At 38.8% G+C, this 288358-nt stretch overlaps 4 protein-coding genes and 2 pseudogenes across 6 annotated transcripts; 4 read left to right on the top strand and 2 right to left on the bottom strand.

The window, feature by feature from the left end:
- Positions 1–40032: 40032 nt before the first annotated feature.
- On the bottom strand, positions 40033–111566 carry LOC131508547 (proline-rich protein 2-like). Its single transcript, XM_058723553.1, has 6 exons — positions 111534–111566; positions 101690–102181; positions 100930–101631; positions 93127–93294; positions 59464–59633; positions 40033–40513 (listed from the first exon to the last, which is right to left on the bottom strand). The coding sequence occupies exons 1-4, from the start codon at positions 111564–111566 to the stop codon at positions 93181–93183; spliced, it is 1341 nt and encodes a 446-aa protein (XP_058579536.1). The 3' UTR covers positions 40033–40513; positions 59464–59633; positions 93127–93180.
- Positions 69979–70120, top strand: LOC131511234 (small nucleolar RNA SNORA70; annotated as a pseudogene).
- Positions 70038–70547, top strand: LOC131509264 (large ribosomal subunit protein uL16-like). The gene has a single exon (XM_058724807.1). It carries the CDS (start codon positions 70182–70184, stop codon positions 70482–70484), a length of 303 nt encoding a protein of 100 aa, XP_058580790.1. The 5' UTR covers positions 70038–70181; the 3' UTR covers positions 70485–70547.
- Positions 111567–148216: 36650 nt separating the features above from the next.
- On the top strand, positions 148217–217312 carry PALS2 (protein associated with LIN7 2, MAGUK p55 family member). 2 transcript variants are annotated; one of them, XM_058724805.1, is made up of 12 exons: positions 148217–148333; positions 168405–168557; positions 172143–172295; positions 173061–173288; positions 184454–184495; positions 185986–186117; positions 188468–188567; positions 188890–188958; positions 190725–190886; positions 202061–202263; positions 203262–203390; positions 210495–217312. In XM_058724805.1, exons 1-12 carry the CDS (start codon positions 148217–148219, stop codon positions 210669–210671), a joined length of 1665 nt encoding a protein of 554 aa, XP_058580788.1. In that variant the 3' UTR covers positions 210672–217312. The 2 variants fall into 2 exon arrangements, with proteins under 2 accessions (XP_058580788.1, XP_058580789.1); XM_058724806.1 differs by lacking the exon at positions 184454–184495.
- LOC131509265 (small ribosomal subunit protein uS8-like) lies at positions 209681–210108 on the top strand (annotated as a pseudogene).
- Positions 217313–219883: 2571 nt separating the features above from the next.
- On the bottom strand, positions 219884–284104 carry GSDME (gasdermin E). Of its 2 annotated transcripts, XM_058724802.1 has the most exons (11): positions 283991–284104; positions 278467–278685; positions 274963–275192; positions 272566–272758; positions 243898–244069; positions 242149–242269; positions 237058–237219; positions 234885–235012; positions 232941–233136; positions 223003–223076; positions 219884–220312 (listed from the first exon to the last, which is right to left on the bottom strand). In XM_058724802.1, the coding sequence occupies exons 3-11, from the start codon at positions 275171–275173 to the stop codon at positions 220082–220084; spliced, it is 1488 nt and encodes a 495-aa protein (XP_058580785.1). In that variant the 5' UTR covers positions 275174–275192; positions 278467–278685; positions 283991–284104; the 3' UTR covers positions 219884–220081. The 2 variants fall into 2 exon arrangements, with proteins under 2 accessions (XP_058580785.1, XP_058580786.1); XM_058724803.1 differs by lacking the exon at positions 278467–278685.
- Positions 284105–288358: the final 4254 nt, after the last annotated feature.

The following is a 288358-nucleotide window of genomic DNA, read 5'->3' as shown; positions in this document are numbered from 1 at the left end:
CCTCCTATCATATGGTGCTAGATCAGGCCTCTACAACATAGCAGCTGAGTTCCTAAATTGGGGTGTGACAATGACATCCTCCTCTTCTCTCCCCTTCTTCTTCCTTCTGCCACACTTCTGCGGGCCTGGCCGTCTCCCAGGCTCACATGCTGACAATGGGAGAGCAAAAGCAAGTGGGGCCCCAGAGAGAGTAATAGACAAGAAGGAGACAGGTGGTGCAGGGCCCCGGAGAGAAAGAAGCCGGCTGCTGGGAACATGACAGCTGATGGGAAGGAGGGAAACACACCTCACATCCCATATTGGCTCTTCAAAAATCTGTTCACTTAAACTTGGAGAGAAATCTAACCTCTTTTTCTATGGTTGTCGAATTGTTTCATCAAGAAGTCAAAATAATGAAGCTGGGACAGGATAATAGTCAAATAGTGGATCAAAAGCCACATTATAAAATAGTATATCTAAGAGGGTACTTTAAATTGGTACTTTGGGGGGCACCTGGATGGCTCAGTCGGTTAAGCATCTGACTTCAGCTCAGGTCACGATCTCGCAGTGAGTGAGTTCAAGCCCCACATGGGGCTGTCAGTGCAGAGTCTGCTTCGGATCCTCTGTCCCCTTCTCTCTCTGCCCCTCCCTCACTTGTGCTTGCTCACTCTCTCTCAAAAATAAATAAACATTTAAAAATGTAAAAAAAATAAATTGGTACTTTGGGCCATAGAAAGAAAAAAATTATAGCTAATATAGGTTATATTTCACAGATTGTTTACTGTCTTCACATGTTTGGAGGGCTGGCCAGTGAAGGAGGGAACTGACTGGTTCTGTGTGGCTTCCAGAGATGCACTAATTCCTATTAATTCTAATGAGAAAGGACTGTTTAGCAGTGAATGGTCACCCCACAAAGCAGAGATTCTTCATCGTGGGACACAGCTAAGCAAAAGCTTGATCTTTGGTCAAACATTGGTTATACATTACAGTCTCCAGGAAAGGTTTTTTTTTTTCATTCCCAGAAATTCTAATTTAATTAGTTTGGGGTGGAGCCTCAGCATTGGGGTGTTTAAGACTCCCCCAGTGATTCTAACATGCAGCACACTTTGAGAACCACTGAGCTAGATCTCTCACCAGGGATGTTGGAGAATACATTCCCACGGTGATTCCCACACTGGTGGTTGGACCAGATGATCTCTACTACCCCTCTCTGTCCTAAAATCCTGAAATTGCTGACTAAGGCCCTTCGCTGTGTATTCATGGTTTATAATGGCTATCGATAATTTTGTGATCAGTTATTAGTGAAAGGGGCTACAAGTTTTAACGTGGAGGAAAGTAACAAGCTGTAAGCAACAAAAGACCACATCTACTATATTGGATTCCTGTCTCCTCAAAATTACATTCAAGGAAAAGAAGCTAAGAAAATGCATGATAAATTTAGAATGTTATTACTCTGAAAACACCCTTCTTCTCTGGCTCCATATCCTGGCACACTGAAGCATGAACTGTTTCTGGAGACTAATAACAGCTATGCACAAGGATATACTTGCATCATGAACATTCAATCTAATTATTTCAAGGGAGGGATGATTTTGGATTTAAAAGCATTTTCCAGAGGCAAAAAAGAGTGTCAGATATGACTGCCAGTTGAAAAGCAGAGGAAGAGAGCCCTCCTGTTTCAGCCTGCACTCGATATCCCTGCCATCTTGCAGTATTTTTCTCACTCCTCGATCTAAGCGTTATTATATTTGGCAGAAACTGCCAAATCCTTTCAAACTGCAGTATGGGCTTCAGACAGGACTGAACTAATCCCACAAAGGGACTTACAAACATGATTGCCACTGGACTATTTAAAGACCGAAGTGCAGGATTGGTATCAACATAACCACGTCCAGCAGACACGGGAAGGCTCAAGGAGTACTACCTAGTGGAAAGGAGTTCTCAGAGTTTAGCCTGCCACGATCCTGCAGCAGGACTTTGGATGAACAGTGAACCCCTGGGTGCTTCAGTAACCTTAGAAGCTAAACAAGCACAGAAATGCTGACTCACTTCAGAGGGGGCTGAGAAAGACTCCCAAAGAGGCCCTGTATTATCACAGGAAAGAAAGCTAAACTGGGTTTTCATGAGCCTGGACTAGAAACCCCAGAACTTTTAACTTGATATAGCTTTGTGTTTCCTGTGGCAGGAAGGCCTATGACAGAGGAGTTCCACCAGAGCCACTCAGCATTTGTCCACAGGAAGATCCCAAAGCTTGATGTTTGGGACAATACCCACTCAAAAAAAAAAAAAAAAAAAAAAAAAAGTATGCTAAACTACACTGTTCTCTGTGGGTTAAAGTTTAATATGTTATATTGATGAAAACTCTATTTCAAACTGTTGATGTTGAACTTGTTAGGCGCCTTTAGCAGGAGCAAAATTGGTTGGCAGACAGACAACTCCCTCATGTGTGGGTAGAAGCATTTAGAAACCTCTGAGCCCCAGGAAGAGAAGGATGCTGGGAAAAGAGAAACCAGATCTGGACTCTGAAATGGCCACTGCTACATAGAAGCAAATTTCTACAGCCCCTACAAATGTTGACCTCCTGGGGCACCTGTGTGACTCAATTGGTTAAGGGTCAAACTTCAATTCATGCCATTATTTTATGACTCATGGGTTCAAGCCCTGCGTCAGGCCCTGTGCTGACAGTTCGGAGCCTGGAGCCTGCTTCGGATTTTGTGTCTCCCTCTTTCTCTGTCCCTCCCCTGCTCACTCTCTGTCTCTCACTCTCAAAAATAAACAAACATTAAAAAAAATTTTTTTAATGTTGACATCCTCAGGCAGGTAAATGATGATTAGCAAGAACCGAGGTAATTGTTGGTGAACCACCCACCAGCCTCAGATGGCAGGAAATGATGGGGAAGCTAGAAGGAGGCTGGAAAAGAGAAGACAGCAAGCCATGGCCCACTTGAGAGGTCATCTTCTAATCCTATTACAAAGAAAGAAAAGGAAGTAAATATTATAGTAGGAGATTGTGGCACACCAAACCACTTGGCTAAAGAGTATTCTCAGAGAAGAACCAAACTTTATTGAGTGTGTTTTCCTAAACAACAATTTGGAAACCAATCTATAATCTCTACCTTCTCTATCCCTATCCCACTATCCTGAGCAAGGAAATATCTTTGGGAAATATATCTCTCACTCTTGCCTGAACGTTTTTTACTCTACTTGGCTCCCTCCACCTTCACCTGTGCCATACTCGAGCACTCCACTCTTGCAGCCATACAGGGTTCTTGTTATGACTCTGAACTATTCCACCACTGACACCTTGAACTCTGACCAGCCACTCCCCAGCCATATCCCTTTATGCAATCAACTCCCTCTCTTTGTTCTCACTGTCCCTGCCTGCTGAGACCTCCTAAGACCTCCATGAGCCTGGATTCAGGAGACACATTGAATCCATCATTTTCCTTGAATCCTGAATCCATCATTGTCCTGAATCCATCATTGTCCCAAGTCCAGCAGGTTCTACATCCTGTCCTGTGTACTCTGAATCATCATGAAGATTCAGCAAGTCAGCCACTCCTTCTCAGTGACCCTCTGTCCTCACCTCCCTTACACCCCCTCTCATGAGCCCTGCTTATCCTCCTAATCTCCTGAATCTGTGCTGCCAGCACTGCTTGGAAAAAAATAACAAACATGTGAATCACAACCACCACAGTTTGTGGTTTCCAGCCTCTTCTGGGCACTCAGCACTCTTGGCAAGTTTTTCTTGCCCTGGTCACTCACCACAGCCATCTCACACCCTCAATGATGCAGTCAAGTGCCCTATTCCAACCTCAACCCAACCCATCTATTCTCCACTGATAACATTTGCTTCCACTGCACAGAGAACAAGAAGTCAAAGATGTTGCTTCCTAACCCTCCCCCTGTCCCCCAGTCTCACTATCTAATTTATCCATATCTGCATCCATGCTCGCCAACTCCCCTTGGTCTGGAGGGCAGAAGGAACCTTCCTGGCTGTTTGAAACTATTGCCTCCTTCCTTCTCTATGATCTCAAGCTTGTCCCTCCTTTTCCCCTGGTTTCTTACCCTAAACTTCATACCTGCTCAAGACTCCCTGCTCTTTCCAAAATAACAAAAGAACAACCATAACCTTTCCTTCAGTTCTGTAGCCCCTTCTAGTTCTCATAAGGCTCTTCTTTCCTTTCCAGTCAATCTTTTTTTTTAAATTTTTTTAATGTTTATTTACTTTTGAGAAGGAGAGAGGCAGAATGTGAGTGGGGGACAGGCAGAGAGAGAGAGAGGGAGACACAGAGCCTGAAGCAAGCTCCAGGCTCCGAGCTTTCAGCACAGAGCCCAATGCGGGGCTTGAACCCATGAACTATGAGATCGTGACCTGAGCTGAAGTTAGACACTTAACTGACTAGGCCACCCAGGCACCCCTCCGGTAAATCTTCTTTAAAAGTAGATTTCGTCCAAAGAATCCTTACCTCCCATTTGAGGTTTAATCCACAGGGATGTGGCTTCTGTCCACTCCACTGAACTGCTTTTGCTAAGATAAACAATGACCACTTTCTAGACCTGAGGGCTAGTGTTCAGTTTTTATCTCATTAAACTTATTTCACTTTTTTAAATTCCTTGACTTTGGTAACTCACCTTCTTCAGTTCTCCTTCTGCTTCCCAAACTGCCCTCATCCCTTAAATGTTGTGGCTTTCTAAGATCCTTTCCTCTGTATGGCTCCCCAACTACCGTCCTGGCTTCTGCTAGCCCCTGCTTTTCATCTCTTCCCCATGAAACCACCACAGTGGTCTTTCTTTTCCCAAAGCTGATCATGTCAGTACCCTACCTGAAATTCTCTAGTGCCTCTTCAACACCCACAGCATGAAGCCTCTTCTCGTTGCAGTACACGGGCTCCAGCTAACCTGTCCAGCTTCATCTTGTTTTCTGTTGAAAGGCATCCTGTGCTTGTAGCCATCTGATAAACATGCAAAATGCCCATTAAACAAGAGCAAAATAGGATAAATACTAATTAATATTCAATAAGAGGACATTGCAATAGGAATGAGTTACAGAGGATTTGATTAATGTCTCCTTATCTTATTATTTAATATTTAAATAATTTTTTTCCTCCAGAAAGTCTTTTTCACACCTCTTTGTTTTTATACAGCTATTTCCCCAGCCTAGAATGGTCCTCCCCACTTGATGAATTCCTTAACCTTCAAGGTCCAGCCTAAATTAATGTCACATCCTCTACAAAGCCGCCCCTTGCTCGGCTCTTGCTGGGCTTCCCCTCCTGGTCCAGCAGAATTGCTGATTCCCTCTCTTTTAGCCACAGCATCTTGTAATACCTCCACTGTAGCACTTGTTTCCCTGCATTGCAGTTTTTCCATTCACTGGTCTGAGAGCTCCCTGAGGGCAGGGACAATGTCTCAGTCATCTTTATGTCCCTAGAACCAGCCCCTGCCTGCCACATAAGAGGCTTGATGTATGAGGAATTGTGTTTAGTTAAACCATATGAAATTGTCATTTTTATAGACTATATATGGTCAAATACGAGCAATTTCTTTTGATTCAGCTAATTAGTGGAAATATTTTCAGCGTGTTTCTCCCTGCAAGTGAAAGTGCCTTACAAGCATTATGAAATTAATCTTGAGGAAATTCCTGTCGGATAGTAGGAGACATCATGATCATCATCTTATAAATGGCTCAGTAGGTTGGTGGCAGAGGAGGAGCTGGGGCCAGATCTTCTTACAGTAATACCCCTCATTCTAGGGTCCACAGTGCTAGATTCATGGAATTCTAGAGTGCAAAGATATTCAGAGGGTCATTTCCCTGGCAGCTCCAGGCAGCAAGATCTATAAATCACCCTTAAATGGTTTTTGGCCTTTCCTATCATGTGCCCAAAGTTGAAGATGATAGGTTCTCTTGCAATAATAATTTAATATTCTCTCACACCTCACTAACCAGTCCATTGCTAACCCAACTCTCTCTAGCTGCACCATGTCAATTTCTGACTTTATGGAGATAAAGCAGCTGTGATGTACCCAACTTACAATAACCCTCCTTTTACTTACAGCCACTTGTTCTCTCCTCAGTTTTATTTTACTCCTTACAAAAATCTCTTCTCTTTTAAACTCTCATAGGTGCTTCACATCATTTTAATCAAAAGATTTCAGGTCTTCTGTAACAACATTTCCCAGTTTCATTAGACCATGTTAAAAATGGAACACCCATTAATAATATGCTGCTGACCTAATGTGCAGTGGAATAAAATTTGGGAGATAGGGCTCCGTGATGTTTGCATATTCCTTTTTAAATATTAAGAGAAAACTTAGATGTGATATCTTCCTAAAGGCAGTATAATGATGCCTTCCCAGCTTTGGCAAGGCCATATTTCGGTTTACATATTCATTATTGCAATTGTCTCTTTAACCACAGATTCATAATGCACCTCATACTTAGACCATACTTGTGCTTTTATAGTCTTGAATAATAATTGAACCTTTATTCTCTGCCACGCATAATAATTGAGTTTGGATTTATTTATTGTGTATGCCATCTCAATTGGGTTCTGACTGCACCCATTTTTTTTCTCTAGTTTTTTCATTACTATAAAGTCCATCCTTCTGAAGCCCTAGTAACCACCCCATCCTGTTACCCTCTCTTCTTCTATCCCTCAGAATTGGTGTTACCTACACATTGTATTAGGATGCCTTCAAATAAACCACCTTCAAAATTAATTTTATTTTCTTTCTAAATGTTAAGGATCTTGGGTGAGAAGCCTCCGGGTAATTTTCATATTTTGCACTTGCTGCGTGTGCTAGATATTGTGACAGCTTTCTAAGCTCACGGTCACTGTGAAGAAGTTGTTCATCCACACACAGAGTTAACTAAGAATAGGAGATACTGTAAGGCCAAAAGATAAAGGGATCATAACAAAGTGCCATGCAAGTCATAAGAAGAAAGATGTCAAGGCTAGACTTGATCTATGATATGAAATGTTAGGAGGATGTAGGCATTTACAAAGATTAAGGAGTGATGAGGTGGACCACAGAAGCAACAGCAGGTGCTGATTCGGGCATCAGTAGCCCCTTGCTCTGTGGGCTGCATAGCTGCACATAAATCAGTTACAGCCCTATTACTCTGGGCTACCATTAGCTGTATAGAAGTCTGACCTCCTCATTGGTTTATAACTACAATGATGGCAGGGACCATAATGACTTTGTCCTGGTGTATACAATGATGCACAATTTTAAAGAGTGATTTTAAGAGTACCTGACCTATAGAGTATATGTTCAGTAAGCATACAGTTAAGACTTAAAAAAAAAAAATTGCACTCTCACCGCTGTTGTTTAATATAGTGCTGGAAGTTCTAGCATCAGCAATCAGACAACAAAAGGAAATCAAAGGCATCAAAATTGGCAAAGATGAAGTCAAGCTTTCGCTTTTTGCAGATGACATGATATTATACATGGAAAATCCGATAGACTCCACCAAAAGTCTGCTAGAACTGATACATGAATTCAGCAAAGTTGCAGGATACAAAATCAATGTACAGAAATCAGTTGCATTCTTATACACTAACAATGAAGCAACAGAAAGACAAATAAAGAAACTGATCCCATTCACAATTGCACCAAGAAGCATAAAATACCTAGGAATAAATCTAACCAAAGATGTAAAAGATCTGTATGCTGAAAACTATAGAAAGCTTATGCAGGTAATTGAAGAAGATATAAAGAAATGGAAAGACATTCCCTGCTCATGGATTGGAAGAATAAATATTGTCAAAATGTCAATACTACCCAAAGCTATCTACACATTCAATGCAATCCCAATCAAAATTGCACCAGCATTCTTCTTGAAACTAGAACAAGCAATCCTAAAATTCATATGGAACCACAAAAGGCCCCGGATAGCCAAAGTAATTTTGAAGAAGAAGACCAAAGCAGGAGGCATCACAATCCCAGACTTTAGCCTCTACTACAAAGCTGTCATCATCAAGACAGCATGGTATTGGCATAAAAACAGACACAGACCAATGGAATCGAATAGAAACCCCAGAACTAGACCCACAAACGTATGGCCAACTCATTTTTGACAAAGCAGGAAAGAACATCCAATGGAAAAAAGACAGTCTCTTTAACAAATGGTGCTGGGAGAACTGGACAGCAACAGGCAGAAGGTTGAAACTAGACCACTTTCTCACACCATTCACAAAAATAAACTCAAAATGGATAAAGGACCTGAATGTGAGACAGGAAACCATCAAAACCTTAGAGGAGAAAGCAGGAAAAGACCTCTCTGACCTCAGCCGTAGCAATCTCTTACTCGGCACATCCCCAAAGGCAAGGGAATTAAAAGCAAAAGTGAATTACTGGGACCTTATGAAGATAAAAAGCTTCTGCACAGCAAAGGAAACAACCAACAAAACTAAAAGGCAACCAACGGAATGGGAAAAGATATTTGCAAATGACATATTGGACAAAGGGCTAGTATCCAAAATCTATAAAGAACTCACCAAACTCCACACCCGAAAAACAAATAACCCAGTGAAGAAATGGGCAGAAAACATGAATAGACACTTCTCTAAAGAAGACACCCGGATGGCCAACAGGCACATGAAAAGATGTTCAACGTCGCTCCTCATCAGGGAAATACAAATCAAAACCACACTCAGATACCACCTCACGCCAGTCAGAGTGGCCAAAATGAAGAAATCAGGAGACTATAGATGCTGGAGAGGATGTGGAGAAACAGGAACCCTCTTGCACTGTTTGTGGGAATGCAAATTGGTGCAGCCACTCTGGAAAGCAGTGTGGAGGTTCCTCAGAAAATTAAAAATAGACCTACCCTATGACCCAGCAATAGCACTGCTAGGAATTTATCCAAGGGATACAGGAGTACTGATGCATAGGGGCACTTGTACCCCAATGTTTATAGCAGCACTCTCAACAATAGCCAAATTATGGAAAGAGCCTAAATGTCCATCAACTGATGAATGGATAAAGAAATTGTGGTTTATATACACAATGGAATACTACGTGGCAATGAGAAAGAATGAAATATGGCCTTTTGTAGCAACGTGGATGGAACTGGAGAGTGTAATGCTAAGTGAAATAAGCCATACAGAGAAAGACAGATACCATATGGTTTCACTCTTATGTGGATCCTGAGAAACGTAACAGAAACCCATGGGGGAGGGGAAGGAAAAAAAAAAAAAAAGAGGTTAGAGTGGGAGAGAGCCAAAGCATAAGAGACTCTTAAAAACTGAGAACAAACTGAGGGTTGATGGGGGGTGGGAGGGAGGGCAGGGTGGGTGATGGGTATTGAGGAGGGCACCTTTTGGGATGAGCACTGGGTGTTGTATGGAAACCAATTTGACAGTAAATTTCATATATTAAAAAATAAAAATAAAAAAAAATTGGTGTGAGTGAAAAAGCTGGTTAATATGGAGATGGTGATTGAATTCAGGTTATAGAGGCCTCGGAAAGGCAACCAGGCCATTTCAGCTTCATGGGGTGGGAGTCACTGAAGTCTGGTATGGGAGTGACAAGATAACGTGGTTTCTGGGGAATTTACCTGGCAACAGTGTTCAGAATGAATTAAAGGAGGGGAGTGGGGAAGATGGAGGAAGAAGGGAGTTATTGTCTGTCTATCGCTCTATCTCTTACCCTCCCATGTCATTCAAGCTTCTAGAAAGATCTTTGGCATTTCATTATCTTCGAGCCCCATTCACTCCTCAGATTATTCTAACGTACTTTCTGTTCCTCCTTCACAGTATTAAACTACTCAGTCTCTCTGGAGTGGTTAACATCATTAACTTTTTACCTTTTAGTAACAACTTTATTGTTTAAAAAATTTTATTAAACTTTATTTTTTAAAGCAGATTTAGGGTACTAGCAAAACTGAGCAGAAAGTACAAAGATTCCCTATGTACTCTCTGTCCCTACATTTGCAGGGTTTTTTTTATTACATAATTATTGTAACAAATTTAAGCAATACTTTAAATGCAAAGAAGAAAATAAAACTTACCCCAGTCTCCTCTTCCAGAGATAATCACCGTTAACATTTTGGTGAACATTCTCCCGAACATCTCTCTAGTCTATGCCTACATGCACAAGCAGATGGCTATGTGTATAGAGATTTACATAAATTGGAACATATAATACTCGTTTTTCAGTGACTTGCATTGCTTTTCCTGAACAGTAAGTATAAATGTCAGTAAGCATAAATCTGTGTAATTCTTGATAGGGGCATAATTCTCCAGTGAGTGCATGTACCATTATTTATATAACATGTTCCCCAGAGATGAATGGTAAAGTTCGTTTCCAGTTGTTGCTACTATAAATAATGTTGCAGTACACATTTTTATTTTTATCTTTTTGCCATTTTACCACTATCTTAATAGACCCACTCCTCCTTCAAATTCTCTGTTATACATTGTACGTTCCTATAATCTGTTGTCTACTGCCCATTGGCTTTAATTCCTCCTGGTTTTCCTGCTGCCTTATGGTTTCTCCTCAGCCTTCATTGTGGGCTCATTGCCTGGCTTACCCTTTAAACATTCATGTGTATCTGGTCTTTATGCTTGGCTTGCTCTTACCCTCACTCTCCATCCTTTTCCCAACCAGTCTCATTTACTCACCTAGTTTAACAACCATATCCAGATGGACATGTACAAATTCATGATCTCTATCTCTAACATCTTTCCTGAAATTCACATGGATATTTGCTAGCTGCTGCACCAGATGTCTCAGGTAACTCGTGTCTTCATTCCACCTTCAAACCCAGCCCCATTCTTCTGCAATTAGCCATTTAGACACTTCATACATGAGCTTGGGGATCGTTTCTTATTCCTTCCTCTCTCTCATCACTCTACATCCAGCCGACCACTAAGTTTATGAATTCTGCCTCCTAAATATTTCATGAAATTCCTTAAGAGTTTCTTAGGAATCTATTGGAGGATGCACTGCACCAAAACAAGGGAAGAAACCAAATAAAGGGAGATATGGTAACTAGGGCACAGGCGCCCCAAAGCAGGAGGGGCAAAGGGAATTCCCAGGATGGTGGAGATGAGCAGTTCCAGGCAACAGCTGTTCAACAGCCCAGGGAAGAACCCATCCGAGGGGAAGCAGGATGACGGAGGACCCTTGGAGGGATGCCTCCAAAAAAGAAAGAAAAACTTCTAGAACATGTGATGTGTTGGAACACACTGAGGGGTGTTATAGCAGTTTGGCAAAGGTTTTGGGATGAATTATCAACTGCTTCACAGAAACAAGAATGTGTATATATATATGCATATATATGCATATATATGCATGTATACATATATGTATATATATATCCATATAGATCTAGATCTAGATCTCTATATAGAAGGAAATGTAATCACTCAAACCTAACTGGCTCAACTCTGAGAAATAATTTCATAATCATAATATTGTCAACACTGAATATTGATTTAATTTAAAATATGTTTGTGGGGCGCCTGGGTGGCTCAGTCGGTTAAGCGTCCGACTTCGGCTCAGGTCACGACCTTGCGGTCCGCGGGTTCGAGCCCCGCGTCGGGCTCTGGGCTGATGGCTCAGAGCCTGGAGCCTGCTTCCGATTCTGTGTCTCCCTCTCTCTCTGCCCCTCCCCTGTTCATGCTGTGTCTCTCTCTCTGTCTGAAAAATAAATTTAAAAAAAGTTAAAAAAAATTAAAAAAAATATGTTTGTAACTACACTGGCAATATGAGATAAAGGAAAGTGTTTTGTATATGTGTTGGTGTGGGGAGTCTAAGAGAGCCTATTTCTTATCTTCCATTTTAGAACATGAATAAATAACATCTAAAATTGAAAAATCAAGAAACAGCACTTAAAGAAAACAATGAGAAGAGTTGATAGGCGTTGCCCAAGAGGAGAGGGGACAGGAATGGGGAGAGATGAGACAGAACACTCCTGTTTTTCATCAGAAGCCCACGGTGTTGTTTTCTTAAACTAGTTACATGCATTGCTTTGATTTAGGAAAAGATTTTTATTTTTTTAATTTTAATTTATTTTTGAGAGAGAGATAGAGCATGAGCAGGGGGAGAGGCAGAGAGAGAGGGAGACACAGAATCTGAAGCAGGCTCCAGGCTCTAAAGCTGTCAGCACAGAGCCCAAAACATGGGGCTCAAACTCACGAACTGTGAGACATGACCTGAGCCGAAGTTGGAGCCCAACTGACTGAGCCAGCCTGGCACCCCTAGGAAAAGATTTTTAAAAGGAAGAAAAGTTGGGAAGAATCCAAATATTCATCAAAAAATAGTTTTTAAAAAATGTTTCATTCATGCTGTAGACTATATACTGCTTCTTTAAGGTAGATCTAAAAAAAAAATAAGGCAGATCTATGGGAAAATGCAAATGTGCCCAAAATACATTGAAAATGAAAAAAAGCTAGTTGCAAAAATGTATCATGTTGTTATCTGATTTTCACCCCCCTCCTGCCATCAAGAACAAGTCATCTTCAGAATTTAACAAATTGGAGGAATGAGAGCCAAACCATCAATGATGTGGGGAGTTGAAATTTCACTTTTCCACATTATGTATTTTGGTAATGTTTGAATTTTGTATAAAGAAATGTTTTGTTTTGTTTCTGGTCACAAAATTACACCAAATAGCTCCTTCTTAGATCCACCATGTGCCCTTCATTCCTAATACCCCTGCCCTAAAAGCCTTTAAGTAAGTGGCTTATTGGGAGCCCCAGAATAAGTCCAAGCTCATTAGGATGGCATTTAAGGCTTTCGAGGGAGGACCTCTGTGGATGTGTCTGGCCTCCACCTCGCCCACTTCCTGCCGGGCACTATGAGGACTGTCTGCACATCATTCTTGTGCTCGTCCTCTTCTTCCCTCGGAGACCTGTCTCTGTACTGCTGTCCCTCCACTGAGCTGCTTCCTACCCCTGCCAGCCTCCAGCACAGTCTAGGCATCACCTACTTTAGGAAGCTTCTCCTTAACCCTGAGCTGGGTTGAGGTCCCACCTCCACATCCCCAAAAGCAGCTTATACATGACTCACCGTAGATGTACCGCATTGTACAGAAATAGTGATTTTCTGTGCCGGACTCCTGTTGCTGAACTATTAACTCCAAAAGGACACAGGCATGTTTTATTTATTTCTGTATTCTCAGAGCCTAGCCCAGTGTCTGGCATCTAATAAACATTCGATACACATTTAACTGAATAATTCAAGCACAGGCTGATGAGAACTTGTTAGATGTCCACTTGGGTTAAGCATTGCTATTAGTCTCTACTTTAAGGACCAGAACACTTGGCAAAACCTCTGTATGCTGGCATTCCAGAGCATGGGAGAATAGAAAGGGCGTAGGTGTCACTGTCTTCACACCAACCTTCATATGAACATAGCAGCACCCACGTGCACACCGGTGGAGATGGTGCGGTAGGCCACCCGTGTTTGCAAGTGGCAGTGCTCACTGTCCATCGCTTGTCACTTTCCTGGTTCTCTTGTTGTGGCATCTCTACCACACAGACATGACATGCTCCAGAAGACTGACCACATCTACCCATTGAGCCATTTTTTTAAGTAGTTATGAATCCACTCAATGGCAATCTGATTCAGCACTGACAGACCTAACTTCTTACAGTGACTGGGGGAGCAGAGCCAATGACTTTCCTGAAGCCCGGGTAGGTTCAGTCTACAACCATCATTCTTTCACCACCTGCACACTCAAGTGGAGTCCCATTCATGGCACTGGTCTGAACTTCACTGACTCTCATGCCTACCTTGACAGAACACAAAGTGTGTCCCCCTACAGGCCCAATGCCATTGGGAGTCTCTGGCATGGCCTAAAGTGCTCACACATGTTTTTTCTGTCACTCTGTTCTGGCCTGCCTTTCTATCACCACATGTCCCACCAGACTCTGCCATCGCCAGGCAGACAGGCACTAGATACCGTGTCACATGGACCCTTCTCAGTGTCCCAGTCGGAGGGGTCTCAAATCAAGTTTGCTTCAGTTAGAATGTCTTAGAGAGGTTTTCATGAAATCACTCATTTTGTTTCCCATTCTTCTTCCTCCCCACCTACAAATGGTCCTGGGTCCTTCTTACTATGACTTGAATTCACTCCCCAGAGGACCTATATTCAAAATATATCCAGCATCTCACCACATCTCATCCTTCACTTATCAACACCCTAGTGCAAGTCACCATCTTCTCTGACTAGCTCACTAACATCCTAACTGGTCTCCTTGCGTTCACCGTCTCCCCTCCAGCCTGTTCTCAACACATCAACTCCATGTTCCTATAAAATCCAAGTCTGATCTAAGCCAGCATCCTCTCATTTTATTCCACCAATTTCATGTCCTTCTGTTTTCTCTCTCTCTCTCTCTCTCTCATTCTTTCACAGCTGTATTGAGTGTCTCTCCTTTGTTACATGTCTACCATTAGAATCATCTCCTACAACTCAGTAATCTGATTACTAAAGATATAAATATCAAATATTTCATACTTGAGTTTTAAATATTGTATCTTTTTATTGGTAAAAATGGAATATATTCAATATATGAAATAAATAAGTACTAGATTTAAAAGAAAGAATGGACTAAAATAAATACCTATAAGGACTTCCTGAGGAACAAATAGTGAGAAAAGCTAAACTTTTCAAAATGTATCTTGCTTTGATTTCATTTTTGGACCACATAAGTATTTTACACGATTATGAAATAAAGTTTTAAAAATACCCATAAATAAAAGTAAAATAAAACAATGGAATTTCACTGTGATTCTAATTGGTGGCATAAGCACATGAAGAAAAGATTTTCTTGGGGTGCCTGGGTGGCTCAGTTGGTGAAGCGTCTGACTTCGGCTTAGGTCATGATCTCACAGTTTGTGAGTTCGAGCCCCGCATAGGGCTCTGTGCCAACAGCTTGGAGCCTGAAGCCTGCTTCAGATTCTGTGTCTCCCTCTCTCTCTGCCCCTCACCTGCTCACATTCTGTATGTATCTCTCGCTCTCGCTCTCTCAAGTTTATTCTCTCTATCAAATAAATAAACATTTAAAGAAGAAAATTTCCAAGCAGTTTTAAACCTAGTAATTCTATCGTACACATCCCTAGTGGAATATACCCTAATGAGAAAAATAACTGCAGAAAAATAATCTTAAATTGTTCTCAGAATTTTTATTATTGGTGATAGTGTTGGTGTTCCTATACTGAGACTGTTGTATATATATTATGGAGTAACAAGAAAAAAAGGTGAAGAAATTATACTGATAGAATTGAAGACCAATTATTTTTGGCATTAAGTAAAAGGAAACACAGATATAAGATTCATGAAATTAAGTAAAAACACTATAGTCCTGAAATTGAATTGCAAGTATCAGTATGGACCTAGAATATATTTTATCTTTAAAATGGAAAGCATGTTTTCCAGCTCTTTCCACTAAAAACCAATTCAGTGACAATAGCCAGATTGTGGTCTCTAAATACAATTTCCTAATAAAGGAGCGAAGGGTCTTTGGAGGAGTGGCTGACTCCAGGCCTGGAATTGCAAAGCACAAAATGTGCCTGGAATATCTTGTCATAACAGACAATTCAGAATCTGTCAGTGACTCTTGGGGTCACACCAAAAGGTATCAGGAACCAATCGCGATAAATTCAAACACATCAAGTATTTTAAATCACTGAGTTCAAAATTATACTAAAAGAAGAAAACTCTTATTAGTTACTTTTGGAGGATCCTAGGGAGCCAGCTCATTGCTTAGAAAACTGTAAGTAAAGGAAAATAATCAAGCATTTAGTCTTCCTTTTCTGTAAAAATTGTATCTCAGGAAAACAAAATAATGAATGAAAGGACATTACTTTGTATGGAATTACTTTGTATATTAGTTTGAAGGGACATTCCTTTGTATACTAGTTAATAATGAAGAAAGAAAAATAGAATTAGATCATCTTCATTTTGCAACATTGAATGAATTGATGGGCATACTCGGTAATAATCATAAAAAAGAGACAATCACACATCAAGTACTGCCAAATGGAAAATACAACCCCATCCACAAATTAGTTTAGACCAAAAATAAAAAAATAATAATAATAAAATAAAAATTTGATTCTAAATCTGATCCAGCATCTGAATCCAACTACCAATTTATAAGAAATTCAGGAGACAAAAGACAATGTCAAATGAGCCACAAGGACACAATTAGCCAAAACTAAAGCTTGCAAAACTCTTCATAATACTACTAATAACTTAAAAACAATTTCTTAAAGAAAATTTCAAGGAAAAGAGAGGGGCAACAAATGGATAAAAGGAGACTTAAGAGACACATGAACCAATCACAAAGTGTGGACTTTATTTGGATTCCAATTCAAACAAATCAATGTGTGAACTTTAAAAAAAAAAATAATTGGCATAATGTGGAAATAACTGGTTTATTGGTAATGAGGATTTATTGTTAATTTTTTTGGTGTGAAAGCGATATTATCTTTACCTTTAAAAATAGTTCTTTTTCGGGGCACCTGGGTGTCTCAGCCGGTTGGGCATCCGACTTTGGCTCAGGTCATGATCTCACGGTTCATGGGTTCGAGCCCCACATCGGGCTCTGTGCTGACAGCTCAGAGCCTGGACCCTGCTTCAGATTCTGTCTCCCTCTCTCTGCCCCTCCTGTGCTCATGCTCTGTCTCTCTCTCTGTCTCTCAATAATAAATAAACATTAAAAAATAAATAAAATAAAATAAAAATAGTTCTTATTCTTTTTACAGATATATTCTGAAATATTAACAGATGAAATTATATGATGTGTGGGTTTTACCTGAAAATAATCCAGAGCAGGTATTGGAAGTAGAGATAAAGGTGAAATATGACAACAAGTTACGAGTTGATAACTGTAGAAGCTGAGTGACAGATGTTCTGAAGTTATACTATTCTCTCAACTTTTTCACATATTTGAAGCCTTCCATAGCAAAAGGGGTATTTTTAATAGACAGGTATGTTATCCAAAAAAAGGAGTCTGCTCTTGAGATACTCGTATATTCATGTTCATAGCAGCATTATTCACAATAGCCAAAAAGTAGAAGCAACCCAAATGTTCACCTATGGATGAATGAATTAAAAAAATGTGGTATATGCATGCAATGGAATCTTATTCAGCCTTAAAAAGGAAGGAAATTCTGGGGCACCTGGGTGGTTCAGTCGGTTAAATGTCAAATTTGGCTCGGGTCACGATCTCATGGTTCGGGAGTTCGAGCTGAAAGTTCAGAGCCTGGAGTCTGCTTCAGATTCTGTGTCTCCCTCATCCTCTGTCCCTCCCCCACTCGTGCTCGCTCGCTCTCTCTCTCTCTCAAAAATAAAATAAACATTAAATAAAATTAAAAAAAAAAGGAATGAAATCCCGGGGTGCCTGGGTGACTCAGTCAGTTAAGCATCTGACTCTTGATTTTGGCTCAGGTCAGGATCTCATGGTTGTAGGATCAGGCTCAGCATGGTCCTGCTTGGGATTCTCTCTCCCTGTCTCTTTCTGCCCCTCCCCTTCTTGCATGTGCATGCTCTCTCGCTCTCTCAAAATAAATAAACTTAAAAAAAAAGTGGGGGTGCCTGGGTGGCTCAGTTGGTTGAGCATCCGACTTTGGTTCAGGTCATGATCTCGTGGTTCATGAGTTCAAGCCCCATGTCAGGCTCTGTGCTGACAGCTCGGAGCCTGGAGTCTGCTTTGGATTCTGTGTCTCCTCCTCTCTCTGCCCCTCCCCCACTTGTGCTCTGTCTCTCTCTGTCTGTCAAAAATAAATAAAATATTAAAGAAAAAAAAGGAAGGAAATTCTGACACATACTACAATGTGGATGAAACTCGAGGACATTATACTAAGTGAAATAAGCCAGTCGCAAAAAGACATATACTGTATGAATTCACTTATACGAGGTACCTCAGGTGGTCAAACTTATAGAGACAGAAAGTTCAATGGTAGTTGCCAGGGGCTTGGGGCAGTGGGGAGGGGGAATTGTTTAATGGGTATGGAATTATAGTTTTTCAAGATAAAAAAAGTTCTGGAGATTGGTTACAGAACAGTGTGAAATGTATTTAACACTATATGTTTAAAAATGGTCAGGTTGGTAAATTTTACATTATGTGTATTTTTCCACAAGTAAAAATTAATTTCTTTAAAAAAAGAATCAATCTGGATCAGAAAGGTTCTGGGAGAGCAGGCATGATAAAAAGGAAGAAATTATTGAAGTAAGATAGGTTAGGATCATAAAATAGAGACAGACACTTAGATGGAGTTTGGGTGTTTAAGAAGGGGACAAACATTGCAAACCCATGACAAAGCAGTTGGGTTATGGGGGAGAAGGGGCTACAAGGAACCTGTGGGCCCCAGAACACCTTAGATTCTATAGACCCCTATACTTCTGTGTATGGAGACCAGAGTAATAAGCCCTGTGTTCCAAAAACCATATTGCCTCACCAGTCGTGGCATAAAAATGCCTGGAGGGTCAGTCAACATAGCTCATTCTCCTGGGGACCCTCGTAGGTTGATAGGGACTAGTGGCTACTGAGCCATCATAATACCTTGATTCTTCTCCCAAACTTTACTTGTATGTGTCAAGACTCCCTGGAAATGGTGAACTATGTAAGAGAACAAAGATAGGGAGTTAGGAACTGCATTTAAAGTTGCTTAATTTTAACATCTTGACGTGGTGAAGATGGTACATGGGTTTTACAGCTGAAATTTCTCCCAAAAGTTGATAAATAAGCTTTTATACATAAATATTTAAATACTTTTTTTAAACATCAAGCATTCTATTAAAAGATAATAAAGTATTAAGGCCAAGAAAAGGGTAGTTTATATAATTGGAAAAAGCAGACTATTATACAACACTCATTAACATCTTTTAAGACTGATGTGTAGTAAATTTTTATACAATGTAATTAAAAGGAAAAATAATGCAGATTAAGCATTAGCACTAAAAAGGGTGTCAGCACTCCTTGCAAAACATCATGGTGTACTCTATGTTCAGAACAAGTGTTTAAAGCTAATGAACAAATATGCATTCAAAGAGATTTGGTAGCTGAGAACATTGAAAATGAATTCTGAATTACTTTTATTCTAGGTCATCTCTTCCAGGGCCCTCGCAGAGTTAAATAGTGCAACTAAAATAGTAATTTTGATTGCATGACTAGAGGGCTTTTTTTTTTTAAGTATACCTTTGCTACTGTTGTTGTTAATTGGGCTGAAAAAGAAGGGGTTGGCTAAAAAATATTACTAAATGAACAAAAGTATTAAAAAAAAACAGATACTGACTAAAAATGTTTTTGGGGTAATAGCATATCTTTAATATTTTTTAATAGGATGTCTTTATTATCATCAGTTGTTCACGTTTACTCAAAATCTCTAGCCCTCTGGTATTTTATTGTCAATGCTAGGACTACAGTAGCCTCCAGAATGGTACAGGCCAGTCCAGGTGCTGCATGGGGGTAGGTCTAACAAAGCAGGGGCACAGAATGGGTCTAGAGCAAAAATAAATTCTAATGATCAAAGCAGTCAAGGGTAGGAAGATACCCTATTAAAGCGAGTGACAGGCAAAGGATCTGGAACCACTTTAAATGCCCTTTCTTTGTATTTCCCTGGCACCCTGGGTAAACCTCAATCATTGCCCTCCTGGATATGATATCACAATTATTGATTGACTTGTCCATTGTTTTCCTGCAGTCTATAAGCTTCTTAAGAATTGCTCTCAAATTATTCAATTTTTTTTTTGTGATTCTAGCCCTCAAAACATTTGGTTATGAAGCGGGTGTTTAATAATTGCTGCTTGAGTATCTAATTAAAATATCAAATGAATAGTAATTTCTAAATCTACATTATTTGTCCTCATTTTTATTATGGGCTCAAGATCTATAGTTCCAGTTGGGTATTAGTGCTACCTGCTTGCCCCAGTGGTGCTTCACACAACAGATCCAAAGTCACACTCACCATCTTTCCCACCCCACATAAACCTGCCCTTCCCCCCATTCTCCCTATTCCTTGCCATACGTCTTGAAGATTCAAGCAGGCAGAGTTGAGACCAGATAACAGGCTGTCATGAAAGAAATTTATTTTTCTGGCCTTCAATATGAACAAATTGATAATATGGAAATGAAGGATATCTCTACAGTAATTTCAAACGTTGCCAAGAAAATGGGTTGGGTATGTGTAGATTTTTCTCACTGGCTTTCCTTCCTTTAGGGACCTGCACTGTCCAAACCCATGAAGTTCTGCTAATCACAGGTCTTCACACCCTCTGATCCCACTGGCCAGTCTCACTCCCAGGACATGAGTACAGAGCAAAGACACACAGGCAGACAGTTAAAGCTGAATCAGTCAATACACAAGCATTTCCCAAATTCCTAGAACTAGACTGCTCTTCCCGACATCTAGGGGATCCCTCTTCTTTTAAGTCTGTGAGCACCCCCAGCACCCTTTCAATAAACCCTTTTCTCTTGCTTCAGAGTCTATTTCTGCAACCTAAAATCAAAGGATACAAAGGAAAATGGTAATGTACTCAAAGATGTGCACTGATCTTTTAAGTTGTTTTCAAATGACTAAAGAAAAGGCAGGCATGAAAGTTTTATAATGAAACTTAGGACTAGCTACCCTAAACAAGAATAATAGGCTTCACAAAGAGTGGAGGATTCAAGGAAGGAAAATCTTGCCTGAAGTCAGTCATCCATTCTCTCTCTCTCTCTCTCTCTCTCTCTCTCTCTCTCTCTCTCTCTTTCACACACACATATACACACAATCTAAAGGAGAAAGAAAGGAAAAAAAAACATCTGTAGAAAACATTGTGAATATCAGAGAGTTTGGGGGGTAGTTCTTTTTAATTTTTATCTTTTTATTTTAGAGAAAGAAAGCAAAAGGGGACAGAGGCAGAGGGGGAGAGAGAAAAAGAATCTTAAGCAGGTTCCACACTCAGTATGGAACCCAACACAGGGCTCAATCCCCCAACCCTGGGATCATGACCTGAGCAGAAATCAAGAGTCAGATGCTGAACTGACTAAGCCACCCAGGCATCCCAGTAGTCCTTATTATTTTTAACATTTCTTCATTTGTGAGAGAGAGAGGGGGGGGGGGAAGAGAGAGTGAGCAGGGAGGGACAGAGAGAGGGAGATACAGAATCTGAAGCAGACTCCAGGCTCTGAGGTGTCAGCACAGAGCCCAATGCAGGGCTCAAGCACACGATCCGCAAGATCATGTCTTGAGCGGAAGTTGGATGCTCAACAAACTGAGTCATGGCAAAAGGGCTTAGAATCCAGCTCAAATGTACAAGATCCTGCATGAATAGGGTCTCAAAGCTCAGATCAAGATGAAGCTTGTGAAACATGCTGCTTCTAGTTGTGCTTGGAAGGTAGAAAAAAGAATGCAAAGGGGAAAAGCAAACATTTATTGAGCACTTATTGTGTGTCAGTCTCTTGTACTAGGTATTTTACATAGACATAGAATCTATTTTACAGAGGTGCCTGGCTCATTCTTGATTGGTTGAGCATCTGACTCTTGATCTCAACTCAGGTCTTGGTCTCAGGGTCATGAGTTCAAGTACCATGTTGGGCTCCATACAGGATGTGAGGCCTACTTTATTTATTTATTTATTTATTTATTTATTTATTTATTTATTTTTAATATATGAAATTTACTGTCAAACTGGTTTCCATACAACACCCAGTGCTCATCCCAAAAGGTGCCCTCCTCAATACCCATCACCCACCCTGCCCTCCCTCCCACCCCCCATCAACCCTGTAGGCCTACTTAAAAAAAAAATTATTTTAAATAGATTGTTAAAACAAAAAAGGTGGGGGCGCCTGGGGGGCTTGGTCGGTTAAGCGTCTGACTTCAGCTCAGGTCATGATCTCATGGTCCGTGAGTTCGAGCCCCGCGTTGGGCTCTGTGCTGACAGCTCAGAACCTGGAGCCTGTTTCAGATTCTGTGTCTCTCTCTCTCTCTGTTCCTCCCCTGTTCATGCTGTGTCTCTCCCTGTCTCAAAAATAAATAAACGTTAAAAAAATAAAATAAAAATAAAATAAAATAAATAAAACAAAAAAGGTGGGCAGTGGTTAGGGATGCAAATAAGTCTGCTGTTCAAGGAAATTAGTATAACCCCTAATAGAGGAAATTTTAAACTAGAGGCATTGAAATGTTTTGCCTGTATCTTGACATTTATAGGCTGAGTAAACAAATATAAATGGAGGTCACTTACATATGTCTAAATGCTTTTAAGTTGTTAAGTCACACTTTGCTCATGCTCAGCCCATGTTCCCACCCAGTGCTCCAAAGCCAGGTGGAGAATCACCCTTGAAACCCAAAGGCTGAGTCGTGCTCTCCTAAATGGTGGCCCAAATCTGCTGGAACAGGGGAGGGGTGGATGTGGATCCGGGGCAGGTACTAGTCCTGGTCACCCCAGTCACCACCACCCCAGGGAGCCCCAGCAGGTTAATTCACTAACATCATGGCCTCACTTTTCCCTTTGAGGCTGTTCTAAGTACTTCCCAAAATCACACTTCACAGGAACGCAGTCAGCTGGGAGGCCCAGTTGCCTAGACACCTACCTGGGAAGATTTGGAGTGGCCAACATTAAACAAAATAGCCCAGCTCTTTCTCCAGCTTCCAGACAGAGACTAGGATTTTCTTCTAACCAGTACCTGTTCTCATACCCGTAATCCCATCATGTTCTTGGTCCAGCATCCTCCACATTCAGAGCAAGTTGGGAGAGTCCAGTTTTTGCACGTGTGTCCATTTCCCAAAATTCCCATTTGATCAGTCAATTTTAAGCTTTCCACAATTTTTAGGGATTTCAAAGTGGGCGTAGAAAAGTATTTCTGTACTGATGTTTGTGACATGTGGGTTCTCCTTGCCAGGTATAATGGTAATAGTGTTGGTATCCGTTAACCTCTTAAAATAAAGCATGCAAAATTGAACACACCATATAAAGATAATCTGACCAAGGCAGATTACATTTGGACTATCAGTTTCTGTGATCTTGACACCATTCTAGCTGTTCAGTTCAAGATGATTAGCTTTTTTAGCAGTCACATCACATTGTTGGCTCATATTAAGCTAAGAATTAATTTAAACCCTGAGATCTTTTCCACAGGAGTTCCTACCAATCCAGTTTTCTTCTACTCTGTAACTTATGTTTTTGAGTCTAAATGTAGGATTTTGCATGTATCACTGTTACATCTCATCTCACTGGCTTAGAATTTTCTCAGTGTCATTTGTAGTGTTTGCTACCACTCCTATGCTTCTGTCACACACACACAAAAAAAATGGTGAGCTTATGTTTTACATCGTCATCCAGGTATTTGATTAAAGTCCTAAATAGGGCAGACAGCAGAGGTAGAATCAATGATGGAAGCTAAGGACAGCAGATTTCAACTCAGCTTTTTTGAATTGTTATTTCTAACAATTAGCTTTCCACCAATGGTGGACTTCTTAGGAAGACATGAGAATTCAAACAAAAGGCAAATGACCATCAGTAAAGGAAGCTTTGGAAAAAAACATTTGAATTGGGACACCTGGGTGGCTCAGTCAGTTAAGTGTCCGACTCCTGGTTTTAGTTCACAGGTTCGAGCCTCACGTCGGACGCTGGCGCTGACAGTGAGGAACCTGCTTGGAATTCTCTCCCCCTCCTCTCTCTGACCCTCCCCTGCTCACATTCTCTCTCTCTCAAAATAAATAAATAAACTTTAAAAAAAAGAAAAGAAAAAAATTTGGATATGTAGATTTCTGAGGATACTTCTAATTCTAAGGTTCTATGATTATATGATTCTAAATCCAGAGCCATGGGGAAATACCTCAGCATTCATTAAGCTCATCTCAGATTCCTGTGAGAAGCCTTCCTGTGCCCCCACACTGATGTGATGGCTCCTGTAAACCCTCCCCCACTCTTTGTCTTTTACTGTTCTTATCATATTCCACCGTTTTTAAAAAATAATTGTTGACATAAACTTTTCATTTTGCCATTAGATTCTTGAACTGCACGATTCATGAACTTATAAACCACATTTTGTTTATTTCTCTTCTACCTATAGAGTTTAATTTGTACCTAGCAGATATCTAATTGGTAGTAAGAAAAAAAGGAGTGGGTTGGGGGTTTGAATCCAGGAGACAGATTTAGAGTTCCAATAGCAAGGGGAAATTTGATCTTGGCCCCCCTGACTAGGCGCTCTATGAAGGCAGAGGATGTGCACATCTGTTCCTACTCCTCAGAAACCAACACAGTGTTTGACATACAATATGCACTCAGTGTTTGAGGAATGATGAATGAGTTGACAATTCCTCCAAGAAGAAATTCACATTAATCTGTTCCCTGGATAAAACAGAAAGGGCAGGGTGGAGGTTCGGGGGAGATTGAAGGGTAGAATCCGACATTTTGAAGCACAACACATACACCAAGCCTGAATTGTCCTAAATGTTCTAGAAACTCATCCCCAACCTTGATTGTCAACTTCCCAACTTGCAATAATCCTCTGATTGGAGAGCCCTGGTGTCTAATATCTTCCTCTTCCTACCCTTTGGGTCAAACCCCTGCTGTAGATCATGCCTGCCAGATTTAGCAAACAAGAAACACAGTACATCCAGTGAAATGTGAATTCCAAATAAACACCAAATACTTTTTAGAATTAGTAATTCTTAGGACAAATATGTTCCATGCAATATTTGGAGCCTACTGATGCTAAGAAAATATTTGTCATTACATGAAATTCTCATTTAACTGGGTTTCCTGTATTTTATCTGGCAATCCTATTCTGGAGGCACACTCTGGATTTGCTTTCCATACAAATTGCCTTTCCCTAAACTGTCCCTGGACATAAGTCCTCAGTCTCATTCCTTTGCACACCATTAAATCCAGGCTTATGATTAATATTGTGAAAGTAACATCAAATGTCAAAGCACCATTCATTAGTCACACAATGTTTGATGGAACTTCTGAGCCAATTTGGCCTTTGTTCTCAGATTAGAAAGTTAACAGAAAGAAATTGGGTTCCTTTGCTTGGTTTTGGCAGCAAGTCATTGTCAGAGCCAGGATTATGATCTACGATTCTCAATTTGGAGGATCACTGAATTGTGTTGCCTTTCTCTCTCTCTCTCTCTCTCTCTCTCTCTCTCTCTCTCTCTCTTGAGAACTTTATTCTCTTATGCAGTCCTTCATCTCTTATGAGTCTTCAAATTGCTTGGAAATCCCCGAGGGGATACAGCTAAGGGGAGTGCAGGAGGAAAAAGCAATGACATTATTAAAAGAAAAGCATCTATTATACACGAGCTTTCCAGCAGGCAGCTTATATGACCAAGGCATCCCAGTCTGGCTGGGGCTGACCTTGGCATCAGTCGGCTAACTCCAAAATGTTCCTTTAGAAGCTTCTGAAGCAAGAGAACAAACACAAGAGACTTCCTCCCTGTCTGCTTGTATGTGTCTCTTATTCTCATCCTTAGAGAGATTACAAAGGGGGAAGAAAATGAAAGAAGAATCCAGCCCCTTGGTTGATTTTTTTCCCTCAGTCTCTTAAACACTGAGTGAAACTCACAAGTTGCTTAATTTTTGAAAGTTATTTTTGTGCAAAAAGATTGGATGTTTGATGCCTCAACCCTGCAGCTCTCTCTCCAGCCCAGCCAGGATTCACATCATCTTCCAGTAAAACCATCTGCTCTTTAAAACAGTCACACATCTTAAAATATACAAAACTCCAGTTCTACCTTCTCATCTAGACTCTGAATACATTCTCCTTGGGCTGGGTTCCTTACAGAGGACAATTGGTAAAACATTGCTTATTATTTGGAAACAGGTCTGCAGTTGGTCCAATGTTATCCTTTGTCTGGCTCATCATTCTAAAATATACTGGTATGGAAACAGGTTATTAGCTTCTTAAGCTTCTAGGTGCAATATCGTGTGGAAGTCATTTCATTTCATAGCGAAGCAAAAGAGACATAACCTCCATATGAAAGTAACAGAGGTGTGCATACAGAATTGAACCCGTTTTTCTTTGCTGGAAACTGTGCTGCAATTGTTTGAACTACAGTTCTTTATGAAACCTATTGGAGACTTAGAAAATACCTAGGAATTTTACCAGAAGATCAAACCATAAGCACTTGTCTTCTGTGTTAAGTCTGTAAGTACAGATATCATCCGTGATGCCAAGCCCCCAAAGTGCATTTTTTAGGGTAAAAATATTTTAATGACTTTGGGCTAGAACGACCTAGAAATACCTTATTCCTTTAGCTGACAGGTACCGAACTATACTGACAGATAAACTAGGTATTGTAATATAATAAGGAGAGCAACATTTTGAAGCCCAGGCTGGCATCTTTGCATTTCTGCCAGGAAGGCATCCTAGATCAGAGAAGCCTGATTTCCCAGCTAAGAGCCCCTGTCTGAAGAGGGAAACATTGGGGTCAAGGTCCTACAAGCATTTGTGCCTCAGAGTTCAAGAACTAAATAACCAAACCTGAACAGTCTTAGATTTCACCCTATTTTGAAAATAGATTAACGATGTTTAATATTAATGAGGAAAAAATTAAGACATTCTTAATATGGAAGGATGCAAAACCTTGGATGCAAACAATGTAGGTCATGAAGTTCTGACGAAAACAAGACCTCAGGCAGAGGATAACATGATGTTTGTAAATTAGCCTGGCTAGATGGAGAATTTCTGTTCATCAGCCTGACGGGGCTGTGGCACAGGGGAAGCTGTACAGTAAGCTCCAAATTGCTTTTCTGCAGTCTCGGGAGGCAGAACAGAGCAAAGAGGGGCTGCTGAGGCTGCCATGACTTTCAAAGAATGAACTCGAAATGGACCCTCTCCTGACAGTTCCGTCAAAGAATGATCAGATACACTTAAAAATGAACATCTCTGTTCACGTTTTTTGGCTATGGCCAAACCTGTCCGGGCTCTGCTTAAAGATCAGCCAACTCAAGTGAAAGCACTCAAGAGGAGAAGCATTTGTGTTTTTGAAGAGCACCACCTCACCGAACGTGGGTTTGTAGGTGCCTGTGAGGGTGATCTGGTTTGCAGAGCACGACTCAGCTGGCATTGTGCAAGATGAACATGGAATACAGATGTGAGGCAGAGGAGTGGCTGGGTAGAGCAGGACTCTGACATCACCTCCAGAAAGAAATATGTGGGCAGCATTCTTCACGGCTTTATGCTTACACATCTCAACTCAGGGCATATTGATTTTTTAGTAGTTATACCAAACAATTCAGGGAACTAAAAATCCAGCCAGTACAAAAGTCCCCTTCTGGGTAACATGTTTTAGTTTGCAAATTGTTGTGAGACAGGCTCAAAGCAGGACTGAATCTTAGGATGTTGTAAGGGCTTCCACACCACTCTGCCTCTTTCTCCTTCCAAATGCTGGCTCCCAGGAAAACTGGAGAAACGTGTGCCTGCTGAGGCACTGCAGCCCAGCAGGAAGTGGTCCCACACAGCATCAACATCTGTGGACAGCACTGTCTGTATTTGTTTGTGAGATGTGCTCATCCTGCGTTCAGCTTGGGGTCTGTCTGAAACAGAAGATTTCCCTCACATTGCGATTCTGTCTTCGCCAAGAAAAATGCTGAATTGTTTGTTCTCTCCAAATGATATCCTGAGTGCTAAAACCCCAAGATGAAAACCACTGCCCCTTATTCTGGATTCAGCTCACACAGAGCAAGTTGTGCAACCTCTTGGGACCACTCCCCTTGCCAACAGAAAATTAAAACCAATTTGGCCAGATAACAAGCAGCCATGAACATAACTCTTTTTTCTTAATTTGCCAGGAATTTGATGTTCCCACAGGGATGACAGTAAGGCATTTGGAGCCATTTTAAGGGGAAGCAAGTTGAAAGAGAAAGACACTCTTCCATTTTCTTTTTTGCTGAAGGATTGTAATGCTTAATCCAGACCTATGGCAAAAAAGATTCATGAAGTGAGAGGGTGTATGAGTTGTGCTTGTTACCAAAAGCACATACCCATACTGCTGAATTAGCTAAAGAGGATATTTCCATGGAGCTGAGTAGATGAGCTCTTACATTAACAGAGTGTAACTCAGAATATTTTGAGTTGTAAAATGATTTTTCTTGCTACATGCTTTAATAAAGATCTGGTGTTTTTAAGTCTATAATAAAGATGAATGAATATCAAAAGATAAAGATTTGAGTTAGGTAGTAATTGTTTGTATATATTGAGCCCTGCTACATGCTGTGTGTGTTCTAAGAGCTTTGCATGTATTGGTATATTCTCTTTTTTAATTTATTTTTTATTTTTAATTGAAATATAGTTGACATACAATATTATATTCATTTCTGGTGTACAACATAGTGATTAGACAATTATATACAACGCAAAATACTCACCACAATAAATGTAGTTACCATCTATCACCATACAAAATTTTTATGGTATTATTGACCAAATTCCTTATGCTGATTTTCAGCTCCACAACGTATTTATTTTATAACTGGAAGTTTATACCTCTTAATCTGCCTGGCCTATCCCCCTACACTCCCCTCCTCTGGCAGCTACCAGTTCTCTGTATTTATGAATCTGTTTCTCTTTGCTCACTTGTTTTGTTTTTTTAAATTCCACACAGAATAAAATCATATGGTATTTGTCTTTCTCTGATTTATTCCACTTAGTCTAATACACTCTGTTGTCACAAATGGTGAGATCTCATTCTTTTTTATGGCTGAGTAGCATTCCATTGTATATGTATGCCACATCTTCTTTTTCCATTCATCTATCAGTGGACACTTAAGTTGCTTCCATATCTTGGCTACTATAAATACTGCAATATACGTAGGGTACATATATCTTTTCGAATTCATTTTTTTATTTGTTTGTTTTCTTTGAGTAAATACCCAGTAGTGGAATTACTGGATCATATGTTGTTTCTATTTTTAGTTTGTTGAGAAACCTCCATTCGTTTTTCATAATGGCTGCACCAACTTACAATCCCACCAACAGTGCACAAGGGTTTCTTCTTCTCCACATCCTTGCCACCACTTGTTATTTCTTGTCTTTTTGATACTGGTCATTCTGGCAGGTATGAGGTGATAACTCATTGTGGTTTTGATTTACATTTTCCTGATGACCAGGGATGTTGAGCATCTTTTCATGTGTCTGTTGGCCATCTGGATGTCTTCTTTGGGAAAATTTCTATTCAGGTTCTCTGCCCATTTCTAATCAGATTGTTTTTTGTTTGTTTGTTTTTTGGTGTTGAGTTGTATGAGTTCTTTACATATTTTGGATATTCACCACTTATTGGATATGTTATTTGTAAATATTTTCTCCCATTCAGTAGGTTGCCTTTTAGTTTTGTTGATGGTTTCCTTCACTGTGAAGTAGCTTCTTAGTTGATGTAGTCCCAGTTGTTTTTTTTGTTTTTTTTTTTTTTTTTTTTGCTTTTGTTTCCTTTGCTTGGGGAGATACATCTAGGAAAATATAGTTGACCCTTGAACAACATGGGGGTTAGGGGCACCGACCCCTTGGACAATAAAAAATCCATGTATAACTTTTGACTCCTCAAAAACTTAACTAATAACCTACTGTTGACTAGATGACTTATTGTCAACATAAAGTCAATTAAAACATATTTTGTATATGTACTATATGCTATAGTTTTACATTAAAGCAAGCTAGGGAAAATAAAATATTATTAAGAAAATCAAAAAGGGGTGCCTGGGTGGCTCAGTTAGTGGAGTGTCTGACTCCTGATTTTGTCTCAGGTCATGATCCTGGGGCTGTAGGATGGAGTCCTGCACCGAGCTTTGCACCAAGCATGGAACCTGCTTAAGATTCTCTCTCCCTCTGCCCTCTCCCTTACTCATGCTCTCTCTCTCTCTCTCTCTCTCTCTCTCTACAATAAAATTTTAAAATTTATAAGGAAGATAAAATACATTTACAGTGCTGTCCTGTAAAAACTCCACATAGAAGTGGATCTGTGTGGTTTAAATCCATATTGTTCAAGGGACAGCTGTATTGCTAAGGCCAATGTCTGAGAGTTTATTACCCATGTTTTCTTTTAGGAGTTTTAGTTTCAGGTCTTACATTAGGTCTTTAATCCATTTCAAATGCATTTTTGTTTATAGAGTAAGAAAGTGGTCCAATTTTATTTGTTTGCATGTAGGCGTCCACTTTTCCCAGCACCATTTATTGAAGAGACTGTCTTTTCTCCATGGTATATTCTTGCCTCCTTTGTCATAGATTAATTAACCATATAAGTGTGGATTTATTTCTGGGCTCTCTAGTCTGTTTCTTTGCTCTACATGTTTATTTTTGTACCAGTACCATAGTATTTTGATTATTGTAGTTTTGTAGTGTATTTTGAAATTTGTGAGATTGTGATTCCTCCAGCTTTGTTCTTCTTGTATTGGTATATTCTTAATCCCACTTTGTGGATACAGAAATTGAGGAACAGAGAGGTATATATAACTTGCCTGAAGTCCCACAGCTAACAAGTGGTAGAACTGAAACTCATGCAGTCTGACACCAAAACCTGTGCTCTTAGCTACTAGACTTTACTGCCTCTTGGAAGGCTTTAATCTTGTTTTTTCCACTCTGACAAATAAAATATGAGATAAGAATGCAAAATAGCATTTTGAGGTAGCCCCAATTTTTGAACCCCCCCCCCCCCAATCTGATTCCACCGTGAAATAAATAGTGCCACTTTGTATCGTTAACAAAACATCTATCAAGGAACTTACACACGAGTAACAAAATCAGTCAGTTAAAGGCTTCCAATAATAAATATGTCTAATCTACTTAATGGAACATTTTGCAAAATCTCAATTTTTCTCTCCACTCCCAAGTTAAAATTAATAAAGTCTGCAAATATTGCTAAAGAACAAATATAAAGATGTGTTAAAAATAGAAAATAAAACATACAATTTTAATGTTATAATATGAAGAACATTATTGCAAATGTTACTTACATCATTGCTCTGCCTCTGATTCTGTTCCATTGATCTATGTGTCTGTTTTTGTGTCAGTGCCATACTGTTTTGATTACTCTTCATTCAGTGGTTGTAACTTTTGTGTCATTAGTAACAGATATGTTCATAGTATCATTCTTTCTTTCCTGAAATGCAAATATAGATGTGCTTTACAGATGCCCTTTCTCTACCCTTGCCTTCTTGCTTGTTAAAAATTTATTCATGGGTAAAATTAAAAAATAAACAGAAGTAGCTGGATCACATGTTGCACAGTCGTTTGTAAGCACAACTAACACAGCACATCAGTAACTATCAAAAGAAATCATGCTGCAATGGAAGAGTGGAGCGGTATCATTACAAACATAACCTTGAATCAGCTCCAATTTCTTAGAAAAAAAGAAAAGGAAGGAAAAATCATTCCAGAACCCTGATGTTTTATAATTGTTAACCAGTTAGTTGCTATGTGTCTCATAACTTGTCGTGACACATCGTGTGTCCTGACTTTACAGATCAGGATAACCAAGCTGGATGAATTTTACCACAGTTCAGTTCATCTATTTATTCATTCAACAAATATTTACTGAGTGCCTGTCACAAAATGTTTGTCCCTTGGAGGCATCTCGTCAGAAATTGAGTTCCCGATAACTTGTGCCCAATAAAAATGCTCTGTGTATTGAATGATACCATTTTCATTAAATACTTTGGGCTTTTCTGCCTTCTAGCTTTCAATTCTCTTTCCTGGCAGCCTCCTTCCCAAATGAGTGACTTTCTTCAGGGCCACACAGGGGAAGTTAAAGAACTTTCATCTTAGTCCAAGGCACTTTCTACAGATTTTATTTCCCTTCCTAGTAAATCAGAAATCACCAATTTCAAAATCTCAGTGATAAAGCATCCTGAGCTGGTGCTCATTGTCACCTGTCTCTGGCTGTTTGTCATCGGCATGCCTCAAAGCCACACTATCTTGTCTGTCATTGTTGGAAAGCAGATGGAGCAGAATGTGCAGGGATGGTTGCTGCTAGTGGAAAGAATCAACATTCCTAATGAGAGACAGACCACTTAAGAAATGATTCAAAGCCTTTTCACTTAAAAAAGAAAAAAGGTGATTAGTAAATGGCTGTCAACTTCTGACTCAAGAGCTGATTTTGGCTACAGGGAAGTCAAAGTCGGTCCTAGGGCGGGAAGAAGTTAAGGTGGTGAACCCTGAGGGGAAAAGAAATACACAGTCGTTCCATCATGACTATATTCCAAGTGCCATAATTAGAAACCTCTGAAAAACCTCATTCCCCCTCCCCAGCTCTGAATTTCAAAAATATGATGGATTTATTCTGCTTGAAAATAACATTCTTAGGGATGAAAGACACTTGGGAAATCCTAGAACAGGAAATTATCCATCCTCTACAAAGCAATTAGCAGTCAATCAAAGTATATTTATTTGCTTTTCATAAAAAAAATACCCTTCATTGTTTACATGAATGCATTGAATTTTTATGAAGCCCATAATAGAAACTTACTGACTCATCGACAGAGCTTGAATTGATTCAGAAAATACTGTGATAAAAATCTCAGCTTGGTATTTTTGGCCTTCTCATAGAGGAGTGGGTTTCAGCGGTTCTTTAAAACAAATCCTGGAAATATAGTCCATTACTTGAGAGTCTGTTTTTCTATTTTTAGCCATCGTGTGTCTGGGTTTTCTCCTGTATTAATCATTTAGTGGCATTCTTTGGTCAGCTGAAATAACAAACAGACGACAATGCAAATCACAACCACAAAATTCATTTAATGAACCCTGGGAAGCAAATGAAACACAGGACCATTGGGAGATGGGTTTTTAACTTGTTACTGAAGCACAAAACAAGACTCATGTCTAAGCCAGCAGCCTTTTCCCTTTCACAGCAGATGTGAAACGTGTTCTCTCCCCTTGGCAATGAGCCACGAGAGGTTGGGGGAGCCTGTTTGGTTTAATTCAAAGTCACCTAAAGTCTTGTTTGAAGTTCATTAGGGCAATCCAATTCGATTCCACAAACATTTATAGAGCTACCTCATGCAAGGATGTATGTGTGCTGAGGACTGCGGGAGCCACAGTGATGCCTGAGACACCAGCACACCTCCTCAGAATTCGGTAGACAGGCATCCCTGAGCAGCACCATTACACAACTTTCATCCTACCTGGTTTCAGGGATCCCGTGAAATTTAGCAGGTGCTCAACTACCTTGCTGAGCAAGTCTCAGCAGCCTATTCTCTGGAACTTCTGGAATCTCCATAGTCTAGATAAAAACTAGAAAAGGAAAAGTCAGGTATTTAACACACTACTCACTTTGAAAACCCTTTTGGCACACATCAATTTTTATAGCTATGTAATGTTCACAGCAGTGTGTTTTCTCTGCAATAATAATTTACCAAGTTTTACTAAGCTTATTTAGATGTGTTTAGACTAAGTTTTTAACCTAAGAGTTCCAATTTTTAATTAGAACTTTAAAGTTTGCATATTTAATCTTATATGTTTCTTATCATTTTTTTTCAAAGCTGTATAGTGGTAGCTAACATTCACTGCATTTGCTCTGTGCCCAGAACCATATGAAGCACTTTATGACATTACCACATCTAATCCTCACCATACCTTTTGAGGTGGATATAGTTACTGTCCCACTTTTACAGATGATAAAACTGAGATTTCGTGAAATTAAGTAACTTGCCTACAGTCATCCAGTCACTGAGCAGATTTGAGTGCTGACTTGTTTCCTTCCACTGCCACCCACTCCTCCCACATTACCCATCTAGTACATTCTCTAGTCTTTCAGTCTTCAGATTTACTTGCCTCCTTGACACTCTTAGCTCCACATGAACTGACCAGAAGAGGTGTTCCCTGCACTTTGTGGGTTTCAAACTTCTGCCCCAACTCTGAAGTTACCATCTGCACTCTATACCATAATCCATCGTGGTCTATATTCATGGTTCTCAAACAGGGGTGACGTTACCACCCTGGGGACATTTGGCAGTGGCTGGAGACATTTCTGGTTGTCAAAACTGGGGCAGGGGGTGCTACTGTCATCTAGTGGGTAGAGGCCAGGGGTGCTGCTGAATATTCCAACAATGAACCAGGCAGGTATCCAGACTAAAATGTCAATAGTGATGATGAGGTTGAGAAATTCTCTACATGATTTTTCTATATGATTGATCTACATGTTATACTCCATGCTTAAAATCAACGCTCTTCTGCTGTGAATTGTTTTTCACATGTTTGTTTGTTTGTTTGTTTGTTTGTTGTTTGTTTTAGACAGAGAGAAAGAGAGGGAGCATGAGCAGGGGAGAGGGGCAGAGGGAGAGAGAACCTTAAGCAGACTCCACAGTCAGCACAGAGCCTGATGCAGGGTTTGATCCCATGACCCTCAGATCATGACTTGAGCTGAAATCAAGAGTCAGACAGTCAACCTACTGAGCCACCCAGGTGCCCTATGAATTATATGTTTTGACATAACTAGGTTATCCATAGGAGCTAATCCAATATTTCTGTACTTCCAGTGGCCTAACACTTAGACACTTAATAATCAGAAATAATGAGCCACTCATCTTTATATTCACTCACCTACTTCACTATTCCACAGATACTCATTGAATACCTTTTTATGGTGGGTACCCAATTGGACATTGGGAGTAAAATGTAAGCAATATAGGTATCCCCCTGCTTTCAAGAAGCTTATAGTCTAGCAGTAACTCAGACCATAGAAGAAGGGCTGAGTGCTGGCATGGTAGATGTATGGGAACTAGGGGCTAGGGAGGCATAGCAGGAACAAATAACCAGAGGGAATGAGGTGGTCAGAGAGGCTTCCTGGAGGAGATGACAATTAAATAAACACCTAAGGAATGAGTATAAGCTAAACAAATGAAGATGAAGTGTTCTAGGCAGAGGAAATAGCATGTGGCTGAGAGATGAGAAAATAAATATGAGGTGGGTGCTCACACTGCAAGGGGCAAGAAAAAGGAAACCAAGGGCCTCTAGCGATGTGCAGGTGTTGAATTTTATATGAAGGATAACCATTGAAAAACCTTTGGATAACCATTGAAAAACCTTTATATGAAGGAAGCCATTAAAAGACAGGATCTGATTTTGTATTTTAAAGAGTTACTCTGGCTCCATATCATATGTCATCAGAAAAATGTAAATTAAAACAACAGTTAGATACCATAAACACTTATTAAAATGGCCAAAATCTGGAATACTGACAATACCAAATGTTGGCAAAGATGTGGAGCAACAGGAACTCTCATTCATTGCTGGTGGGAGTGAAAAGTGGTACAGCCACTTTGGAAGATAGTTTGGCAGTTTCTTACAAAACTCTTACAATGCTCTTAAAATATAATCCAGCAATCACATTAATTGGTATTTACCTAAAGAAGCTGAAAATTTATATCCACACAAAAACCTGCACATGGATGTTTGTGGTACTTTATTCATAATTTCCAAAACCTGAAACCAATGAAGATGTCCTTCAGTAGGTGAATGGATTAATAAACTGTGACACATCCAGACAATGGAATATTACTCCACACTAAAAAGACATGAGCTATCAAGCTATGAAAAGACATGGCTGAAGCTTAAATGCATGTTACTAAGTGACAGGAGCCAGTCTGAAAAGGCTACATTCTGTATAACAACTGTATGGCATTTTACAGAAAGCAAAACTATGGAGACAGTAGAAAGATCAGTGGTTGCTGGGAGTTAGGGAGGAGAAGGGGATAAATGAGAAGAGCATGGTGGATTCCTAGAAGAGTGCAACTAGTCTGTATGACACTATAGTGTTGGATACATGCCACTATAAATCTTTCCAAATCCATACAACATACAATTCCAAGAGTATACACTAATTGAACTCTGGACCTTGGATGAGAATAATGTGCCATGGTAGGTTCATCAGTTGTGACAAATGTACCATTCTGGTGGTGGTGGCTGGGAGGCAGGGACATTGGTAGTTGGGGAGGCTATACATGTGTGGAGGGAGGGGGTATGTGGGAAATCTCTGTGCCTTCCACTCAATTTTTCTATAAACCTAAGACTTCTCTAAAAAAAAAATCTGTTAAAAATAAAAATAGATTCACCCTGGATGCTGTGTATAGAATTGGCTTGGAGGTTAACGGTTATGACAGTCACAGGGAAGAATTTCTTTGGGGCAACAAAGTACCTCTACATCTTGATGCCAAGGTTTTGAAATGTATGAGCGATGACTGAAGAGTCCTGTAATTCCTAATCAATGAAGGTGATTGCAATGCACAAAAGTTGCAATCTTTGCAATTGTGTTATACTCAGTTTGAAGAAAGACTGCATTCCTACAAAAGCTTGTCAGCCTGGGGGCTAAAACAGTAGGAGCAGAAAGTGAGCATTTAGCAGTATGTCTTCAGTACCAGCTTCCAGATTTGGAGGTGCAGCCCAACAATATAACTGAGTATATTCGTCTATCATAACTCATGACATCAGCTGTTGATTTCATCCTTCCTAGTAGACATTCAATAAATATTTGTTTGCAGTGAATTGGATTAAATTTGATTCCATGCTCACCAAGCAACTTTCTGATCATAATTTGGCTTCCTGTGAATCTTTCTTATGAGCATAAAATGTACTGATTAGCTGACACAGCTTTCTAGTCTGTTTACATTTCTATTTTTTCCATAAATGATTAAGCTGGCATTATGATTGATGGATCTGTCGTCTTTGTGTTTGGTCAGTATAGTGGACACTTGCAGTGGTTTATCCAGCATCCATTTCCCATTTCCCCCTCCAATCAGTAAACCTGTTTTCAATTTGGTTACCGATCCTTCCACCATGCAGTCCTTGCACTTCTGGGCTAACTGACCCCACCTCTAACTCTAGGTGGGCCCTGACTATCTTAAGCTAATCTTCACATTTGGCCAGAGCCATAGTGATTGGTTTAAATGTTGGCAAGTGATCTAAACCAGTGTAATCTAAGGGAAATTCAAAAGACTCTCTTAGAAAACTGGGACAGAGATGTTCTCATTCTTAATGATGAAGGAAGCATGTAGTTCTTAGAGACTGTTGGAAGCCAGATTGCTATTATGATGGTTAAGTTTATATGTCAACACATGAAGACTATTGTGCCCAGCTGCATGGTCAAACATCTGGATATTCCTATGAGTTTATTTTTTAGAAGGGACAAACCTGTAAATCAGTAGACTTTGAATAAAGTGAATTATCCTCCATAATATTGAAGGCCTTAACAGAAAGGGCTGAGATATTCCAGAGAGGAAGGAATTTTGTCTCCAGACTGTCTTTGAATTTAAGACTACAGCATCACCTCTTTCCTGAGTCTACAGCTTGCTGGCCTGTCCTGCAAATTTTGGACTTACCAGCACCTACAATTGTGTAAGCCAAATCCTTAAATTATTTTGATAGATGATAGATGATAGATAGATAGATAGGTAGATAGATAGGATAGATAGATAAATAGAGATATATCTATATAGAGAAAGATAGAGATAGGTATAGGGATAGAGAGGTAAATAGATCTCTCCATTGGTTTTGTTCCTGTGGAGAACCCTGACTAGCACACCTATCACCAGGGAGGAAAGCAAACACACAGAGAAAGCAGGACCAAGACAATTATAGAGGACACACAGTGAGAACCTGGATCAAACCCAGTCTGAAGCCCATGTGTATCAACCAGGATGACTTTAGCTGCAAGGAACAGAAAGCCCAACTGCCTTAAACAGTGTGGAAATTAATGACTTAAAAGTAGGAATTCCAGTAGCAGAACAGGTGTCAGTGTCAGCTGAACCAGCAGGTCAATGATGTCACCAAGGAAGCAGTTTCTGTTTCTCTGCTCTACTATCTATGATACCTATTCCCAAATCTGATACTCCCCTACTCATTGGAGTAGAGTATTCACTTTCTCCATTATATCCAGTGGAAGATATTGGGTTTCCATGGTTCTGTCTCTCATAAGTGAGGATGATTCTTCCTTTACACCACATTGGTTCAGATTGGCATCAGTTTGCCCAACCTTGAACCAGTAACTTTCAAGGGGGTGGGAAAAGTAGGGGGTTATCATAATTGGCTTAAATTAATCAGACCTACCTGTATGCCCCTAACTCATCTACAATTCAGAGCGTCTAAGCAACATTTATGGCTTCATCTTCCAGAACTGCTTTTCCTTCCAACTGTGGAAGTTCTTGACAGTGTGTAAATGCCCAGGCCAAAAATCTCAGAATCATCTTTAATTTTTTCTCTCCTCCCTATTTATTCAGCAACAACAGTCTTCTTCCCTTTGAAAGTTCTCAAAAATGTATCTTTTCTCTATAATTACAAAAGGAGGGGGGTGGATACCATGCCTCCTTTCATCCAAGTACTCACCACCTCATGTCTGTATTTTTCCACAAGTGCTGTGTTTCTCCCTGCCTGTCTCCCTGCCTCTTGTCTTTACACACTATGGTTCCTCCTTGCCCACTTAAGCAAACTAAAATCTTGCAGCTATTGTCAGGGGCTGTTCTGATGAGGTCCCACCAATCTCCATTCTCCAGTTAGATCTGTCTTTCTGGATCTTACATCCCAAGCTGGTACTGTACTACATAAAAATGATTTATTTCTGCAAATGAGCTGTGCAGAGCTAACCAAAAAACCTTATCGCAAATATTAGAGATTTATCTATTTTTCCACTTAGCAACTTGTGCTTATTATATTCTTTCTGTATACACAGATGGGGTGGGAGGCAGGAAGAAGTGAAAAACAGAGCCCTGTCCTTCAGCAATTTACCCTCTAGTGGGAGAGCCAAAGATAAGCATATACCAACAATAATCACTCCATCAAAAATAATGGTTTTTAAAACTTAATCACATAAAACCAAAAGTTATTCATCACAAAGGATATATATGCATATAGTGCATATATTTTTTAATAACCTAGACATTAGAGAAGTATATAAGTAAATAGTGAAAAGTCCCTGAAGTCTGCCTCCATGATTCTTATTTAGTAAGAGTAACATGTTAACAGGTAACATATGTGTATATATACACACACACACATATATGTTTGTTTACTTTTTTTTTTCAACGTTTTTTTTTTTTTTTTTTTTTTTATTTATTTTTGGGACAGAGAGAGACAGAGCATGAACGGGGGAGGGGCAGAGAGAGAGGGAGGCACAGAAGCGGAAACAGGCTCCAGGCTCTGAGCCATCAGCCCAGAGCCTGACGCGGGGCTCGAACTCACGGACTGCGAGATCGTGACCTGGCTGAAGTCGGACGCTTAACCGACTGTGCCACCCAGGCGCCCCAATGTTTGTTTACTTTTTACAAAAGATAGCATCATTTTATACATATCATTCTGCAATTTTTTCCCACTCAACAATAATGTCTTTTGATGATATACCTGATTCTTTAAAAACTTATTTTGAATGTTTATTTATTTTTGAAAGAGACAGAGAGATAGAGAGACAGAACATGAGCAGGGGGGAGCAGAGAGAGAGCCACACAGAACTGGAAACAGGTTCCAGACCCCAGGCTGTCAGCACAGAGCCCAAGGCAGGGCTCGAACTCACAAATCGCACGATCACGACCTGAACTGAAGTCAGAGGCTTAACCAACTGAGCCACCCAGGTACCCCTGATTCTTTTTTTAATGGTTGTATAGTATTCTTTTGACGTCAGTAGTACCCTATAATCACAGATAGATAATCACTTATCCCTCCTATTTTTCTCTATCACAAATAAGGTTTCAATGAGCATTTTTTTTTACATGTTTTCAGGAGTATGCTGGTAAGTCTTTTAACAGTTGGCTCTCCGAGTTAAAAAAAAAAAAAAGCAGTCCTGCTTTGTAATATTTGCCAGTTTCCATGGTGTAAACACTCCCACTATTGGATTACAAGCTACCAGTATGATAGCACCGTAGGCAGAGGTAGGACGACGTATGTGCAAGCCACGCTCACTAGCCAGTCCAGCCAGCTCTGGCACACCACTGTATGTTTTACAGTGTGTATTCTTTTGAGTGTTTTACGACACAGGAAAGCAAGATATTAAAAGGCAATTATCACTTTGCCAGACAGAGGAAACATAACTACCTTATTAGCTGTAATAAAGTTGAACCGTGAATTAAATGCATTTCTTTTGGATTCTAAAGAAGGCCCTTTATCTGTTACCTTAAATAGATTCTGTTTAAAAGCCAAGGAAATTTCAAAGTGTTCTTTTTATTTTGCCACCTGAGAAAATCACTTAAGGAAAGTAGACTGGATGTATGACTAAATATATTTTAAAGATTCAATAAAAGTCCCATTAAATTCATGAATTAGTATATTGAGGCACAAACACACACATGAAAAGAGAGTGCTGACCCCCCCCCTCATTTTAACAGGGCTGAATTATATACAAGTGCACAAAAGAACCACCTAAAACTTGGCAGTGCGTCTGAGTCACCTGGAAAGCTTATTAAACCACTTATTGCTAGGCCTTATCCACACAGTTCCTGAGTCCATAAGCCCAGGGTAGGGCTAAGAAAGTGCATTTCTCTGGAGTTCCTGGTGATGCTAATGCTGCTGTTCTGGAGATCTCACTCTGCATGAACTCTGGTCCCAAAACCCACATAGGCTTCCATATTCTGGTATTGTGTGAATTTGTACCACTGGAGACTTCTGTAGCTAAAGACATTCTCCTGTTAAACAATAGATAAATTTAGAAACATAATAAGTTAGGTTCTTATCAGTAATTAAAGTATTTGAGAATAGGCTTAATAGGAGAGTGGCACAAATTCCTTATTATAGAGAAAAGCAAACTGAGATTTGTTTTCTGTAGATGAAGGGCAAAGTTAATGATTGCTCTTAGTGCTAATAGAAAAGGTTAACTTTCAAAGTAGTATCAGTAGTTAAGGAGCTCAAAATTATTCACAGTAGTGGTCATACCAATATCTGGCTGTGAATCCTGTCCCTGCCACTTAACTGTTTACCCTTGAGCAATTTATTTAATCTCTCTGTGCCTCAGTTTGCTCTCTGTAAAATGGGGATGATCATAGTAATAGTCACCTCATAGGGTTATTGAGCGGATGTGATAGGTATAGGACCTGACATGTGGGAAGAAATTGGTGAATATTGGCTATAAATTAAATCTCCAGTTCCATATTAAGAAGAAAGCATTCTTTAGGCAAGTAAATATGGGAAACACTGAGAAAAAAAGTAATAAATAAGTTTCTTTGTTGCAGGACTTCTAGATACGTTTTATATGCCAGCGCACACTGTGAATCCTTTAGAGGAAGGTACAATTCATGGTGTTTCCAAGTGTTATTTAGCCACAGAACATTTTTTGCAAGTAACACTTTGAGGATGACAATTTTTACAATATTTTTACAATTATTATAGTAAACTAGTATTTCTTTTTTTTTTAAGTTTATTTATTATTTTGAGAGAGGGGGAAGGGCAGAGAGAGGGGGAGAGAGAGAATCCCAAACAGCCTCAGAGCTGTGAGTGTGGAACCTGCTGTAGGGCTCGATTTCACAAACTGTGACATCATGACCTGACCTAAAACCAAGAGTCAGACACTTAACCGACTGAGCCCCCCAGTATTTATTGACATAAATATATAACTGAGAGAAATTGGCATGTGACGTCAGTATACCTTAGCCATAGGGGTAGGATTGGAATAGAACAAAAAAATCCTTGTTATCCATAAGAATTTTCTACAGCTCTTCTGAAATGATAATATTTCCTCCATTCATCCCTTTATTCTTGCCTGCATTCAATATTTCCAACAAATATTCATTAAGTGCCTCTAAGTAACAAGCAATATATAGGTATTGGGGACTCAGTATAGAATAAGATGTAAAAAGTTCCTCTCCTCATGGAGTTTACCTTCTAGGAGTCAGAAAACATGTACATAAATAAATAAATATGTAGTATGTCAGGTGGTGGTAAGTATAATGAAAAAATTGAGGTGGACAAAAAGGAGAAGAGAAGAAAAACTATGCAAGGCAGTGGCCATTTAAGCAGAAACCTGAAAGAAATGGGGTCACAAGTTATGGGGACACCTAAGGGAATAACACAGTCAAGGAAGAAGGAAGTAAGTACAAAGAAATATTCCAATGTGGAGCATGCTTGTATGGTGAAGCTGAATGAGTGAGACAGGGAAAGAGAAGTTGCAAGTGAGACTAGAAAGGTACAGAAGTTCACACCAGGAGAAAAGTGTGTTAGCTATCTTTTGCTGTGTAACAAATCATCCAAAAAAATTGCTGGCTTAAAGCCAATAACTACTTAAAGACAATAACTACCTATGTCCCCCCACCAGTTTCTATGTATGAGGAATTTGGGAGTGGCTCAGCTGTGGCTTGGAGTTCCTCCTGAGGTTCTGTCAGATGTCAGCAGGGCCCGCAGTCATTTAAAGACTTGATGAGGGCTGGGAGATCCACTTTTAGGATGGCTAGCACACACCTAGCAAGTTGGTATTGACGGTTGCCTAGAGCACTCAGTTCCTCTCCATGTGCTCTCTCCAGGGAGCTGCTGGAGGGTTCTGCACATTCATTGGCTTCCCTCAGAGAACGCACTACAAGACTGAGAAAACTGCGGTGACTCTTAAGCCCTAAATTTGCTAGTAACACACTGATTCTGCATGCAAAAAACATTACAAAAGCTAGAAAATCAGAATGTGAGAATCAATGACAGCCATCTGGGAGGCTGGCTACTTGCACCATCTTTGGGTCTCTAGCTTTTGCTCTGAGTGAGATGGAAAGCAATTGGAGGTTTGGGGCAGAAGAGTAAAATGGTCTGACTTGTCTTTGTAAAGGCTTGTTCTTAGCACTGTGCTGAGAATAGAGTGTGAGGGAATGAGTAGTAACAGTGGATGTAGAGAAAACAGTTAGGAAGCAATTTCAATAATCCAAGTGAGAGATGGTGATGGCTTGGACCCACATGGGGCTGGTAAAGGCTCTGAGAAGTGGTATATGGTCCTCTAGATATACTTTAAATTTTTTTTAATGTTTATTCATTTTTTGAGAGACAGAAAGAGACAGAGCATGAGCAGGGAAGGGGCAGAGAGAGGAGACACAGAATCCGAAGCAGGCTCCTGGCTCTGAGCTGTCAGCACACAGCCCGGCACAGGGCTCAAACTCATGGACAGTGAGATCATGACCTGAGCCGAAGTCGGGCGCTCAACCGACTGAGCCACCCAGGTGCCCCATGGATATACTTTGAAGTTAGAGCCAACAGAGTTCCTGATGGATTAAATGTGGGTTGTGAAAAAAGAAGAGTCAAAAATGTGAAAAAGGAAGAGTCAAAAAATGCACAAGGCTCCTGACCTTCTGCATTTTTCTGCATTATGCCTAGCACTAGGCATAACCCTTGCCATGGAAACTTCTAGAATTAGGAGGGGAGCTTCTAGGGTATTGATAGAATATTACTCAAAGTCCATCTAAATGACACTAATTCAATATCTACATTTTGCATAAAAGGATCCAGATATTATTTTGAAGGAAATATAAAAACCAAAATTGTTGCAAACCATTAAGAACCCGAAGGCAGGGGCACCTGGGTGGCTCAGCTGGGTAAGCACCTAACTTCTGCTCAAGTCATGATCTCACGGTTTGTGAATTCGAGCCCCGCATCAGGCTCTGTGCTGACAGCTCAGAGCCTGGAGCTGCTTTGGATTCTGTGTCTCCCTGTCTCTCTGCCCCTCAAAAATAAGTTAACATTAAAAAAAATAATAAAAGAATCTTAAGCACTTACAGACGTTCCCAAAACTATAGCTAGGCCAATTACAATTTCTTTGCCCTGATTCCCCCTACTTAATTGTTTTTAGATGATAAAATGTGACTCTCCCGTTTGTTTTAACTCCCCATTAACAGAAAACTTTCTGGAATCTGTCAGCAGTAAAACATGTTTGACTACTACAGATTTAAATAATCTTTCTTTGCTTTAATAAAGGGGATGCTTATTTAAAACTTTAAATTTTTACTAGCCTTAAAAAAATTGCTCATTTGATCTGAGGTCCGAATATTTATGCTATATATTCCAAATCACTGTGGAGATCAGCACTCTACAGAACAATGTTGGAGTTACAGATATCTGCAGTTTATTTGCCTGAGAACCGATGTTAATTAAGTATGTCCTCCAATATATCCTGAGTTTGGGGGTCCTTGAAAATTGGTAGAGCCCTCTTACTGAAATGTTCTAAGATCTCATGTTTAATTATGACAACAGGTCTTTGAGAGTGCTGTCATTCATTCAGTTATTCACACATCCCTTCCATATTGATCTTGCATGACATTCAAGTCTTGTGTTCTGTGCTGGTGATTCAAATGTGGACAAATCCTTGGCCTTGAGAGCTTACACTATATTGGGAAAGATATAAGAACATCGACAAAGTGCTACTATAGAGTAAGGACAGGACACTATGGGAACATATAAGAAGGACCCCTGCCCAGTCTTGAAGAGTCACAGAAGAGAGGTTATGAATAAGCCAAGACCTTAAGCACAGATTTGGGTGCAAGAGCACTCCAAGAAAGAGAGAATCTGGTACAAGAGAGCGTAAGGAACATTCAGTGAACAGCAAGGCAATTCAATAAGCTTACTGTAGACAATAGAAAGTGAAAAGGCTTCTGGAGAGGTAAGTTGATAATAGCCTAGGAAAAGCCTAAAATTTCAAGAAGCTTATGGTTCATCTAAAAGTAACGAGGAATCTGGGCGCCTGGGTGGCTCAGTCGGTTGAACATCCAACTTCGGCTCAGGTCACCATCTCACAGTTTGTGGGTTCGAGCCCCGCATCGGGCTCTGTGCTGACAGCTCGGAGCCTGGAGCCTGCTTTGGATTCTGTGTCTCCCTCTCTCTCTGCCCCTCCCCTGCTCATGCTCTGTCTCTCTGTCTCTCAAAAGTGAATAAAGATTGAAAAAAAAATAAAAGTAATGAGGAATCATGGAACAGTTTTAAGCAGGGCAGCAGTAGGATATGCTGGTAACTTGGAAAACTCACCCTAACTACGGTTCAGAACATGGTCTGGGGATGGAATGAAATCCAACCTTTCCTCCATCTTCTCATCCTATCACCACATTCAAGTCACCACCTCCATTCTCCTCTCCATCCATTCTCACCAGCCAACTAAAAATGCATATCATCAGATCACTCTCCACTGAAACATTGTTTTGGTAGCCCATTGTCCTTATAAAAAAATCCAAAATTCATAATAGGTTTCACAAGTCCTTGCTCAATTAGGTCCAAAGTTCCCACCCAGTTTCACCCCATCTTTTCTTCCTTTGGTCTTTCAGTTCCAGTCATGGTGGGTTTTCTTCCAGTTCTTCCAAGGGACCAAGCTTTTGTTCCCACTTGTTCTGGAACTTCAAAGGGACTGTTTTTTCTGCATAGAACATGGGACTCATTTGTCTCTGGCTAATTTATGACTTTCATCCATATTTCAGCCTAACCTTCATTTTCTCAGGGATGTGGTGCTTTATCTTTTTGAATAAGTTAAGCCTCTCACCACACTGGACATCTTCATTACACCTTGTACCTCTCTTCTCATTTTACTTTATTGAAGATGCTTATAGAATGCCAACATTTCCCACTAGACTCAACTTCTCCTTCCCACCTCTCTTGCTAGTCATGGTTCCCCATGATCTAGTACAATACTGGCTCAGTGTATCACTGAATCATTATACAGAAAGCCCCCAACTAGTGGTTCCTGGGTGGCTCAGTCAGTTAAGCATCCAGGGTCCAACTCTTGACTTCAGCTCAGGTCATGATCTCATGTTTCATGTGATTGAGCCCCACATCAGGCTGCATTGCTGACAGCACAGAGCCTGCTTGGCATTCTCTCTCTCTCCCTCTCTCTCTGCCCTCCCTCTCCCCCACTCACATATGCTCTCTCTCAAAATAAATAAATAAACTTTGGGGAAAAAAGAGTCCCCAACTGATGATGGTTTGACTTAGGATTTTTCTACTTCACAAAAATGCAAAAGCATACACATTCAGTAGACAACACATTTCAAAATCTAGATTTTGATCTTTTGGGAGCAAGTGGTAGAATACCCTCTTGTAATTCTGAGCAGCAGCAGTGAGTCAGAGCTCACATGGTCACAAGGATAGATGATGGACACACAGCCATTCTATTTGCATACAACCATACTGTTTTCCCCTTTCAGTACAATCAATATTAAATAGGTTACATGAGATGTTCAATACCTTGTTATAAAATAGACTTTGTATTAGATAACTTTGTTCAACTGTAGCCTAATGTAAGTGTTCTGAGCATGTTTAAGGTAAGCTAGGCTAAGTTATGATGGTCAGTACATTAGATGTATTAGATGTAATTTTGACTTATGATAATTTCAATTTATGATGGATTTATCAGGATGTAACCCTATCATAAGTTGAGGAAGAACTGTATATTAAATAAATGAATGAGGGGCACCTGGGTGGCTCAGCCAGTTGAGCGTCCGACTTCGGCTCAGGTCATGATCTCCCAGCTTGTTGGTTCGAGCCCCACATCGGTCTCTGTGCTGACAGCTCGGAGCCTGGAGCCTGCTTCAGATTCTGTGTCTTCCTCTCTCTCTGCCCCTAACCCACTCTCATTCTGTCTCTGTCTCTCTCAAATAAATAAACAAATAAACATTAAAAATTTTTTAAAATAAATGAATGATAGCAGGAAGATAGTTAAAAGGTTTGTCTGGAACTGAAGAGGTAGAAAGAAAGTGTGGATTTGAGTCTTGAGTGCTCAGAGTAACTTGGAAATTGGCTGTAAATGAGGGGAAAGAATTGGGGGAAAGGACAGGCTCTTAATGTGTCTGGCTCTTCACTGTATTGATGAGCATTGGCTGATGCCAATAGTAAAACACTCAGTAAATATCTGTGTCCAATGAATAAGGCTAAGTGGGTGGAGGCCATCACTCAGGTTCCTGTCTTGGTCTAGTGAGCAGCTCCATTCCCTGAGAGAGGGAAAACGTGACCAGAAGTGCTTTACAGACAGCGCTTCCAACAGCACCACTCAGCTATTTGATTTTTAAGAGGTTACACAAGTATTCAAAATGGCATTCTATCAATAGAAAAGAAAACAGAGCATGAGTGTGTACGAAGTATTATTGGACTGTATTCAACTTGGTGTTTATATTAGTATTTTAATACTTTAAATCGTAACCCATTAATTTCATTAGAATTATTTCATCAGATTGATTTCAAATTTTGAGAAAGACAAGATATGTTTTCAGATGGGATGCCTCTGAACACTGTGGCTGAAAATAGCAAAAAAGAAAAAAGAAGAAGAAGAAAAGATAAAAAACCCCCTTCCTCCTTAAGGGGGAAGAATTACAGAGACTCTCTAAAAACCTCTCTAAAGACCACGTATGCATCTTTTAACTTCAAAACTGTAGCACACAAGGTTTCCATCTGGGATGATAAAAATGTTCTGGAATTAGATAGTGTTGATGGTTGCACAACATTGTGAATGTACTTAATGGCACTGAATTGTATACTTTAAAATGGTTACAATGGTCAATTTCACATTATGTATCTTACCACACACACAAAAATTTAATACAAAACATGTGTTCCCCAGAACTGAAAGAGCTTAACCACTTTATGCAACCGAGATATTTAAGAAATGGGAGAAGCTTCACTCTGCTTGTGAGATGCTCTTGAAAAGCACAGCAGTGCGATGCTGTGGAGATTCTTTCTGGCAAGGAGATTTAGAACCCAGGGTCTGGGGAAGGAATGAAACTCAGGTTGTGTGTGACATGACTTTGCAAGCAAGAAAAAGAGAATCTAAGAAATAACAGAAAACAACCACTTCCGGTCTTTACAAGAAAGGGGTTGTCCTTGATTCTCTCTCCACCAAATTTGGTTTGCTTCTCAAAGGTTGGATGCTTGGAGAATGTAACTCCCGTGCAATTCTGTGCTTAAGAAATCCAAAGATGTGGCTGGTACAGTAGTTTCCAGCTTTGTCACCAACAAGAACACATTTATTTATTATTTTCCTTCAGGGATTGCATGTTTTGAAAGGTACTATCTATTAAACAATATCAAACAAATGGCCCTTGTTAAATACAACGAGTGCATTCCCTACTTTCTACTAAACAGCTGTAAAATGCATATATACCTGCGCATCTGTACCTCTGATTAGCATGAGGTAGTCAGTTTACCACTCTAGTTGATATAATTCCAGGTAAAAGCAAAGAATTGATGTTCACATTTATCTGTCAGCTTTTTCATCTATAAATGCCTTTAGACCTTTAAAAACACTAAAAATGCATTAGGCTTTTAGAGACACTGCAAATAGCTTAGGCACCTGCACTGCTACCTTCCTGGGTTCTAATAAGGAATCATGACTCTAATAATTAGTGTTTATATCAGTGTATCTTAACAGGGAGGAGGCAACCACCTTAATCAGGTTTATCAAAACCCCCTCAGGGGAGTCAAGCTATGCACTTCCTCGAGCCCCTGCGGAGAAACCGGTACACCTTCTGAGCAGGGGCAGGTAAGAGGGTGGCTTTCCTCTCTGGAGAATTACTGCTGGAGCCACTCTTACCAATGAGAGTGGATTGTACCTTTCAAATGAATTAGGGCCAAGAAAAGAATAAGAACCAAACACGGATTTATATAACCCTTCATGTGAGGCTTTCACAGCAAAATAAATTTCTAATAGCAAGTTGTTGTCTCACTGTCTAGACTGAATAATGTGGGCCAAGAAACAATACATAATGTGCTCTAACAAACTGTTAAGGAACAATATTACATTTCTAATAAAAATAAACAACAATAACAGACAATTCATAGGAGAAATTAAAGTCATTAACAAATATTGGGATGGGGGTTTCAACCTGACTAGGAACTGAATAGGGTAAAATTTCAGCGTGGACGTGACTTCTGCTTCCAACCAAATGGATTAACAATGACCAGATTTGTCCTCACACTGAAACAACTGACAACTAAACAAACTGTAAGAAATAGTGATTTGCAAGACACCAGACATCAGTCAATAAGGAAATTGATTCCTGAAAGATGGGGGAAAAAAGGAGGTGAGCTACATGGATTGCCCAGCCTCTGCCTTGAGACACTTTCCAGGCTGTGGCACAGGAAGGGGACTCAGGCAGAGACCAGGGGGCTCCCTGAGTTGAAAAGATGGAGCAGAGAGTCCAGGGAGACCAAGGCATCTAAAATTTGCAGGATAGAAGATTGAGAAGGAAAAAACTGCACATAGAACCCCAGAAATCTGCAGACGGGGAGGTCCCTGTTCAATCTTTGACTGAGAACTGATCAGTACATGCATGTGAGGAAAGCACCAGAGTCCAGGGAAAGAACCCCCAGGAGGATTGAAGTAGACACTGCCTGGCACTCACTCAGGGCCTGTCCTACCAGCCAGACTGAAAAATCTCATGATTCACAGGTGGATTCATGGTGGAATACTCAAAAGAACCTTACCTCACTCGCAGGAAATTGGTCCTTGAATGAACACTGATACCACCTAACAAATCCTAAAAGCGTAGACCCAAACAGATCGAGCTGTTTCCAAATAATTTATCTGCATCCCCGAACACAGCCCAGGTGACAAAAAAAAAAAAAAAAGTATTCAGCACCCAGCAAGGTAAGATTCACAATGACTGGAATCCAAAGAAAAATCAAACAGGCTCATGAAAAAGAAAGAAAATAAGGGTGGCTCAGTCAGTTAAGCATCCAACTCTTGATTTTGGCTCAGGTCATGATCTCACAGTTCATGGGATTGAGCCCCTCATTGGGCTCTGCTGTGACAGCATGGAGTCTGCTTGGGATTCTCTCTCTCCCACTCTCTCTGTCCCTCCCGAACTTGCACTCCCTCTCTCTCTCAAAAAATAAAATAAAATAAAATAAAATAAAATAAAATAAAATAAAATAAAATAAAACAAAATAAAATAAACTTAAAAAGAAAATAAGACATAACAAGGAAATAAATCAATCACACCGGTGATTAATAGTGTTAGAATTAGCAGAGCTCCTGGGTGGCTCAGTCGGTTGAGCATCCGACTTCGGCTCAGGGCATTATGTTGCAGTCCGTGAGTTCGAGCCCCACATCGGGCTCTGTGTGGACAGCTCAGAGCCTGGAGCCTGCTTTGGATTCTGTGTGTGTGTCTCTCTCTCCCTGCCCCTCCCCCACTCATGCTCTGTCTCTCTCTCTCTGTCAAAAATAAGTAAACATTTAAAAAATTTTTAATAAAAAAAATAGTGTTAGAATTAGCAACTAAAGGCAATACAGCAGTTATTGTATAAATATACTCCATATATTTAAAAAGTTAGAGACATAGAAGACATGGATAAAAGACTCACATCAAACTTGAAGATGAAAACTACAATAGGTAGGACTAAAAATACACTGGATGAGACCTAATGGCAAATTAGACATCGCAGAAGAAAAATATTAATGAATTTGAAGATACAGCAATAGAAACTATCTCAAATATACAGAGAGAAAAAAGAATCAGAAAAATAAACAGAACACCAGAGAACTAAGGGACAACTTCAAGGGGCCAAATATACCTGAGACTGGAGTCCCTTAAGGAGGAGGGAGAGGCAGGAAAATATTTGTTGGAACAATCATTAAATTTTTTTTCAAACTTGATGACTATAAACCTACAGATCTAAGAACACCAACTAACCCCCAACACAAGAAATATAAAGTTACAATGTGGCATATCATAATAAAGTTGTCCAAAACTAGTGATAAAGAAAAAAATGTTTAATATCAGCCAGAGAAAGAATATATGTCACATGCAGAAGAAAAAAATTTAGTATGACAGCAGACAGGTCACTGGGAAAAAATCCTAGTGGAAGGGAGTAGGACACCTTCAAAATACTGAAAGAAAAATATTGTTAACCTAGAACTCTATACCCAGGGAAAATATCTTTCAAAAATGAAAGCAAATGAAAGGCTGTTCTAGACATGCAAAAGACACAAAAGCAAAAAGAATTAATCGGTGGCAGCAGTAATTAACTACAATAAAAGTTATGAAAGTCCTCAGACAAAAAGTAATATCAAACTGGAACACAATAGAATGAGGAAATCCAAAATGGGAACTGTGTGGATAAATGTAAGGGACTGTTTTCAATATTTAAATGTCTTTAAAAGATATAGGCTGTTTAGGGGCGCCTGGGTGGCGCAGTCGGTTAAGCGTCCGACTTCAGCCAGGTCACGATCTCACGGTCCGTGAGTTCGAGCCCCGCGTCAGGCTCTGGGCTGATGGCTCAGAGCCTGGAGCCTGTTTCCGATTCTGTGTCTCCCTCTCTCTCTGTCCCTCCCCCGTTCATGCTCTGTCTCTCTCTGTCCCAAAAATAAATAAACGTTGAAAAAAATTTTAAAATAAAAAAAGATATAGGCTGTTTAAACAAAAATGGTAACAATGCAGCATGGTTTTATCCCATCTGTACAGGTAAAATGTATGACAACAATAACACAAAGGTTGGAAGGGAAAAAATAGAACAATAATATTGTTTCTCACTCTCTGTCTGAAGGGTCATAATATCACTTGAATTTAGCCTGTGGTAAGTTAAAGAAAATCAGTAAGAATACAGAAGATTTGAACAATACTGTCAACCAACTTGAGCTAACTGACATTTAGAAAATACTTCATGTAACAAAAACAAATACAAAAACAAATTTTTCCAAATTTGATTCCCAAACCTTCCAAATTAGACCATTTTCTAGACCATAAAAAAAATCTTAAGTTCAGAAGAGCTCAAGTCATACTTCATTCTCTGGCCACAAGGGAATTAAATTAGAAAACAACAATACATCCCTGGAAAATCTCCAAATACAGTACATGGAAACTAGATAACTAACTTCTAAAGAATTCATTGGGCCAAATAAGAAATCAAAAGGAAACTACATAAGTATTTTCAACTGAATGAAAATGAAAATACAACCTTCCAGAATTTGTGAGATGCCACTAAAGCAGAAGTTGACGATTGGTAGTAATGTTTAGGGAAAGTTTATACCTGTATCTAGAAAAGAAATGTCTCATGTCAGTGACCTTAGCTTCAACCTCAAGCAACAAGAAAAAGTGCAAATGTAACCCAAAGCAAGTAAAAGAAAGGAAATAATAAATATCAAAGCAGAAATTAATGAAATAAAAAGTGGAAAAATAATAGTGAAAAAACAATAAAACTAAAAGCTAGTTATTTGAGATCAATAACTGATTAATCCCTAGCCAGGTTGATCAGAAAAAACACAGAAGTTACAAATTTCTCATATCCAGAATGAGAAGGGTGGCATTACTCTACAAATTCTACAAATACTAAGAATAATAGGAGAAAATAATGAACAATTTTATACCAACAAATTCAATAACTTAGTTTAAATAGACAAATTCCTTGATAGACACAAACTATCAAAGCTTACTCAGGAAGAAATAGATGAACTGAATTGCTCTGTATCTGTAAAAGAAACTGAAATTGTAGTTTAAAAACATTCCCACATGGGACACCTGGGTGGCTCAGTTAGTTAAGCATCTGACTTCGGCTCTGTGGGTTCTGGTCCCACTGCTCTGTGCTGACAGCTCAGAGCCTGGAGCCTGCTTCAGATTCTGTGTCTCCCTCTCTCTCTGCCCGTCCCCTGCTTGAGCTCTGTCTCTCTCTTTCAAAAATATATAAATATTTTTAAAAATTAAAAAACAAAAACAAAAACAAAAAAAATTCCCATAAAGAAAACTTTAAGCACAGATGGCTTCCCTGGTGATATTTACCAAACATTTAAGGAAGAAATAATACTAATTCTACAGAAACTCTTCCATAAAACATTGCATTAATACCAAAACCAAATACAGTACAAGAAAATAAAGCTATAGGACAATATCCCTCATGAACATAGAAGCAAAAGTTTAGTAAATTAAATTCAACAGTATTAAAAAAAGGATAATAGGTCATGACCCAATGGGGCTTATCCCAGGTATGCTAGGTTGGCTTAACATTTTTAAAAAAATAAGTGTAATTCACCATATTAACAAACTTAAATATTTTTAAATTATCTCAAAATATGTAGAACAAACATATGGACAAAATCCAATACTCATTTCTGATAAAAACTCTCTGCAAATTAGAAGTAGAAGGGAACCTCTACAACCTGACAAAGGACATCTATGGACCACCCAGAGATATATATCATACTTAATGTGAAAGAATGAAACAGCCTGAGTACCCAATAATAAGGATGATTAAAATAATTACTGATGACATAAAACACTTTAAGGCTACTAAAAGTCAGATATTTGAAGAATATTTGGAAGCAAGGAAAATGGCTTATGATATAATGATGAATTTAAAAAGGAGTACATAAATACATGATCAAGTTGTGTTGAGAGAGGGGGGTGGTTAAGAAAACCAGAAGGAAATATCCACATATGTTAACAGCTGGGGAAGGTGGAAGAATGATATTGTTAGTAATTTGTTCTGTATATGCTTTTCTGCATTTCCAAAATTTTCTATCTTTAAAGTCAGAAAAATGTCACTGAATTTTAGAAAAAAAAATAACAAATAGGAAAGGGGAGAAAGAAAAATAATGGAGTTTAATGATTCTAAATTTATATCTTCAGTCTTACTTTCCCCTCAGACTCTTTCAATGTTCACAACTGGACATAGCCTCTCAGATATCTACAGATATTTAAATTGAAGAGGCCCACAATTAGGCACATGATCTTTTCCTACAAATTTGTACTTCTTGTTGTTCTCCACCTTGTTTGATAAGGAGACTAATTCATTCATTATCTATTCAGCAAATATATAGTGAGTGTGCACTATGTGATGGAAACCGTAGGAGACAATGGGGATACAATAATCAATAAGATGTGGATACTGCCTTCAAGAATCTTCTAGCATTGTGATGGAGCCAGACAATGGTGCTGTGTAGTACAATAAAACTTAAGTGTTACAAAATGGGAATATGAACAAGGTAACTATAGTATAGGGGGAAGACAATGAACCTCGTCTTGGATGATCAGAAAAGTCTGTAGCAGAAAATATGTAAACTGAATTGCAAGGAATGAGAAGAGTTATGCAGGTGGAGTGCAGTAGCTGTGTTGCAGAAAGAGAGGTCTATTGACACAAAGGCCAGGGGCTCATTCACAGAACAGTAAGCAAACATTTGGCAATATAAGAAGGGTCCTGATCATAAAAATTCTTGAAAACCATCAAGGAATTTGGATTTTATTCTATGGCAATGAGAAACCATTAAAAAGTTTTCATTAGCACTAAGTACCCCTGTATCCACATAGTTACAGATTCTGAAAAACAGAACCTCCTCTCCTACTGACACCCGAGGATTTTTCAAGTATATTGAATAGGGTGACATGGCTGGGTACAGTTTATCACTTGCTTTTGCCACCATTACTAGCCTCTGCCATGTTGAGGTCCCCCCATGGTTGCTGGCAACTGTGCTAAAGATCTGTAAATGTCACCATCTGCTCTGGGTCACACGTCCCTGTTGAATATATGAAGGTATGATGCATTCAACATTACAGTATCTCTTTTGCTGGACAGTATTGTGAAATAAGAAAGAAGAGTTCTCCCCTATGTGTTATGTGTTGGGTGGCCTGGGCAAAGATGTCAGAGTTTAGTAAGACTGCTTTCTTTGTTGGCACACATAGCCATTCTGTCCCTGGGAAACCTTCCCACCACACAGTGGCTGGGTCAGAAAAGTTTCAACTAACAGCTACCATTATGTCCCCAAAAGGAGTGGACTCTAATATTTAGAATCTACAGTGGGGTCTAGACATTTCTTTCTTCTGCCATCAAGTGACTCTTTCTCAGGGAAACTTCAGTCACTCATTTTGATTTGGCTTTAGATTACCTTTTTCTTTTTTCTTTTCTTTTCTTTTCTTTCCTTTTCTTTTCTTTTTTTTTTTTTTTTTTTTTTTTTTTGTCTACCACACAGGATATATCTGAATGCCATTGTAGAAACCCTTTGAATTCTTTCCCTAGCAGTCTCCCTAGCCCCCTTATCTCAATAGAGCTGAATATCAGAAATTTGGAGTAAGGAGAAATCTCTCTGTTTCACCTATCAGCTATGTCTAGAGCTTAGTTATGGTCCAACCAGGACACAGTGAAGAGTATAAAGGCTACAGACCAAATGGTAATGAAAGATGTCCCTGGGCAATGAGATTTAGGGTGATAATTCTTTTCTAATTTTTTATTTTCATTTTCTAATTTTTTCTTCAAAACTATAATTGCTTATATAAGAAATTTCATAAAAATAAGTTAAGTACTACTGTGATCAACATAATACTGTGTGAGTATTGGTGAAGGATTAGGAAACAACATTCTCCTATAACTTAAAAGACATTTGGCAATATCAGCCAAATCTTTGCCATGCTCTATGACCATCAATTATCCTATAGATGTATTCCCTTACATCTATGCAAATAGATGCATAAGGGTGTTTGAGCAGCATCATTTGCAATAGCAAAGAACTGCAAGCATCCTAATCTTCATCTGCTGATTTGTATTGTATTCAAGATGTACTAAGAAAAGGTAAGTTGCAGAATAACTATGTATAGTGAGATACGACTTGAAGAGAAAGACAGGTGAAGAGATGATGATAGATAGATAGATAGATAGATAGATAGATAGATAGATAGATGATAGATAGATAGAAGATAGTAGGTAGGTAGATAGGTAGGTAGGAAGGTAGAAGGTAGATCAGTTGGTAGGGAGGTAGAAGAAAAAGAAAGAAAGAAAGAAAGAGAAAGAAAGAAAGAAAGAAAGAAAGAAAGAAAGAAAGAAAGAAAGAAAGAAAGAAAGAAAGAAAGAAAGAAAGAAAGAAAGAAAGAAAAAGAAAGAAAGAAAGAAAGAAAGAAAGAAAGAAAGAAAGAAAGAAAGAAAGAAAGAAAGAGGAAAGAAAGAAAAGAAAGAAGAAAAAAGAAAGAAAGAAAGAAGAGAGGGAGGGAGGGAAGGAGGAAGGAAGATCATTTGAATATGCATAGCAAATGTCTGGAAGAATTCAGTGGGGTGTTGTGACTTTTCACTTACTGTCTTGTACTGTTTACTGTGAGCCCATTTGCATTCCCTCTGAACCTTGTGCTCAAGCCAACATTCTCCAAGACACCAGGCCTTTTCATGGACACTTGCACATGCTGTTTCTTCCACCTGAGATGTTTCCCCTTTCCTCCTTCACCTCACAAATTCCTTTTTTTCTAGTAAGGGTACCGGCTCAATGTTACTTCCTCAAGATACTATCTTCAGAATTCCTACTCTATTTTCATTATATGTAAGCACTTTCCACATCTTTACTGGCTTTTTTTTTTTTTTTTCCAACGTTTTTTATTTATTTTTGGGACAGAGAGAGACAGAGCATGAACGGGGGAGGGGCAGAGAGAGAGGGAGACACAGAATCAGAAACAGGCTCCAGGCTCTGAGCCATCAGCCCAGAGCCTGACGCGGGGCTCGAACTCACGGACCGCGAGATCATGACCTGGCTGAAGTCGGACGCTTAACCGACTGCGCCACCCAGGCGCCCCTCTTTTTTTTTTTTTTTTAACATGCTACTTCCCTCACTAAAAAGCAAGCTTCTTAAAACAAAAAGTGACTTTCTAACTTTGTATTTCAGAATGTAAAGCTGTACCTGGCACCTAATAAACACCTGTTAAATGCTTGCTATTAAAAACAAGGAATGGGGTGGGGGGGTGGGGGGGAGGCGCCTGAGTGGCTCAGTTAAGCGTCCGACTTCGGCTCAGGTCATGATCTCATGGTCGTGAGTTTGAGCCCCATGTCGGGCTCTGTGCCAACAGCTCAGAGCCTGGAGCCTGCTTCGGATTCTGCCTCTCCCTCTCTCTCTGCCCCTCCCCCACTTGCACTCTGTCTCTCCCTTCTCAAAAATAAATAAACATTAAAAAATTAAAAAATAAAATTCCCATTTAAAGAAAAAAGAAGTCTGTAAGTCAGAAATATATTGAGGTCCAATATTATTGAAATAAGGTTTAATCAAAATGGATGCTTTGAATTCAATGAATATCTTGAGTTAATGTTAAGATTTAGTCATTTACTTAAAAAAATTTTTTTATGTTTCTCTATATTTGGGAGAAAGAGAGAGAGCAAGCAGGGGAGGGACAGAGAGAGGGGGACAGAGGATCTGAAGTGAGAACCTGACATAAGGCTCAGACCCACGAACCATGAGATCAGGACCTGAGCTGAAGCTGGACACTTAACTTACTGAGGTATCCCAGCACTCTAGATTTAGTCATTTACTTTAAAGAAATTTAATAAGTTTTATCAAACCTTAATCATCTTCAGTTTCAACGAATTTCTCAAATTTTATTTATACAAGGAAAAAACACAAATTACTGGATTTATTGACATTTGTCAGTTATAAACCTTATTTTAAAAAGAAGCATATGATTACAGTGTTGATTAAAGGTCATATATTCTGTGATCTTTTTTTTATGTTGAAACTTCTATTTTTGTTCTCTACTGTAGTTGAGACTTGAGGAAAGGGTAAGGAAAGGAGCAAAATTCAATTGGCAGAAAATACAAATATTAACCAACTCTTCCAAAGAAACTACAGTGCAATGGGAATAATATAAATCATGGAGACACCTGGCTGGCTCAGTTGGTAGAGCATGTGACTCTTGATCTCAGGGTTGTGAGTTCAAGCCCCACTAATGGGTATAAAGATTACTAAAAAAATTTTTTTAATAATATAAGTTGTAATAGAAAGTGAAAATCAGTTTCCATATGTAGCATGTGTCACTTCGTTTCTTGAATGCAGGAGGTGATTGATGGGTGGATAGACAGACATGTGCTGTGTAGATCAAAGTTGTGTGTCTCAGAGTCACTCTGTCTTTAGCAAATCACAACAGAGTACTTTTGTAATGCTAATAATGCAGTCATTCAGATAAATGACAATGCATCCTCAAATTTCCAGGGATGGTTGTGATTTCAAATATTTTGTCCTATTGTCCCATGAATATATCTTTTATACCATATGTCCTAAATTTCATTTCTGAGAACACGGTTTACAGGAGTTATAGACTAATTGTTATATTAATAACTTATGAAGAATATTGTCTTGGTTTTTTGTTTTTTAGGAGAATAAGATTAGAGATGTTCTATTTAAGTCCTCCAAATAATCTATGGGACTTCTCTGTAATAAGTGTCTTATGTGGGAAGCGCTTGGGTGGCTCAGTTGGTTAAGCATCCAACTTAAGTTCAGGTCATGATTTTGTGGTCCCTGAGGTTGAGCCCCGCAGCTGACTCTCTGCTGTCACCACAGAGCCCGCGTCAGATCCTCTGTCCCTCTCTCTCTCTGCCCCTCCCCCACTCACATGCTCTCTCTCCCTCCCTCTCTCTGAACTTTTTTCAAAAGGGACATGGGGCGCTGGGTGGCATCTGACTTTTGATTTGGGCTCAGGTCGTGATCTCACGGTTTGTAGGCTCCAGCCCGGAGTTGGGCTCTGTGCTGACAGTGTGAAGCCTGCTTAGGACTCTCTCTCCCTCTCTCTGCCCCTCCCCACTCGTGCTGTCTCTGTCTCTCTCAAAAAAAAATAAATAAAAACTTTTTTAAAAAGTGACTTATGTGGAACTGATGAAATATCTACAGACAACTGTTGCTCATCATCATTGCCTATATCCCTCAGCACTTAGTACCATTCCTTACAAAACAAAACAAAACAAAACAAAACAAAACAAAACAAAACAAAACAAAAAAAAAAACCCAGACTTTTCAGTAAGTATCTGTTGAATTAATTAGAAGACTGGAATTCAGGAGTAATGTCTTTAAGCCACTCAGAGAAATTAATCTTCTCTTTTTTTCTAACACTATTCTAATTTTGCATTTGCCTAGAGTTGGTGATTTTCTGAGGTGTTGCCACACATCCACTAGGACTTAGGCATTAAGTCCTGCTCAGTTTATCTCAAAGCCAGCAGAGAAGGGCTTGGATTTTCCACATACCAACACCTACAAACTGCCATCCACTGCCCACCCTACTCATTGGATTCAAATAATTTCTTTGATACCCCATTCGTTTGCTTTTGTGGCATTTGTCTTAGAAATTAAGAAGTGTCTTTGTTCGTGTTTTTATTGGATTTTAAAATTCAAATGTTTGGAATGAGGAAAAATACTGCTGAAAACAAACTTTCTATGCTTTGTCCCTGAATAACCCGATGATTGAATAAGATCATTTGAATATGGTGTTTTACTTGTCATTTCTCACAAAAGATCTTAAGCTTCCTCTGAGTTTTGGAAATTAAGAAAACTTTGGAGTGAAGATGTGTAATTGAGTTAAAAAAATTTTTGTCATGATATGCAGATTTGAGAAGTTTTTAACACAGCAGCCACAGGGATCTGTTTAAAAATCTGATCACAGCTACACTGCTTAAAACTTTTCAATGGTTTCCCATTTGGCCTACAATAAACTCTGAACCTCTCAACCCACTCTTTAAAGCCTTGCCTGACAAATTCATTGGTCTCATCTTATACCCTTTCTCCTCAGTCCTCACAGCTAGACATAAAATGTTCTGCTTTTAGACTTTCCTCCAGTAAAATCATCTCACATGCTCCTCCCCAGCCTGCAACACTTCTCTCCAGCCAACAATACCTTACCTTTACCACCCCCAACACCCTCTTCATACCTTCACCCAACTACTCAACATCCAGTTTTCAACGTAAAAGTTATTTCCTCACATAAGATACTTTTGCTTCTATAGGTTGGCGGTTCCCACAGCATCTAGCAATTTCTCTTCACGGTAACTTCTAAAATGTCTTTCTTCCTCACTTAGTTGGACATTCTCTGAGAGCAGGGATTGGGCTCTTTAGTGGATCTTTAACTCCAGCACAGTGCTCAGCACATACTTCTGTAACAATGAATGAGACAGTATTATTGCAGATGCCATACAAGAAACAATCAGGGTTCAACTATGACATATCTTTTTTTTTTTAATCTAGATCTAAATTATGGATTAGGACTAAATAATATTTTTCATTTGTTCATGACTCAATGTTTAGTGTCACATTGACCAAAAGGCTGTGAAGAAAACTAGCCAGAATAAAAGAACAAATTCCTCCTTTTACAAAAAATTTAACTATGTTTACTGCTGAGAATCGTAGACTTCAGCATTGCTTTTTATTTGTTTGCTCTTTTTTTTTTAAGTTTATGATGAGCTTAGCCACTTAATATACAGGTTTCCCCCACCATACAAAAGCAGAGTGTTCCTATGAAACCTTTCACAAGACAAAATGGTTTAAATGAAGAAACAATTACCATTTTGTAAAAGCGAAAATCTTCTTGGGATTTCTTTCAGTTAGTGGAGGGTGGGGGGGAGGTACTAATGTAGTTCTTTTGTAAAAGTGAAGGAGCATAAACTTTGGGATAGCAAGGGAAACCTTGCTATCTGTACCATATTTCAATATGGTACAGATAAAAGGAGTAAAGGAGGAAAGTAAGACACTTCAAGGTAAATGTTGAGTCTGATTCACCTCTAGCACAAGATTGCTAGGTCTGCTGGGGATACAGCAGCCACGGGTCTTTGTTGCATATGGCTTCACCTACAGCTCTCATAGAAAGCTGTGAATCCGCTCACGAAACTGTGCATTCCAAAGCAGAAAGGGTTGGGACGTATGGTCTTTATATTCATATGACTATCCAGCAAGCACATGGCAATTGTTTCAGGACTGTTTTTTACTGTACTTTACTGTGCATCAGTTTTTAATATAAAAATATGTATAATTTGTGTAATTAAAGTATATGTAAAGCATACATATGTATATGTATACCCTATATAGATAAAGTAACAGCTTTATCAAGATACAATTCATCTATTTAAAATATATAATTTGATGGTCTCCTGGATGGCTCAGTTGGTTAAGCATCCAACTTCAGCTCAGGTCATGATCTCACAGTTTGTGGGTTCAAGCCTTGCATTGAGCTCAGTGCTCACAACTCAGAGGCTGGAGCCTGCTTCAGGTTCTGTGTCTTCCTCTCTCTCTCTGCCCCTCCCCTGCTTGTGCTCACTCTCTCTATCTCAAAAATAAATAATAAACATTAAAATTTTTAATAAAAAATAAAAATAAAAATATATAATTTTAAGGTCTTCAATATCTTCATAGAGTCGTGCAACCACTACCACAGTCAATTTTGGAACATTTTCATCATCCTACACAGCAACCCTGTATAGATTAGTGGCCACTCCCCCTTAAGCTCCAATCCCCCAGCCTTAGGCAACAATTAATTGACTTTCTGTCTCTAGAGATTTGCCCATTCTGGACATTTCATATAAATAGAATCATACAATATGTGTTTTTTGTGTGTGTGTGCCTGGCTGCTTTCTTTCACCACAATGTTTCAAGGTCCATCCATGCAGTAGCATGTATCAGAACTGCATTCTTTTTACAGCTGAATAATATTCCGCTGCTTGGAAATGCCACATTATATTTGTCCCTTCATCAGTTTACAGACATTTCAGTGGTTCCCCTTTTTGGCTATTATGAACAATGTTGCTCTGAACACTAATGTACATATTTTTGTATGGCTGTATGATTTTAAAATCTCTTGGATGTATAGCTAGGAATGGAATTGCTAGGGAATATGGTAACTTTATGCTTAACCTTTTGAGCAACTTCCAGTCTTTTCCAAAGTGACTACACCAACCACCAGCACTGTATGAAGGGTATATTCCCACCAGCAGTGCCTGAGAGTTCCAGTTTTTCCATATCCTCACCAACATTTGGTATGAGTTGGCTTTTGATAATAGCCATCGTAGTACAAGTATACAGTGGTGTCTTTGGTTTTGATTAGTTTTTCCTCTAGATGGCTAACAATGTTGAACATCTTTTAATTTGTTTATCGGCCATTTGCATATCTTTTGGGAGAAATGTCTGTTCAGATTCATTGCCTATTCAATTATATAGAGTTTTGTTTGTTTGTTTGTTTTGCATTATTGAGATGTAAGAGTTCTTTATTCTGAATACAGGTCCCTTATCAGCTACATTATTTGCAAATATTTTCTTCCATTCTTTTTACTTTCTTTTTTTTCTTTTTTTTAATATATGAAATTTATTGTCAAATTGGTTTCCATAAAACACCCAGTGCTCATCCCAAAAGATACCCTCTTCAATGCTAATCACCTACCCTTCCCTCCCTCCCACCCCCCAATCAACCCTCAGTTTGTTCTCAGTTTTTAAGAGTCTCTTATGCTCTGGCTCTCTCCCACTCTAACCTCATTTTTTTTCCCCTTCCCCTCTCCCATGAGTTTCTGTTAAGTTTCTCAGGATCCACATAAGAGTGAAAACATATGGTATCTGTCTTTCTCTGTATGGCTTATTTCACTTAGCATAACACTCTCTAGTTCCGTCCACGTTGCTACAAAAGGCCATATTTCATTCTTTCTCATTGCCATGTAGTACTCCATTGTGTATATAAACCACAATTTCTTTATCCATTCATCAGTTGATGGATATTTAGGCTTTTTCCACAATTTGGCTATTGTTGAGAGTGCTGCTATAAACATTGGGGTACAAGTGCCCCTATGCATCAGTACTTCTGTATCCCTTCGGTAAATTCCTAGCAGTGCTACTGCTGGGTCATAGGGTAGGTCTATTTTTAATTTTCTGAGGAACCTCCACACTGTTTTCCAGAGCATCTGCTCCAGTTTGCATTCCCACCAACAGTGCAAGAGGGTTCCCGCTTATCCACATCCTCGCCAGCATCTATAGTCTCCTGATTTTTTTCATTTTGGCCACTCTGGCTGGCGTGAGGTGGAATCTGAATGTGGTTTTGATTTGTATTTCCCTGATGAGGAGCGATGTTGAGCATCTTTTCGTGTGCCTGTTGGCCATCTGAATGTCTTCTTTAGAGAAGTGTCTATTCATGTTTTCTGCCCATTTCTTCACTGGATTAATTTGTTTTTTGGGTGTGGAGTTTGGTGAGCTCTTTATCGATTTTGGATACTAGCCCTTTGTCCGATATGTCATTTGCAAATATCTTTTCCCATTCCGTTGGTTGCCTTTTAGTTTTGTTGATTGTTTCCTTTGCTGTGCAGAAGCTTTTTATCTTCATGAGGTCCCAATAGTTCATTTTTGCTTTTAATTCCCTTGCCTTTGGGGATGTGTCAAGTAAGAAATTGCTGTAGTTGAGGTCAGAGAGGTCTTTTCCTGCTTTCTCCTCTAGGGTTTTGATGGTTTCCTGTTTCACATTCAGGTCCTTTATCCATTTTGAGTTTATTTTTGTGAATGGTGTAAGAAAGTGGTCTAGTTTCATTCTTCTGCATGTTTCTGTCCAGTCCTCCCAGCACCATTTGTTAAAGAGACTGTCTTTTTTCCATTGGATATCCTTTCCTGCTTTGTCAAAGATTAGTTGGCCATACTTTTGAGGGTCTAATTCTGGGGTTTCTATTCTATTCCATTGGTCTATGTGTCTGTTTTTGTGCCAATACCATGCTGTCTTGATGATGACAGCTTTGTAGTAGAGGCTAAAGTCTGGGATTGTGATGCCTCCTGCTTTGGTCTTCTTCTTCAAAATTACTTTGGCTATTCAGGGCCTTTTGTGGTTCCATATGAATTTTAGGATTGCTTGTTCTAGCTTCGAGAACAATGCTGGTGCAATTTTGATTGGGATTGCATTGAATGTGTAGATAGCTTTGGGTAGTATTGACATTTTAACAAATTTGTTCTTCCAACCTATGAGCACGGAATGTTTTTCCATTTCTTTATATCTTCTTCAATTTCCTTCATAAGCTTTCTATAGTTTTCAGCATACAGATCTTGTACATCTTTGGTTAGATTTATTCTTAGGCATTTGATGTTTCTTGGTGCAATTGTGAATGGGATCAGTTTCTTTATTTGTCTTTCTGTTGCCTCATTAGTGTATAAGAATGCAACTGATTTCTGTACATTGACTTTGTATCCTGAGACTTTGCTGAATTCATGTATCAGTTCTAGCAGACTTTTGGTGGAGTCTATCGGATTTTCCATGTATAATATCATGTCATCTACAAAAAGTGAAAGTTTGACTTCATCTTTGCCAATTTTGATGCCTTTGATTTCCTTTTGTTGTCTGATTGCTGATGGTAGCACTTCCAACACTATGTTAAACAACAGCGGTGAGAGCGGACATCCCTGTCGTGTTCCTGATCTCAGGGGGAAAGCTCTCAGTTTTTCCCCATTGAGGATGATATTAGCTGTGGGCTTTTCATAAATGGCTTTTATGATGTTTAAGTATGTTCCTTCTATCCCGACTTTCTTGAGGGTTTTTATTAAGCAAGGATGCTGAATTTTGTCAAATGCTTTTTCTGCATCGATTGACAGGATCATATGATTCTTATCTTTTCTTTTATTAATGTGATGTATCACATTGATTGATTTGCGAATGTTGAACAAGCCCTGCATCCCAGGAATGAATCCCACTTGATCATGGTGAATAATTCTTTTTATAATCTGTTGAATTCGACTTGCTAGTATCTTATTGAGAATTTTTGCATCCATATTCATCAGGGATATTGGCCTGTAGTTCCCTTTTTCTACTGGGTCTCTGTCTGGTTTAGGAATCAAAGTAATACTGGCTTCATAGAATGAGTCTGGAAGTTTTCCTTCCCTTTCTATTTTTTGGAATAGCTTGAAAAGGATAGGTATTATCTCTGCTTTAAATGTCTGGTAGAACTCCCCTGGGAAGCCATCTGGTCCTGGACTCTTATTTGTTCGAGATTTTTGATAACTGATTCAATTTCTTTGCTGGTTATGGGTCTGTTCAAACTTTCTATTTCCTCCTATTTGAGTTTTGGAAGTGTGTGGGTGTTTAGGAATTTGTCCATTTCTTCCAGGTTGTCCAGTTTGTTGGCATATAATTTTTCATAGTATTCCCTAATAATTGCTTGTATTTCTGAGAGATTGGTTGTAAAAATTCCATTTTCAGTCATGATTTTATCTATTTGGGTCATCTCCCTTTTCTTTTTGAGAAGCCTGGCTAGAGGTTTGTCAATTTTGTTTATTTTTTCAAAAAACCAACTCTTGGTTTCGTTGATCTGCTCTACAGTTTTTTTAGATTCTATATTGTTTACTTCTGCTCTGATCTTTATTATTTCTCTTCTTCTGCTGGGTTTAGGGTGTCTTGGCTGCTCTGCTTCTATTTCCTTTAGGTGTGCTGTTAGATTTTGTATTTGGGATTTTTCTTGTTTCTTGAGATAGACCTGGATTGCAATGTATTTTCCTCTCCAGACTGCCTTTGCTGCATCCCAAAGCGTTTGGATTGTTGTATTTTCATTTTTGTTTGTTTCCATATATTTTTTAATTTCTTCTTTAATTGCCTGGTTGACCCATTCATTCTTTAGTAGGGTGTTCTTTAACCTCCATGCTTTTGGAGGTTTTCCAGACTTTTTCTGTGGTTGATTTCAAGCTTCATCGCATTGTGGTCCGAAAGTATGCATGGTATGATCTCAATTCTTGTATACTTATGAAGGGCTGTTTTGTGACCCAGTATGTGATCTATCTTGGAGAATGTTCCACGTGCACTCAAGAAGAAAGTATATTCTGTTGCTTTAGGATGCAGAGTTCTAAATATATCTGTCAAGTCCATCTGATCCAATGTATCATTCAGGGCCCTTGTTTCTTTATTGACCATGTGTCTAGATGATCTATCCGTTGTTGTAAGTGGGGTATTAAAGTCCCCTGCAATTACCACATTCTTGTCAATAAGGTTGCTTATGTTTGTGAGTAATTGTTTTATGTATTTGGGGGCTCCTGTATTTGGCTCATAGACATTTATAATTGTTAGTTCTTCTTGATGGATAGACTCTGTAATTATTATATAATGCCCCTCTTTATCTCTTATTACAGCCTCTAATTTAAAGTCTAGTTTGTCTGATATAAGTATGGCTACTCCAGCTCTCTCTTGACTTCCAATAGCATGGTAAATAGTTCTCCATCCCCTCACTTTCAATCTGAAAGTGTCCTCAGGTCTAAAATGAGTCTCTTGTAGACAGCAAATAGATGGGTCTTGTTTTTTGATCCATTCTGATACCCTATGTCTTTTGGTTGGCGCATTTAGTCCATTTACATTCAGAGTTATTATAGAAAGATATGGGTTTAGAGTCATTGTGATGTCCGTAGGTTTCATGCTTGTAGCGATGTCTCTGGTACTTTGTCTCACAGGATGCCCCTTAGGATCTCTTGTAGGGCTGGTTTAGTGGTGATGAATTCCTTCAGTTTTTGTTTGTTTGGGAAGACCTTTATCTCTCCTTCTATTCTAAATGACAGATTTGTTGGATAGAGGATTCTTGGCTGCATATTTTTTTCTGTTCATCACATTGAAGATTTCCTGCCATTCCTTTCTGGCCTGCCAAATTTCAGTAGAGAGATTTGTCACGAGTCTTATCGGTCTCCCTTAATATGTTAGAGCACGTTTATCCCTAGCTGCTTTCAGAATTTTCTCTTTATCCTTGTATTTTGCCAGTTTCACTATGATATGTCATGCAGAAGATCGATTCAAGTTACTTACATCTGAAGGGAGTTCTCTGTGCCTCTTGGATTTCAATGCCTTTTTCCTTCTCCAGATCAGGGAAGTTCTCAGCTATTATTTCTTCAAGTATACCTTCAGCACCTTTCCCTCTCTCTTCTTCCTCTGGAATACCAATTATGCGTAGATTATTTCTCTTTAGTGCATCACTTAGTTCTCTAATTTTCCCCTCATACTCCTGGATTTTTTTTATCTCTCTTTGTCTCAGCTTCTTTTTCCATAATTTTATCTTCTAGTTCACCTATTCTCTCCTCTGCCTCTTCAATCCGAGATGTGGTCGTCTCCATTTTATTTTGCAGCTAATTAATAGCATTTTTTAGCTCCTCCTGGCTGTTCCTTAGTCCTTTGATCTCTGTAGCAATAGATTCTCTGCTGTCCTTTGTACTGTTTTCAAGCCCAGCGATTAATTTTATGACTATTATTCTAAATTCACTTTCTGTTATATTGTTTGAATCATATTTGATCAGTTCATTAGCTGTCGTTATTTCCTGGAGGTTTTTTTGAGGGGAATTCTTCTGTTTCATCATTTTGGATAGTCCCTGGAGTGGTGCAGAACTGCAGGTCACTTCCCTGTGCTGTCTTGAATAACTTGTGTTGGTGGGTGGGGCCGCAGTCAGACCTGATGTCTGCCCCCAGCCTACTGCTCGGGCTGCAGTCAGACTGGTGTGTACCTTCTCTTCCCCTCTCCTAGGGGCGGGATTCACTGTAGGGTGGCGTGGCCCATCTGGGCTATTTGCACACTGCCAGACTTGTGGTGCTGGGGATCTGGCATATTAGCTGGGGTGGATCAGCAAGGTGCACAGGGGTGGGAGGGGCAGGCTCAGCTCGCTTATCCTTCAGTGATCTGCTTCGGGAGGCAGTCAGACCTGCCACCGGAGGGATGGATCCGCAGAAGTACAGCATTGGGTGTTTGCACGGTGCAAGCAAGTTCCCTGACAGGAACTGGTTCCCTTTGGGATTTTGGCTGGGGGATGGGCAAGGGAGATGGCGCTGGGGAGCGCCTTTGTTCCCTGCCAAGCTGAGCTCTGTCGTCCAGGGCTCAACAACTCTCCCTCCCATTGTCCTCTAGCCCTCCTGCTCTCTGAACAGATCTATTAACTTATAACCTTCCAGATGTTAAGTCCCGCTTGCTATCCGAACACACTCCATCCAGCCCCTCCGCTTTTGCAAGCCAGACTTGGGGGCTCTGCTTTGCCGGTGGGCTGCCCCTCCACCCCGGCTCCCTCCTGCCAGTCCGTGTAGCGTGCACCGCCTCTCCGCCCTTCCTACCCTCTTCCGTGGGCCTCTCGTCTATGCTTGGCTCTGGAGAATCCGTTCTGCTAGTCTTCTGGCAGTTTTCTGGGTTATTTAGGCAGGTGTGGGTGGAATCTAAGTGATTCGCAGGACGCAGTGAGCCCAGCGTCCTCCTACGCCACCATCTTCCCAGAAGCCTCTTTTTTTACTTTCTTGATGGCATCCTTGGAAGTATGAAATATTTTAATTATGATGGAGTCCAATTTATTCTTTCTTTGGGTTTTTGGTGTCATATTTAAGAAGATTTTGCTTGACTCAAGGTTACAAAGTTTTACTCCTATATTTTCTGAGTTTTCTATTTGTTTAGTCTTACATTTAGGTCTTTGATCCATTTTGAGTTAATTTTTGTGTGTGGTGTAAGGAAGGGATACAACCTCATTCTTTGACATGTGGATATCTAGTTTTCCTACTACCATTTGTTGAAAGGACTATTTTTCACTATTGAATTGTCTTGGTACACTTGTTGAAAACAAACTGACCATAAATGTGAGAGATTATATCAGTACTCTCAATTCTTTTCCATTAATCTGTATGTCTGTCCTTATGCCAATATCACAGTATCTTGACTATGTAGCTTTGTAATAAGTTTTGAAATCAGGGAGTGTGATTTTTTTCAACTTTATTCTTTTTCAGGATTGTTCAGATATACTGGGTCCTTTGCATTTTCATGTAAATCTTAGGATCTGTTTTCATTTCTGCAAAAGGTCATCCTGAACTGTGGGAGTAATGACATAGAAGTGTAGATCAATTTGTGAATAATGCTGTCTTAACAAAATTATTAAGTCTTTTGTTCTAAGAACATGGAATGTCATTCCACTTAGGTCTTCTTCAGTTTATTTCAACAATATTTTGAAGTTTTCAGCATTTAAGATGTATACTTCTTGTGTTAAATTTATTTCTAAGTATTTTTTGGTGCTATTATAAATGGGTTGGTTTTCTTGTTTGCTTTCAACTATTGTATAGAAGAAAAGCAAAGTATATATAAGAAGTAGAATGATGTTTTAGAGTTATTATAAAATGTTATATGATCATTTAGTGTCCAAAAATGTGTACCCTCATAAAAAATTAAAATAAAACCCACTGATGGGGCACCTGGATGGCTCAGTGGGTTAAGTGGCCAACTTCGGCTCAGGTCATGATTGCGTGGTTTGTGAGTTCCAGCCCTGCATCCGGCTCTGTGCTGACAGCTCAGAGCCTGGAGCCTGGTTCGGATTCTGTGTCTCCCAATCTCTCTCTGCTGCTCCCCCACTTGAGCACACATGCACACTCTCTCTCTCAGAAATAATAAAAATGAATAAATAAATAAGTCCCACTGAAACTAAATACATTACTCAATGAGAGGGACAGAACCACCAGAAAGACCAGTTTTTCTTATTAGATAACATCCTTCACTTCTAACAATGGGCTCCAAAAATTTAAAAGGCTATGAATTAATGAATTGATCAAAGATGGAATGGGCCACCTCAGGTATTTTGACTCAATGAGAATGTTTAGAAATAATAAGACTTTTTTCAGCTTCTAGATTCTACCCTATATGTTAGCATGACCTGAACAAGTACGTAATTTCTCTGGGCCCCAGTTACTTCAGCTGCAAAATAAAAGGATGGGACCAGGTGACCACCAAGTTGTCTTGTAATAATGTTTCCAGATTGTCAGCTTATTAAATTGAAGTGACAAAAATTAAGGGCAAATGATAATTTCTGCACCCAAATAGATACACTCTTCCTAAGAAAGCAATGTACACAAAAAATTTTGTCCCTCCCAAGGTTATATGCTAATGCTTTCCCATTACGTTTGATGCCTATGGTCAAAATCTATAAATATACTCATTAGCCTTCTTTCCTAATTTTTATCTTCATTTTCTATGAACTTTGTATATTTACTTATAGTCCACATGTTATATCCCCTTCCTTTTTGCTCATTTTAACATTTAAATACCTTTGGTGCCTAACTTGGCCCCTGACCATTTTCCAACTCAGAACCTCCTATGTGGAAAGCAAGGTAGAGTACTGTCTAAGTAGTACATTGTCATTTATAACAGCTGGAGAAAGTCTCCAAGGTTCCTAATGTCCCTTACTTGTTTATCAATTATAGAAAAATTTTTTATAAATGACTGAGATAACACTGAATACAAACAGGAAACATGCTTGACTTTAAATTTATAATAAATCAATAGATTTTTGAAAAATTCATCATGTGCTATCCTTTAGAACTGGAAAACATAATAAAAATAGTTTTTAAAGTATAACATAAGTCTAATTATAATTTTTAACCATTAAAGTTACAGGCACTGAGCATCTGAAACGGGAAGTGATGGAAACAAATAACAAAGAGCGGGCAGAATAGATGATTGTGTGATGGAGGCTTTGGAGGAGGTGTGAAACATATATACACTGAGGGCTCTGAAAATAATCTTTGACTAAGAAACCACTTTGCTTAGGAGATGAATAGATAAGTGTGCAATGGCTGCGAACAGCAGCCTCCTTGGTAGTGTATGCAGCCTGTTGGTTGTACGGGTTGCCCTAAGGGACCTTGGAGACAGTTTTGTTCCAGTGGACATTGAGGGTTGGCCTCATGCTTTCTCCAGTCTAGGCTCCAGACAGGTATGCGGGGTGCCTTTGGAAAGCCCCAGGGCACGGTGGCCAGGGTCCACATTGGCCAAGTCATCATGTCCATCCGTACCAAGTTGCAGAACAAGGAGCATGTGATTGAGGCCCTGCGTAGGGCCAAGTTCAAGTTCCCTGGCCACCAGAAGATCCACATTTCCAAGAAGTGGGGCTTTACTAAGTTTAACGCGGACGAATTTGAAGACATGGTGGCTGAAAAGTGGCTCATCCCAGATGGCTGTGGGGTCAAATACATCCCTAATTGTGGCCCCTTGGACAAATGGCAGGCTCTGCACTCATGAGAACCTCAGCACTGCCCTTCCCCATTCATGCCCACCAATAAATCCTGCTTCCTGTCAAAAAAAAAAAAAGGAGATGAATAGATAGATGGATAGAGATAATCTCCTAGGCAAATGGCAATAGGAACTTTGGAGACCTTTCCTTGGGCATTAGAAATCAGAGCATGGCACAAAAATAGACACATAGATCAATAGAACAGAATAAAAACCCAGAAATGAACACACAACTATATGGTCAGTTAATCTTCAACAAAGCAGGAAAGAATACCCAATGGAAAAAAACAGTCTCTTCAATGAATGGTGTTGGGAAAACTAAACAGCAGCATGCAAAAGAATGAAACTAGACTACTTTATTTCACCATACACAAAAATAAATTAAAAATGGATAAAAGACTTAAATGTGAGACAGGAAACCATTAAAATCCTAGAGGAGAACACAGGCAGCAACCTCTTTGACAACAGCTGCAGCACTTCTTACAAGACATGTCTCTGGAGACAAGGGAAACAAAGGGAAATATGAACTATTGGGACTTCATCAAGATAAAAAGCTTCTGCACAGAGAAGGAAACAGTCAACAAAACTAAAAGGCAGCGTTCATAATGGGAGAAGATATTTGCAAATGACATATCTGATAAAGGGCTAGTGTCCAAAATATATAAAGAACTTACAAAACTCAACACACCCTCAAAAATAATCTAATTTAAAAATGGGCAGAAGACATGAACAGACATTTCTCCAAAGACATCCAGATGGCCAACAGACACATTAAAAGATGCTCAACATCACTCATCATCAGGGAAATGCAAATTAAAACTACAGTGAAATACCACTTCACACCTGTCTGAATGGCTAAAATTAACAATACGAGAAACAACAGGTTTTGGCAAAAGGGGAACGTTCTTACACTCTTGGTAGGAATGCAAACTGGTGCAGCCACTTTGTAAAACAGTATAGAGATTCCTCAAAAAGTTAAAAATAGAATTACCTTATAATTCAGCAATTTTACTACTAGGTATTTACCCAAAAAATACAAAAATACTAATTCAAAGGGTATGTGCACCCTGATGTTTATAGCAGCATTATCTACAATAGCCAAATTATGGAAAGAGCCCAAACATCCATCGACTGATGAATGGGTAAGGAAGATATGGTATAGGGGTGCCCAGGTGGCTCCGCTGGTTGAGCATCTGATTCTTGATCTTGGCTCAGGTCATGATCTCACAATTTGTAAGTTCGAGCCTGATGTTGGGCTCTGTGCTAACAGTGCTAAGCCTACTTAGAATTCTCTCTTTCTCCTTTTCTGCCCCCCCCCACTTTCTCTCTCTCAAAATAAATAAATAAGCATTTTTTTAAAGATGTGGTATGCATGTACAATGGAATATTACTCAGCCATAAAAAAGAATGAAATCTAGCCATTGCAATGACGTGGATGGAGCTAGAGAGTATTATGCTAACTAAAATAAGTCAGAGAAAGACAAATACCATATGATATCACTTGTATGTGGAATTTAAGAAACAAAATAATCATAGGGGAGAAAAGAGAGAGGCAAACAAGGAAACAGACTCTTAACTATAGACAACAAACCAATGGTTACCAGAGGGGAAGTGGGTGGGGGGAAGGATTAAATAGGTGATGGGGATTAAGGAGTGCACTTGTGATGAACTCTGGATATTGCATAGAAATGTGGAATCACTATATTGCACACCTGAAACTAATATTACACTATGTATTAACCAACTGGAATTTAAATAAAAATTTTAAAAAATTGGTGCACTACTTAGATTATAGTCGACCCTGCTTTTCCCAATAGGAAAATAGTTGGTGGTAAGATAGAGACCAAAGGTGTCTAAATACTAAAATAAACAATAAAAAAGGATATTTGATACACACACACACATATGTGTACATATACATACATGTATGTATACATACTTATACACGTGTACATATGTATATTACCCAAATTATAGAAGTATCATTCATCATTCATGAAGATAATATTTATGACTATCTACTCTATGCTAGGTACCATCCTCAACCCTGGGATTTTTTTTCAGTAAACAAAACAAGTTAGGGGCTCCTGGGTGGCTCAGTCGGTGAATTGTCCAAGTCTTGATTTCGGCTCAGGTCATGATCCCACCGTTCGTGAGTTTGAGCCCCACGTGGGGCTCTGTGCCGACAGTGTAGAGCTTGCCTGGGATTCTCTCTCTCCCTCTCTCTCTGCCCCCTCCCCTGCACTCGCTCTATCTCTCAAAATAAATAAACTAAAAAAAACCAGGTTACATTCTAGTGGGACTATATTGTTATATTAGATTTTACTGGCCATAGCACCTAGCACAGTAAAAGACACACAGGATATGCTTACTTCTCCTGATTATAATGTGGAACATTATCTGTACCAGTCATTGTTGGTGAGGGGAGAACAGTTCCCTGAGTATTATGGAAGGGACTTCTTCTAGAATTGACTTCACACAGTTATGATGAGCTAGGAAATGAAGGTCTTGCATTGGGGTCACTAGCCAGTCGGTGTAAGAAACCCAGACTCCAGGCCAAGAAGGGGAGCTGAGGGGAGGGTGACAGGAAGCCATTGCCTTTGTGCAGCTCTGGCTTCTGCAGGTGGGCCTCAGGTGGTGGGCCTGGGGCAGCTGTTTGTCAGCAGTTGGGAAGAGGAGCTAGGTATGGAACAGCTGCAACTGGCCGGGCACCTGTGTGTCTGTCCATCACTGATCTATGATGACCAGCAGAGAGAACTGGCCATTCCTTCACTTCTGCCTTCCAACCGCATGAGCTTAACCAGGTTGACACAGCACAAAACACCACACCTGCAACAATATGTGGTGCTGATGGATTCCAGGGTGGCCCTCATGATTCCCCACTCTGGGTATCCACGCCTTTGTATAACACCCTTCACCTGGTACAGGTGGGACTTGTGACTTGCTTCTAATCAATAGAATACAGCAAAGGTGATGAATATCACTCCCACACTTATGTTACATAGTGCTCAGCCTTTAGCAGATGAGAGCTAGAGAGACTCTCCAGCTGGCCCTGAAGGAGCAAACAACCAGGCTGTGAACTGCCTCCAGGAAGCACACCTTGGAAGGAGTAGCATGCCATGGATGAAAAACTAACTGTAGGCATCACCAGCTCTCACTTTCAGCTTCTAGTTTCACCTTTCCTTGTTTCATCCCAGCACAAGGCTTCTCTGTTTTGGTGCCATGGGCACTGCAGGCTGGATAACTTTGTGTGTAGGGAGCTATTCTGTGCCCTGTAGAGGTTTAGCAGCATCTCCAGGCTCTACAAACCAAACTCTATTATTAGTCACCACTCTCCCCCTGTTACAGCAACCAAAAGTGTTTCCAAACATTGCCAAATGTGCCCTGAGGGGTAAAATTGCTCTGTTTGAGAACTACTATTCTAGTATAAGAGCTACTGTAGCACAGAGTTCTGTGTGGGCCAAAGAGAAATCTTTAAAAAGAGAAAGATAAGCCTTGGGCACAGCTAATTTGCACACTAGGAAAATCTATTTTCTAAGCACACACTCTTCAAAGTCAAAGCTGGTGTTTGCAGCCTGGGGTTCGATGGCTCTTTCATTTTGCTTGCCAGCTAATAATGAAGAAAGTGCTCATGTGAACACATTACAGGCACAAGTTCTTTGGAAAACATGACTGTATTTTAAACAATGCAGGTAGAAGCATTTGATTTAACCTTTAAATTGCACACTGCAGATGTAAGTCCTGTTCAAACAGTGCCTATTCTGTGGGAGAGTCTATGAAAAGACAGACCTTGAGAAATGCTTTATAAGTGACTAAATATATAGTGGGTCTTTCTGAAATTTTTGCTTGAGCTTTCAGAATCTGTTCTCATCATTATATTTTGGCATAAGCTGCCATGCTGTGTAAAGTATTGTTGCCCAAGTGATGTTATAGTTGTTGCCCAAGTTAGATGTTATCACTTGTTGCCCAATTGATGCTAATATGAAATCCTATAAGTGGCACCAATTAGGCACAGAATTATTTTGAAACAGATACCATAGATACAGTGTTACTATATCATTAATATCATATATTATATTATACATATATATTATACTATATCAATAATATCATATATTAGTAAACAGTTTCTCTGGTAACAAAATTCTCTTTAAAGTAAAATTAACCAAAATATGAATGAATGAGTGAATGAATGAATTAACTCTTGCAACCTGTCTTTATTGAAAAACAACCACACATCAGGCACTGCTGTCATTTCTGGAGACATAGTATGTAAGGGGTAAGGTTTCACGACTGTGGTTACAGAAATGATATGGCTCCTTGTTTAATGGAAGAGACAGAAGAATAGTTGCATAAATAGGTATGGTAAGTGTTATAATAATGTCCTGTCCAGGACATTGGGAGGACTGTCCAGGACTGTGGGAGCAGAGTGAGAAGGCACCTGACTCAGCATGGAGATCAGTGAAGCTTCCCATCAGAACTGAGGGATTCATTTGCATATGTCAAGTAAAAAAAGCTAGAAAAGTGTCCCCCAAGCAGAAAGAACAACATGAGTGAACTTGAGAACTGCGATCCAGGGAAGACTAAAGGAGAGAACAGGTGAACAAGGGGTAGGAAATGAGGCTACATGGACAGGAGGAGCCAGGTGACAATCTGCCTTTAAGGACATGCTAAGAAATTTTAACTGTCTCCTGAATGTGATGAGAACGACTTGGATTTCATGCAGGGCTGTGACATGATAGAAATCTGCATTTCTGAAGAGCTGGCTTCTGATCTTCTAGTCCATGAAGTGTGGACTTGAGCAAATCCTGACTCAGGAAGACCATTGGGCAGCTAAGGCACAAGCAGTGTTAAAGAATATAACAGTAAGTATGTTGAAAGGTTTATGTTTTTAATTAAAATTTAAGTGTTATCTGAAAAAAAAGATGTGGTATATATGTATGTATACACACACACACACACACACACACACACAATGGAATATTACTCAGCCATAAAAAAGGAATGAAATCTTGCCATTTACAAAGACATGAATGGAGCTAGAGAGTATTATACCAAGCAAAATAAGTTGACCAGAGAAAGACAAACACCATATGATTTCACTCATATGTGGAATTTAAGAAACAAAACAACAAACATAGCAGTGTGGAAAGAGAGGAAAATCAGGAAATAGACTCTTAATATAGAGAACAAACTGAGGGTCACCAGAGTGTAGGTGGATGGGGGAAATCAAGGAGTATACTTGTCACGATGAACACAAGGTGTTATGTATTAGTGATGAATCACTAAATTTTACATCTGAAACTAATGTTATACTGTATGTTAACTAACTGGAATTTAAATAAAAACTTTAAAAAAATATATTCATCAAAGCTTGCATTGAGCTGGCAGGGATGGAGAAGAGAGAACAGAGGATTTGAGTAAATTCTTACTTCCTGCTGTTGGGTCTGTGAAGACGCTCAGAGCCTACCTCTTGGAAATGAAAGAAAAGCAGAAAGAAGTAGGCTGCTTGGATTCTGCGGGAGGCAAGAACACATTGCTAAATGTCTTAAATTATTACCATCACTATCATAATTATATGATTTGGAGTATAAGTTTACTAGTCCCATAAGGAGAAAATGTTGTTTGGAACACATGTTCATTAAAAAAAGCTCTCATACTGTACAAATCTGTGATTGTCAAATCTTGCCCTTAGCATCTCTGAGGAAGATGATCAGTGTAGATGTGTGTGTAAACCACACTTTATTTTTCTCTCCTAAGTCTAGTTAGCGGACATCGCTCACTATAGCGAACAATAAGTAATCTACTTTATACATTTGTGCCAAATAAAAACTGCTAGATTCAATTATATTTCAAGTGGTAGAGTAATAACCCACAAAAATAGGACAAGATGTTCAAACTAGGTACGTAGACAGAACTTTAGGAATATATTTATTGTGGATGTCAAGGCGTTCTTCTGCTATAATAAAAATGTTTTTTTAGGTATGTCATGCTACTGACTGGGCACCAGTTTGTAATTTTAAGCAAAGACTCATTTCTCACCCATTGCAGGCCCAACAAATGGGCTAATTTTAACACTATGAGAAGCAGAGATAGCATGTGATAGCTTCACTAATATAAACATAGCCTGGACAGACTCAAGAATTTGGAGATGATTTGCCCAGAAACCTCTAGAACTGTACTTATTAATGCCTAACTCATTTAAAATGGAACGCACTGTAGATCAAGCCTGAACCAGCAGAATTGCCCCAATTGTTTCTATTTTCAAGTTATCTAGGCTGATCTAAAGTTTAAATACATTTTCGAGCTTAATTAAATGAAACGCTTAAATTATACAAGCATTTAATACTTAATTGGAAATTGAAAAACAGATACCATGAAATCCCTAGGTAAAAAGAAAAATGAAGCAACATCTGCCAGTCCCATTTCTCTATCACTCGGGGATGAATGTGTTTATAAAGACCCACACTTTTAGATAGCCAAATGTCTCTGAAATGATTTAACCTTTTGCACAATATTGCTGATCAGTGGAAAGGCCTAGACACCTGTGCAGAACTTTTACCAAAGAATGTTTTGTGAGGGCATCAGGATGGGGTGGCACCAATCGCAGGTGTTCTGAGGATCACTTCTTGGGATTTGGAAAATCTGGGAAGGTAGGAGAGAACCTAATTCCTGATCAGGGCTGTGCCAGGATCCAAAGAGTGCTTACTATTTGGCGTGAGTTTTATAGTGATCCATTTATGAAAACTTTCCTCCCTGACATTTAGCAGTGCTATTTTATAGTGATGAGAAAGGAAAGTGACTTTAATAAGCAATGGAAAAATTATAGCACCGTGCCTTACATACACTCAATACACATTGTTGAATGAATTAATAAATGAGAGCACCCTCCCATGCCCCCCAAATAGAGCCTAAGAAACAATTCGAAAACTGTAATAAGGCTTAAAGATCATCCATTTTAACATCTCATGACACCTCCGTGCACCCAATTTGAAGATGAATAAACTGACATTCAGGGCCTTCATAACTTGCCCAAGGTCATGTAGTTAATTTAGTGATGATAACTAGAGATGCAACACAAATAGAGAATATTATCCATTTATTTAAAAGAGTCCGCTAACTTATTTATCTTTGTGTACCACTAGGGCCTCCCTTTTGCCTGCATGTTATAGGTACTCAATAAATAGCTGTGAAATTAATTAATTATTTTATTTATTCACTCATTCTTTCACTCAGATCACCTGTATATGAATACCTACTCTGGGCCAGACATCAGATATACCACCATTTGGATCATTTTTTTTTTCCTTCAAATAAAATATATTAGAATCAAATACATATGTTCATTTCTTGAGTAAATATGATCTGATCAGATCAGATCATCAGCCTGTTTAGTACTACATTCTGTTTTCAGCAGGATTCTCCAGTTGGGGATTCTTATGGGAAAGTTGAATCACCCCATCCCAAAACTTATTTAGCCCACTATGCAATGCTGCACATGACCACGGGGCCCTCACCTGACTGACTACCTTGGGCTATCAGTTAATATTCTGTTTCATGAGATTTGTCTATCCTTGTCATGGTAGTTTACATAACCACAGATGTTCCCTAGTAACTGCAATAAAATGCAGCTCATTCAGAATTGTCATAACGGTAACTCCATGAACAGCTCACTAAATTCCATAGGGAGCATAAAATAGAATGCTTCCATTCACCTTTATGTTATTTATGACATGTGCTCTTTGACATCACTATTTTTTTCTTTTATCCACCTCACCTTTTTAATTTGGTAAGTTCCCATTCCTATGCAGTTTCTTCCATCATTCAAAGATCAGATTAGCCTGATTTATAACACTTTATCATCATACATATTCTTGCTTTAACGCAACACAGTTTTTATTTCAAATATTACTAAACACTCATCATTTGGCACCATGACATTTCATACTGCAGCCTTGTGAGATTAGTGCAAAACAATGAGGTATGGTACTTCTTTGCCCTGAATCACATGCCTCATACAGATTAACTTGCTGTATCAAATATAGCTTAGAACATTCTAAAAAAAGAGTTCTAGATGATTCAAGGTGACATTAATCACTGTATTTTATTTCCTATTAACTAGGGGTTCTGAAACTTAAGTGTGCATGAGAATCACCTGGAGGGGTTGTCAAACCACACATAGCCAGGTGGAAGCAATCCAAGTATCCATTGATGGATGAATGGATAAACAAAATGTGGCATATACATACAATGGAATATTATTCAGGCTTAAAAAGGAAGGAAATTCTGACAGATGGATGAATCTTGAGGACATCATGCTAAGCCAGTCACAAAAAGACAAATACTAGAAGGATTCCACTTATATGAGGTACATGGAACAGTCAAATTCACAAAAACAGAAAGTAGAGTGGTGGCTGCCAGGGGCTGAGGAGAGGTAAAATGGAGAGTTGTTGTTTAATGGGTTTACAGTTTCAGTTTTACAAGATGAAAAGAGCTCTGGAAATGGATGGTGGTGATGGTTACACAACAGTGTGAATGTACTTAACACTACTGAACTGTACACTTAAAAATGGTTAAGATGGTAAATTTAATGTTATATGTATTTTACTAGAATTAAAACACACACACATACGCATGGCCAGATTGCCAGACTCTATGCCAAGTTACTGATATAGTAGGTCTGAGATGGAGTCTGAGAATTTACATTGCTAACAAGTCCTTAGGTAATTCTGATGCTGCTGGTTCTGTGTCTATACTGTGAGAACCATGGTGATGGACAAAGTTAGTGACAGCTCCAGAATTTCTATATAAAAGGAGTTCATGGGTAACAATCTGGTTGGGAGAAGGAGAGGGGATTTGCCTTGCCAGTTTCCATAGCAAGCACACTGCCTTTAGATTGCATGTTTATTTGCAGAAGCTGTAATGGGTGAGAAATGTTGACCAGTTGCGCAACTCCCAAACCACCTCTTGGTGATAAGCTATGCCTAGCTAATCGCTCAGGTCATCTCAAAGATCCTAAATCTAAAGGAGAAAACTTAAGAATTTGACATTTTTATACTTAACAGATACATTCTCTCTTTATGATTTTTTAATTGGGAAAAGAACGAGTAGAAATTTTTTAGGAGAGGACGGAAAATATGAGATATTAATCAAGAGAAGAGCCGTTTATTGAATACCTGCTCTAAAGAGAACAGATATTTATTGTTTTGTGCAAATTAAGCATGAAGCAATGTGATAACCCCTATCAAATTAAAATGCATAATATTCCCTGGGGTCTGGTACAACAGCAGTTTCATGAGCTGCTGTTGAGAATGTATACTACAACAAACACCTTGTAAAGATTTGACCATATAGGTCAATTATCTCTATGCTTTCACTCAGCAACCCCACTTACAGAGATATATCCTAAGGAATAAAAGTGTAGAATATAAGAATATTTATCACACCATAATATATACCAGCAAGACCTAGAAACAGCCTAAATACGAAGAGACTATCAAGGGGCTAATTAACTACCATGTATTCAGACAACAGAATTTACAGCTGCACATGATATCTGTTCTTTTGGGGGCTGCTCCACAACCTTTCCTTTGGGCACTCAGCTTCCTTTTTTCTGTTTGTCTCTGACAGTACTGTCACTCAAAGGACACCTCCCCCCCATCATACACATACCCGCCTCTAACATAGGAGAAGTATTCTGGTGTTCATGACTCGTTCAGGGCCAGCATCCTTTTCGGGGGTTGGAGAGACAGATGAGAGTGTTTGACAAGAGAAAGCCTCATGCTTTATAAGACTGTAAGCTGTATGAGCAATGAGAAACAAGCTCTAAGCTTGCCAATAAAGGAGCCAGAGGAAAGAAGAGGTGAGAGATGAAGAGAGAGGATGATTCTTATTACCATTGTTTGAGTCCCTGGATCTCACTGAACCTGAAGTTAGCAGGACTACCTTTGGATTCCCCAGTTATATGAATCAATAAATGCTTTTTTTTCCCCTTAAACTCACAACTAGAAGATCCTTGATTTATACACTATCATTAAAAATCATATTTTATATGAATACATAAGAATATATATTACATTAGCTCAATTTAAATATATACATATTTGAGAAATACTAAAATTTCTCAATATGAGAAATTTTGTATGAGTTTATAGCATGGTAGATAATCAAAAATTTTACTTTCAAAGATTTTTCACTTTAAAAAAATTTGCTAGTGTCTTGTATCCTGACTACTGAATATTCTAAGAGATCTCCAGAATATATAATTTAAGTGAAAAAAGCAATGTGCAAAACAGAAAACAGTATATATAGTGTTACTGTTTGTGTGATAAAGTAGTATATGTATATATACATGTATATGTAGATGTATATATATATATTTGTTTTTTTGCAAAAATAAATAATTGAAGAATAAGAAGCTAGTACAAATGATTAGTCATCAAGGAAAGCAAAATAAAAGCACAGTGAGATACTTACCATAATGGATAATATTACTAAGACAGAAATTGTCAAGTGTTGGCAAAGATGAGGAACAAATGGAACTTTTATACACTGCTGGAAGAAGTGTAAATTGGAACAGCCACTTATAGAAACTCTTTGGCAATATCTGCTAAAGCCTGAACACACACATACCATATGACCCAGCAATTCTACTCCTGGGAATATACCCACAAGAAATACATATGTACATTAAAAGACACATACAGGAATGTTCTAAGAAGCACTATTGGTTAAAGCCCCAAACTAGAAACCCTTATCTCCATCAACAGCAAAATTGATAAATTATGGTATGCTGTATATGCAACACATTAAAATACATTAACAGCAATGAAAAAGAGTGAACACTTCTATTTCACACAATAACACAGATGCCTCTTATAAATGCACTGTTGAATGAAAGAAGCATAACACAAAAGAATCCATACTGTATGGGATGTCTGAGTGACTCGGTTGCTTAAGTGTCCGACTCTTGATTTCAGTTCAGGTCATGCTCTTGAGGTTCATGGGATCAAGCATGGAGTCTGTTTGGGATTCTCTCCCTCTCTCTCCCTTTCTCCTGCTCATGTGTGCTCTCTGTCTCAAATAAGTTAACATTTTAAAAAATCATTAAAAAAAAGAATACATACTGTATTATTCCACTTAAATATAGTCCTACATCTGGCAAAACTATAGTGTCTGAACTCAGGAGAGCAGTTTTCTCTGCAGAGAAGAGTAGCATAGCAGTGGAAAGGGCAAAGGACAATTCCTGGGGTGCTAGAAACTTTCTGTTTCTGCATGTGGGTGGTGAGTACACGGGTATTTTCAGTTTATAAGAATTCATGAAGCCCCATGCTCCCTCTGAAAGGAGGGAAAGAACAGGTGGAGAAGACGGGATAGAAAGTAAGACTTCTCTGGATCTGTCTTCTCGTATGGTTTTTGCTTTGGAATCATGTACATGTTTTACATATTCAAAAAATTCAATGAAAAGAAGAAAATATATAGACGCATGTGTTAAATGGAAGTAATTAAAACTATGTTTTTCCAGGTGTTAAATTCTGATGTGTGTGTGTGTGTGTGTGTGTGTGTGTGTGTGTGTGTGTTTCCCCCCAAGGGTACTCTATAGCAAGCTGTGCTTTCAGGATTTAGCATAAGTCTGAAAATGGACAAAGCTAAGTCCTCTGAAATGCTAGAATGATAATTCTAGGTTTGGTCTAGCGGCTTGAAAAAGATCATGAATACTAAAAACTCAAAAGCTCAAGCCATAGGGAAACAAAGAAGGAAGATAGAAAAATGAACAGCTGGAAAAGCACTCGCTATTATCCAAAACAAACAGATGCAGCACAGTTAGGCATGTACTAGCCCAATGGCCTTTGGAATAAATGCCCACACAGAGCCCCCAATTGCTTGGCCTCGGGCTAAGTCAGTTATTCAGAACCTTTAATACTGACAACCACAGAACTGTGAAAAATGTGAGTGAAAAAGATGGTCAAGTGATTCATAAATGTTTTTTATCATGAGCTTTAGCTGCTTCTTCTAACTACTTCATGCCAAAGATTTTCCCAAATGGTCCAATGGAAAATGTTCCCTAGTGGAGGCTGGAGGGTAATGGGAAGAGGCCTACAATCCTCATCTTGGGGAGACGCAAGGAATGTAATTATTCAAGCATATACAATGAGCAATCTGAATCTAACCTGTAGAGAAATCTGACTCCCCCCGCCCCACACTCAATGGATCTTATACCATAAATGGGGTCAGGAGTGTGAACACTCTAATTAGGGGGTTCAAATTAGGGAACACTTCTCTAATTAGGGGGTTCAAATACAGCTCTGCACCTTACTAATTTTGTGGCCTTGGCTATGTTCCTTAATCTCCTTAAGCCTCAACTTTCTTCATGATAAGAAATCCCGTTGAGTTGTTCCAAGATTAGATTGGATAAGGCACATGAAGTTTTTAGCACAATTTGTGTGTAAGACGTGCTAACATTACCCTGCTACCACACTGTATCTTTTCTTTATGCATTACTAACTTAAAAAAAATGGTGACTGGAACAGATTAACATTTATTTACCACCTATTATTTGTTAGATGCTTCAGCAAGCATTTAAATAGTATAAGATCTTGTTTTATTTAATCTTTGCAAAACTCTTATGAGGTTACAAATGAGGAGATAATGTTCAATTTCACAAGGCCAGTAAGTGGTAGAATGAAGATTTGAGTTCATAGTTCTCTGACTCCAGAAATTATTTTTTCTGTGTCTACAAGAAAGCAATCATGAGGATGAAAAAAATAACATCAAGAAGAAAGTCTGTGACTGCCAGGAAAGCATTCATCAGTCCTTCATAAAGTAGCTCCTTCACACACTGTAAGAACTAAGCAAAAGGGCCTACTCCCTGTAAGAATGGACAGAGACAGTTCTATTTGGAGATGGAGGCGGGCTGGAATTGATAAAGCGTGGGCACGTTAGAGCTGGTGGCCTAGAGAACAGTGTCTGGCACAATAAATGAGTGTGTGAAGACATTTAATATAGAAAAAAAGGTCCTCAGTCACTACAAGTCCTCTGTGTGAAGCTGAGGTCAATATTTAAGGGGTCATGGCAAACAGGAAGACTTGGACCAAAGGACATATATTTTAAACCAAAGCCAGGGATCGTGGAATAAAGTATTAAAATTGTCCTTCAAAATCCAGGCAAGAATAACTGTTGCTATGGACATAAGCAATAGGTGAGCTCACCTTGATGTTGAGAGCTGACGGCTGGCCAGAGCTCATATGCAAAGGAGGAGAATGTGTATAAGGCACAGACCAATGCAGTTCAGACTGGGCAATAAAATAAACAGGGAGGGAAGGAAATAGAGATTAAGTGGGGAGGCACACTCAGTTTCATCTGTAAATCCCAAGACAGTGGCTGTTTGCCTACATTTCTGGTTTTAGGTAATTAAGGTAATAAGAGTAGGTACTGTTTCATGAAACATTCAATGTATATTCTAGGTCACATTATAAAATTTATTTTTTACTATAAGCCATGAAATATTCTGTTTTGGGGAACAAGGAACTGACTTGAAAAATTACACTGTTGTCAATGGTAGGGAAATAAGCTGTATTTTTTGATTAGGAAAGAATTATGGTCCAGATATGCCTCACGGGGTAGCCATGCCTTAAGAAAATCACTGTGTTCCATGGGTAAAGAAATTTGATTGTGCTGCCCATGAAAAGATGGCCAGTATCTGAGGACTGATTCATTTATTTATTTCAAAAGACAAATATGGCTACACGAAGCCCTTTTGATCATTCCCTCCTTGTGGGAAAAATCTGCCCAGGTAGTTGCATGAGAATGTGGCTTGGCACACATTGAATCAGAGAAACAGTAATTAGTTTGATAATGTAAGTGGGAGTGACATCTGGGTGTGAAAACTCTCTCAGGTAATAATAATTAATAACAGCTAGCATTTATTGAGAGCTTATTGCATGTCAGGCATTGTACTCAAAACTTTATATCTCATTTAATCCTCACCCTGTGAGACTTTTCACTGCCGAGAGAGATATACCTGCCAGGCAGATGGCATAATGATGCCAATTAGTCAACCTACGGTTCTTGTAAACACATGCCAATAAATTTTCTCTCTGACTCCACTTTACCAGACTCTGCTAATCCTGCTTGCTAATGCTGTCTTCCCACCCTTGCCTAACCAATGCTCCTGAAGTTAGCCATGGAGCACTGGGCAGCACATAAGCCATAGAAGAACATAGAAAATATTCCAATGAATCGGTACTATTTGATGGTAAACAATTTCAAATATTTTACATGAAATGAACTGGATATATTATGAAGCACGATGAAAAATCTGAATGAACTGTAAAGGACAAGGCTCAAAGAAATTTCACCCTTAAAGTAAAAATCTTGAGATCTTTCTTTTAGGGTACGTGGTGGAAAAGTTTTAAAATCCTAGTCCAAGGGCAACATGGAACACTTTAATAGAACTGTTTCCCAAATTATAATCACACATTTGTCAACCTTCCTACCATGCTGCCTGCTTCACCTTGAAAGAATTGGATGTTTTAAATTTCATGAGCCCCATTAGCTCTTCAAGTTCTGCCTGTAGATAGCAAATTTTATCCATTAACATGTTCTCAAAATTAGACTGTATTCTTTCTCTGAACAAGGAATACAGATTTATTGTGGAAAGTTTTGAAAATCTAGAGAAACATAAAGAAAAATATTTAAGTACCTTAAACTCATCAGTAGGAAATAAGACTGCCAACATTTTGACAGTCAAATAGTCTTGAGTATCTGCTATGTGCCCAGTAACTATTCTAAGCTTTGGGGCTACACTGTGTATTAGGTAGTCGAAACCTCTGCCTTCAAAGACATTCTATTTCTTCATTCTTATAGATGATAGAGATAAAGAGAGATATACAAATATACATGCATATTTGTGTAAGGCTGGGATACTCCTACATGTATTCTTTTGTTAGTTGACTTTTTATTTAACAGTATGTTATAAACATGAGTTTATTTTATTACACTTTCATCCGCACCATAGTTGTTAAAAGCTGCACAGCAGTAATTTATTTTAGAGACATGATCTATATATCTAATAAAACTTCAACTTATTGCTTGGAGCTCAGGTTGTTTTCAATTTTTGTTCTTATAAGCACACTAAGACAAATGTTTTTATAGACACATTTGTGCGTGTGTGTATGGTTATTTGGATGAATTCTTTTCAGATCAATGTGATTCTCTTTATGGGTTTAAAGATCATGCATATTTTCAAGACATTTGATGATTACCAAATTGTTCCCCAGAATGATGTATACCAGCTCGTATTTTTAAAAGCAGTTTATGATAATGTCTCTTCCCAAACCCTCAACATTAGGTACTTATTATTAAAATGTTTAAACTAATTTGTAGGTGAAAATTGGTTTCTTGTTTTAATATGTTTTTTTGATTTCTCTTGAGGTCAAGTATTCATTGGTCTCTGTAGTTCATCTTTTGTGAATTGCCTTTTCATGTCTATTCTTTTGCCCTTTTTCTAGTAGGGTGGTTGGTTATCTTCTCTCTTGTTTAAGGACTTTTTTTCCTTTTAAATAAAATACATGATGATTTATTGTCTGCCTTATATGATACAGCTTTTTTTTTCACAGTTTATAACTTGCATTTTGATTTTTTTACTGAGTTTGACCTCGAGGAGTTTTTAAATATTATGTGGCCATATTTATCAATAATTTCATTTTATAACTTCTGTTCTAGTTTGTAGTTTAGAGAGACCTCTCCCACCTCAACATCTGTTACCTTTTGATTTGCTCTAACTTTAAAGAATAACATCACAAAATGTCTTGTACACATTCTGAATATCTCCTAGATTTGAGAGAAGGAATACAATTTTCAGCAAAAACAAGGTGGAGAGAGAGGTTAGCAACAGAGAGGAGGGGTAGGTAGTCCTTTGAAGCATGCATATTACTGTCTTTTCTTCCCCCACAGCTACCAGAGTGTAATCTAGTGACCTTGTGTAGGTCCCAAGAATTTGCATTTCTAACAAGTTCTTAGGTGCAGTTTGAGGCTGCTCTAGTCTATAACAATAGATGAGAACGCTGGAATTCCTTAATGTAACAACCAATTTAAAGGATGTATTCACCCTTTTTCTAATGTAATAAGTTTCATTAATCTGACACATTAAGATAAGCTTAAGACTCTGGGCAAATTTTCGCTATTATACCTTTCCCCCCACTCAGAAATGACCACTCAGTTTCTTTCAGGGTACTTAGAAGTAAGGAAGACCTTGACTAGATGCCGGGTTCTTCAGAAGATCTCCATGGCTTCCTGAACATCCAAGATGCTTCTGAAATCATTGGCCCAGGTCTGGTTCTGCTTTAGTACTGGGAGAGGCATTCTTTCCTGCTTGTAACTACTTTGTAGATAACCTCTGTGTTGAATGGAATGTCAAACTCTCCTCTGAGCTAGAAACTGTTGGGTTTTTTTTTTTTCTTTTTAAGTAGCAAACCAAATTCCCACTTCTGAGATTTATGTTTATTTTCAAACCAGAAATTATAGCAAGTCAAACTTTAAAGCAATTAATACCCCATGCCTCCAATCCCCATCATGCTTATCTAGATGGAAGCCCCCAAGAGCATAACCTTCAGTCCACATGCTCTTCAAAGACTGCTTTGCAGGGTCTGCTACTCTCCCAGTCATTTCCACTATGCTTTCTGAAATCCCTCCTCTACATCCTTCCATGTTTTTCCCATATTTGGGAGTCATCCCAAACTCCTTCCTCATTCCCTCCATCCAGATACTAAATCTGGGACACCACACCATCGCAACGTCTCTCAAACCTGTCCATTCTTTTCATCATTGTTGTCACTGCCTTAATTTGAGCCCTTGTGATCTGTCCCCTGGAAAACCAACATGGTACAGAAAAAACCCACACCAATGACTTGGTATCAGAGGGACCTGTGCTTGACTCGCATCCACTACTTATTAATGGCCTGACATTGAACAATTCCCTGACATTTCATAGGATTCCTTTTCTGTAACATGGGAGTCAAGTCCATCTCACAGCCATACTTTGAGGGTTAATGAGATAGTGTGTGTGAGAGGCTCAGCATGCTGCTCCACTGAGTAGGTCTTCAACAAATATTGGTTTCCTTCCCCTACTTATTTTTTTGTTCTTTAGTTTGATCAGTGTTTCCTAACAGGTACAAAAAAGCAGCCTTTCTGATCAGAAATCTGATTTTTTTTTAAAAAGCAACTAATATCTTACTATTGCTCATAGGACAAAGCCTGCAGAAGGTGTTCCATTTATTGCCCTCCGTCTGCCTTTACAGACTTGTGTTCTCTGTCTCCCCTTCTAGATGTTTCCTGAGCACTCCTCAGAACACATCTTCATACCTCCCTGACTTCCAATTCTGGGCCCTGTGGCAAATATCCTTTTCTTTCCCCAACCTTGTTCACCTCACTCCTTGCTGTATTACCTAAGGCCCAGCCAAAGCATCTCCAACTCTAAGAAATTTTCTCTGAATTACTTACAATTGATCTTACCTCCTTTTTTGTCACTACTATACTTGGTATAAAACATAACTACATCCTTTATAAAACTGTAGTATGATTATCTGTATGTCTGTTTCTCTACCAGACTCTGAGTTCATTGAGGATTGAGATCCCACACTAGACATGACCAACACCTAACAGAAACTTTTTCACCCTAACTCCTCTAGACTGTACCACACTTCACACTTCATACTGAATATGTTAAAATAAACTCACATCCCATAATTCATATAACTTTTTTGCTATAATATTATAAAATAATTTTATAATTTTGCTTTTAAAATTATTTAGCTATAAATAACTGGTTTAATTCTTAAAGGACTATGATTTCTAGACAGTCATTAAGCAGACTCCCCATCCTCTCAAAATACTAAACCTGACCTAGAAATTATTTTTAAAATAATGAAATACTAAATTAATATCAATATTTTGCAAATATTTAATAAAATAGTTATTATTTTAAATTTCATTATGCTTTTTCTTTTCTTTCTCTCTCTCTCTTTTTTTTTTTTTTTTTTTTTTTTTTGGTGGGGGGAACCAACAATGAAGCTTTTCAGTTCTCAGATATTTTCATAGCCCTGAAAAGCTTGTAGACCATATGGACTTTATTTCAGTATATAATCAACATGATGCTTCTGCTGATACACACTGGGTATCAGATAAATAATAACTGTCTGGGTTATTTAATAAATAACTGTGTGGCCTTTTCATATTTCTTAGTTATTATTATTACTATAATTATTAATGTTTTTATTATTTTTGGGGGAGAGAAAGAGAAAGAGAGAGAGAGCACAGGTCAGGGAGGGGCAGAGAGAGAGGGAGACACAGAAACTGAAGCAGGCTCCAGGCTCTGAGCTATCAGCACAGAGCCTGACATGGGGCTCAAACTCACGAACCATGAGAACATGACCTGAGCCGAAGTTGGATGCTTAACCAACTGAGCCACCCAGGCGCCCCAATATTTTTTTTTGCTACCATTTATTTAGCCTTTACCAAGTGGCTTGCACTGTACTAAGTTATTTTCATACGTATTAATTCAATTATGCTCACCATTATCTCCATTTTTATAGGTCGAAATCCTGATTCCCAAAAATATTTAAAAATTTGCGGGGCACCTAGGTGGCTCAGTCGGCTAAGCACCCGACTTTGGCTCAGGTCATGATCTGGCAGTTCGTAAGTTTGAGCCCCACGTCTGGCTCCATGCTAACAGCTCAGAGCCTGGAGACAACTCAGAGCCTGGAGCCTGCTTAGGATTCCGTGTCTCTCTCTGTCTGCCCCTCCCCTGCTTGCGCTCTGTCTCTGTCTCTCTCTCAAAAATAAATAAATATTTTTAACTTTTTTTAAATAAAAAAAAAAAGAAATTTGCCCACTCAGTTCATCAATGGCAGAGCCAAGATTCACCATGTCTTAACACTGCACTATATCATCTTTAGTAAACCCCTTTAACAATCTGACTTACAGCTTCCTCACCCATAAACTAGAGATAATTACAATTTCTCTCCCTCTCCCCTGGGGGCATAGTTGGTATTCATAATTTAAATAATTTGCTAGGGTTTGAAAACAATTCTGCTGTGCTAGAATAATAATAAGTGAACTTGGTACTCCCTGTTATGTGCTTCCACAGCAGCTGGACTTTCCCTATTGACTCACCTATATTGAATCTAATACATTTGCTTGTTTAATTGTCTCCTGTCTATACTGTGAGCTCCATGAGGACAAAAACGATGCCTTCTTAGTTACCCTTGTAACAAAGTTACCCTTGTACTAAGGTTCCTAACATACTATCTGAGGTATATGTTAGGTGCTTGAAATAAATATTCATTGAAATGGTTAATTTAGTCAGCACCTACCCAGTGCAAATAACTACGAGGGAAGAAGTAGAAATCAAATCGTTTGCCAAAAAGTAGCCTACACTCTAGTTGGGATAAAAAATCATAGGACCATATCTCGAAACAATTTGTACTCAAATTGTTTATATAGTAACAACTCATAAGACCTTACCACCTTTTCTATCCAAAGAATCCCAGAGAGGATACAATATGAAAAAATTGCCGTAATCCTGCTAATATTCTTTTAGCATACTAAGACCTCATTAAAATGTAAGAAGAGAATAAAAAAACCATCAGGCCATAATGAAATGCAAATGATATTGATCTAATCAGTCATGTTTGCTGTCATAAAGAAGTCCACATGATTACAAAATATTTCACATATTGTGTGAACATTATTATAGACTGCATCATCATCATTAAACTCCCATCTGTGTAAAGCATCCTGCTAGGTACCATGCAAAAAGCTTTAATTAAAACAAGTAGGATCCCTATACTTTGAGAATCAAATTTACTCAAGTAATCCTCTCTTAAAGAAAAAAAAAAGACTTCCTGATAGTTTGTTTTAAATTTATTTTTTTTTAATTTTAATGTTTATTTTATTATTTTTTTTCTAATTTTTTTTCCAACGTTTTTTATTTATTTTTGGGACAGAGAGAGACAGAGCATGAACGGGGGAGGGGCAGAGAGAGAGGGAGACACAGAATCGGAAACAGGCTCCAGGCTCCGAGCCATCAGCCCAGAGCCTGACGCGGGGCTCGAACTCACGGACCATGAGATCGTGACCTGGCTGAAGTCGGACGCTTAACCGACTGCGCCACCCAGGCGCCCCTAATGTTTATTTTTGAGAGAGAGAGACAGAGCATGAGCAGGGGAGGGACAGAGAGGGGTGAGAGAGAGGGAGAGCACAGAGCCCGACATAGGGCTTGAACTCACGAACTGCAAGATCATGACCTGAGCCGAAGTTGGATGCTTAACTGGTTGAGTCACCCAGGCGCCCCTGTTTAAAATTTAAAGAATAATTTGAGCAACTGGATTCTACTGATATTTTCACTAACTTTCATAAATTTTCAAGTGTAAAAGGTGAATCCTAAAGAATATCAATTAATCCAAGCTTACATGTGTCATTTGTTAATTTAAACTATATCTGGTCATTTTAATATTTATACTAATTTTTAGATATTCTTTTTTTTTTATTTTTTTTATTTTTTTTATTTTTGGGACAGAGAGAGACAGAGCATGAACGGGGGAGGGGCAGAGAGAGAGGGAGACACAGAATCGGAAACAGGCTCCAGGCTCCGAGCCATCAGCCCAGAGCCTGACGCGGGGCTCGAACTCACGGACCGCGAGATCGTGACCTGGCTGAAGTCGGACGCTTAACCGACTGCGCCACCCAGGCGCCCCTAGATATTCTTTATAAATGACAACTCAACACTTCGTCATGGATTTCACTTGAATTTCTAAATTTATCGTTTGATTTTAAGCTTTGTTTATGGCATCTTTTGCTCCAAATAATTTTGTGTAACCAGTTTTTAGTTTTTTGGTTGTTTTCCATCCTGGTATAATGGCAGATTTTCTTTAGTTTCTTAAACGGTTTAATCTTTTAGATTTAACTCTTCATCTGGAATTTATGTTTTGGATAGTATTTTAAAAATGTTTTGCCAATTATCTTTGCACCATCTTTTTGGGTATCCAAACTTACTCTAGTTATTATAAATAATAACTTCTGTACTTGCAAATTTCCATATATACATAGATCTATTTCTTGACTGTTTTGCTCTAGAAATCTATCCATCTACTCTTTCTCCTATACTGTATGTTTCAACTACTTTGGTTTTATATTTCAGTTTCTGGTATGGCACATTTTTGTTGCTATTTTGAATGGGATATTTGCTTTTTCAGTCTAAATTTCTATCTTATTATTATGTCTATGGAAAATGAATTACATTTTATACATTTTGATCAGATCTGATTATCTTTCAAATCTTTTTTATTCTATTAGTTCTTTTAGTTGATTATCTTTATTCATCTAGAGATACGATTTCATCATTTGTAAGTAATGATAACTTTGTCTCTCCTTCCCAATATTAATATCATATCTCTTCTCTGTCTTATCATATTGCACTGGCTAGAAATTCCAGATCAATGTTTAACAATAGTAGATATAATGGAAACTTAGTCTTCTTGGAGAGGAAAGATTATTTAATTAAGAGCATTTTTGGCTCATAATTATGCACTAAAGATAATTAGCAAATGGCCATTTGCCCTTTTACAACTACTGTGAAAATAATAATAGTCAATAATTTCTCTCTGCTCTGAGCAAGCATTTTACAGGTTTAATTTATAATCCTGAAATATCCTGCAAGGTAGGACCATTATACCTGTTTTGCAGATGAAAAAAAGAAAGGTTTTCATATATTGAATAACTTGCCCAAGGTTACCCAACTCATAAGAAGTCAATCCTTAAAGAGAACCTAGAGTTCTCTGATTCTAAAACTCTTCTTTTGTACCATATTACCTGCCTTATATAAATACTATCTTGACTTAATTCTGAAATATATAAATGGATATCTCTGATTGGGCAACTGCCATATGTTGCAATGATACACTTGAATGCCTTTTTAAGTATGTATTCAACTTGAAAGAATTATATACTGACTTAGAATGAATTATAATCGTCACTTCTTAATTTAAAAAAATTGGAATGAGTTAATAAAGTAAATGTTAAGTACCTGCAATATGTCTGTATCTTCATAATTGCCTATCATATAATAATATCTTAATTGTATGTGAGTTAACATTTCATAAATATATAACTTCTCCCCCAAATAAATTGTCTATAAGTCAGAACTCTGTTAGTGACAAATGATAGAAATCCAATTCAAATTAGCTTAAGTTAAAAAGGGTCTTATGAGGGATGCCTGGGTAGCTCAGTGAGTAAAGTGTATGACTCTTGATTTCAGCTCAGGTCATGATCTCATGGTCATGAGATTAAGTCCCACATTGGGCTCTGTGCTGAGTGTGGAGCCTGCTTAAGATTTTCTCCTGCTCCCTCTGCTCCTCGCCCACTTTTTTCTCTCCCCCCACCCAAATAAATAAATAAAAATATAAATATAAATAAATAAAAAGGTCTTGTGAACTTGTGTAACCAGAAAAGTCCAGGGCTGGCCTCAGGAATGACTAAATCTTCCTTTTCTGAATTTCTCCCAAGTGTTGATTAAAGGAAAGAAAAAACATTACCTTTATCCTTACTGTAGTTTTATAAAAATTCCAACTTTTCTTCATTTAGGTTACATGCCTACCTCTTGCACCAGTCACTGTGGCTGAGGGAATGGAGTCCTCTGATTGGCCATGTGTCACATGGCCACTCCTATGACTTGAAAGGATGAGGAGGATACCATGATTAGCAGCCAGAATTTAATGCAATGAGTAGTGGAAGAAACATTTCCCCAAAGAAAAAGAGGCTGAAACTGTCAGAACATAAGGAAAGGGACATTGGTTAGATAAAAATAACAGGCATCCATCATAAATTGTAAGCTCTTCTAAGTCAATAAAGTTTCTTTCACTTAGTTGTATCCCTTATAACAACCAGCAAAGCAGTTATCCATGTGGATAGAAGATATTCAAACAATGCATAAATAAAAACTATATATGCATATATATATACATATATATGTATGTATATATACATACATATATATGTATATATATATACATATTATATACATACGTATGTATATATATATATATATATATATATATATATATACAAAAAAAATTAAATAGATTCAAAGTCGGTCATGAATCTCCCTTGAAACAATTAAATTAGCACATAGGACTTGATTATGTTTTCTCCTTAAGGTAAAGAAAATGTGATGTATGAATCAAAATGTGCCCTTTCTTTGTCACCTGTTGCATACCCTGAGGGGCAGACTTCCTGAGGGGGAGACAGAGTTCAGTGTGTAGTTCAGTAGGTGCACTTGGATGAACACCTTTGGAAGGAAGGAAAGGTAGCAAGATTGGGTCAGGGGGGAAATCAATGTGGAATGCAGGCCTGAACAACAGTCTCAGCTGACCCCATAGGGAACTCAAGCTAAAATGGCCTCTCAACAGCTGGACCTTTAGATCCCCTACCCTCTCCATCAGTCGTTTAATGTGGATCACCCTGGAAAGGGCTTGGGCAGTGAGTTTGAGCATGTGGTCTTTCTACAGCTAAGGTGATCCCTGAAGGGCTCACAGGAGCAGGGGCCTTTCTTCTGACAGTTACTGCAGCTGGAGTAACAAGTCTTTCCTTAAAGTAGATTTGGGGAGTGTGTCTCTGCATCCACGGCATTCTCTAAGGATGGTCAAGTTAACAGGCAATGAGAAAAAAAAAAAAAACCTACAGTAATAGTTTCTGTAATGCACTGCTATTGATAATTTACATAAATTGTGTTTAAAAAGTATTTCACTTAATGCTAGTGTCATTCTTTCTTGATGGAGAAGTGGACTTACACATCGTGAAGCTGAATTGATGTTCTCCTTTCCTTTCTTACTTGGTAAGTACCTGTACTATAAAACCATCTTCATTTTGATGTGTTGACAGCTAAACAATGGCTATGTACTTCTAAATGAATAGAAGAAACTTTTCTTAGTTTTTTTTATTATGTCATTTATTTATGATTTTATTATTCTTTTTTTTCTTGAAAGGTGTAGTCCAGAAAAAATTTGCACTTTTCTATAATATATTTATACTATAATAACAACAATAAAAATAGCCTTTCCACAAATTCTACATTGTGCAAATACACACGTATGGTAAGTCTGAAAATCATGGTGATGAATCTGAGTTAAACGGCATGTTACAGAGAACCCTTAATTGTGAGGACTTGTATTACAATTCATTCCAGTTGGATGGATCTGAACGTTACAAAGCACTCTGTGTATGAGGTGTGAGAATGATCAGGAGCTTTGCATTTGAACTCACTTGAACACTTCCTAGTTCTGAAGCCTTAGGCAGGTTAACTTAACTCTTCTTTGCTTGTTTCCTCATTCGTAGAGTTGTGGTGATAATGATTCATGTGGAGTATAAAAGACATAAAACACTATCTGCCACAAATTGTGAGCTCAATAAGTAGTTGTCATTATTCACTATTATTACCGAAACAGGATTTTTTTTTTTAAAGACCTGGGCTTTCATATTTGTAAGCAGCTGCTATCTTAAGAAGGAATAAAGTGCCCTGTACTGTCTAACATGAAGATGGCATCACTTTAGAATGGGCCATTAAGTTCTTGGACTTTTTAACAGCCAAAACAGCTTGCCCTGACCACCCCCTATGCAGACACATATACACCTGCTTGTATCTTTGTTCCATCTCCTCTGGTCCTGACCATCTTACATTCATTTATATAACAAAAAATGTCTTAAGTGCCTATTATGCAGGCTCATGACTTGGTTTTACCTTCATGCCCGCTCTCTGGTCTTCTGGAGGAGCATCAGACTCAGAGAGTTTTATCATTTGCTTTTGTGGTTAATTGCTATTCAGATACTCTTTTTAATTATAATGACATAAAACTCCTCAGAAAGGCCGCCTCTGCTTCTCCAGTGAAGACACGTGTGTGTGTGTGTGTGTGTGTGTGTGTATGTTTACATATATTTAATTTTTTCCCCTGTTTTCATATCTTTCTAAATCTTCTTTTGATACCTGAGTACGAGGGCTATTTTTTCTCATCTCATATATAAATTGGACACATGCAATTTACAGGTTAATTTTAAAGGAGAACCCCATAGGGTTAATTAAACGTAGAGGTTAGCTACTGATAGGATAAAGTAGCTGTGTTAGGGTCCCTTCCTGAAATCGAATTGTCCCTGCATAGAGCCATAACTTGCCTATTAAAGAAAAAGAGTTCAATTCTAATTAGCAACATTTTGCCACTTAATTTTCTTTAATTTTAGAAGCTCACCAACTAATGAATTTATCTGTCTCCATAAATGAGCCGCTACTATGCGCAATATTGTGCCAAGTTCCACAGGCATTCCTGTACACAGTATGCTGGATTCTTATTTGCAAACAAGAAGAGGCTACCGATGGTGGTGAAAAAGAGTGCTAAGGTAGATATTCAGAAACATAAATGATGCTATTATGAAGCAGAATAGGAAAAGGGCCATGAGAAATAATAAAAAAGTTATAGAAATTAAAAAAAAAAAGCAATTGTCTTTTTTTGGGATGGGGCAGGAAAGGTTTAATGGAAGAGGGGGATGTGAGAGGGGCATAAAAGTTTCTGTTTGACCAGCAGAGATGAGGGAAGGCATTCCTGCAAAAAACAGAGGGGTGAAAATATGAAGGTGCAAAATATGATGGATGTATACTATCTGCAGACAGGGAGCCTTGAAGATCGCTGTGAATGACCTTGTGAAAGGAGTCCCACTGGAGGCTGGGATGATATGGCTAGCATTCAGTTGCACATGAGATTGGGCAAGACAACTCTGTAGTGTCAGAGGAAATGGCCAAGAGAATCTATGGCAGTGACATTGAGAAGATGAACTTCAAGGGACCTGGGTGCAGACTGTGTCTGTTCTGGAGAAGGTAAAGAGAGGTGAGGAAAGGGAGGGGTAAGAGAAACCCACAGGGAGTGGATTGAGTAGGGAGGCAGAAGCAATACATTTTATTTTAGACATGTTAATTTGAGCATGAATGGCTTATCCAGATGGAGACATTCAACAGGAAGTTGAAAACATGCCTCAGGGGAGGGTAGAACTGTAGATACAGATGTGGAAGCACTGAAGATAGAGTCCTAAGGGTCATGACATTCTTGAGAGAAGCAACGGTCTCTTTTTCTACACTGTCTCCCTCAAAAATCTCTTCCTTCTTAGTGGAAATATTTTTATTTAGGAAGTGGGAAGAGATGATGCAACAAGAGGTCACACAAGGAATAATCTGAGAAGTTTCTGGGTTAATAGTATTAGGGGAATGAAAAGAAAGGAGAGGTTTAAAAGGTGGGGGTGTGGTGGTCAGCCTCCTCAAATACTGCAGAGAAGCTGGATTGTTTGAACACTAAGACTCTCCCCATCCCCCACCCCTGATTCCATTGTGTCTGTTTAAGACTCCTGACATAGCACTTATCATGTGATATATTTTTGTAAATACTTAATGTTTATTTATTTTTGAGAGAGAGACAGAGTGTGTAGGGGAGGGGCAGAGAGAGAGAGAGAGAGAGAGAGAGAGAGAGAGAGAGAGAGAATGAGAGAGAAACACAGAATCTGAAGCAGGCTCCAGGCTCTGAGCTGTCAGCACAGAGCCTGACATGGGTTTCGAACCCACAGACGGTGAGATCATGACCTGAGCTGAAGTTGGATGCTTAATCGACTGAGCCACCAGGCACCCCTTATGTTATATTTTAATTGCTTATTATTCTCCCCCATAAAGTAGGTGTAATTTGATATTATTATTTTATTTCCAGCATTTATCACTAACAAATGAGTAAATGAATGAAAACACATGAATGAAAATGTCAGTTGTGACAGTTTCAATAGAGAGGTGGGTGTGAAACAAATTGCATTTGCTTGTGGTAAGGAGAGTCAGGGAGATATACTGAGATATATAGTTTTTATTTTGTAAGAAACAAGAAACAACCCCAAACACATAAATTTTTATAAGTGTCGGCTTTAATTGTGGTGATCGAAAAATGAACTGCATTGTGTCAGGGAATGTTCTGATTTCGGATAGGTAGGAGGAAGTTCTGCTAAGTATAACATTTCTGTTTATTTTGAGATTGTCTGTTGACCTAGTGGGACTTCAGAGAGATTTAGATGACAAGAAAAGCCTCCGACAGGTATCTATGAAAGCTGGATTAAAACAATAATATACGCAATCAACTGTGGTCCAAGGGCTTGTAAACCAGTGCCAGATGGAATGCTCAGAGAATTGGGAACAGCGATCTTTATGCAGCCAGGTGAGACTAATCTGGAGAAGCTTTAGGAAGGAGATAAATTTAAGCTGTTTTGAAAGGGGACTATTCTAGTCAATTGGCAAAGAGTCTTAAAGCACAGGATTAGGTATTTTAATTTGATTACTTGAGGTAATTTGGAGCCACCCCAATGTTCTGAGAAGACTTGGTATAAATGTTGTTTGGAAGATGACTCATTTCAGTAGTTCTTAACTCTAGTTAGGTATTAGAATTACCTGCAGAGCTCTGAAAAATCCTGGTGCCCAGGCTGCACCCCAGAACAATTAAATGTAGAGGTTGGACCCAGCTATTAGCATTTTTTAAAAAGTTCTCTGGATGATCCCAGTAAACAGCCAAAAGTGAGAAGCACTGTTCTAAGAGTAGGGAAAATTGCAAGCAAGCAAGAGACTGAAATTAGAAAGGTTAGCATGGAGGCTGGAAATTGGAGTCTGACCTAGCTTAGTGAACAGAGATAAAAGGGGTGAAGCTAAATAAAGTATTCTGGAGGAAAGCTTCATTGGACTTTGTGACGCATGTGAGTTGCAATTTTTCATAAAGCTATATTCCAGGAGCATCACTGCTCTTTATTATGATAGATTAGTTGGAAAATGAGCAGGTAACTTGCTTTGCTAAAATTTGGGGCTTGTTCTTTAGTAAAATTCTCAGTTTCTGAAGTAGCGAAATGGGTCAGAAGAGGAAAGAAAACACAATCATGTTAAAAGTATGGAAGCTTTTGTTTATATTGGAAGGATGAAATAAAGCCAATGACGGATGCTCCGGAATTAAGAATCAAAATTCAGACTTCAAATTGAGTTATGGTTAGGAGATATTGGGCTGTGGTAAAATTATCCCTCTAGAGTAACCTTGAAGGAAATGAAAAGTCAGCCTATTAAGGACACTGAAGAGAAGGATTCCCCATCATTTTCAATCATAACATTCACCTTTCTGGAATGAAGAAGTTGTAACAGATATGGGAAATGGATGGGTAGTGTCTCAGAAATTATGACCTCTCAGAAAGGTAGGCTGGCAAGCAATGATGAGAGTTCCGATGTTCCTATTAGATCACTTTAAATTTATTCTGGCATGTCCCACCTTTAAAGTTTAGAGGAAGGGCAGAATGTCCTAAAGTGGCATATTATTTATTTAAAAAAAAAAAAGTGGTGTTTCATAATATAACCTGTACATGAGTATTTGATAAAATATAGATGCTGAAAGAAAAACTTCATTGGCGAGAGAATCCTGAAGAGAAGCAATTGAAGCAATAGTTGTGGAGCAAAATCATTTTTTTCTAGCTCTGAGAATGAAGCTGTCTTACAACCATGATAAGCCTACATCTAAGAGCTGCTGTCATTATTTAGAGAAGAAACTTGGAATTGTAAGTGAAATGTAATTGTTCCTTGATTCTGCTCCCAAACGCTGGGTCCCTGGTATGTGCAGAAATAAGGGGGCTGGCCAGGGCTGTTCCTAGCTGCAAGTCAGGGGAGACTACATGTGATTTGAGAGGCAGGGCCTCCCCTGTTTCTCCCTCCCTAAAACTTCCTCAGATTTGCAGGGAATGGAGGTAGAGTAGGAAGTTAGGACACTTTTTCCAGAAGACCCTTGAGGAAATAAATTGCACTATAGGGATCAAAAACACACCACGAAATAACATTCACCCCCTTTCCCTCAGAGGAGTCCAGGGCACTGGCTGGGCAGGAGGGGATGTGGTGAAGTTGGGGGTCAGAAGGGAGAAGAGGATCAAAGTTCAGAGGCCTGGGTGGGGTGCAGCAGGAATGAGCCATTAGGTATCCTGTGGGAAGCAAGTGAGGGGGAAAAGGAAGACTTAAAGTTATGCTGAGTCTCTGAGAAGAGAAACCTGATTCTTCCATTCTGCCTCCACCTTGCCTCACTCTTGGGCACACCAGCCACTCTACTTGATTTCATATAGCTGGCCTGATTACAGGGAGGGGAACACAACATGTGTCCCAAGCCACTCTGTACCCTTTAGTACATTCAGGTCTCCTTAAATGCTTCCAGTTTCCCTTCCTCGGATTTGCTGTTCCAGGAAAGAAGGCTCTCAATTAATACTGGACAAACTCCCCTTGCATGTTGGTTTGTAAAATTAATGACCCTACTGGAAAAGTAAATTAATCTTTGAGTGCTTGGTTGAGGCTAAGGAGAAAAACCACTGTGTAGGGAACTAGGCCTTCTTAATACACCTCACCCATAGTATTCTCTCCCTCTCTTTCATAATTACCACACTCACGGGGGGGGGGGGGGGAGGGCTATATAGTTTGAAACTCCATCCCTGAGTCCAAAGGACCATGATGCATTTACTCAGTCTGCAAACATTTGTTATATATCATCCTGCTTTGTGCAGGACTGTGCAACGAGCCCAAGAGAAGCCAAGAAAGGCTGCACTGAGGAGGGCTCCTGATGTGATAGTCCTCACATGTCAAGTTTTACTTGCACTTTCTACATTCACGGTTTGAAAGGACTGCAGTAAACATGTTGTAAAAAAATTGTTTTAGGAAAAACGCTAACAGCTTTTCAAAAGCCCCCATCACAGGTCTGACGGTTCAGAGATCTTTTGGGATGAGCTAGATGTTAAAGGAATCAGAAGTTCTCTGATTGCCTTGCTGTGTTTTTCTAGCCAGAGCCTCTGCTGCACTGCATTGCTCAGTTCCTTTCAACTGAAAAATTCAATCTGCGCTCCTGTCAAAATGTGTCATCTCACCCCCGGACACTCATCTCAGTTCACCATCCTCCATGCAGAGTCAGAGTTGAGGTGGCAAGGATGGCATAGCTGCCCCTTCTAAGGTCTGGAGAAGCCAGATGTTTGGGAGGAGCTGAACAACTGGTGAACTGGGAATGTCCAGCAAAGCCAGCTCTGGGAGTTATCACGGGATACCAGACCCTCGGTTCTATGAAAAGGGCTCGTGTCAGTCCATTTCCTCGGGTGTGAATCACTCTCCCCGGCTGGGCCTTCGGGAGAAAAATTCACGAAGGACACCATCAGCGTTGTAGACCCTGCTAAATACGCATCAGAACCATGGGTGTGTGTGTGAAGGGAAAGGGAGGAGATTCTCCAGAGGCTTTCCTTCGGGAGTCTGTTTATCCTTTGTGCCCCAAGACTGGGTTCTTTTCATGTAAACTCTTGGAAGGACAAGGAGGAGCCTCTTTTACGTCCCATGAAGTACCTTGCCTGTTAGTAAATGCTGAATGACAGCGGCGATTTCGGCCCGGAAGAACAGCGCGGATTGGATCTGACCGACCCTCTTGCGGGCGCGGTTCCGGGAGGGGGCCAGGAGACCCGGGAGAGGAGGCCGGGCGCAGGCGGCGCCGTCAGGCCCCGACGCCGCGGGCGCTGTCTGCCGGCGCTCGGAGGGGGGCTCCACCTGGCCGCCTCGCCGCGGCCGGAGGGGCGGAGCCCGGCTTCCCGGAGGCGGCGACGCCTCCTCGCGCCCGAGCGCGCGCTCCCCGGCGTCCGGCGCACGCGCGAGGCCGAGGAGGAGCGCGCCCCGGCGGCGGCGGCAGCTACGGCGGCGAGAGGAGCAGGGGGAGGAGGGCGGCTGAGGGGAGGTTGGCCGAGCGCGCGGTGGTGGCGGTGGTGGCGCCGGCGCCGGCGACCGTAGCCGGGGCGGAGTGGGGAGCGAGGGAGGGGGCGGAGGGAGGGGAGGCGGAGAGGAGTGAGAGCCGCATTTCCAATTCCCAACTACGAGCCCCGAGTTTGTAGATGGGGCTGCTCGGCGGCGCCTGCGGCTGAGGGAGAGCAGCGGCGGCGGGCGCAGGGGAGCGGCGGCGTCGCGGAGGCGGCCGAGGTGCGAGCCGGTGAGTTGCCGGGGCCCCCATGCCTCTGGGGTAACGGTCTCGCCGCGCGCCGCGGCCGGCCGGGGGGCGCCCTGTTGCTCGTCGCCGTGCGCCACGCGGGGACCCTGGCCCGCCCCGCCCCCTCAGCACCTGGGCTCGGCGCGCCGGGGGCCCGGGCGGCGGAGGCGGCGCGGGTGGGGAGGGCTGCTCGCGCGCCTGGCCCGGCCCGGCCGGCGCAGAAGGGGCGCGATTTGCCGGGCCCCTGGCTCCCGGGCTGCGGGCGGGCGGGCCGGAGCGCGGCAACGTGTCTGGCCCATGCTGCCCGCCGACGCGCGGCTCCCTGCTCTCTCCACGCGCTCCCCGGCGCGGCCCCGGCTGGGGCAAGGCTGGGGCTGGGGGCGCGCAGGGCCCCCTCCAGGCTCTGGAAGCGGTGCGCGGGCGCCGACACCCTCTGCGGCGGGAGTGGCGTTTAAGGCATGAATGGAGAGCCGCGCCGGGGGCGGTAGTTGCTGTGACTGACACCTCCGGGGTCAGTGCCGAGAGGGGGCGATTCCGCCGGCTTCTGGCGTGCTCCCGAGCCCCAAGTTCTTGCGGGAGGAGGCTTTCTGCAACTACTGCTGCTACTTCCGAGGCACGAGACTCCTTTGGTCAAAGTGGTTGTGGGCCGTGCACACGCTGCTCCGGAGGCGTTCGTTGCTGAGGCAGTGTTTTTCGATCTTCGGTACGTTAATATGGAACCAGAAAGGTGCTGGTGTCTTTTGTTTTTTGGGGGTTTTTTTTGGCGGGGTGAAGGGCCCCTAGGGAGTCGATTGAGGGCTCAAACAGGCCAGTATGATGGCAGGATGTGGATTGGTTGGTGGATCCCCCCCCCCCCCCCCCCGAAGGACTTTTTTAACACTTTATTGGGAGTTTAGTCTCAATCTCACCAGCCCCTGAGATTACAGTTGGAGATTATAGCCGTTAAACTTCCATCACTTGGGGCATGCATTTATGTAAGGGGGCTGGGGGCAGGCGAGGAAGGGAATTGAAGGCTGATGGGGAAGCTCAGAAAATTCTCCGCATTACTTGTAAACAGCTTGTTAAGGTCAAGAAGCTAGCCACGTTTTACTCTTTCCTACGCCTTGGGGGATTGTTGGAATTTTACTTTATGCTTCCTGAATTAGTCTTCTTGTAATATGGCTCACAACATTTGAGGTGTGTAAAAATACTCTTCAATTGGAGTATGGTTTAGCAGCCATTTCTATCCTTGGAATCTTTGAAATGGTCGTTTGGAAACTTATGTATGTCGAATATATTAGGCAAGGTAACTATCAATGCAGAGATAGTTGCGGTACATACGTATAACAACGGACGTCAGGTAATAAATGCTTATTTTAGGTATCTACTGTGGAGTTGTGGTAAGGTATGAGGCCTGATTGTAGTCATATCTTCTGAGGCCTTTTTACAGTAAACAAAGAACTTTTGTGGGTTGTGTCATTTTGAGGTCATTTGTATCGGAAATCTATCATATATTTAAATACCTGTTTAAATATATGTTTGCACTACGTGTTACTTTTTAAGGTCCATGTTTCTTTCATTTTAGACTAGGGTTACATAATATTCAAATGGTAACACTTTTAATTGCTCTATTTTGTCCTGTGGGGTTACACAGTAAATATCTTTATGAAAAAACACCACGGGTGTGTGCGTGTGTCCATCCGTCCATCCGTGTGTCCTCATTGATGCTACACAATTCCTTTTTCACCTGGAATTTTTTTTAATGGATTATTTTACATTCTAGATTAAATAAAATTAAGGTGCTTAAGCAAGTCTGGTAGCACTATATAAGACAGACTCCTTTTTTGTTCTCAGAGCCAACTGTTGGATTTTTTAGAAATGAATCATATTTTTCTTAAACATTTGAGGGAGCAGTTTGCTTTTTTCCTGAGTCTCATTTCAGGCTGAAATTGTTCCAGAAGACTACACTGCCTGCTTCTCTCCCTCCTTCCCCACTCCCCTTCTTTTTAGCTTGGGATAACCAAGACAACCATAATTGTGTTACCTTTTAAAAAGGCTCCTTTTAATTGAAGTTGAGTATTTACTATATTTTTAAGATATATTTTACCATTTTAATAATTGATGGTTAGAAGACAGCCTTTGACATTTTTGGCGTCGAAGCTTTGTTAGAAGGGAGTAACAGCAAATTATTACTGAGAGTTGCAAATAATACAGGGTAAGTGCTAGTCATAGGCTATCTAATTGTAAAAACACCAAGGAAATAAATATTCAAAGAAACAAGAGGACCCATTTGTATGTTTTACATCACTTACTTTATATAAATTATAGTAGTTCTGGGTGGTTTTTGAAAGAGTGTTTTGCAGAGTAGACATTAGGTATATAACACTGATAATTTTCTTTTCCAAGGTAATTTATTTGGTAAGTGACTAAATTATATCAGAACTCTACTTCGGGTAAATGTGGTTGACTTACAAGGGATATGCTATTTATTTCAGGAAGAATGAACACCTGCCTGTTTTTAAATAACACAAATATTGGGTTGTCTGAAGATACTGTTTATTCCTTAAAAAATTATACTGAGAAAAATTATGCTAGTTTTATTTTACCTGTCAGTTCTTTACTTCCAAAACTAGGCTTCACATTTATGAATATCATAAGAACATATAAACGTAAAATCTCTCTTTACTGATAGGTTGCTAGTTTTGAATTAAAGATTTTCTTTCATTTTTGTAGCAACCAGTTTTTGCATAGTGAATCTTGTGGTCATTCTCACAGAAGCTGCAATGATTTCTCCACTCTTCTTATTTGTCTGTGACCACTGGGGGGAGACTATACACTTTAGGTTGACCATATCACTCCCTTACGTACACTGGCTGCTAATCATCTCGGGCACTTTGCCAAACTGCTGGCAACGTGTTGAGGAGGATGCGCTTAGAATCAAGTCTTGATCAAGGTGTCTAATGACTTTTTTTTTTCTTTTTTTTTTAACTCACACCACACTCGCAAAGTACCTCTCTTTATAGATTGTGTTATTAACAGTCTACTTTTTGGTCTGTTGTTAAGTGGGCTAACTAACATAATGAAAGATGAGATTCATGAGTACATTAGAGCTTTCAAAGCCTGACTTAACTGACGTTAATCTTAGTAGCCATGTAGGCTTGATTACTTGCCTAGTTTACACAGAAGTTGTCTGGAAGGATCTGGAGAAAACTCTTTTCTATGAGGTGTTCCATATCTGAACCTCTTCAAACAGGTTGGTCTTCTATTTTAAAAAGCTTTCAGAGGAAGAGATATTAAGGCACCCCTTGTACCCAATTTCACCACAAAGGGAGAAGTTCTTCCTTTTTTTGTAGTAGTAAAGATAAGATTAAAATTCACAACTTTGTTGACTTTGTTAAATTATGCTGTGGCTGTTCTTAGAAGCCTGGTGTCCACTTTTTCTCCTCTGATAGTCTTTAACCTAGGCAATGTCCAATTTAGTAATAGTGAAGTATGTTATGTTTATTGTAGCTTAGAAAGAACTTAAATTTTTATGTTCTTCCTTAACTAAGACCTTTGTACATCCTTGATCGTAGTAAATAGGATAGAATGTGGAGTAGTCTTTATAATTTTATCATCCTAGATTCTTCTTTTTAAATGGCTTTGCTTTTGTCCTAAATTAAAAAAAAAAAAAAAAACGTTCAACAGGATATTTTCTGCTTAGGAAGTGTTCATTTCTAGCTAACTTCAAGATTGTGTCGAGTACTTGGGGATGGTGATTTCTAAAGGCCTGTTTTGTTAAAGTTATCAATGATTCAAGACAATATGAGAAATACAGTGTTTTTCATAAAGCTTGTTATTTTCAAATCCTTTCCTGCCTACTAGTTCCTATACATGAACTCATCCCTATGTACTTCACCATCTCATATCTCTTCTTCTTAGATCTATTACTCCTTTACCACTTCTTTAACATCCTCCTTATTCACTATATTCTATCTACATAGCCCTACTTTTTGTCCCAGAAATGTAATGGTTTGTTCCTAACTTAGGACTTTGCACTCTGCCTGGAATTCTCTTCCTAAAACATTACATGACTGGCTCCTTTTCATCATTTCAAGTTTCAGTTCAAATATTATCTTCTCAGATAAGCAGTATTATCTAACCACCCTGTAGAATAACACTATCCTTATTTCTTTCTATCTCATTACCTTTAATTTTTTTTTCCTGCCAACTGCTTATCACTATCTGACATTGTATTTTTATATTATCTGTCTACTCTCACTAGACTGTAAGCCCCATGGAAACAGTAATTGTATCTCTTTTGTTTAACTATATTTCAAGGACTTAAACCTGTTCCTGGCACACAGCTGCTATTAAATAAATATTCCCTCTTTAAGAATCTGAGGTTCTCTCCTTACTCAGCTTTTGGTGTTAAAATGTCCCTTTATGGAATGATTTGAGTAGATGGTAGGCTACTTTTGGCTCTAAGTAATAGAAATTCATCTAACTGGTATAAACAAGAAGTAGGATTTATTATAAAAATGCAGGGAGTATCTGATGAAATCCAAAGGTTGAGACAAAGGACTCCATCTGGTGCCAGAATGATACACTTCATCTCTTTATTCCTCATGCACATTTGGTTCATTTCTTCTCTTGCTGTGGAGGATCACTTTTTCATCCTCTTAATGGAATACGTGGCTGGCAGCATCTCCTGAGTTTTCTCAGTACCATCCCGGATGACAGGAAGGAGATTCATCTAGTACCCATTTCTCCCCAGTTCCACAACTTATGTCGTACTATTAGAACTTGGTGGCATTTGCTGTAACCATGTGAAAAGGGATTGGAGAGACAGCCCAAGTAGATGCTACAAGGATAATTAACGTTCACCCTTTACTACCCCTAGAAGTTTGGTTTCCCTTCTTTTAAATTTTGCTGGTATATAAAGTTAGAAGATCTGAAAAGCACTGTTGTGGGGATATTCAAAAGAAATGTCCTTTCTTTCATGGTAGGAATTTACAGTTTGGTTGAGGACAATACATATACGTGAAGGAAAGAAGTGATCAAACACAGCATGATGGTAATATAGGAGCTGCGGAAGATATTTGCAACTTATATTGCAGACAAAAGGCAAACTTCCTTAATATATAATGAATATCTGCAAATTGATAAGAAAAAGAACAACCATAAAGTTAGGCAAAGATTATAGACAGATAATTCACAGAAAAGGAAATCTGAATGATTCCTAAGCACATACAGTAAAACTTTGGGTTGCAAGTAACTTGTTCTGCCATTATTCCACAAGACAGCAAACATTTCTAATAAATTTTAACTTGATAAACTAGTGATGTCTTGCATTACAAGTAGTACGTGACACCGAATGTCACACGATCACATCTGAGCCAATGGTTCTTCTCTCGCTCGCTTTGGGATTATGAGTGATCGTCTCCCATGCTCAGATACTTGCTCTCAGGCTGTGGTGTTTGGCAGAAATCATTGATTTTTCAGAACATTGGAAGGTGCCCTCAACTGGCAGTAGTGTATTTTTTGTCACTTCAAAGAACCTATAGACAGTCATTTGCTTTTCCATACAAGAGTAAGCTTAGGAATGAAGCTTTCCTTCATTCTAAGTCAGGCTGCCTGCAGATATAGACCCTTTGCTGCCTTATTGCCAGTTTCATTAATAGAGTAAATGACAAGAGTTTATTAGTACTTTACTGTAGTCAACATCTGTGCAAGTCTATAAAATGGCCCCCATGCAGAAAAAGGTTGATAAGAAAGGCTACCGGTAAGAAGAAGCAGATGACTACGATGGAAGTTAAGAGGGAAATCATCAAGAAGTACGAACGAGGTATGCAAGTGGCTGAAGTTGTAAGATTTTATAAGAAGATTTTCTATGTCTGCATCTCATCTGTAGAGGAAAAGAAGGTGGTGGAATCCCTCACTTCAAATGAGGTTAGGGAGATGTGCAAAACGTGGGAAACAGTGCAAAATTTTGTAGAAAAGCATCACTCGAATAAGGCTGTAGCAGTACAAGTGATGAATCTGTTTAACGACCACACAATGTCTCGTTTCTGCGAAATCTTCAAAAGGAGACAAAAAGCAAGTGTCATGGGATAGGTTCCTTGTTAAAGCTGCATGAAAAGAAAAAGATTCCATTGAGCTAATAGATATCAGTGATTCCATACATAATAATGAAAGTCATCCTGCATGACTCCCTCACATTAGCCACACAGGTTGTCAAAGGTAAGTGAAGGGTATTTTATTTTTCTTTATATTTTGCATTTTCTTTATTATTTTGTATCATAGTATTGTAATCATTTTTATATGAATATTTTTGGGTTGTGGAACAAATCATGTGAGTTTCCATTATTTCTTATGGGGGAAATTTGCTTTCATATACAAGTGCTTTGGATTACAAGCATGTTTCCAGAACGAATTATGCTCACAAACCAAGGTTTTACTGTATATTCAAACTCATACATAATATAAATTAAATTAAAACTATGAGATACAATTTTCAGAAATTAGAACAAAAGAATTTGATAATACTTTTGAGGAGGATAGACACTAAAAGGTGCTCTCTTTTGTTGCTGGTGGAAATATAAATGAATAGAATTTGATGTGATTGAACTTTCTGAAGAGTACTGAGGTAAACAGAAATACCTGGAAATATGCATAAATTAATGTAGGTATTTATGGGAGAGGAAAGAATGTACAACTTAATTATCTGCACTCTAACTTGTATTGTTTTATATTTAGCTTTAGTCATGAAACAAGCCCAGGCTAGGGTAAAGCCAACAAGATCACTACCCTTCTCCCCCCCACCAACAAAGGAGATTCCTTTTAGGATCATATTCAGTTTCTATTCCCAGATCACCCCTATCTTTTACCCTAGTGTTCAAGTTTGTTTCCAAATCACTGAGATTTTCATATACTTTGTATCTTTCGGAGCCTAGCACTTTGTTAACTACTTAGTAAACACTTAAGTAGATTCAAGTGAACTGTGGCTCTTCATAGACTCCCTTCACAATTTTATGCTTTTGGAAATCTTTTGTAAAAAGTGATTTAGAATTTCACTTGATAAATGTACTTAAGGTTTTATTATAATAAATGGTCAATAGGACAGTTTCATAAATTATTTCTAATACATTAGTGGAACTTTACTTTTACATGGTTCTTTTCTATAAAATATTGTCAGATCTTAGTTGGATTAGATATTAAAAGTGGGTAGGGCAGCTTAAGATGCATGGAATTTTTCTAGAAAAATTTGTGAGAAAATAGGAAAATGACTGAGCAGATCAAGGGCATATGCTTAGGAAAGGAAAAGTGTTGAGGGATTAGTTTAGAGAAAGTATGTGGTAGAACCCAGAGGGGCTACATCTTAGGAAGAATTTTCACCTAGGAAAATGCTAAGCTAGTTTAGCTGAGTACATACTTCAAGGATATGATATATACTTTATAATATTTTTATTCTGTAGGTCATTTATCATGATTTGACTTTGCTACAGAGGTTCTCCACCTTAGCAGGCGTCAAATCCTTTAGAGTTATTCTACACCAAAGGATTCTAATTTAGTAGGTCTGGTGTAGGGCCAGATTATGTTTATATTTTTAAAGTCACTGAAAGCCAATATTTGTAAAATACATTCTGTAAAATATTCTCTTTAATAACCAAATCAGCATAGCTTTTAGGGCCCTATACCATTTACATAACGCTAACCCTAGAATTTGGTCTCTTACCATGATGTTTACTTTAGTCAGATTGGTATCTCTACAAGCATCAAATTGATTTCCATTGCTTTGCTCACTTTCATACTCTTCCCTTTGTAACCTTGTTTGTTCTTTACTAATAAATGTTCAAGCTTGCCTCTCCCAAGAAGCTATCATTGGCTGGCCTCATGCACAACTTATCTTTCCAGTACAGGACAGATTGTAGCACAACACTTACATAACTGTCAAGAACACATCATATAATGGCTGATTTATGTGCTTTCGCTCACATGAGCCTTGTGCATATGTATGCCCAGTTTTACTGTTTGAACATCCTTAATTTTTCTTCTTAGTACCAAGAGCTTGGAGCTTAGTCATAGTGTCAGTGGCATGAACAATGTTATTGAATGCTTATTATATTGTAAGACTATGCTAAATGCTGTCCACACATTTCATCTGCTCATCAGAAACAGATTTTTAAAATCAAAATAAAACTCTTATATATGATTGTGTCAGTTTTCTGTGTCTGCTATAAGAAATTGCCATAAACTTAATAAGTTTAAAACAAAAGAAATGTATTCTCTCACACTTCTGGAGGCCAGAGGTCTGAAATCAGTATCCTTGGGCCAAAATCAGTGTCAGCAGGGCTGTGCTCCCTCAGAGGCTCAGGAGGAGAATCTGTCCTTTGCCTCTGTCATGTTTCTGATGGCTACCAGCATTCCTTAGCTTGTGGTTGCATTGTTCTAGTCTTCAAGGGCAGTATTTCAAGTCTCTTAGCTCTGTTCTTACCACCTTCTGTGTGCATGAGAGAAGGAAACCTCTCCCTTTGCCTTTCTTTTATAAAGACCCATATAATGGCATTTAGGGCCCACATAATGATCCTTAATAATCTCCATGTCACAGGATTTCCAATCACATATGCAGACTCTTTCTCCAAATACGGTAACGTTTCACAGGTTCCAGGGACCAAGACCTGAGTATCTTTGGGGGACCATTATTCAGCCTGCTATAGTAATAATTTAGTCCAGAAAAGGATTGCTGGTAAAAGTCTTTATGCCCCATTCCATCCCTCTCTTTGTAAGTCAGTATTTCTTAGCCAGGGATAGATTTTGCTGCCTTCTCAATCCCTCAGGGACATTTGGCTGTTATAACTGGGAGGCCACTTATCAGATGCCAGGGATGGGCCTGGCCCATCAGTGTATGGGACAGACTGCCATGGCAAAGAATTATCCAACCCTACATGTCATAGTGCTGAGATTGAGAAACACTATTTTAAAGTTAACTATTGCCAGGATTTTCTTGTGTATCTATCATTCTTGAAAAAAGCTATATATTTGTATCAGCACATGTTATGAGTAAAACCCCCTAATCTGAGTTGATTATGACTAGTGGTGGTTGTGGTTGATTGAAAGTTGACTTAAGTGAGGGGTCATTAAAAAATGATTCACATGTAGTTTAATATATTTTTACTTAAAAATATAAATATACATTCATGTGCCAGTCTAAGTATATATCTTTTGCCTGGAGCCCTGGGTCATCATTCTTCTATAAATTAGCGCATTATCACCAATTCCTAGCTTTGGAGCAAGAACTTAAAAGTTTATGAAAGAATCTGAGTGTAGGATCCTTGTATGTTTTATTACTCCTCAGTTGTTTATAGTTGTTTTATGTTTAATTATACAGATCACTCTTGGTTTTCTTGTTGTTGTTGTTTGGTCATTTGCTTTCTTCGGGTCTCTCCAAAGCATTCAACTTGATTCTCATATGAAGAACAATATAACTCCATGGTCTTGTATTAAATACAATTGTGTGTGTGCATGTATTTTACACACGCACACACACACACACATATATATATATGTAATAGAAGTAATACGTATGTGTAATATGTTATATATAAAGAAATTCTGTTTTGTCTAACAGCTCCCCAAGATACTGGGAATACTACTCTCCATTGCAGCTAATTTGCATAGCTTCTAATCTGGCAGTATGATGAGAACTCATATCCTAGTTGCTTCCAAATTTTTGAAGTTGTAGAAAATTCTGTTTTAATACTGTAATTACAGTTTATAAATTATAGGATGTTACTATAAATACTTTATTGTTATTACCAACTTAATGCTTGGGTTACTTTTTTACTAAAGGAAACATTGGTTTTTCATTATTATTTGGAGTTTTGCTTATTAGCGAAATATTTTCACTGCTTATATAGTTTATTATTAGCGTGGCAAAAGAGCTTGAGGCATGGGTTGTAATCCCAGTTTTTCTAACTTCCAGCTCTTTTACTTTGTTCAGGACACAGAGCTTTACCTGGTACCAGACAGTAAGCTTGCTGGCAGACATGTCTCGTGTTACCACTGAACTCAATATACCTCGTCTCTAAAACAGAGGTTAGAATATCTATAGTGTTACTATAAGATTTTAATTAGATAATATAAGTGTCCAGCACAGAGCCTGGTACATTTTAAGTGTTCAGTAAATGTCAGTATCCTTTCCATCACCTACCATTAGGTTCAGTGTTATATGTACACTGAAAAATATTTGTTGAATAATGTTTTCAGTTGCCTTTGCCTGATTCATAACTTTGGTTTTTTTTTTTTCACTCTGCTATGAGCCATGTGTCATTCAGTAAATATTTTTTTAAAAGAGCTTTGCTTTTAAAGTAGTCCAATGAATTATGTGCTGTTAACTAAAGTTAATAAGTCTTATTTTTACATGACATTTAAGTGTGTTTACAAGATGAAGATATGAACTCAAAGATCCTTCCAACATAATCTGAAGAGTTTATAAAACTCACATAGCCCTTATTTTTCTTCCTGCTTTCCCTCTAAAAGTCTACAGAAGTAAATAGTGTTTGGTAATGTAGCCTTTTTTTTTTTTTTTTGAATGAAGAGAATGACCGTGCTTGTAATATGTTCCTAATTGTTCATTATCACATAATAGGAATTTTTTTTAGTATCTTGTATGAATGTGGCTGTCTTCAGGTGGATTTGTCTTTTTGTATTACCTAGAATATATATGTCCGTGTACATATAAAATGTTTTACGGCAAATTTAGCTTTACATAAAATTATACGCCTTTTTATTCATCTGGTAAATGCCCTTCTATTTGGGACTTTGATGTAAGAAACGTAGGTAACTGAGTTAAAGAAATTTAATTCATTCAAGTTCCTTATTTCAGAAATTAAACAATGGTCATGCATATTTGTATGTAAGTTGATTCAGATGTTTTTCATTTTCTTTCTCAAACGAGTAGTCTTTTGGAATGGGGGATAAATGAAAAAAACTTTAAACAAGATGTTAAGGTTGGAACACCTATTAAGTAAGGCAAAAGTAGGCAAAGTACTCCCTGGATGCCTCATCATTCTTAGCATTAGGTTCTTGAAAATCCAAAGGTAGACAGATATTCCCTGAAGGAATTTAAGATGTTATGGGGGAAATAAGGTTAAGGAGTTTGTGATTGTGAACAAACCCTTTAAAAATCTTTATAGACTTCTAATGTTCATCCAATTAAAACCTTAAATAAAATATATCAAACAGATTGTCAACATTTTATGCAATTAAATTTGGAAATACCACGTACTATATAGTTATTTTCCATTTACTCCTACTTTCTTGAAAGAAACTTTTCAGATTTCCAATCTAGGGGGGATGGGATGGGCATTTCTTAACATTTTTAAGCATTTTTTAGGGTGTCTTATAAAAAAGTGTCTTTCTTATTTTCACTTAAAAGTTACTCCAACTTGTAGTTCCAACTGTTTGCTCTAGAGATAGCATAACTTGGATATTTAAATTAAAAAAATAAGCTTTTAGTAACCTTTATTTAACTCAGCTTGCTAGAGCTGAGTGGGTATTTATAGTTCTACCCATGATAATTTCATGCTAGCACTCATCAGAACATAACATAATGTAACACTGACTTGGCTTGTCCTTCTCATTCTCATATCCTTTCTCTCCTTCCCCAAAGACTTTTCAGATTGAAGGCTGGAAATTTGTTTTGCTCCTTCTTCTGTCTCTTCTAAGAGCACACTGAAAATACCTTCTCTTACTCTGTCGTCTCTTTATTTCCCTTCTCTTTTATCTTCCAAACCTGCAGTTCCCCCTTTTCCCAAAATACCTCCAAAAAGAGAAATTTTCACTGAAAGTAAATGTGTGTATATATGTATATACTGGAATTTCACACAATAAAAAGGTTACTATATATGGTTTATGTGAAGAAAGAAACTGTCTTTGCATCCGCTCCGCCAAATATTGTCCCATGCTCATAGGCTGTGTTTAATATTTATTACTGAAATTAGGAAGCACAAATTACCATATAAATAGCATTTTATCATGTGCAGCTAAGTTCTGAAAGAGTTTGAAGTTTAGGAAAAGAAATTCTCATCTGTAGGGAGGGACTTTGCTACTCACTTGATTGAATTAATTTTGAGATGAGTCCTTTCAGCTCTAAACCTTTGGTTCTAAAAGAGCAAGAAGTGTGTTATAAATCGATTAGGTATTGAATAAGAAAAAAGAACACTGTTGGGTGGGGTAACATCAGTGAAGGCATTTAAGTAGGAAGAGATGTGTTTATGCATATACAAAGTAAAAAAGAACAATGGTTAGAATAGTTTATATTAGAGAATAGAGGAATTAGGCTGAATAGATAAAAAGCTAGATTTTTAAAAGAAAAATTTAAACATTCCCAGATAATAAAAAAATTTTCTAATCTAGTATCGTCATTAAAATGACATTTTTACATGATCTGTGTGATAGTTTTGTGCTGGGTGAGTTACAGTGAAGAGAGAATAGTGGAAAGAGACTTGCAGTGATAATTTAAAAAAAAACCCTTTTTTTAATGTTTATTCATTTTTGAGAGAGAGAGCGAGCAAGTGGGGAAGGAGCAGAGAGAGAGGGAAACACAGAATCTGAAGCAGACTCCAGGCTCTGAGCTGTCAGCACAGAGCCTGACCAGGAGCTCAAACCCACGAACTGAACCGTGAGATCATGACCTGAGTGGAGGTCGGACGCTTAACCGACTGAGCCACTGAGGCACCCCTCTTGGAGTGGTAATTTAAAGGAAATAAGCTTGAAAGTGGTGGCAGAAGGAATGAGGAATGAGAGTTGGATACAGGGAAATTATGAGTTCCCTGTGTCCAAATGACATAAAGGGGTGTCTTGAAGTTTGCAAGGAATTCCTAGGCAAAGGACAGTCCCTGGATCTTCAGGGTTTGGGGATCTTTTCCCAAGGTAAGCCCTGATCTTGTTTAAAGGTTCATTTAGGTTCTTATTTTTTAAATAACTTTTTGTACTCCTTAGATTTAAGCAATTTATTCTTAACTATATTTGACCGCTTTATTATTATTAAAGGATGGAGATGTCTTTTGCAATCACTTACCTGGGTATTAGTCACATTTCATTTATCCCTGCATAAAATACTGTTAAGTTCAAAGGAAAGATATTTACAGTAAGGATGATGGGTGAGCTATGTGGTTGCCATGGAAGGGAGGGGCAAAGGAACTGTAAATATTAGGGAAAAGGGAAACTTAGAAAATCAAGATGCTTAGGGGTGCCTGGGTGGCTAAGTTGGTTAAGCGGCTGACTCGTGATTTTAGCTCAGGTCATGATCTCGCGGTTCATGGGTTCGAGTCCTGCGTCAGGCTCAGTGCTGACAGCTCAAAGCCTGGAGCTTGCTTCGGATTCTGTGTCTGCCTCTCTCTCTGCTCTTCCCTCGCTCACATTCTGTCTCTGTCTCTCAATAATAAATAGGCTTTAAAAGTTAAAAAGGAAACCAAGATACTGATAGGAAGATTATAAGAATACTAAAGAATTTCAAAACATTTTAAAAGTATTCAAATACTTGAAAGATCTTTCAAGTATTTCAAGAATTTCAAAACATTTTAAAAGTATTCAAATACTTGAAAGATCTTTCAAGTATTTGAATACTTTTAAAATGTTTTGAAATTCTTTAGTATTCTTATAATCTTCCTATCAGTATCTTGATTTCCTTATGGTTTCACTCTTATGTGGATCCTGAGACACGTAACAGAAACCCATGGGGGAGGGGAAGGAAAAAAAAAAAAGGTTAGAGTGGGAGAGAGCCAAAGCATAAGAGACTGTTAAAAACTGAGAACAAACTGAGGGTTGATGGGGGGTGGGAGGGAGGGGAGGGTGGGTGATGGGTATTGCAGAGGGCACCTGTTGGGATGAGTACTGGGTGTTGTATGGAAACCAATTTGACAGTAAATTTCATATATTAAATAAATAAATAAACAAACAAACAATGTTAACATTAAAACAATGTTAGAAGTTGTGGGCAAATGAGAGAAGTATGTGACTTGATTTTTATTATTAGATAACACATGTAAAGTATGGTCATGGGCTTTCCTCTCTGACATTTTTTTTTTTTATTTCACTAAACACTGTATAGCAAGTACTTATTTTCTGTATAGAGCTAAATTATTATGAGACATTTACTAGGTGAGCAAGAAAATTGGATGATTTTGATGTTAGAAATATCAAACTGTATTAGCTTTGTGCATCTATTTGCGTTATTTAAAATATACAACTGATTCCGGGGCAATTTTGCCTCCCACAGGACATTTGGTAATATCTGAAAACAGTTTTAATTGTCACATTTGGGGTGGAGGTGGGAGTGGGGATGCTTGTTAGTGTCTAGTGGGTAGAGGCCAGGGATGCTGCTAAATAATTTATAGGACAACCCCACATAACAAGGAAATATCAGAATGTCAGTAGTGTCGGGTATAGCTCAGTGGTAGAGCATTTGACTGCAAAATGTCAGTAGTGACAAGATTGAGAAATCCTGGAATACAGAGTAGGCAAATTCTCCTGTGGGCAATTTTAGAAACCTATCAATTTCTTCTTTTTTTCTAGGATTGACCAGATACTGTCTTGCTGTTAACATACTTTTTTTCAACTGCTTATAGTACACTTGTCACTATTTTCCTTATTATGTTCTTATCCTAAGGGTATATCTTAAGCACTTTAATTAGACAAATATTTCCAGTAGTTCTACCCCTCTTGGGGTAGTTTTTTTCTACTAACCTTGTGTATCTTTTGTTTCCTTTCATTAATTTAATTCTTGAGGGATCGCTGTTTCCAAATTGTGAGAGCCTCTTGATGTGATTTCCTAAGTACTTTCTTTTAACAGGGATTTTTATGTGCTTTAAGGTGCTTTATGTCCCAGGTTTGGGCTGAGCTAGTTCTTGAGTCTAGGTTTTTTCTGATAGTGTTTGCATCTGTTCTAACTTTTTTATGCAGGATTTTTTTTTTTTCTGGCAGCATTTGAGCCTTTTCTAATTTTTCTATATACAAGAAGTTTGTTTAAATAAAATTCTTAGCTGCAAAGAAAAAATCACTTAGGAGTTATTTCTTTTAGAATAATTTTATCCTTGCTTAGAGGTAAAGATTGCCCTACATACAAACAGCTATATATGAAAAGGTTTTAGAATAGTTTTATAATGATAAGTGGAAAACATTGAAATTCTAGAGTGAAGGTATGCAAAGTTTTTTATTTGGTGTTATTGTTAAACAGTGCAAAATAATTCATTGGAATATAAAGATAAAAGTTGAATGAACATATTACTGATGGAGAAAGATACTTTGAAAGAACCTTAACCCATCTTAGTTTGGTGTTGATCTAAACGTATTGGTCTTTTAGTAAAATATAAGTGAAGTATACCTTGTATACAAGCTACTCTATGTAAAATAAAGAAATTGAGAGGGAAAGCAAAAGTATAGAGAAAACTATTCTGTAGTGGTCAGGGTGTGGTGATAAAAAGGGAGAAAGAGAGAAGAGTGAGCGAGAGAACATTGCCCCTCAAAGATGACAAATTCTCAAAGTCGTGGAGTAAGTGCAGGTTTTCTTTTTAGTAGACAACTTTTTGTCTGCTTCTAGTACATATAAATTATATTTTCATCTTCCATTTTCATCTGTGCAAGTGTTTCATTAATTGGCCTTTATAAAATCTAAAACTGATCTTCCTGTTCACAGGCATCATGTCCTCACTGCATGAGCACACAACCCTCATCAGTAAGCTTATTATAATTGTGGAGATGTGTTAGCTAGGAAACATTTACGTATTTAAAGAGATTTCCCTTCTGAGTCTAGGAATTCTAGGGTAGTCGAGTACACAGTGTTCGTGTTCTGATCAATCCAGTTTATATGGAGGGAGGGATTTTATGTTGGCCAATGAACAGGACAGCTTTTCCTCCCTAGTAATTTATGATAAACTTGTTTTAATCAACTTTTGAAAAATACTGTTACATGGTAAAGAGTTAAAATAATACAGAAAAATGAATGTGCAGTGAAAGCTAAAAATTTCTGTTCCCGGTCTTCATAGAGTTAATCATTGATAACAGTTTTAGATTTAGTTAGTAAAGTGTTTCTCAACAATTCATAATTGGCATTTTGGCAGTACTGTTTTGTATGGTGTTGTCCTGAACACATCTTAATGGTTAGTGCCCCTGTTTCTCTGCCACAGCCATTGGGGCATCAAAAATGCCCTCACGTACTTCCAAATGCTCCTTGGAAAGGGGGTGGAACTTACCCTGGATGAGAGTATTGTCATTATTAAAATTATTCCACGTGTCTTAGAAAACATGTCTTTTTTCCATTTTACACAGTAACTATATTGACTCCAGTATAAAAAAAGAATATTTGAGCACACATGTACTTCTCAAGGGAGGCTTTTTCTTGGGAAGAACTGAATGTCTTAGATTACAATGTTTATTCAATCTTATCTGCTTTCCTTTATGACAGTGTTACTGTCTTGTGTTTTCAATTACTTTTTTTTTTTTTTTTTTTTGAGTGTTCTGTGGTTTTTGAGTTGTGAGCTCATGCTTGGCTGGGTTTTATTGAAAGGTTTCTGTACAGCCTGATTAAAGAGCACATTCCTCCAAGGAAGATTTGCTAAGGCTTTTCTTTGGCATCTTTGTAAATTCTCTGCTCTTGGTTTTCTGAACTTGGTAGGTGTATTGGAACCCTGAATCCTTGAGAGTAGGCTGTGGTTACAAATTCTCAGGCAATATTTTCCCCTAATATGGAATCCAAGCTAAGACAAGCTAATGCCCTCATTGTCTTTCGTGACCAGCAGGCACGTCTTTGCTAGGCCACTCTTTTACAAGGTGGGGGTTAACCCTGTAAGGTCCCAGCCTTATATGGAGGGTCTCATATGCAATTCTCCATTTTGAGCAAACTAAGGCCTAAGCTGCTGCCTCTGAACTTCTAGGTACTAACATCTGCAAACCCTAGAGGAGCCAACCGGGCTTTTATCCTCTTCATGTGGGCTCATGGAGATTTTCTTGGGGATTTGTTTTGTATTTGAGAGGATGTTTTTGGTATTTAGCATTTCTAGCTGTTTTGTAAATGAAGGAATTATTTTCAGATTATCAAGCCTAATTTTTTGCTGGACCTCCAGGCCTCAATTATCTGTTTTCTAACTTCCGGGAATTTCCTAAAATTTCTGGTTTGGCTACTCTCTTTGATTTCTTTCCCACCTCACCTCCAGTATTCTTGGCATTTTATTCTTTTTTTCTTTTTTCTTTAATGTCCATTTTTGAGAGAGTGGGAGGGAGGGGCAGAGAGAGAGGGAGACACACCGTCTGTCAGCACAGAGCTCGATGCAGGGCTTGAACCCAAGAACTGTGAGATCATGACCTGAGCTGAAGTGGGATGCTTAACCAACTGAGCCACCCAGAAGCCCCTCTTGGCATTTTATTCTTTTTAAAAAGTGTTTTTCCTGTCATTTCACTGTGACCTCAGGAGGAGAAAATGTGGGCATGTGTGCTCAGTCTTCCATTTTGGCTGGCAGCTTCTCTGTTTTTAGATCTAAGCTCATTAGGGCTAACTGATGAAAAGTAAATCTCTATAAATGCCTTTTCATTTAACTTTGATTTTTTAAGTTTGAACTTGAAGAGCATGATCTTTGGTTATAAAAGAGGTGAAGGGGCAGGGATGGAAGATAAAGTTCAGACCATTCACTGTCCAAGTTGAGCAAGGTCTTCCTGGGCTGGGGAACAGTTGAGGATCCTACCATAATGTCTAAACGTACACGGCATATCCACATTACAAAAATGAGAAACCATAGTTGTAAAATTATGTGCAATAAATGGTAACTTCAGTATGCATGTCTGGCATAATACTAAGAATTAGAGTTCAAAGATAAGTAAGATGCATTTCTGCCCTCAGCCCACTAATTTTGTGAAAATACAGTCAATTTTCATTATTCATGGTAGTTATGTTTTAGAAATTCTTTGTGAACACTGAATTAGAAAATATTCATTGCTTTTAAAGGAAACTTCAGGGTTAGATTCTTATGAGCCTCTGATCACATTTTTATTAACTGGTCAGTGCATAACCGTGTTATTTGTGTTTTTTGTTTAAAGACACCTTAACATGTGTTGTTGATTCATTAACATTGAATGGTCAACAGCAATAACTCATGCCTAAAGGAAGCTCATTGAACACATGTGTTTTCTGTGCAAGGCACATCATCAGGCTTCTTGTCCTTAGGAACACTAAACAGCACTTAAGCATTATGCTTGGGGGACATTTTCGACGGCAGAATCACCACAAAAAAAAGCACAAAAATGTGAAAAACATGGCACTAAATAAACTGTGAAAAGGATCCTTGTTTTTATTTTTTTTAAAATTTTTTTTTTTCAACGTTTTTTATTTATTTTTGGGACAGAGAGAGACAGAGCATGAACGGGGGAGGGGCAGAGAGAGGGAGGCACAGAAGCGGAAACAGGCTCCAGGCTCTGAGCCATCAGCCCAGAGCCTGACGCGGGGCTCGAACTCACGGACCGCGAGATCGTGACCTGGCTGAAGTCGGACGCTTAACCGACTGCGCCACCCAGGCGCCCCGGATCCTTGTTTTTAGTGTGAGAGCTGAAACAAAAGGGCAGAGTGTTGCCTTGTTGGACCTATGCTGGGGATGCACACACTGGACACATTTTTTGCCTCTGTGCCTGTCTGCAGGTAACCACAAAAGCACTCCAAGTATTGATTTTAGGGTTAAAAATAAATTTCTGCAAATAGGCAAATTCATAAATACAGAATTCATGAATAATGAGGATTGACTATACTTATACAGTAAGTGTTGTAATTCTAAATCTGCTAGGATGGGTCAGAAAAGGCTCCATTTGAGACAATTAAGATGAAGTTACAGCAAAATGAAGCAGTGGATTTAGGGACTAGCAAATGGCCTAGCGTGGCCAGAATTAAAAGGGCCCCTCCAAGAGGGAGCAGGAGAGCATGTTTGAACAGTTACAGGGGAAAATGTGAGGGCTTTCTACCATGTTAAGGAATTTGTATTTTATAGATGATAGGGAACCAGTGAGTGATATTAACCTGGGGATAAACATGGTCATATTTGTATTTTTTAAAATTTATTTATTTTGAGGGGGGGGGGAGAGAAAAAAATGTGAATGAGGGAGGAGCAAAGGGAGGGAGATAGAGAATCCCAAACAGGCCCCAAAGAGGGGCTTGAACCCACAAACTGAGATCATGACCTGAGCTGAAACCAAGAGTTGAACACTCGCCCAGCTGAGTCACCCAGGTGCCCCTTATATTTATATTTTTGGAAAGCTCACTCTAATGGTGATATGGGGGATAGATGAAGGAAAATAAATAGAATGTTGTGGAAGTTAAGGTGAGAGATGAGAGAATGAACTAAGGCAGTGACTGTGGAGATAAAGGGATATATATGAAAGATACTACACTGAAAGGTCTTGGCAGCAGGTTAGCTAGAGACAATAAAGGAGATTGACAAGGTGTACCTGGGTGCCATTACCTGAGATAGGAAATATAGGAAGCAAACCAGATTTAGGAAGTAATGCAATACATGGGTACATTGAGTTTATAGTACCCATAGAACATCTTTACAGAGAGGTAGGCAAGGAGATAGGAGTCTGAAACTCAAGAAATAGAACTTTGAACGGCATTAGCACATATTTCTGAATTGGTTGATAAATATCTGAGTGCCTACTGTGTGTCAAGTTATTGCCCTAGCGCCAGAGGAGATAAAATGACTGAATTTTTAGTGAAGGGAGACAGACAATAAGCAGAGGTACTTCAGATAAGCACTCTGATGGATACAAACCTAGTAGGAGGGAGAGTGCCCAAGTGTGTGTGTGTGTGTGTGTGTGGAAAAGGGTAGTTAGGATTGAGTGTTTAGGTTGTTTCTGGGGAGGTAACATACTGAGACAAATGAGAGAGGAAGGATATATGTGTGGCTATCTGGGAATCATTTCAAGCAGAGAGAACAGAAAATGGTAAAGATGAGAAATGGGAAATTAACTAGGCCTGTTTGAAGTACAGAAAGCAGGCCAGTGCGACTGAGGATAAGCAGATTGGGGAGAGATTGTCAAGGGTGAACTCAGCGGGGCACACAGAGTGCCAACTCGTGAAGGCTGGTGTAGGCCATGGTCAGGATTTAGAGCATTTTATAAGTGCAGTGAGAAACGATTGGACAGTTTTGGCAGAACAATAACAAAATCTTTTTTATGTTTTAAAATAATGTTTCTAGCCCCTCTGGAAAATACTGTTGAGAACTAGAGTGAAAGTAAGTGACCAGTTGAGTGGCTGCTGAAGTAAATAAGCAAGAGGTGATGGTGGTTAGAGTAGTGATGGCAGTGGAGCTGTGAGAAGGTCAGGTTTTAAGTCCATTACTTAAGATTACTTTTCTTCAATCACCTCCGTCATGGCTGAATTTAAAAACCATTTTATTACTGGTTCTGTTATGAACTCTAGGTATTTTTGTAAGTGTATTATCTTGAAAAAAGAAACTCAATGAAATTTATTACCATAAAATAACCTAGTTTTCAGATACTAAAAAATATTCAAATTTGCATATTTAATAAGATCGAGCAGTGATCCTATAGTCAGTCATATTTCAGGTTTATTAGTGCTTATTGTATTTTCAGATATTTTCAGATAGTTCGACTAGTTTAGTTATAACAACTACATATTTTCTTACAACAAGTAATGAAACTTTGACCTGCTTTGTTAATTAGTGGTGAGGTCAGTAAAAATATTCAAAACAGGACTACTACACTGTGAGAGTAAATTAGGGACAGCGCTATTTACTTGAGCTGTTTAAAAAATAAATCTCTGTAGATCTAGCTTTTCTCTGGATGAGCTCTGCACTTTAACCAGATACTTCTAGACATAGTCTGGCGCAGGGGCCAGGGTGGGGAAAGATTGGGGCTTGGTAGACTAGTTAAGAGAATTTTAAAATAGTCTGTGCAAAAGAAGATAAAAACTTTAAACCAAAGGTCTGAGAGTGGAAAATTTGAAGATGATGAATTTGAGACTTTGATGAAGCAGAATAAAAATATTTGAAAGAGAATCAGATATCTAGAAGTTAGGGAGAAGAAAGAAAATCAGATGGCTTTGAGATTTTAAGCTTTGGAGAATGGGTGGATGGTGATGTCCTAATAGGTAGAATATATAGTAGGAAGAGTAGGTCTCAGTTAGGTGAGTGAGTAGTTTTGAAAATGGTAAATCGAAAGCACCATCTTTGGGACGTCCAAAGAAAGTATGTTAAGGCAGTCAGAGAAAGGTGAGTGCTGTCACTAAGATTTGAAAATCATGTTCATATAGAAACTAGTTACAGTTCTGGAAGTGAATGAGATCACTCAAGAAAAGAATGAAAACCTGAAGGACGTTAAAAGCAGTGATGGTTGTCCTCAAACAGGATGAGGACAGATTATGTAACTGATTTGTCAAGTCAAGTCATTCCTAAATTTATTTACAAAGTTTGGAGAGAATAGTGGCTGGGGAAGCCAGAAAGCAGTGGCTGAGTTGGGAAGGGTAGAGAACTGAACTACTCTTTAGAGGAGCTTGGTGGGGTAGGAAAAGGACAGAGAGAGGGTATGATTTAGGGAAGAGGGAAGTGGGGTTCTAAATAGTTATTTAAAAGAATTATTACTGAAGGATGAGGTAGATGTTAGCACATTTACAAAATGTTTAAGTATAAAGTGAGGAAAAAATAGTGACAGTGTAGGAGAGAAATGACCTTTGTTTCATGGTCCCACAGTGGGCGAGAAGGATTTGATTCATTGCAGCCTTGTAGGAGAGGAGGGGCATATTTTCTTCTGACCTTGGAGAAAAGGAAGGAAAGAATGGTGCTGACATATCTGATTCTAGAAGTGGAGGGAAATTTCAATAAATCATAAATGATACCATTTTTTTCCTTTTGTCTTCTAAAAACATCATCTGTTGGCAGTTTAGTGTAGTGAATGTTTGAAATGGGAGTATGGGAGAACCCAAGAAGGGGCAAAATAATGGAATTGTGCAGCAGTATTTGGGACCTTGCTGATTTTTGGAGAAGCAGGGAAGTTTGAAAACCTGGGGAGAAGAATACATAAGAGGACACTAAAATGGGGGAAAGAGCTGTGGACATCAGAAGTGAAGAGAGAGGAAGAGAAATTTGATTCCCTGATGATTTTGTCTAGGGCTACCTATTTTGAAATGAATGACGGCAAGCTTGCCAGAACACTGGGTGACTCTTTTCACTAAGTCTAAATGTAAATAAACTACATCATTAATAGCATTTTATCAAATCAGAGCATATGAGGGAAGTTTTGTTAAAGCAGAAAACTATCATTACAGAAAAGGACTTGTAAAACATCCTGCAGTATTTGAAACTATTATGTAACCTTTAAAAAGAATTATGAAAGACTAAATTACCATATTTTTAGTTCATTTTGTTACCAGTATTCTCAAAACATGGTATGTAGCTCAATCGTTAGCTGCTAAGAAATGAAGTCTGGTAAGGATATCCAGTTGTGTCCAGTGTTTATGCTTGCCATAGGGAAATACACAATAAGATTTAAATAGTAACAGTGTTCAATTGTTATTTCATCTATTTGGAGTACTCTTCCACCACTTTGAATATATTGCATGTTCTTTAAGTTTCTTATAACCAGAAAGTCTTCCAGATAATAAATGTGAGGTAACAACCTAAAATAATATTTTCATTTTGGATGGGATATAATTTGCTCCTCTTACCAAGGTAGGACCTCTTTGGACTTTGTAAATTTCTAAAATTTTGTTAAATAATTAGTAAAGCTAAGGCTACACAAGGTTTTCTTCTGGACCTGTAAAATCAAAATCTTCTAATATTTGAACTATGTTTTGACATTCCTGTTGCTAGGACTCCCCATGTGGGGAGCTGGTGTCCCTCTGTCTTTTCACATGAGCATTCCTGCCCAGAGGACATGACTGAGTGACATTATATCTTTGAGAATATTTCCCACTTTTTTTTCACCATCAAAAATAAAGTTTTGTGCTTTAATGCAGTGCCTTGTAATGTTTTGCTCAGTGCTTTAAAGGCTGGTGTAAGTACAAATGGACACAATCTGAGAGTGCTAAGACACAAAAATACTCCAAATTGATGGCTAATTCTAGTAGCTTGTAAAATATCTTTGCATAGAGAGATCTGTGTCATTTTATTATAATATTATCTGAATTGTATTTGAGTACAGGTCAATGATTTTTAAGTCCCAGTTTTTTGTTAGAGTGGAATTGGTAGGTACAAGTTAAAGAAAATGATTTGAGGGGCACCTGGGTGGCTCAGTCAGTTAAGTGTTCAATTTTGGCTCAAGTCATGATCTTGCATTTGGTTCATTTGAGCCCTGCGTCAGGCTCTGTGCTGACAGCTCAGAGCCTGGAGCCTGCTTTGGATTCTGTGTCTCCCTCTCTCTGCCCCTCCCCTGCTCCCTCTCGCTCGCTCTCTCTCAAAAATAAACATAAAAAAATTTTTTTTAAATGATTTAAGTTGACATTAGATACACATGGCAGTAAGTAGCAGCAGTTTTATGATGAGTCAAATAAGATTGACTAAAAAATTCCCTTTTATTTAGGTTAAATCTTTATACTTACAGATGTAAAGAATATTCATACCTTTTGAAAATTGAAAATATTCTTTGTAGGCTTTTAAATGTTGGTTTTATTTTATTGTTAGGTTGAGTGGATTTTACTAAAATATATTTAAATATGTTAAATATGTTTAATGAAGCTTATTTTCCAAGGACAACTTGGTCATCCTCGCCTTCAAAGAAAAAGTCCTATTTGTTTTTAACTCTGAAAGAATGGTTATAATTCTCTGATTTTTCTGGACTCAAACTGGCATTACGACTTATACATGAGAGTTGTATTTTTTGTACTTTTTAAAAATTAAAATTGTTAGTGTACATATAGATGAAAGACTGACAGTACTTCTCAATTTTATCTCTATTTCTTGCTCCCCAGAGGCTACTACTTGAATTTTTTAAGATGTCATGCATGCTGCTGCTTCTTGATTTGTTGATTTTAACCATTATTGAAGATGAGGATTTAGCTCTTTCCCACTCTCCTCCTACTCTCTCTGTCTATACACACTTTTGATTCCTCAATTCTCCCAGTGTAATTATATTAGTAATTTTTATTAGATCAGTATTTATTAACTGATCCATTAGTAAACTATAGTTACCTTTCTCCATTCTTATATTTTTATTCAAGTTATTATTTGCTTAGTTCTGTATATATACTACTTATCGATAATCCAATCCCCAAATCTCTGCTAGTTTTCTAAATCACCTTTCAGTATGTTCATTCAAATTTATCAATTTTATTTTCTTGAAGATGTCACTCCTGGAGGCTTCTGACCTGTTGAATATGGACTCATTATTCTCTATACCTGATACACACTTGTCATCTTCTCCTGAGAATTACTTTTGCCTTTCTCCTAGTTTGCGTCTTCTAGTATCTCCTGGTATCTAACGTCTTTCCTTTTCTATGTTGCTCCTTTGTTTCATGCTTACAGAGCAGCACACCTTTGTTTGTTTTTAAATCGTAGAAAAAGTGTTGTGGTAGATTAATTTTGTGAAACCGTATAAGCAAGTCTGAAAATAATTTTTAACTATCCCCACACTTGACTGATAGTTTGTCAAGGTAAAGAATTTTAGGATGGAAATGTTTTTAAATGCATCACTTAATTATCTTCTATCTTTAGATGTAATTATTGAAAAGTTTAAAAGCACTTTGATTCTTGACTCTTGACATGTGAGTGTGGTTTTTGTTTTTCCTTTGTCCCTAGTGTTGTGAAATCTCACAGTGATGTCTCGTGCTATAAGTCTATTTTCATCTGTTTCACTGGGAGCTATATGCCCCATTTAGTCTAGCAACATAATGTTTTCCAGAACCAGAAGCAGTAAGTATTTCAATAATATTTTCCTCCCCTCCAGGAGGAAAATCTATTCTTCTTTATGTAACTCCTCTTAGATGCCCTCTATCAGGTCGTGTAATTCTCTTCTATTTTTCCTGCCTCTGTGCTTTTCTACTTCTTTGGTTTTTCCCTGAATTTATCTTCCATGATTTCTACTGAATTTTTTATTTCTACTTTTGCATTTTTTGTTGTCTAAGAGTTCTTTTGTTTCCTCTGGATGTTCCTCTCCTAGAGCAATCTTATTCTGATCTCATGAATGCAATATTCTCTTCTTTCTCTGAGAATGTTAATGATGTTTATTTTCTTTGCCCTGAATAGTTTCATTATTCCAAGTCAACTTTACCTGTTTGATTGTTTATTTTGGTCTGTATCTTTCATGTTATAGGCTTTTCTCAGCATCTAATATCCCAAGGTTATTGGTTCATTGTTAAGAGTGGAAAACTAAAAACGTAAAGCACATTTTGCATTTTGAGCTTCTCTGTAGACATTGTATGACTTGATTGGGGGTTTAATACGTGAGCTTGATGTCTATGTCTTTCCTGTTAGGTTGGTCATATCTTGAGAGAAAACTCTTCACATCTGCCTAGAAGGTCAAGTATAGGCTAAAATAAAGTCTTCTGATAGTCAAAAGGGAGAAGCAGATGGAGGGGTTGTTTCATTATTCAGTAATTCCGTTTTCGATATGATTTCAATCCCCTTTGTCCAGAGACAGTTCTTACCTTAGCGTCTCTAGAAAATAAACCTCTAGTTTTTGGTCCTCCATGGTGGAGGGTAAGGGGCAAACACCCTGCAAGGAGGGTGAAGTTGAATTATTGATAAGTAGTGTATGAAAATAAATATAACTCTAAGAAAACAAAATTCAGGAATGGAGAAAGGCAGCTACAGTTTATTAATGAATCATCTAACAAATCCCGAACTAATATTATCTAAGTCTCCTTATTATAGCCCCCCTCACCTCAGGTACCTTGTTCTGCTAATCCCTGGGCCTTTGGAAAATTGAGATGATTTTTTTTGCTTTACCCATAGTTTGTTTAAACTTTAGCCTCTTTGGGTTTGCTCAATCCATTCACTCCTTTGCTCACAGGTTTTATAGCTTCCAAAATCAACTTTTCACTCATTCTTTCCATTTTTGTAAACTTAAGCTGTTAAAAGTAAAATAAAATTATAGATACACATTTATTACATTTTAGAGGGGAGAGAACAAAATTAGATATGTTCAATTTACCTTTCCCTGAAAATACTGATATTTGTCCTCTTGAATAAAAAAAAAATTTTTTTTATTTACTTGTGTATTTCTGTTTACTTTTCTTTCAAGCTTGACACTTGATTTTGTCAAATCCAAGCACACCAAAAGTTTGGAGCCTGTCAAACGGAAGAGCTGCTAAAAAACCATTCGTTATTTTATTTTATTTTATTTTATTTTATTTTATTTTATTTTATTTTATTTTATTTTATTTTATTTTATTTTATTTATTTGAGAGAAGAGAGAGCATGAGAGCGTGAGCAAGGGAGGAGCAGAGAGAGAGAGAGGAAAGAGAGAGAATCCCAAACAGACTCCATGCTGTCAGCACAGAGCCCAAAGTGGGGCTCAAACTCATGAACCATGAGATCATGACCTGAGCCGAGATTAAGAGTTGGACACTTAACTGACTGAGCCACCAGGTACCCCTTAATTTAATTTAATTTAATTTAATTTAATTTTCATTTTTTATTTTTTTTAATGTTTATTTTTGAGAGAGAGAGAGACAGAGTGTGAGCAGGGGAGGGGCAGAGAGAGAGGGAGACCCAGAATTCGAAGCAGGCTCCAGGCTCTAAGCTCTCAGCATAGAGCCTGACACGGGGCTTGAACTCATGAACTGGTAGATCATGACCTGAATGGAAGTCGGCTGCTTAACTGACTCAGCCACCCAGGAGCCCTTTAATTTTGTTTGTTTTTTTTTAATTATGCTTTAGGTACAAAGATCTTTGATAAAGAGCACCCTTCAGCTTTCTCTCCCAAAATATTTTTTTTTCTCTAAGAGTCACTGCAGTCATCTATGCTTTGCTTCAATTTGAACTTTTATTTAGATTTCTTGAGTGTTAATATGACCTATGAATTGGCTCCTTTGACATGCTGGTATTATTACAAACTCAAGGTAATTCCAAAATAACTTCATATTTTACTTTGGCATGTATCAGTTGATTGTACAAAATTTTATCTCCAATTTGGGCTGAAAGCTGGGTAATGGAAGGAAAAATAATTCAGAGCATTAGTTGAGCATTTTTTGAGTACCTATTGTACACAAGGTAATATACTGGGCTATGTAGAAGAGAATGCTCTTGTTCTTTGAGAGGTTATAAGAGAATAGGGAGCACACAGGAAACACCTAGTGAATGCTGAAAAACCATTATTTCCCCTCATTTTACCAGATATTTTAAAACATTTGGGGAGGGGCGCCTCGGTGACTTAATGGTTTAAATGTCCCACTCTTCATCTAAGCTCAAGTCATCTCATGGTTTGGGAGTTAGAGCCCCATGTGGGGCTGCGTGCTGACAGTGCAGAGGCTGCTTGGGATTCTCTCTCTCTCTCTCTCTCTCTCTCTCTCTCACAAAATACATAAACATTTAAAAAATAAAAAAACATCTGGGGAAATAAGAAATTATGAATGTAGGGGCGCCTGGGTGGCTCAGTCGGTTAAGCAACTGACTTCAGCCCAGGTCATGATCTTGTGGTTTGTGAGTTTGAGCCCTGCATCAGGCTCTGTGCTGACAGCTCAGAGACTGGAGCCTGCTTCGGATTCTGTGTCTCCTCCTCTCTCTGCCCCTCCCATGCTCATTCTCTGTCTCTCTCCATCTCTTAATAATAAATAAATGTTTAAAAAAATTAAAAAAAAAAGAAATTATGTATGTTTTCCCTTTGGATCTTAGCTTAGCTTCAATTATTAATTATTATAATAGTCCTTTTTGGAATTATGTCATGTACAGTGACATAATTTGAATCTTTAACCATTATCACTCTTCCTTCAGTATTTCTTGCACTTGATAATTTCCTTTAATCCTAGGAAATTACTGCAAGTGAAGAATATGAGAGAAGAAAGAGGCATTTTTTTTAAAAAAGCAGATGTTTTATATTTAATCATTTTCTTTCCTTTCAGTAAATACATTTGATTCAGTGGCTATTTATCTATTACAATCCAGGGAGACAGATAATAAAATAGAATGGTGATAAGTGTCTTAACTCAATGTTAATTGTAGCATCCAGCATCTCTGGATCCTTTTGACTGCAAATAGTTTTTAATGGCCATTTCTGACCATTAACCTTTATTTCAATCATCTACTGTTCTTGCAAGCATTTGTTTCCGTCACCTGCTGCTTCTGAGCACATTATTACTGGCAACTCATTTTCTTCCATCTTACTAAACTTTGTAACTGCCTCCAAGTTTTTGCAGGTTATTTCTAATTCCATTAGCATGTCCAAACACTTGGCATGGCAGTAGGAATGTTGAGAGATGTTGACCTTTGGAAATTTGTGTGTCTACTCTTTCAGGGCTAAAATCATAATAAAGTCATATTGCACAATGGCAAGACTAGAACTAGAAACTGCCATTTTCTCATACCCAGTGCCCTCTCCACTACCCAAACTAGATTGTTGCATGATTTTTCTTCATACCTGCCACTTGTTAAAATGCAGACCCTCAGTGATAGAAATGAGCTTATCATATTCTTATGCTTATGGTCAGTTCCTTGCAAGGAAGGTTGCTTATAATCTATGATTACAGCTGCAAAAGTTAAGCATGGTTTGAGACCAGTCAGTTGAACTGAACTCTCAATTTTTTTTCTCCTGTTGATCTGTTTCTGGCATGTCACTTAGTTTTGGGGCTTCATTTTTTTCATTTATAAAGTGGAGATAATACCTAACCCATCCAGCTTACAGCATTTATTTAAATATTTTATTTACTTTTTATTTATTTTAGAAAGATGATGCATGTGAGTGGGGGAGAGGGGCAGAGGGAGAGAGAGAGAAAATTTACATGGGACTCCATCCCACAACCCTGGAATTAGGACCTGACCCAAAATCAAGAGTCTAACCCTCAACCAACTGAACCACCCAGGCCCCCCACAGCATGTTTAAAAGACTAAAATGGGTTAGAAAATGTAGGAAGGGATAATAATCTATACATAAGGTGGTTAGGGATTCACCAACTTAGGGAAAATGCAAAGATATTTATTGAATTGACTAATGTGGTTGGGAGGCAATGGACAACTGACCTAGAAATGAAATGGAAATAAGATAGTCTCTGTATCTATAGTGTTATTTAGGCAAGATTCAAGGTGGTGGAGTTGTGAAGAATACACATTGTTAAGACTTCTGCCACCAATACCACTTGATGACTTTTGGTTAAATTAGCATGTGTAGGTGCATGTTTATATTAGAAAAGTCTAAAAGAGCTCTTATAAGAGGACTGTTTAAAGCAACAATAGTAAGAAATTCTTCCCAAGTCACTTAGTATAAATACAAAAGATTGTTTTATCATTTTATAATTGTGAGAGAGTAATAGAATATTATAGGAGAGTAAGTTCTCTGGCCTGATAAATCAAGAATCAATATCAAGATATCTTGATAAATCAATATTTATCAAGAATCAATATAGAACTTAATTTTTAGCCGTCTCAAATCAAATACCCTTAGAGCTACATGTGGGAACTACAGTGTGTGTGAGTAAAAGTGAAAGATAAGTTGTTTTCATCTATACCCACAGTGTCTTGAAGCCTCCGTTTTCTTTTTGAAATCTGTAAAGGCTTTGATTAGGGCAAAAATGGGAAAAATATCTGATTTGTAGGATTTGTTAATGAGTTTCATTTACTCTAATTGTTTAGGCCTTAAAGAAATCTTTTAATTTAAAGCCAACCTGCTAAAGTTTTTAAAAGGTATTATTTAGTGTGACATAGCCGGAAATGGCTTACTCAGAAAGAAATCCATGATAAAAAGTACAAACTAATACATAAGGAACAGGATATTTAAGGGATGCAGTATTCTCTATAAGGAGATTATCTTTGGCAAATTCATGACTTGAGGAATGAGGCTAAGCATTTTTCCCTAATAAAATCTTGTAGATGGTAGTACTTAATTTTATTAGGTGAAGTGATTTTCTTTAATCCTTATGGGTCTGTACGGAAATCTCTAGGAACCCTCTTGATAATGATTTACCAAATACACAATTCATAGCTAGAGCAACCTATTAAGTTATTGTTTTTTTAAACATGTATATGTAAATATGTTAATTTTGTAACAATTTTAATTATTACCAGCTAGAGCCGAGAGCCTTTTAACCAACCCTTCTTTCAATCTTTCTGCTCTTTCCCAAGGGGTAACACCTGTTACACTTATATCTTTTCAGACTTATTCCTATATATTAACATATTTGTACCTATGGAAAATACACAGTTTTGTGTACTTCATTTCTATAAATACCACACTTGTTTTTTTCCCACAGAAAAATGTGTTTTGGAGAGCATTTTCATGTTAGTACGTGAAAAACCATGTTGTTCTTTTAAATGTTTGCACATTATTCATATAGGGTGGATATTTACCCATTCTCTTCCGAAGTAACATTAAAGGTTGTTTCTGTTTTCTTCCTATGTTTTTGAATAATATCACCATGTGCATCCTAAAAAATTGCCTCATTAGAAGCAGCATTACCAATTATGATTATCTTTTTCACTTGGGACAGTGAAGGTTTAAACTTTGAAAATCTTTATTAAAAACATTACTTGAATTCTAATAATAATGGCATGAAAAGGCTGGCAGTTCCCCTGTGCAAAAAGTAAATACAAAACTGGACAAAATCATCAAAAACAGCCATTTAGGAGTACTGGAAATTGACCAAAGGCAGTTAAAAAATTGATCTTGCACAATTGTTAGGGCTTGGGGTGAGAATAGTGTGAGTCTATGGCCTTCATGCCTGATATCTTCCCAGATAGATACCTTCCTAGCACCCCTCTGTCCCTTCATTTGGTGAGAACTGAAGCTTTACCAGATTGGGTCTGACAGAAAACTAGCAGCTTTGCTTCCAGAACTGGGGGTGATGTGACTTAGGGAATGGGGGACTAAGAGGGAATACAGAAACCTGCGGCTTTGCTGGTGAAAAGTGGTAGCTTTGGTTAGAAACAAAGAAAACCTGCTGCCTTGCTGACAATGGTTTGGAGTGAGTAGTGGACCAATAGAAATTTCCCAGAGAAATCCTAGAAATGAGAGAGCCACAAAAGGGCTGAGATAAGCTCTCCATATAGCTCTGGTTGCCTGGGAAACTACATACGTGGAGGGGAGACTGAGGGAGTCTGGCAAAAAGTTCAAACCAAGGGAGACTAGAGTCTAGGTTTGAATCCATTCCCCACTCTATATACAATCAACTGGCAGATGGTGGAAATCGTACAGGCTTGAGATGTTAAAAAAGACAACTCTGAAAAATAAAATGAATGCCCAGTTACTGTAATATATTAAAGATTCAGTTTTCAAGCAGAAACTTCTGGACATGGAAAAATAAAGGCAAGAAAGAAAAGCCAGGAAAATATGACCCATAATCAGGAAAAAGAGTCAATGGAAAACGCACTCTGAGCTTGATGTTGGATTTAACAAAGACTTCAAATTGGCTATTTTAAACAGGTTCAGAGAATTATAGGACAGTTTGTTAATTTTCAATAATCTCAATAGAGAATTTAGAAAATAAGAACCAAATAGGAATTTAGATTCGAAAAGTACAGTAATTAAAAAATTAATTAGATGGGCTCAACAGCAGATTTGAGGTAGCAGAAAAAACATGAAGATAAGTAAAAGGTATTCAACCCAAAGGAGAAAGAGAAAAAGATGTTAAGAAAAGTAAACAGAGCTTCAGAGACCTTTGGGACAATGTCAAGCATTTCAACATGCATGTAATGTGATTTCCAGACAGGAAGAGGAGAAAGGGACAGGAAAAATATTTGGGGGCGCTTGGGTGGCTCTGTCAGTTAAGCGTCTGACTCTTGGTTTTGGCTCAGGTCATGATCTCATGGTTCATGAGTTCAAGCCCCACATTGGGTTCTGCACAGACAGTGTGGAGCTTGCTTGGGATTCTGTCTTTCTCCTTCTCTCTCTCTGCCCCTCCCGCATTCTCTATCTCTCCCTCAAAATAAATAAACTTTAAAAGAAAGAAAAAGGGGCACCAGGGTGGGTCAGTTGGTTGAGTGTATGACTTTGGCTCAAGTCATAATCTCATTGTCAGTGAGTTCAAGCCCCTCGTCAGTCTCTGTGCTGACAGCTCAGAGCCTGGAGCCTGCTTCAGATTCTGTGTCTCCCTCTCTCTCTGCCCCTCCCCCAGATTCTCCCAGAAATAAACATTAAAAAATTTTTTTGAAGAAATAAAGGCACCAAACCACCCCAAATTAGGTGGAAAATATAACTCACAAAGGGTTCCAGTATGGTAGAATAAACATGCTATATCCTGTCTCTCCCAGTGAATGCATCTATAAAAACAGAACTGAATATAGGAGTATCTATTTATAGATTAAAGGGTGATAGTACCAGGCAGGTTGAGAAGACAACCAGGTATTTAAATACCACTGAATTTATGTTGAGTTTACTTTTGGCATCTCCTGAACTAGCCCCAAACCTGAAAGTTGGCATCAGAATGAACAGTGAGAACTTCCAAAACCTTCTAGTTCTGGCTTAAAGAACAAGATACTCAGAGTGCAGAAATCTCTTTTTTCTTATTCTGAGTTCTCTTGCCCCCCAGTCCCCAGGAAATCCTTTGGTAGCACTGTTGAAGCAGCTGCAACAGCCAAGAAGACAGTAACTCCAAGGAAGGAAACCTTCCTCTTTTACTGAAGGAGTTGTGATTTTAGTAAGTACATGGCAGAGTAGGTGAAACAGAGCCCCTGATTTTTGGCTGGAGCATTGGTAAAGAGCATCCCAGAGAACTAGAAGTACCAGGCATATTTATGGAGAGGAAGTAGTCTAGAAAGGGACCCCTTAAAGTTGTTTATGCACTCCTGGACTCGCCCTTGAACTGTGCATGTGTCAATCTGAACCTAAAGCGCATACATAGATGTTGAGTACTGAAACGCTGATAGACTACCACCTAAGTCCCATGTTGCATATGTGGGACAGATCCAGATAACATTGTGAAAGTTTTGAACAGTTTCATAGTTTCTGATGATGTTAAAAATATACTGATCATGTGACCCAGCAATCTCCTAGATATTGACTGGGGAGAAATGAAAACTTAAATTCATAAACAAGCATGGAAGACTAAACTAAAATGGCCATAGTACCTCAAAAGGTCAGAATCTGAGGCCTGCCCTCAACTGACTAAATTGCTTGCTAAAACAAAAATATCAACACTCTCCGTAAGTTTTCAGCAAGATTCAGTCTCATATGTTAAAATATACAGCATACATTCCAAAATTACTTGGCACGTTGACAACCAGGAAAATGTTCATCTCACATGTGCAAAGATAACAGACACAACACTGAGATGACACAGATGTGGGAATCACTTGAGAAAGACTTAAAGCAGTTATTATAAATATGCTATGACAACGGTGAGCTCTCTTGAAGCGAATGGAAATATAGAATGTCTCAGTAAAGAAATAGAAAACAATGGAAAATTTGAACTGAAAAACACAATAACAACTCATTGGACAAGTACAATAGCAAAATGGAAATGACAAAGAATCCGTAAACTTAGAGATCAATAGAAATCTATCCAACCTCTGAACAAGAGAGAAAAAAAAGTTTGAAAAAAATAATGAGCAGAGCTTCAGGGATCTGTGGGGTAATACCAGAAAATCTAACATTTTGTTTCATCAGACACCCAGAAGAAAAGAAGAAAGAATATGGTGCAGAAAAACTATTTGAATGGTTGCTGAAAACTTCCCAAATTTGGTGAAAAGCATAAACCTATAGACTCAAGAGGTTCAACAAACCTCAGTTATCGATAAGTTCTATGAAATACATGCCCAGTCACATCATCAAACTGCTGGAAACAAGACAAAAAAAAAAAAATACTGAAAGCAAAAACCACTAATAGATGAATGATTTAAATTCATGGGAATTTCTCATCAGAGATTATAAAGACCAAAAGGAAGTAAAACAGTTTTAAGCATGGTGGTAGGGAGGGGATATATCAGTCCAGAATTCCTTATTTAGTGAGAATATCTAGATGCTGTTTCTTATCTTTTTTTGTTTTTGAAGAGGACTTTTTTCTTAAAGCATTGCCCATAATAGGAAATTGTTTCTAGCAAGAGTGTTGGTGGAGCTAGAGAGTGTTACGCTAAGTGAAATAAGTCAATCAGAGAAAGACAAATACCATATGATTTCACTCATGTGCAATTTAAGAAACCAGTGACCATAGTGGTGGTGGGGGGGGGGGCGGGTAGGGAATAGAGAGGCAAACCAAGAAACAGACTCTTAACTATAGAGAACAAACTGATGGTCACTGGAGGGGAGATGGGCTGGAGGATGGGTTAAATAGGTGATGGAGATCAAGGAGGGCACTTGTGATGAGCACTGGGTGTTGTAGGGAAGTGATGAATCACTAAATTCTACACCTGAAACTAATATTACACTGCATGTTAACTGGAATTTAAATAAAAATTTGGAGGAAAAAAGTCTTTTCTAACTAAGAATGCCAGAAAGTTACACTAGCTGCTTTTATAAGACACTTGATTTATAATAGGAATATTGATAAGTTCTTTACAAATGGTAGTTCACTTTCATTTCTGAATTAAATTTATCAGACGGTGACAAGGTGCAAAGTGGTCAGTTAAGATAATGAAATTAGGGAAACCCTCAACTATTTTTTTAAACCATGTTTTCAAGGTAGGAAAAAATATATTTAAATTGCTGTTATTGGGATTTGTTTTTCATTGACACTTTGAATAATTAGCAATAGTCACAATGAGAGATGAAGAGACTGAGTTACAGAATATTAGCCTGAGCAGAATATTTCGCGTTTACATGTTTTTAGTAGGTGAGTCATTTAATTTTGTTGAATAACCATATGAGCTGGATCATTGTCATTTATTTTTTACAGATAAGGAAATAAAGCTGCTGTTAGGTTTATTTTGATGCCACGTTGGAGGAAAAAATGAGATTAGAATTCAGAATTTGGTTCTCTCTAAAACCACTCCTTTTGGGGCGCCTGGGTGGCGCAGTCGGTTAAGCGTCCGACTTCAGCCAGGTCACGATCTCGCGGTCCGTGAGTTCGAGCCCCGCGTCAGGCTCTGGGCTGATGGCTCGGAGCCTGGAGCCTGTTTCTGATTCTGTGTCTCCCTCTCTCTCTGCCCCTCCCCCGTTCATGCTCTGTCTCTCTCTGTCCCAAAAATAAATAAAAAACGTTGAAAAAATAAAAAATAAAATAAAACCACTCCTTTTGCTGCACAAGTTCTATGCATTTGTATTGATATGTCTTTATGAAGCAATTCATTATTATTGTAAAGATAATGAAATGAGGATCTCCTGATGGAAATGTAATTGATAGACCCTGTTTAAAAAACAGTTTCACAATATCTGACAATTGAAAAATCACATATCTTCTGAACTAGCAATTCTACTCTTAGTATTTACTCACTTATGGTACATACATTTATGTATATATGTATATGTATATGTGTATGGATATAGATCTGTAGATGCTGATTATAAATGATAACTGCAGAAAGTGGAAGCAACCTGTATATCTTTCAGTAGAGGACAGACTAAATAGATGTTGATGCATCTAGTGAAGTACTAGATATATTGGAAAGGGTGAGCTCCAATATGGAAAGATCACAAAGATATTAATAAAACAGTCACATTTGCATAAATAAAGGATATATTTATTTTTTTTTAATTTTTTTTCAACGTTTTTTATTTATTTTTGGGACAGAGAGAGACAGAGCATGAACGGGGGAGGGGCAGAGAGAGAGGGAGACACAGAATCGGAAACAGGCTCCAGGCTCCGAGCCATCAGCCCAGAGCCTGATGCGGGGCTCGAACTCACGGACCGCGAGATCGTGACCTGGCTGAAGTCGGACGCTTAACCGACTGTGCCACCCAGGCGCCCCAATAAAGGATATATTTAAATACAGGCATAAATTTTGTCTAGAAGGCTAGAAAGCTCTTTGGAAGAGATTATTGTGTTAAATATTTCAACATAACTTTTACCACATACGTATGTACACATATGTGAACGTATTTTATGTATATATGTGTGTGCATGTATGTAATGTTTCTTTAAACTTATTTTGCATCAAAACTTTGACATTCTTACTCTGTTATCGTTTGGCATTCAATATTACCAGTAATAAATGGCATGGAAGTCTGATTATTGTTCCTTTTACACAACTCTTCTTTTGAGAAATACCCACTTACCCCCCATTTTTAATCCTCGGCATTGTGAGATGTCACTTAGATGTGGCCAGATCTGGATCTTTTTCATACAATCTGTTCTTGGAGCAGATTTCATTTTCATTCTGAAGGTTTGCATGTCATTTAAACTCAGGGACGTTTTTTCCTATTGTTTGACAGCTATTTCCTCATCCTTGTCTTTGATCTTGTCTTATGAAACTCCTGATAGGCACTATTAGACTTGCTTATGTGTTTTTTCTCATGTTTTCATCTTCTGCATTTAGGACTTTATCTTCACTTGATTTTCCAGATTAGCACTTTTGACCTTAACAGTCTTATCATTTAGTCTACTGTTTGAGTTTTCTAAATTTGACAATATTTTTAATTGCCAGGAACTTTTTCTTATTCTCTAGATGCCCCATTTTCTCCTTCTTAGTTGCCTGTTCCTTTATGAATGCAGTAGTCTCTCATGTATCTCTGAGAATGCTAATAAAAATTAAAATTTTAAATTGTATTCTCAGCACCATCTGTTTCTCCTTAGTTGAGTTTGTTCAGCTTTGTCCACTGTCACTGATGTTTTATTTAGATGTCTGGTGATCTTAGCAGTTGGTTTATACTGATAAATGAAGGACTAGGTTGATTAATCCAGAATATGTATCTACTGAGGATAACCTCTGTAGTGTATAGGCTGTCCCCTGAACCTGCCCCGCTCTCTCTGGAATGAGAGGGCTTGAGCAGGGGCTGAGTGGCGAGCCTCAGGCAGGCTTCTTCTTGAGATTTGAAGGCAAAGAGCAGGTGAGCAAGCTAGGAACCCTCGGATAGCTAAATTGAGAGGGAAGAATTTACCCTGGAGATAAAACATATTAGTGCAAGCCTTTCTGTTGGAAGAACAGAAGGGGAGAAGATGGTACCACCTATAGATGTGTCAGAAAATGCAGTAAGGGGAACTTTCGGTTGTCATAATAACTGTAGAACACTATAGGCATTTGGCAGAGAACAATCCTGTGCCAAAAGTATTTTTTGTTCCTGAAATGCTAATAGTTTCCTGTTTCCTGAAACACTGTGTATTTGTGTATTCCCTCCTGTATCGTAGCCTTGCCTCCACCCCTTCTTCTTTAGAGTCCATTATGAAGAACCAGATTTACCTTGGCCTCCGTGCTTCTTTGTTCAGGTCCCAACATTTGTGTTAGGAACCCTTCCCATGCAGAACACCTACCCACTGTCTCTGTGAAGAAATGTATGGGTACTTAGGTTAAAATGTATGCTCTTGTGTATGGGATTCCTTATTTACCCTGTATGGTTGCCCCTTCACTGTGCCTGGGCTTTTGTTGACTTCAAGCTTAGATTTTCTCTAGGAATACTTTAGGAAATACAGCTTCATATAGATAAATAGGTAGATAATAGATTTTAAAAAAATTAATGTTAATTTTTGAGAGAAAGAGAGTGAGCATGAGTGGGGGAGGGCAGAGAGAGAGAGGGAGACAGAATCAGAAGCAGGCTCCAGGCTCTGAGCTATCTGCATAGAGCCCGATGTGGGTCTCAAACTCATGAACTGTGAGATTGTGACCTGAGCCGAAGTCAGATGCTTAACTGACTGAGCCACCCAGTCACCCCATTTTTTGTTTGTTTGTTTGTTTGTTTGTTTGTTTGTTTGTTTAGAGAGAGAGCACAAGTTGAGAGGGGCAGGGAGAGGGAGAGAGAGAAAATCTTAAGCAGGCTCCATGCTCAGCATGGAACCTAATGTGGGGCTTGATCCCATGACCCTGGGATCATGACCTGAGCCAAAATCAAGAGTCGGAACTGTGATTCCTTCAGAGTGTCCTTATCACTATTGTGCTTTGTACACATGTTTACACATTTTGGTCTGCTAGTTTTCAGTTTTTTGGAGCAAAAATAGTATGTTTGTAGTCGCTTCAACATGTAACATCATACCTAGCCTATAAGCCTTTAGCTAATTTTGATTAGATTAGCTGAGCACGTTCAAAGTTTTTTTTCTTTGATTTGGTATAACTGTAACTAAATTAGAATTTCAAGATATTAGTTTGAGAGCTAAAATATTGACAGCATATTATTTTATGGAAAACAATTGTTATTGACTTAACATTAATGATTTGCATGAACTCTGCTGTGATGGTTAAATTAGTTGTGTGGAAATACTGTGTCACAATTTAGTTGTAAAGAAACCTGATTTGGTCCAAACCTCAGTAGAAATTTGTCTTAGAAATATATTTTTAGAAAGAATTTTGATGCTCTGTTGCAACTACATGAGAAGTAGTCCAAATGACTTTTTAGATACCTCCTTTAAAATTTTGATTAAACCTTTCCAAAAGCACATAGGAGGAGATTTTGTTTTTCATTTCAGGAATTCTATAAATTATCCAGGGTGGTTCTGCTGAAATAATTGTTGTTTTATCTATAAAATATAACAACAGAAATAAATTTCAACATGTTATGAAAACTTACATGTCATATTTTTTTAACTTTTATTTATTTTGAGAGAGCGTGCACAAGTGTGAGTGGGGGAGGGCCAGAGAGAGGAGAGAGAGAGAGAATCCCAAGCAGGCCCCACACTGTCAGTACAGAGTCTGATGTGGAGCTCAAACTCATGACCCATAAGATCATGATCTGAGCCAAAGTTGGATGCTTAGCCGACTGAGCCACCCAAACACCCCTTACCTGTCAAATTTTCAATGGGAAATCTAGTTTGTTGAGTTGAATGGGAGTGAATATACCACCAAGTGTGGTTACAAAAGGATTTTTTATCTTAAGACTCTAATCCTATTTTATTAAGGATAGCTCATTTAATTATAGTTCTAAAACTAGTTAGAAATGCTTACATAAAACAATTCTAAAGAGTTTTTGAAACAGAATATAGGTGGGTAAATTTATTTTTTATATTTACCTTACATACTGAATTATATTCTAGGAAGTTAGAAATATAGAGAAGGATTACTGAAAAAACCATTTTAAGTAGACTAAGCATTGAAAGATACCATTTCTATCTTTATGGCTTATTATACAATTTGTGGAAAGTTAGTAGTTTTAAGGTTACTGCTTTGTAAACTACACCACATTTTGCCAATTCCAAGCAGTAGGCAGATATTTTGTTTATAAATAACAACACATAATTTAAAACTATTCTTGATTTTTTTTTTTTCTTTTGGTGTTTATTTTGAGAGCGAGAGAGAGAGCATGAGCTGGGGAGGGGCAGAGAGAGAGAGAGGGAGAGAATCCCAAGCAGGCTCTGTGCTGTCAGTGGTGAGCCCAATGCGGGCCTGATTCCACAACCCCAGGATCATGGCCTGAGCTGAAATCAAGAGTCAAATGCTTAACCAACTGAACCATACAGGCACCCCCTATTCTTGATTTTAGTAGGAGAAAAATGGTACATTTTTGTGACTGAAACTGTATTATGAAGAACGTAGGATGTACCAGACTGTGGGCTGGGAATATGGGTTTGAACAAAACAGATACAATTTCTATGCTAAATTAGAGTTTAGAAAAGAAATTGTACATTAAACCAATATCAAAGTACTTAATTATAGGTTTATCAGAGTTATAATGTATAGAATACTGTGAAAATACATGTTAGGAGAATTTATCCTAATTGGGGCAGCCAGGGACATAGAAATCCTGCTCCTAAAGGGTGAGTATGAATTAAGTACACAAAAGTGGTTGTGAATATGGGGTGGTAGTGGAAGGAGGACTTTGCATCAGGACAGGGATAGGATTGATATAGCTAAAGCTATAAAGGATGGTGCAGATTGAATCTAGCAATGTATTACAGGCCATAAAATCTAGGTTTCAGTTAATTACACACAAACACACACATATACACAAGAGAGGCTCTTGTAGTCTGGACAAGAAATGATGATGGCTAGGACTCATGAGGGGGTGATGGAAAGAAGTTGTTCTATTCCACAAGTATTTAGGAGGTAGAGCCTACCTTTGCTCTAAGTTAGTTTCTTTTTGTATTATTCCAATATTTTTTTGCTATTTTTTGTCCTGTTTTTTTTTCTCTTTATTTTTGTAGGGCTTTACCTTTATTAATACTTTGCTACTACTTTAATAGAAGTTCTGAAGGGAAAGAATATTAACTCAAGTAGTTATTCTACCATATTTAACTGAACCCTACCCACACTGATTTGAAATGTCACCTTTAGCATATTAAATTCTGGTTAGCTCATCTCTTTACTTTTTTTTTCTTTTCTTTTCTTTCATTTTTAATTTTTTAAAAGATTTTATTTCCTTTTTTTTACTTTATTTTTTAAAATTTAATTTATTTTTTAAATTTACATCCAGGTTAATTAGCATATAGTGCAACAGTGATTTCAGGAGTAGATTCCTTAATGCCCCTTACCCATTTAGCCCATCCTCCCTCCCACAACCCCTCCAGTAACCCTCTGTTCTCCATATTTAAGAGTCCTTTATGTTTTTATATTATTTTATAATGTTTTTATATTATTTTTGCTTCCCTTCCCTTATGTTCATCTGTTTTGTATCTTAAAGTCCTCATATGAGTGAAGTCGTATGATACTTGTCTTTCTCTAATTTCACTTAGCATAATACCCTCTAGTTCCATCCACGTAGTTGCAAATGGCAAGATTTCATTCTTTTTGATTGCTGAGTCATACTCTGTTGTACACACACACACACCACCTCTTCTTTATCTGTTCATCCATCAATGGACATTTGGGCTCTTTCCATCCTTTGGCTATTGTTGATAATGCTGCTATAAACATTGGGGTACATGTGTCCCTTCAGAACAGCACACCTGTATCCCTTGGGTAAATACCTAGTAGTGCAATTGCTGGGTCGTAGGGTAATTCAATTTTTAATTTTATGAGGAACCTCCATACTGTTTTCCAGAGTGGCTGCAACCAGTTTACATTCCCAAGCTCATTTCTTTCAAGATTTGTCTGTTGCCATTGCTGTGTCAATACTGCACTATTTTAATTTATACTGTTTTTATACTTGATAATGCAGGTTACTCCTTTATATTTATGCTTTTGTTTTCTAAAATTATTGGCTACTTTTCCCCATTTTCTCTTTCAAATAAATTTTGGAATAATTTTATTTAAAAAATCCTGTTGGGATTTCTATTAGGATTTATTGATTTTTTTTAAAGAAAAATTTGGAGAGAATTGACATTTTTATAGTATTAAATCTTCCTATCCTAGGACATGGTCTCTTCATTTATTTATTTTAAGCATTCTTCATTGTATTTTATAGTTTTTCTCATACCTATCTGGATGAAAATTTTTATTTTAGCATTTTTTACTATTTTTGCAAAATAGATTTTGTTGCTATTGTGAATGGGATCTCTTTTTTCCCTGTAATGATGTTTTCTAGTTGGTTATTACTATTAGGAAAGTTTTTTTTTTTTTTTTTTTTTTCTTTATTGCTCTTATGTCTAGTCACTTAGCAAAACTCCTTTAACTTAAAACTCCTGACTTAAATAATTTTTTAGCTGGTTCCTTGAGACTTTTCCAAGTAGATAGTTAACATCTGTAGTTTTTTAAAATGTCATGTCTTAATACCTTGGTTAAAACTTACAATATAGCTTTGAAAAGTACTGGCCTGAGTGGGCATTCTGGTCTTATCTTTGACTTTAATGGTAAAGCCTTTGCCATTTCTCCATTAAGTATGATAGTTCATATAGATTCTGGTATAAAATGACTTTCTTCTATTCTTATTATGGTAGCAGTTTTCCATCAGGATTAGGTTTTTAATTTTATTTGATGTGCTGTATTCAAAACATTGAGATGATAGGGTTTTCTTATACTGTGACAAATTACATTATATTTTTCTTAATGTTAAGTCATCTTTATATTACTAGGATAAAATCTACTTGGCTATTGTTACTTTTTAAGACCTTGTTAGATTAAATTTGCTAGTACGTTGTTTAAGATATTTGCATATATGCTCGTTAGTTTAATATATCATTTTTTTTTTGAGTTTTGAAATCTGCATTGAAGTTGGAATGCTTTCAGTCCTTTCTATACTTTCTTTTAAAAATGTGAAGTAGCTCTTTCTTGAAGGTTTGATAGAATTTATTCTTATATCTCTCCTGGCCTGTGTCTTTTTAAGAAGGTAGATCTTTGAAAACCTTTTCAGTTTCTTCTATTATAATCTATTTCTATTTTTATCTTTTTCTCCTACACTTCTGTCGTTGACATTTTACAGGAAAAATCTCTACTTGACTAGATTTTAAAATAAAGTTGTTTATTACATTCTCTTTTTAATCTTCTTTTTGCCTGCAGTTACTTTCTCATTGCATCCCTAGTGTTACTTATGTCTTTTCTTAATCAGACTAGCCAAGCATTTATCTATTTTTATAGGTCTTTTGAAAGAGCCAGCTTATTGATCAAATTATGTTTTGTTTTTTATCGATTGCTGCTTTCCCTTTTATTAATTCCTTCTGTCTATTAATGAATTTCCCATCATCTTGTAAATTTTGGTCTTTGTGATCCACAGCAGGGTTTTTTTTATGTTTTCTTTCCATAAAGAAAATTTTTAGTGGGAGAATTTTTCAGTTTGATCTTCCTACACATTATAATTTCATCTTTTTTTCTTTCTTTTACTCTTTCTCCTCCCCACTCCCCACCCCAGTAATTCTGTTTCTTTGGCAGTTAATGTTTCTGTTTGTTGAATTTGGTGAGTCATATTCATGCTGCTAGCTTTTGTAAGTGTTTGATGATTCTTGATTTGTTCATTTTTGTAATGGGATGATCTGGATTAAATATACTTTTAAATAAGAATTCCATTTATATGTGTCATTGAATATATATGTCATATATATGTCATAAATAAGAATTCCATTTATATATGTCATTGAATATATATATTCATATATTTATATGTGAATATATATATTCAATATATTTTTCTCTTAAATAAGAATTCCATTTATATTTTTCATTGAATGCAGCTTCTGAATAAAGGGTCCATCCTATAGTGATTATGGAGGAGGAGTGGAACTTATAGGAAACTTTTGAGTTTTGGGGTTTTCTTTTATCCCTGGAATCTCTGAGTAAAGGAGGACACTTTACTTCCCTGGCTCCCACTCAACTTTGCTAGGTCCCCACTATAGAGAGCTTCCTCTTTAATGTGTTAAGGTTTTACATACATTAGATTTGATAGGTTTAATTTATGTTTTAATATTTTATAGGGTTAATTTTCATTACTTTTTGTTACAATTTTCTCACAGTTCCTCATTTTTTTCATAGGCTTTGAGGATAATTTTGTTAAAAAGAACAATGGCATTTTTTGAATAGGTCATGTTATTAGATAACGAATTTATAAAGTCAGACCAATGAATTGATTTAGAGGAAACCATTCCCTCACACCATCCCATAGCATCCCAATACATGAGGGAGAAAGGGATTATGCCAGGTCAGAACATTATTCATTTTATTCATGATAGTATGAAATGAAAGTGTCAGAGCAAATCCTTGCATGTCAGGGAAGTTGTGTTAGTGTTTCCACATCCTGGTTTAACTGGAACACCGGGGTAGGTTGTTCCATATACACCTACTGCCTCACCAGTTTCTTCACCAGTTTCTGTCTGCCTACCCTACTAATCTACTCCAAGATGCCCAAAACCCAGATGGTTCTCATTCAGTCACGTAAAAAGGGGAATCCATGGAAGAGACCAAGTCCCTTCATCTCAACTCTCACCTTTGGGATTAGATAGCCTGGAACAAGGCAGACAAACTATGATCAAAACCAAGAAGGGGGAAAAAAAAAAGGAACAAGAAAAAAAGTGAGGACTTTTAAGGAAGCCTTGACAGGAATGTTAAAAATAACATCTGAATTCAACTCCAGAGAAAAGTGTTACCAAGGGAAAACAAAGTCTTAGTGGATGTTCTGAAACTGCCTATAAGAAAGGGTTGGGGAATGATCTCTAGGAGCTTGGGACTCAGTGAGGCTTTGGCTTCCAGTCTGAACCTGCCCAGCAAGCACACTGCAGTCTGTTTGGTTCAGTCTTCAATGAGAGTCCTTCAGCTGTATCAGAGTACTCCCCAGTGTGTTACTCAAAGTTCTGTAATTCAAGGAAGTGCTTGGCATGTTGACTCTTCTAACTGGAGAGGAGGTTTTTTACATGATGGCTGTTGGGGAGACTTTAGTTAGGTCTCTAGCTGCTGACTGTTGGTGTTGCAGACAGCTCCCAATTTGTGCCTTGACCATGGTGGGCCAGCTTGGTCAGGGTCTCCTGTTAGAGCAAGTACTCTCTCAGTACTTGCTACCGACCCATATCCCATAGTGGGCCATCTAGCCATCCAGCAGGAACAGGGTACCGCTGAGGGCTTCAAGTACTCCATGAAAGGAGTACTACTGATTCAAAGTTCTAGCAGGTGGGGGGGGGGGGGAGTTCTCACCCATAATGGAAGGGGGATACCAGCCTCAGCTTGAAACGGGATCTCATAGGCATGGATGGCATCCAGAGCTTTCATCCTGGTTAGATAGTTGTAACAATTCTGATTTCCTTGGGTTTCCATTGTACCAGCCTTGCATCATCATTCCCAAGGAGCTAGGGTTCATACTGCATATCATGAAGCCTGAATAGTGGAATATTGGGTAGAAGCATGGGTCCCAAAGGGACTTGAGGTCCTTTTCAAGATTTCCTTGTAAAGCACATGATTTGCTTTTTACTAAAACTGACAATGTATACCAGGTTCCTGTAGACATTCACTAGCACAACATTGCCCCAGGACAACCAGTTACTGCCAAACACTGTGGCCTCCCCAACCTGTGGAGAACTGCATTGGTTTTTCCCACTCCCCTGCCTCATTAGCCCAGGTTTCCTGGAACTCCCTGGCCATTTCCTTATGGGGGGGGGGGGGGGGAGGTGGTGGGGAACAAGCCAGACCTGGCTTGAAAACATGTGGAGGGTCTGTTGCATTTTGATTAGAACTCCATTAAATGTACTAATTAGTTGGGGAATGTTTGACAACTTTATAACATTCAGCTTATCACTTTCTGCAATAAAAGGGAAGGGGGCAGCAGAGATTTTGACATGGATTGCATTAAGTCTGTAGATCAGTTTGCCAGTTTAGCAACATTAAGACTTCCAATACATGGAAATAAGGTATCTTTCTATTTATTTTAGTCTTCTTTAATTCTTTCAATGATGTTTTACAGTTACAGTGTATAAATCTTGCATTTCCTTTGCTGCATTTATTTGTAATTATTGTTTTAGTGCTCTTGTAAAAAGAATGTTTTCATAATGTCATTTTCAGATTATTCATCGTTAATATTTAGAAATACATTTGATTTTTGTATTTTCGGGTTGTATCCTGCAACAAAACATAACTTGCTGAACTCAGTAATTTTTTGTGTGTGTAGTTTAGGATTTTCTATATACCAGGTATTATCATCTGCAACAATAGATAGTTTTACTTATTTCTTTCCAGTGTGGATGCCTTTTATTTCTTGCCTAAGTGCCCTGGCTGGAATCTCCACTATAATGTTGAATAGAAGTGGCAAGAGTAGACACACTTGCCTTGTTCCTGATCTTATGGGAAGGCATCCAGTCTTTCACCATTAAGTATCATGTTAGTTATAGATTCTTCATAGACACCTTTCATGAAGTTTGGAAATTTCCCTTCTGTTCCTGGTTTGTTGAATATTTTTATCATGAAAAGGGTTTGGATTTTGTCAAATGCTTTTTCTGTGCCTCTTGAGATACCATGTTTTTTTGTTTTGTTTTTTTTTTTGTTCTGTTAATACAGTGTATTACACTGATTGACTTTTATTTGTTGATGAACCACTCTTATATTCCTGGGATAAGTTGTACTTGGTCATGGTGTACAGTCCTTTTCATATGTCGCTGGATTTAGTTTGCCAGTATTAAAGATTTGTGCATCTATATTTATAAAGGATATTGACTGTAATTTTCTTGTGATACTTTTTTTGTGGATTTAGTATCAAGATCTTATAGAATAACTGGGCAGTATTCCCTCTATTTTTTTTTTAATAGTTTGTGAAGTATTGTTTTAAATTCCTTTTTAAAGTCTGATAGAATTTACCAGTGAAACCATCTAATTCTGGGCTTATGGAAAGTTTGTATTAGTAATTCCATCTCTTTACTTTTTTATAGATCTATTAAAATTTTGTATTTCTTCTTGAGTAAGTTTTAAATTAAAAAAATATATAAAGCAACTGCAAAGTGGTAAGTATGTATAAGGTAGTCTGATAAAGCCCAAATGGCATACAAAAAACTGTCCTCATGGGAATTCAACTTGAAACTTACAGCATTTAACAACTCATTTTATTAAAACATAACTTTTCAAAAGAGTGTTAATTGTTAATGTCTTTTTATTTAAATTATTTTACATATATAAAATATATCTTATTTTATAATTATATTTCATAATGGCTTATAATTTAAGTTTTTTTGGTTTTGTTTTGTTTTTTGCTTTTATCTTAGCAGCAATGCAGCAAGTGTTGGATAACCTTACAGAGCTGCCCTCATCTACAGGAGCAGAAGAAATAGACCTTATTTTCCTCAAGGGGATTATGGAGAATCCTATTGTAAAATCACTTGCTAAGGTATAGTGGTTTATTCATAAGATTACTCAATTAGTTTTAAAATTGTCTTTTCAGAAGTCTTTTTAGATATTACTAATTTAGGACTTGGTTGATATACCTTTTGCTTAGCAAATAGTAACACTTATCACATAATGAAATCATGCACACAAAAATTAGACCACTTTTGCCTCACCTGTGCAGACTTTTAATACAAGATAAAATGACTCTTAGTTTTAACCTAACACATTTAAAGTTTTAGGGAAATGGTAACAGAACCTGTGAAAAAGATCCTGGTACTATCTCCATTTCAACAATAGCAAGATACTGATTTTCTTCTTTTACATTAGAACATGTACCTGTTTTTCATTCTGGTTCTTGACTAACTATATCTAGTACTTTTTGAAATCTTGTCTTTTCATGGCTAACCCTGATATTCTGAGTATTTTTTGTAATGAACTCTGTAGTTATGTCCTTAACTCATCCATAAATACACTTTTACAAGTATTTTTGGTCCAGTTTTATTTCATTTATACTATTTCCTGTATTAATTTTTATAAATATCACTAAAGTGTGGTGTATTAACTACTTCACAACCCAGCTCTCCCATTCTTTAGCATTCCCTCAAATAATTCTTGCTCTTGGGAACTCTGTGCCACATGTGCTCTCTGACCTGTCCTCCGTGTAGTCATCTTGTCTCTCCCTTTGCCTGTTGCACTCCTACCTAGTATGTTGATTTCACCCCCTCCCATAATCATTTTTTAACCACAGTCTCTTTTATTCTTTTTTTTTTTTTTATAATTTTTTGTTTAATGTTTGTTTTATCTTTGAGAGAGAGAGAGCACAAACAGGGGAGGGGCGGAGAGAGAAGGGTACAGAGAATTCAAAACAAGCTCCATGCTGACAGCAGAGGAGCCCCAGTGTGAGGCTCAAACTCTCATCTCACACCGTGAGATCATGACCTGAGCCGAAGTCGGATGCCTAAACGACTGAGCCACCCGGGTGCCATCTTTTTTTCTTCTAACTTGTATAAAATGATACTTTTACAAAATTTTCCATTTGTAAAAGTGAATTAATGATGCAGATCCTCATTGTATTCAGAACCTTACCCATTCTAAGATCCCATGATAGAAAGGCTTTGGCTCCTCCGTACAAACTAATCCATGTGTATATTACCCAACTGGAATTTAAATTTAGTAATTTTTTTTTTCAACGTTTTTTATTTATTTTTGGGACAGAGAGAGACATAGCATGAACGGGGGAGGGGCAGAGAGAGAGGGAGACACAGAATCGGAAACAGGCTCCAGGCTCCGAGCCATCAGCCCAGAGCCTGACGCGGGGCTCGAACTCACGGACCGCGAGATCGTGACCTGGCTGAAGTCGGACGCTTAACCGACTGCGCCACCCAGGCGCCCCAGTAATTTTTTTTATAGTATACCAATCCCAACCTTTTATTCTAACAAAATAAGGGTTAATGAGTTATGGCTTCTCCAACTCTATAATGTTTACAAAGCAAAATTTCTAAATAGGAAAAGAATTTGTAAAGTTAGTACCTGGAATTAACTTAAAGGAAAATAAAAACTTTATCACATTGAGCTGTCTTTCAATAAATACAAATTAAGAGTGTATTTAACAACTTGGGAAGATATAACAGGACTTCAGAGGAAATCAAACATTTGTTTCTTATAATTACACAACGAGAGAGAGATTCAGAAATGATTTCAGTTAGTATTTCAAACTTGCTTTTACAACTTTATGGATATTATTTAAAATTTAAAAAATACTTTCATAAACATTAATGCCTATAATATAAAATTGGTAGCAGTTAATAGCTTCTTCCTTAGTCTGTCTATATAAATAATTGATGAACCAATTAATTTATCCCTATTCTGTAAAACTAAATGGTCAATGCATTTGATTTCAGATTTAGCATTTTTGAAAAAAAAATGACCCAAACATCTAAATACTTATTTTAATACTTTGGAGAATTATAGGAATATGAAAGAAAAATTTTATTTCTTGTATTTTTTATTACTAGAGAGTTCTAAAACATTAAAAAGTATTTTTCTTTTTAACTCATTTAAGACTATTAATATGTAGAAAAAGATGAGAGATTTTTGTTATGCAAGCAAATGGTTGTGCTTCAGACTGGAATTGCTTTTGAATTCATGTTATTTTCCCCTCTAAAGAGAAACCAGGAAAAAGAGAATCCTGTAAAACTAATAAACCATCACAAGTGCTTTCAAATTATTCCTTTTCATACAGGAACTTCTAAGCAGTCACACTATGGTGAATATCTTTCCTTCACTCCTCTTCTGGCAGACCAGGTGAGGTTAGCTAGAGAAGATCTCCGGGGGAAGGGCACATGTGAATGGAGAGGCTTACATCTGCTTTGATTTTCTTCTCATTGCCAAATTAGCTGGTCTCTGTCCGTTGATAAGACGACTCATCACAAAAATAAAAAATACAAAAAAGAATTGTTGTAACCTCATTTTTCTGCTACATGGAAGCAGAGTAATAGCTGTCAGTGTAAATGAAATAATCTTTGAATAGTCTGTGCAATATCTGTGTGGCTTTCCTCATATTCTAATGAGGTACCTCAGAGAACTGCCAGCTACATTTACCAGAAAGGTTAATGATCACATCACACAAGGTTACTGATGCTGTGGTCTAGCCTCCCTCTTTCTCAAGTCCCTCCTCCATCCCTCCCCCTCCCCCATCACTCCCTTTTATTTCCATAAGCAAATATTGTTGAAATAAACCAAGGGGTGCCTGGGTGGCGCAGTCGGTTAAGCGTCCAACTTCAGCCAGGTCACGATCTCGCGGTCAGTGAGTTCGAGCCCCGCGTCAGGCTCTGGGCTGATGGCTCAGAGCCTGGAGCCTGTTTCCGATTCTGTGTCTCCCTCTCTCTCTGCCCCTTCCCCGTTCATGCTCTGTCTCTCTCTGTCCCAAAAATAAATAAAAAACGTTGAAAAAAAAAATTAAAAAAAAAAAAAACATTCAAATGTGCTGTAACTTAGTGGAAGTCTACTAGTAGTGGAAGTTCCTAGGAGAGACTCTAGTTTAGTAATTTTTGATTGCAGTCTAAAGTTTATTAGATAATACTTTAATAGTAATAATAAAGGATATGATTACTTACTTTTTTTTTTAAAGTTTATTTATTTTGAGAGAAAGTGCAAGTGGGGAACGGACAGAGAGAAGGAAAGACAGAATCCCAAGCAGACTCCAGGCTGTCAGCATAGAGCCTGATGCAGGGCTTAAACTCATGAACCATGAGATCAGGACCTCAGCCAAGATCAAGAGTTGGACACTTAACCGACTGAGCCACCCAGGTGCCCAGGATATGATTTACTTTAAAATTCAAGCTTCTTATCATAAATACCAATTACTGTACCAGGTCAAGATAGACTAATAGCTTCAGGGTCCATTGAAATATGTAGGGGCTACTTAGGCTATATTGACTAACTCACCCTTAGTTCTAATTGGTACTTTTAAAATAGTTTTTGACTCTTCCTTTGGTGTTAGTTGTCAGTTTTTATTATCAACATATCTATTACACCTGTGTCTCTGTATTTGTTTAATTTATAGCTTTTGATCTGTAGATTTAGAAACTAGATAATATTATGTAAGACATCTTAAAATGTGTTTATAATTTACAGAGGTCTTTAAAATATATTGTTTTGAGGTCACCTGGGTGGCTCAGTTAAGCGTCTGACTTTGGCTCAGGTCATGATCTCACAGTTTGTGGGTTCGAGCCCCATGTTAGGCTCTATGTTGATAGCTCAGAGCCTGGAGCCTGATTTGGATTCTGTGTCTCCTTCTTTCTCTGCTCTTCCCCCACTTATGCTCTCGCTCGCTCTCTCTCTCAAAAATAAACATTAAAGGAACAAAATACATTGTTTTGTCTTCACAGCAACTTAATGAATTGAAAATCATGATTCAAAGTACAAAAATTATTTGTCTAAGGTCACTGTCCTAGTAAGTGACAGAGATGAGGTGTAGACCAGGTTTTCTATCTTTAAATTCTGTGCTCTTTCTACTACAGCATAGGTTTTTGTGTGCATGTGTATTCTTAAGAATTTCTGGTAAAAAAATATTTTTAATGTGGCTTTGGTGCCATTGATACTGGCCTTATGGAGGATCATCTTGATCACTATTTTCAATAAAGGAAATGGCTGGATGGCTTTGGAGCAGCTCAGGTACTAGTGTAATGTAATCTTATGATAAAAATGAAATTAAGAACAGAATAACCAATAGTATCCAACAGTCAAGCAGTTTCTCAATAAATGGGAGCAATGATAACTTAGTATTCCTACAATGAAAGAAAAGAAATTCTAGGAGGAAGGGAAGACATCTACTTCCAAGAAAGAGATATTAAGTCACAGCCCGCCAATACTCCCGGTACAAGTAGAGGAAAAATGGTTAAATTGCTGAAGAAACAGAGAGGCATATGTTGCTAGACACATGGAGAGACAGGAATATGTGACTAATAATCACGAGAAAAATAATGGAAGCAGTTCCATAGATGATGCTTTTATTAGAGTTTATAAACAAATATTTTAAATAATTTATTAATATCTTTTTAATAGAAGAAAAGAGAAAGTGAAGACACTTAAAATATAACTAGAAAATTAGAATAAAAAGCAATCAAAAGGTCATTTGTTCTTTTATTTTTTTAATTTACTTTTTACTTTTTTAATGTTTATTTTTGAGAGAGAGAGACAGAGACAGAGTGTGAGCAGGGGAAGGGCAGAGAGAGAGGGAGACACAGAATCTGAAGCAGGCTCCAGGCTCTGAGCTATCAGCACAGAGCCCAACTTGGGCCTCGAAGCCACAAATCACGAGAACATGACCTGAGCCAACGTCAGACACTTAACCACCTGAGCCACCCAGGCGCCCTTGTTCTGTCTTTTAGATTCCACATATAAATGAAATCATTTGGCATTTGTCTTTGATTTATTTAAACTTAGTATAATACCCTTTAGGTCCATCCATATTTTGCAGATGGCAAGATCTCATTCTTTTTTGTGGCTGAGTAGTTTTCCATTGTTGTATGGATATCAATGTGTGTATATGTATACACATATATACATATATATACACACACTATGTAATCTTTTAAAAAATTTTTTTTTCTTTTGAGGGGTGCCTGTGTGGGTCAGTCAGTTAAGTGTCCAACTTCTGCTAGGGTCATGATCTCACTGTTCGTGAGTTTGAGGCCTGCGTCAGGCTCTGTGCATACTGACAGCTCAAAGCCTGGTGCCCACTTCAGATTCTGTGTCTCACCCTCTCTCTGCCTCTCCCCTCTGTGTGTCTGTCTCAAAAATAAACATTAAAAAAATTTTTTTCCTTTTAAAATAGGGTTGACAGTGTTATTTTAGTTTCAAGTGTACACCATAGTGATTTGACAAGTCTATACATTATGCTGTGCTCACCACCAGTGCAGCTACCATCTGTCACCATGCAACACTATTACAATACCATTGACTGCTTTCCTATGTTGTACCTTTTGTTCACGTGACTTATGCATTCCATAACTGGAAGTCTGTTATCTCCCACTCCCTTTCACATATTTTGCCCATCCTTCCACCTAATTCCCCTCTGGCAGTCATCAGTTTGTATTCTGTATTTATGAGTCTGTTTGTGCTTTTTGTTTGTTTTTTAGATTCCACATGTAAATGAAATCATATGGTATTTGTCTTTCTTTGTCTGACTTATTTCAGTTAGTGTAATACCTTTTAGGTGCATCTGTATTTTACAAATGGGAAGATCTCATTCTTTTTAATGTCTGAGTGATATTCTATTGTGTGTGTGTGTGTATACACACACACACACACACACATCTTTATCAATTCATGTATCAATGATGCTTGGGCTGCTTCCATATCTTAGCTATTGTAAATAATGCTGGAATAAACAAGGGTGCCAGTATCTTCAAATTACCATGCTTGTTTTCTTTCAGTAAATGCCCAGTAGTGGAACTACTAGATCATGTGGTACTTCTATTATTTATTTTATGAGGAACCTCCATACTGTTTTCCACAGTGGCTGCATCAGATTGCATTCCTACCAGCAGTGTACAAGGTTCCTTTTTCTCCACATCCTTGCCAACACTTGTTATATCTTGTCTTTTTGCTTCTAGCCATTCTGATAGGTGTAAAGTGATATCTCATTATGATTTTGATTTGCATTTTCCTTGTTATTAATGAAGTTGAACATCTTTTCATGTGTCGGTTGGCCGTCTGTATGTCTTCTCTGGAAAAATGTCCCTTCAGGTCCTCTGCCCATTTTACAAATATCTCCCATTCAATAGGATTCCTTGTCATTTGGTTGATGGTTTCCTTTGCTGCAAAAGCTTTTTATTTTGGCGTAGTCCCAGTATACCACATCATCTTTATCCATTCATCTATCGATGGACACTTGCGTTGCTTCCATAGCTTGGCTGTTGTAAATAGTTCTCAAATACAGAGAACAAACTGGTGGTTGCTGGAGGGGAGGTGGGTGGGAGATGGGTGAAATGGGTAAAGGGGATTAAGAGGCACAAACTTCCAGTTGTAAAAAATAAGTCATGGAGATTAAAAGTACAACATAGGAAATATAGTCAGTGATATGGAAATAATACTGTATGGTGACAAGTGGTGGCTATACTTATCATGGTGTGCGCTGAGGAATGTGTAAATTTGTCAAATGTACACTTGAAACAAATATAGCGTGTGTGTCAATTAACCATCAAATGGACATTGAAGTACTCAAAAATATATCTGAAATTAAAAGCCCATTTGATGAGGTGAATAGATAAAACATGGCAGAAAAGGGGATTCATGAATTTAAGTACAGTTAGTGGAAAGCATGCAAACTGAAATGCCGAGTGTAAGTATGGAAAAAGAAAAGAGAGAATATGTAAGTCATACTCAGAAGATCTGATACACATGTAACTGGTATCCCAGAAAGAGGGGAGGGAAAATGGGGCAAAAGAAATAGTTGAAGATGCAGTGGCCAAGAATTTTCAAAATTAGTGAACAACATTGACTGATGATTCAAGAAGCAAAGTGAACCCTCAGTATATAGAAAAACATTTTTTGGAACGTCATAGTTAAATTCCTGAAAATCAAAAACAGAGTGAATATTTGTAAAGCAATCAGAGAAGAAATACACATTATCTTTAAAGAGAAACAATAAGACTAATAGCAATAAAACAGGGACTATGAATGTGAAAACATAGTGCATTAAGATCACTAAAATTTTGAAGGAAAAACACTGCCAACCTTGAATTCCTTTCCAGCAAAAGTAGCTCCAAAAATGAAAGCAAAATAAAGATTAGTTTAGACAACATCTGAAAGAAATAATCTCCATTTACTTTATAAGAAATGCAAAAAAAGAGTTTTTCTGACTGAATGACAAATGAAAAGAGAATATTAATGGTAAATATAAAATAATATTGACTTTTAAGATGAGATAATAACCTTCCTTGTCTTGGGGCATTTATAACCTGTATATAAGTGAAGTATGCTAAGATGATAGCCTAAAAGGAAGGAGAGACTTAATGAGTCAACTGTAAGATTCTTTTGTTGTTCAGGAAGTGATAAAAGTAATGGGTTATGATATATAAAAAGGGATGCATGCTGAAATCTCTAGGGTAACCACCAAAAGTAAAGTTATAAGGATGAATAAAGTTCACCCCAGCCATAAGGAAGAAAAAAAATACTCTTGAATTACCCTCACAAGTTAGCAAAATATGGGATGGGAGAGAGACTGTCTTTAGACATGGGACAGCAGGCAGCATAGGACCATGATGCCTGACAGAAAGGAAACAAATGAAGTGAGCATTTTGAAACTGAGTTGAGTGTAGTTTTCAGGCTGCAGTACAGCAAGAGGAAACACAACCGGCCAGTAGTCTTCAGAGAGGTCAGGATCTGGGGAGATTGAAGTGACTGACTGGAATCAGGGAGGAGGAAGCTGAACACAAAAAGGGCTCTAGAATCTGCCCTCAAATCTTTGGCTGAGTACTGACCTGTATATATATGAAGTAAGCCTCTAGAGTTAGAAGGAAGATCCCCTGGAAAGCACAGTAGGCCAAACAATTTCCAGAGATCACAAAGGATGGAGAATAGTTTGCATTGCCACCAGCCTGAGTGGAGAGTCCTCATACTACACAGTACATTGGGCAGAATTCACCCCAGTTGGTTGTAGCAGACCTATGAAACTAAAGCAAAATTAAACTAAAATTCAGTAGCAGAGTTATCTGAAAAATTACCAAATATCTGGAAATTAAACAGCATACTTTTAAATAGCCTTGGGTCAAAGCAGAAATCACAAAGAAACATTAAAAAAAAAACTATTTTGAATTGAATGAAAATGAAAATACATGTCAAAGCAATGCTTGGAGGAAAATGTCTAGTTGGAAGAGAATATATAAGTCAGTCATCTAAGTGATAAGTCACCTCCAAAAAATAGAAAAAGAACAAATTCAAAATAGGGACAAAGAAGTAAATAATGAAAATAAGTTTGAACATATAAACGACAAAAATAGAAAAAGTCAATATAACTTTGAATATAACTGTAAAATAAGTAAACCTCTAGCTAGGCACACATAGTATCAGAAATGAAAAAGGACATCAGTACAAATCCAACAGATATTGCAAGAATAATAAATATTATGAAGAACTTTATTGACAATAGATCTGACAACTTAGGTGAAATTGACTAGTTCCTTAAAAGATACAACTAAAACCTATGTAAGAATAGACAACCTGAATAGCCTTATATTTATTTTTTTGAACTGAATATTTTCAGTTTGAAACCTTTCTCGAAGCTCCAGCCTAAATCGCTTCCCAAGAGTATTCTGTCCAACTTATAAGGAAGAAGTAATACCAATTCTACACTTGATCTTAGCCAAAAGGCCGAGAAGCGATAGAAGTAATACCAATTCTACTTGATTTCTTCCTCAAAGGAAGAGAAAGGAACATTTACTTTTATGAGGCTTATTATTACGCTAATAGCAAAGCCAGCTAAAGACATGTCAAGAAAGGAAATATTCCATTAATTAAGTGAGTTTTGGCTCAAAAATGCAAGACTGCCTTAACATTTGAAAACCAATAAATGTCAGCATTTTAATGATAACATAAAAAAAAATCATGTGATTATGTCACAGGAAAAGCATCTTACAAAATTGAACGTTATTCATTCCTGATAAAACTTGGTAAATTTAAAAGGAAATTGCCTCAACCTGATAAAGGACATCTATTAAAAATGAACCAGGGGCGCCTGGGTGGCGCAGTCGGTTAAGCGTCCGACTTCAGCCAGGTCACGATCTCGCGGTCCGTGAGTTCGAGCCCCGCGTCAGGCTCTGGGCTGATGGCTCGGAGCCTGGAGCCTGTTTCCGATTCTGTGTCTCCCTCTCTCTCTGCCCCTCCCCCGTTCATGCTCTGTCTCTCTCTGTCCCAATGTTGAAAAAAAAAAAAAAAAAAAAAAAAAAAAAAAAAAAAAAAAAAAATGAACCATAGTTAACATCATAATTCTTGGCGGAATATAGAATGCCGTCTTTCTGTGATCACTCCTGTTCAGCCTTCATTACTTCCATTCACTTCTATACCTGGAGGTACTAGCCAGTGGAAGGAACAGGCATACAGATTAAAGAGGAAAAAATAAACTATCTTTATTCAAGGATGACATTATTGTCTCTGTTGAAACCCTAAGAATCTACCAGAAGCGGGGGGTGGGGGGGGAACACACCTTCTAGAACTAACAAGTGAGTTTAGCAAGGTCACAGGATACAAGATTGATCTACATAAATCATTTGTATTTTTATATACTAGCAATGAATCAGAAATTGTAAATTAAAGAAATAGTAAATTTAATAATGTGTGCTAGACCTGTACACTGGAAACGATAAAAAAAATGCTGAAATTAAAGGCATACATACATATATACATACAGGGTTTGGAAGGTTCATTTGTCTTTAACATGTCAGTTCTCCCCAAACTGATCTATAGAATCCCTGTAATAGCAGTCAAAATTTCAGGCTGACATGATGATAGTGAAATTTATCAAGGACCTACACTAACAAAAACAGTTGTAAAAAAGAACAAAATTTGATGTTCTCTACAACCTGATGTCCAGGATTACTATTACCCTACAGTAAAGAAAACAGTGTAATATTGGTATAGATCAGTGGCACAGGTTAGAGCCCAGATAGAGACCAACACATGTATGGTCAACTGGTTTTTATTAATAATACCATGGTAATTCAATGAAGAAATGATAGTTCTTTAAATAAGTGTTGCTGGAACAATAGAATATTTATATGCAAAAAAATCAACAATATCTTATTCCTCACATTATATACAACAATTACCTCAAAACAAATCATAGATCTAAAAGTAAGAACTAAGATTTTAAAACATCTAAAAGAATACATAAAAACTTCACAACTTTGGGTTAGAGAAAGGCTTCATAGGTAAAACATAAAAAGCCTGAAGCATAATGAAAAATTTCATTAATTAGATTTTATCAAAATTTTAAAATTTCCTCTTTAAGAGAATGAAACGGCTAGCTACTGATTGGGGGGAAATATTTGCAAAATGTACATGGGCATACCTCATTTTGTTGTGCTTCTTTTTATTGCCCTTCACAGATACTGTGGGTTTTCTAAAAAAAAAAAAAAGAAAAGAAAAAAAAGAAAACTTTGTGGCAACGCTGCATTAAGCAAATCTATTTGTATCATTTTTCCAACAGCATTTGTTTCATGTCTCTATCACATTTTGGTAATTCTCAAGATATTTGCACTTTTTCATTATAATATTTGAGTTGCTGCAGTCTCATGATAAACTTTTTAATGGATGAGGTGTTGCTTCTTATGGGTGAGCAAAGAAAGTGGTTTCTTGAGATGGGGTCTACTCCTGATGAAGATGCTGTGAAGATTGTTGAAATGACAGCAACAGATGATAATGCAATGGTGGGTGTGAGAGGATTAACTCAGTTTTATAAGAAGTTCTACTGTAGGGGAAAGACTGTCAAACAGAATCTCCTGCTACAAAAAAAAAAAAAAAAAAAAATCATTTGTAAAAGGAAGAGTCCATCAATGCAGTAGACTTCATTTTGTCTTATTTTAAGAAATTGCCACAGCTACCCAGACCTTCAGGAATACCACCCTGAGCAGTTAGCAGCCATCAGCATCGAGGTGTGAGTCTCTCAGCAAAAATATTATGACTCATCAAAAGCTCAGATGATGGTTAGCAGTTTTTAGTGATAAGGTAATTTTTAATTAAGTTGGTATATACATTTTTTTTCAGACACAATGCTATTGCACACTTAATAGACTATAGTAACTTTATAAGCACCGGAACACCAAAAAATTCATTTGACTGGCTTTACTGCGATATTCTCTTTATTGCAATGTTATCTTTATTGTGATAGTCTGGAACCAAACCCACAGTATCTCTGAAGTAGGCCTATATTATAAAAAGGAAGCTATTTGTTCATTGCTGTTAGTATTGCAAATAGCACAACTACTTTGAAAGACGCTTTGGCAGTTTCTTAGAAAGCTAACACGGTATTACCATACAATCCAGCAGCTGCACTCCTTTAATTAAAAAAAAAAAAAAATTAGTGTTTATTTTTGAGAGAGAGAGTGTGTGTGTGTGTGCGCGCGCGAGGGGAGGAGGAGCAGAGAGAGAGAGAGACACACACAGCATCTGAAGCAGTCTCCAGGTTCTGAGCCATCAGCACAGAGCCTGATGCAGGGCCTGAACCCACAAACTGTGAGATCATGACCTGAGCCGAATTCAGACTCTTAACCAACTGAGCCACCCAGGTGCCCCAGTTGCACTCCTTGATAGTTACCCAAGTGAGTTGATAATTTATGTATACATAGAAATCTACATGTGAATGTTTATAGCGTCTTTATTCATAATTATCAAAACTTGAAAGCAAACCATGATGTCTTTAATAGCATAAAGTGTGATGTATCCGTACAATGGAATATTATTCAGCAGTAAAAAGAATTGAACTATCAAGCTTCAAAAAAACTACAGAGGAACCTTAAATACATGTTGCTAGATGAAAGAAGCCAGTCTTAGAAGAGTATATACTGTATGATTCCAACTATATTACATTCTGGAAAAAGCAAAAGTTATAGAGACAATACAAAACAATCCATAGTTGCCAGGGTTTGGGGAAGTACAAGAGAGGGGTGAGTAGGTGGAGCATGGAGCATTTTTAGGGCAGTGGAACTGTTATTCTATATGATACTGTAAACGTGCATAGATGACATTATGCATTTGTCAAAAACCATGGAACTATACAACATTAAGAATGGATCTCAATGTAAACTATAGGTTTTAGTTAGTATATCAAATTGACTTATAACAAACATATCACACTAATACAAGGTGTGAATAAGGGAAACTAGGATGAGGCAGATACATGGAAATTCTCTGTACTTTCTTTTCAATTTTTCTATTAAAACTTAATTCGCTAAAGTGCATAGTGTACATTAGTGTTCATACTTTGTGTTGAATATGTCTGTCTGGGTTTTAATAACTGTATAATGACAAATTAAGGTTTTGTCAAGTTTTTGTATTAGAGTAATGCTCTCCTTGTAGAATGAATTAAGAAATTTTTCTTCGGCTTCCTGGAAGAGATTGCAGAGAATCGGTATAATTTCTTCCTTAAATGTTTGGTAGAACTTACCAGCAAACCCATGTGGGCCTGGTGCTTTCTGTTTGGGAAGGTTATTAATTATTGATATAATTTTTTAACAGATATAGGACTATTCAAGTTATCTATATTTCCTTTTGTGTGTTTTGTTGGATTGTGTATTTAAAGGAATCGATCCATTTCATGTAGGTTATCAAATTTCTGGGCTTAGAATTGTTCATATTATTCCTTTATTGATAGTGTCAGTAGTAATGGCCCCCCCTTTCATTTCTGTTATTAATAAATCTCTGTCTTCTCTCTTTTTTCTTAGTTAAGCTGGAATTTTAATCTTTTCAAAGAACCAGCTTTTGGTTTCATTAACTTTTATTGATTTTCTCTTTTCAGTTGATTGATTTGTGCTTTAAATTTTTCTTTTCTTCTACTTTGTATTTAATATGCTCTTTTTTGAGTTATATTGTAAGGTGGATGTTTAGATTATTGATTTTAGGTCTTTTTTCTTTCCTAAGTATGCATTCACTGCCATAAATTTCTCTTTAAATATGGCCTTTGCTGCATCCCCCCAAATTTGGTAAGTTTTATTTTCACTTGGTTGATATATTTGTAAATTTTTCTTAAGACTTCTTGGACCTGTGTATTATCAGAAATGTGTTGCTTTGGTGGCTCAGTCGGTTAAGCATCTGATCTCAGCTCAGGTCATGATCTCACGGTTTGTGAGTTCGAGCCCCACATCAGGCTCTGTACTGACAGCTCAGAGACTGGAGGCTGCTTCAGATTCTGTGTCTCCCTCCCTTTCTGCCCCACCCCCAATTGCGCTCTGTCTCTGTCTCTTAAAAATGAATAAACATTAAAAAAAAAATGTGTTGCTTTGTCTCCAAGTGTTTCATGGGTTTCTGGCTGTTTTTCTATTACTGAGTTTCGATTTAATCCCATTGTGGTCTGAGAGTATACTCTATATAATTTTTATTCTTATAAACTTTTTAAGATGTGTTTTATGGCCCTTACTGTGGTCTGTCTTGGGAAATGATCCATGTGAGCTTGAGATAAATGTGTACTCTGCGCACTAGTATGTTCCCACCAGGGGGAAAAAAATGTGTGAGAGTGTCTGTCTTCTACCCTATTCTCACTAACATGGTATGTTACCAGAAATTTTATCTTTGCCAATCTGATAAAAAAAAAAAAGAATATTGTATTATAATTTGCTTATACTTCTCATGAATGTGGCTGTGCATCTTTTCATATGTTTAAGAGTTTGAATTTCCTTTTCTGTGAATTTTTTATATTATTTGCTTATTTCTCTTAATGTGTTGATCTTTTTCTTATTGGTTTGTAGAAGTCCTTTATATATAAGGAAATTAACCCTTTGTCTATATTATGATTTGTACGTATTTTAACCCTAGTTTTTCACTTGTTTTTTGACTTTGCTAATTTTTAACAAGAAATTTGAAATTTGAAATTTTAATTTTATTGGGCCTTTTTTGCTTAATTTATGGCTTTTCCAGATTTTGCAACATAAGTTAGAAAGGTCTTTCCCACTCAAAGATTATAAAAAGTATCTTTTTTATTTTCTCTGAATACTGTTAAAGCCAAGCTTTAAAAAAAAAAAAAAAGGTTTTTCTCATTTTTAAAAGCATAACAGATTCCCATTTCTAGTTTTTTGACATCTGTGTGGTTCTCCTGATTCTACAGATACCTCTAAGAATGGCTCAGCAATGTTATTTAGAAGCTCCCTGAGTACTTTGATATACAATTTATCTAACGTAAGAATTTGACCTCTTTGGTTAACTAAATTTCTGACAAGTTCTTTACTCATTAGAGAATTCAGTTCTAATTTATTTATACTTATTTCATCTTTGTTGTTCAAAACAAATCTCATTCTCTTTGATATAATGTATGCAGAAGCAAATTAGAAATTGCTTTCTATTCTCATTTCTACTTTCTGCTCAAATTCTTATTTATTTTTGACCATTTGTGGGCTTCTCTTGATTTTTCTTGTCCTAAATGTCTAGAATAGAAGAGCACAGCCAAACTTATTTCTCATGTACTTAGCTTTTTCAGGAAATATTTAATGAGCAACTACCACGTACTTAGCCACATTCAAAGAAGATAGAAACAAAATTTATGGGGCACATGGGTGGCTCAGTTAAACATCTGACTTCGGCTGTCAGGATCTCATGGTTCGTGGGTTCAAGCCTTGTTTTGGGCTCTGCGCTCACAGCATGGAGCCTGCTCCAGATCCTCTGTCTTCCTCTCCCTCTGTCTCTCCCCCACCTTGTGCATGCATGTGCACGTGCGCGCGCTCTCTCTCTCTCTCTCTCTCTCTCCTAAAAATATAAATAAACATTTTAAAAATTTTATGGTATTTTGGTCCTTGATTTTAAGGGAGAAAAGGTTACTACACAAAATGATAATAGTATTAGATACAATATAATAAATAGTAGTATTTGTCTCTTTATTATAGCCCACAGCTTCTGTTAGACTTTTTATTATTATTATTATTATTATTATTATTTATTATTATTTGCTTGCAAGCATGGTTAGACTATGCCAATATAAAATACCTAAAAGTCCTGAAAGAACTCTTTCCTCTCTGTAGGTCATTTTTCTAAGATGCAGTGGTGAATAGGTTTCTCAGAACTGGACCTACCAGGTAGATTAGGCCATTTTTGTGTCAGCTCCAAGTGTTCTACAAAGCCAGTTGTGGCATGTTCTTTCAACCCTTGTGGCAAGTGGAATATATTTTTATTAAGTTATGCTCGTTTTTTTTCTTTTTTTTAATCTTTTTTAATTTTTAATGTTTATTTTAGAGAGAGAGAGAGAGAGAGAGAGAGAGAGTGTGTGTGTGTGTGTGTGTGTGTGTGTGTGTGTGTGTGTGTGTGAGAGAGAGCAGTGAGGGGCAGAGAGAGAAGGAGACACAGAATCCGAAGCAGGCTGTAGGCCCTGAACTGTCAGCACAGAGCCCCTCGTGGGGCTCCAACCCAAGAACTGCAAGATCGTGATCCGAGCTGAAGTCAGACGCTTAACCGACTGAGCCACCCAGGCACCCCTTCAATCTTTATTTTTGAGAGCACAAGCAGGGGGAAACAGAGAGAGAGGGAGACACCGAATCCAAAGTAGGCTCCAGGCTCTGAGCTGTCAGCACAGAGCCCATCGTGGGGCTTGAACCCACGAACAGTGAGATCATGACCTGAGCCACCTGGGTGTCCCAATTATGCTAGCTTTCTAATAATGCTTTTTCTTAAAGGAAACAAGACCCATTTATTCAAATAGCTAATGATTCATCTGTCCTTCTGGTCAGTTTTTAGTATTTCCTTTTTTTTTTTTTTTTTTTTTGGTTGGATTAAATTCAAGTTGGTACTTGCCTCTTAAAAGCTAGTAAATATATTCTGACTTTAAAATGAATAGAGGTCCCAGCTTCTTTCAACAGTATCTTAGAGCTTAAAAATCTACGTAGTTAACAAATATGGACCTACACTTGCTTTCTTGGAAAAACTAAAGTTGATCTTGATAGCCCCAACTGTATTTCAGAAATGAGCTTTCCGGGGTGCCTGGGTGGCTTAGTTGGTTGAGCATCTGACTTCGGCTCAGGTCATGGTCTTGCAGTTCATGGGTTCAAGCTCTGCACTGTGCTCACTGCTGTCAGCGGAGAACTGCTTCACATCTCTGTCTCCCTCTCTCTCTGCCCCTCCACCACTTGTGCTCTCTCTCAAAAATAAACATTATGAAAATATTTTTTAAGAAATTGGCTTTCTGTGTTAATATAATTACAGCTACAGTTTCACTAAAAAGCTTTTTTCTGAGAATTTCTGTATTGTGTGGTGATATTCTTTTCCTACTACAGAACCAGTCTGTGCAGTTCATGTGAAAAAACCTTCAGGTATGTTTGTTTTTATAACATAATTCTGCCCTCCTACTTACTTCCTCTTTCTTGTGGGTCTTTCCACATTCCCATGTGTCCTCACCCAATTTGGGAGCAGTAAGGTAGATGAACATAGAAACGAAGGGTTTATTAGAGTTCTCAAGTCAGTGATCATTTTGGTTTCTTTACTTGTCCCAGTGTCTTGAATTGATAATGTTACATAATCATAGAATGTTATAGGGGCGCCTGGGTGGCGCAGTTGGTTAAGCATCCGACTTCAGCCAGGTCACGATCTCGCGGTCCGTGAGTTCGAGCCCCGCGTCAGGCTCTGGGCTGATGGCTCAGAGCCTAGAGCCTGCTTCCGATTCTGTGTCTCCCTCTCTCTCTGCCCCTCCCCCGTTCATGCTCTGTCTCTCTCTGTCCCAAAAATAAATAAAAAAACGTTGAAAAAAAAATTTAAAATCATAGAATGTTATAGAAAATATACTGACTTACTACCTAAAAACTGTAAGCCAGTCATTATCTGTTTTCCTGGAGAAATAGGTGGTGTTTTTATACCTCTTATTTGGAGCACAAAGGGTACAGGTTGAAGGGGTGGGTTTTATTCTGAACCATAGGAGTATAAAATAACTATGAGGACAGATGTACTAGAACATAATTAACACCACATCTGGACTAGAAAAACATGCTAAGAAGCAGCAACTCAACTAGCAGTCAATGAGAGCATATCTCACACAGTTAAAATGAGTTAGAATGATACATCATATAGTAGATGGAATAATTAACCACAGTGGCTGTCTATATAGTGATCAAGTCAGATATGCCTTGATATTAGACTACCTGACTGCCACTTACCAGTAGTATGAATTCAAGCAAATCACTTTATCTTACTTTGCATGAGTGTTTATAAGGTGAAGATAATAACTCATCTATCTTTGTTTGATATACACATATACACACACTCATTCACTCACACAGCACTGAGAACATGGTGTCTCTCTCTCTTCCTCCCTCCCTCCCTCCCTCCCTCACACACACACACACACACACAGCCCTCAATAAATGTTAAGCTTCTTTCCTTTTTTTTGCTTAAACTTTCTTATACTACCATAAGGGGTTAAACAAGGTTAGCAAGGTTAATGATGCTAAATTCAGTATTTGTTAACAGCGAATATTTGTATTAAAGTAATAAGCAAGTCTAGTTTGTTTTGTAAGAGTTAGCTAGTTATGTCTGTTATTTTAGTTTTTTTCCAATGGTGATAATCATTTTATGATACATATTGAGTGTCCTCATCATCTTATCCTTATTAGGCTTGTGTTATGCTTTCCGAAAATTACAAATTTATCCATTTCATTCTTTGTGACGTTTTCTAATCTTAATTTTTTTATCTATTTTTTTCTTATCCAAATGTAATAGAAACTGCTTTCTCTAAATTACATTTGGTCTTTTGACATTTTTCTTTGTTTAATAAGTTATAATTTCTTCTGTCTTCATATGACTTAAATTTCTTCTTCTGAGGTATTTCTTAGAAATGTTGCTTAATATATGTCCGCCTCTTCTACTTAAGCTCTTACTTCACTCTTGTGAATCACTTAGAGGAAATACATTTAAATGAAAAAAATTGCATTTTAAAAATTAGAATCTGTATTTGTCTTTGAAGGATCCACTCTGTGGTAAAAATAACAGCTGAAGTATTATAGGTGCAGATAAAGTTTAACTGATACTGTTACCACTTGAAACTTGGATTTTTCCTAAGTACTTAGAGAAATTGATCTTAAAATATTAAATATAAGGTTTGTGATCTTACATCGTTTCATTTATACATTAAATCTTAACAGTTATGCTCTGCTTTGTCTTCAAAATCAGACAGCAACCATTTATCAGAAAAACAAAGAGCAGTTAAAAGAGAGAGAATGCCGGGCACCTGGGTGGCTCAGTCTGTTGAGCATCTGACTCTTGGTTTCGGCTCAGGTCATGATTTCAGTTTGTGGGTTTGAGCCCTACACTGGGCTCTGTGTTGATGATGCAGAGCCTGTTTGGGATGCTTTCTCTCTCCTTCTCTCTGCACCTCCCCTACTCACTCTTTCTGTCTCAAAATAAATAAATAAACATTTTTAAAAAATAGAGAATATTTAGCATTCATTTCCAGTTTGAATTTTTTTTTTTTTTTTTTTTAGAAAGCGATTTTGCAAGCCTGTAAGCAGGGGAGGGGGTCAGAGGGAGTAAGGCTAGGGAAGGAGGGAGAGACGATGAGAGAATCTTAAGCAGGCTCCAGGCTTAGTGTGGAGCCCAGCGAGGGCCTGATCCCAAGACCCTGAGATCGTGACCTGAGCTGAAATAAAGAGTCAGAGGCTCATCTGACTGAGCATTCCAGGTGCCCCTCCAGTTTGAATTTAAAACTCTGCTTTACCCTCACTATTGAAACCTACTTATTGGGGCGCCTGGGTGGCGCAGTCGGTTAAGCGTCCGACTTCAGCCAGGTCACGATCTCGCGGTCCGTGAGTTCGAGCCCCGCGTCAGGCTCTGGGCTGATGGCTCGGAGCCTGGAGCCTGTTTCCGATTCTGTGTCTCCCTCTCTCTCTGCCCCTCCCCCGTTCATGCTCTGTCTCTCTCTGTTCCAAAAATAAAAAAAAAATTAAATTAAATTTAAAAAAAACGTTGAAACCTACTTATTTTCTGTGACAGTGTGATTCACAGTCCATTTTGCATGGAAAAGATTGTGAGATTAAAAAAAAAAAAAAAAGGCAACTTAATACAGAAATATGAGAGGGTCACTCCCCTCACAAAATCATACAGTCTTTCAAGGTCCAGTTCAAGAGCTACCTTCCCTGAATTGACACTATTTTGCTGATTTTCAAAGTTGGAAAATGGTAGCTTTAGGATTCTGGTGCTCCCAGAATGGTTTTTATTATTTTTTAATGGCAGTCCATATAATGATTATATTCCTATTTTTTGTTTTTATTTATAATCATTTATTTTCATAAAGCATATGCAGTATCATCTAGAGTTTGAGCCTAGATAAGAAAGTCATGAGGAATTTATATTGGCTAGAAAATGTTTTTTAAATTGTCATTTGACCTATTCAGTTTTTTCTTTTTCCTTTTTTTAAAAAATTTAAAAAAAAAACATTTTTTAATGTTTATTTGAGAGAGAGAGAGAGAGAGAGAGAGGGAGACACAGAATCTGAGGCAGGCTCCAAGCTTTGAGCTTTCAGCACAGAGCCCGACACATGGCTGGAACTCATGAACCATGAGATCGTGACCTGAGCCACAGGTGGACGCTCAATGGATTGAGCCACCCAGGCTCCTCATACCTACTCAGTTTTTCATGGTTTAATTAAAAAAAGTTTTCCATGACTTTTAGGTTAGGAATAGAAGCCAAGATTTATTATACTGCATGATAACATTTACTATAGAATCTATATATTGCCTCTGATTGGACTATTAAATTTGGTTTCAATGAACCAAACCTTGGAATAACATTTTTTAAAACATTCTTTTTGAAAAAGAAATCAAGAAGAAAACCATGGTCTGGAGCAAGACAATGTGTGTTATGACTTTAAAATACGGTTATCTTTTCAGGCTCATGAGAGGCTAGAAGATTCAAAACTAGAAGCTGTCAGTGACAATAACTTAGAATTAGTCAATGAAATTCTTGAAGATATCACTCCTTTAATAAATGTGGATGAAAATGTGGCAGAACTGGTTGGTATACTCAAAGAGCCTCACTTCCAGGTAAACTTTGCCTATTATTCTTCTTCCCAAGTCCCCTGTATTCCCAAAGTATTCTCTTTTAATAGTTAAGTTCCAGCTTAAGGTGATATATTTAAGATTTTTTAGAGCCATATTTTGTAAATATGTGAATTCCAACTTAGGTATTTTACTACCCTGATATACTGAGGATACAAAAACAGACACACATAACTAAAACATAGTACATAAATGTATAGCAAAAAGACATCAGAATGGATTTTCCTTTGTGTAATTAAAACCAGCCTTGATTCACCATCAGAACGCATGCTAAAGATGTTTTTCTTACTGTGATAATGGATTTTTATTCCTCACTACCAGTTTCACAGCCTTCCTTGTTAAAGCTGTTGCAGTATTGCTTCTGAGACTGAGATGCAATCGATGACCTTGGAATAAGAGAGGACTGTGTAAGAATAGAAACTTATCCATAGCATATCCTCCACAGGTGCAAAAAAATAAATACAATTGAAGCATTGGCCTGTATCAGTGAAGAGTTAACCTGTTTAACAAAGAGTTTCAGAAGAGAAAGGGAAGGGGGGCGGGGAGGTTTCTTATAAACCCATAATTAAGTGTGGTATTGAGACAGTGTTCAAAAAATAAATGAATAGAAGAGAATAAAAATCCCAGAAATATATCCACATATATATGGCAGCTTGATTTATGACAGAGATACTGCATTTTAGGAGAGAAAGAATGGACCGTTCAATAAGTGGTGCTGGGATAGAAGAATAAAGTGTCACCTGCTTTCACTGCAAATCTTAACATTGAAAATCAAATGGCAAAACCCCTTTGGTTTTTCTCAGGAACTTTATATGACCCTTCAACAATGTGGCTGCAAAATATGAAGGTTGATAGTGAAATGATTTCTCCATGAATCAGGATCTTAAGTACAAAAAAAAAAAAAAAGACAGTTTTTGGAGACATCTTATGTTGGTACTAGTTGATTAAGGTCTTATAAGTCAGAGTGAACTATTTGGACCTTATCCTGAGAACAGTGGGAAACCATGAGGGGGGAAAAAAGAGGAGTATGTAAGGATTTTCAAGTTTTAACCCATAAAATCAACAGGACTTGGTGATTGATTACATGTGGTGTAGTTACAGAAGAGGGATGTGGGAAGTTGACAAGGGTAAGATTTCTGAAAAATAATTGGTGGCCCTCACTGAGATGAGGAACACTCTAGAAGAAACTGATATGTTAATGTTAAGGTAACTGGCCATGTTAAGTTTGTGATATCTCAAGCATCTGGTAGAGCTTTCAGGCATGCTATATATTTTTCATAAGTATATAAAATTTAATAAGTATATGAATTTATATAAAGTTCAATAAATATAATTAGAAAATACAAGCAAAAATTTTTAAATTAAGACATTGCATTCTTAGTACCCAGAACACTACTGTACTATTCTAGTGCATATTCCTCCATACTTTTTCTGTGCATATACATACGTATTTTTTTCTTTAGTGATTGAGATCCTTTGGCACAAGGTATTTTGTAACTTACCTTTTTTTTTTTTCCAGTCATTAATTTCCACTTTTCCATTTCAGTGAATCTTTATCTCATGTAATATGCATATCCTATTCATCTCCATTTGACAACAAAATATTCTTTACAGCTGGTTTGTACTTAAGGGTTTCCAACCTAGACCCATGTTTGGCATTTGATTGGACCATCTATTCTCCCTTGATTATGATGTTGACCTCTTAAGAGACCAGGCCACTGCCCTCCAGAATATCCCACTGTCTGGATGAGTCTGGTAGTCTCTTTGCTGTGTTGCTTAGTTTTCCCTTCTATTTCCTGTAAATAGAAGTTCTAAAAGGTTGATGATTCAAGTTAATTATTTGGAATTAGAATGCATCATTTGTGATGTGATGCAACATGAATTAAACTACATCAGAAGATGTGTAATACCTAGTTAGCCCACCATTATTAATGCTGAGATTGGTCCCTTGATTAAAGGCAAAGACAGTCTAATCCTTCTTTTGAAATATTTTTCACTAGGACACAATCTAGTGTGTTATTATTCTAGCATTATAGAAATGCTATTTCTTATCCAACCATTTATCTACTTATCAACACAAATTAATGCTTGCCTGAATCAGTATTTTCATTAGAGGCTTCAAAATGACATTTTTCTGTTTCACTCATTTTATATTTTATAGCTGGTATTCTTGTATAAAGAGTAGAGTGTTTCCTTTTCAACTGGGTTATTTACTTATCACATAATACATTTCATAAAAGAGAAGTGCCTGATCCTTCCCTTCACCAATTTTCAAAGTAAAGAATTGTTTAAAATAGCAGTCTCGAATGGTAACAGATGAGTTTTTCAGTCCTTCTGTTTTTGAAATAGGATTGTGCAATTACGGATTTTTCATTAATTCAGTATGTTTCAATATTCTACAGTCCTTACTCTTTTTGATTTTGAGGTTATCATGACTTTGGCTAGTTGTGGACAAATTTTTAGTCTATGAATCTGAAGCTCATGAGAGTTCTGGAAGTTATCAATGTATGAGTAGTGGTGCAGTCACAGGAGTAGATAATATTACCTAAGAAGAGGGCATAGGATGAAAACTAAACAGCCCAGGTTAGAGGTTTCAGCACCTTCTAGCTTTTATAAGAATAATCTTTACATGTGGATTAGTGAATTTTTCTTTTGGAAATTTTCTTTAGTCACTTACAGCATATTTTCATGAAATGACCAGAAATTACCAATTAAACTCATATCCTGATTGCTTCTATTCTGAATCTGTTGACATTTTCTTCCTTCTTTCTATTTTGATTTGTCTTTGAACTTGCATTGCATCCACTCAAAAAAATAACTTTTTAGCTCAGTTTTATGTTGGGTATACACAATTATAGTATAAATGAAAAACTAAAATAAATACACAAAAAAATTGTAAGAAATTCCTAGAAAGCTAGATCAAAGTCATCCTTTATGATAGCACATAGTAAATGTAGAAGGTAAAATTATATTCAGGACCATTACTAGCTCATTAGTTTTTTTTTCCCTTAAAATATATGTTTTACAGACTAAGGCTTTCTCAGTAATAGAACATCTCATCACTGATATGCAAATATTTATCCATTTTCTATTGGATATCTTTTTAGCAGACATTTTGTACATGTAAAGAATTAATATAACAATTTTAGAGTAAAAGTGAGGGTCTGTACCATTTGAATTTGTATGATACCTAATAAACAGGGATTGATGATAAATACTGAATCATGATATTGCTGATGACAATGGCAGCAGTGAAAGCCAGTGCCTTCAGTGCACCTCACTTTGAAAACTAGGTTCAGTTTCCTCTGAACATTTTTAAAAAAAAAAATCATAAAACTCTATCAATCTCTCCAAATCTTTTAAAGCAAGGAATGTAATACTATTTATGTTACTGAAACTATTTATATTTCTTTAAAAGGTTCTGTTGACTTTGATTTAACTCATATTTTAGAATTTAATAATGTGTGCCTTGGAATATTTTAGCACTCCACTGGGATAATTAACTCTTTATTTTTTAATAACTTATTCCATCAATAACCAATAACCACAGGCTGTTTTGAATCCTTATAGTCACTCTTGGAGGCCCATGATATTGTGGCATCAAAATGTTATGATTCACCTCCATCAAGCCCAGAAATGAATAATTCTTCTATCAATAATCAGTTATTACCAGTAGATGCCATTCGTATTCTTGGTATTCACAAAAGAGCTGGGGAGCCATTGGTGAGTAGATATATCAATGCCTTTTAAAATTTGAAATCTGACATATTTGTGGCTTATTCACTATCTCATTTTTTTCTTTTTCCTAATTTGTATTACTATGAAAATTTTAATTCATGTTTATCTGTTTTATCAGTGTTTTTTGGCTTGTATATAAATACACAACTGATGCTCTCTCAACTTAATATAGCATACAAAATTAAACAAAAAAAAAAAAAGTTAAACTGAATAGAGGCCAGAAGTTTGCTAATGGGCAGCAAAAATTACAGGAGATAACAATACTCCATTTCTTCCTATACCCTTTGAAGAAATGAACTCAAGTTGCTTGCTAATTATAGTATCAAAATACAGAAGAAAGTTATTAAAAAGTGAAGGTATTGGGGCGCCTGGGTGGCTCAGTTGGTTAAGTGTTTGACTTGAGCTCAGATCATGATCTCACAGTTCGTGAGTTCAAACCCCACATCTGGCTCTGTGCTAACAGCTCAGAGCCTGGAGCCTGCTTTGGCTTCTGTGTCTCCCTCTCTCTTTGCCCCTCCTCCACTCATGCACTCATGCTCTCTCGCTCGCTCTCTCTCTCTCAAAAATAAGTAAACATTAAAAAAATATTTAAGAAAATAGGATATTGGGAGAGGAGAGAACATGGAAAAAAATGGGAACAATTCACTCACCTACTTTTAGTATTATTTTTTTATATACATATTCATGAATATTTAAGATTTCTTCCTGAAATATAAAATCAGTGATAATTCTGTTTTTTATTTCCTTTAGGGTGTAACATTTAGGGTTGAAAATAATGACCTGGTAATTGCCCGAATCCTTCATGGGGGAATGATAGATCGACAAGGTCTGCTTCATGTGGGAGACATCATTAAAGAAGTCAATGGCCATGAGGTTGGAAACAATCCAAAGGAATTACAAGAATTATTGAAAAATATTAGTGGAAGTGTCACCCTAAAAATTTTACCAAGCTATAGAGATACCATAACTCCTCAACAGGTTAGCAATAAAATTCTTGGTAATATTAAGAATACTTTCATTTCTTTAATCACACTGTTGGGTATAACTGCCACTTGCTACTTTTTTTTGCTAAAGAGAAAACTATGATTTTCATGTTCTGAATTGCCTTATTTTGTCAGGAGTGAATTTTTGAATTTTTAAATTTTTAAACAATTAACACTATCTTATAAAGGAAGGATAAAGAAATGTCTTTGTGAGCAATATGAATCTTAGTATTATAAAATCTATGGCTCGGTATCAGAAAAATCATGAAGACTTTTAGTCATTAATCTAGCGAACATTTTTGATACCTGTCATGTTCTGGGCATTGTATTAGGCCCTGTGAGAGGATAAGATATAGCTCCAATTAGCTCTTGCTTAGTATTCATGTGATGGGCTAAATTGGGAATGTGGCCAGAAAGAGAGGATGGGTATAGATTGAGAAAAACCTTGAATACGTGGTTTGTACACATTTGACCTGATTTTTATAACTAACTTTTAGGTAAAGTAGATTATTGAACAGGGGAACGTTTTAATGACACTTTTCATCTAACTTCATCATGTTAAGTGAACTTCCAAACGGAGAGAAATGATATCGTGTAACCCAGAAGCAGAATTTTAGAGATGTGAGGAGGTGATTTGTGAGAGACAACTCTAATGGAAAGTTAATACTGAGTTCAAATACCAATGCTGCCACTTACTAGCTTAGCCTCTCTCGTGCTTGGTTGTCTCATGTATGTAGTTAGGGATAATATTTATTTTCTCAAAAGATATTATGAGGATTAAATGAGTTAATTCATACTTCATACTCTCATAGCCGTGCCTGGCACATAGCGCTCAACACATAGCTGCTGCTATTGTTGTGATGGTGATGATGAGGTAGTGGTGGTGTAATAGAATTGTAGAGAAAGAAAAGTAAAAATGTGATTGCAGAAAAATATTTGGCAGTCATGGTGGGGTGTTGGAACTGAGGAGACTTTCAAACCTAGATAATATAGACATAGGAAATATCTATCCATGTTTCAGATTGATGCCTTTAATTTTTCAACTTTATTCCACAAATTTATTGTTTCATAAGTGAAGTTGTAAGTTTTTACGTAAGATACTGCCAATGGTCTTATTTTCAATATGAGAACTTAAAAGTCTATATAATTCTTTGAAATATATGGATAACATGTTAAATACCTGTTGTACATTGTTCATTGAAGGATAGGATAGCTCTGAGTTCTCCCAGAGGTAAGCATGCTAACCTTTACAACTCCAGGCTTTATTTAGGCCTCACTGGTTGCAAGAACTCATGAACTTTGGATGCTCTCCCTTTCCAAGCCAGTTGCTCCAGGGATTCATTTTCCCCATGTGCTTCCCTGTGTACTTGTCTGTCTCTTCCCTCCTCCATGACCATGGCTCCCTCCCCATCGCAGTGGCCAGGATCCTTTTCTCTCCAGGTCTTGTCTCCATACTTCCTACCTTCTTCACTATGGCCTCTTCTCTACCTTTAGTTGTGGAATTTGTTCTGCCACTCTTCAGGTAGATTTCTGGTGTATTTAGGATGATTTGATAGTTATGTAGTTGTATTCGTAGGATAAGGCAAGCCTAGGGACCTCCTACTCCTCCACCATCCTCCTTCAATAGGATAGAATATTTAGTCATGGATTTTATTATGTATATTTGACTTCTGAAAATAAATAGGTTTGTCATGAACTTTGGTTGAGGTGAAGGTAGAGACCTTGTCTTCAGAGAAAAGAATCATGAAAAGAAATGGGTATTTGAAATTAGACATTTCACATCAGTAGTACCTCTCAGACCACCTGCATTTCTCAACTGGCACATTTCCTTTTGGACCTGAGTAGTATGGAAAAGTAGAATCTAAGATTTATTTATTATTTTTATTATGTTGTGATAGCTAGAAAGATTATCTTTCCCTCCCTGTGGTTTAAACCAGGAATCTTCCCAGTTTACCAAGGCTGTCCTGGATTTTTACAGGCAAGATAAATTTTTATAATATTAATATGTTACATGTTAGCACTTTGGCTCAAATTCCTTTGTAGATTCTGCACCTTGTGAACTGATCTGAATAGTGTGAAGTGCCAGTATATTTAGTCCTGTCTTAGGCATAAATTTATCCCCATCCCATGCCTTCTCAAACTCTTTTACTAGCCTTTAGAACTGGGAGAAAAGATTTAATGGGTTAGGAGAGGTCATCCAAGCCTGAGGCAGTTCTTGGGCCTATCCTAGGATAAAAAAGAAAAGAGACTATAATATGAAGGCTTCCAAAGGAGAGCTAAATAAAACATGTTTAAAGTGAGTAAGGAAATGATTACTAATTATGTTGGAACAAAAGGCATTACCAGTGCCTCTCCTGAGCAAACTATGGTCATCTTTCCTAAGAAAAGTTATGGAGAGGCAAGAGAATTTAGCCTCTTCAAATCTTTCAATAGAAGCTTCATCATGTAGTCCTGGTGGGCCTATCTTAACTCTTCCTCTGAACTGCTGTGAGAGCAAAGGGAAGCCAGGAGCTCCCTCTCCCTGGTGGTGTGTTTCAAAGCATGAGCAGTAGATCATTTTTATCAGAATCATTTGAGGTGCTTATTAAAAATCCAAAATTTTTCATTAGGCCTGAGGATCTATAATTTTAAATTTGAGACCAAGGTGAATTAGAAGTTGTAGCTAATTCTGAAGTTCTTCGACTTATGTAAAATGGGTTTATTCCGAAAGGCTGTTCATAATTCCATTTGTTCATTAAAGCCAAACTGACAGGAATTCTCTTATTCATCTTTGAGGCCACCATGAGCTAGGTACCAAAAATATAAGAAAATAAATTATGGTTCCATTTCACTCAAGGATATGCATGTAAAATTTTTCAACAAAATATTAGCAAATGAAATTTCATGATGTATAAAAAGATAACAGGATATGTCCAAGTTGGATTTGTCCCATGTGTGGTAAGATGGTTTCATACTGGAAATCAATATGTGTAACCAAGCACATTAGCAGATTTAAAGAGAAAGACCTCAGTGCAGAATTTGATAAAATTTAATACATATTCATGATGTTTTTTAAAAGGAAAAGTAAATTGAGAACAAGAGGGAAGTTCCTTAATCTTAATTTTTAAAAAACACTAGATAAAATACTATTCTGGATAGGTAAATATTAGAATCATTCTCTTTAATATCAGGAACTGAAATCTCAGCTGGTGTGCCTAAGACCATTTGGGTGCAACCCCATTCCCCCACAAAGCCTCATTTCTACTCCAACAAGATGTAAGAACCTATCATAAACTAAGAGAAGCTTGCAGACTTCAGACATTATTATGCAGTGGTAAAAAAGAACTGCCCTGAGATGGTATACAGAGTAACAGATGACATAACAAATATCTGTTATAATAAGTGATATCATTTTTCAGTTCTTCTTAAAGAAACTAAGAATAAACAGTATCTCTGATATTAAGGAGGTAAGTATATTTGCAGACTAGGGAATGGTTATCTACTTTAATAATCCTAATGTTCAGACATTTCTAGAAGCAAACATTTTTACCATTACCAGCCGTGTCAAGACATAGCAGCTGACAGAAATGCCACCCAGCTTCTTAGACCAGTGTGGTATTGCAAAGCTTAAGGACACCGCAGTGGCTGGGTGGAAAAGCACCACTTGCTATTGGGGAGAAGGGTGATCTTGTTCAGGGTTTTGATGAGGCTTCCAATAATTAGGCAAACAATTGACTAAATTTGTTTAAAAAAATAATAAAGCTTCAATAATTTTGACTGCTTTAAAAATTTTTGTTTAGGATGAATATATATAATGTTGACGTATAGAAACCTATAGTATTTTATTTTATTTTATTTTATTTTATTTTATTTTTAATTTTTTTAATGTTTATTTTTTATTTTTGAGACAGAGAGAGACAGAACATGAACAGGGGAGGGACAGAGAGAGAGGGAGACACAGAATTGGAAGCAGGCTCCAGGCTCTGAGCCATCAGCCCAGAGCCCGACGCGGGGCTCGAACTCACGGACCGTGAGATCGTGACCTGAGCTGAAGTCGGACGCTTAACTGACTGAGCCACCCAGGCGCCCCGAGAAACCTATAGTATTTTAAATTCTGCTTTTTAGTTATTGCTTATATGCCATTATTTGTTTGTAGTTAGTTAAGCCAAAGAAGCCAGAATATGAAGTTTAAAAGAATGATTAATAAAGTCTTTACCTAGTTAAAAAAGTAAGAACTAGGAGAAGGATGTTCACTAACACTACTTCTATTTAATATTTTATTGAGAGTTTCATAAGCACAAAAAGACAAATTATAGAAGCAAGAAATTTGGAAAGGAGAAAATAAAACTTCGTATTTTTAAGTAGCATGATTTTTTTTTGCAAAGAACACCCCAAGACTATAAATTATTAGAAATAACAGAGTTTAGCAAAATATTTGAAAATAAGATTAATATACGAAAGTCACCTCTATTTCTGTATGTCATCAACAAACATCAAGAAATGTAACTAAGACAAACATCATTTACAGCAGAGTCAGAGAATGTCACATTTATGTCTAGGAATAAATCTAACAAAAATATTCAAGGCCCCTACACACACACACACACACACACACACACACACACACACATTGTGACGAATTATTATATCATCCTAAATAAATATATCCTGTTCGTGGGCAGGAATACAGTATTATGAACTGTATTCACAAGGCCCCTACACACACACACACACACACACACACACACACACACATTGTGACGAATTATTATATCATCCTAAATAAATATATCCTGTTCATGGGCAGGAATACAGTATTGTGAACATAGCAGTTTTTCTCAAAATCTTTTAGATTCAGTGAAATTCAATACAAATTCCAATAAGCTTGTTCTTGGTATTTAATAAGATGAATAGCCAAGACACTTTTGAGGCAGAAAAGCAGGAATGTGGCATTACTCATATGTAGAAATTAAGTACCATTGTATTATTGGCATAGGAACAGATAGAATGATCACTGGAATAAAGAGTTCAGAAAGAGAGGTAACACATGTACTACTTTGATGACGTATCTTTCAGTGAGGAGAGACTGTTCAGTGGATGAAACTGGTTATTAAATGTGGATAATGTATGAAGTTGTGTTCCTGTCAGTTTACATACACAAATCAAGTAAAAGGACACAGTATCGGTGAACATATGAAGAGATACTAAAAATCACAGTGTAAAATACCATTTTATACCATTCAGTTGGCAAGAACATACATGTGATTCTACAGTATCTCTTCTACACTGCTAGTGGCAGTGTAAATTGGTATAAGCACACTGGGTAGGGGAAAGGTCAGCATTATCAGAGTTGAGTGTTCACATATATCAAAATGAATTCCTAGAGCAATTCATATGTATGTACAGCTGGAAACATCTTAACAAGCCTGGAAATATCAAAAGATTTTATGCTATAGTGTGATGCTATTTTTTATGTTTAAAATAGCTGCATAGTTTAAGGAACGCCTATATATGTACAATAAAACTATACAAAACGAAAGCAAGGTGTTAATGAGCACAAGATTCAGGATAAGGATTACCCTAGCTGGCAAGCCAGAGTGATCAAATGGATGGAATGAGAGCAGGAGCCCCACTTAGGGTTGTAGCCTCTGTTTTGAGTATAAGTTAAGGCTATTTTTCACATTATTAAAAGAAATAAAATAACCAAAAGTAGGTTTTGCGTGAACCAGTGAATCAAGTGTGATGTAAATTAAGAATAATTAACCTGAACAGTGTAATTTAATAGATTTTTTTTAATAAATTTTTTGACAGAAGGTTAAGTGTATGGCCCACAGATGGATATTTACCAAATAGGAGTGTGAATTGTCCCTCAAAGCTTTTTTAACCAAACATATATTCCAGCCTCCCTGCTCATTTCAAAATATGTGTGTGGCATCATGTAACTGAGTAAGATGAGGTCATGTACTTGGAAAATCTTTAGAAAAATAACATCCTTAATCATCCTGATATTGTCATAGTGAACTTCATAGCAACTATGATTGCCGCATTCACCACCTTGTAACTCATTCTGATTGCAAATTCATATGGACCTGAAAATATGTGTTGAGACTGAGGGTGTGTGAGAAACTCTTGCTCTATGTTCAGACAACATATTCCCAAACAAATTACCAGCCACCTTCTGGCTTAACATAAGAGTCATGGTAGAGCTGTTTCTCCAGCCATTTCATACATTTATTTTCTCCTGTTAATTATTGTCATTTGCATAGGCCCAGCATAATCCTGTGCGATATCTTATTTTTTCAGTACTTTTACAGTTTTTAAAAAATGTTTGTTTATTTTTTAGGGGGTGGAGGGACAGAAAGAGAGGAAGAGAGAATCCCAAGCAGGTGTCACACCATCAGTGCAGAGCCTGACACAACCCTCGAGCTCACAAATTGTGAGATCATGACCTGAGCTGAAACCAAGAGTCGGATACTTACCTGACTGAGCAACCCAGGTGCCCCATACTTTTACAGTTTTTATCTTTCCTTTTAAAAAATATCTTTGAGGTGCGCCTGGGCGGCTCAGTTGGTTAAGTGTCTGACTCTGATATTGGCTCAGATCATGACCTCACAGTTGGGAGACCAAGCCCCATGTCAAACTCCATGCTGAGCTTCGTGAAGCCTGCTTGGGTTTGTCTGTCTGTCTTTCTCTTTCTCTCTCTCTCTCTCTCTCTCTCTCTCTCTCTCTCTGCCCCTTCCTTGCTCACGCAACTCTCATCTATCTCTCAAAATAAATAAACTTTTAAAAAATATCTTTGAGATAAAGCTTCTATAAATAGCATATATTTAAAGTGTACAGTTTGATAAATGTAGACACACACACATACATACCTGTGAAACCATTAACACAATGTTAATATCTATCATGTCCAGAAGTTCCTTTGTATCCATTTATAATCCTTCCCTCCTCCCCTGCATTCCAGGCAAGCACTGCTCTGCATTCTGTTTCTATAGCTTAGTTTACTTTTTCCTTATTTTTATATAAATGAAAGCATGCACATGAATCTTTTATTTGCTGTGTTTTTTTAAAATATGTCGTCTTTCAGCATAATTCTTTTGGGATTCGTCAATCTTTTTATGTGTATTAGCAGTTGATTCCTTTCTGTTGATGAGTGGTATTCCATTGCTTGGCTATACCAGTTTATCCATTAACTGGCTGATGAACACTTTAATTGTTTCTAGTTTGAGGCTATTATAAATAAAAGATGCTGTGGACATTTACATGTAAGTTCCTTGGGTGAATACCTAGGAATTGAAGGATTAGGTCATGGTAGGTCCATGTTGAACTTTTATTTGTTTCTTTTTCTTTCTTTCTTTCTTTCTTTATTTTTCATGTTGAACTTTTAAAGAAGTGTCCAAACCACTCTCAAAAGTGGTTGCACCCGTATACATTCCCATCAGCATACTGTACATCTTCACCAACATTTGGTGTGGTCAGTCCTTACAATTTTAGACACTCAGATAGGTGTGTAGTGGTATCTCAATATGATTTTAATTTGCATTTCCTTAATGACTACCTAATTTTGAGCATCTTTTCATGTGCTTATTTTTTAATGTCTGTTTTGGTTGTTTTCAGATCTCATCCATTTTTTGCCGAGTTGTTTTTTATTTAGTTTTGAGAGTTCTTTATGTTTTTTTTTTAATGTAAGTATTTTATCTGAATTATGATTTACAAGGATTTTCTCACAGTGAAAAGGCTTATCTTTTCATTCTCTTAATGGTGTAATATAAAGAGTAGCAGTTCTCAATTCTGATGAAGTCCAGTTTTCTTTTATAGATCATGCTTGTATTGTTCTGTGTAGAATATTTTTGTATAACCATAGGTCATAAAGGTTTTCTTCTGTATTTTTTTCTAAAAGTTGTATAGTTTTACGCTTTACATCTAGTCCTAGGATCCATTTACTCTACGAGCTTTTGTATATGGTGTAAGATCTGGACAAAAGCGGGAAATGCATACAGATACCCAGTTTTCCAGTTCCATGTGTTGAAGAGACAGTTTCTTTCATCAGATTTGGAAAAATTTTGACTATTATCTCTTCAGCTTATTTTTCTATTCCTGTTTCTCTTGACCTTTGATGCCATCACTTCCACATATATTAGGCTCCTTGAAGTTATCCCCTTGCTCAGTGATAGATACTCTGTTCATTTATTTCAGTCTTGTTTCTTCCCTGTTTTTTTTTTTTTTTATCTTAATTTCTAATTGCTATGCCTTCAAGTTTACTAATCTTGTTTTCTTCAATGTCTTCAATCTGTTAATCACTTCTGGTATACTTTTTCATCTGAGATATTTTGGTTTTCATCTCCAGAAATCTAAATTGAGTCGTCTTTATATCTACCATGTTTCTACCCAACATGCCCAGTCCTTCCTCTAGTTTCTTGAACATAAGAATATAATATGTAGGGGCGCCTGGGTGGCGCAGTCGGTTAAGCGTCCGACTTCAGCCAGGTCACGATCTCGCGGTCCGTGAGTTCGAGCCCCGCGTCAGGCTCTGGGCTGATGGCTCGGAGCCTGGAGCCTGTTTCCGCTTCTGTGTCTCCCTCTCTCTCTGCCCCTCCCCGTTCATGCTCTGTCTCTCTCTGTCCCAAAAAAAAATAAATAAAAAACGTTGGAAAAAAAAAAATTAAAAAAAAAAAAAAAAAAAAAAAAAAAAAAAAAAAGAATATAATATGTAAAGTTAAAAATAACTATTTTAATGTCCTTTTCTACTAATTCTATCATATTTATCATTCATGGATCACTTTTTTCTTCTGTATCATTAATTGATTTTTCTCTACATTTTAGATTATGTTTTCCTGCTTATTTGCATGCCTGGTTATTTTTGATTGCCTGTCAGACATCACAAATTTTACCTTATTAAATACTGAACATTTTTGTATCTTAGAATTTTTCTTAAACTTTCTTCTAGGGTATTTAAGTTACTCAAGAGCAGTTTAATCCTTTCAGATCTTGCTTTTTAAGCTTTAGGTGCAGCCGGAGCAGGATTAAGTCTAGGGCATAATCCTTCTGATTACTCAATGCCTCATGAATTATGAGACTTTTCCACTCACCTTGATGAGAACAGAAACTATTCCTGACCCTGTATGACCTGCTGATATTGCTACCTATTGTGCTGGTTCTTTATGTGAATTTGAGTAGTTCCCTTATACCCATGCACAGGTCAGTGCTCTGCTGAAGACTGAAGGAAGCACTTTGAAGTTCTTGAGTCCTTTCTCTGTGCAACCCTTTCCTCACTGATTACTGGGTTCTGTACACTGTAGCCACCCGATCTCCCTGGTCACCCAGCTCATCTCCTCAACTTGGAGACTGCCAGGCTCCACCTAGATTCTTCCTTTCTGAGTTGCAACCTGGAATTTTTTTTTATGCAGTTAGCTAGGGCAACTGAATAGTTCACCTTGTTTCCATTTTTTAGGGATTGCTGACTTCATTGTCTGATGTATTAAAAAGTGGTTTGTAAAATTTTGTCTGATATTTTAGTTGTTTCAGGCTGGAGGGGCCTTTATTCCTTCATCTTAGTCAGAAGTGGGAGTCCTCTTTTATCTTGTATTACAATAAGAAATTAATTTTTAAATAGGTGAATCATTCCCATGTTTCAAAATTCAAGAAATATACGTAGGTATTCAATTGAAATCTCTCTTTCAAAAAATCCACTGTCAACCTAGTCCTTACTCCCCATAAGAAACCATGCTATTATGGGGCACCTGGGTGACTTCATTGGTTAAGCATCAGACTCTTGATTTCAGCTCAGGTCATGATCTCATGGTTCGTGGGGTCAAGCCCTGCATTGTCAGTGCAGAGCCGCTTGGGATTCTCTCTCCTTCTCTCTCTGCCCCTCCCCTACTCATACTGTCCTCCCCTCCCCCCAAAATAAATAAATATTTTTTTTTTAAAAAAAGAAATCGTGCTTTTTAGTCTTTCTAGAGTTTTAACCACTTACCTATTGTTAAACAATTAGGTTGCTTCTAATCTTTGGCTATTAGGAATAATTTAGTAGTTAATAGTCTTGTATGGAGGTCATTTTGCATATGTCTGAGCAACATTGCTGTTTAATACATTCCCAGAGGTGGATTACTAGGTCAGAGGATTTTTGCATTTGTAATTCTGTTAGCTTTTGTCAAATTGTTCTCCCAACTGATTAAACCAGATCTTCCATCAGCCTGTTAGGAAAATGCCTGTTGGACCATAGTCCTATCTACAGAATGTTATCAAGTATTTGGATTTCTGCTAATCTGACAGGAAGAAAATGTTATTAAAACACAGTTTTGTTTTGAGTGATGTTGAATATCTCTTGTGTTTAAAAGCTATTTGTACTTCCTGTTCTCTGTTTCATTTACTTTAGATTATTGGTCATTCAGTTTTTTCTTTAGTGATAAGAATATGAGATTCACATATTTTAGTAGGTTGTGTTTAGTAACTTAGTAATGAATGAACCATTAATGTATGGTCTATAGTAAAACACTTTACAGTGTACTTAATAAAATGTAATTATACTAAATCCAGTCAAATCTCTAATGACTTTTAAGGTCATTGCAAAATGTTTAGATAAAGACCTGGGTTAATTTTTCAGATAGATTTTTAAAATTCAAAGTAAAACCAGGTTAATCTGAGATTTTGAGCATGAAAGTAATGTTCTAAAAATTAGTTCAATAAATGAAAAAATAAGAATTGTTCTCTTTTAGAAACCTTTTTACATCTGAGTGATGTGTTTTGTTCCACAAATAATGACATTTCCAGAACAATTTGGGAATAGGGAATAGATATTTGAAATTTGGGCTATCTCAGAAAGTCTGAATTTATGGTTACAAAATGTATGTTGTCCCACAGATAAGAATGATAAATTCATGGTTAGATGGCAAGATGCTCTTACTATTCATTTGGTGTAGCTTTCTTGAGAAATAAGGAGTATCCAAGTATTTTTACACTTTGCATACCCATCCTTTTGCTCTGCCTCATCTCAAGCGCCTCTTTTTGCTTCTGTCATTTATAATTTTCAGGGATTATACCCTCTGGACAATTAATTAGGGGAGTAGTTACTTTACCAAAGAGTGAGGTAATAAAATGGTCCAGTAGTTTGTTTATGTTTTGTTAATTAATTTAGTTTAAAGTCTGGCTTTATTTATGCAATGAAAAATATATTTTTAGAGTTGCATCAATATGGAGAGGCATCCAGCACACGTCCGTCAGGTATGATGTCATTCCAGGACATTTTCTGGTACTCCAGTTTTTCTGTCTTATCAGCCAACTAAATTTACCTTGATTAAATAAACCTAAAAATTTGGGCTTTTTTTTTTTTTTTCCATTGCCAAAACATTGAGCTGCATGCCATTGTCAATTTAGCCAGTTGTCACATTTCAGCAATCTTAATATTGTTTGTATGCTTGCTTCTTCAATATTTCTAAAATTGTGTATCAAAAGAATTATTGGCTTTCTGAGTTGTTAAACAACATTTAGACTTTACAGAGTTATTGAAAATGTTCTGAATGCGTTCTATCAAAATCATCTAATTGTAAATAACTAAAATTTTGTCACATGTACCCAAACTTAGTTACTTCTAAATGATTTTAATATGCATCCATCACATTGCATTTTACCCCACTAATATTATGTATCTGCTTGTGTTACCTGAATATCTGGTTTGGTTACATTTGTAGAAGTATGATAACATTGTCATTTTTACTAATTTTGTGCTTTTCTGCTTGTTACAGTTTACCTGATTAATGCCAGGTCATTTCTTCAGTACATAACATTTGAATTTTTATAAATATGCATGAAAAGTTTTAAGAATATAATCACTCTGAAATTGCCATCAAATACTGAAAATGCTTAATAGAATTTCAAGTGAATAAGCAAAATATTCCTGTGATTGGAGATAATAACTAATAGTGGTAATTGGCATACTTTTATTAATAAAATATATTTTAAAGAAATATTCAATGAATATTTCAATGAATTTAAATTGGGAAGTAGTTTCAAGTCTTTTTCAGTATTTTTCTTACAATTAATTTAATGCTAAGTATTTAAGTTAGAGCAAGGTGATTTAAAAAAAAAAATATTTTCCACCCTTGTTTTGGCCAGTGTAAATCTGTGTGATTAAAAACTATATATTACCAGTGATGAAAGTTGGTTTTTTAATTTTTTTTTTTTTTAAGTTACTAACTGTATTTCAGGTCTGACTTCAACATTCACTTTCATTGTTTAACTTTGGTTTCAGGGCTCTTTCATAAAGTCAGTCCTAAAAAAAAAAAAAAAAAAAAAGGTCCTAATGTACCTGAAATATATGCCTTAAATCAGCTGCATATATTATTTCTGGACATTAATCAGAAAGTAGCATTTAATTGTATTCAAAATTATGCAACACTATTTAGAAAATCATGTGAAAAGATTGAGGGAAAGTGTAAGAATGGTGGAGTAAAATGATTGTCAAACTGTTGATTTAAAATTAGAAGTTAAAATAGAAACAAAATTTTAATTGTACTAATGTTTATTTTTTTCTTTTCTGATACCTAAGTATTAATGTCTAGAAATTGATTTCTATTTGAATGAAACCAGTTCCTTAGTTGAAGTACTAAATGCATTGTCAATTACAATTAAATCACAGTTATTTGAAAAAGATTTCAAAAATCTAGTGACAAATGATACACCTATACTATCTTAAATTGTGCTATGTGTTTTAGGTATTTGTGAAATGTCATTTTGATTATAATCCATACAATGATAACCTGATACCCTGCAAAGAAGCAGGATTGAAGTTTTCAAAAGGAGAAATTCTTCAAATTGTAAACAGAGAAGATCCAAACTGGTGGCAGGTTAGTATGCTTCTCATAATTTCCTCAATTGCTTTTTTATTTTCAATCTTAGATCTGGCCAATAGCTGAATATTCAGGAAGAAGGTATTAGCATTTGTTCCAATGATTTTTCCCACATGAACAGCTCCTGCTTCATGGCTGCTAATTTTGTGGACAGAAGATCAAATTGAGAGGGAATTTGCGAGTAGCTGTTAATAAATGCAGAATTAATTAGCCTGTGGAGATATTCCATTGGTTTAGGGATCAGAACAGTTGGTTCTTCCACATCAATGATTGCAGTAAAATATGATATTGGGGTCATCCCTTCTCAGTGTTTGTATTTGTTTGTCTTAACTAGAAGTGTTATACTATGTGTATAGTAGCGTCTCTCTCATGTCCTCTCTCTGTATGTACATTCATGGCAAATAAAACATAGTTTCTTAAACTCTTAAATCTGTTTCCCCACCTGTTCTCAGTTATTGTGAAATAAAGGTTTGCTTTATGATCAGTGTTAGTTGGTCGTGGATTGAAATCTGTATATGTGGAAAGGGATGTGTGTTATGACCGTATTTTCCCCAGTTCATTTCCTTTTTTTCTTTTTTTCTTTTTAATGTTTATTTGTTTTGAGAGAGAGAGTACGTGCAAACAGGGGAGGGGCAGAGAGAATGAGAGAGAGAGAGAGAGAGAGAGAGAGAGAGAGAGAGAGAGAGAGAGAGAGAATATCCCAAGCAGGCTCCATGCTCTCAGAACAGAGCCTGACACAGGGCTCGATCTCACAATCTCACGAACCCTGAGATCATGACCTGAGCTGAAAAATCAAGAGTCAGTCATTTAACCCACTGAGCCATGCAGGCACCCCACCTCTGCTTCATTTGCTAAAGATCTGTGTGATCATGTTCTTTTTCCTTTCCCCTAATACAGCTTTCAGAAATCTCTAGCAGGAGTAATAAGTCTGTTTTTGTCATTGCTGACACCAGCTAACAACCACAGTATTCAGAGCTGGAGAAACTGACAGATCAGAAAGCTTAAAATTCCTTAAACTGTCTCATTAAAAAGCAAGGTGTATGAGGAAGGGACCCAAGACCCACCTCTCAACTCTAAGTGGAGATGGTAGTAACTCACATTAACTCTGAAAAGTTATATTGACTTCTAAGGGGGAATGAATAATAAGAATGAGGCCAATCTTACTAATGTGTCCTTAAATTTAAATTAAGACATTATTATGTGCAAGCGCTCTGTGAGGTGAGAGAACCAAAAAACAGATAAACAGAGTCTGTAATCTTGAGAGGTGTCCACTGAATTTTTTAGAACTCTCATCAAAAAACTTTCTGTAGTTGTTTCCTTTATTGAACTCTTGCAGGAGTCCCCCTTTTGGGGAATGTCCTCTTTTACTCTCTTCTCATACTGTCACCATTATTTCAGTCCCTTCTTGCATTTGGTGATGTATTACTTTAATTCTACTTTTTAGGATGTTAATTGCGAAAAAAGATACCAAATTTTTCTATGCTAATTATAAAGATAAAGACACTAATTTTGTGGTATAAGCCACTAACAGCCAGTTCTTTAGCCACTATTTTAAAATAGCACTTTTGGGGCGCCTGGGTGGCGCAGTCGGTTAAGCGTCCGACTTCAGCCAGGTCACGATCTCGCGGTCCGTGAGTTCGAGCCCCGCGTCAGGCTCTGGGCTGATGGCTCGGAGCCTGGAGCCTGTTTCCGATTCTGTGTCTCCCTCTCTCTCTGCCCCTCCCCCGTTCATGCTCTGTCTCTCTCTGTCCCAAAAATAAATAAATAAATAAATAAATAAATAAATAAATAAATAAATAATAAATAAATAAATAAATAAATAAATAAAATAGCACTTTTGGGGATTTCAAAACTTAGTTTCTTGACAGTGTAATTTTACCTATTTTAAATTTAAGATATTCAGGTCTTCCTTCCCTCTCTCTCTTTGTCTCTCCACCCTCCCTCCCTTTCTCTCTCTCTCTTTCTCTCTCTCTCTCGTGGGATTATGGTTGGTAGTGATACCTTACTAAGAGTGCAAATGAAATGTCCTGTTAAAAATAGTGTTTATCCTGTCCATTCTTTGACTAAGCATTATAAATAAAAAGTTGACATAATTTAAAGATCCTATGTACCTTTGTATTTTGGTCCCCAAATTTCAACACAAGATGGCAGATTGATTAGGTGCCAATTGATTCCTTAGTGCTAAGTGTTTAAATATCTTTACTGACAGTGCCATGGATTTAAATCTCAAGGTCAGCTTTGAAGAGCAAATTTGATATATTGTTACTGACTATTGACTGTCCTACTTATTAGAATATGGTCTCAAATTTTGGTCACTGAGATATACAATTCATTCATTTGATTCTAGGCTAGCCATGTAAAAGAGGGAGGAAGTGCTGGTCTCATTCCAAGCCAGTTCCTGGAAGAGAAGAGAAAGGCATTTGTTAGAAGAGACTGGGACAATTCAGGTGATGAGCTTAATACAATGTGTAACGAGTAGTCCTTTGTGGTTACCTTTCTTTGCCTCTTTCCTCTGAATCAGCAAATGAATTTATTTAAAATGCATCTAAAATAATCCAGCCCCTGTACTTTATTTTAACGCCCTCAAAAGTAAACTCTTTGATCCCTTTCTGCCACCTGCCGGTATAGTATCAGAATTCAGTGGCTCAACTCACTTCTGCCCCCTTCTGCTGTGTAGGACATAACACTCCCGCCTCTAGAATACCACAGGGCAGTTTTATCCTATCCCAACACACTGTTTTAAGTTACATTTGTCTTGTCATCCTTCAGGACCTTTTTGTGGAACCATAAGTAGCAAAAAAAAGAAAAAGATGATGTATCTCACAACCAGAAATGCAGGTATGTTTTAAATACTTTTTGAGAAGTCTGAGTGAGATAGCTTTATATCATTAATTAATATGGCATAAACTCTAAATAAATAATTTTAAAAGAAGCTAATTCAGATGAATACCCAATTTTAAGGGGCTGTCACTTGAACACATGGCCCAATATAATAGGGAGACATTATTTAAATCTCAATATGTCACCAGTGCGTTTTATTCTATAATTTACAATAAAATGAATTGGTTAGGATTTATGATTATATTAGTGAAGGAACAATCTTATTAAAACTTTCTTCAAAGAACTTTGATACTGATTTATGTGTCATTTTTTTTCTTTTCTTTTTTAATTTTTTTTTTTTTTTAATGTTTATTTTTGACAGTGGGAGAGGGTGGGGCAGAGAAAGAGAGGAAGACATAGAATCTGAAGCAGGCTCCAGGCTCCCAAGCTGTCAGCACAGAGCTGGATGTGGGGCTCGAACCACAAACAGTGAGATCATGACCTGAGCCAAAGTCGGATGCTTAACTAACTGAGCCACCCAGGCGCCCCTGTGTGTCATTTCCAAAGAAATGCCTTTATGAAGATATTAAAAGAGTTATGATTCAGGGCAACTCTATTCTGTCATCGCATTGTCCATGATACTTTTGGGAAAACAGTAGTAGACCAAACAAATCTTAGTCTGATATAGTAGGATTCTCTCTTAAATCTTTTAGACTTAAACGTGAATATCACAGTTACCATAGTTATTCTTTTCAGTTATAGAGGCAGATAGGAGTGAAATGCAGCTCTTTGAATGAAAAGTCTTTCTGAAAGAAATTGATAATTTTTTAAAGTACTTGCTAGACATCAGAGCTGCTTCTCTTCTGGTACTAAACTAGCACACTCTAAAGGGAATAATAATAATAATAATAATAATAATAATAATAATAAAAGGGGAAAAGAGAGTCTATCACTATTGGTTTAATCGGTGGAGAAATTGTGCAAATAAAGAGTTGCTGTTAAGATAATAATCTAAGGAAGAAGTGTTATCACTACAGATTGAGAGTTATAATACTAATGACAGGTAATATACTAGTTTAAATCCACTTTGGCTTTATTATTCATTAAAGGTGTGTCCTTAAAGCTTTCTTGCAAAATAGAAAACTTGCAATTTTCTCATTGACTAAGATTTAATTTTGGAGTATATTTTGACTGAAAATAGTTTGGATCCAAAATTTCATTTTGTACATAAATTCGGAATCTTAATGTTTAATTATCAATATGTTTGTCTGCATTTTGTTAATCAAACTGGTATTTGCTAAGTCAGCACATGGTATTTGTTCTTTGATATTTTTGGAAGGCCATACTCATTCTATGGGGCTTATTTAAGCAGTCACACTAGTTATACTTCTGTCCTTTATATCTGATATACACTTTTTGGCTGAACAAATTATAAAAGGTAATTTGCAGTTTGATTGTATATATTAAAAGAATTATTTCTATAACAAATTGATAAGAAACGTTTTAATGGATAGAATATATGGTGAAGATAAAACATGGCATTTTTCTAGCTTCCTTAGCCAAATTTTTAAGGGCAAATGGTTGAAAACAGATGTTTAAATCAAGATCAAAAATAATTTATTGTACTTTACCAAATTTATAAAAAATAAATCTATACTAAGTACAGTTCAAGTGATATTTACTTGTCAGGACAACGAAGCCCTTATTGAACAGAATTGCAGACGTTTTTCATCCATCTAAAAGGTAAGTGAATATGATGATTTTCCATTTCCTTTTACATTTAGAATTTGATCGTCATGAAATCCAGATATATGAGGAAGTAGCCAAAATGCCTCCCTTCCAGAGAAAGACTTTAGTATTGATAGGCGCTCAAGGTGTGGGACGAAGAAGCTTGAAAAACAGGTTCATAGTGTTGAATCCCACTAGATTTGGAACTACAGTGCCATGTAAGTTTTTTCTCCCTTTTCTTTGCTGTTTAATTGACATCAAAGAGTAGGTGGGGCAGATTATTATTTTTTTTATTTCTAAATAATTTTTGATATGAAAGCAAATAGAAGATACTGAAAAACTCGGTGACTCTACAGCGGTCTTGAAATAATGCTGTAGCCATGTTGGCTTGCTGCCTTGCAGCCCTTGTTTCTCCAAGCTCCTGAGTCCAGAGATGTCAGTTAAATGCAAGTACTAGGAGTTGTGGCAAAATCAGCATTCACTTTGTATTTTCTTGTACCACTGATGTCTATCTGAAAAGTTGTGTTTTTTACCCACATTAGCGTAAAGAAAAGAGGGAAATCTGCTGGATCCTCAGACACTTCCAGTGTGGCAATTCCTTTGTGAATTTTGTACGTTTTCTCTTGTAGCTCTGTCCTTCAAGGTCGTAAACCTGATTTTTTGATAGCACATCAACAGTGAGAATCTTCAGAGCAGGCAGCATTAATTAAGATTATAAAGGTTGACATAAAAAATGAAAATACTGATAGGGGAAGTATAACCATTAAATGAGCCAAACATTCATTTTATCATCTTTGCATTTTTTCCCTATTTGCATATTTATATGGAAAGTTAAATAATGTCAGAAGTATGCTTGATAAGAATGGAATCACATTAAGGAGTTAGATGATATCATAGTCTTATTATAAGAACTAGTATACATTTGTCTTTATTTTGGATATGTGTGGGCCTTTACATGTGGGAATTTACACGCTCTTTCCCCTGAACAATGCAGGAGACAAGCCAGCCTCACCTTCTATGACTCCCCTTTCTGTGCTGCTTTTGCTGACCAAGCCCCCTTTTGATTAACAGTATTTCTTTAGGTATATTAATGCCATTAAGCTGTTCTGAGCTAATTCTTAGCCTACTGTCACTCCATCTCTTGTCAATGAATTTTCTAGTTTCTCTGCTTGCATCTAGTATGTTATGAGGTTTAATTTTCAGTGAGTGATCTTAATGCTAAAACTTTTAGGGATTGGTTGGGAGAGTAATCGTGTACTATTTGTAATCCCTTTGGGGTAAGGCTTTGGATTCCATTGTAAGCACTTTATATCACTAAATTCAGACAAATACTGGCTAAATAGTTAGGAAAATAAAAACTTCGCTGTGACCAAAGTATTTTAAGTATTTTAAAGTGTTTTATTTTTCATTTTTGTCAAGTTAATACATGTACAGTATTTTAATCAAGTAGTTCTTAAAGATACGTAATAGATAAATTAACTTACAGTCTTGCTGTATTCCACCTTTAACCTACTTACCGGAAACAGTTGCTTTTCATGTTTGTTGCTATTTATTTGGTTAGTCTTCCACATTTCTTAATAATGTCACCATTCTGTAATATCTTGCATTATCCAGTGTAGGCCTTATCTGTTGACTTGCTGACTCTTCCCAATATAAAAATAGGTCTAGTTTCAGTTCATTGCATTTTACTTTCTTGAACAGATTTTCTCTCCTTCCATCTAACAGTTGCTGGAATTCCTTTTTCCTTCCTGTCTTTACCTTGATTTTTTTGCATGTATGTGTATAAATTTGTTTTAAACCAAAGATTCATCCAGTAGGTCATGTTTATTTTCCTGGAGCTTCCTGTCTCAGGACCATAGGTCTTCCTGCTTCAATGAGGACTACGCACTCTCCATTCTGGCTGCCCAACTGTTAACACAGGAGAGCTTCCCTTTGTTGCTGTCCTGGGTTGACAGCAACCTTGTTTTGCTGGAACACATCCTCTTGTTACTTCACAAGAAATGTGTATGAGGTATAATTTCTCTTTGTATTTGAAGATGTATATTTTCTGCCCTCTATTGATTGTTTAGCTGAGAATAGAAATTTTAGATTATAAAACTCAAAAGACATTACTCTTGAATCCAGTTCTATTAAGTCCAGTGCCATCGTAATTCTTGTTCTTTGATACATGACCTGATTCTTCTTTCACAGATATTCAGGGTCTTTTGTTTGTTTCATTCTGTTGTTTTTCAGTATTTTGAAATTTAATAATGCTGTGCCTTTGTGTGCATCTTTTTTTTTTATAATTTTTTTAAATGTTTATTTATTTTGAGGGAGAGAGAGAGAGTTGAGCAGGGGAGGGTCAGAGAGAGAGGGAGACACAGAATCCGAAGCAGGCTCCAGGCTCTGAGCTGTCAGCACAGAGCCCAATGCCAAGCTCAAACTCATGAACCGCGAGATCATGACCTGAGCCCAAGTCGGACACTCAACCGACTGAGCCACACAGGCGCCTCTGTGTGCATCTTTTTTTATTCATTGTGCTGATGATTAGTGGGTTCTTCAGACTAGAGATTCATGTCCCTCAATTCTGGGAAATTATTATTTCTTGGATGATTTCTCCATATTTTCTCTGTTCATGTTTTCTAGAATTTCTGTTAGTTGAATGTTGAACATCCTGGATTCATCTTCTCAATCTCTTTTATATCATGTTGTCTATCCCTTTATCTTTTTATTCTACTCTTTAAAAGATTAGCTTGAGTTCTTTGTTCTGTTCCCTCAGTGTTTTATCACAAGTAATCATATTTTTCATTTTAGGATTTTCTATTTCTTGGTGGTTGTTTTTTCCACAGCATTGTCTGTTTGTATATCTTGTGTATCTCTAAGAATAGTAAATAGTGTATTTTTTTTTAGGTTTTTTTTTTTTTTCTATAGGCTAAATTATCTCTGCTTTCCTCCAGGTTACTTTTTCTGCTTATGTTATGTTTGTGTGTGTTTTCCCTGTTATGCTAGAGGATTTTTTCTTTTAGGTACTGATCCTTGGATGTACATCCATACTTAAAAGTAAGTGTTAAAACTGATTGGAAGCTGTATATACTTGAGCAAGTCTTGGCAAATGGCTGAGGTTTATTTATGAGATGGGCAAGGAGACAACTGTATTGTCTGGGGAGTCAAAAAGTGGGCATAAGATATTTTTGGAGGGAGCTGTTAGATTTCTCTAGGGAAGAGTTTTCAGATATCCCTCTGCTGAGAGTGTTCTTTCACAAGATAAAGAGGGAGAGGATATGGATTGACCTGCTCCAAATGCACAATTATACCCCCAACTCAAATTTTTAGCTTCTTGCTTCAAAGTCCTCAATCTCTTCAGCGTTCTGGGGATAGCTCTGTAAACACTTTAGTTTATTCTTCTTTAATTTCTTTCAATAATATCAGTAATTTTCAGTGTACAAGTCTTATGCTGCTTTTGTCAGATTATTCCTAAGTATATTAATCTTTTTGACTCTATAATAAAAGCCATTTTCCTAATTTCCTTTTCAAATTGTTTATTACAAGTGTATAGAAATGCAGCTGATTTTTGTGCATTAGTTTTATATCCCTTAACCTTGCTGAATTCATTATTATAATTATTTTTTTGGATTTTCTATACACAAGATTATGTCATCTGCAAATATAGTGTTCCTTATTACTCTAAACTGGCTGTCATTTATTTTTTTTTTCTTGTCTAATTGCCCTGATTAGAATCTCCAGTGCAGTATGGAATAGAGGTGGCAAAAATGGACATCCTTATTTTATTCATGATCTTAGAGGGATACCTCTTTCATCACTAAGTATGATGTTAGCTCTGGGTTTTTTGTAGATAACCTTATTCAGGTTGGAGAAATTCTCTTCTATTCCTAGTTTATTGATTTTTTTTTTATCATGAGAAAGTACTGGATTTTACCAAATGTTTATTCTTTGTTTATTGAGACAATAATATGAGTTTTGTTTTTTAGTCTTTTACATTGTGTTCCTGTGGTAAATCCCAATTAGTTGTAGTGTCTAATCCTTTTTATATGCTTCTAGAATCAGTTTGCTAGTATTTTGTTGAGTATTTGTGCACCTATATTCATAAGAGGTACTGTCTCTAGATTTCATTTGTCATGACACTGGCTAATGTCGATAATTGTGCTAATGCTGGACTCACATACTGAGTTGGGAAGTGTTCCTTTTTCTTCTGGTTTGTGTGGTTTTTTTTTGTTTTGTTTTGTTTTTTTTGTTTTTGGAAGAGTTTGTAAGGGATCGATGTTAATTCTTGTTTAAATGTTTCATAGACTTTACCCTTGAAGCCATCCTGGGGTTATTTTTGTAGATTTTGACTACTGATTCAGTCTTGTTCTATGTTGTAGGTCTACTGAGATTTTCTATTTCTTTTTAATCAGTTTCAGAATTTCTGCAGCATCCACGGTAATACCCCCTCTTTTATTCCTGATTTCAGTAATTTGATTCCTCTCTCTTCTTTTCTTAGTTTTTCTAAAGGCTTATCACTTTTGGTGTTCTTTTCATAAAACCAACATTTTCTTTTGTTGATTTTCTGTATTGATTTTCTATCCTCTATTTCACTAATTTTTGTTATAGCCCTTATTCTTTCCTTCTTATTTTGGGTTTAGTTTGCTATTTTTTCATTTTCTTTGGGTAGAGGTTAGGTTATTGGGTTGAGCTCTTTTGAAGTAGGCATTTGCAGCTTTAAAGTTTCCTAGAAGCAGCTGCTTTGCTGCATCTCCCAATATTTGGTGTTGTGTTTTTGTTTTCAGTTATCTCAAAGTATTTTCTATTTACACTTGTGATTTCCTATTTGACCCATTGGTTGTTAAGGAGCATATTAATTTCCATGTATTTGTTAATTCCCTGAATTTCTTCTGTTACTGAATTCCAATTCATGCCATTGTGGTCAGAAAATAGTGTATGATTTCACTTTTTTTAAATTCATTGAGACTGGCTTTATAACCTCAGGTACAGTCTGTTTTGAAGAATATTCCAGGTACTCTTGGGAACAATGTGTATTCTGCTATCTTTGGGTAGAGTGTTCTACAGATGTCTGTTATGTTTAGTTGGTTTATAGTATTATTTAAGCCTTTTATTTCCTTGTTGATCTTCTTCCTATTTGTTCTATCCATTATTCAAAGTGTGGTGTTGAAGTCTCCAAATATTAATTGACTTAACTATTTCTCCCTTCAATTCTGTCAGTTTTTGCAGCATGTGTTTTGGGAAGTCTGTTGTTAGATGTATATATGTTTGTAATTTTTAAATTCTTTTGATGGATTCACACTTTTATCATTATAAAATGTTCTTCTTTGTCTCTAGTAACAGTCTTTGTCTTTAGGTTTATTTTGTGTGGCATACGTATAGGCATTCCAGGTCTATTTGTGTTATTGTTTGTATGGGGTATTTTTCCTTTTTTTGTTTTTTAACTTTCAACCTATTTGTGTCTTTGAATCTAAAATGTGTCTTTTGGAGACAGCATATAGTTGGATTATGGCTTTTGTTTATTTGTTTTAATCCATTCTGCCAGCCTCTGCCTTTTATTTGGAGTCTTTTATCCATTTAATGTAAATGATCCCCACTAGGAGTTCACCTGATTGTTTCCCTGTGATTAGGTTCTGGTCATGCATTATTGTTACTAGAAAAACAGAAGTCATGTTTTATTCTTCTCTGAACATCACATCTGGAGGTACATCTTGTCAATATGTCCCATTACTGATGATGTTAACTTTGATTATTGATTTAGGTGATGTCTGATAGATTTCTTCACTGTAAAAGATAATTTTTCTCCCATTTGTTATTGATAAGTAATGTGTTCAAAAATACTTTGTGTAAGTATTCTCCTCAGCAAACTTTTACCCAATTGTTTTAGCATCTGTCAATAATTCATTAATTTAAAATCTTTTCCTGAATTTGGGGAAATAGCTATCAGTCCACTAAAATCCCTTCTCACATGGTTTGAATACACATTCATTTCCTAGTACCTTTGCAGTTAGGTCACCTGACTAATTTTTTCTGGCAAGCATATAACTAACTGGTTTGTTGGATGGCTGAGCTCTTTGGGAGCACAAACAGGAAAGAGCTTTATTTTCATCCAGTCACTGACTTCATACATGCACTATCAGATCTTCTTTCTCTCTTCTTTTCCTTCAGTCCCCTGGGAGATTCTATAACTTTCTAGTCACTTGCAGTTATGAGAATTATGTCATTTTGTCAAATAAGATTTTATATTGGGTATGGAAGAAAAATAAGGCTACTCCAATTCAAAACTTCAGTGTTGCATCCAATTCACTATTTTTCCCTTCCTTACAGCTCATTCCTGACTCTTGGCTTAGGACCTACATTGGGAAGGGAAGGGTATAGTTTGTTCTATCATTCTCCCTTCATACCCTGCTCTGCTGTGTCTGGTTTTCAGGGTCAGGGCAGAAGAAGTGAGGATAAAAGGGCTGTCCTGTAAAATCTTGCCTTTTGGGGACTAGAGTTCTTTATGTCACAAATGTCTGAATACTCTTTTCTTCCTTGAGGCCTATTTGTAGCTAGGTTCTTTGGAGACTCTGTAAAGACCTCTCTACTTTGCAATTCCCTGGCCAGGCTATTATGATCTCCAGCTGTCCCCTTGAGACCCATGCCAAGCTCCATTCCTGTATCTCATATTCTCTTTTGCTTGGTTCTCTGCCTTTCATTTTGTCTTTCTGTGTAGGATACCTTCAGAAAAGTTCAGGCCAGGCTATCTTTTGAATACACACACACATCCCTACACACACAGCCCACAGGAAGCTCATTTCTGCTTTGCCAGACAGTGGGAGTACAAGTCGCTCCACTGCTACGACATGTCTCATGGGCTTTCACAATTCCCCAGGGAGAATCATTTTACCATGGGGTAAAGGAGAAGAAAATAAAGCATTCTGCCCTGAACCTATGATTCATAATGTCAGTGACTTCTTTCTGAGTATATATTAGAGGCAGGTGAGCAGATGATCCTAGGACCATGTTGGCCACTTTTTGGTAAACCCTGACAGAGGAAGGTGTAGATCCTTGGCATTGTAGCATCTACTTGGGACTTGAGGGATACTGTGAGACTACCAAAAAAAAAAAAAAAAGTCTTATTCAGCATTTTGCTTATAAGTATTGAGAACACAATTTAACTTCTAACCACAGAATTGTGACTATATTATTCACATAAAATTCGCCTACTTTTTTCCCTACTTAACACACTTCTTTCTTTTCTTCAAACTCCTTACTTAAACTTATCATTCACAACTTTTTGTTCTTGTTGATCCCTTAGCGTGGAACACTGCCTCCCAGATCTTCAAATGCTTGAATTTTAGTTTTTATTCAGATCTCACCTTCTCAGAGGCCTTTACTGACCATTCAATCTAAAATAGCCTCCCCAGTACTTAGTGGTTGTGTTTTACACTTAAATTCTCATTTGACTGCTCACTGTCTCCACATTCAAGAATATGTCCCATGAGAACAGAGAGCTGCTCTGTCTTTTGTACTGCTGTAGACCCTAGAATAGGATCTAGCACATAGTATACACCCAACAAATACTTGATGAATGAAATTATATCATGAGCTTTTTCCCCACAAGTCATTATATGTATGTATTATGTATGTGTGTGTATATATATATATACACATATACATATATATATGTATGTATATATATACACACACATATATATAGTAAATATTAATCCTACAACAACAACAAAATAAACCAGTTCGGAAATGGGCAAAGAATCCGAATAGAAATGTCTCCAAAGAAGATACACAAATGGCCAGTAAACACAGGAAAAAGATGTTGAACATCACTAATTATTAGGGAAATGCAAATCAAAACCCCAATGATATCCCACTTTATACTCATTAGGGGATGGAATTATGTATTTTTAAAAAACAGATAATAATAAGCACTGGCAAAGATGTAGAGATATGAGAATGTGTGTTTGTTACTGAGGAGACTGTAAAATGGTGTTATCTGCTGTGGAAAACAGTATAGCAGTTCCTCAGAAAAATAAACATAGAATTACCTTATGATCTAGCAGTTCAGCTTGTGGGAATATACCCAAAGGAATTGAAAGCAGGGAGTAAGATATTTGTACATGAATGTTCATAGCATTATTTACAATAACCAAAAGATAGCAATAGTGTAGATGTCCATCAGTGCATGAATGAGTAAACTAAGTGGTATATACGGACAGTGGAATATTATTCAGCCTTAAAAAAGAATGAAATTCTGATCCATGCTATCATATGGGTGAACCTTGAAAACATTATGCTGAAATAAGCCAGACACAAAAGGACAGATATTGTACAGTTCCATTTGTATGAGATACCTAGAATAATCAAATTCATAGAGACAGAAAGTGGAGTAGTAATTACCAGAGCCTAGGGGAGGGCATAATGGGAAGTCAGCGTTTAATGGACACAGAATTTCAGTTTGAGATGATGAAGATGTTCTGGAAATGGGTAGTGGTGATGATGGTTGTACAATAATGTGAATATAATTAATGCCACTAAATTGCACACTTAAAAATGGTTAAAATGATCAATTTTATGTTATGTCTATTTTACCCTGGTAAACCTAAAAGAAATGTTAATAGCTTCTTAATATTCCAGCAAAGAAGTATACTGTTATTACCCATTTATATAGTTTGAGTAGTTATTTTTGTTACAAGAGATGATAAAATGTGTATACATAAATCTAAAATTTAAAGTTATTAGATAGATGGATAATTTTAATTTCTTGATTTCTTAGTGCCAAATTAATTTCCAGAAAGATGTATTTATTTTACCTTTCTTCAGACTGTTACTTTAGTAAAGTTTCAAATCTGAATTTTTATATAGAAAGATTTAAATATATCCATACATTAAGTTAACTCTCACTTCTTCATATAATGTAGGTGTGTTTTCTCTTAAAATCATTCACGTTTATATAGCATCTAGCTTAGTTTTGTTTTGTTTTGTTTTTTGTTTTTCTTTTTACATCTCACAATCCACACAAAAAAGAAACACCAAAAAATTATGATAAGTTTGCCTAATTCCTGGTATATAGTATTGTGCTGCATGCATATTGTCAGGTGGTATGGACAAGAAAGTCTCATAGGGAAGGAGGTAAATGCTGGCATTATATTAAGTTGATTTTTCTTTATATATTAAATGATCCTAAAATAAAATAGAAAAAATTATTAATCTAGGGGGATGGGCTACCTTCTGAATCAAGTTTGCTCTTTAACGTTGACATCTTGAGTTTAACAACACCAAAAATGTTACTTTGTTGATTGTTCTCTCATTTGAAGAGCTGTAAAAATTCAGAATTTTGCCATACAATTAAATTCTAAGAAATCACATTACTTGTTTGCTTAGTATATAAGCCTAAGGAATAATTTGTAGTAAAGTCACCCCATTCTAATTTCTCTGTCCTGGGAATGGAAAGGGACTTAAATATGTGGCAGTATTGTTGCTGGCTTTTGTTAGATTTTTGTTTCTAGTTTTCACTAGAGAATGGGATTATAGTTAATATTTGCTTGTAAACTAAAAACATTTTGCCAAGAATTAAGATTCCCCCAACACATTGGAGGTGGCAACGGGGGCAATATATGCACCTATACATATTTATTTCAAGTAGTACATCCCCATATACGGTTTCACTGTAGAGCTTCACCCAAAAATAGTACTCTTCTAAAATTACATTCACAAATATTGAGCTAAGTCCTAGTATGTATTTATTTGGGGAGTTTAAAATTGCTTTAGAAGTTTTTTCATACTACCTTTGGTGAATAATTTCAGAAACCTTAGACGTCACATATTTTTTAATATGAAATGCCATCATAGCATCTTGAAGATCTTTAAGTTACTTTATAAATGCTCTCCACAGTTTTCTGGGATCATCACCTTCAAGGCTGAGCCGGAAAACAACGGGAGAAGAAAGGGAGTCCTGTTGTACTTAATGACCTCATTTATGAATTAGACCCTTATTATTGAGCTTGAATTTGAATTTCATTCTGTTCTTATCAAAGTTTTCTTGATGTGCTATGGGTATTATAAGTAGTCAAAGTACTGTCAACTTTTAATCTGGATTACTTTTTAATTACATGTGCTTGATGATCACATCAGATAATCTACGTGTAAGTACTTGATTAGTAAAAGAATACTTTTTATATATAATCTAGCCAAAACTAGGTGAAGGCTAAACTGGAAAAATCACATACACACACTAACTCTGCATCTTTGCAATAGTTTTAAAAAGAATATCCTTTCCTAGGCTAGCCCAAGTTGCAAAGGAGTTTATATCCCTGGAAGTATTCAGAACTCTAAAATATCAAGCAAAAGCATCCTCTAAATTTTGACTTGGTCTATCCACTGTTATTCTCTCAGAAGAAAACACTTTAGGTTAAAGTAGAGTAAGTTAATAGAACATAATATTATCAAGTGTTGGCTAGATCCACCACCGAGGTACAAAACAAACAATTAACATTTCAGATTATCAGTAAGCAGGAAGCCCAAAGAAAGGTTTGGTATTAGGGTGAGAAAGAGGATAGATAATTTGTGGGTAAAACTGCATTTCAGAAGATTGATAATACAAACTAAAAATAGAATTTTGCTCACTTGTTGGACACTCAAATTAGGAAATGTTCAAGCGTAAAGAAAGAATATAATTGATATTCCTTAAGGAGAAGGGGAGTGCTGGTGGCAGCTGGAAAAGGTATTCGCCTACAATATACCTCATAGTTAGTAGGATTCATTATAATTAAGAATTTAAATTTAGGGCTCTGCTTCTAGGAAATAATTTTGAGTTTCAAGCTGACTTTATAAAGCACATTTTTTTGAATATAAATTGTGTATGGGGGACTACCTCTTTAAACAGTCTTGTAGGTCAAGGGGCAGCAAACTTTTTTTTTTTTTTTTTACATTTATTTATTTTGAGAGAGAGTGAGAGCAGGGGAGGGGCAGAGTGAGAGGGAGAGACAGAGAATCCCAAGCAGACTCCACATTGTCAGTGCAGAGCCTGCTGCAGGGCTTGAACCCATTAACCACAAGATCATGACCTGAGCAGAAGTTGGACACTTAACCGACTGAGCCATCCAGGTACCCCATGGGTCAGCAAACTTTTTAATTCAAGGCCACATAGTAAATATTTTAGGCCTGGCAGGCCGTCTATTCTCTGTCACAAACTGCTACACAATTGTGAAATGAATGAAACCCTAGGTAATAAATGAGCCATGGCTGTGGTCTAATCAAATTTTATTCACAAAAATAAGAAGCAGAACAGATTTGGCCATAGGCCATAATTTGCCAAACCCTGCACTAAATGTAAAAATCCTAAGCTAGCTGTGCATTTTAATCTCAATTTTAATACTTTGCATCTTTGTATAAATTCTCAACATTATTTTAGTTACTTCACGGAAACCAAGGGAAGATGAAAAAGATGGTCAGGCATATAAATTTGTGTCACGTTCTGAGATGGAAGCAGATATTAAAGCTGGAAAATATTTGGAACATGGGGAATATGAAGGAAATCTCTATGGAACCAAAATTGATTCTATTCTTGAAGTTGTCCAAACTGGACGAACTTGCATCTTGGATGTCAACCCACAAGTAAGCTGCATGGATTCCAAAACTGTTTTTAAAATTTTGATTTCTGTGGAGTTTTTTGGTTTTTGGGGTTTTTTTTGTTTTGTTTTGTTTTATTTTCAAATTGTGAGGGTGGTGATAGAGAACTTTATCATGCATCCACATGATAATTTCTGATCAATTCGCCAATAGAGGCTTGGATAGCAATAGAACTTGATAGTTTAGTATTTACTTACTTGCTCAAGTAATATATAAATGCATGTGTTAGGAAATGTTAATTTTAAATTTTCAACAAAGCTGCAACACAAAGAATAAAAGATTAAAGTCACACCCCTTCCCACCCAACACACATACTCGCACACAACAATCTCTTCATTCTCATTCCCTGTCTTTATCACCCACCCCTTCCCACCCCTCCACATTCAACTCCACCTAACTTCCCTACTCAGAGATAATTATTTAGTTCAGTATATATCTTTGTCATTTTATATACCTTAAATACAGATATATCTATAATTTTAATGGGCTATTTTTTTATATAAATAGGAAATTCTATACAGATTCTTTAGTTTTTTTCATTAAACAGTATCTCTTGAAAACGTTTTCATATGAGTTACTGTAGAGCTTTTGTTTTTAGTTGTTTGTAATTGCTGCATAGTACAAATGTATATTAATTTATATACCACTCTCAATAGACACTGAGATTATTTCCGCTTTTTCAATATTAACAGAATTCTACAAATAACATATAAAGCATTTACATCATTCTTGATGATTTTTTAATTACTTTGCTTTGTTCAAAAGGATTAAAGAGTAATGTGACTGAGGTCAGAACATAGTTACTGGATCACTAAGAAAGTACTGTATGAAATCAAAAAGATAGAAGGGGGCAAGTATTAATTTACAGCCTTAATCCTTAGTGAGAGGGCAGATAGACTGATTATTTAGCATTTAGTATAAATTAAAGGATAACATAAATTCTAATCCCATCTAAGTTGGTTTGTAATTGTTCTTCTACACAGGCCTTGAAAGTGCTGAGGACATCCGAGTTCATGCCCTATGTTGTATTTATTGCTGCTCCAGAACTAGAGACGTTACGTGCCATGCACAAGGCAGTGGTGGATGCTGGCATCACTACTAAGCTTTTGACGGTGAGCAGTTCTTTTCAGGCTAACAATATTATTTTCTTCCTAAGATTTTTTCTGTTTTATTTTGGACACGTTTTATTCTAATCATATTCACGAAATAAATATATGATATATTACAGAATAAAAATTCATTCATGAGATGTCGCTAGGATCTGCGACAGTGTGGCTTTAGGGGCTCCTGGGTGGTTCAGTCGGTTAAGCATCTGACTTCAGCTCAGGTCATGATCTCATGGTTTGTGTGTTCGAGCCCCCCATCAGGCTCTTTGCTGATAGCACAGAACCTGTTTTGGATCCTCTGTCTCTGCCCCCACACACACCCCGTGCCCCTCATGCCCCTCCCCCACTGGTTCTTTCTAAATAAATAAATAAGCTTTACATACATACATACATACATACATACATACATACATACATAAAACACAAGTTTGTTTCCTCTATGTAAATGAAAGGGAACAGTACTAAAATATTCATATTAATCCGTCTCTCATTTTACCAATGGGGAAAAGGCTCCAAGACCATTAACAAGCATATTCATCATAAGGTTTACTACTGGTAGTATGTTCTGACTTTTAGTTTTTGTTGCATGTTTTCTTTTGTTTTCCTTCTCTCTCTCTTCATATTATAGGAAACTTAAAATATATACAGAAGAGGAAAAAAAATGAACTCCCATATGCCCATCACCTAGCTTCAATAATACATGCCATTTGTGTTTTAATTAGACCTCTCTTCATTTCCTCCCTTACTTGGATTATTTTAAAGCAAATCTTTGATATGTCAGCAGTAAATATTTCAGTATCTATCTCTAAAACATAAAGGTTTTTTTAAACATAACCGTAACACCATTAACACAAAAAAATTAATAAGAGCAACTTTTTTTTTTTAATGGTTATTTGTTTTTGAGAGAGAGTGCGAGTGGGAGAGTGACAGAGAGAGAGAGAGAGAGAGACCGAGAATCCGAAGCAGGGTCCATACTGTCAGTGCAAAGCCTGATGTGGGGCTTGAACCCTCAAACCATGAGATCATGACCTGAGCTGAAGTTGGATGCTCAACCGACTGAGCCACCCAGGAGCCCTGAGAGCAACTTTTAATATCATCAAATATACCATCCATATTTGAATTTCTTCAAGAGTTAGAATTTTTTTACAGTTGATTTATTCAAATCAGATCCAAACAAGATCAACACATTTCATTTACTTGATGTCTTCTAAACTTCTTCCCCCCACCCACCCCTGCGGTTTAATCAAAAGATAACTGACTTACAATAAACTTTACGTACTAAAAGTGTACCATTTGGTAAGTCTGGGCATATGTATATACCCATAAAGCCATCACAGTCAGGATAATAGACATGTCCATTACCTCCAAAGATGCCCTTGTGCCCCTTCAGAATCCTTCCTTTCCACTGCATCTCTCTCTTCCCACGCTGTTGCTAATAAGCCTTGAAATCATGTAGTGTTACTCTGCTTTGTTCTTTTTCAGGCTTCTCTATGTTTCTGCTTCACTTTTTGAATATCTGAAATATAGTAAGTGTTTTCATGTCCTTGTTTACTAATTCTGACATTTATGTCAGTTCTGGATCAGTTTTGACTTGAATGACTTTTCTTCTCACATTGGTCCTATTTTCCTGCTGCTTTCAGGCATTGTGAGCTTTGTTCTGAGATGCAATTGTTGGGAAACAGTTTGTTCCTTTCAGGTCTTGCTTTTAAAATGTGTTAGGTAGGACCAGAATAGTTCTTGATCTATGGGCAGTTATTGTTCACCTGTGAGGCAAGACCATTTGAGGGCTCTTCCGAGTGGCTTGTGCATCGAGGTTTTCTGTGCTGCCTGATGAGAAGAGGTCCTGTTCCTGGCTCAACTTGAGTACCTCTCATTTTTTCTGATGGTTCTTTGGCGGCCTCAGGTAGGTTTACACTGCCCTAATTGGTATATAGCTGAATGCTGGAAGGGGATGGGTCTTTGCAAGTCTCTGAAGTTCTCTCTCCATGCTGCTGTTCTGTTCAGGTATTCTGTCCTGAGAACTCTTGCCCCCTTGGTTTCCCTGGGCTCTCAGCTCTGTCCCAACTCAGAATGTTGGGTAGGCTCCTCCTGGGTTCTACCTTGTGTGCTGCAGCCTAGAAAGTCTTTCAAGACAGTAAGCTGGGGTGGTCATAGGGCTCATTTCATTTGTTTTCTGCTTCTCTGAAATATCAGTCTTTTGTTGCCTCATGCATGAGGTCTTAAAAACTGTTTTTCTGTACATTCTGTCTGTTTTCATTGTGAGACAAGAGGGTTCGTCTAATATCTGTTACTACATCTTAGCTGGCAGTAGACATCACTTTATTCCGTTCTAATCTGTAAATTCTCACTGCTTCCCTCCCTCTCCTCTCTTGTAACCTTCTAATTTAGTTGTTCAAAAAATGAAGTCAGTTATTCTATAGAGTGCTCCAGAGTCTAGATTTTCACCAGTTCTGTCCCCATTGTGTCATTTCCCTCTATTCCTTGTATTTCCTGTGAACTGATGGATCAGATATAGGTTCACTTTTATTTCTCAAGAATAATTAATAAGTGATACTTCTTGTTTTGTTACATTATGAGGCATATTAAAGGTGCTCTTTTTGTGATAAGAATGCTCAGTGTGTTCAAATGTCCTTAGCCCAGTCTATGAAGTAGTAGCTTTTTACCTAATGATTTCAGCAAGTTTTATTCATCTTTGCCTGGATCACTTATTTTAGGGATTGTAAAATGGTAGTATTCAAAGTTTGTCATTCTTTATGAATTTATAAACTAGAGCTCTTCTAAGAAATAACTTTTCCTTATCAACTAGTTGATTACTCTGAAATAGAGTTCAAATAGGAAGGTCAGGGTATATGTTGATACTTTCCTTTTTATGGGTCACTTTTCAGAATAATGGATTTGTTCCTTAAGAGCCCCCAGAGGCAACAGGTGATCAAATAAGGGGTTTTTTTTTGTTTGTTTTTTTAGTTTGATTATGAGCACATGATATGAGTTTTTGATGTGGTTACTCTATCGCAGTTATTGTTCTTACTGATGCTCAAATTGCCCCATCTTTGACCAATAGGAGCTTATTCAAGTTGGCTCTTGAGACCTTATTTCATGAGCCCAATAGTCTCTGATAGCTTCCTTGCTATCTGGTATGACAGATATTCCAGCCTCCTCTTGTACATTTCCTTTTCTAGGCCAGGCATCAGCTGTTTCTTCAAGAAGCTCTGGTTCCTTTTAGGGTAAATGGTGTTTTAAGACCATAATACTAGGGGTGTACATTGTCACAAGATTGATCATTGTTTCTAGCTATACCTTTCAGGTAGACAGAGGTAGGATATATGTTTTTCTGTTGTATGTCTGAAGCAAACTATGTCACGAATTCATACTGAAACTTCCCATTCAAATTCAGAATTACAAGGTTTTTATTTAACCTCTTTTATATGTATATCTCCATTCCCCTACCCTGAGTATCCCAGTTCTCAAAAACACTGGGAATGTTAGACCTAAAATAATCATATAATTGCTCATTTACTTAATCACACAGTACACACACAGCAGTGTGAGAATAATAAGTATACTGACACTACGGGGTATGATTACCATGAACTGTTTTTTTGTTTGTTTTTTTTTTGTTTGTTTGTTTTTTTTTTGTCCTTAGGGTTTATCCCCTGAATATATACAGTCAAATCACTGTGTTTAAAGTCCCTTGAAATACTTCCTCTCTGTGTACTTAGTTATTACTCTTTTTTTAATGTTTATATATTTTGAGAGAGAGGGAAAAAGAGAATCCTAAGGAGGCTCCATGCTTAGCACAAGCCTGACGCTAGGTTTGATCTCACCACTATAAGGTCATGACCTGAGCTGAAATCTAGTCAGGCACTTAACTGACAGAGCCACTTAGGTGCCTCTAGTTACCATTCGTTTTGATGTTTAAATTGGCCTATGTTTAGCTCATGGGAATATTCAGTTTGTCTTCTGAGTCTTTTTAACACAACCCCAATAATCTTTGATGACTCTTTTCTTTCTAGTACAACAAACTGTTCCAGGTCTTACACATTTATTGGCCCGGACCTGGAACCAGCCATCCAAAATCCCTGGTTCCTTTTAGTGGGAAATGGTATTTAGAGACGATATAGGTACTGAAGTTGTGCATTGAACTTAGTTACTCATTATTTCTAGGCCTTTTTGGTGGCCAGATATAGGAAATATATTTTCCTTTTTCAGAAAACACACATCATTCGTTCAATTTGATGGTTCCAATTTAAACTTTACATTATTTTACTTCTTTGACTCTGTATTTGTCATTTTTCTTATGCTGAAAATATTGGTTCCTGATAACATAATTTCTTACTTTACATATAAACTGAGAACCTACTATGTATATAATTTCTGAGTAACAATATCAGTATTAATGTCAATAGTATGATTATTGAAAACTTTTAAGTTTTGGGCTTTTAAAAAAGTTGTTCCTAAGATCTATTCCAGTGGGTATTATTTAATTTTAACGTTACTGAAATAATTCCTTTCTGTGTAGTTAAACCATCAACTTAAAACACTGGTTTATTTCATTTTGCTTTTTATTTTCAGGTATTGTTCTTTTTTTCATGTGAATTTAATTCTGTTGTATCATTCTATACATTTAATAGTTCTAAGGTAAATCTTAACAGAAAAATCTAGCTTTTCTCTGTCCTCTACACGCCCACCTACAAAGGTAGCCATTTTCACTATTTGTTTTTAATATAAGCAAGTGTGTATATGTGTGTATCCTTTCTCCCCTATTTCTTACATAAAAAGTCGCTTATTATATACGGTAGTCTGCCTGCATTTTCCACCTACCAATATAGTCTAGAGATCCATCTGTATGTTGTACTCTGCTATTGTTACATGATTGTTATTGCCCAAAACAACCTTTTTTTTTTTTTTAATGAACCAGATTGCTAGTGACTGTAATAGGTAAAAATTATTTTCAAGGTGAGTTGTGGCTGTACATCTATCATAAAAGATATTTTAGTTGTTTCAAACTGATTTAGAGATGTCAGTGATGTTAACTAAAATATAAGTAGTAGTGTCCCTAAGGCCTAGTTTGGAACCCATTTGTCTCTCTACACTTCCCTTTAGGTGTTTTTACCATTGGTAAAATGGTTTTATGTACCATTGTTACACTGATGATTCCTAGTTCATGTATAGGTAACCCAGGCCTCCGAGCTCTGACTTTTACCCATTGGTAAAATGGTTTTATGTACCATTGTTACATTGATGATTCCTAGTTCATGTATAGGTAATCCAGGCCGCCGAGCTCTGACTTGCATAACCTATCACTACTTAGCACTTAGATGTTACCCAAGACATCTTAAACTTAACATACACAAAGTAGAACATTTTCCCCCCAAAATTATGCTCTCCCTACTCCCACCCCCAACTTTGCATTTTCTACAATTACTTCTTCCACATCTTGATTCATTTTCCTCACTTTTCACATTCATAACTAATATTGATGATTTTATCACCAAAATATATTTCCAGTCTGGTGTCATTTCCATCTCCTCTTTCTCCATCACAAGCCAGAGATGCCTTTCCATTGCATGTGGGTCCTCCAGGACCTAGCCTGTACTCATCTCCATGTTACCCCCACCCTTAGTCCCTCTGTCCATCCTGACCTTTCAGTATCTTAAAACACATCAGGGTCATTTCCCTCCTGGGTTTTTCATTGGTGTTTCCCCTGCTTGGAATGCTCTTTCCCCCCACTAGAGTTCTCAGGCTAAATGTCATTTACTCAGTGTCTTTGTAATCACTCTTTCTAAAGTAGAATTCTCAAAATTCTTTGTTCTTGGTTGGTTTCTTTTATAGTACTCATTACAACTTGGAAGTTTTTGTGTTTATTTGCCCTTTATCTGTCTCCTCCACTGGAGGGTAGGAACCCATTCTCTCTTATTCATTGTTCTATCTATAGATGATGAAACATAGTAGACACCTTAATAGAAACTCAATAAATATTTGAAGAACATATAGAAAAAATGTGGAAATTTCATTTTTAAAGTTGCAATTTAATGAAAAGCTTCACTTGCTCATGCAGAACCCATTACTTATTTATTCTCCACATTATTCCAAAATATTTTACAAAATATAAACAATGCTAGCTACAGAAATAAATGTGTGTGTGAGTATATGTTGTTGGAGGTGGGAAACATGTGGTTAGTCTTCAAAATACATTTCGAAGATTCTCTTTCCTAGAATTAGGCAGCAGATTTGGCTTTGAGCTTAGAAGTCACTGCAGAATGGTTTCCATGATCTACAGAACCTGTAAGATAAAAATCTTTTGAACTCTTTCCACCATCTTTCTGTGCTGCCATATTGGTATACATGAATGTCCTGGCAGATGCTCTTAAGAGCATTAACAATGCTGAAAAGAGAGGCAAATGCCAGGTTCTTACTAGGCCATGCTCCGAAGTCATTATCCAGTTTCTAAACTGTGATGATGAAACGTGGTTACATTGGCAAATTTGAAATCATTCATGATCACAGAGCTGGGAAAATTGTTACAAACCTCATAAGCAGGTTAAACAACTGTGGAGTTATCAGCCCCAGATTTTATGTACAACTCAAAGATCTAGAAAAATGGCAGAATAATCTCCTGTCCCACCAGTTTGGTTTCATTGTACTAACCACCTCAGCTGGCATGCAGGATCATGAAGAAGCAAGACAAAAACACAAAGGGAAAATTCTAGGATTCTTTTTCTAGGATGTCATACATATATTCAAATTAAAAAAAAAAAATCATTTGAAGAGGATGCTATAGTTATGCTAGAAACCTAAAATAATTATTTTATTACCTTAGATTTCACCCTGAGTTTATTATCAGCAGTTGTTTAATTAGGAATATTTTCCTAAGATCAATGAAATAGAAGATAGAGAATACTCATAAAGCAAACATGAACTCTGCTGTAAAGACTAGGATATGAACATATGGTAATGTTTTTTTCAACACTATATAAATTAGATTTTGAGAATTAATATTTATCACCATAAATAAAAGTCCAATGTACTTAGTTCTTACATTCACTTTGGTGTTTGAGCAAGTAAATACACCTTATGATAGAAACATTTCCTTTTAACACTCTTTGACAGGACTCTGACTTGAAGAAAACCGTGGATGAAAGTGCACGAATTCAGAGAGCATACAACCACTATTTTGATTTGATCATCGTAAACGACAATCTAGACAAAGCCTTTGAAAAACTACAAACTGCCATAGAGAAGCTGAGAATGGAGCCACAGTGGGTCCCAATCAGCTGGGTTTACTGATGATTCACTAAGGTTCAGAATGGAAATAAAACTTTTTAAAAGTGACTGCAACAAATAAGCCTTCTACTGAGAAAATACATGCACAGGTAGACAATATCTGCCAAGTTTAGGCATTTTTATTGTGTAGATTGAAATACCGGTACACTATTCTGAATTTTTATATAAAATGTGGTTGGGAAGGTGTACTAATATATAATTTATCTTAATTTTTCTAACTTTTTATGGATAATATTTCTATTCATACCACATAAAGAAATGCGTTGAAGCATTTTGTATATGTTTTGATTTAGCACCCTTGCCTTTTTCATCAAAGGAATTTTCAAATCCTTCATTCTCATATTGGTCTCCCATTTTCACTGTGATAATGAATACTTGAAATAGTTTTGTAAAGCTGTCCTTTGGTTCAGTATCAACTAGTGAAGGGTCAGTTACTCTTAGGAAAAAATTGTAGTTATTGGTCTTCTTTCCTAATACAAGTTCTTACAGAAGCAGGACTGTAACGTCAGTGCCATCCAAGGCTGACATTGAAAGTCTGCTCAACACTACATGGCTTCATTATTTCAAAGTTAGATGGCTATCCATTCTAATTTAAACAAATATATTGGTTTCTTTTCCCTTCATTTCTATCTTGAGGGGAAAAGTGAAGAGCAATAGTTGGCACTCTCATTTGTTGCCATGACAAGCTGATGCTTGAGTGAATGTGTCCCCAGCAAGCAAGGCCATGCAGGCTGAGAGAGTGCCTTATCCTGTAACACGTAAACTGACACAAAGTTGATTTATTTTCACATGTAGAAATTTGACAAAAATGAGCCTACTGCTTTCAACAGGTTTTCACTAGGATACGGTCAGCAAATGTATTATGCCTCTGCAAATTTTTTTGATGCTTTAAAATGCCTCTAAGTTTGCAAGTGGGGGATTTGGTGAAAATCAGTGTGCTTTTTTTGAAGTGGGACGTGATTGTTAGAATATTTGTTAAATCTGTTGTGTTGAGAACCAAATCCATTGAACAATTTATAAGATTTGCAAATAACTGTAAGCCGTTTCATCTATATGTAATATATACATTATATAATATGTACATTGTATGTATTATATAATATATATTAAAAAAGGTTTCATATATTGTTTTTACGTTTCTGTTAGGAAATGTACTTTTTTGTTTAATGATTAGGAAAACAAAACAGCTCCCCTCCTTTAGATGCGTTAACATACTCAGATTTTTAAGATTCATCTCCATTTGTATCTCCCTTTAGGATTCTTACATGGTATATATTCTTCCTCAAACATATTTAGAGATGTAGCTCATCATTAAACTAAGTTAGCCATGTTTTATATTGCTGCCAACTTTTCACAGGGACAGTATTCACACTTAAAAGGTTAGGTGCTTAAATATTAGTGGTCATCTTTGTCAGTGGTAGGCATTAGACACCTGGCTGTTGAATTTGTTTTCTTCTCAGCAAAGCTGTCACATGGAATGCCAGCCAGGAGCACTTAGAGGGAAGAGAAAATACATGGCAGTAAGCAGTATGCACACATTGCTTTAAATCTTTTTAACAATGAAACAACGCCCAAGTTGCTGTATGGTAAAGAGTGGAAATCTATAGGTATTTTTTTCTAGAATTTCATATCCAGAACACAAATTAATGTTCTTTGTCCTAGCTTAGGACATCAGTGGCAAAATGGATCATACCCTTTTAATAACTTTGGTAACTTTTAAACGACGTATATTTACATCAGAATTCTGGCTTCTCAAAGCAACCTGAATCAAAGCACAGTGTCAAAGTAATATCTTATGACTTAATGTTTCAACACACTATAAATTTTAAGTTTCATTTTCATGTTCTCAGGAAATGTGCTGTCTTCTATGGTATGCCTTCATGCTGCTGCATGGAGCCTCTGTGAACAACTGTACGATCATCGTAACAGCACAAGTTTATCCACAAAAATATTTCAACTGTCTTGACATGATAGAGATGATTTTTACATCATATATATATTTTTAGCTTTATCATCTAGCATAAAATGCATATTAGAAAATAGTCTATACTTAAAGGAATTATTTCTATTATAAATTGTATTCATGACTAATTAATACACACTTGATTCCCCATAATATAAAATGAAATAATGCTCTTTAGTTAATTTCAGTCAAGATGCCAGAGCTGAAGAGAATAAATTCAGAGAAGTTATTTCAGTCCAGATGCCAGAGCTGAAGAGAATAAATTCAGAGAAGTTCATTGTATCTCAATAGAGTCATTGAACTTGAAACTGAAGTCTCATCTGAGTCTGCAGGACCTGGCAGATCTCTGCTGGGGCAAGGAGTCCCAAGGGCCCCAGTAGTCTCCCAGGGCAACAAGAGTATAGTTGTAATCAAGGAAATGTGAATTTCTCTTGTGGGAAATATACAAAATAATGAGCTTTACCGAAGAGAAAATGGTTTAAAGTGATGCTGAACAACTGATAATAGTTAAAATACACATGCACCTGCATATGCTTTTGGGAAACGTGCCAATACGTTAATGCACATGAGCATTCTTTGTAGACAGATGAATGTCCACATTCAGCATTCAGGGCATGACTATTTCCATACAACTAAATATTATGTATATATATATATTTTTTATTTTCAAATGTACAAATACCCATAGAATTGATGTTCCTGGGTAAGCCATATAACACTGTAACTAGTGGAATATATGCGATGCATTGCAAGTAGAGTTTCACTTTTGTTCTAGCCATGCCTTGATTATGCATTCTCTATTTCTGTTTGATATTTGGGTAATATCAATCCAATACATCAGGACTTTGTTTACTTTTATCAATTCTAACTATACAATTGCTGAACATAGCTTTTTAAAATAGAAATCATAAGCCCATGAATGACTACAGCAATAGTAGCCTGAATCTAGATTCTAGAATCTAGTAAATTTACTTATAGTAACTTATAAGGACAAGTTTTCTTTAAAAGAGCAAATTGATTAACACAAATTTAGAAAATAATGCAAATTAGCAATAAAATACAATAGGGTAGCATTATAGATTATGGCCAGATACTAACTGCTTTGACCATACTTTGTCAATGACAATAAAAGATGATCTTTGCTTTAACAATTCATTAAATCGCTACTTATTGTTAGGTAAAACAACAAGTGTCATAATCTAGTAATTGGAGTTGATTTTCAAGATGGATAGCCATGGAGTTAGGTACAATTACTTTAAACTGGTAAATATTGAACATCAAGTTCTAAAAATTGGTCAAAATAGTGATCTACTTAATAACATTGTACTTTTATGACTTCTGAAACAACACTCCATTTTCCAGAAATCACAGGATAGGGAGCCAATAATTTTGTAGTAATGAATCTTTATACTAAATATGAAAAAAGAAATCCTGAACTTTTATGTACATATATAGGTCATTTTTTTAATGTCTCAGTCACCATATATAATATATATACAGCCATATGTATAATATGTAAAACTTTCCCAAACTACATGAATAATAAAGCTAAATGTGTTTACCCATGTAATTATAGCTAGTGTTCTTAAATGTTTACTCCCAAATTCTTAGACCTTCTGAAACTTTTTTTTTTCATGTTGTTTTATAAGACTCTGGTTTTACCTTGAGGCAGATACTAATCTCCTTTTTGAAAAAAATGTATGATGAAATTCAGATCAGAAAATTATCACTATAACAATTTCCTTAAGGAAAAAGGACAGAGTTCTAAATGGCATTGTCTTGGGAAATACTTATTTAAGCTTTCAAATGAATTTGTGATATGACTCAAATTTAGAGATTGGGGTAACTGCCCTCCTCTTCCAATGGATTTGCTGTGAAAATATCTGTGTAATAATATCTGCATTTTGAGTTTTGGGAGAAATTCAGTATTTTAAATAATGGCATTATTGTATATAGTACAAGTGAATATTCACAAACTTTCTTTTTTTTAATGTTTATTTTTGAGAGAGAGAGAGAGCGCATGAGCGGGGGAAGAGCAGAGAGAGAGGGAGACACAGAATCCAAAGCAGGCTCCAGGCTCTGATCTCTCAGCACAGAGCCTGACACAGGCCTTGAACTCACAAACCGTGAGATCATGACCTGAGCCGAAGTCGGACGCTTAACTGACTGAGCCACCCAGGTGCCCCTATTATTCACAAACTTTTAAGAATACAACTAATAATTCAGTATATGAGTTTTTGAGTATACATTGCATATCTAAAGGAGATAACTCTTTAATTCTTTAAGGTAAGATGATTTTTTAATTTTTTGTTAGCTTCAAGTTTTATTCATTTTTAAATATTTCCCATCCATTATGTTACTTTTTTGTGTTCCTGGAATTATTTAGTGCACAGAATCAAAAATGAGTCTTTAACACAGTAAAAAGTGAAGGAACGATATCTCATTTCCAAGGTAAGAATTTTAAAGCATGGTTCTCTACCACTCCTGCAGTACATGGCAGTACTTTCTTTAAAATAATCTCTTTTGTTAAAAATAGAGATGGTGTACTTCTAGCTGAGATCCTAATTCTGATTCTTGACCACCTGACCTTTGATAAAATTTATATCTCCCTTTACTTTTAATATTCCACTAGTTAAATAAGGCTAGCTTAATATTTGTCTTCACCTTAAATTACAAGAAGCAATTTGTATCTCTGATCTAGTAAATGCTAGACTGGGAAAGCAGCTAGGCTGCGTTATCCATTTATTTTATGTATTCACTTATATTGAGGTTGTTTACCATTTAGTTTTTTTTAAAAGTGCATCTCTTTCAGAGGTTACATAATGAATGGTACATACCATTCAAGAATCTTACCTCCAGTTTTAAAACAGCTCTGAGGTTGTAGTTCCAGCCTTGGAAGAGGGCCTTTTCTGCTCTCAGTGGCATTGGTCAGGAGAGTCATTTAGTTTAGAATGCCACCTTTAAGTCCAAACCTTTAGCGAATTCTTGCTGTTACTCACAAAATTTAAGCAATCCAGTACTCTCTTACATCCAACCACATTCTAATCTTTTCCCCCCTTAAAGCTGCCCTACCTTAATTCTTATGGCTGAAATTTATCACTGCAGCCCTATTGTTTAGCCCATAGTATTAAGTTTAAAAGGCCTCTGTTTATTTATAGGGAGAAATGTTTGGCTAGACCCACTTAGTGGACCTTGAATCCGATATGAAGATATCTTAGTTGCATTCTTTCTCGTAGCTTCGTGGCTGTTGGCTGATAATGCTGTGCTGTGATGAATGTGACTTGCCTCCACATGCCAGTCAGCCAGAAGTGACAGTTCCTTCCCTTTTTTCCCCTACTAGTTTTTACTGTTTTCTAATTTCTAGCACAAACTGAATGAACACAGCTACAGTTAATGTAAATGCCACTTAATACTTGGGAGAGCAGTTGACTCCATGCTTGTAAACCTGTCTTGAGTCCTACTGAATAGGTATTGTTGTTGCCACAAAGCAGAAGCTAAAAGGTCTGATCTTAAAAGTTGGACTGGACATTTTTGTTGTACTTTAGCCACAGCAAACTCTGGGGGCAGAAACATACAAATATGGTAGGCCATACCTGAAATTTAGCTTTCCTCCTATCAGTCAAGGCGGCCTGAGAGCTTGGAGGAAGTGGAAAAAAGCAGAGCACTCAAAACTCCTCAGCTATAAATTACCACTATTAAACCAGAAGTCATCACCAGTTAACATATGTGGGTTTTGTCTTATTCTTAAATAGGAGAGATGGGCAGTGGGACAAATAATGTTGCTTTGAAGACATAAAGGTTGTTCTGGTAAACGTGGTCCAAATGAGGAATGCCTTCATCTTTTCAGGTAGAACCAAATTTGAAGAATAGCTCATCTCATCTGTAATTGAAATATAAGATAAATATTCCTTTTGGTTGTGTGTCCTCTTTGAAAAAGAACCACCAACTGCTGTTTCTTTGGTAATGTTGACTTTTAAGGAAGTGGGATCTAGGGTTTTGCTGGAGAAGAATGAGCACTAGGGTTCAGCAAAACAAGTGTAGTTTTCTGCATGTTGAGTTCTGTTAGAGCCCATGGTGAGTATTTGATGTGAAAACCTTGCTTTGGGGTCCCCCTCCCCATTTCAGTTTGGTATATCTCTATTTTGAACACAAATGCATGCTGTTTTTAACCTCTAGTCTTTGAAATGGTTGTAGAACTTTTTTTTTTAACAGAAGACACAATGCTTGTTAGCAACCTAAAAATAAAAGCTGAACAAGCTGCTTAAGTTTTCTAATGAAAAAGTTTAAAAATAAAATTTGATTGCTGCTGCTTTCCAAGTAATTGTATTATTCCTGTATAAAAGAAACATTACTGCTGTCCTTGTATAAATAAAATTTTCCTGCAGTACAATTAAGAATTGAGTTTTCAGAAACTGTCCCTATAAATTTTTTTTGCATATTTCCATATGCTGTCCAAACATGGGAGATTGTATATTCCAGGTAAACTATTTTTGTATATATAAAAATAAATATTTAATATTGCAAAGAATGCAGTGTTTCATTTATAGGTAGAATTAAGGTTTAGAGGTAATACAGAGGATATCAGATTAGCTTTGGTAATTTCTTTTAAATGCTAATAATCTTTGTAAAAAGCCTGTAATAACATTGTTTTTCTCACCAAAATAAATATATAAATTTTTCACCTGCTTCTCTTCTTTAACAAGGAAACCCTAACTGTTGTTTCCTCTGTCCCAGCCCAAGTGATTTGGTGGCTTTCAAAGGTGATGTACTCAAGGAAAAAGAAACTGCAGACACAGGGAAGATTAAAATATAGGATCAAGAAAAGGCCTTTGTGCTTAGATAGCGTGAGATGCTAGGACCAGCCAAGCAAGAGAAGCCCCGGTGGGAAAGACAACACCTGCTGGGGCACACAGCTCACCCCTGAGGCCTGCGGTGGAAAAGGGAGGTGGACCTGCCAGGCTGCCCAAGAGGTAGACACATGACTGTGGGTGAGTGCATGAAGCCTGCTTCCAGAAAAGGTACTTTGCAACTCTTTCTCAAGCAAGTTTCTGGGATTCCCTACCTTGTACTAGTCCACTGTACTTCTCACTTCTATCGTTCATTCTTTCATCTTACGCTGCCAGTATTCTATCACTGCAGTAAAAATATTACCACAAATTTAGCAGCTTAAAACACAGACTTAGTTCTGTAGGATGGAAATCCAACATGGGTCTCGCCAAACTAAAATTGAGACGTTTCCCAGGGCCTGCCCTGGCTCTTACTGCTGGAGAGAGAATCTGCTTCTAGGCTCCTGTGGGTTGTTGGCGGACTTCAGTTCCATGGTGTTGTAGAACTCAGGTCCCCTCTTCCTTCCTGGCTGTCAGGTGGACTGCACTCTTGTTTTTGAACTGACCTCTCTTGTCCCAGAGCTAGCAACAGCACTGAGTCCTTCTTATGCCACATCTCTCCTGCATTTTCTTTGGCCAAGTATCTCTCTGACTCTTCTGCCTTTTTTCTTTTAAGGGCCCACCCAGATAATCTGTCCATCTCAAGGTCTGTAACCTGAAAAACAGCTGTGAAGTCCCTTTTTGGCATGTAAGGTAACATGTTCACAGGTTCCAGGGATTATTACATTATGGACCCCTCTGAGGGACTGTTCCAGGGCCACACCACACTAGCTAATGTGTTTCTTTCTGCACCCACTTAGGAAAGAGGAGTGGTCATGGAAACATCTGAGTGAAGGTGGCTGGCCTCTTCAGAAGTATTACCCTATTTTCTGTTTTCTAGGTGATCTAGTCTACTGGAACTTGTTTCCAAATGTAACTATTTTTAATAGTTCTTGATCTCAAGCAGTAAATAAAGGTACATTTACGGTTAATAATTATATGTAGTGATGAAGATTCCAGTTAGAAGAGCCTTTTGGAGGCCCAGCACTACTTTGTCCACAACATTACATTGGGGTTTGCTAAGGAATGGCAGTAACTGGGGGGTGGCAGGGTGGCTAGGAACACCTGTAGCAGTATAGGCACATCCTGGGATGGCATCTTTAGTTTTTGTTGCTTTGGGGTGGTGTTAGTTGGTTCATTTCAACTTAGAGGCTCATGCATACAAAATTCTAACAGGAACAGAAGGGTAACTCCCCTAGCCTTGCCCCAACTTCTAACTCCTCTCTCTTACCCCAAGGAGCCACTGTCAGGTTTCTTGTGGGCTTTTTTAATGTTTATTTGAGACAATGGACAGGCACAGTGCAAGTGGCAGAGGGACAGGCAGTGGGAGACAGAATCCGAAGCATGCTCTTGGCTCTGAGCTGTCAGCCCAGAGCCCAACGTGGGGCTTGAACTCACGAACCGGGAGATTATGACCTGAGCCGTTGTCAGATGCTTAACTGACTGAGCCACTCAGGTGCCCCTTCTTGTGGACTCTTAAAGGAAGCTCCCGTTGCACTGTGGTACATGTGTATCTATTTTTTATACAAGTAGATTCTTCTTACACAATCTGTCCTCAGTTTGTTGTTTATAAAAGTTTATTTCAGAAAGCCAGAAAGGCAATGTATAGTGCCACAGCTGTAGCACAACTATTTCCATTTCTGCAGATTCCTTTAAGGTGCTTTTTTTGTTGTTGCCACACAATGTGCAATTTTTTTTCTCATGCGTCCTAAGATTTAGTCTCATTTTTGACTGAAGCGATGAAAGGGTTGTTTGCTTCATCTCTTCCATTTTAACATGCGAGTAGAGGACAAGGTTATTTATATATATATATATATATATATACATATATATATATATATATATATATATGTATATATATATATATATATATATAAATGAGTAACATGTTTCTCTTCAACAACTGCGATTTCTCATCCTCCTTGCTCCTAAAGTCAGACCTCTGGCAGGAGGTCCTAGCTACTTTTTACTAAGGGAAAGAAGGGATTTCAGGTCCCCAGTGGCTATTAGCAATGGAATCAGGGGCACTAGAGAGACCTTCCATGCATTTTTATAGAAGAATGTCAAGACAATTAAAATATGTAGTATTTTACAAATTAAACATCCAGAATGCATAGGAAATCAGCATTGTTCTAGATCTAGAATTGGTATGTTAGTCAAAGCATGACAAAAATGAAATGCATATAGCTAAACCCCTAAGGAAGGGTGTCCTGCTATGAGATCATTTTAATTTTATTTAGCAGAGGAATATGTATACTGTAGTGGTATTTACAGTTCATTTCCTCAATCAGCACATGTTCTATAGACTCAGCTGTCTTTGTTTATCAGAAAGAAAGTGATAGATGGACCTATCTCGCTGTAGAAGAGGGTTCTAACTATACACCAGCTTAGAGTTCTCAACCCTTTGGGTGCTGGAGTTACCTTAGACACTGGGCCTCTTGGTAGCTAAACTCAGTAGTATCTTAACAATTCTGAAAAATACCTAACTTTGATGGTCTTGTACTTCTAATTCACATATGATGTTATTAATGTGCTCTGCATAAAGCACAGAGCCCACTGAGGCTTATATAAAGAATTCGTGGGACAGTGTTGGGGTCCTCCTCGGTGACAACTTTTATGGATGACGGCAGTCTCTCCAGGTTCACGTTCACTGTGGCAAACAAACGCTGTGCAACGCCAAACCTTTCTAGATCCTTCAGAGGAGCCAAGATTGGGTTTTTAAGATCAGATACTCCATCAGCCGAGAGACCATGAAACTGAAATGACATGTTTAAGCAAATTCACTTAAAATGTTATAGAAAATCCACAGAAAAAAAATAAAGTTTTTTTTACATTCCTCAAAAGGAGCACCCTTAAAATGTAACAAATAACAAGATTTATGTGACCCGGGCCCTGACCTTATGCCTGAGTTTTCCAATTTGCCTGCAGTTCTGACAGTCCTTCTTCTCTCTGAACTCTGTATCTTCTCCTAGATCCCTTAACTTCAGGAGATTAGGAAGTTCAGAATGTAACTTTCCCAGTATGTATTATTTTAATGATATTAGAATTTTCTATACAGCTGCTTGATCTCCTCAAAGGGATAAGTACCACAGTTTAGTTATGCTTCCTGCCTCAAGAACCTTTCTTTTGCTATTCCTTCTACCTGGGATACTCTTCCTCTAGAGTTCCACATAGACCTTTTCTTCTCCTCTCTCATGGTCCATTGAAATGCCACGTCAAAACAGCCTTTCCTGATCTCCCCTCCACCCCCATATGCCAACGACTGTTACCCTACTGTCTTTCTGAAGATAGTCACTGTTTAGTCTGTTTTCTAAAATCTAAGGTTTTTAGGAGACTGGTCTGTCACAGAACATAGGGCCCTCAATGTGCTGAATGAGAGTTCACTTCAGCTACTGCTCTAATTGCAAGTTCTCAGATTTTTACACAGGCATTGAAAACCAGATCCAATTAATGTAGAGAGTAAAATTTAAAATAAAAAATGAAGGGAATCCAAAAAATCTCCAGAAATGTCCTATGCAATGATAACCTTACTAAAACTTGCCCCAGTGGCAGAAGTGCAGCACGCATTTGATAAAAGTAATTACCACAGGCTTAACATCAGCTTTTGGTCAAGACCATCAACTCTCAGTTTGACTTCAGAGTGGACCAGGCTTGCTCTTTGAGCGCCACATCCCAGCGATTTAAGAATGAGCTCTACTGGCACAGCCTCAAGACTGCCTACAGCAGGCTGTGTCTGGAGTCTAGTGGACAGGGGCTGAGCAGCATCCAGCTTCCTACTCTGAATATCTGCTGGGCCCATGGGCCCAGAGACCCTTCTAGGTATAAAAGATTACAGTCAACCAAAGGGTGGGGGCAGGAGCAGAATTAGCAGTCTCTAACTCACCTTCTTCCCAGTTTGGCAAACACATTAGTATGATGCTGTTCTTCCAAAAGCCCTTCTGAAAAAGGCTCTCAAAGTTACTCTGGCCACAAGATAAGAGAAGATAGGAATACAGGTAGAATTTTCTACCCTGTTCTAAGTAAATCCCTGTAAGAAACACAATACCCAAATTCGTTCTCTTTAGCGTTGCTGCAGTATCTAGGGCAGATTATGTGAAGATACCCAGGAAATTCTTCAAAAGGAAAATTCTTTGTCTATGTTGAACAGCTCCCAAAAACCACACAGATGACTCTGTGGGCTTTTGTGCCACTGTAGAACACCAGCCATTCTAGAACCCTAAATGTGGCTACCTTTAGACCAACAAAGCAGAACTTGGATGCAACAAAGATCAGATCTAACGCAGACTACGAGGAAGATGACAATGAAGTATGAGTTTGTTGGGAAAGGGAATTAGCTAATGTGGCCTTGCAGTAATATACACACAATTCAGGAAGTATTTCCTGAATGCAGTAGATAATTTTGTAAATCTTAGGACCCTGGGAAATGCTAAGTGCAAAGTTACTGCTATGCTCATCATTACGGACAAATAGATGATACTGTTTTCATAACTACACCACCAGCCTTTACCCTTAGCTGACCCCAGAACAAACATGCTGGCACGTTTTCAAGTAGTTCAGTTTTTGTGGTCACAGTACAAGAACCCAGAATTCCTCTACCAGTGGGTAGAAACTGCTTTCAGTTGTGAATGGGCTGTAAACTGTTCCTTGGAGCAATGCCCTTGTTCAGATGTCTTTGCTATTCAGAGAAGTACCCAAGGCACTAAGCATGGTGCTCAAAGTTCTCAGACTAGATGGATAACAAATTTCAGGGTCCTGTCCAGGCACTTAATCTCAATACCTCCTTTCCAGATCTGGGAGCAGAGCTCTGAGCTTTGGATTTTTTAGCCTACAAAGCATGTTCGTTTTGACTCTTTGTAAGTAACCAGACCTTAAAATAATCTAGCCTGGTATGCTCTTGTTCTCTGCCCCAGGCTGAGCAACACCTGCCCCATTCAAGTGACCTCTGGGCAGTGTATTGATGGTTCCTTCTATTAAAAAGGTAAGGCTTAATCTTGACTCTCCAGGGCTAAGGTCATCACTACCTAACTCTGAGACCAGTCTCCTCTTAAATACCTTCCTGGTGAATTTGAGGCAGAGCTGTATCAAACTGGCCTAACCATAACCCTGCCAAATGGTGTCAGGTTCCTTCCCTGCAATGTTGCAACCAAACCTTGACCAAAATTCTCCAAACACTGGGAAAAACATGAGATTTGGAATCTAATGGCAAAGTTGAGAGTCCTACCCTGCTAACAAGTTCTTTGTACAAATCCTTTTCCTCTCGATCTCAGTCTTCCCATAGGGTAGGGTGTGTGGTGTGATGTGGACAGTGTGATACAAAAAAAAAGTGGAGTTAATAACATCTGTTTAAGCTATCTTGAAGGGCTGTTATGGATGAGAAATCCTAAAGGTGTTTTATCAGTTGTCGGGTGCCCATCCCCAGGTCTCATCTGAGAGGTTTCTTACTTACCAAGTGACACAGCGCAGGAATAATCTGGAGTTTACAGCAAGCACCCAGCAGAACTGCTGCGTTGTCTGGCATTTCTGCAGGAGACAAACATCAGTCACTGTCCAAAAAACCCATGGGAACAGGCCAGCCCCTGAATTGTACCTAATTTATACTTTAGTGCTCTCCCATCAGCCAGGCAGAGAACATGCTCAGTCTCAGTAATTACTGAAAAAATGAAAGGTGCTAAAGAGGCAGCAAAGGCCTTTTAGATGGGAACCAGGTAACCAGCTCTGTGTTCACTAGAGGATAGTCCTTGACATTCAATTTGCCAATCAGGAAAAACTGTACAGACTCAAGAAAAAGCAAATTTATGTAGAAAAGTAGAACGTACCTTTTCTTAAAGACAACAAAGGTGAAGAAGGAAGCTTGTGCCCCTCCCAAAGCCAAAGCAAAGGCTTTGAAGGCCAAGAAAAGGGTGCTGAAAAGCATCCACAATCTCACACACACACACACACACACAAAATCTACGTCACCTACCTTCCAACAGGCCAAGACACTGTGTCTCCAGAGGCAGCCCAAATACCCTCAAAAGAGTGCCCCCCCACCAGGAGAAACCTGCTTGACCACTATGCCATCATCAAGTTCCCCCTAATTTTGAGTCAGCCATGAAGGAAACAGAAAAGAATAACACACTCGTGTTCATTATGGAGGTCAAAGCCAACAAGCACCAGATAAAACAGGCTGTGAAGCAGCTGTATGACATTGATGTGGCCAAGATCAACACCTCCATCAGGCCCAATGGAGAGAAGGCAGCATATGTTCAACTGGCTCCTCACTATGATGCTTTGACTATTGCCAATGAAATTGAGATCATCTGAACAGAGTCCAGCTGGCTAAATCTAAATTTTTTCACCAAAAAAAAAAAAAAAAAAAGTAGAACCAAAGATTTGGTGATAAGAGCTGTGTTTGAGCTCTGCTACATATTTAGGGTAGGACTTTGGGTATACCTCTCTGAGCATGTTTCCTCATTTGACCATAGTTTTGTTTCTGCATATGCCAGAGAACCAAGTAAACTATGAAGGGTTCCTTCCACTCAGGTCACTAGTCATTTTGGGGAGAAAAATGCAACATGGCTGGATAAAGGGGTAGCACTGCAGAGCCCACCCCCCCGCCACCCCACACTAGCTTGACACAAGGGGCACCAATGGCACAATGAGTTGGTGCAGGGCTGTGATGAGGCTGAGGGCTACACTGGAAGGGCCCTGCCAAGTCCCAGGAAAAGGAAATCCACATCAATGTTATTAAAAATGGATTTTAAATACCAACCAGGATAAAAACAGACGCAGTTCTAAGAGAACCCAAATCCCTCAGGCTATAACCTTTGAACTGGAAAGGCAAAGAGAGAAATGAGTCACCTGTTGCATCATCTGGTCTAGGGACCACCCATGAACTCCATTTCCTGTATTCGTTAGCAGCCTTATTTATAAATAGCAACATGTCACCAAGGCTGTGGCCCAGCAGAGTACAATGAAAGTACAGAGTACAAGCTCATTTCTAAGACAGAAATGCTGCTAGGAAGATAAGGCAGTTCTCCCTCTTGAGAACCCCCTAAAATTTCATTTAAATGTTGTGTGTGCATTTGCCCACAGAGAGGGTCCACAGTCCATGAATTATCAAGCAGGCCCTTATCCCAAATCAGGAAGATGCAGCTGGTAAATATATGACCCCAGGAGGAAAGGTCACAGGACCGGGAAGGGCAGTAACAAAGTCACCTGGAACATGATCATGTCCTGGCTGAGCCACTGTCATACTTCATCTCCCGTGTTTATGCTTCCATTCCCTCACTTTTCTGGCTCCTGAGTCCCATGTAGTCATCATCCACTCCCCCTTATTCTTAGAAATACTTTAGTTCCAGGTTAGGAGGATAGTCATTCACTATTTTGAGCAATGGTGGTAAGGAGAGAAGGAGGAAATAACAGCATCTGCTTTACAAAGCATACCAACTAATTTTACTACTTTAACTTCCCTGTGGGTGCAGACGATTATCTTCCCCTATCTCAGCACCTAGCAGTGCCTACAACACATAAGAGGCCTCTTCAGTATTTCTTGAGTTGAAATGATTTATTTTGACTGCTCTTCCGTATTCTGACTCTTTACATATGAGACCTGAGGAGTTCACACTTAAGGTCACAAAGTGGTTGAGGAAGAGTTCCAGACACAGGCAAGATGCTGGATAAGTTAAGCATGAAGAGACTGGTTCAAGGTGCAATGTAGGAAGATCCTGAACCCACCTCTTCCTGTGGATTCCCCAAATCTCCAGCTACATATGGAACAATATCCTCTGGAAAAAAAAAAAAACCCGCAACCACCAGAGCAACTCCTACACATCTGGCAAGCAAGGAACATCCCACATTGAAGCAGGTAAGAAAAGCTGAGCCACAAAGTCACCATAAACCCCACCTTTGGCACAGTGACCCACAATTGGAAGAGAACTTAAAAGCTTCTCTATGAAGAGCAAAAAGTTTGAACCCTACATTTTTAAGACAGGCACTGCAGGGACCAGCTCCTTACACCTCTAGCTTTGAAAGCCAATGGGGCTCATGTCCTTGAGACCCACAAGGCTATAGCAAACTGAGAAATGGTTCGTCAAAGCCTTGCACATGGACTTACCTACACCAAGGCAGCCCTTTGACAGGTGTCCAGACTTTCTGTGCAACAGGCTTGTTATCTGAAAGCAGCAATCTGGGGGTGCCTATGTGGCTCAGTCAGCTAAGCATCCAACTTCAGCTCAGGTCATGATCTCACAGTTTTTGGGTTTGAGCCCCACATCCAGACTCAGAACTTGGGGCCTGTTTTGGATTCTGTGTTTCCCTCTCTCTGTGCCACTCCCTGCTCACACTGTCGTTCAAAAACAAACATTAAAAAGAAACAAGCAATCTAAAGGGCAGACACCTCAAACAGAGGAGAGGCCTGCTGGAGTACACTGTAAGGATAGATAGCTGCCAGTGCTTACCATCTTTGCATCCTTCCTCTACCACACTCCAGAGCACCAGTATCGCCTGGAGGGGAGCCATTGCACAGGTCTGATGCTCTAGTTTTTATGGCTGCCAGCCAGAGAATACCTCTTGATCACCTGACTCTGGTGGTGAGCAGGCTTGAGATCCTGGGCCCCATGGGACAGTAACAAATGGAGAGAGTTCTTAGCTGCCTACTACCCCCAGTTTTCCCATGACAGGCCTACTTGAAGAAGAAGGGGAAGATGGCAGCTGAGTAGGAGGAACCTAGGCTTGCCGCATCCCACAAATACAACTAGACAACTATCATATCATGCTAAGGATGCCAGAAATCGATCTGAGGACTGGCAGCATAAACTCCACAACTAAAGGTAGAGAAGAGGCCACATCAAGAAGATAGAGTCCAGAGTTGTGGCTTGAGAGAGAAATGGATCGTGGCAACCGCAGAATGGAGGGAGCAGTGGTCACAGAGAAGGGTGAAACACAGGGGAGCACACAGAAAAAATGAATCCCCACAGCAATTGGCTTGGAAAGCAAAAGGGCACTTATTTCCTGAGTTCTTGCAACCAGTGGTGCTTAAAGCCCTGATTTTTAAAGGACATCGCCTGCCTTCTCTTCAAGAGCAGCCCCAAATAGCCCGCAGACATACAGCATGAAATAGCAATCTGAAGAGTGTCTTGGGGCACACACTGGGGAGGTCAGTTGCTCATCTGAGAGCATGTTCTAGAGAGACAGTGTTCATGGAGAGACCCCTCTGAGAACATAGAAACTGGCAAATGCCTTCCCTTACCCCTTCCATTAACATAAAAGCAGAGTCACCTCTAGTAACCAGGGCAAGGGGCACCTGGCTGGCTCAGTCGGTTGAGAATCCAACTTGGGCCCAGGTCATTATCTTGTGGTTTATGAGTTCCAGCTCTGCACTGGGCTCTGTCTGTACTGACAGCTCAGAGCCTAGAGGCTGCTTTGGATTTTGTGTCTCCCTTTCTTTCTGCCCCTGCCCAGCTTGCATTCTGTCTCTCTCACACAAATAAATAAAAACATGTAAAAAAATGTTAAAGTTCTAAAAAGTGCAATGCCAACACTTGGTACCTAATTATACCTAGCTTCATGCTCTGCAAGAACCACACTTTCCAGCCATGCTTGCCTCATTCCCAGCACAGCAGGTCCCCCCTTCAGAAGAGGGCCCCAAACTCCTGATAACACTGCATCTCCTGACTTACACGTTTTGTGAGGCCTGTGTTCCAGTGGCAGCAGCAATAGATCTCATTAACAAGCAGACCAGAGCACACCTAGTTAAACACACCAACTCAGGCCAGGGACCAAACTCTGTCCACAACAGACAAAGAGAGCCTCTGCAGACTCGTCTGAAGGATAAAGTAGCCAGGACACATTAGAGACACTCCTGGAATCACCAGGCCTTGGGGAACGGGCCATTACACTGCAGAGCACTACAGGATCTCTTCTTCATAAAGCCTTTACCTAAGGGTAAGAACAGAAGATGTAGCTAACTTTCCTAACAACGAAACAGGCACAGAGACTTAGACAAAATAAGAAGACATTTTGTCCCAAATGAAAAGACAAGGCTATCTCAGAAGTTCTAAGAAAAACAGATATAGTACCATGCCTGGTAAAGAATTTAAAGCTGTGATCCTAAGGATTCTCATAGGACTTGAGAAAAGAGTGGAGAACACTAGGGAGACCATTAACCCAGAGATAAGGAATAACATAGCAGAGATAAAGGGCTCAATAAACAAAATGAGAAACACTCTTGATGGAATGAGTATCAGGCTGGAAAAAACACAGGAATCAATTAATGACAGAAAAGACAGTAATGGAAAGAAATCAAGCTGAACAAAAGAGAAAAAATAATTATGCAAAACAAGAATAGACTTAGGAAACTCAGTGACTCCATCAAATGTAATGACATTCACATTATAGGAGTTCCAGAAGAAGCAGAGAGAGAAAAGGAGCCAGAAAATTTATTTGAAGAAATAATAGCTGAAAATTACCCTGATCCAGGGAAGGAAGCAGATATCCAGATTCAGGAGGCACAGAGAACCTCCAACTAAATCAGCAAAAGCAGATGCACACCAAGACATACTGTAATTAAAATGGCAAAATATAGTGATAATGAAAAAATATTAAAAGACAGGGGCACCTGGGTGGCTCAGTCATTTAAGCATCCAACTCTTGATTTCAGCTCAAGTCATGATCTGAGGGTTGTGACAGCGAGCCCAGTATTGGGTTCTGCACTGGGCATGGAGCCCATTTAAGATTCTCTCTCCCTCCCTCTGCCCCTTCCCCACTTGTTTGCTTGCACTCTCTCAAACAAATAAATAGGTAAATAAAAATTTAAGAATAAAAGCAGCAAGACAAAATAACCAGTTACATACAAAAGAAAACACCATAAGGCTATCTGGATTTTTCAGCAGAAACTTTCCAAGCCAGAAGGGAGTGGCAGGATATATTCAAAGTGCTGAGTGGGAAAAATCAGCAGCCAAGAACACTGTCCAGCAAGGCTATCATTAGAATAGAAGAGAGATAAAGATTTTCCCAGATAAGCAAAAACTAAAGGAGTTCATGGCCATTAAACCAGCCCTGCAAGAAATACTAAAGGGGACTCTGACTAGAAAGGAAAGATAAAAAATGACAGTATGAAGGTCAAAAACACAAAAGCAATAAAAATGAGTATTTCTGTGAAAAAACAGTCAAGGAACTCACAAAAAAGACATAAAATATGACACCATGTACTTAAAACATGGAGAAAGAAGGAGTAATGAGTGGGTTCAAACATAAGTAACCAACTTACATGCAGAAGATGTTATGCTATGTTATGTTCTGCTACATGCAGAAGATGTTATGTACACACCTAATGGTAACCACAAACCAAAAGCACTAGTAAAGAGGCAAAGAATAAAGAGATAGAAATGCAAATATATCACTAAAGAAAACCAGTAAACCATGAAAGCAAGAAAGGATCAGAGAAAATGTTCAGAAACAACCACGAAACAAATAATAAAATGGCAACAAATACATATCAATAATATCTTGGAATATAAATGGACTAAATGCTCCAATCAAAAGATAGAGAGTAACAGAGTAGATTAAAAAATAAGACCCATCTATATGCTGCCAACAAGAGACTTATTTTTAAAAAAAAATTTTTTTAGTATTTATTTTTGAGAGAGAGAGAGACAGAGTGGAAGCAGGGGAGGGGCAGAGAGAGAGGGAGACACAGAATCTGACACAGGCTCTAGGCTCTGAGCTGTCAGCACACAGCCCGACGTGGGACTCAAACTTGGGAATGGTGAGATCTTGACCTGAGCTTAAGTCAGCAGATGCTTAACCGACTGAGCCACCCAGGCACCCCAACAAGAGACTTATTTTAGACCTAAAGACACCTTCAGATTGAAAGTGAGGGGATAGAGACACATTTATCATGCAAAAGGATGTCAGAAGAAAGCTGGTGTAGCAATACTTATATTGGACAAAATAGACTTTAAAACAAGACTGTAACAAGAGACAATGAAGGACACTATATAATAATAAAGAGGCCATCATCCAGCAAGAAGACATAAAAATTGAAATATTTATGCATCCAACATGGGAGCACCCAAATACATAAAGGAGTTAATAACAAACATAAAGGAAATAACTAATCTATAATAATACAGTAACAGTAGGGGACTTTAACACCCCACTTACATCAATGGACAGATTATCTAAACAGAAAATCAGCAAGAAGATGGCTTTGAGCAACACACTGGACCAGATAGATTTGACAGCTATATTCAGAACATTCCTTCCTAAAACAGCATAATACACATTCTTTTCAAGTGTACAAGGAACGTTCTCCAGAACAGACCTCATATTAGACCACAAACAAGCCTCAACAAACTTAAAAAGATCAAAGTCATACCATGCAGCTTTTCTGACTACAACATTATGAAACTAGAAGTCAACCACAAGAAAAAATCCGGAAATACCACAAATACATGGAGGTTAAATAACATGCTACTAAACAATAAATGAGTCAACCAGGAAATTAAAGACAAAATTAAAAATTACATGGAAACAAATGAAAATGAAAACATGATGGTCCAAAACCTTTGGGATGCAGCAAAAGCAGTCATAAGAGGAAAGTGTATAGCAATATAGGCCTGCCCCAACAGCAAAAATGTCAAATACACAATCTAATCTTATACCTAAAGGAGCTAGAAAAAGAACAAACAAAACCTAAAACCAGCAGAGGGAAGGAAATAATAAAGACTAGAACAGAAATAAATGATATAGAAACTAAGACAATAATGGAAAATCAATGAAACCAGGAGCTGGTTCTTTGGGGGGGAGGGGGACAAAAAAATTGATAAACCTCTAGCTGGACATATCAAGAAAAAAGAGAGAAAGGACCCAAATAAAGTCACAAATGAGAGATTAAAAATAACAAACACCACAGAAATACAACTATATGAGAGTAGTATAAAAAACTATGTGTCAAAAAACTGGATAACCTAGAAGAAATGGATAAATTCCTAGAAACATATAACCTACCAAAACAGGAAAAAAAAAAAAATAGAAAATTTGAATAGATTGCCAGCAAAGAAATTGAATCAGTAATCAAACAACTCCCAAGAAACCAAACTCCAGGACCAGATGGTTCCATAGGCAAATTCTACCAAACATTTAAAGAAGAGTTAATAACTATGCTTCTCAAACTATTCCAAAAGATAAAAAGGAAGGAAAAAAGTTCCAAATTCATTCTATGAGAGTAGTGTTATCCTGATAGCAAAACCAGATGAAAACACCAAAAAAACCCAAAACAAAACAAACAAACAAACAAAAAAAAAACAGAATTATAGGCCATTATCTCTGATGAACATGGATTCTAAAATCCTCAAGAAGATACTAGCAAACCGAACCCAAACCCAATACATTTAAAAAATCATTCACCATGACCAAATGCAATTTATTCCTGGGCTGCAAGGTTGATTCAATATTCACAAATCAATGTGATACATCACACCAATAAGAGAAAGGATAAGTTGGTTAAGGATCTGACTTCAGCTCAGGTCATGATCTCATGATTCATGAGTTCAAGCTTTGTGTCGGGCTGTATGCTGACAGTTCAGAGCCTGGAGCCTGCTTCAGATTCTGTGTCTCCCTCTCTCTCTGCCCCTCTCCCTGTTTCTCAAAAATAAAAAAATAAAAAAAATTTTAATAAGAGAAAAGCTAAGAACCAAATGATCACTTCAATAGACACTGAAAAAGCATTTGACAAAGCACAACATCTATTCATCGTAATAACCCTCAACAAAGTAGGTTTAGAGGGAACTTATCTCAACATAATAAAAGCCATTTATGAAAAACCCACAGCTAACATCATCTTCAATGGGGACAAACAGAGTTTTCCCCTAAGGTCAGGAACAAGATAAGGATGTGTACTCTCACCACTTTTATTCAACATAATAGTACTAAAAGCCCTAGCCACAGCAATCAGACAACAATAAAAAAGGCATTCAAACTGGCGAGGAAGAAGTCAAACTTTCACTCTTTGCAAATGACATTATACTATGTATAGAAAACCCAGAAAACTCCCATCAAAAAACTAGAACTGATAGGGGCATCTGGGTGGCTCAGTCAGTTGAGCATCCAAAACAACTGACAGCAGTTGTTCTGACAACTTGTTGTCAGAAACAGCAAGTAAATCTCAGGTTACGTGTCAACTCCCAGTGGCTGCCTATGTGCAAGGCTGCAGAGAATTTGAAACTTTGTCCAGGTTTCAAGGAGAAGGGGACTGTGATGCATTCACCATTTCAGCCACATACTGCATATTTCACATCACTGAACTAGGCTATTGATAGAAATATTTCAACAAGTAATAGGGTATGTGAAAAAAGAAAAGGCCCTTCACAAACTGGAAAACTCTGGCCCGTAGATTAGCCCCTAATAGAATGGCTATATCGAAAGACTCGAGTACACTGATGTTAACATCAGGGAGGAAGGGTCTCTAGTAGTGTTCCACAGGCCTCTATTTTATGTCCTGTCCTAGTTAAAACATGTATCCATGACTTCGAACACAGCATATATTCATAGCATATATACGTAACATGTATTCGTTGGCACGTAGAGCTAGCAAGAGGGATCCTGTCTGATTAATTTTTTAAAACCTGACAATCTCCTTGGCCTCTGTTTGTCTGTGGTGCTGGGGAGCAGCCATGAATGCATCAGGAAGTCAACACCTTGACTAATATCATCATGAAGGGAAGTTGTGGGGACAGAGATCCTAGGCTGCTGTGCCAGGTCTTGCCTTTCCAAGAAGGAACTGGAAGCCCAGCCTCCTTACATAGGATGACTACCTTCTGATACCCAAGACCCTCTGGCATGGTGAATCCTGGATGGGAGTGATAGAGGAGTGGCAGGGCAGGGTCCACTGCTAGATAACCACTGTACCACTGTGCTCCAGAAGGGCCATCCCAGGACCATCGTGGAAGCTGTGTTGCTGCTGGGCCCAGTATCCTAGTGCATTGGGATACTCTCTACAGTCTCCCTGCCCAAATGTACACAAGGTGGCCAATAAGTCTGCAATGAGGGTCAGAAGTACCAAAACACTGGAGGAAAAAGCAGTAGGCAGATGGAAGCCACTTCCATGCAGCAGTGTCAGGGCTCAAGTATGAATCACAGGCTGTGTTTGAGAAGATGCCTTCCTGTGCCGCTGAGGGTATGTGCCTGCAGACAGCCCTCCTTGGAAGAGAAAAGAGAGAGTAGAGGAAGCTGGCATCACACTCAAGTCTGTGACTTTCCATGGCAATGATATAAGTTTCCTCAGCCTTTCACTTACCCTCCCTGTACTGCTGAAAGGGAAGTAACCATATTTACCACATCTTCCACAACAATAAGCAAAGCAATTTCAAAGCCACAACAGCACTTCTTTCTCTCTTTCCATACCTGCTAGTGCACTGACCAAGAAGTAGGCTGTAGAAAAGAGTTCCTGGTTGCTGATTGCATCCTCTGGGCCTGGACACTTGCCCTGCATTCTGTACCCCACCAGACACAGGAAAGCCATGAGGCCCTGCTGCTGTGGGGGCGTCAGCTTCCCCAGTATTGCCATTGGGAGTGACAGGCCACTTAATATGTCCTCACACTGCATAAGGAAGAGAAAAGAGATGGATGTAGTAAAGCCAGAGGCCAAGCTGAGCCTCTCTGCCCCATGACATGCACCCCCTTGCCCTTCCACCATCTCCCAAGTAAAGCAAAACCCTAATTCCTTTCTGTTTTTAAATTACTAATCCGCCAGGTTAGATTTCCTCATAAGAAGAGTAAACAGCCTTGCCCAGGTACTATTCTTTCACAGCAAGGGTAAAACGGATACAGGAAAGCCTTCCAGGACAGGGCAGGGTCTGTCCAGTCGTACCAGAGATCAGGAACAAGTGACTACATGCAGCACTGAGGGGAACATAAAAACATTATCCCATCATGTTATCCAGCTTTAAACTTGGCACAGCAGCCCCCAACCACATTCCCAGCTAGACCCAGGGCAGCCCCATTCATGAGCATTGGACCTGCTGGAAGGCGGGTGGCCCTGCCAGTAAGGAGTGAGCTCTCCTCCATCATCACCTTCACATCAGATGCATTCGTAGAAGAGCCCACTGGCCCCCACTACCTGGGAAGCTTCTTTCTCCTGCACTTGACAGGACACCTGATCTTCTTTCCAAATGTACTACTGGTCTGATATTTCCCTCTTGGAGCTATTCTAGGAAGTATAAGTCAGGGGGCTTTTTGAAACATGTGTGTTCTCCCTGGGGCTAGTACACCCACCTCTGAGCTGCACATCACCCAGAACACCCAGATGTCTTGGACTGTTAGACTCTCTCTACAATTATAGGGTCCCCCACCGGTGGCCAAGCTCTTTTGGTACAGTCCAATTTCAAGAGTGGAAAATAACATGAATGCTCTTCTGGAAATCATAAAAGCATTGAATCAGAAAATCAGAGTTCAAAATCTCTGAATAATAGAAAAAAGAAAAGAAAAACCTATCATATAAATCATCTGCTCTAGCCCCCTTAAGGAAGGAGAGTACAAAGTCTGGCAGGTTGCCAGGTGGTGTGTCCTTTACCATTTGTACAACTAATAGTTAAGGAACTCAACCAGAAAATCCTGCTGCTACAAACCAAAAAAAATGCAAAGGCCTGCTTTTCAATCTATTCTAAATAGAATAAATTGACCTATTGGACTCTGCCACACAGCCCCCTTGTAGTGGGGCTGAATAGAGGCCCCCAAAATATATGTTCACCTGGAAGTTTAGAGTTTGACCTTATTTGGAATTAGAGTCTTTGCAGATATAATTAAAATAAGGATCTCAAGATGAGATGCTCCTAGGCTGGAATGGGTCCTACATCTAATGGTGACCATCCAATGGTCCTTTAAGAGACAGAAAAGGAGAAGACATCAACACAGAAGACAGGGGCATAGGAAGACAGAGTAGAGACTGTAGCAGTGTGGCCACAAGCCAAGGAGCATCAGGAGCCACAAGAAGCTGGAAGAGGCAAGGAAGCATCCTCCCCTAGAGCCTATGGGGGAAGCATGGCCCTGCTGACTTCTCAGCTTCAGACTTCGGGCCTCCAGAACTGTAAGATAATTTGTAGTAATTTGCTATGACAGCCCGAGGGAACCAATCTGCACTTCGATTCTTGACATCAGCTACCTTTCTGCATTTAGATAACTAAGGATCTGGGAATAAGAAAAAAGAAGCTTTAAGGTTTAAAGGAAGTGAGGAAATTTTAAATGCAATTTTATCCCAGCTCACAGCCTCATCCCAAGAGGTCTAGCCTGTCCACATCTCCCGAAAACCCAGGTAGAAGCAGCACTGCCTTGAGAGGTCTGTGGTCTTACCACTTGTTCCAGGACCACAAGCAATTCTTCATCGAACAGGACCGCCTGGAGGATGTCACTAAGTGCTGTCTGTTGCTGTTCTGGCAGCTCCAAAAACAGATGGAAATCCCTCTCCAAGAGCAGAGTCCCTGTGAAAACAGCAGAGCACACCGAGCATCGTGACTCCCATGCGTGTCTCAGAACAAGGGACAGGAGCCTTTGCTTTTTATAGTAATTGTCCTCAGTTCTTTGAAAGACACATGCAGAAACACATGCAGTAACACACAATGGAACTAGGAAGCAAAAGACATCGAGCTAGATAACACCTTGCGTGTTTTTCAATAACCACTCACACTACTGCAAGAAGAAAGAAGGGGAACAAAAAGAGAAAAGAAAGAGGGCCACCCGAATTCATTTCAGACTTAACTCTTTTTTCTGAGGACTTACTAAATATTAAGTCTACTTTCTGGAAAAGTCTAATCAATTATTTAGACTCCTCTTTAGCATGATTTCTACAGAAGTCAATTATCAAGGCTGAATTACTAACCATCACTCAATACTTTGATAGGGCTTTGCAGCCATGCAGACTCCAAAGTCCATTATTTTCCATGTCCTTTCTTTTAATACCATGCATATTTTTATCCTTTAATATTTAATGCTTACTTTTCAAAGAGTCTGGCACCCTATTTTTATGGCAAACACCAGCCATTCCATTTTTCCCATTCATTATTCTTCACCCATCCTGGAGAATGGGCAGGTGCACAGACCCACAGCTGGGTTATGCACATCTTCTGCAGGATGCTTGAGGCTCTCTCCTTAAAATCTTTTCTGTATTTTTTTAAACAACACTGAAATACTTCTAGTAAATTAAGCCCAGTGAGGATTTAAAAACAAGATTTGATAAACCAAAACCGTTTCATATGCAGAAATGCATACTAATACATAATGCACTACCTCTGCTGATGGCAAATTCCAGCACACAATGGTCAGAGAGCCCCATGGAGAGGAACAGGTCACATCAGTCACTGACCCATTCAAATACTTCTCTATAAATACAGCTAGGTCTTTGCCATGCCATCCTGGAGAGAAGAGCTTTCCTGGTTGGTGTAAAGTCCAAGGGCATAAAGGCCAGGCTGGCCCCCACCCTACTCCACATCAGGCTGATTTGAATGGCCAACTGACAGAGTGGACTGGTGGGAAAGGAAATGATAAGCTGCAGTCCATGAACTCTTGTCCCTTCCCTGGAGCACAGTACATGGCTGCAGGGCCACTCTGCTGTGTCCTAACCTACGACCATGCTTCAATGGCAGCTGGAAGTCAGACCCAACTGTCAGTCTCAAGGAGGCAGAGGAGGGGCCCGCAGCCCTGCAAGATGGAAAAGCCCTATCCTTCCCTGCCATTTCTTCCAACCCTGATGCTTTTGCTACAGAAAGAGAAGTATCTTCTAGTTTGGGACCCTCTGAAGCCCCTTAGATGACAGTCTCTTCTTATCCTCCTGGCCATTCTCCAGATCATTCTGAGCTGTTTCTAGCTCTTTTTACCAAGTTCTTACCCAGTTATTTGTTTCCCCTTTTCCTTGTCCATTTCCTCTTTGGCTACATACTGCACTCCTCCCCGCCCCCACCCCCCGCCCGCCCACACCACCACAAGAAAAGCCAACTTTTTAAAACACAAAATCCTATGAAGAATAAAAGGAATTGCTGCAGGCAAGTCACAGGTACTCCCCTCCTCCTCACCGGATGCAGGGCTTCAAGCCACGTGGATAAAGAGCCCCCAAGAGAGCATTTTGCAATGCTGACGAAAGCCTTGCCTGTGCTGGCAGTGAAGGCTGGAATGTAATGAAACAGATGCAAAATTTGGGATATCGCTCTTTGCTGCTAACTAGCTACTTTTAATAGTCTGCGAGTCTTCTATGGATAAAATGAAAGAAAATGCCAAAGCCCAGACTCTTTCACTCCTTAGTCTTCCACCCTTTCCTCAAAACATGGCACCCAAGACCTGAGGTTCCCTAAGATTCCACAGAGGTGCATCCTGCTGAGTGGACTAGGTCTGACTTGGAAGCATTGTTCCCTCTGTTCTCAAGTGTTCTCCATTAAGTCGCTGAGGAGTCACCGCTCCTGAAGGCCACCTCACCTCATGAAGTATAGTACTAAAGCAGCAATCAGATCACCACAGCCCACCCTGCTGACAATACCTTGTTTTAAAACATTCAGCGGCCAATCCAGGGCAGATGGTCCTGGTCCAGAATCTGGCATTTCCCAAAACGGAAATTCTTCAAAGGACGAAAGGTCCAGGAAGACATAGTCACTTCTGTGAATCTCAAAGCCACCATGCTTCCCTTGTAGGAGGCAGAATTCTGTAATGTGGGAGAAAAGGACAAGCCAGGCACAGGGTCAGCTGAGACTTGTTGGCACATCTCAAACCCAGGATTACTTAATAGGGAAGTTGGGGGGTGGAGGGGAACACATCCACTCTCTGACCCCATAAGCCCACTTCCTACACATTACACTGTTTGATGAAAAGTCAGCCACTTCCTAGAAATACAGGAAAATGGTTGTTCTCAACATAAAGCTCTCCAGTGTGTCCTCTCTGAACAGGTGGGAGGCAATCTTTTCAACATCAGAAGTATTTCCTTAGCCTAACTTGAACAAACTGTTAAATAGCAAAAATTCAATTGAGTACATTTTAAAATGACAGCAGTTGGGGCCAGTGGTTTTCTTTTTTCTTTTTTTTTAATTTTTTTAATGTTTATTCTTGATAGAGACAGAATCCGAAGCAGACTCCATGTTCCAAGCTGTCAGCACAGAGCCTGATGCAGGGCTTGAACTCACGGACCGCATGATCATGACCTGAGCCCAAGTCAGACACAAAACCAACTGAGCCACCTAGGTGTCCCTAGTGGTTTTCTTTTTAATAAAGCCAAATCAAACATCTTCCCATGTTTGAAACAAAAAATTTGAATTTGATTAATAAATTTGATTTGATTGAACTGATGATATTAAAGTATTGACAATATAAGTATATGAGTGGTATGTGGTTGTAGTTTTCAAGTCTTGTCTTTTATTCATTAATAAATAAAATAATACTCAACAATTAAAAGTGAATTTCTCACTGGGTGTTGTATGGAAACCAATCTGACAATAAACTTCATATATTGAAAAAGAAATAAAAATAAAAAATAAAAGTGAATTTCTGATTTCTGCAATTGTATAAGTGAATCTTACAAATGTATTGAGTGAAAAGACCAGACTCAAATAAATACAGTCTCCATGAATCTATATAAAGGCAAAACTTGTCTTTAAAAAAAAAAAAAAAAGGCTCATCTTCAGATATACTGAAGTATTTATAGATAGAGCAATACAATGCCTAGGATTTGTTTCAAAATTATTGAATGGGATGAAGGGAGGTGGTCAAGTTGTAGATGAAACACAAATCAACCCAGTTATTAAAGCTGGTACATGGGAGTTCATAGTATTATCTCTACTTTTGAACATGTATAAATTTTCCATAAGTTTTTTCTAAATAATAAAATATTTCCTTAAATATGTCCATATTTAAGAACCTAAGGTAACAGTTATGTGATAGTTATTATGTCCTTAATAAGCAAAAATAGCAAGTGCACTCATGAATTAGGGCTCTTTTTATCTTTCTATTTAAATTGTTTTTAATGTTTATTTTTGAGAGAGAGAGTGGGAGTGGGAGAGGGGCAGAGAGAGAGAGAGAGAGAGAGAGAGAGAGAGAGAGAGAATCCGAAACAGGTTCCAGGCTCTGAGCTGTTAGCACAGAAGCCTGACATGGGGCTGGAACCGACAAGCCGTGAGATCATGATCCGAGCCAATGTCGGGCACTTAACTGACTGACGCACCCAGGTGCCCCTTATGCTTCTATTTAATCATTTGTGTACTTAAGCACAGGCTACAGAATTAAAATATGGATGGCATGAGGATTAGCACATATTTTTACTTGCTTGTGGGTACTAATGACAAAAATCAAATGGCTATCTAAAGACAAATGAAACAATCCTTCCTTTCTGCACTCATCCGACCCCTGGGCATCTGGGGCACCTGGGGTACCCCTGGCTCACTGTGCCCTTGGCACCAGGCACTGAGGCAGATGAATGTGAACCAGGCTTCAGGTGTTAACCTTGCTCCCCCAAGACAGCCACCATGACAATTAACATAGGCTCAAATCCTGCCAAGAGCCAGGCAGGCCCCCCAGCTGGTAATTTAGGAGTCTATGGCATCAGCACCACTCTTGCCTATACACATGCACGGACCCCTGGAGACACTGCCAATTCTTTCATTGTTTTCGGTGTTGGGCACTGTGCCAAGAGCCAGTGACACAAAAGGACTATAGTCCAGGCCTCAACAGTAAGTAAGTATGTTACAAGTGGGAAGACATAGCATAGGGGTACTGGAGGAGGTGCACAGGTCCCTGAAGCCAAAATGGCAAGAGCAGAGAGAGAACCAGAAAAAGTTTCGTGGATGAAGCAGTGTCTAAGGAGCCTCCTAAAGTTTGGTAAGAATTAGCTGGACAAAGAGGGCAGAGAGCACACAGGCAGTCATGGGGCTCTGGAATAAGGGCCAGACGAGTGTTCCTAGACAGTGGGTTAACTCTGGCCAGATGGCTACATCAACAGCATCTGGAGATTAGAAGGAAGGCTAGACACCTGTTGGGGCTGGACCACAACACACCTGAAATGCAGACTTTGTCTTGGGACAAAAGGAGCCCTTGAAGGGTGTTTACGCAGGTGTATGAAATGGCCACATTTTTATTTTTAAAGAATCATATTAGTTATACTGCTAGGATGGAACAGATGGGGAAAGATTCACAGAAGCGGGGAAGCCAATTAAGAGTGTGTGGCGGGACTTGGTGGGGAAATGCTATTGGGGCCAGTAGACCTGCAGACAAGTGCACTGACCGAGGCTGAGTCAGGGGCACAGGTTCATGTCCACAGGGCATCCAATCAGAAGTATGCACTGAAAGGACACTGGCATAATGCCTAATTGTACGAAGTACAAGGCTAAAGTTCAAAACCATAAAACGACGTCTATGATTGGCTATAAGAGGAGAGCTATTAGTGAAGGAAGGGGTCATGGATGAGAGAATCTCTTGGCTTCGACAGGCCACATGGTGCCTCCCACAAGGGACTCAGAGGAGTCGGCCTCCACATAAAGTTTCAGAGGACAAACAGGATCCTTGTCCAATGTATCCCCTCTCAGAAGGTGGGGAGGAGACATCAGGCAGCCTCTTAAGGGCCCTTCTGGCCCCTGCAAATCTATGTTTATGAAGCCAGATCAGAATATTCCGTGGAACACAGATGGGGGAAAAGGCAGGGGGGAGCAAAACTGGCTTAAAAATCAGGCTATGAGTCGCACAGAAAGTCAGCCTGGCCACCAGGCTGCACAGGCACAGATTCGGCAGTGGGAAAGGGCAATGGAGCGGGGCTTCCTAGGCCGGGGTGAGGGAAGTGAGCCAAAAGAACCTCCATGATTTCCCCTGGGGACCTCTTCTCAACAGCACAAAGAGGAGCATATTTTCAAAGACAGCAGAAGCCAGCCAAGATAAAAGGCTGGAAATTGAAATGTAAACAGGAGAGCCAGCCAGACAAGGCTGTGTCTTTCCAATCCTGTCTGAGAAAGAGAGGCCCTCTGCACGTGCCCCACCAGAGCTGCAAGTGGCAGGGCACTGCCACCTCCTCAGAGAAACAGGAAGGGGATCCCCACAGGCCCCACAGCCTTAAGTGGTAGCCCCAGCCTGGTCTCGGCCACCAAAGGTCCTCAGAGCACTCATGGGCATCCTTGGGTGCAGGCCAAGTTTTCCAAAGGCTAATAAATGTGACCCCTCGACTACCAACCCATCTGGACAGGATAACCGGGCCTAAACATCTTGGGCTGGAATCACGTAAGTGCATGTGGTAACATGCTGACAACAAAAACAGGAGCGACAATCTTGTTCAAGTAGAAGACTTCCAAAGAGACAGAATAAAATCATAAAAATGCCAAACAAGGACGCAAATCTGGAACCATGGCCTGAAGCCTGTAGGTCACAATTCTTGGTATTTCTGTTAGTTCATGCATTCCTAAGGAGTCTCTGCAGAACGATGTCTAAAAACCTGACATCCTCACTCTGTGTCACCTCCCTGAAATGCAGGCTGCCCCATGTGTGAAAAGAAAGCGGAGGCTCCACCATTGCATTCTGGGCCTCACACATCTCTTCTTTGGCTCCTCATGTGCCCAGGAGCTTGTGACTGTCAGGTAAGGACCATCAGTGTTCTAAGTGCCTATACTTGTAGCTCAATGCCATAGTTAACTCGTGTGGGCCAAGTGCACACAAAAAGCTGCCTCCTGGACAACTTCCTCTTCCCTAACCTGCCACTTCAGAATACAAACAGGAGAAGAACAGGGGACACCAAGAGATATGTGCATGGTGTATCAAGGCACACCTTTTAAAACTTTTCATTATGGAAAACGTGAAATGGTGCAAGAATAGAGTAGTACAACGAACCTCCTCATACCCAGTGACCAGCTCCAACAATTGTTCTTTACCTCTTCCAACCCCACGCATACACCCTTTACATTCCACCTGGACTATTTTTGAAGCAATCCACAGACATGTTACCATTTCATCTGTGAAGACTTCAGTATAATCTCTAACAGAAGACTCTTTTTTTAATAAACATAACTATACCATTACCATACCTTAAAAAGTCAATTATTATGTTACATTTATTCATTCATGTCTCCAAGAAGTGGTCAGTTTTCTTAGGTTCGACACAACCTCTTCTCAGGAAGAGCAGGAGGAAGGAGCCGTGAGCATCTAAGATCAGCAAACATGAGCTACGCTAAAGCCCTTGTTTTCTTCAAATGATGCAATGACCAGGATCTCCCAGCTTTGAACACACTGGTGATCAACAGAGCAAGGTCAAGTGGAGCATTTTTGGCTTCATGTTGGGGGAAGGAAGGTGGGATGCTGATAGTATTATTAACAGCTGAGGCTGTTAATAAACAACCACTATGCCAGGCACTTCACATGCCTCATCGCATGTAATCCTGACCACAGCTCGGTGAGGGAATGCCTTTCCCGTTCCAGAGATGGAGAGTTAATGCTCAGCGACATCCACAACCTGCCTCACGGACACCATGGCACCAGGGCCGATCCACAGTCTGTTTGATGGCATGCCCACAGCATAGACCCTGTGCCGTGCTGGTGAAAGTTCATCCACACTTGTCATCCCCACACTTCCCATCTCTTTCCCCTAACACCCAGGGCAGGAGGCACTCACCAAACTGGCCATCCAGTTTCACGTACAACTCGATGACGCCGTAGGCTATGGTGGTGGGAGCCGGGATCTCCAGCACCACGTTGGTGTCCTTGATGACACTCCCATCCTCCTTCGCTGACACCTGTGAGTGAGAGCACAAGCTGCCCCCATGAGCTCAGACTTCCCCAGGCTTCTCTCTGCCTCCCCACTGTGGCCAGCCTTGGGCCTTGCATACAAAAACATTGAGCAAATGCCGGAGGAACGAAGTGGAAAATAGGAGCCAATCAGCAGATCTAAGGATGTGATCCTTGTGGGCCTCATGATGTGATGCACATATTGGGAAGTAAATGGCCAAACTTCTGTGGAATGAGATTCCAGAGTGTGGGGGATAATGAGACTAGGTCAACAGTACTGAATAAAGCAGATAAATGAGCAAGGTAACTTGTCATTTCCCTCACGGAGGATTATGGTAACCACTGTGACAGCCTGGACAATGATGACAATCCCAGACAATGTCAGTGCCTGACTGGGAGAACTAGCCAAGAGCAAGGACCTCCCCAGGGGCATCATTCCAGACCCCTGTGGCTGGCACACTGGCTGTTAAATAAGCCCAGGGGAGGTGCTGGAGGCATGAGAGGAGGATTTCCAGGAGACGCCAAGTGGTCAGGCAGCAGAGCTCTGTCCTTCCAACACTGTTATAAATATGACCCCTTCCCAGGACGGCCTGAGGAGATCATTGCCTCAACACTGGAGATCAGAGACCCCTTTTAGCAACTTGATCCCAGTTGGTGGGAGGACAGCCAGCTTCCTGATTTCCAGGCAGGCGCCAGGCCTGTAGTGGGGTCACCACAGGCAGAAACAATGGCAGGGCTGGCCAAAGCCGCCTCCCATCAGGCCCCTCCTTCATCGCTGCTATCCAGCCTTCCTGCCCCAAGGAGAGTCCACGTCCAGACCCAACCTCTGTCTCCACCTCCTTCCAAATACAACTTTCCCAGGTCCTCTGGAAAAAGTCAAAAGTCACTCCAAGAAACAAATCTCTGAGAATAGGTCATCAGACACCATGGTAGACTGTGGAAGAAACAGTTTGGGGTTGATAGCTTCCTGTTCCACAGAAGACTAGTACTGGCTCAGGGATCAGCCTGGTAATAAGACTGCTTCTATTTTAATCCAGAAGCATCTGTTTTCCTGTGTATAGACACACGTACTGCTCTTTACCTTCCCTAGCTCAGTCCACAAAGAATTTGAGGCAAGCGATCCCAAAGTGGTCATTTTGAGACCTCTGGCTCCATAAGGCTCTGGTAGCTATCTGTGTATTGGCCTGACCAGTGCTCCTTTGACCCATTTTCTTTTGGGGAAGGCACCTGACCATTCCGAGGGTTGTGTTGCCCTGGCCTTGGGTCTGCTTCAGAAATGGGTACAAGTGACGATGGTGAGAGCCGGCACTGAAGCACACTCCCCTGGGGTGGCAGCAAAGAGCCACCACACCACAAGGAGAGCACGTACCTGACAGGGACTCTACCCCAGGGGAGGCAGCATACACCGTCTGCCCAATTTCCCTTCTAGCAGCAACTGAACTCAGATTCCCCTGAATGTTTCAGTTACACGAGCCAATACATTATTTCTTGTTTAAGCCAATTTGAGTTGGGTTTCTATTAGCTCACTACAGAAGAGGCCTGACAAACGAAGACACAACCCCAAGAGGCCCCTGACCCGGGTCACGATGACCGAGACCTCCAGCCCCGGTGCCTCCACCCCGGGGCGGCCACGCACCTGCACCACCTTGGTTTGGATCCCCACCACGCCGCCGCACTGCTCCTCCACCTGAATGTGCTCCCAGATCACACACTGCTGCGTGGTCACTATCTTCTGTGTTAGGACGCACAGGACTTCATTCTTCCTCTCCAGCACCTGCTGCAGCACAGGATTTCCCAGATTTATTGCTCTGAAAAGGGAAACTGGCCGTGAGTGGCCTCCTGCCTCAGGGGAGATTGATGCAGCAAATGGATCTTCTCTCACACAGCCGGCGGCTCAAGAGTACGCGGGTAACAACCAGCATTGCTTCTTTCCTGGCCACGAGAGAGGGGGCAGTTCATCCAGAAAGACTCAACTCAAACTTTCCAAGGCCACCCAGGAGCTTCCAGGCATCCAGAGAAAGGCTGCCCGGGAGGGCAGGGGGCTCCCTACCGAACAGCATCACTGGTTGTCAAGGACGAAGAAAAGAAACCCAACTAGTGCAGGGGCTGAAATCCACCCGTTTTCCACCCTGGAAAGTCGGTTTCACCATTTCATCAACAGCTGAGGGCCCACAGCCATCACAGGAAATGTGGGATTATGGGGGGAATGCTGACCAGTTCCTTCAAGAGAAGAGAGGATCAGGCTTCCCACAGCAAGGAAGAAACTGGATTTGAAATAAAAAGGAGCTTCTTAACCTGTCTGGGAAGGACACAGAATCTCTTAGGAGGAGTTTCATGCCATTTTACAGATGAGGAAACCGAAGTCAGTCTGTGCTCAAGGCCCCCCAGCACAGACTTGGGGCTCCTATGTGGCTACTCTGGAGAATTTCCAGGACAAGCTAAATTATCCACGTACAGGAGACAGATTTCAGGCTTAGAAGTAAACAATGAAATAACCCCTGCGGGGTTCTCCTCTGACGCGATACATCTATGAGGTGGACAGGAAAGAACCTAAGGAGAGTCCATATTGACACAGCAACAGTTACAGTGTTCATCTTGAGCTTTTTAAATAATTCAAGATTAATTATCTTTAAAAAATTCAGCAGCACCTCTAACCACACACAGGTAAGGGTCACCCTGACATGGGGCAAACACAGATTCTCCAGGGTTCAGAAAGTATCCTCAGAACAGGAGTGAGTAGTTAGTAAGGTCCTATCTCCATGTGAAGAGCTGTCCCGGGTAGAAACTCCATCATCGGATAGACAGACAAAATGTGGTATGTACACACAATGGGACACTATTCAACCACGAAAAGGAATAATGTTCTGATGCATGCCGACTCATGAACCAACCCTGCAGATGGTATGCTAGGTCTAATATGCCAGACAAAAAAGGACAAATATTGGATGAGTCTACCTATATGAAATACCTAGACTAGGCAAATTCATCATGGTAGAAAGTAGATTCAAGGTTACCAGGGGCTGGGAGGAAGGAGAATGAGGCGTTCTTGCTTGATGGCTACACAGTTTCTATTTGAAAGTGACAAAAAGTTTTAGAAATGCCACTGAACTGTACACTTAAAAATGGTTCGAATGATAGGGGCACCTCGGTGTTTCAGTCGGCTAAGTGTCCGACGCTTGATTTCAGCCCAGGTCGTGATCTCACGGTTCCTGAGTTCAAGGCCTGCATCAGGCTCCGCGCTGAGTGCAGAGCCTGGTTGGGATTCTCGCTCTCTCCCTCTCTCTGCCCCTCCCCTGCTTGTGCATGCACGTACATGCCTTCTCTCTCCCTCTCTCTCTCAAAAATAAACATTTTTAAATGGTTAAAATGATAGAATTTAGGTTATATATATTTTATAACAAAAAAAGTAAAGATACATGAAAAGGTGCTCAATCTTAGTAGTGTCAAAGAAATGCAAATTATAACAACATTTCACACATGGTAAGTAAGTAATATGGGGCCTGGGTGGCTCAGTAGGAGGAGTGTGTGACTCTTGACCTTGGGGTCATGACTTGGAGCCCTATGCTGGGTGCAGAATTAATAAATAAATAAACAAATAAATCATGGGGTTTTTTTTAAATTAAGTAATAAAAAAAATTGACAACAACTACAAAAAGCTGCCCAGGGGTCCATTCCAGGAAGGCCAATGAAACAGGGGCTTGGAGCCCAGCCCGTGGGGTTCAAATTCAAGCTCTGCCCCTCCAGCTGGCTAATTACTCTACCTTCGCACCTTGCTTTTCTTATACAGATGGATGGGAACAGTGCTCTACTCGAGGGGGCTAGTGTGGGGTCTAGAGGAGAGGACATGCAGAGAACACAGAGTTAAATGCCACACGAACTCCAGCTGGCTCCCACTACCTTCTGGTGTTCTTCTACTGAGGTGCCCAAAATAAACCCCAATGTGTGCACTTGAAGGGAATATGAGTCATTTAATTGGATTGGAGGCACTTTCTCACTCACTTGCTTAGAAACCTTCAGTGACTACATCACATCCTGTGATCCGGCCCCTGCCCATGGCCAATCCCACCTTCCAGCTTTCTCTCCATGCCTTAAACACAACAGGCGAGTGCCTGCCCCACAGCCTTAATGCCATGTCCCAATTCCTACATCTTGCTGATGTTAGTCACCTCCTCAGGAGTGGCAGGCATTTCCTGATCACCCTGTGCACGGTAACAACTCTGTCACACTGTCACATCCTGAGACCACTTATCTGGAGAGCATATTTAGACTTAATACTTTTCTAGCACATTTGTTTATTTGTACATTATCTTCCTCTTCCCCCTAAACTCCATGCAAGTAGGGACTGTGCCCTCCAATTACTATCAGGACAGTGTCTAGTACATAGCAGGGAATCATATATAATTTTGGAATAAATGGATGAATAAAACTTGTGGGTTTTTTTTTTTGCTTCTCTGTCTCTTTGCCTTAATGAACATTCAAATGTGTATGTATGTATATATATATATATATATATATATATATATATATATATATATGCATCTCTGTGTGAAAGAACACATAGAAGATGGAGGAAAAGGAGGGTTAGCAGTGTAGTTTAAAGAATGATATGTAGAGGTAAATCCTCCCAAGATTGTGTTCAGGTTCTAGAGACACAGACTTGGAAGAGGAGAACCAGTGTATCCACCAGTCAGAACATACTTTTGAACCAGACCCTTCTGATGCTCTACTCTGACAGTATAGACAATTTCATCTTCTAGCAGATTCTTGAAAATCAGCTGCTTCAATTACAGTTCAGGTACTGAACCAAGCCCATGTGAACACACACATCAGAAGCAGCAACATCCAGCTTCCAAACCCCAGAACTCACAGCAGAGGGACAATGGAAGGCCACCCAGAGTCTGAAGGGACTCTGGCACACCAGAAATCACTGCACTACCACATGCCTTAAACAGATCCACCAAATGCTTGATGCTGTCTTAGCCAATGTTAAATTATTTGGAGAGAAAAAAATCAGCCTAAACTGCCCAAGACTGCATTGCTTAAAATGCCTACCTCCCTCCAGAACTCCCACACCAAACACCAGAAGCAAAAGGGAGCAAAGTCCATTGCAGAACCGTAACTTTCTTTTGCATCTGATGGTGGTCCAGTCCTTGGACGTGTGCCCATCCAGCCACGCACCTGTGAGGCTTAGTGGCCCTCAGAGTGGCCCCTGTGGGCTGACCCCACCACAAGCTAAGAACAGAAGCCAGGGCTTGGCCAGGGTCCATCTCTAAAGCTGAGACACTCAGCTGAGTGGGGAGGTTAGTACTATGGACAAGACCCACGCAGGCTGACTCACAAATACTCCACTGAGCTACACAGGCAGGGCTGCAAGGGCAGGCCCTCCCCACCCATCTGGGGATTGTTTCCCAGAACAGTGCTGCCACCTTTTGGAAACCCAACACCACACAGACCTACTCATCTTCAGTGAGGACAGAAGACCTGATGTAGACAGAGGGAGCTAATTATCAGGGGGAAATGGATTCCTCATTGGACTCTTTGCAAAGCCAGCTCAGAGGGAATTTTCCCATCTCCTTTCCTAGTTACCACCAGCAGGCAGCAAGCAGCTCAGGATGCAGAGCAGCTCCTGGGGGCCAGAACATGGCCATGGCCTCCCCAGAGCATAGATCCCTGTGCAACAGGGATACCCTGGGCCCACTAAGTGGGAAAACCATCAGGTTTCAGTGTAATCCATTTACATTAAAATCCTCCATGTTTCATGTACACATTTAAAGATGTTTATGGGTTCCTCCAGACCACTACACGGATTCAAGGGGAAAGAAAATTTAAAACCCTAGATTAGCAGTTTCATAAATGAGGCACATGGAGGTCCAGAAAGGTTGTAGATGGTAACTGTTCACAAAGCCTCCCAACCCCCCAGCCACAGCAGACCCACCACTGCTTTCTTGCCCCTCTGGGCGAGGGCACCCTCTGGCTGTACCAGAATGTGACCTTCATCTCTAGCAAACTCTTGTATTAGTATGTCCACTTCCACATGTAAAGATCTTGCCTGTCTAGCTGGACCCACAGGTAGGGCTGGAAGGGGGGTTTATACCCAAGTCCTCCAGGAATCTTTTTCAGAATATCTCTGCCTGCTCATTCTCCCTGACCCCATCACCTGGTGGCTGTGGCAACGTGCCCTTAGAAAACTTTCCCCAGGTTGTCTAAATTAGCTCCACCTCCCCCGAGCCCCATTAAGAGCCACTGAATAACATGGACAGAATGTCTTCAGAAAAAGAAGATAGTATTCACAGAAATTACCGCTTGAGTGGGGAACTAGATGGCTGGAAGATCGGGAGGACACTCCTTCCCTTTTCTCTTTTGATTTGTAACATTTAAACCACGTGAACACACCAATTATTCAAAAAATGTTTCTTATTAAAAAAGACCTCTGGAAAAACTGTAAGCTCCTGGAGGACAGAGTACCCTCTGTACCTACCCTACCAGAGTACCCTACCCCTACCTCCATGCCTATCCTACCCACCAGGTGATGGATAGATGAATAATTTATCACAAAAATTCTAAAATGCCTGGTTGGAATAAATCTCCAGCAGGACTGGAATCATAAAGAAATAGAAAACCTGATCACATCTATTACTAGTAAGGAGATTGAATCAGTGATCAAAAACCTCCCAAAAAACAAAAGCCCAGGAAAAAACAGCTTCAATGGTGAACTCCACCAAATGTTCAAAAAACAATTAGTTAATCCTTCTCAAAAATCCTTCCGGGGTGCCTGCGTGGCTCAGTCAGTTGAGCCTCCAACTTCAGCTCAGGTCATGATCTCGCGGTCCGTGAGTTCAAGCCCCGCTTCAGGCTCTGTGCTGACAGCTCAGAGCCTGGAGCCTCTTCAGATTCTGTGTCTCCCTCTCTCTCTCTGCACTGCCCCTGCTCGCACTCTGTCTGTCTGTCTGTCTCTCTCTCTCTCAAAAATAAACATTAAAAAAAATAAATAAAATAAACATTAAAAAATGTTTTTAAAAATCCTTCCAAAAAATAAAAAAGGAGGGGATGCTTCCAAACTCCTTTTATGAGGCCAGCATTACCCTGATACAAAAACCACAAGAGGCCACAAGAGAGCTAAGACAAATATCCCTGATGAACACAGACACAAAACCCTCATAAAATATTAGCAAGCCAAATTCAACAATGTATTTTTTTAACATTTATTCATTTTTGAGAGAGAGAGTGAGAGAGGGGCAGAGAGAGAGGGAGAGACAGAATCTGAAGCAGGCTCCAGGCTCTGAGCTGTCAGCACAGAACCTGATGCGGGGCTCAAACTCACAAACCGTGGTATCATGACTTGAGCCAAAGTCGGACACTCAACTGAGCCACCCAGGCACTCCTTTTTCATTCTTTTAATGTTTATTTATTTTTGAGAGAGACAGAGGGTGAATGAGGAAGAGGCAGAGAGAGAGGGAGACGGAATCTGAAGCAGGCTCCAGGCTCTGAGCTGTCAGCACAGAGCCTGACACCGGGCTTGAGCTCACAAACTGCAAGAGCATGACCTAAGCCAAAGTGGGACACTTAACCGACTAAGCCACTGGGCGCCCATGCAACAATGTATTAAACGGATAATACGACATGACAAAGTGCCATTTACTCCAGGGATTCAAGGCTGGTTCAACATCTGCAAATCAATGTGATACACCAAAATGAAGATAAAAATCATATGACCATCTCAATAGATGCGGAAAAAGAAAATTCAACATCTATTTATGACAAAAACTCTTGACAAAGCAAAGTAGGTATAGAAAGAACATACCTCAACATAATAAAGGCCGTATAGGACAAGCCCACAGCTAACCTCAAACTCAACAGTGAAAATATGAAAGGCTTTCCTCTAAGATCAAGAACAAGACAAGGATGCCCACTCTCACCACTTTTATTCAACATAGTATTGGAAGTCCTAGCCAAAGCAATTCAGCAAGAAAAGGAATCGAAACACATCCAAATAAGAAAAACTGTGACTATTTGCATATGACATGATATTACATACAGAAAACCCTAAACTCTCCACCAAAAAACCATTAGAATACACAAATTCAATAAAGTTGCAGGACATAAAAGCAGTATACAGAAATCTGTTGCATTTCTTTACACTAGTAACAAATAATCAAAAGAGAAATTAAGAAGACAATACCATTTACACTTACATCATAAAGAATAAAATACCTAGGAGTAAATTTAACCAAGGAAGTGAAAGACTTGTGCACTGAAAACTATAGGACACTGATCAAAGAAATTGAAGATACAAATAAATGGAAAGATAGTTTGTGCTCATCAGAAGAATTAACGTTAACATTGTTAAGATATTACCCAAAGCAATCTACAGATCTGACACAATCCCAATCAAAATACCAATGGCATTTTTCACAGAAATAGAACAAACAATTCTAAAATTTGTATGGAACCACAAAAGGCCCCAAATAGCCAAAGCAAACTTGAGAAAGAACAAAGCTGGAGACATCATAATCTCTTATTTCAAGCCATATTACAAAGCAATGGAATCAAAACAGTATGGTACTGACATAAGAACAGACACAGATCAATGGAACAGAATAAGGAGCCCAGAAATAAACCCATGCACATATGGTCAATTAGTTTATCACAAAGGAGCCAAGAATATGCAATGGGGAAGGACAGTCAATAAATGGTGTGGAGAAAAAACTAGACAGTCACATGCAAAAGAATGAAACTGGACCACTATCTTACACCATACACAGAAATTAAATTAAAGTGAATTAAAGACTTGAATATTACACCTAAAACCATAAAACTCTTAGAAGAAAATGTAAGTAGTAAGTTCCTTGACATTGAGCTTGCTGAGGATTTTTTTAATCTGACACCAAAAGCAAAAATAAAAGCAAAAACAACAAAAGTAAAAATAAGTGGGACTACATCAAACTTTAGTTTTCACTTCTGCACAGCAAAAGAAACCATCACCAAAATGAAAAGGCAACCTACTGAAAGAGAAATAATATTTGCAAATCATATATTTGATAAGGAGTTATCAGCCAAAATACATAAAGAATTCATACAACTCAATAGTTTAAAAAAATCCAATTTAAAAAATGGGCAGAAGATCTGAATAGACATTTTTCCCAAAAAGATATAAGAATGGCCAACATCACTCATCGTCAGGGAAATGCAAATCAAAACCACAGTGAGGGGCGCCTGGATGGCTCAGTCAATTAAGCATCTGACTCTTAATTTCAGCTCAGATTATGAGCTCACAGTTCAAGAGATTGAGCCCTATGTCAGGATTGAGTCCCATGTGGGTTCTGGGATTCTACCTCTCCCCTCCTACATGCACATGCACGCACACTCTCTCTCAAAATAAATAAATAAACTTTAAAAAAAATGAGATATCACCTGAGAATGGCTGCTTTCAAAAAGACAAGAAATAACAAGTGTTGCCAAGGATGTGGAGAAAAGAGAATCCTCATGTACTGTTGGTAGGAATGTAAATTGGTGCAGCCACTGTGAAAACCACATGCAGAGGTCTCAAAATTTAAAATAAAACTACCATATGATCCAGCAATTCCACTTCTGAGTACCTAAAGGACACAAAACACTGGATTGAAAAGGTATATGCACTCCCACATTCAATGCAGCATTATTTACAACAGCCAAGATGTGGAAATAACCTAAGTGCCCTTTAATGAACGAATGAAGAAAATGTGATACATACATACAATGGAATTTTATGCAGCCATAAAAACGAATGAAATCTTGCCATTTGGGACAGCATGGATGGACCTTGAGGACACTGTGCTAAGTGAAATAAGCCAGACTTAGAAAGAGAAATACAGTATGATCTATGGAATACAGAAAAACAAACAAAAACAAGAACTCATAGGTACAGAGAACAGATTGGTGGTTGCCAGAGGTGGGAGGTTGGGGGTGGATAAAATGGGTGAAGGGGGGCAAAAGGTATATATTTCCGGTTATAAATAAGTCATGAGGATGTAATGTACAGCATAGGAACTCTAGTTAGTAACTGTACAGTAGGCCCCCCCTTATGTGTTGTCTCAACAACCCGTGGTCAGCCATCGTCTGAAAGATGATCCTCCTTTTGATGAATCATCAGAAGGTCAAGAGTAGCCTAAGGCTACATCACAGTACCTACATCGTACACCTTACCTCACCTCATCTCATCACACAGGCATTTTACCATCTCTCATGATTATCATCATCATAAGAAGGGTGAGTACAGTACATAAGATATGATATTTTGAAAGAGATAAAGAGACCACATTCACATAACTTTTATTACAGAACATTGTTATAGCTGTTCTATTTTATTATTCTTTATAAATTAAGCATTTAAGGGATTATAAATTAAACTCTACCATAGGTACATATACATAGGGAAAAATGTATTATACACAGAGTTAGGTACTATCCACAGTTTCAGGCATCCACTGGGGTCTTGGAACATACTGCCCACAGGTAAGGGGGATCACTATATTACATATATGAAAGTTGCTAGAAGAGTCCATCTTCAAAGTTCTCACCACAAGAAAAAAAATATTTGTAATTACATACAGTGACAGCTGTTAACTAGACTTATTATAGTGATCATTTAGCAATGTATACAAATATTGAATCATTACATTGTAGAGTTGAAACTAATATAATATGATGTGTCAATTATACCTCAATAAAGAAATTAAAAAAAAAAAAAAACTTTCTCTTCCCCAGTCCGGCCAGAGATCAATGTCCATAGATAGGAGGAAGGAGACAAAAGCTCTCCTGTAAGAAAATGAACAGCCAGATGTTCTCTGTCCTCTTCACACATACTTTTAAGGACAGCCCAAGGTTCCTTTTTCTTCCTGGGGGACAATATGAAAGCAAGAACAGAAGGCCATCAAGATGGAGATACCATATAATCACTCTTCCAAGGGTTAGACCCAAAGAAACACATCCAGAGGCAAGTGAAGGGAAGTAACACTAAATGGGGAGAAGAGTGCCTTTTCCTCACTCAGTGTACTTGCTGGACCCTCCCTGCCCCCATTCTCCTGAGGGATCATCCTACTTCTGTGTAGCAGGCCGCTCTGTGTCAACACAGACACCTGTACTCCTTCTGGAGATGGTTTCTAGCTTTATCTCCTATTCACTGGGTTATTACCTCCTCTGAGCCTCAGTTTGCACATCTGTAAAATGAGAACTGGCTATGAAGCTTATATTTAATGAGGGCTTACATACAGTGACCACACTGCACCCATCTGCAAATGTTTCTTTTCTTCCACTGTTGGCGGGAAAGCCCAATCAAGAACCCTTCCCAGGAGGGTCAAACACATGCAGACAATTTTCAGGGTGCTTCATGCGGTGAGCTGTCAGTCAGGAGGTGGACCCTCAAAGCAATTAAGAAATAGCTACACAGATACAGAATGGGACCTGACTGAGAGACAAGACCAGGCAGGAGCCTCTAAGAAGTAGCAGGCAGGGAAGCCGGCAGGGAAGTGAAACTCAGAGCTGGGGCTGCTGCTGGGGACCAGGGCAGCCAGCGGAAAAAGAGGCTCCTCTCCTAAAGCGCCTAAAAATTCCCCAGGCCCAGCCCCAATAAAGCTGCCTCATCTCCTAGGCTGAAGCTTTACTTTGAATTCTACTTCTAAGGCTTTGAAAGCCAAAATGCAAATTCACAGAGAAGAAATCCAGAGACTTTTACAATTCTAATAATATCCGTAAGAAGGAAGGAAGCAGCTTTCTTTTCCAAAGCATAAATCCAGTCTCCAGGATCCCTCTTACAAAGACGAGAGAAAGGCATACTTTCTCACACAGACCACCACCTCCATACTCATTCATTCAATCCCACAAATAGCTGAATCCTCTTATGTTCCAGGCACTGGGCTAGATGCTGGTGATTTCTCACTGAACAAGACCAAAGCAGTCACTACGGGCACAATCCCCCCTCTGTAATAGCCATTGGTAATAACAGGTCCTATAAGAATTTTCATAAGGCTCTCCAAAAAGTAGATAGAGCATGACAGCGTAGGAAACATCAGCTTTTATCCAGTATGCTACAGAGAAATTATAAAACTATAAGGGCCCCAGGGATTACTAGTTCTGGGACGGAAAACCAGTTGCATCTCAAGTATCCTCTGAGATGGCCCCATCAGCAATCGCAGCTTACCTGTAGGGAAAAGGATTCTGAGACCGAGTGTAGGCCCGTGGCAGTGAGGAGAAGAAAGCCATGATTGATTGGCAGTGTCTGCATGGGCCTGAGATGGAAACATGTCACCCCTCAGAGGTTACAGACTCACTTGAATCACATGGCACATTAGCAACATGGACAAAACCAGGACACGTGGCCTCTTTTTTATATATATAAATTTTAATTCTATTGCAAGAGCACAATCACCAAAAAATCCTAAAATTTATATGGAACCACAAAAGATCCCAAATAGATAAAGCAATCTTGAAAAACAAAAGCAAAGCCGGAGGCATCACAATACAGACTTCAAGTTATGTTACAAAGCTGTAATCATCAAAACAGTATGGTGCTGGCATAGAAACAGATGCATAGATCAGTGGAACAGAATAGAAAATGCAGAGGGGTGCCTGGGTGTCTCAGTCTATTAAGCATCTGACTTCAGCTCAGGTCATGATCTCAAGGTTTGTGGGTTTGAGCCTCACATCGGGCTCTGTGCCGACAGCTCAAAGCCTGGAGCCTGCTTCAGATTCTGTGCCTCCCTCTCTCTCTCTGCCCCTCCCCCACTTGCACTCTGTATCTCTCTCTGTCTCTCTCTCTCAAAAATAAACAAACATTAAAAAAAATTTTTTAAAGGAAAACCCAGTAATAAACCCACAATTATATGGTCAATTAATCTTTGATGAAGCAGGGGAAAATATCCAATGCGAAAAGGACAGTCTCTTCAACAGATGGTTCTAGGAAAACTGGACAGCCACATGCAAGAGACTGAAACTGGACCACTTTGTTACACCGTACACAAAAATAAATTCAAAGTAGATGAAAGAACTAAATGTGAGACCTGACACCATAAAAATGCTAGAAGAGAACACAAGCAGTGAGGTCTTTACCCTCAGTCATAGCAACATTCTTCTAAATATGTCTCCTGAGGCAAGGGAAATAAAAGCAAAAATAAACTATTGGGACTCCATCAAAAGGACACACAGCTGCAGACTCCCAGACCAGTGCTCTTTCTGCTACACTGCTCTGAAAACTGACAGTGAGAGGCAGAGGGTGCACAAGCACTCTGGAGAAACACGGCCGGAGCTGCTTTTCAACATCTCCCCGGGAACAGAGATTGAGACATTGAAAAAAGCCAGAAGATGGTGGCTGGCCTACTATTGGGAGAGTATGAAGTGAGAATTACTAACGCACAGAAACACAGATGTATGCTGATGATTAAAGCATTAGCACTTTAGGTATTTTCTTTCAAAAAGTTTTGATTCATTGGCTGCGGCCACAGTGAAAGAGGTACGGGGTCACAGACAGGACTTGGGGGAAAACTACAAAGGCTGCTCAGACGAGGTCCATGCACTGTGCTTGGAAGCTTAGTTTTGTTCTTCTGACACTTCACCAAGCACATCTGGCTTCTCTGTGGACAACCAGTGTCCTCCAGTATACAGACGAAGCCAGACACCCCCACGCCCCCCGAGGTGTGACGCGAGGTGATTTGCGGTAAACCTCCCCTAGAATCCTGAAATGCAGGAGCCAGTGCTGTTTCCATCTGCCCATTTAGCCCTCCAGGGTAACCCGTCTCCCCCTTTCAAGTCTGTGCACTCCTGGATCCTGGAGGGAAAGGGCACAAAGTGGCACCTCACCTGTGTCTGTGCTGCCCCTCCAGGTGCCGCACTGGGCACTCTGGCCCCGAGAATGGTTCACCACCAGCTGCTCATCCCAAGTTTGTTCAGCCTTGAAAGCCTGGTGCTAGTGGATGGAATGGGCAGGCCTAGCCCCACAGACGAGTCTCTCGGCCAATCCTGGTAACCCCATTGTTTTTAGCAGGGAGTCGGGTAGGATAGGCCAATGTAGCAATTCTGGCCATTGAGACCTGAGGAAAACCTGCTGGGGGATCCCATGAGGCCTTTTCCTCCCTCTTAAAAAGAAGTACAAGAAAGAGACTGCTTTTCTGCCTCTGGACCTTGTGGTCTACGATGCGGTCATTTGGGGACCAAGAGGAGAGGTAAGGCTGCTGAGATACGCAGTGCATGGGGATTGGGGCCCCAGGGGGCCACTGGATTAACCATCCACCATTAACTTGGGTTAAGGGTGGCTCATCCTACCTCACAATGATATCCTATGTGAGGTTCTCTGCCACCAGAGGCACCCTAAGAGGCTTGTGAAGTTCTTGTCACCTGTATTTCACAGGGTGACAAGAAGCGCGGAGGCCTCATAAGCCAATGACCCGAAGGCACACAGCTAATAAGGGACAGGATGAGAATGCACCCGAGTGTGTCCATCCCCACAACCCTGTGCCCTTCTGTCTTCCCTCTCCCTCCAAGACCTCCGCTGGGCCTTCCATACAGAAAGTACTAAATACATGCTTGTTAACACACAAGCAGACTTTCTGCTCCTCAGAGCCTAGCAGCAGGCCCTCTCAGCCACCCATAGCCTGGCTCCTCACCGCCAACCAAGAGTCTCTATTTCAACCGTAAAAGAAACTTCCTGCACACCAGAGATACTGAACCCAGAGCTGGGGTCAGGAAGCCTCAGAAACCTAAACTACTGCACCCTGGGGCCTCCACTTTAATACAATGAGAAAAGCCTCGCTCTTTCTCTCACTTGGTGGTGACTTCGGGATTGTCAATTGCCCGAAAAAACTGAAAGTCAAGGCACAAGGCTCACCGCACATGATTACCAACACGACCACGTGACCCCCACACTGCAGTGGCTCCACCTCTGTTCACATTGTAGTCTGTGTGACACCTCATCTCGCTTGCATACAACCCAGGGAGAGAGGACAAAACTCCTGAGCAATTACAGACATTCAGCTTCCACACAGACCAATTCAGTCACTGCCACCGCTTCTGAGATGCTCCAGGTCTACAAGATGATAAACCAAGTAAAGCTGGTGCACAGAGCTGAGTTCATGCAGGAGCCCTTTGGACATTTTTCTCCTTCAGAGCTCCGTGCTTCAGCAGCTAGACCTGAAAAATCATGTGTTATGTGGACCTGGGCTTAAATGCCAAGTCCAGGCAAACTGATTAACTTCAGCGATTGAGGCTCTTCTGATGTAAAGTGAACATGAACCAATTATTCTCTCAACCAAATGCTGTTTAGCATGCAGCAGACACTGTGCAGGGCCAGAGGTGAGCTGGAGGGTGTGCTGGGAGGAACACAGACACGGGATCAGGCAGGTACAACATATGTTACCCCATAGACTAACACTGGTTTGTGCCCCAATAGGGGAATCCCTGGGTGACATGGCTCCTGAAGGCAGTGGGGGCTATTCTGAGGAACTGGCCAGAAGCAGAGGAGGGGAGTCTACATGTGTCCTTCTCTGCCTCTGTGGGGACAGGAGTGAAGGAGCTGTCAGACATGGCCTGAGGTGAAAAGAGCTTGGGGCTTAATCCCAGGAATTGAAATAAGTTCCAGGGACTGGCCTGAGAGTGTGAGGAGAGAATGGTGGGAGAGGACACTGAAACGCAAAAGCTGGGCCATGTCAACCAGAGGAGGGTATGGACACCATCCTAGGACAGTGGAGAGCACAGCAGGGCATGAGCCAGGAAGGGACACGATCCAACCCATGGCCTGTGGAGAATCTACTGGGAGGGGTGACAGAGGGGAGGACATCCACCAGGAGACCTGGTGGACATCCACCAAACAGATGGTAGAGGCCAGCACCAGGAAGTGGTTGTGAGGCTAGGGCAATAGTAACAGGTAGGAAAGATACTGAAGAGGTAGAACCAACTAGTGAGGGACTAGGTGTAGGAGAGAAGGTGAGGAAGGAGCCACGTCTGGTACTCAGATTTCTGGCTGAGATAACTGGACTTAAGCCTCACCAACCAGCATCTCAGGAGGAGTCAGATCAAGAAGGAGGTTTAGGATGCCTGGGCGGCTCAGTCGGTTGAGCGTTCGACTTCAGCTCACATCCTGATCTCGCGGTCCGTGAGTTCAAGCCCCGCCTCAGGCTCTGTGCTGACAGCTCGCCTGGAGCCTGCTTCAGATTCTGTCTCCTTCTCTCTCTGCCCCTTCCCTGCTCACAGTTTGTTTCTCTCTCTGTCTCTCTCTCTCTCTCTCTCTCTCTCTCTCTCTCTCTCTCTCTCAAAAAATAAACAAACATTAAAAACATTTTTTTAAAAAGGAGTAATGGGTACAGTCCATGTGTCAGACCCCACATGAAGAGCTCAGGTGGGATAAACATTTGCTCATCTGAACTCGAACCCTGATTTGTTCCAGGCGATCCAATTTTGAATACCACGTCTCATCAATTTTAAAACACACATTTTTCTTCCACATCTTCACATATCTGAAATCAGGATGTTTTAAAATTGACAGGTGACATGGCTTAACTTGCAGTGTTCTTTCTTAGTGGTATGCAAAATAGTGGTGCATCTTACAACAGATGACATCTGGGATTTGATGAAATAGGACAATGTCTACCAATTGTAGAAGAGAATAGTACTTGAACATCTCTCCTCAGGACTTAAATCGTACCTAGTTCCACAAAGATCTGAAGTAACCTGTCAAAGTAAAGCTCATAGGACAGGATGGTTTCTGTAAAAAAAAGAAAAACAAAAAACAAAAAACAAAACACACAAACCACTCCCAGGATCAAATATGTGAAAGAATCCCCAGAAAACCCTCATCTCCCCCATGAGGGGTTATTAGTTAGCTATGATTATACTGTGGATAAAAATAACAGAAGGTCAAGCAAGCTTCCAGGAGCCCCCAGTTCTAAGAACTATGATCAAAACCAGGAGACAGAATAATTTGAAAAAAATAACAAGTTGACTGACTTTCAAAGAGCACAGAGATGGGTGTGGCCAGGCGGGGATCGGGGGGAGCAGGGTTGGTCTCAGAAAAGACATCTTTCAAGAATAGTAGACTTGGTGGGTCCTTGAAAGCTCACCAAGACAAAGCTATTAACGTCTTACTGATGTTGTTCAAGGGCTTCGTACATCTTTATTCAAGAACTTAACAAGCACCTCCTGGAACAAAACGTGAAGAACAGCTTACTGCTTTCCAGACTTCATGGCACAGCTACATGTCTGGTCCACACTCATTTTGGGAGAAGCCAGGCTGTTGCCACAGGCACAGACCAGAGCCTCCCCCGCTTTCACTGAAGGTAGTTAGTCTTTCCATGGCAGGGTTCCCAATGGAGGCTACACGGCTGCCTGTTTCCTCCAAGATGTGAAGATCGGAAATGCTACACATTAGAAACTCCAAGGACTTGACTTTATTTCTCTTCTGAAACTCAGCATCTCCCTGCTCTATTATCAAAGACTAAGTCACACATTTACCTCTCACAGCTCTGACCTTCCTGGCTTGAATACCCAAGCTCTACGTGGGGCAAGTAATAATTTTTGCACTGGTTATGGAGGTGTTCACACTAACAGCAACATGCAAAGAGGACTTGGCACATGCCATGCTTTGTTTGTATTCTCTCATTTCACACACATACCTTGGGAACACTAGTCCTATTTTATTAATGAAATCTGGGGCATCGAAGGAGAAAAAGATGGCTCCTATGTCTTGGTTTAAAGCAAAAGATCTCTTTTAAGCCAGGAGTGGGAGAAGATGATATATGACTGCCTGTTACACCACTCTTTATACTTCTGTATGTATGTTTCCACAGTTTGGTTTTTTTTGTTGTTGTTGTTTTTTTTTTCATTTTAAAAATGAGCCTGTAGTTTACCACTCCATGAGTGGCCAAAAATACCCCTCCCACCAACACCAAGAGGAAAGCATGAAGAGATGCTCCTGGCTGCTCCCACCCCAAGACCTCAGGATGCCCTCCCCTGGTTTGACTACTTAAAGGTTAACTGCGAAGGAGAAACAAAGAAAAAAAGAGAATAAAGGAAAGGACTACGGTCAGGATACTCCTGTTCTCTAAGTATGTGTGGTCCTAAGTCTTTAAATTGTTAGGCACAAACTCTATTTAAAATAATGATGCCCGGGGGAGGCTGGGCAGCTCAGTCAGTTGAGAATCTGACTCTTGATTTCGGCTCAGGTCGCGATCTCACAGTTTATGATTTGGAGCCCCACATCGGGCTTTGTGCTGACAGCACAGAACCTGCTTGAGATTTGCTGTGTCCTTCTCTCTCTGCCCCTCCCCTGCTGGTTCTCTCTCTCTCTCAAAATAAATAAATAAAGTTTAAAATAAAAATGATGCCTGCACAGAGACAAGCACTAAGACAAAAGGATTTCCAAACTATCTACTGACCACAGGGAAATTTATCTTGTTGGAAAGACCAGTTCCAACTTCATTGCAGAGCTGCTTTAAGAAAGACATGGGCCCTTGATGGGGCACCTGGGTGGCTCAGTCGGTTAAGCATCCGACTTCAGCTCAGGTCGTGATCTTGCAGTTCATGAGTTCCAGCCCTGTGTCAGGCTCTGTGCTGACAGCTCAGAGCCTGGAGCCTCTTCAGATTCTGTGTGTGTGTGTGTGTGTGTGTGTGTGTGTGTGTGTGCATGCCCCTTCCCCGCTTACACTCTATTTCTCTCAAAAATAAACATTAAAAAAAATTAAAAAAAAAAAAGACAGATATGGGCCCTCAAAACCCTTAACTCAAAGAACTTTTAAATAAGGTAACAGTTGATGCCACTTTGAAACTCATGAGGGGTGCCTGGGTGGCTCAGTGGATCCCTCTCTTGATATCAGCTCAGGTCATGATCTCATGGTCATCAGATCGAGCCCTGTGTCAGGCTCCATGCTGAGCATGGAACCTACTTGAGATTCCCTCTCTCAAAATAAACAAACTTAAAAAAGAAAGAAAGAAAGAAAGAAAGAAAGAAAGAAAGAAAGAAAGAAAGAAAGAAAGAAAGAAAGAAAGAAAGAAAGAAAGAAAGAAAGAAAGAAAGAAAGAAAGAAAGAAAGAAAGAAAGAAAGAAAGAAAGAAAGAAAAGGAAAGAAACAGTACTCATGAGAGCTACTGTAGTAACTTTAGAGAGGTCAAACGTGGGCCATAATAAAGCATAGCATTTAACATTTTGTGTGTGTAGGGGAGCCTGGGTAGCTCAGTTAGGCAGCTGACTTCGGCTCAGGTTATAATCTAGCAGTTTGTGAGTTCGAGCCCCGCATCGGGCTCTGTGCTGACAACCCAGAGCCTGGAGCTTGCTCCAGATTCTGTCTCTTCCCCTCTCTCTACTCCTCCCCTGCTCAAGCTCCATGTCTATCTCTCAATAATAAATAAATGTTAAAAAAAATTAAAATTTTGTGTATGTAAAACTTTGGTATTTGGAAGTATTTAGATATAATAAGATTGAGTGTGATTTTGAAATATTTTAAATTATTATGAAGGTTTGTCATTGCCATACTAGTGCTTGCAAGATCTATAATTTATAAGTTGGAATTCTTTTCTTTTAAAGTAGACTCCACACCATACGTGGGGCTTGAACTCATGACCCTGAGATCAAGAGTCGCATGCTCTGCCAACTGAGCCAGCCAGGCACCCCTGTAAGTTGGAATTCTTAATGAAGAGCCAAACTTCTAATTATCACACATTCATGCAGAATTTTAATCTGTTCTACCAGAATTTGCTTTACAACACAACATAGAATGAGAATGGTATCTGCTCTAGAAATCAGCTGAAACCAAGGCCTGAACTCAGGGAGAAGGGCTGACACACTCTGTAGTCCACTCACTTCTAACATTTACCCAGGAGGAAACCCGCAAAGATCATCTAGGCCTGTGACTTCACCAACAGCTGAGGAAACTGAGGCCAGCAGCAGAAGTGACATACCAAGTTCCAGAAGTTATTTACCAGGAATAAACTTCCCCAAGACCCTAGGAGATTAGAAGTAATAAATCAGGTGCAGAGAGGGGTGGATTGTTGTGATTATACTTAAGGCTTAACGTGGTAACAGATGGCCACTGACAAGGGAAGACAAGGCAGAAAAATGAGAGTTTATTACAAAATAATGATAGATCTGGGGCACCTGATCGGTCAGTACAGCATGTGACTTTTGATCTCAGGGCTGTAAGTTCAAGCCTCACATTGTAAGTTCAAGCCTCACAGTAGAGACTACTTAAAAATAAAATCTTTAAAACATTTTTAAAATGTTTTTTAATTTAAAATATTTTTATGTTTTTAATAATTATGTATCTCAAGAATAAAACATGAGTCCTGGGGTACCTGGCTGGCTCACTCAGTTAAGTGTCTGACTCTTGGTTTTGGCTCAGGTCGTGATCTCACAGTTTGTGGAATCAAGCCCAAAACATCCAGCTCTGCACTGACAGTGTGGAGCCTGCTTGGGATTCTCTCTCTCTCTCTCTCTCTCTCTCTCTCTCTCTCTCTGCCCCACCCCTGCTCACATGCTCTTTCTCTCTCATTTTTTAAAAAACTGTTAAAAAAATAAAAACATGAATACAAATCATTATGAAAAGATCAATAAATGTGGTAATCTCCATTTAAAAAAAAGAAGAAGAAGAAGGGACACTGGGTGGCTCAGTCAGTCCAGCATCTGACTCGTGATCTCAGCTCAGGTCATGATCTCACAGTTCATGAGTTCAGGCCCCATGTCAGGCTCTGCACTGACAGTGTGGAGCCTGCTTGGGATTCTGTTTCTCCCTCTCTGCCCTTCTCTTCTCTCTCAAAATAAACAAACTTTAAAAAGAAAGACAAGAAGAAGAAGAAGAAGAAGAAGAAGAAGAAGAAGAAGAAGAAGAAGAAGAAGAGGAGGAGGAGGAGGAGGAGGAGGAGGAGGAGGAGGAGGAGGAGGAGGAGGAGGAGGAGGAGGAGGAGCGGCGGCAGCAGCAGCTCCTGATATATCTTAGCATGATTTTCAATTAAGAATGTTTTAAGATAGGAGCGCCTGGGTGACTCAGTGGGTTGAGCATCCGACTCTTGATTTCAGCTCAGGTCATGATCTTATTGTTCATGGGTTTGAGCCCCATATCCATCCCCTGCTTGGGATTCTCCCTCCCTCACTCTCTCTCTGTCCCTTCCCCACTCACTCTGTCTCTCAAAATAAATTAAAACAAAATTTTTTTTTCTAAAAAAAGAATGTTTTAAGATAAACAGAGCTCTCATTCAAAGGGGTCAGCTCCAGGTGTCTGGAATGTTAAGTCCAATGGAATACCTTCATGCCCAACAATGCTAGATAAGGTTACATATACAGGCGCTTGTGTTTTCAAGGATAGATGAAGTTTGTTTTTGAGATGTTCACATATCTCACAGACAATAAAGCTAATACTATGAATTCTGAGGGCTAAAATAACTTTTACATTGGTGACAACTTATCTAAATTACCTGAAATAAAAATGACTGACTGCAAATAAGCCCTCAAGAATGTACAGCACTTAAGCATTACTAATTACCACTCCCAAGGCCACATGTATGGCAAAGAGCACCTTATCAATCCAATGATGTTGCACGAGTCCAAAGACAGGTAGATGATGTGGATAAGAATTTATGACTCCAGTTTGAAGAAAGAAGAATATTAGCTTTACATGATCTCTATCCCGTGATTGGGAGGGTCTACCCTTGCCATCCCTCTCCTCCCCTGCAGCTTACCTTTCCTTCTAATAACAGAACAAGGAAGAGGTGACTGCTGTAAGGCACATCTTCCATTTCTAGATGTCAAATGTGTTCTTTTACAATGTTCCTGGTGTCACCTCCATCCTCGGCCCCAGGCCATCCCTTCCCCATCACCTCTACAATGAATGGGTTTCTAATGACGCTCCTGAGGTGATCTCACCCCTGCGTACAGCACCTCCCGGTGGACAGGGCTAGCTAGGCACCGGGCTTGCAAAGGCGTGCACCTGGTCCACTGGAAACCTGAATTCATGCTTGACCTTTCGTCCTGTGCTAGAACTGCAGCGACTTTTACCTCTGCCAGTTTCTTTGCCTCACAGTCACTGACACACAATTTTAGAAGAAAGAACAGGAGCTCTGGAGCCAGGAAATCCTGGGATGAATCCCAGATCCAGCATCCAAATTGAGCTATGGGACTGGAAACAAGTTACTTTTCCTTCCTGAGCCTTAGATCCTTAATTGTAAAAGAAGAGAGCTGTGCAGAGCAAATGCACACTTTATGTCGGTGCCATCAAGTGTCTGGCACACAGTGGGTGCCTCCCTATAATCCCGCTTACAACTGCTGACAATAACTTCTTTCTCTTCACAATATTTTCTCCCATCTCTACTCACTGAGCCCTCTCCTTATGCTTCCTGTCGGCACTATCTTCCACACCTGAATCATGAAGAGGGTTTGGAAAACCCATACTGGGAAATGTGATTATAAGCATTGCCAAAGGTGGTTCATAAAATAGAAATAACAAAACTGCAAAACAGGGCTAACCAATGGAAGAGGTCTGATGACTGAGAAACAGAAGCCCCCCAACACTCCCAGCCCACCTGCCCTTCTTCCCCCTTATTTACCAGACTTAGCAAATGAAAATGCACAACGCGCAAATAAATTTTATTTCCAGGTAAACAGCAAGTATTTCTCTGGTATGTCCCAAGTATTGGAGTAGAAAAGGAAAATGTTTCTCTAGCAAAGAAAAAAAGCCATAGGGAAAGGAAAATAAAAACTATGACTATCAGAGAAAGAAGAGGCTGTCCCTTCCACCCAGTATCACCAGACAGAGCTTAAAGTTCTCTGACCAAAGGGAGATTCCTGCCGAGTCTTAGGATCCTAGAAAGTACCAGAAGGAAGTGGATACTGGCCAAGGTACCCATTAAGCACCAGACCTTAGTGAATGAGTTTTGAAGACAGCAGCTGCCCCAACATTCTCAATGTCTATACAAAATCCACCTACTAAATGCTTGATATAGGACTTTTATGGTATTATTTACACATTACTTTTTTAAACCTAATTTTGTTCAATTAGAGAATGTATTTTTATTTCCTATAATTCTTTTGCTATGTTAGAAAAGCAAAGATAAATCACCTATACTTAAAGGTGAGTTTTCTCTTTATTTGGAGATGCATTTTCTGTTTTCAAAGAAAAAGGGTAAAGAGAAGAAAAGGGTGATAAAACTACACAGGAAAACATACCTAGGATAATGTACAAACCGAAACATCTCTCATGAGGATTACTGCAATAACCTCTCGATGGGACTCCCTGCCTCTGCCTATCAGTCTCTTCTCCATCCAGCAGCCAGAATGATCCTTCTAAAAACTTAAGTCCCATCATGTCACTTCTTTGCTCCAAGTCTTCTGGCAGCTTCCCATCTTACTCTGCATGAGAACTAGTTCTTCTAGCAGCCTGTAAGTCCCTGCAGGACCTGCCATCTGCTCCTTTTACCCCCTCTGACTCTCCTTCTCCTGCCCAGCTTACTTAGTTCCAGCCACACTGACCTCTGCCCACAACATGCTTGCCCAGGATACCCCTATACTCGAATCTATCCTCCTTCAAATCTATGCTTTGATGTCAACTTCCCCACAATGCCTTCTCTGGCTACTTTTCCAAATCATACCTCCCATTCCTAGCATGCCCAATTCCCCCCATTTCCTGCTGAATTTTTCTCCAATCCACCAATCCCCATCAACCTACTATAGATTTTACTAAATTGTATGTTTGTGTCTCTCCTCACTGGAATGTAGAGAAGAAATGTTGGCATATTGTTCACTACAGCATCCCAAGCATGCTGAATGGTACATGGCACACAGTAGACACTTGACAAAATTATTGAGTGTTCAATAAACAAAGTAAAAATAATGAGTTACACTGGATAAAATGTATTTACTACAAGCTAAACAATGAAAAACTATGGGGTTTTCTTCAAGATTTCAAAGTTGAAGACCAGCTCCTCTGCTGAAGTCCCTAATTTGTTTTTTTTTTTTTTTTTCCTAAGCAGAAAATTAGTAGGAGCCGGAGGGGAATGTCATTTTCCCACTTCTGATACCAATATTCAAAAATGTAGGGCATAGCATACTCTCCTTGTTACCATTTTATAAATAGTATAATTGTAATAAAAAAAGGAACATATTTTCCTAAAGTAACATCCTTTTAGAGTGCTTCCCTTAAATGTAAGTGGACTAATATGCCAATAAAAATGCAAAGAGTGGCTGAATGGATTAAAAACAAAATCCAGATCCATCTATATACTGCTTATAAGAGACTCACTTAAAATGTAAAGACACATAAACTGACAGTAAAGGGTTGGAAAACGATATTGCATGTAAATGGAAACCAAAAAAGAGGGGCATCTGGGTGGCTCAGTCAGCTGAGTGTCTGACTCTTGGTTTTGGTTCAGGTCACGATCTCACAGTTCTTGAGTTTGAGCCCCACATTGGGCTCCGCACTGAAAGTGTGGAGCCTGCTTGGGGTTTCTCTCTCCCCCTCTCTCAAAAAATAAACAAACAAAATTTTTTTTAAAATGGAAACGAAAGAAAGTTGGGCCAGTTATACTTATACCTCAAGGAACTAGAACAAAAAACTGTAAATAATGCTCTTCTTTGTTATTAATGTTAAAGGAGTCAACCCAACAAGAGGATACAACATTTGTAAATATTTATGCATCTAACATAGTGGAGCACCTAAACACATAGAGCAAATATTAATAGACCTAAAGAAATAGACAGCAATACAATTACAGTATGAGACTTTAACAACCCACGTTCACCAATGGATAGATCATCTCAGACAAATTATCAGTAAGGAAACATCAGCTTTAAAGGACACATTAGACCAGAAGAACTTAACAGATACATACAGAACATTCTATCCAAAAGCGGCAGAATACACATTCCTCTCAAGTGCACCTGGGACATTTTCAAGGATAGACCAGAGGTTAGGCCACAAGTCTTAGTAAATTTATCAAGAATCTGTTTTGACCATTATGATAAAACCAATTACCAGAAGAAAACTGGAAAATTCACCATTATGTGGACATTAAATGACATGCTATGGAACAACCAATGGGTCAAAAATGAATCAAAAGACAAAAAAAAAATACCTTGAGACAAATGAAAACAGAAATACAACACATCAAAACTTATGGGATGCAACAAAAGCAGTTCTAAGAGGGAAGTAATTATCAATAAATGCCTACACTTCAAGAAACAAGATCCCAAATAAACAACTTAACATTACACCTCAAGGAACTAGAAAAAGAACAAAGCCCAAACTTAAGAGAAGAATGGAAATAACAAAATCAGAGCAGAAATAAATGAAATAGGGACCAATAAGACAACAGAAAAGATCGATGAAATTATGGGCTGGTTCTTTGGAAAGATAGACAAAATTGACAAACTTGTAGCTAGACTCACCAAGAAAAGGATTCAAATAAAATCAGAAATCAAAGAGAAGGTATTACAACTGGTACCACAGAAACACAAAAGATCATAAAAGACTACAATGAACAATTATATGCCAACAAACGGGACAACCTAAAAGAAACGAATACCTAGAAACATACAACCTACCAAGACTGAACCAGGAAAAAAAGTAAAAATCTAAACAGACCAATTACTAATAAGGAGATTGTAGTAGTATTCAAAATCTCCCAACAAACACAAGTCCAGGACAAGATAACTCCATGGGTGAATTCTACCAAACATTTAAAGAATAGCAATCCTTTTCAAATTCTTCCAAATAATAGAAAAGAACACTCTTCCAAACTCATTTTATAATGAATGCCAGAATTACCCTGATACAGAACGTAGACAACAACACCACAGAAAAGAAAATTATATGCCACTAGGGTAACAGATATTAAAAAGACTTATTGTGGTGATCATTTCATAATGTACACAAATATCAAATCTTTATGTTGTACACTTGAAACTAACATAATGTTGCATGTCAATTATACCTCAGTTTAAAAAAAGAAAAAAATTACAGGCCAATATCCATGATGGACATAGATGCATAAATCTTCAACAAAATATTAGCAAACCAAATAAAACACCACATTAAAGGATAATACATAATCAAGTGGGATTTACACCAGGGATACAAGAATGGTTCAATATGCATGAATCAATGTGATGATACACCACCTTCACCAAATGTAAGGTAACAATAATATGATCACCTCAATAGGTGCAAAAAAAAGCACTGTCGACAAAATTCAGCATCCCTTTATGAGAACACCTCTCAACAAAGTAGGTACAGAGGGAACATACCTCAATTAAAAGGCCATATATGACAAGCTCACAGCTAACATCATACTCAACAGTGAAAATCTGGAAGCTTTACCTGTAAGAGCAGGAACAAGACAAAGATGCCCACTCTCACCACTTTACTCAACATAGTCTGGGAAGTCCAAACCAGAGTGATGAGGCAAGGAAAAGAAATAAAATGCATCCAAACAGGAAAGGAAGAAGTAAAACTACCACTATTTGCATATGACATGACATTACAGAGACAGTCCTAAAAACTCCACCAAAAAACTGTTAGAACTAATAATTCAGTAAAGTTCCAGGATACAAAATCTATACGTAAAAATCTGTTGCATTTCTATATACTAATAATGAACATTCAAAAAGAGAAATTAAGAAAACAATTCCATTTATAATTGCATAAAACTAAAACACTTTAGAATAAATTTAAGAAGGTGAATATTCTGTACACTGAAAACTGTAAGACACTGATAAAATAAGTTGAAAAAGAAATAAATAAGATATTCTGTGTTAACAGATTGAAAGATACTGTTAAAATGTCCCTACTACCCAAAACAATCTACAGATTTAATGTAATTCCTATCAAATTCCAATGCACTTATCACAGAAACAGAAAAAACAATTCTAAAATTTAAATGGAACCAGAAAAGTCCCTGAGTAGCCAAAGCAATCTTTTTTTTTTAATTTTTTTTAATGTTTATTTATTTTTGAGACAGAGAGAGACAGAGCATGAATGGGGGAGGGTCAGAGAGAGAGGGAGACACAGAATCCGAAGCAGGCTCCAGGCTCTGAGCTGTCAGCACAGAGCCCGACGCAGGGCTCGAACTCACGGACAGCGAGATCATGACCTGAGCCGAAGTCGGACGCTCAACCGACTGAGCCACCCAGGCGCCCCACCAAAGCAATCTTAAAAAAAGAAGAACAAAGCTGGAGGCATCACATGGCCTCATTTCAAACTATATTACAAAACTGCAGTATTCAAAACAGTATGGTACTGGTGTAAGAACAGACATATATAGATCAATGGAACAGAATAGAGAGCCCAGAAATAAACCTATGCATATATATGTGGTCATTTAATTAATTACAAGGGAGCCAAGAATATACAATGGAGAAAGAACAGTCTCTTCAATAAATGGTGTGGGGAAAACTGGACAGTCACATGCAAAAGAATAAATCTGGACCACTATCTTACACCATACACAAAAATTAACTCAAGGGATGCCTGGGTGGCACAGTTGGTTGGGCGTCCGACTTCAGTTCAGGTCACAATCTCACGGTTCTTGAGTTCGAGCCCCGTATCAGGCTCTATGCTGACAGCTCAGAGCCTGGAGCCTGCTTCAGATTCTGTGTCTCGCTCTCTCTGTGCCCCTCCCCCACTCACACTCTGTCTCACTGTCTCTCTCAAAAATAAAGATTTTTTTTTAATTTTTTTTTAACGTTTTATTTATTTTTGAGACAGAGAGAGACAGAGCATGAACGGGGGAGGGTCAGAGAGAGAGGGAGACACAGAATCGGAAGCAGGCTCCAGGCTCTGAGCCATCAGCCCAGAGCCCGAAGCGGGGCTCGAACTCACGGACCGGACCGCGAGATCGTGACCTGAGCTGAAGTCGGATGCTTAACCGACTGAGCCACCCAGGCGCCCCAAAAATAAAGATTAAAAAAAATTTTTTTTAATTAACTGAAATGGGTTAAAGATTTGAATGTTACACCTGAAACCATAAAAGTCCTAGAAGAAAACATAGGTGGTAAGTTCCCTGGCATTGGTCTTGGCGATGACTTTTTGAATATGACACCAAAAGCAAAAGCAACAAACATAAAAATAAACAAGTGGGACTACATCTAAACTAAAAATCTTCTGCACAGAAAAGGAAACCATCACCAAAATGAAAAAGCAACCTACTGAATGGGAAAAATATTTGCAAATCACATACCTGATACAGGGTTAATATATAAAATAAAGAGCTCATACAATTCAATAGCAAAAAAGAAATCCAATTTTTTAAATGGGCAGATCTGAATAGATATTTTTCCAAAGAAGACCTACAGATAGCCAATGGCCACACAAAAAGATGCTTATCACCACTAATCATCAAGGAACTGCAAATCAAAACCACAATGATATATCACCTCCCATCTGTTAGAATAGCTAATATCAAAAAGGCAAGAAATAACAAGAGTTGGAGGGGATGTGGAGAAATGGGAACCTTGGCTCTGTTGGTGGAGTCATGAACTGGTGCCACCACTATGAGAAACAGTATGAAGGTCCCTCAAAAATTTAAAATAGAACTACCATATAATCCAGAAATTTCACTTGCGGGTATTTATGTAAAGTATTTAAACAATCTGCACTCCATGTTCACTGCAGCATTATTTACAACAGCTAAGATATAGAAACAATCTAAGTGTCCATGTTCACTGCAGCATTATTTACAACAGCTAAGATATAGAAACAATCTAAGTGTCCATATATGGATGAATAGATAAGAAAATAGGGCATATATGTTATATTATGATTTACAGTAAGAAATATATAGTCTTTAAACTTGGTCTTTAATCCAGTTTCTGGCATAGAGCTCCTAAAACCCTTGGAATTTCCTATGGCTTTTGGAAAGCCCTTAGGTAACCTAAAGATGGGGTCTGGTTATCTGGGGGAGCCAACAGTGTAATTACAAGGTTTTAACTTTCAGTACCCCCACCCCAATCTCTAGGGTGGGGAGAGGGGCTGAAGGTTGAATCAGTCATCACTGGCCGATGATGATTTAATCAATCATGGCTATGTAATAAAGCATCCCTAAAAACCCAGACAGCATTCAGAGAGTTTCCAGATTAGTGAACACGTGAAGATTTGGAAAGAGTGGTGACCTGGAGAGAGCATGGAGGCTCCACGCCCTTTTTCCCCCACCCAACCCTATGTATCCCTTCCACCTGGATGTTCCTAAGTTATATCCTTTTATAATAAACCAGTGACCTAGTATGTAAAATGTTACCGAGTTCTGTTAGCTTCTCTAACAAATTAATTGAACTCAAGAAAGGAGTCATAGGAATCTGGTTTTTAGCCAGTTGGCCAGAAGTACAGGTAATAACTTAGACGTGTGAATGGCATCTAAAGTCCAAGGAGGAGGTCACGGGAACCTCCAGTCTGTAGCCAGGTGGTCAGAAGCGTAACTAACAGCCTGGGCTTGCTGCTGGCATCTGATACAGAGTAAGGGTTCAAGGCAGTCTTTTAGGACTGAATCTTTCACCTATGAATCTGATACTATCTTTAAGTAGATAGTGTCAGCATTGAGTTGAATTCTCAGACTCTGTTGGAATCGGTCAGGAACCTAACTTAATACATATACAATGGAATATTATTCAGCCACATATAAGAAGGAAATCTTGCCATCTGCAACAACACGGATGGACCTTGAAGGCATTACACTAAGTCAGACAAAGACAAATACAGCATGATCTCACTTCTATATGGAATCACAACAAATGAGCTCATACATATAGAGACTATATTAGTGATTACCAGAGGTAGAGGGTAAGGGGTAGGTAAAGTGGGTAAAGAAGATCAAAAGGTACAAACCTGTAGTTATGAAATAAATAAGTCATGGGGATGTAACCTACAGTACAAGGACTATAGTGAATAATTCTGTATTGCCTGCTTGAAAGTTGCTAAGAGAATAAATCTGAAAATTTCTCATCACAGGAAAAATTGTATTTACAACTACGCACGGTGACAGGTATTACCTAGACTTACTGTGGTGATCATTTTGCAATATACACAAATAGCAAATCATTATGCTGTACACCTGAAACAATACAACGTTATATATTAATTATACCTTATTTAAAAAAAAAATGGTGCTTTCCAGGTCTCACCACTCACGCTAAAAATAAAGAAATTCCAGAGTAAAAGATAAGTTCTCGTCAAGTTTCAGCACAACAGGCATTCAATAATGTTTGCTTTGGGGTGAAGTTCCCATCGGTCACCCTTTCTACAAAGGTCCAAATGAATGACCTTTAAATGGGACACATGTCAAAATCCAAAATGCCAAACAGAATTCTCATTACCTGTGAGTGGAATCTCTCATGAGCTGCTGCAAATCCACCTCCTGCTTCCTCAGGGTTCCAAATGAAGACTGCCTTTCCACAAGGCCTTTGCCTCCAATACTCAGCTTGACCTTCCCTAGTGCCGTCTCGATGGACCCACTCAGCTGGTTTTGAAACTTGCCCTCATATTTCACAAAGTCCGACTCCACAACCGCTGGAGTGAATGAGACATGCAAAGGAGTCTGATGATAATATGGCCATCTCTCTGCTTAGGTCACCTACCTTTCCAGTCCTGTGGAAATCCATGAGAAACATGAAGTTTGCATTCAAACTGGAAGTCTGGCAGCCATGCTGTATATGTGAAAAAGAAAATGGAGCCAGTACGATGTGAACTGGTGGCCAGGGTTTCTACCAGGTGCCTTTTTTTTTTTTTTTTTTGGATTTCTATTCCAATATACACGTATATAGATAAATGCACAAAAAATATCTCAAGAGTTTAGCGAATAATGTTGAAGCAAGCATCCAGGGGTGCCTGGCTGGCTCAGTCAAAAGAGCATGCGACTCTTGATCTCAGGGTTGTGAGTTTTAGCCCCATGTTGGGCATAGAGATTACTTAAAAATAAATAAAACTTCAAGCAAGCATCCATTTAAACACTATACAGATTATAAAATAGAATATTTTAAATGTGCACTTTTCCAGGGTAAAGACTATAAAGGGACTTTATGAGGTTGATACCTAAGCAGAGTGAAAACAGCAGCCTCCGCTCATGACAGAGTGGTCTGCCTTATGTGATATCTAGCAGGTCAGCCAAGTAGACCCTGGGCATCTTCCCTTCCCTTCCCACCCATCTTAGAGAACATTCCCTGGGCCTTCATCACCATCTCTATGAAAAAAATTCCCCTCCCCACACTTACCTGTTTACACTGACCTCTACCCAGCCATTTAATTCCTTATCATACCTTATCTCTATTCCTGATAAAGTCAGTTGTCATGCCTGCCCTCCCTCCCTCACTCTAACACCATCCTGGAACACACAAGCTCCAGATTCTCTACCCTTACTTTCCGGCTTCCCAGACTTAGGAAGATGCCACCACCCACCAAGTGTCCCAGCTTCCATCAAGTCCTCCATGAATTACTATCTCATCTGGTCACATCCAGATGGCTATCCCATTGCCTTCAAGCTCTACCCTTCTTTTCTGGACACTAAAGATAAACATCTGATGATTTCATCTCTGAATTGCCAGCCTCATGTCTCCAGATTTCTAGTGTTCTCATCTCTAATCCAACCAAATACCACCATAAAAATAGTCTCAGTCACTGTCATTTGGTATGGCTACACTTAGAGGCTCTTCAGAACTTCACACTGGGCTTTTTTCATTTCTCTGCCCCAAGGTTCGCCTGGGCTCCTTATACTTATACTCTTATACTTCATAAGGCATTCCAATCTTCCTGAAGTCTGAAAGGCTTCTTTCTATCCACTCACTGCCCCCAACACCTGTATTTCTTTCACTCCAGTCAAGAAAACCCGTTCCTCAACAAAGGTTAATGAGAATTAATCACCCATCATTATCTTTGCAATTTACAAAACAGAGAATCATCTCTCTCACCACCACCAAAAATAAGAAGACTGTGAAAATGCCCTCAATTCAAAGGCTTTTCCTATTTTATTTGTATCCTATGGAATACAAACACTTTGGGAAATTCTTAGGGGAGCAGCATAGAACAGTCGTTAAGAGCTCAAGATTGTAATCACTATTCTAATATTCCTAGCTAGAAGAACTGGCTAAAATTCATCTCCCTGAACCTCAGTTTTCTCATATCTAATTTGGAGATAATGCCTTCCTGATGAATTCTGTTACAAGTTGATGTACCTAAATCACATAATGCAGAGCCTGGCACATAGCAAACACTCAATGTATCTACTGGATTTAGGCCAGAACAATGTCATTTTCTGATAAATGGAAGTCTTAGGTTATACAAAGTGCTACACAGAAATTCTACCACTTTATCTCCCTTCTTCTCCAGCTATTTCTGGACCAGCTTGAGAGCCTATCCTGGTCTCACCAGAAAGCTTCATTATGTGAGTAATAAAACTTTTCACACCCTCCCGTTAGATATGTAGGATCTGAATCAACCTATTTATGCTCAGTGGCCACAACACCTACGGTGGGCATGTCTTAATTTTATTATTACAAACTTCAATATTATTTTTTAAAACTTAAGCTATAACTTTTCACGTCTGCCCTGTAGAATTTTGTTCATTTAAAGAAAGGGCATATCTCTAAGAACAGTATGCAAAGAAACAGGAGAATTCATTATAAGATGTCACCTTACAATCACTCAAGACAGCATGTAACCTAGAAGATGAATCATCATCTTTCTGGGACTAACTGTAGCATATACCCAAAGGAACCTACCTGGACTCCGAAACTGGTCTCCTGTAAGCACATCTCCAAGGGTGACAGATAAAAACTGGTACTTGGGTCTCTGCCAGCACCAGAGTCTCTTTTTTTTGGTCACCAGACCTAGAAGCTTTAATTTATCAGAGTCATTCAAGGTTGATACTGGAATCAGGTCACCTCCAGAATCAACTTCTTTAAGAAAATTCCTTGTTGCTTTGGCAAACATGATGAGAGCCCCAGATTACCTGGAAAAAAAAAAGTTACCCCCAAATTAAATAGGAAGTTATTATCTCACCTATTTTTTTTCTAAAATTGCCTTATTTCTCCCTAGTGTCATTCCTATCTTCTCCCTACAAAACCCTCTAGTGTGAGTTCAGTCGATGACAAAAAATTAAATTGAATACTGAAAGAGAACAGGTGTGTAAGTGAAGATAGGCTAGGTTGTGCTTCAGAAAAAAATAAGTTCCAAATATTAGTGGCTTATAACAAGAAAGGTTTATCTATGGGCCACGCTACACTTCCAACACAGGAGGACAGGAAAACTTTTGCCATTGTAGTCATTCAAGGGTCCAGACTAAAGGGGAAGCCACCTTCTTGAATACTGTCAATCATCATCCAACAGGAAAGAGTTCACACCAGCAATTACATGCTCTGGCCTCAAACTGACACAGAACACGTTCACTCACAATTCATCAGAAGCAGTCATACGGGCTGAGCCAGCCACAATGGTCAGGAAATATATCTAGAAGGCAGACACATGGGAATATTTGTTGACCAACATACTGACAACCCTAATTTGTAAGATACAAAGGTAGGACCTCTTCTTTGAAGGGTCCATGTGCTTTTTCTCCACACTGTGTGATTTCCCCTATTCACAAATGGAAAGGAACTATTACTTTTTAATTCAGAAATGAAGGCCTCGTCACTCTTCAGCTGTAGGGAAAAAGAAGAAACACACTGGAAGATATAAAATACTGTATTCAGTAGAAGAAGTATAGACTATTCCATAAATGGTGTCAGAACAATGGGCTTATCATCCGAAAAAAAAATATATAGCCAGATTCCCAGCTCATGCCATACACAAGAGCAAATTCTCAATGGATTTGAGGGTTTCTGAGGAAAAATGAAACTATAGAAGTACTAGTTAAAAATACAAATATTTGTTCAATTGTAGGATGAGAAAGGCCTTTAGGAAGACAAACAGAAAACTGAGAAAATACTTACAATATTTATTAAAAAAACTAGAATACTTATAAAAAATACGTGTAAAAAATCTTTTACAAATTGTTTTTAAAACACTGTAATAGAAATATGGGCAAACGTTATTAACAACTCACAATATATAAATTGCACCTAGTTATATAAGTATAGACTATATACACACACATACACACACGAATATATATATGTGCATACATATAAATACACACACATGTAATTATTACTCAAAAAAAGCACAAGTGAAATAAGGTGTTTTTTTTAAATTATCCATGCTCAAAGATTAAATTATCCAATGGATAAGAAATGTGGTTTAGGGGCGCCTGGGTGGCGCAGTCGGTTAAGCGTCCGACTTCAGCCAGGTCACGATCTCGCGGTCCGTGAGTTCGAGCCCCGCGTCAGGCTCTGGGCTGATGGCTCGGAGCCTGGAGCCTGTTTCCGATTCTGTGTCTCCCTCTCTCTCTGCCCCTCCCCTGTTCATGCTCTGTCTCTCTCTGTCCCAAAAATAAAAATAAATAAAAAAAAAAAAAAAAAAAAAAGAAATGTGGTTTATTTGTATTTGTACCCTTGTGTCTGGCAGTCACACAGATAGAAAAATCACAGAGTTTGAGAGCTGGGATTAGCCTTAGACATTAACTAGCTGAACCTGCTTGCTTTAACATGAACCTCCTCTAGGACATCAGAAAATGTTTGCCTTACTTATCACTCACCCTTCTCTCAAGTGCCTTTCTCTGATTATTGTGTGGCTCCCTATGTTCTTGTGTATTAACAGTAAGAATAAACATTTAAGGAAAGTGTTCTAAAGCATAAAAAGTTACTTTTTGACAAACAGTGAACAGCAAGGAAAGAAAAGTCCCTATGCTCAGACTCTCATCTGTAATTCATCTCTCACTATATTAAATTGCTTGCTTGTGCTGAGCACTTATTCACTTATTGAAACATTTCCTGAATCATTCACTAATTGTCCTTAAGTGCCTACTACACACAGGTACTTGCGTTAAGCACTTAGGATACTGATACAAAAAGTAATCTATCTCTACACAGATGGCCAACAGACACATGAAAAGATGCTCAACAGCACTAATTACTAGGAAAATGCAAATCAAAACTATAATAAGATATCACTTCACACCACTCAGAATGGCTAGAATCAAAAAGACAAGAAGTAATAAGTGATAGTGAGGATGTGGAGAAAAAGGAACCCTCATGCACTCTTGGTGGGAATGTAAATTGGTGCAGCTGCTGTGGAAAACAATATGCAGCTCCCTCAAAATATTAAAAATAGAAACACCATATGATCCAGTAATCCCACTACTGGAATTTACTCAAAACAAAAATGCTAATTTGAAAAGATATATGCACCCTATGTTTACTGCAGCATTTACAACAGCCAAGATATGGAAGCAACCCAAGTGTCCACTGACAGACCAATGAATAAATAAGATGTGGGGTGTGTGTATGTGTGTGTGTGTGTGTGTGTGTGTGTGTGTGTGTGTGTGTGTGTGATGGAATAATACTCAGCCATAAAAAAGAATGAGATCTTGCCATTTGCAAAAACATGGAGGGACCTAGAGGGTATTAGGTTCAGTAAATCAGACAAAGGCAAATAACCAGAGGATTTCACTTATATGTGGAATCAAATAAACAAACAAAAGCAGAAACAGACCCATAACACAGAGAACAAACTGATGGTTGCCAGAGGGGTGGGGTAGGGAGATGGATGAAGGGGAGTGGAAGCTACAGGCTTCCAGCTATAGAATAAGTCACAGGGATGAAAGGTACAGCAAAAGGAATATAGTCAATGGTATTGCAAAAGCCTTGTATGGTGACAGGCAGTAGCTACAATTGTGTGCATAAGTTAGAGTTGTCAAATCATATACATCTGAAACTAATATAACAGTGGGTGTCAACTATACTTCAATAAATATATAAAGTAATCTCTCTCCTTGATGAGCTACTAGTTTGGTGGCCAGATAGAAACATAAACAGCTAGGGTTTATGCTAGATATTGACATTGTCATAAGAAATGAACCAAGAAAAGGGTTCTAAATCCAACTGGAGAGAAGCATACGGTCAGAGAAGTCCTCCTGAAGTATGCAGGATCCAACTGCATTTTGTGGACTAAGTAGAAACAGGCAGAGGATCAGCAATTATAAAAGCCTGGCATTTGCAGGAGGTGGTGGAAGGGGTGGGGAAGATCGTGCATGGCAAGATTTGTGACTGACAAGCTTATCATGGTCCACTAGACATCATTTTGTGTAAGTATACCCATCACCACTTGCTTGACAGATACAGAATTACCTTTCAACCTCTGGGATTGGTTCTCTCATTGGAGTGCACGGTTTTAGAGCAGAGAAGGGCAAAGGACAGGGATGAGGAAGCCTTGGTCCAGGCCATGCAAGCCGTGCCTTCCTTGCTGGGGGCCAGAGCAGCAAGAGCCATCAGAGGGGTTGTACAGGGAGCAATGCAATCAAGAGTGGACCGTTAGCAAGATCTTCTGGAAGCAAAACAGGAAACCAGCTGGGAGGGAACAAGATTAGAGATGGACGTCAAATGGTTATACTGAACTATGTCATCGGTGTAAGGATAGAAAAGATGCTGATTTGGTGGTTTCCCCTGAACTCTGGTTGGATGTGAGGGTGGTATGGAAAGGGACTCCAAAGGATGGTCTCCAGGTATGTCAGGTGTGGGTTGGCCAAGGAGATAGCGATGCCAGGTACCAAGAAAGGAAATTCAGGAGGAAGCAGATTGGTGGGGGACATACCTGCTGAAAGTGGATCCAGGGTAGCGTGTAAGATTTATTTTGCCGAACGTACGGAAAGAACCTTTAACAAAATAAGGTCTCCCCAATGATCTGTGGGAATTCATCCTGCTTGTCCAAGAGCAGAGCCACAGCAGAATCTGCCTCAGTATATACACCATTGGTATCTGCATTTCTAGTTTTATAATTTCTATTCTTTTCTGGTACAACATGAAAGGGAGTTCACTAACTTCCCTTCAGGTCAAACAGGTTTCTGAAAAAGCCAAATCAGACTTGCCATTAAAAAACACAACTTGGGGCACCTAGGTGGCTCAGTCAGTTACGTGTCTGACTCTTGGTTTCAGCTCAGGTCAGGATCTCACGATTCATGTGTTCAAGCCCCGCATCAGACTCTGCACTGACAGGCCAGAGCCTGTCTCAGATTCTCTCCCTCTCTGCCCCTCCCCTACTCGCTCACTCTCAAAATAAATAAATGAACAAAAAAAAAAAAAAGAAAGGAAAACAAATATATAAATAACATAATAAAATCCATCTGTTGTGGATGACAAAGCTGTTGTAATGACACTAATCCTCCCCAGAGGAATTAGAGGCTAAAGAAAAGGAACTCCTAAATTATTTTGTTTCCATCCACCATCAAACACAGTTAATTTTCCTTCTTGACAGAGTAGTGTGCTTTAGGAAAAGCTAATGCAGGTGGCTATTGCTTTATAGGTTTTTATTAGAATCAGGCTAATTCAATCAAGAAAATCCATATATTCTCCTTGTGAAATTAAAACTAGAGGTTTCTTTTTATTATTATGTTTAAATGCATAATATATTACATGGCTCAAATACCTAAATTGTGTAAAAAAAAAAAAATACACTGTGAAATCTCATTTGTCCCCAGATTCCATCTATCCTTTCAAAGCTCTTCCCTGCAGGTATGTTACCACAGTATTTCTTTATACAAATACAAGTTCAAAGAAGTCTGCACACTGTTCTGCAGACATCTTATTTTTTTTTTTTTTATCATGTAACAAGATGTGCTGGAAATCTTCCCATGTTAGTACCTTCATCTCTGCAGCTGAATACTCCATCATGTGGCTGTACCACTGTTTGTCTTGTAGGGCTGATCACGTAGGTTACGTCTACGTTTTTTAGCATAAGAATACCACACTAAATACTCTTGGACATGTGTTCTTCATACATGGGTAGGAGAATCCAAAGGAAGATTCCTACAAGAGGGATTGCTAGACGTATGTGTAAATACATCCATAATTTTAGGGGCTGTACCATTTTGCAGTCTCACCAGTAAGGTATCAAAGTCTCAGCAGTAGTTCTCAAACTTTTATATTTTTGTCAGTATCATAGGTGAGAAACAGTATATCTCAGTATAGTCTTAGGATATGTTATTTTAATATGAATTTAATCAAGCATCTTTTGTTTAAACGATTTTTGTATTTCCTTTTCTTAACCATTTGTGTCCTTGGTCCATTTTCTATTTTTTTTTTCTTTATTCCTAGGAGTTTTTTATATAATAGGCCAACTAAAACACAGGATAGAAATTTAATACAGTCGAGTTTATCATGTTGTAGTGGAAACAATAAGCTGCCATACCATTCTCAAATATCTAAAGTAACGGTCTAGCCAGGAAACATTAAATACTATGCCTGGAAGCCAACTGAAAGATCTAGAACCCACATTGCCTGACAGACAAGCACAACAGAGTCTCAATTCAACCATTAGTCAGAATTCAGATTCAAATTTCCAGTGTGCTCCAATCTCAAAGGAGACAAAAATGGCCTCATGAGAGATCTAGCTTAATGGCTCAAGGCCTAAAAACCCATTGCATTTCACAGCTGTACTCCAGATCCTGGCTCTCACAAAAGGCCTTAAGAATTCCATTAGCTATGGGACACCTGGGTGGCTCAATCAGTGAAGCATCTGACTCTTGATTTCAGCTCAGGTCATGATATCATGGTTCGTGAGTTTGAGCCCCACGTTAGGCTCTGCACTGACAGCCAGGAGCCTGCTTGGGAGTGTCTGTGTCTGTCTGTCTCTCTCTCTCTCTCTCTCTCTCTCTCTCTCTCTCTCCCTCTCTCAAAATAAATAAACATTTAAAAGAAAAAAGGAATTCCATTAGCTGGGTGGGGGGATAGGTTAAATAGGTGATAGGGACTAAGGAATGCACTTGTGAGGAGTATGGGGTATTGCATAGAAGTGTTGAACTGCTAAATTGTATACCTGAAACTAATTTTACGCTGTACGTTAACTGGAATTTCAATAAAAACTTAAAAAAAAAAAAAAGAAATTCCATTAGCAAAAGGTCCTTACTCACCCAGCTCAAAGCAATTGGAACTCAGAAAGCAAAAGCAAATGTGGTAAGGATACGGAAGTTTGAATCAGACTCCTGGACAACAGATTTTGAAGGAAGAGACTATGAAAGCAAGACAATACCAAGTCAGAAAAGCACCCGGCCAACTGGGGCCACTGGCTCCTGGGAGCAAAGGAAAAATAGGCACCAAGGTCATGATGGCCTGAGAATAGAACACGCATAATTAGCATCCATTCATAATGGTTCCAAGTGACAGAATGATCAAATCTTTGAGTTGGAAAGGACCCAGTTCTTCTTCATGCTCAGTTCAGGATGCTTCTCTGGAGCAGCTCTGGCTGATTAGTTTTGAGGAAGTTCTGAGTAGTTCTGAGGAAGAAACCTCAACATCAAAATACACTAGATAAAAGAGAGGAGCTGTAGAGCACCTGTGCTGTGCCAGCACTGGGCTAAATTCTCGCTATGCATTTCCTCATTGAATCTTCAAAACAACACCGAGTAGGCATTGTGCAGAGATGGAAACTCAAGTTCGAAGATGTTAAGCAACTTGTCCATATCACGAAAGAGGGAAGAAAACAAAGAAAAAAAGTAGCCCTGGCACCGGGGAGCTGGCCTGGTCCTATCAGCCAGCCCTGGGGTGGCCAGGTGCAGGCCCGGCATGCTCCTGTTGAGCACGAACAGTGCCTCAGCACAGCAACATCAGGCAAGACCACTCTGGGTGACGTCATGATAAATTAGAACAAAAACAAGACCCCTCGTAATCTTGTGTGACCTCAAAATTCGAATACTGTCCAAACCACAAAAATGACCAAACAGCCACCACCACCACCACCAGTCGTGGCTAACAAATGACGGCTGCTTCTTGGCCAACCACAGCTTTAGCCTCACTGCAGCCTTCTTTCATTTTAGACAAGATCTGTGAAGATACTCCATAGAGTTCTCCCTCTTCCTGACAGCATCCAATCCAGAGCTCAGTCCTGTTTCCTTAAACTCTCCCCCAAACCACCTACAAGCCTGAACGCTAGAACTCCTTTATAACACCCACTTACTGAGACGCCCCAGGGTTCCCTGAGCTGTGAGGACGCCCTCGCTGCAACAAGCAACAAACCCAACTCTTTCAAATCTAAGTGTATTCCTGGAGATCTGTGGGGACACTGAATGTCACACAGAGAATCAGTGCAAAGCCAAGATTCCAATGGTGGTCCAACTGCCTCCCAAACCTGAGCCATTGACCACCGTGCTTTGCTGATTTCCTCAGTCAGCTCTTTTCTTTGATAGGATTAATTTTCTAAAATATGAATAAGATTCATTTTATAAAATAAAGTGTGCTCAAAAGGGTAGACTACAGTTACAGTGGAAGTGAAAATCACAGTTATGGGACACGCTATTTCCTCACTATCCAGGGAAACGAGACATTGCTGTACATGTCTCATAGTTAACAACTTCAGCACATTTTGAATTATTTTTAGTTTTCTAAATAACAAAGTAAAATTTAATCTATTAAAACAGAGGTGTCATCTTTTTATATCCTCCCAGCTCACAGCCCAGGACCTGAGCTCATTTTATAAAAAGACAAATTAAAGACAAGGTACTCTATCGCTTCTTTCTAAAATAAAAAGCAGTATGTGAAAGAAAAAACACACAAATGATGGTCACAGGACAGGCGTGAGTTTGAAAAAGGAGTGAGGGTGAGACAGAAAAGGCTTTCGGGAAGTGGAGTGGGTAACAGAAGAGACAGGGCTTAACAGAGAACTCTCTGGTCCCCTTGAGGGTTCAAAGAGAACAAAAAGAAAACCACTGCTGGAAAATGCCAAACTTCCTCTTAAAGCAGGCGATCTATGGGACAGCAGCTGGGAGCCTGGGCCATATTTCTCAGATCGAGTCTCTAATTGCCTGGGCTCCACTTCTCACAGATGTTTTCCTTAATAGGAAGAGCTCATTGGTGGTTGATTGTGACAATGATCAATTTACACTACATGTATTCAGCTGCTTCTCTGACCTCACAGCACCTCTTTCGTTCCACTCTAATTCTCTGTCTGCCTCTTGAGGGCTGCGACCCCAAGACCTCCATCCCTCTCCCCATCCTGTAGAACAGAGCCGCCCCTCGATGAGTGGTGTTTCAAAACACTTTACAACAAACGCCTTTGTAGGAGCCCCCCCTCCTCGTTGCCTCTCAGGTGCAGATGTGAAGTGGGCGCCCAGGGGGTCCGCACCTGGAAGCCTAGGGAAGCCACGCGGGCAGCTGTGAATGAGGTCATCCCATCCCCCGCCTAGGACATTCAGGGGGGCTTGGCCTTCTCTCCAAGCTTGGGGCCCAATTTCAGGCAGATAGGGAATCGTTCAAGCCCAGACACCCAACTCGTGTGCTCCGGCCTTCCTTTCCCGCACACACGCCCCGCAAGCTGGGAAAGCCTTTGCACATCCAGGGGGAAACGGGAGGACAAAGGATGAAGGAGTGGAAAGAGATGGTGAACGGGGTGGGGACGAGGGGACACAAGGTACCAGTCCTCGCAACAGTCCGGGAAGAAAGAGGCAGCGGGGAAGTGGGGGAGAGAGGCCCGGGAATGGGGGAGAGTGGAACGCAGTGCGTCCCGATGGCCAGTCGCTGGGCAGCCGACCCACTGGTCTCCCTCAGGAATGGAGCAACAGCGGGGAGGAGTGTCCCCGATAGACAGGAGCCGCGGACCCGGCTCCCCGGGGCCGAACGCCCGCCGGGGCGAGAGCCGGAGCGGAGCCCGCGCCGCCGCACTCACCTGCCGGCTTCGCCCGATCCCCGCAGCCGCTCACGCAGCGCCCCGAGCCTGCCCTGGCGAATTAGCCAAGCGGGGCGGGCTGGGGGCGGGGGCTCGGCGGGAGGGGGTGGGCCGCTGGGACCTTTGCTCCGCAGTTTCTCCTGCGCCGCGGCCAGCCAGCCAGGCGGGACCGGGGGAACTGGGCCGAGGGAGGCCGGGACCGGCCGGGGCGGGGCGGGTGCAACCGAGGCGGGGCGAGGACGGCGGGCGGCGTCCCGAGACCGGCCCGAAGGCCCAGAGCCGGCCGGTTCCCTCTCTTTGGGTGACTACGCTCTGGCGGGTCGCTGACGCCCCGGGGCTCGTCTTTGGCCGGAGTCCCCGCCAGGTCTTAGCGATCCGAGGCCTGGGGCGCACCAGAGCAGTGTGCTCGGCTTTCCTCCCCGAGGCCTCATCGCCCGCCCTCGGTCCGGAGGGGTTTGAAGCCTGCCGGGCCTCGCCACCAACAGTGGGGTGCGGACTGGCACCGCGGCTTCACCGTTCCACTCGGCAAATCTGAGGCTGCTGTACCCTGTGGGGAGCCCCTGGTGTCCGCGCCTGGGAGTGTCCTGCTTTGTGTGGTGTGACCGTGCCCACGCTGGGTCCTGACGTTACTAGGAATTCATGCAACTAGGTTCAAGTCTCCTTGAGGGCGGAGCCCAGCATCCCTCCCTAGGTGCTCAGTGACCAAGGGAAGCTGAACATAGTTGGTGCTCAAAAATTGTTTGCGGACTGTCTGACTTAAACATTATATCCCTTCAGTCAGTATTTACAGATCATCTTTTCTGAGCAGTACTCTGCCAGGCTGAGAACAATGAATGAGAACAAAATTTCTGTACTCGGAGAACTTGCATTCGGGAATGTTGAGTTTTTTGTTACTGCCTTCCACAGGCCTGGGAAAGAGGCAGGGTTTTCCCTTGGGCCCCCATATGTTCTAAGCATATCCCTAGACTGCAGTTACCCCACCTCCTTGTACTTATCTCAGCAAAGCCCTCCTGACTCTTCAAATCAAAAGTACGGGCAGTTTATCAGTTTAGAGGAACACTCCCTAGTTCCTTGCTAGCTGCTAACATTTACATGATGCTCTCTAGGGGCGCCTGGGTGGCTCAGTCAGTTAAGCAGCTGACTTCTGCACAGGCCATGATCTCATGGTTTGTGAGTTCGAGTCTCGTGTTGGGCTCTGTGCTGACAGCTCAGAGCCTGCGACTTGCTTTGGATTCTGTGTCTCCTTCTCTTTTTTATTTATCTCTGCTTTATTTTTTATTTTTTTAATTTTTTTAACGTTTATTTATTTTTTTGAGACAGAGAGAGACAGAGCATGAACGGGGGAGGGGCAGAGAGAGAGGGAGACACAGAATCGGAAGCAGGCTCCAGGCTCTGAGCCATCAGCCCAGAGCCCGACGCGGGGCTCGAATTCATGGACTGCGAGATCGTGACCTGAGCTGAAGTCGGATGCTTAACCCATTGAGCCACCCAGGCGCCCCACTTTATTTTTTTTTAATCTTTTTAAGTTTATTTATTTATGAGAGAGCGAGAGAACAAGTGGGGGAGGGGCAGAGAGAGAGGGAGACACAGGCTCTAAGCTCTGAGCTGTCACCACAGAGCGGGACAGGGCCTGAGCTGAAGTCAGAGGCTTCACCAACTGAGCCTCCTAGGCGCCCCATCTGCTTTATCTTTCTCCTTTGCACTGATCACCATCTGATAGGCAATATACATCCTACTTATTTCATGTACTATCTTTCTCTTCCTTAGAATGTCAGTTCTCTGAGGCTACAGACTTTTGTCTGTTTTGTTCACTATACCCTGTACCTAGCACACACCTGATGCATAGTAGATAGTCAGTACTTGTTAAATTAATTAACACATCCTTTTGTTTGTTTTTCCAACTAGACTATGGTGTCCTACCCATCCGTGCGGTGCCTGGCACAAGGTAGGTGCCCCATTAATGATGGTTGAATGAATGAGCGAATAGAAATGGTTCAGACAGATGATCCTGTCTTGCCAAACTAATAGGTATGGGAAGAAAAAAAGAATCACTGTGGGGGCCCTGCTGACAGACTTGTCATCCATGTTATTGCTTCTCTGTGTTCATAACATTATATGGTGGTGACTCTGGCTTGTTATCACACCTAGGCCCTTCACCTTAAGAATATCCTTATAAACAGCATGTTCATGAAGTCCCCACAGAGTGCCAGCCCCTTCTAGATAGGTTACCACTTATAACTGAGAGTGCATGAGCTTTCTGTTGCATCAGTTTCTTAGGGGCTTCAAATTATTTCACTCCTGTTCATTGCCTTTCAGTTATAATGCCTGAGGCCTGTAATAATATTAGCTGCTAACATTTACATGATGCTCTCTAGGGGCACCTGGGTGGCTCAGTCAGTTAAGCAGCTGACTTCTGCTCAGGCCATGATCTCATGGTTTTTGAGTTCGAGTCCCGTGTCGGGCTCTGTGCTGACAGCTCAGAGCCTGCGACTTGCTTCGGATTCTGTGTCTCCTTCTCTTTCTCCCTGCCCCTCCCCTGCTTACACTCTTTCTCTCTCTCTCTCTCTCTCTCTCTCTCTCTCTCTCTCTGTGTCTCTCTCTCAGAAATGAACATTAAAAATAATTTTAAAAACATTTATATGGAGCTCTCTAGTTACTATCACAAAGCATGGTTCTTAGTTCATTGCATGCATTGACTGACTCATCTAATCCTCACAGCAATTGGTTGGGAGTCCAAGTTACAAATGAGATCACGGAGGCACTAGCCAGGAAGCTCACCTAGCTGAGAAGAAACAGAACCAAGATTTACGTCCAGATCATTTAATACCATCTGAGTTTCTTTTTGTAATTCAGATATACCTGACATATAACATTGTGTCTATTTAAGGTATACAATATGTTGATTTGATATACTTTTACATTGATAAAACTCATTAATGGGGTGTATTGTATACATGAACATATTAATGAAAACATATGGTATCTGTCTTCCTCTGACTGACTTATTTCACTTAGCGCAATACCTTCCAGTTCCATCCACGTTGCTACAAATGGCCAGATTTCATTGTTTCTCATTGCCAAGTAGTATTCCATTGTATATAAAAACCACATGTGATCTTGAGAAATTTAAAAGAAGACCATGAGGGAGGGGAAGGGGAAGGAAAAAAAAGTTACAGAGAGGGAGGGAAGCAAACCATAAGAGACTCTTGGATACTGAGAACAAACTGAGGGTTGATGGGGAGTGGGGGAGAGGGGAAAGTGGGTGATGGGCATTGAGGAGGGCACCTGTTGGGATGAGCACTGGCTGTTGTATGGAAACCATTTTGTCAATAAATTACATTTAAATAAATAAATAAATAAATAAATAAATAAACATATTAATGAGCTAGGTCTGCATGGCTGCCATAACTATTTCTAGTTCTTTGGGAGCCACTTTTGGAAAAACCTGGACTCTCTTAGATCAATAGCCACTATGGAAGAGAAAGAACACACACAGGCTTTGGATCAGACAGATCTGGGTGAAACCTAGCCTACTACTTATCAACTGAGTGACCTTAGGCAAATTTTCAACTTCCTGTTTAAAAAATTATTTACAGTATTGTCATGAGATTAAAAGAGAAAATCTGTAAAAAGCACTCAGCACATAGGAATCCATCAATAAAAGTTAGTTTCCTTTTCTTTATTGATTACTTTCTAGTTAACACCACTTTTAAATTGAGTCTAAAATTTTTCACCTATGTATAATTTTGTCTTTTACCATATTGACTGCTTCCCAGAGGAAAGCATAGTTACTAACCTAAATTAACAAAAAAAAACTTGGCATACATTGACATGTATTTTTAAACCAATTTTCTCCCTGAATCCCAAAAGTGTTTTCACTGGAAACTGTAATGCCAATGCATATTACCAATTACTGCTTTAAAATAAAAAGCTTTATGGAAGGTTGAATATGTCCCAGAATTAACAGCCTGTTTCTTTTAGGGTCTCAACCATCTCTTGTTCAATTGCAAGGTATAGATACAGACAGGAGAAAAGTGAAACTTACTTGGTGGCCAGCAAGTAACCAATCAAAATTATCAAAATTTGAAGTCTCAATGCAAATATTATTGGACAAACAAATGAAATAATTTGTTGTTCAAATTATAATTTACTGTATGACAAACTACCATAAAACTTAATGACTTGAAACAACCACCATTTTATCACATCTCAGGATTTTGCAGGTCAGAATGTTGGGTAGAGCTCAGCTGAATGATTCTTCAGTCCATGTGGCACTGACTAGGATCACGCAGAAGAATTTAGCTAGTGAATGACCTACTCTGGAGGGTCCAGGATGGTTTTACCCACATGTCTAATGCCTTGGCAAAG

Source organism: Neofelis nebulosa, chromosome 4 (genome assembly GCF_028018385.1).
Source record: "Neofelis nebulosa isolate mNeoNeb1 chromosome 4, mNeoNeb1.pri, whole genome shotgun sequence".
Classification (NCBI taxonomy): Eukaryota; Metazoa; Chordata; class Mammalia; order Carnivora; family Felidae; genus Neofelis; species Neofelis nebulosa.
The sequence above is the reverse complement of the archived record's forward strand: the minus strand, read 5'-3'. Positions and strand labels throughout refer to the sequence as shown.

What these genes read in the sequence shown, in the direction of transcription:
- LOC131509264 (XM_058724807.1), top strand. Translation starts at nt 70,182, where the DNA reads ATGCGGGGTGCCTTTGGAAAGCCCCAGGGCACGGTGGCCAGGGTCCAC.
- LOC131508547 (XM_058723553.1), bottom strand. Translation starts at nt 111,566, where the DNA reads ATGTCTGCCAGCAAGCTTACTGTCTGGTACCAG. An exon ending in CCCCGGCGCGCCGAGCCCAG is followed by an intron (nt 101,632 to 101,689) that starts GTGCTGAGGGGG and finishes GACGAGCAACAG; the next exon opens with GGCGCCCCCCGGCCGGCCGC. An exon ending in AGCATTTACTAACAGGCAAG is followed by an intron (nt 93,295 to 100,929) that starts GTACTTCATGGG and finishes ATGTTCTGACAG; the next exon opens with TTTCAGCCTCTTTTTCTTTG.
- PALS2 (XM_058724805.1), top strand. Translation starts at nt 148,217, where the DNA reads ATGCAGCAAGTGTTGGATAACCTTACAGAGCTGCCCTCATCTACAGGA. An exon ending in AAAGAGCTGGGGAGCCATTG is followed by an intron (nt 172,296 to 173,060) that starts GTGAGTAGATAT and finishes TATTTCCTTTAG; the next exon opens with GGTGTAACATTTAGGGTTGA. An exon ending in ATACCATAACTCCTCAACAG is followed by an intron (nt 173,289 to 184,453) that starts GTTAGCAATAAA and finishes ATATATTTTTAG; the next exon opens with AGTTGCATCAATATGGAGAG.
- GSDME (XM_058724802.1), bottom strand. Translation starts at nt 275,173, where the DNA reads ATGTTTGCCAAAGCAACAAGGAATTTTCTTAAAGAAGTTGATTCTGGA. An exon ending in GCTGAATGTTTTAAAACAAG is followed by an intron (nt 235,013 to 237,057) that starts GTATTGTCAGCA and finishes CTGTTTTCACAG; the next exon opens with GGACTCTGCTCTTGGAGAGG. An exon ending in TTCCTGCGCTGTGTCACTTG is followed by an intron (nt 220,313 to 223,002) that starts GTAAGTAAGAAA and finishes ATGTCATTTCAG; the next exon opens with TTTCATGGTCTCTCGGCTGA.